The sequence below is a fragment of the Rhinatrema bivittatum genome, chromosome 13 (genome assembly GCF_901001135.1).
Source record: "Rhinatrema bivittatum chromosome 13, aRhiBiv1.1, whole genome shotgun sequence".
NCBI lineage: Eukaryota > Metazoa > Chordata > Amphibia > Gymnophiona > Rhinatrematidae > Rhinatrema > Rhinatrema bivittatum.
This window is the reverse complement of record NC_042627.1, coordinates 47,541,576-47,755,321: the sequence shown is the minus strand read 5'-3', so window position 1 is coordinate 47,755,321 and position 213,746 is coordinate 47,541,576. Positions and strand designations below refer to the sequence as shown.

At 45.1% G+C, this 213,746-nt stretch overlaps 1 protein-coding gene across 3 annotated transcripts; it reads right to left on the bottom strand.

Moving 5' to 3' along the window:
- Positions 1 to 5,663: 5,663 nt before the first annotated feature.
- On the bottom strand, positions 5,664 to 160,278 carry MNS1 (meiosis specific nuclear structural 1). 3 transcript variants are annotated; one of them, XM_029575319.1, is made up of 10 exons: positions 160,109 to 160,278; positions 158,540 to 158,755; positions 144,967 to 145,094; positions 116,104 to 116,206; positions 114,186 to 114,415; positions 93,593 to 93,809; positions 93,365 to 93,472; positions 35,208 to 35,465; positions 8,002 to 8,127; positions 5,664 to 6,042 (listed from the first exon to the last, which is right to left on the bottom strand). In XM_029575319.1, exons 1-10 carry the CDS (start codon positions 160,112 to 160,114, stop codon positions 5,938 to 5,940), a joined length of 1,497 nt encoding a protein of 498 aa, XP_029431179.1. In that variant the 5' UTR covers positions 160,115 to 160,278; the 3' UTR covers positions 5,664 to 5,937. The 3 variants fall into 3 exon arrangements, with proteins under 3 accessions (XP_029431179.1, XP_029431180.1, XP_029431181.1); XM_029575320.1 differs by lacking the exon at positions 160,109 to 160,278 and adding an exon at positions 159,932 to 160,055; XM_029575321.1 differs by lacking the exon at positions 160,109 to 160,278 and adding an exon at positions 159,771 to 159,861.
- Positions 160,279 to 213,746: the final 53,468 nt, after the last annotated feature.

The window sequence follows — 213,746 nt, the reverse complement described above, 5'->3', positions numbered from 1 at the left end:
ATACGTACCCATTCCTCGTAGAATTCCGCCAGCCGACCCCCTATCCTGGGAGTGGGGGAGTGGGCGAATCTGGCATCATTGGGTAGACTTTGGCGGAGGATTACCCTGCCCTGATCCGTCATGCGTGGGCCTATGCCCACGAAAGGACCGCGGCCAGGACTGGGGTCTGGAGGAGCTTGTGCAAGTCCCAGACCGCCTGTAAGACCTATAGCGCCTCTGCGCTCTGGCCCTGGTTCGAGCGGAAGCAAATGACCGGGAAGGGCGATGTCGATCTTCAGGGAGCCTGTGGACTGCATTCTTCCCCAGAGACTTGATGAGTTGATCCAAGTCATCTCCAAAAAGAAACTTGCCCCGGAACGGCAAGGAGCCCAAGCTTGACTTGGAGGAGGCATCCGCCGCCCAATTGCGCAGCCAGAGAAGCCGTCTGGCCGTCACCACCGATACCATGGACCGCACCAGAACTCGGAAGAGATCATAAAGAGCATCAGCTCCGTAGGCTATGGCGGACTCCAAGCGGTCTGCCTGTGTGGTCTCCTCCGGAGGCAGCGACTGGGAGGTGAGTAGTTGCTGAACCCACCAAAGGCTGGCTCGCTGCGTCAGCGAGGTACACATAACGGCCCGCATTCCCAAGGTGGACACTTCAAAAACTCTCTTCAGGAAGACTTCCAGCTTTCGATCCTGGGTATCCCGCAGGGCCGTGCCGCCCGTGACCGGGATCGTCATCCTCTTGGTAACCGCCGAAACAGCAGAGTCCACCTTGGGAACCTTAATAAGATCCAAGAAATCTTCCGGTAGCGGGTACAATTTCTCCATGGCCCACGTGACCTTCAATGAGGCTTCAGGAGTACCCCACTCCCTGGTGAGTAGCTGCAGAAAAGAATCATGGATGGGGAAAGCCCGAGGCCTAGGGCGAAGCGCGGCGAGGACCGGGTTCCCCTTCCTGGACGAAGTGGCGACCGCGGGTGCAACCGGAGCCGGCGGATCCGGTGGAGGATCAAGGTCCAGTTCCAGGAGGATCTGTGGGATCAGATCATTCAGCTCATCCCTCTGGAAAATGCGGAGCGCCAGTGGGTCGTCCCCTTCGGACGGAAGATCCGACTGCGCAGGATCCGATGGTTCCGGGGAGGCTCCCCTCGATGGCGAAGCCGCTCCCGTACCCCCCAGGGCAGTCCGTAGACGAGGAAGCGGCCCAGGGGCCCCTGACACCGAACCCACCAGGTCGGGGGGCACAACATGAGGAGCCGAAGAAACCCTAGGTGTCTTGGTCGGTGGAGGGCCCAGGGGGAGACCCCCGGGGGCCCCCAGCCCCTGCAAATATGCGCTATGCATGAGAAGAATGAATTCTGGGGAAAAACGCGGCAGGCTGGGAGGGGGGCCCCAAGGAGGGGACCTCTGAGGGCTCCGAGGCTGACAATCCCCCCTCCGGGGATAAATTCGGGGGAGAGACCTCCCGAAAATCCCTCCGCTCCTGTGCCGCATCCGGTGCAGCATCGTGCTGTGAATCCAACATGGCCGCCATTCCCGCCAACGGCGGCAAAGTGGCCGGCCCGCACCACCCGTGCCGCAGGGAGGGGAGGAAGGAAAACGTGGCGAGTGGCTGCGAGGTGCCTTCCCCACCGGGGAGACACCTCGTGCAAATCCCCTCCCGCGAAATCCGGGACCCCGGCTCGCCGCAGGCCGCACAACGGGACGGCCACGGCATGAAAAACGCTGAGGTACGGCAGGCACTATGCCTCGGGGGGGGGGGGCTGAAGAACTGAAGAGTGACGTGGGGGGGGGGCCGGAACGGCCTGCGCAACCCGCCGAAGGAGTCCCGTAGCGCCGGAGAGGACCCCTTCCTGGGACAAAAAGACCCGCGAAAATAGGCCGCTGAGCCGCGGTACCGTCAGCCAACACGTGGAGAGGCTGGCACCACCGGCATCCACGGGGCACTGTGAACGCTGTTGGGGAGGAAAAACAACCTGCAAACAGAAGACAAAGGAAAAAACCCCAGCGACTTACCCCAACCGACAGAGGAGAAAGTAAAGCTGAGAAAGGCAGACAGACAAGACACGCCTCCTCACAAAGTTGGAGCTTTTTTTTTTTTTTTTACAAACTTTAACTTGATCCAAAGAGCTCAAAAGAAAATGACAGGGAGAAATAGAAAGAAAGGAAGAGAAACCTAAAATCCTGTCACCCTGGGGGAGCCGATGGGTCCCCCAACTCTCATCTGCTGGAGTCAGAAAGATACTGGGCTCCAGCAGAGGGTGTACTGGCTCATGTTGGTGACATCCCTCGAAGTCTGTTCTGACTCCATTTGCTGGACGGGGGACATAACCCACCGTCTGGACTGATCCTGGTACGTACAGGGAACATACTCTTGGTCGCTTTGCAGGTCTTCTTTGGTCCATTGAATAATACAAAAAGATGGTCCGAGCACTGAAATCCATTGGTCATCTTGAGATATCTGAGGAGAGCCTGACGCACATCCAAAAGATGAAGCTCCCTCGCAAGGGGAGAATCAGGTGTCAGGTAAGAAAACCCTGGCAGCTCCACCATCTGGCTAAGATGAAAAGACACTACCTTGGGCAAAAAAGAAGGAACCGCCCACAACGAGACCCCATCATCAGAAATTCACAAAAAAGGCTCTCTGCACAATAAGCCTTGGAGCTCAGAAATCCATCTTGCCGAGCAAATCGCCACCAGGAACACCACCTTCAGGGTAAGATCCTTCAAAGTAGCCCTTTGCAAAGGTTCAAAGGAAGGACCACACAGTACTTGTAGGACCAAGTTAAGATTCCAGGACAAAGTCTACGGACTGGAGGACGCAAATGCTTCGCTCCTTTCAGAAAATGCACTACGTCTGGATGAGATGCTAAGGGTCTTCCCTTAACCTCCCTCTGAAACAACCCAAGACTGCCACCTTGTGTCGGAGAGAATTATAGGCCAAACCCTTTGACAAGCCCTCCTGCAAGAAGGCCAACATTCACTTGCAAAAGATCAGCATCATAGACCCCACACCAGGACTGAAACACTCTCTGGACTCGGATATGTGCCAAAGAAGTGGAGGATCTGCTAGCCTGAAGAAAAGTAATAATCACCAGCTCGGAATATTCTTTCAAGTGGAATTGTCGCTTCTCAAACTTCAGGCACACCGACAGAGAAAAATAAACAGGCCTCACAACTTCTGAGGTGGTTTGTTTTTTTTTTTTGTTTTTTTTTAAGTTGAGCTCTTAAAGAAACAGCCTGCTGAGCTACACAGAAGAGTAAAAGCAAATGAAAATACCAAGTTCCTGTTTCTGGAAGCTCCAGGATGCTGCAGCCAGTCAGCCTGGGTGAGAAGACCTCATGGTAGCAAGGAAACCAGGGTCGAGTCTGGCCAGCGATTTCCAACCCCCTGCTCAACTAGAGGGATGGCCCACGAAAGAATCTAACACCTCTAGGAGCTCAGTCTTCAGCCTATCTTTTCTCTAATCCTAAACTAATCTTATTTTACTAACAGACTGCAGGTTTGCACCTCTACCATCTGCTAGAGACAGAGAAATACTGAGTGACTGCAGGTGGCACTCTCATCTTCATCTACGCAGATGATGTTCAAATACTCATACCTATAACCAGCACAATCACAAATGCACTGAATACCTGGAAGGTAGCTTTATTAGAAATTAAAACAATCCTCACAGACAACCAATTGGCTATAAATACCAATAAAACTGAACTTATCATAATTTCACCTCCAAAACATACAATACAGATCAACTCTGATATTGCTCAAAACAACTCCACTATTTCACAACAAGTACGCAGCCTTGGTATCATCATTGACAGCAATCTCACATTTAAAAAATTCATCGCGGATACAGTAAAAAATGGTTTCTTTAAGCTATTTACGCTTAAACGGATTAAATCTCTATTATACCAATATGATTTCCGCACAGTTTTACAAGCAACTATTTTATCAAAGATTGATTACTGCAATGCTCTGTTACCAAAGCCACCATTCAATTACTGCAATTACTAATTATTGAATTATTGTTAAATTATTGTTAAATTATTATTAAATTATTATTAAATATTATTAAATTATTGAATTATTATTAAATAATTGTAATTATTGAATTACATCCAATTACTGCAATGCTCTGTTACCAAAGCCACCATTCAACCTTTGCAAATGCTGCAAAATGCAGCTGCCCGCATTATCACCGACACAAGCTGCCATGATCACATCACTCCAGCTCTTCAGTCTTTGCACTGGCTACCTGTGGCTTACAGGATAATTTATAAATCTATGTCGCTGATACACAAAGCCATTCAAAACAGAGAAATGCTCTGGTTTACAGATGAACTACAATTCAAAACGTCTTCCCGCCCAACGAGATTCCAGAATTTAGCCAAACTAAATATCCCAGCACCCAATCTGACTAAACTCTCTAGTACAAAAGATCGATCTTTCATCATTGCTGGATCAACAATATGGAACACCATGCCCTCTGAATTACGCCAGGAACTCTGTCACAAAAAATTTAAACAAAACCTTAAAACCTGGCTATTTAAAAAAGCCTACTATCAATGATCTGAATCCTCAACTACTCTTCCTAACTGCCACAATCTCTCATATATTGCTGATATTCTATTAATATAAAGTTATATACTGTATTGTTTTTCGTTTAGTTACCTTGTTATATTGTAAAGCGCAATGCTGAATTACTGTTTGAATGTAAACCGAGGTGATGTTATTTACGTACCCCGGTATAGAAAAATCTATAAATAAATAGAGAAATACTGAGTGACTGCAGGTGGCACTCTCAGATTTGTAGCAGTGCCTCAAAGTTTTGTTCTCTGCCTCCATCTGCTGGTAGGGATGCATAAACCCACTTGTCTGGACTGATCTGGGGTATGAACAGGCACATACATTGTCATTCAATCAGGGCAATATCATGTGCCTGCTTCTTCCAAACCTCTATAGAAGGGGCATTCATCCACATTATCACCAAAGTAAATCTGCCCTCATGAATTAATTGATTTGCCAGTAATTTTTTTTTTTTTTTTTAGCATTGACCAGGCATTTATCCCCCATCTCCCCAGGAAGCACAATACCGGGGAAAGCCTAAGCTTTCTATGAAGTATTCTAGTGAGCACCAAACCCAGATTTTTCCAGAACTCTGCAACTTTTGGACACATCCACATATAGATATGAAACCTCGAGCCCACAGCCCCACTAGCAAAGCATATATGCCTCAGGAGAAAATGTAATATAGAACAAAGGATATCTATAAGTACGATGAAGCAATTTAACCATCATCTCAACCCTACATCAACATATAGATATCCGATGTGTATCTCTCCAGATAAATTTCCAGTCCACTTCTGTCAGATTCAGGCCCAAATCTGTGTTCCACTGGTCAATACACTTGAACAGTGGATCATCCACTAACATTTTCCCCAAAATAACTTTATAAAACGAGATACTGTGATACAGGATACCATCTGACAATAATTTTACTAGTTTTTTAGGTGGTTGGCGAACACAACCAAAAAGTAAATGACATCTGCTTGCTCATAACTGGCAGGGATTTCTCTTTTTCCAAGTTATGAGTCATAGTCCTTATTCTCAGGCATGTGTAGTGAGAGTAAAAAAGTGCTGGTCACAATCTTTGTGAAAAAATCAAATCTTTGTAAAGTAGTGTTGCAATTAATTTATTGTTACAAGGAACTTTTACAATATTGTTACTGAACTTTCAGAGAAGCTCTAGATGGTTGGATATTGTGGTAGATGCTAAATTTTTCCTTAAAAAAATATCAAGTGCCAAAACAAATACCTATAAGCAAACTGCACCAAACAAAAGCACAAGAATTCCTACCAAAAACCATGGGTGCATTACAGAATATACTATAGATGGGCTGACACCTAGTGGCAATTCTAAAAATAGAAATACATAATTTCACATCAAAGTCTCAGTCCCAGTCTTCATCTGTAAATATATCCGCTCTTTTTTTCTGAAAAATCTTCTGGAAATCTTCGTCAAACAACTTAAGATCTTCTTCATCCTTAAAGACACCCTAAAATTAAGAAACAGAAAAAAAAATGTTTATGATGTTACTTTAACATATAACTATCAAATACTTCACAAATCTAAGTCTTAACAATAACTTTATTAATTTCTGCTGAAATTACTCATTAACCTTTTGTCAACATTATAGCAATTTATCAGGGGAAGTTTTGTGTTTTTCTGTTTTGTTTTTATTACATGGCTTTAGTCAACAATAAAACATTTTAAAAAAACTGAAACAAAAAGAAATGTTTATTTATTACCCCAAAGTGGGATACCAAAAGTAATATGTCGTTTTGTATAGGAAACTAATTTCATTGTTGGTTCGGTGTCATTTTCAAACAGCACATCCCTACTTGGAACAAAAATTGACAGCAGATTAAAATCTCCAGTTCATCTAATCATTTTCCCTACATACAGCAACACCACTGAATTTGCCTAATCCCTGGCTTTAAGCCTCCCTTACTCAACACTAAGGATCTTCTGTTTCTGTCCTATGCAACTCTGAATTACAATACTATTTTTGTTCGACCACCTCTACTAGGGATCTGTTCTGTGCATCCACTATACATTTTATTGTTAATTTTAAAAGGTCCTTTACTTTCATCTTGAGTTTACTACTTGTTTTAGAATTTTTCTCCCACCCAAAACAGGGTTTGCTTTTATTTATATATCTGAGTATTTGATTGTCTTGATCATATTCCCCCCCCTCCTCTCCTGAACAGCATACATAGGGCGCTTTTTATTAAGAATTTTTCCCATAGACTTATTTTGGAGACTCTGCACCATTTTAGTAGCCCTCCTCTGGAATTCTTTTAAGCTGTGTATGTCTTTCCTTGCATACAGTCAGAAGAAATAAACAATACTTCAAACAAGGTCTTGCAGATCATTTGTACAATTACCCCAATAGTTTTCTGCTAGCTGTACATCACTGTGCTCCTTAGAATTCCATAGGTTTTCACTACTCTTTTACTGCACACTTCATTTATTGCTTCCCTCAGTTTCTACACCCCAAATGCATACTTTGACTTTTTTGTATACGCTTATGCGCGCGTTGATATAAAATTGTGTGCGCATGGGTAGCAGATTTTATAACACGCGCATGATATAAAATCAGTGCGTCCATGGATGCGCGCTGGCAAATGCGCACGTGCATGCTACTCTAAAAATCTACCTTTTAATGTGCATGTTTGCTTTGAAAATTAGCCCACCAAACCTACCTGAACATAATTAGAACTATTTTGAGCACAGAGATTTTTCTGGAAATTGTATCCTCATACTTTTGAAAATGGAGAAGGAAGCATATAAATGCAAACCCCTCCAACCTGACCTTCTAAAAAGTCATTTTTGCAAGTAAAGCACTGTTTTACTCATGGAAACACTTTTGGGACTTACCCTCATAATTGGGATTTTTTTTCCCTATGTACATCATTTTGCACTTGTTCACATTAAATTTCATCTGCCATTTAGATGCCCAGTCCAGTCCCCCCAGTCTTGCAAGGTCCTCCTCCAACACCTCACAATGCATTCTTTTTTTTTTTTTTAACAACTTGAATAATTTTGTCTCTCTCACCTTGTCTTCTTCACAGGAAGCCAGGGCTAAGAGCTGCATGTATGCTAGCTCTGAAGTGGACTAAATCTAAGGGAGAGGCAGTGCAGAAGTGTGGGTCATCACCCAATGGGCCCATCATTGCAGGGTTCTGGTGTGTGGCCACTAACCAAAAAGTGTTGTTGAAATAAGTGGCTGTTTTGGGAGAGGATATAAAATGGGGGAAATAGCCCTAGGTAGTTGCAAATAACGGTTCCTGCACGCACAGTCCAATAGAGGCTGATTCCAACTGAGCAGGAAACCCAAAAAATCAGGAGGAAATGCTTGACCAGAAAAAAAGAGAACATAACAGATGCTTCTACATGCAAATAATTTAGGGAGAAAGATCACACAGAATGATGAAATTAATACGACTCTTACTTTAGGAAGATAGCCCAGTAATTTTGAAGCATGCAGTTTAAGGAGTTTCTGTCTTTCGTCTTCTATGATTGCATGACGTAAGGCTTCTCTTCTTTCCTCCTCCTTCCTTTCTTCAAGTTCACGCTCCTGAACAAAGAAGCAAAATTTTGTTTTTAACTGACAATTCCTATAGTAGCTGTGAAGTATTATTTTCCTATATATCAGAACTTACCAAACCCAAGGGTAGTGCATATTCTTTTGACAATTCAAAAAGCAAATCAACGAATTTGCCTCCTTTTTCATTAAAAAAATCCAGAATATATTAAATGATTTAAATATGCAATCTAATCAGAGTATTACTTTACCTTGTAACCCTTCGGTTACTTGGCCATCCTTTGATATGGTATCCTCTCTGGAAATAGCTAACCTTATAAAAAAAGATTAATCCTGCCAACCATCCATTGGATGCCATACCAATAAAGCTACTTAAAACTGTTCCTGAAATCATAGCCAAACCGTTGGCTGACATTATTAATATTTCTCTAGAAGAAGGTAAATTTCCAGATTCCTTGAAATGTGCAGTAGTAAAGCCCATTTAAAAAAAAAAAAAAAAAAGCCAGCTTGACCTGGAAGTTATGGCCACCTATCGCCCTATCTCCATACTTCCCTTTTTGGCAAAACTACTAGAAAAAGTGGTCAATCGACAGCTCATGGACCACCTTAATAATAACCAACTGCTCTTTCCATCCTAATTCGGCTTTCAAAAATTTCATAACACGGAAACCCTATTAATTTCACTGACAGACACTATCCAAAGAGGTTTTGATCAGAATAAATCTTACCTATTAATTCTACTTGATATATTAGCGGCGTTCGACACTATCAATCATGATGCCCTGTTATTAAGACTCCAAGAAATTGGTCTTACAGATATAACCCTCGCTTTGGTTAGATCATACCTAACTAATAGATCATTCAAAGTAAAATTAGGTACATCAGAATCAGATATAGTAGAACTTCAGACTGGGGTTCTCCAAGGTTCTTCTTTGTCACCGACACTTTTTAATATATATATGGCCCCGTTGTGTAGGTTTTTAGCTGGTCTAGGGTTGGTTCATTTTTTATTTGCGGATGATGTTCAAATGTTATTGCCCATTAATGATTCACTTCAATCTACACTGAAATATAGAAACATAGAAATGACGGCAGAAGAAGACCAAATGGCCCATCGAGTCTGCCCAGCAAGCTACGCACTTTATCCATTTTTTTTCCCTTTTTCTCTCTCCCACCTGTTACTATTGGCTTCCAGTACCCTCCAGCCCTAATTCCCCTCCACCCAATTTAGAGAGCAGCTTTGAATCTGCATCCAAATGACATCCAGCTCAATTGGGGGTAGCAACCGCTGCAACAAGCAGGCCACCCCCTTGCCCCATACTCTTACCCACCCCTGTTTTTATTTTTTGTTTTGTTTTTTTTTTTGGAAATAGCAGCCCTCCATCCTTCCGCTCCGTGAAGGTGGAACACCAACTACTGGCCACTGGCATCCCGCTCCGTGAACGCCTCTGTGGCTACTGCCGCTCCGTGCAGTGTTTGAATGCCGCTGTGGCTACTGCCGCTCCGTGCAATGTTTGAATGTCTCCACTTTCTTCACGCCCTCTAGACTTGATGGATCCACAGTGTTTATGATGGGAAGTGTATTTTAAATCCATAAAGCAATTACTCTCCCATATATCCCTATCCTTAAATAATTCAAAAACGAAAATGTTGTACGTGTAATAAAGTAACAGAAAAAATAGAATTAGACATTAGGTCCTGTACGCAGTCCTACAATATTAGATATAAAGCAAGAGATTTAGGCCCTATTCTTGACTCGGAATGGAGTATGAAAGCATCAATAAAAGCCATAACAAAAGATAGCTTTTATAAACTACATATTTTAAGAAAGTTGAAACCATTTTTACACACTAATGATTTTCGCACCGTCCTGCAGGCCCTTATTTTACCTAAACTTGACTATTGCAATGCCTTATTATTGGGTGTACCAAACTCAACTGTTCGTCCTTTACAATTTCTGCAAAATGCAGCGGCACGCCTACTGACTAACACGAAGAAATATGACCATATTTCCCCTGTTTTGAGAGACCTACATTGGTTACCAATCCAGTCACGAATCCAATATAAATGTCTATTGTTAATACACAAAACAGTGTATGGTAACAATACCGAATGGCTAAATGCCTCCCTTTGTATCCACACACCACCACGTAATTTAAGATCTCTTGGGAAAGCACTGTTAACAATACCATCACCGAAAATAGCTCATTTAAGTTCAGTCAGAGAAAAGACATTATCTTTGGCTGGACCAAAAATTTGGAATTCATTGCCTCTCGACATTCAAACAGAGCCAAGTATACAGAGATTTAAAAAACTGTTAAAGACCTGGTTATTTGAACAGGCTTTTACAGAAGTAAACTAGTACCTGTACCCTGACTTCTACTTAAAATTAAACCTTATTAACCTTAGCAAATGACTGCCACTAATTTTAGTTTAGTTATTTTAAACTAACAATTATTTAATTTTGATTTTTACATGCAACTAGTGTTATTGTAGTCTAGGTTTTAGGGATTTTATGTTTAAGTAGTTTGCTGTAGTGTTGGTTTAGGGATTTTATATTTAATTGATTGTTTATTTTATTGTTTTAAACTGAAGAAATATGAAGTTTATAGTTGTTTCTATGTTGTAATTCTATTGCACTGTTAACAGACTTGAAATTTTTTATGAATGTCGGTATATAAAAATGGTCCCAGAAAACAAACCGGTAGCCGATCCAAGATGGCTGATAGCAACAAACACAAGGAGTTGGATCGGTAAAATAGGACTTTATTGAATCTTGCCCGACTCTGGCCGAGTTTCGCTCAATGAGCTGCCTCAGGGGCTTAAGAGCCACTTGAATTGGCACAAAATAGCATGTGCCACAGTTAAAGAAATTACACCATTTTCAGTGAGCAGTGGGTAGAGTCAAACGTCATAGCTTTTGCAGCCTGCCGCTGTCAATAGAGTGTGAAAAAAAGTGGCGGTTTCAAAACAACTTCAATAGTTGGTTTCTGCTGATGAATATTTCTTTAACTGTGGCATATGAGATATTCATGCTATTTTGTGCCAATTCAAGTGGCTCTTAAGCCCCTGAGGCAGCTTGTTGAGCGAAACTCGGCCAAAGTCGGGCAAGATTCAATAAAGTCCTATTTTACCGATCCTACTCCTTGTGTTTGTTGGTATATAAAAATGTCCAAATAAATAAGTAAGTAGGAAATCTTAAAACACCTACCTCTGTTGGCATCTGAGCTGAAAAGGAAAATGGTAACCATCTTCCAGAGAGCCGTTAAAAATCTATATCTAAGTCCTGCCTTTGCTAGCACTGTATTCTGCCTTAGCTGTCACATGACCATTAGCAGAATATAGACAAATTCCATTCCTAACAAGCCAAACTTCTTTTTAAAAGTTGCTCTTTTGAAAGCATTTTCCAGATACCTCTTTTCCTTTAAAGGGTAAAGCAATCCTAGAGTGAGGAGAACGCATACTTAAAGGACTCTGAAATTCAAATATAAATATGTGCTTTCTGAAGCCATAGCCACACAGGAAAAAAAACCAAACAAGGAAATCACTATGTTTGCCTCAGCCAGTCAAGTTCTACTACTTTGAGTTCCTCAGGGTCTGTAATACATGAAAAAACCTGATCCCTTTTAAAAATACCAAAGAAAAAGAAAACCACAACACCCTTGTATGTTTTGCAATCAAATACTTTGAGGTCCATATTCAAAGGAGTTTGGATACATTTTTGGGACTTAGCTGGACAAAACCCTGGGGGTTTAAACTTCCCAACAATCTGAATGCCACCAAGTTATCCAGCTAAGTGATTAGCTGGATAAAATTTATCTGGATAACTTGAGTGTGTTCTGGGGCAGGCCTAATTTATCCAGTTAATGCCTCAGAGCACTCCTAAAATTATACAGGTATACGTACCCAGTTAACTTGAACCTTTACTGGCTGTATTCAGAATATAGCCAGTTAAGATTAAAAAAAAAACAAACAAACAAACAAACGTTCTGAGTCAGTAGGCTCATTTCCCCCACCCCAAAAATAAGTAAAAGGCATAGTGCCCAATCCCCTTTCACCTACCCTCCCCCCAAAGATTTAAAATAAATTGCAGGTGGTAATGGCCCAAGGAGCTTCCCCTATCCCCCAATAAGGAAAATGCACATGGGCTCCGAGCCCCCTTTTAACCCCTGCTCTACCTGGAACCTCCAAACCTGTAACAGGTGTTCTCCTAGGACAGTAGGTGTTAGACCTCACAGATGAGTGACATCATCAGATGAAGCCTGGCACTATCCATGGTCTCTCTTCAGCCTTGTAAGTAGATTACGAAGAAATAAAAACAACAAATTAGGAGAACCCAAGTCCGCAGGGGTGGCGGCGGTTTTCCTAAGGACTAACATCCTCTGTTCTTGGTGAACACTTGTTACAGGTAAGCGATTTTGCTTTCTCCTAGGACAAGCAGGATGGTAGTCCTCACATATGGTGAATCCCTAACTACAGACTGGACCCAAAAACCAATGAGTCCAACAGACACCAAACTAGGTGCTAATGGGCACAACAATGGAGGTGCTGGTAGTCACATCGGGGACAGTCTGAATCCAAACCAGGGGTCTTAGGTAGGAAGAATTGGCTTCACAGCTGAAAGAGGTTCTTGAGGACAGACTGGCCGAATCTGGTGTCTTGACGGCCATCCTTGTCCAGACAATAATGAGCTGCGAAGGTGTAAAGAAAACTCCAGGTCGCAGCTTTGCAGATCTCCTCCATTGGAACTGCATGCAGGTGAGGCACAGAAGTCACCGTGGCTCTGACAGAATGAGCCGTGACATGGCCCCTCAGTTGCAGTCCTGCCTGGTCATAGCAGAAGGAAATGCAATCTGCTAGCCAGGTGGAGAGAGTCTGCTTAGCAACAGCCACACCCAGCCTGTTAAGAGTCAAAAGAGACAAAGAGCTGGATGGACTGTCTGTGGCCTGCTGTCTGGTCCAGGTAGAAGGCCAAGGCCCTCTTACAATAGAGTGTATGCAGGGCTCTTTCCCTTTGGCTGGAATGAGGCCTAGGGAAGAAAGCAGGCAGGACAATGGTCTGGTTGAGATGGAAATCTGTCACCACCTTCAGCAGGAACTTAGGGTGTGTGTGTAGAACCACCCTGTCATGGAAGAATTTTGTGTATGGTGGATAAGTCACCAAGGCATGCAGTTCACTGACCCTGCGCACCAAAATGATTGCTACCAAGAATATGACCTTCCAGGTCAAATACTTGAGTGTCGAGGAGCACAGTGGCTCAAACGGTGGTTTCATCAGCCGAGCCAGCACTACATTACGGTTTCAGGACTCCTCTGGGGTCCGCAGGGGAGGCCACAGCTGAAGTAACCCATGCATTAACCATCCCACAATCGGCTGCACTAAGATGGGCGAACCATCTACCTCTTGGTGGTAAGCCCCTATGGCACCGAGATGCACCCGAACAGAGTTAGTTTTAAGCCCAGCCTCCGAGAGGTGCAGCAGATAAACCAGGAGGTCCCAGATCAGGCAGGATAAGGAGGTCAAGATTCTTCTGCTCGCACCAGATGGAAAACCTCCTCCATTTTCAATGCCTAAGACTTCCTCATGGAAGGCTTTCTTGAAGCCACAAGGACTCGAGACCCCTCCTCTGAGAGGTCAAGAGGCTGCAAGATCAACTGCTCAACATCCAAGCCATAAGGGACAGGGCCCAGAGGTTGGGGTGGCGCAGCCTGCCCTGATCCTGCATGAGAAGGGCCAGGGTGGTCCCGAGACGGATTGAGTCCAGCCAGGAGAGGTCCTGCAAGAGCGGAAACCAAACCTGTCTCGGCCAATGGAGGGCTATGAGTATCATGGTACCTCCGGTCCTGGCAAAGCTTCAAGAGAGTCTTCGCTACTAATGGGAGTGGAGGATATACATATAGGAGGTCCATTCCCCAGTGGAGGGCAAAGGCGTCTGTAGCTAGCTGGCCATCTGCCCTGGACAAGGCGCAGTTCTGAGGAACCTTCCTGTTGCAGGGGACAGCAAATTAGATCCACGTCCAGGAGTCTCCAGAGACGGAAGATTCAATCCACCATCTCCTGTTTCAGGGACCGCTCGTGGGGTCGGAAAGTGCGACTCAGCCCATTTGCAGGGTGTTCTCCGTCCCGGCCAAGTACACTGCCTGAAGCAACTTCCTCTGAGCCAGAGCCCAGGACCAGTTCCATGACAGGAACAAGGACAAGGATGTTACTCCATCTACTTTGTGATTCCAAAAAAAGATGCTTCATCCAGACCAATTCTGGACCTAAAAGGAGTGAACAAGTGTTTACATATCACACATTTCCATATACAGATTCTATGGTCAGTCATATCATCAGTATGTCAGGGTGAGTTTCTGACATCACTAGACCTATCAGAGACATAATTTCATTTTCCAATCAGAAAAGACCATCAGAAATACCTTCAATTCTACATAATGGGGGGAAATTATCAGTTCGCAGCACTCCCCTTCGGGTTAGCTACTGCTCCAAGAACATTCACCAAAGTAATAGTGGTTATAGTAGCTTTTTCTAAGAAAAGGAGGGTTTAAATATGGATTCATCCATATTTAGAGGATTGGTTGATCAAAGCCAAAGTATATGAAGAAGGAATCAGAGTTACCAACAGAGTAATATAATTCTTAGAAAGAATAGGGTGGGTAATCAATTTTACAAAAAACAATCCTCACCAATACAATCTCTAGAATATTTGGATGCGCAATTTAATACCAAAGAGGGCCAAATATTTCTAGCATCAAAGCACATGATCAAGGTTATCAAACAAATGCAAAAATTCTCATCACAAAGTGCACCAAAAGCTTAGTATTATCTTCAAATATTAGGAACAATGACAGCAACAATAGACCTAGTTCCATGGTCCAGAGCTCACATGACACCTCTGTCTATCTCATTGGCCACCACAAACAAAAAATTATGAATGTTATCTCCCCCTCCTTGAGTCAGTGGTTTTGCTTGGTGGTCCAAAACACAGAACCTAGAAAAAGATGTAAGTCTAGAACCTCCATTGTAGACATTGGTGCGGAAGATGACCTAGCCTCAGGGAGCCATCCACTGCTAGATTGACCAAATCCGCAAACCACAGTCTCCGTGGCCACTCCAGAGCTACGAGAATCACCTTTCCTGGGTGGACCTCTATTCTTCTTAGGATTTTGCCCACTAGAGGCCATGGAGGAAAGACGTAAATCAGAATGTCTCGTGACCAAGGAAGCACTAGGGTATCTACCCCTTCCACTCCATGTTTCCTTCTGCAACTGAAGAAACGTGGCGCCTTGGCGTTCTTCTGAGTTGCCATCAGATTAACATGAGGCATGCTTCATCTGTGCGAAACGAGGGTTATCGTTTCTTCCGACAGCTCCCACTCTCCGGGGTCCAACTGTTGTCAGCTGAGGAAATCCGCTTGCACGTGGTTGGATCCCACTAAGTGCGAGGCCACTATCAAAGCCAAATGCCGCTGTGCCCAGGACATCAGCATCTCCACTTCCTGAGCCACCACTCGACTCTTGGTACCTCCCTGGCAGTTGATGTAGGTCACCATTGTCACATTGTCTGACAGGACTCTGACTGCACGGTTGTGCAAGAGTGGAAGAAACTCAAATAGAGCCAACCACACCGCTCTCGTCTCTAGTCAAATCGATGGACCAGGAAGCTTCCTTTGCAGACCATTGGCCCTGTACTGTCTGGTACTGGCACACAGCCCCAACCGGAGAGACTGGCATTGGTAGTCACCACCATCCAGTCACCACCTCGAGGTCCACTCCGCAGCACAAATGGTTCTGGGCAAGCCACCACGAAAGACTGGACCTGGCCAATTCTGTAAATTGTAGAGGAAGATGAAACTGCTTCAACCTCAGAGCCCACCAGGAAAGCAGTGCTCTCTGTAGAAGTCTCATATGAGCCCATGGGACCAGATCCAAGGTTAAGGCCATGGAACCGAGGACCTGCAAATAATCCCAGACCCTGAGAACGCAGACCTCCAGTCTCCGAAGTTGTGATTGCAACTTGCAAATCCACTCCTCCACGAGAAAGACCTTCCCTACACAGGTATCAAAACGTGTGCTCAAGAATTCCACAACCTGAGAAGAGAAAGAGGCTCTTGGCCAGATTCACTATTCAGCCCAAGGATCTCAAGCAGCACAAAACCACTTCCACCGCCTGATGACAAAGGTCTTCCGACTTCACTCAGATGAGCCAGTCGTCCAGATATGGGTGAACCAGAATGCCCTCCTTTCTGAGCACTGCCGCCACCAACACCAAGACCTTGGTGAAAGTCCTAGGAACTGTGGCTAGACTGAATGGTAGAGCACAAAACAAAGTGCTCCCAGAGGATCATAAACCTGAGGTATTTCTGATGATCCCGCCAAATTATGATGTGCAAATATGCTTCCGTCAAGTCAAGGGATGCCAAGAACTCCCTGCGTCGCATCGCCATTATGACTGACCTGAGAGTCTCCATCCAGAAATGGGGAACCTTGAGAGCCAAGTTTACCTTCTGTAAGTCCAGAATTGGACAAAAGGTCCCTTCCTTCTTTGGCACCACAAAATAAATAAATGCCCTGCTCCCCGCTCTTCCTAGGAGATGGGAACAATGACTCCCAGCATTCTCTGTCTTTGGATGGTCTGCCGAACGATAATTTTCTTCGCTGGCAAAGCACAGGGAGACACCATGAATAGGTTTCTTAACGGCGAGCAAATTCTGAAGCGTAGCTTTTCCCTATCTCGCTTAGAATCCACTGGTCTGATGTGATCTTGACCCACACCTTGTAAAAAAGAGTCAACTGACCCCCCGATGGCTGGCATTGAGGAGTGGGTCTGCTGCCCTTCATTGTGCGGATTTGGCTCCACCTGGTCCTTGTCTGGAGCACTCTCGGTTGGCTCTGTGGCCACGAAAGGACTGGGACCAGGACTGAGACCTTCCTGAGGTCTGTCTCTGACCCGCGCCCGGAGTTCTGCTCTGACGGAAATGCCTTTGGTTTCAAAATTGAGAACAGACTGGCAGAAATCCTTTGGACCCTTTGAGCTTATCTTTTGGTAGCTTGTACACTTTATTATCTCTCAGATGCTTGATCAGCTGTTCCAAGTCTTCACCAAAAAGAAGCTTTCCCTTAAAAGAGAGCGTTCCAAGCTGCGCCTTTGACGAGACATCTGCTGACCATTTTCACAACCATAAGAGTCTCCTGGCAAAGACTGCCAAAAACATGGTCCTCAAAGAAGTGCGAATAAGATCATATAAAGCATCAGCCCCAAAAGCGACCACCACCTCCAAGCGTTCCGCTTGCTCAGGCTCCTACGGCGGCAGATCATTGACACTTTGTAACTGCTGCACCCATCTCAAGTTAGCACGGAGCATGAAACTGCTGTACACTGCCACCCGCCCTGATGCCAAGAGCAGAAACTTCAAAAATCCTTGAGATGCACTTCCAGCTTTCTGTCCTGTAAATCCTTTAGAGCTGCCGTGCAAGCTACTGGAATGGTGGTTCTCTTTGGGACTGCTGACAAGGAAGCATCCACCTTTGGCACCCTCAAGAGCTCCATAGTATATTCAGGCAAGGGATAAAGCGTATCCATGGCTCTACTAACCTTCAGGCCAGTCTCTGGAGTGTCCCACTCCCTGACCACCAACTGCTTGATCATCCTATGGAGAGAGAAAGTTCTGGTTGGGCCCCTCAAAGCAGCCATAACTGGATCCACCATGTCTTCATCCGGCTCCTCTTGCAGGACCACTATCCCTAACTCCGCCAGGGCATGCGGAATCAAAGGGCCCAGCTCCTCCCTTTGAAACAGGCGAACCTTAGGGTTGTCCCCTTCCATGGAAGGAAACTTCCCAGGCTCCTCCTCCTTCGGATCCTGTCCACCCAAAGGCAATCCCCGGGTGAACTCCTCTGAGGAACAAACATTCATGGTAGACTGCCCCACTGGCGCTCTGACCTTACAGATCCTTGTAGCTCCCGAAGCTTCCGAACCCCTGGGCCTCTTCCTGGATGGACCCCCAGAGGGCCTGTGCTTAGGGAAGCAGCACCCTAGGGGCCAGATAAGCTTCATGCATTAACAAAATAAAATCAGAAGAAAAGGGAAAGGAACCATGCTCATCCCCCACCAAGGGATCAGGATCCCCATCTGCCTGCCCCTCCATGGCCCCCCGAGTCTCATTGGGGCTCAAATCGGCTGATGACAGCATTGACGTTCTCTCCTCAGCAGCTGCAAATGATTTCATAATGGCCACCATTCCCACGTTCAGCAGGAACGGGTCAACCACTCCATTGGAAGCATCCTGTGATCTACTAGGCTCACGCTGCTTCGGTAACGCCGTTGCAGTCCCCTGCGAGGAGCCCTCCCCACCGGAGTCGCAGCGGGAACATATGCCGGACATAGAAAGCCGTGAGCATTGCTCCATGCACACGCAGCAACGGCTTGCTCGCGGTATGGCTCGGCGCGCCCTAGACCACGTGGCTCGCCCTGAGAGGGTACACTGGATCAGGAGCCGCCTCAGATACCTGCCTCCGTCCCCAACTGCCGCCCTATGCGACTGGGAGAGCCAAAAGTAAAAAGAAATACTGCTCCTACAGCTTCTTTTCCTCTTTTTTTTTTTTAAAACAACTTTACTAAGAAAACACTAAAAGGTGTACTGCCCTGAACAAAGGGTGGCAGAGGCTTCCAGTGATCCTTGCTGAAGGGGAGCCAGACCACTAGCTTTCACCCCCGGTGCAACAGCTAGAGCAATTTTGTGGTCCCCAACCCCTGCTTGTTCTATCCTGCTACCAGGAGGGATGGTCCCACCAGGACCTGCCAACCTGCCTACCTCTGCCGGAGGTAGAAATACTGAGGAGCTGCAGGTGGCACACTGGCTTAAGAGGCAGTGCCTGCAAAATCTTCCGTCTCCATTTGTTGGAAGGGAGGCAAAATGCAGGAGTCTGGACTGATCTGGGTCCGTACAGAGAAACATTTTAATATTATCTCTATTTTCCTATCCTGATGGTCCTTTAACACTGCTCCTCCCTCTATAGGAACGATTGTCTTTCTGGTTGCAGCTGAAACCATTGCATCAACTTGTGGCATTTGAAATAAACATTATAGGGCATAATTTGGCAAATGATAAAGCTTTGAGAAGGTCTTTACTTGTCCATGAACTGCTTCTGGTGACTTCCATTCCACTAATACTATGTTTTCTATTTCAGTGTGAAGGGGAATATCTGCTGATGATTTGTGAACTCCTTTAATAATTGGATCCTATTCAGGGGTCTCCTCCATTATATTTTTGGATATTCTTAAAGATGAATTTACTTGTGAAATTAATGTAGAAATCTCATATTTATGAAAGAATTAAGTAACTGAATCCTCTTCGCCTTCTAAATTAATTTTCCCCACTTCTAGTGATCAACAACTACTCTCCCATATTCATCCTCTCTGTCCATATATAGAAACTTGTTGGAGTGCAAAAGATCAGGTTCTGGAGTAATTTTAAGTCTTTTTGAGGGTTGGCCTGAAGTAGTTGATTTTTGTGCTTTTAAAATTGCAGATTCCAGTAATTCCCCAGGTTTCTGTAACATCCAGAATGCCTGGTGAATAAATTTGAAAGACTCTGGTGTAACTTTCACAGGTTCTAGGACAGCTTTTATTTATTTCCTACTTCTGTAGTATGCTCATTTACTGGCATTAAAATCGGAGGATCAAGATTTTTCAGTGTCTGCTGCTGTGCAATGCTGTAAATGGTTCAAGCTACTTTCAAAATGACTGCTATTCCAGATACAATGGTTGTCCAATTCCTCCGTTGCCTCTGGGTATGGCTGTAAATTCATTATTTGTGTTGTGCTTACTTTATTTGTTTTGATTCTGAGGAGTCCTCTGTAGTATTTTCATCACAGAGGCAAGCTGAGCATTTTGTGCCACTTGCACCCACGGATTACTTTGTTCCAACATTAGGCTCTCTTAAATTTATAGCAAAAGACTTTTAAAACACCTCTTTTCTCACAGAAAACCAGGCAGCATTCCTCCCTTCAAAAACTCTCTTTTTTATGTTTAGAGAGAAAACAAGGGGAATGAGAGTTTAAATGAGTGCCAGCAATTTCTCAGAAGATTCTCATAGCTCAGAGCTCCTATTAGGCTCTACCAACACATCTTCGGGCAGATACAGTAAAGCCCAGCACGGAAAAGTTTCTAGAACTTTGACTGAGCCTCTCTGAGAATGCTCAGCATGCCACTATACTACACATCCATGCAAGGTCCCTTCCATCTCATAAAACAGAATTCAGGAATAACCCATGAAGTGGAAACTCAACTCCATGGGGAGGTGGGCGGGTTTTGAGAGGACTGGCATCCTGCTATTTTCTACGAACACCTGTTACAGGTGAGCAACTCTGCTTTCTCTGAGGACAAGCAGAACAGTAGTCCTCACACATGGGTGAATAACTAGCTACAGGTTGCCTCCCAACATAAAAGGGGACCAAACACAAAACAAGTGCCAATGGGCACAACAATAACCAGTTTTGTAGTAACAAGGGGTGGGGGGGGCAGCCTAAACAAAAACAACAGGCCCTAGGAGTGAATGTGGTTGGGTTCAAAACCTCAAATAAGTTCTATAGGACAGACTAGCCAAACCGGCTGTTGCATTGGCCATCCCTATCCAAACAATAATGTGATATGAATGTGTGGAGAGAACTCCATGTCACAGCTCTGCAGATCTCCTCCATAGGAACTGCTCACAAGTGGGCCACCAACGCTGCCATGGCTCAAACAGAGTGAGCCTTGACATGAACCATCCCGTCTCGACATAACAGAAGGAAATGCAGTCTGCTAGCCATTTGGAGAGTGCCTGCTTGGCTACAGCGATACCCAGCCTGTTCTGGGCAAACGAAACAAAAAGCTGGGTGGACTGTCTGTCCACTTCAGATAGAATAAAGCTCTTTTGCAGTCCAAACTGTGCAGGGCTTGTTCATCTTGATGAGAATGGTGCCTGGGAAAGAATGTTGGCAAGGCAATGGATTGGTTAAGATGGAAGTTAGACATCATCTTAGGCAGGAACTTAGCGTGCATATGCAAGACCACCTTAGTATAAGGTGGATAAGTCACTAAGGCCTGGTGCTCACTAACCCTGTGAGCTAATGTGACCGCCACCAAAAATGTGACCTTCCAGGTCAGGTACTTCAGGTCACAGGAACACAGCAGTGGCTCAAAAGGAGCTTTCACCAACTAGGCCAGCATCGCATTGAGGTCCCAGGACACAGGCTTCAACTGAAGCAGACCTCGAATGAACCGTACAACTATAGGCTGTACAGAGATGGGCTTACCCTCTACACTGTGATGATATGCGCCAATTGCACTCAGGAGGATTTGGTTTTAAGACCAGCTTCTAAAAGGTGTAGAAGGTAGTCCAGAAGTTTGTGTGTCGGGCTGGAGAAAGGATCTAAGGCTTCTTGCTCACCCTATACAGAGAATCTCTTTCATTTCAGTCCATATGACTTTCTGGTGGAAGGCTTTCTGGAAGCCACCAGGACACAAGACACATCCTCTGAAAGACTGATCGATTGGAGAGTCAACATCCAGGCTGTGAGCGACAGGGCCTGAAGGCTGGGATGACGCTACCTGCCCCAATCCTGTGTGGTGAGATCTGGGGAAGTCTCCAGTCTGATTGGTTTCCAGATGGACATCTCCCATAGGACTGGAAACCAGGCCTGTCTTGGCCAATGAGGGGCTATGAGAATCAAGTCCCTCTGTCCTCACGAAGCGTCAACAAATTCTTTGCTACCAGTGGAGCTGGAGGATACGTCTACAGAAGACCTTTTCCCCAATACAGGGTGAAGGCATCTGAGGCTGGTCTGCCATGAGTCCCGTAAAGAGAGCAGAACTGAGGAACCTTCCAAGACGCGGCAAATAGATCCTTGTCTGGGCTCTCCTACAGATGGAAGATCCGATTCGCTGCACCCTGATCCAGAGACCATTCATAGGGCTTGAAGGTGCAACTCAGCCTGTCCGCTAATACATTCTCCACGCCGGCCAGATACATTGCCCTGAGCACCATCTCATGGGAATGAGCCCATGACCAGATCTGAACTGCTTCCTGACACAGAAGGTACAAGCCCGTGCCGCCCTGTTTTTGACATACCACATTGCAACTTGGTTGTCGGTCTGATCAGGACAATTTTGTTGAATAGCCAATCTTTGAAATCCCACAGAGCATACCTGATTGCCCAAAGCTCCAGAAAATTGATCTGATAATGCCTTTTTTTGGGGGGGGGGGGGGGAACCACAAACTCTGGGTGCTGAGCCCATATATATGAGCTCCACAGGCCAGGGTGAACGCATCCATTTTCAACATAATTTGAACCCAGAAGGTAACCCCCCATTCCATATTGGAAATGTCCCGCCACCAAGATAAAGTTCTGGAGGGCCAGAGAAATTCAGATGCAGTCTCAGAGGACCTGTGTGGCCTCATTCCACTGGGACCTTTGGGACCATTGGGTGCTCCTCATATGCAGCTGTGCCAGGGGAGTGACATGCACTGTAGCAGCTATATTGCCCAGCAACCTCAACATGTCCCAGGCTGCTACCTGTAGACTCTGCTGAATCTCCGCCATGGTGGTCATCAGGTTAATGGCCCATTGCCACGGCAGGTAGGCTTTGGCCTGGGCTGTGTCTAGCAGGGCTCCAGTGAAGTCCAATTGAGGTAATGGACTAAGATGGAACTTCTTGTATTAGATGATGAACCCTAATGACTCCAGCACCTGAATGGTTGAGCACATGGATGCCTCAGCTCTTTCCCGAGAAGTGCTCTTGAAAAGCCAATCGTCCAGACAGGGGAAAAACATGGATTCCCAGCATGCACAAGTGCGCCACCACGACTAGGCATTTATGAAGACTTGTGGGGAGGACGCTAGCCCAAACACCAGTACACGGTACTGGAAGTACTGCATTCCCATCACAAATTGGAGATACTTCCGATGACTGGGGAAGATCTCAATATGGGTATATGTGTCCTTCAGATCAAGAGAACATAGCCAGTCCCCTTTTTGTGAGAAAGAGATTACGGTGCCCAGGGAAATCATCTTGAACTTTTCCTTTTTCAGAAATTTGTTCAAGGTGGGATGGATTTAACCGTTCTGGCAGTTAAGAGGGAGGAGAGCTCCTCTACAAGTACCGCCTGATGAGCTACCAGTCCTCAAAAAAGATCCAGGGGACAATCTGGTTGGGCACTCAATAGATTTAATTTGTACCCACTGCATAAGATAGCAAGGACCCACTAGTCTGGGCCACTGGCTCGTATAGAACCACAGCCTATCCCTAACCAGAAGATTCTTTGCCATGGCTTTGGCGGATGTGGCTGTGTGCCCTGCGAGCCAGTCAAAACCCTGTCCTTAGAGTTGTCTGAGGCATTTGGTTGCAACTTTGGGGCTCTCTGTTGCCTAAGGTGGCTGAAAAGGTCTTGCGATTGTTGATGGGGTCAAGGCGGAGGACAGTAGTATTTCCTCAGGCAGAAGAAAGTCTTCCGTCCTCCTGACCTTCAAGGTATCCTGGATGAGGAGGGTGGGACCTGGGTGCCAGTGAAGAGTTGCTGGAGTGTCACATTGTGGTTTCGACTTTGTGCCACCGTGTCTTTCACCTTATCTCTGAAGAGATTCTCTCCTATGCATAGCACATCTGCAAGTCATTCCTGCACCTCCAGTTGGAGGTCCAAGGCTTGCAGCCACACGAGTCCATCCCTGCTGCAGAGACTCTCAATGCAGTTTCAAAAACATCACAAATCGACTGGACCCCGTGTTTCCCACACTCCAGGCCCTTGTGCACCAGCGACTGGAGGTAACCTGCTGCTGTTGAGGCAGCTGCTCAGCTACCTCCTGCACCTGCTTCAAAATGTCCCACATATACTGGCCCATATAGAACTGGTAGGCTGCCAAGCAGGCAATAAGAATAGCTCCTTGAAAGACCTTTCTCCCAAGAGTATCCATCACTGCCTGATCCTTCTCCAGGGGGTGTGGAGGAATGGGTCCGAATGTGCTTGGCCTTCTGAAAGCAGATTCGATGACTGCAAATTGGTGTGACAGCTGATGCTTGTTGAATGCAAGAGCCTTTTGGACGAGATAAACTGCGTCCGCCTTCCTGTTTATGGGAGGCACTGAGAGAGGGATGTTCCTAGATCCTCATCAGCAGTTCCACAAGGATCTCATATACTGGGATTGCCACAATTTCCTTGGGAGGCTCCATGTATTGGAGGATATCTAGCATCTTGTGCTGGATATCTTCCTCCATGTTACGCTCACTGCCACAGTCGTTGCGTCTCTTCTCTGCGGCAAGGAATGCCACCAGCACCTGAAACTTGGCAGCAACTTAGGCGCGTGCCTCTCTCTAATTCTTAAAGGGACTGTGGTGGGAGAATTTCCCACGGTTCCCACCTGATGTCATTAAGCAGGGACTACTTAAACCTAGTCCCTGCTCTTCAGAGTTGCCTCTGTTTGTTCTGCTCGCGTTCCTAATCATGCTCCACCTTGTGTTCGTAACTTGGTGTTCTTCCTGACCGTGTTATCCTGCTTCCTGGCCCTGTTCTCTCCGTTGCTCCCTGACATCCTGGTACTGTCTCCCTTGGACTGATTCTGGCCTCGACCCTTGGATTGTTCTCTGAATTCTGCTGCCTGCCGCAACTCTTGGACCGTTCTCTGGACACTGCTGCCTGCCTCGACCCTAGGACTATTCACTGGATTCTGCTGCCCGCTGCCTGTCTCAACCCTTGCACTATTCTCTGGATTCTGCTGTCTGCCACCTGCCCTGATCCTTGGACTGTCCACCGGACTCCGTGGATGCCCCTGCCTTGGGTCCGATTCACCACAGCTCCATGATCCACCTCCCGACGACAAGGACCTGTTAGATTTCCTCTTCAGGTAGTGTCGACCTCGTCTCGGCTCAGGGGTCCACCATTGCAACACTCTGTCTCTAACTGAAAAGGGATAGCTTCTGCCATCAACCTAACAAACCCTGCAAAGGAGAGATCCTCCAGGGGAGACTTCCTTCAATCAGCTGGAGGAGACTGGTCCAAGGGGAGACCATCTGATGCATTGGTGTCAGAAGCATCTGAACTGTCATCCTCCCAGGGGTTATAAGGGGCATAGTCATCACTGTCATCGACTGGAGACAGGACCTGTGGGGCTTGGCCCCTGGCTGGCAGTATGGGAATCAATGGAACCAGTTGTGTTGGCCTGGGCCCCTAGACAACCCCCATCTCCAGGAGAGTTTCTCCTCTGAGGAATTGGGGATAACCATCGGATTGGCTGGTGGCACCTTCAGTGATCCTCGGGCACCAGTACAGGTTGTGTTGGTAGCATGTAGATGATAATGTGTAGAGATTCGAGCAGGGGTTCAAGGTGCCTTCAGTTCCCTGATGCCGACACTCAGCACCGCCTGCCTCACAGCTGCCTGCACGCATTTCTTAAGCGCCTCCTCAAACATCGCCGATGCCAAGACTGACTGGGAGCCAGCAATAGTCACATCCTCTTTGGACCCAAAAGGAGAATCTATGGTAAACATCTGGACCACTGGAGGTCGAGGCGAACCCCTAGGCATCGTGGAAGATTGGCTGTCCTCCCCAAGGGGTCACTTCAGAGGCAGCACATCATCTTTTGGTGAATCTCCGTGCCCGGCTCTGTGCATCACAGACCGATGCGTCTTTGGCTTCCCTCAATGCTCGGATTGGTTTCTCCCCAGTGCAAAGGCAGATGAAGATGAACCCAACCTGGAGGAGCTAGCAAATGCCTGCCTCCGGCATCCCTTTCAGCCTTCAACATCAATGTAACCAAAGGCACTGCTGATGTCGAGGGCTTGATGGCCATTGGTGTGCAGATGTCGATGGCTTGGACTTGCCCGATCCAAAGAGTCGCTCCAAGTCGGGCCTGACGTCCTTTTGGGGTCATCTGGGCGCATCTGCTGAAACCCTGGACAACATGCAATGACCCTAGGCAGAGGACACCATCTATCATGGGGATCCATGATAGATGTGGTCCTCGTACACTTGGGGCATTGCTTAAATCCCATAGAGGACATGGCGTCACGAAATAAAAGGGATGCTAAATCGAAATCTTTGGCGGCAGCCATCAATGGCACAGACTGCATGACTGCCCCGGGGGAATGATAAATGAAAAGAAACTTACCCAAACCTCGGAAAACCTAACTAAGAAGATAAGGGGAAAGACATTGAAGGGACCCTCAATGAATATGTGGTAGAAAAATAAAGTCAAAATCGCAAAAGTAATTGAAAAAGAAAAGAGGCTACTTTCACCACAAAATTTGAGGAAGACACGAGGCTCAGCAGAAAAGAAGAGACTGAAGGGACCCCATGCGGATACATGGTATATCAGCATGCTGAGCATGCTCAGATAAGCTCAGTCAAAGTTCTAGAAACTTTGACATAAGTTTTCTGTGCCGGGCTCCATCAACGATGTTGCCTGTGTGTGTGAAGACTGCTATCCTGCTTGTCCTCAGAGAAAGTGCAATATTTACTGCAAATTTTAATTTGTTTTAATTAATCCTTAAAGAAAGCAAGTGTTGCTTACCTGTAACAGGTGTTCTCACAGGACAGCAGGATGTTAGTCCTCACATATGGGTGACATCATCAGGATGGAGCCCAATCACGAAAAACTTCTGCCAAAGTTTCCAGAACTTTGACTGGCCCCTACTGGGCATGCCCAGCATGGCACTAACCCTGCAGCCAGCAGGGGTCCCCCTTCAGTCTTATTTTATAGCTACAGGCAGTGCCGAAAAAATAAAACAAAGCATTACGAACCCAACACCGCGGGGTGGCGGGCGGGTTTCGTGAGGACTAACATCCTGCTGTCCTGTGAGAACACCTGTTACAGGTAAGCAACACTTGCTTTCTCACAGGACAAGCAGGATGGTAGTCCTCACATATGGGTGAGTACCGAGCTGAGGATGTCCGAACATGCACCAAATGTACCCAACTGCGTGCAACAGGCACAACAACTGGGGTGGAATTTGGTAGAGGGCATCCGCACCCCACCGGGCAGGCGGAAGGGTGTTGGTACGTTACGTTGGAAACAGGTTACGCAGGACAGATTGGCCGAAGATGGAATCTTGTCTTCCGGCTTTGTCCAAGCAATAGTGGGCTGCGAAGGTGTGGAGTGAGCTCCAGGTGGCAGCCCTGCAAGTGTCAGGAAGTGGCACCGATCGTAAGTGTGCTACTGAAGTCGCCATGGCCCTCACCGAGTGTGCTTTAACACGGTCTTGGAAAGGAATGCCTGCTTGCTGATAGCAAAAAGATATGCAGTCCGCCAACCAGGAGGAGTCTGTTTACCCACAGGCTGCCCTAATTTGTTGGGATGGAAAGAGACGAATAACTGAGTGCTCTTCCTGTGGGCCACTGTCCAGTCTAGGTAGAACTCTAGAGCCCATTTACAGTCGAGGGTATGCAGAGCCTGTTCCCCTGGATTGGAGTGGGGCCTGGGAAAGAAAATAGGTAGTATAATGGATTGTTTAATGTGAAACTCCGAAACTACATAGAAACATAGAAATGACGGCAGAAGAAGACCAAACGGCCCATCCAGTCTGCCCAGCAAGCTTCACACATTTTTTCTCATACTTATCTGTTTCTCTTAGCTATTTGGATCTATTTCCCTTCCACCCCCACCATTAATGTAGAGAGCAGTGATGGAGTTGCATCCAAGTGAAATATCAAACTTGATTAGTTAGGGGTAGTAGGGGAAGTAACCGCCGCAATAAGCAAGCTACACCCATGCTTATTTGTTTTACCCAGACTATGTTATTCAGCCCTTATTGGTTGTTTTTCTTCTCCCCTGCCGTTGAAGCAGGGAGCTATGCTGGATATGCGTGTAGTATCAGTTTTTCTTCTCCCCTGCCGTTGAAGCAGAGAGCTATGCTGGATATGCGTGAATTATCAGTTTTTCTTCTCCCCTGCCGTTGAAGCAGAGAGCTATGCTGGATATGCGTGAAGTATCAGTTTTTCTTCTCCCCTGCCGTTGAAGCAGAGAGCTATGCTGGATGTGTGTGAAGTATCAGTTTTTCTTCTCCCCTGCCGTTAAAGCAGAGAGCTATGCTGGAAATGCATTGAAAGTGAAGTATCAGGCTTATTTGGTTTGGGGTAGTAACTACCTTAGGCAAGAACTTAGGGTGAGTGCGGAGTACCGCCCGGTCCTGCAGGAGTTTAGTGTAAGGTGGATAGGTAACTAGGGCCTGTAACTCACTAACCCTGCGAGCTGAAGTGATAGCCAAAAGGAAAATCACCTTCCATGTGAGATATTTTAGGTCACAGGAGTGAAGAGGCTCAAATGGAGGTTTCATGAGCCGACCAAGAACCAAATTAAGGTCCCAAGAAGGGGCCGGAGGACGTAAGGGTGGCTTGATATGGAGCAAGCCTTTAAGAAAACGTGTTACGAGGGGTTGCACCGATATAGGGGCATCCCTGACACTTTTATGGAAAGCGGCTACCGCACTGACATGCATTCTGATTGAGGAAGTCTTTAGACCGGATTCCGATAAATGCCAGAGATAGTCCAAGAATCTCGGGATTGGACAGGAAAAGGGATCAAGGGACTGTGAAGAACACCATGATGTATACCTTTTCCATTTATAGGAATAAGACTTTCTTGTGGAAGGCTTCCATGAAGCAATCAGGACACGAGAAACCAAATCTGAAAGGTTAAGTGGTTGAAGGATCAACCTTTCAACATCCATGCCGTCAGGGACAAGGCCTGAAGATTGGGATGGCGTAGGTATCCGTCGTTCTGAGTGATCAGAAGCGGGTCCTTTCCCAAGGGAATGTGCCTGCGGATGGAGAGGATCCTGGAGTAAACCACACTTGGCGTGGCCAGTGAGGTGCTATCAGGATCATGGTTCCTTTGTCCTGACGGAGCTTCACGAGAGTCTTCGAAAGAACAGGAAGTGGAGGGAATGCATAAAGCAGCCCGGCTGCCCATGAGAGGGAGAATGCATCTCTGGGCTGCGAGCGTTCGCTCCAAATGAGGGAGCAGTAATTGTCTACTTTGTGGTTCTGAGGGGACGCAAAGAGGTCTATTTCGGGATAACCCCAGTGTTGGAAGAGAGAGGTCGCTACCGAGGGATTGAGCGACCACTCGTGCGGTTGGAAGACACGACTCAGTTTGTCCGCCAAAAATTGTCCACTCCCGGCAAGTAGGTTGCCCTGAGGTACATCGAGTGGGAGAGCGCTTCCGCCCAAATCTGAGCGGCCTCCTGACACAGCAGGAAGGAGCCTGTGCCTCCCTGTTTGTTGATGTACCACATGGCCACCTGGTTGTCCGTCTGAATCAGGAAGATGCGATTCGATAGGTAATCCTGAAAAGCTCTGAGAGCATATTGCATTGCTTGAAGCTCCGGGAAATTTATCTGGTGTTTGGATTCCTCTTGAGACCAAGATCCTTGTGTGTCTGTAGATAGTTTACATGAGCTCCCCAGCCGAGGTTGGAAGCGTCGGTAGTGAGAATGATTTGAGGATCTGGTAGATGACAAGGTAGTCCCTGGAGGAGATTGTTCTGATCTTTCCACCAGGCGAGAGACAGACGGAGTGCGTCGGTGATGTGGACAATGGTTGAGAGAGACTGAGTCGCTTGAGTCCATTGTGACCGAAAAGTCCAATGCATGACTCTCATGGCCAGATGGGCCATTGGAGTGAGATGGACTGAGGACGCCATGTGTCCGAGAAGGACAAGGAATTGCCGAGCAGTCGCTGTGTACTGAGACTGCAACTGGTGAGCAAGAGACACAAGAGTTTGAACTCTTTGTTGAGGTAGGAAGGCTTTTGCTTGTAAAGTGTCCAAGTCTGCCCCAATGAAAGACAAGGTTTGAGATGGGACTAAACAGGATTTTTCGTAATTGACGAGAAATCCTAGAGAAATTAGAGTGTGTAGGGTCAAATTCAGGGACGATCGAGCTGCTTGCTGGGTTGGGGCCCTGATTAACCAGTCGTCTAAATAGGGGTAGACTTGAACGCCTTCTTTCCTGAGAAAGGCTGCGACAACTACGAGACATTTGGTAAAGACTCGTGGAGCTGACGCTAGGCCGAATTGGTAGTGCTTTGGGCCTACTAAAAACCGGAGGTACTTGCGATGAGCTGGAGCTATCGCAATGTGGGTGTATGCGTCCTGGAGGTCTAGAGAGCAGAGCCGGTCTCCTCTTTGTAGAAGAGGTAGAAGTGAGCCCAAGGTTACCATCTTGAACTTTTCCCGCTGGAGGTACTTGTTGAGGGCACGTAGGTCTAGAATTGGACGAAGGCCCCCGGATTTTTTGGGGATCAAAAAGTACCGGGAATAGAACCTTAGGCCTTGTTGCGAAAGAGGAACGGGTTCTAATGCTCTTAACTGGAGAAGAAGGGAGACCTCCTGCTCCAGAAGGACAGAGTGGTCGGATACTCCCCACACTTGTAGCGGCGGGGAGTCCGATGGAACAGCAAGAAAATTCAGATGGTAACCCTGAGCAATGATTGCCAGTACCCACTGGTCGGTTGTGATGGCTTGCCACATTCCATGAAAGTGGCATAGTCGACCTCCCACTGGTATGGCTGGGAGAGGGATCAGGCTGCTGCTCTCGAAGTGAAAGTCAAAAGCCTGAAGCAGGCCCCGGTTGGGGAGCTGCTTGTGACTTTTGCTGGCGAGGTTGGGACTTATGATAGGTCCTTGTCACTCGGGTCCTTGTCGGTGGAGGATAGTACTTCCTTGGCCGGAAGAAAGACTTCTTAGGGTCCTTCTTGGAGGGCTGTCTAGATGGGAAGTCAGAAGGTATCGATGAGAGCTGTTTGAGGGTCTCATGATGATCCTTTAACTCAGCCACTATTTGCTGAATCTGTTCACCGAATAAATTGTCACCAATACAAGGCAGGTCGGAGAGCCTGTCTTGTACTTCTGGGCGAAGGTCTGAACACTTGAGCCAGGCCCAACGCCATGCCGAAATGGCAGTCGCAGACACTCTAGTGGAGGTGTCGAAGATATCGTAAGCTGTTCTAATTTCGTGTTTCCCTGCTTCAAAGCCCTTGTTGACAAGGGTTTGAAGATGTTCTTGGAATTGGTCAGGCAGGGTTTCAGAGAAGTCCTGTATCTGTTTGAAAATGACCCTGTTGTATTGGGTCATATACAGCTGGTAAGCAGCAATTCTAGAGATGAGCATGGCCCCTTGGAACACTCGACCAATATTGTCTAGGAATTTGTGTTCCTTGACAGGAGGGATAGAGGAGTGTGGCTTCGTTCTTTTTGCCTTCTTCTGAGCTGACTCTACCACAACTGAGTGGTGGTCAAGCTGAGACTTTTGAAAGCCCGGGGCTGACTATACTAGATAAGTAGTGTCAGCCTTCCTGTGTACTGGGGCTACGGATCCAGGATTTTCCCAATTCTTTTTAAGTAGATCAAGAAGAACTTGATGAATGGGAACAGAGGTGATCACTTTAGGGGCATCCAGGAATTGGAGAAGCTCCATCATCTGGTGCCTATCATCTTGTTCCGTCTGAAGTTGAAAAGGGACCATCTCAGACATTTCCTTCACAAAATTAATGAAAGAGAGGTCCTCTGGAGGAGAACGCTTTCTACTTTCAGTAGGAGAAGGAGGTGAAGGTAAATCATCAGTGTCTGTGGAGGTATCATCACCCCAAGAGTCATAAGGATCAGCAGGCTGACCTGTAGGACGAGAGGGTGGTTGGATACCTGAAGGGCCCGGCTGAGGCTCCGAGAAAATCGAAGGAATCGCCAAGGGCACCGCGGACACCTTGGGGGGCATCGGTGCCAGCATCGAAGGCATCGATGGCGCCGATGTGCGTATCGCCCCCGATGAGTGAATCGGTGGCGAGGGACGGCATGGCATCGATGGCTGAGGCACTACCCCTGAAGGAGGAATGCGGAACGGTGTTTCTCCTCCGGATGAAGCAGTCATTGGGGAGGGCACCAGAGCCATCGGAGACCCAGGAAACACCGGTGGAAGGGCAGTCATGAGTGCCTGCATCCGGGAAAGCAGCGGTGCCAGCGCTGCTGGAATCGGGTCGGTGACCGGTTCCACTCTCGGTGCCGGTGTCGGTGCTGGAGGGACTTGGAGTCATTGCATCGCTTTGTCGATGGCTTCCTGGACCAGCCGGTCCAGTTCTTCCCGGAGACCTGGGGCAATCAGCTCCGGCTCCGTGACGGAAGAGGGAGGCTGAGGCACAGTCGGAGGGACCACCTTTACAGGCGGAATCGCGACTCCTAAACCCCGATCGGGTGAGGGTGGCCTTGATGTCCTGGTCGCAGGAGTGGTCGGTGCTGTTCCTGGATGGGGCTTCTTCAACGGTGGCTCGGACGGTGGCGAGGTCGATGATTTCGCTCCCTCGACGGTCCGAGACCTACGGTGCCGATGGCGATGCTTCTCCCTACGATCTCCTCGATCTTGATGGGGAGGTACGGGAGTCGATGGCCGTGAAGACGTCGATGGCGGGCGGTCACTGGACGGTTGTTGATGGACCAACTTCGACGGTGCCGGTTCCGAGGACGTCGATGCGATGGACGGCGTCAGGGTGTTAGCACGGAAGAGGAGTCCCATCTTCTCCATTCTGGCTTTGCTACCCTTAGGTGTCATGAGGGCACACTTGGTGCAAGTTAGGACATCATGCTCACGGCCTAGACACAAAACACAGACTCCATGAGGGTCTGTGATAGACATGGTGCGAGTACAGTCCAGGCACCGACGAAACCCCGATGCCATGGCCATGGAAAAATCGAGCCGCAGTACGGACGACGGCCAGTAGGCCGCAAGGGCCAAACTCGACGGTAACCGACAAAAAACGGTGAAAAAACTTACCGGAGTACCGCGGTCGAAGAAAGGTAGAGGGGGGACCCCTGTGGGGCGAAGTATTTTAAATTAATTCCGTTAGGAAAAATTCCTGTCAGGAATCAGTTCAGAGCTCCTAAACCGCGAGGCTACTGCTGCGCGGAAAAAAGAAGACTGAAGGGGGACCCATGCTGGCTGCAGGGTTAGTGCCATGCTGGGCATGCCCAGTAGGGGCCAGTCAAAGTTCTGGAAACTTTGACAGAAGTTTTCCGTGATTGGGCTCCATCCTGATGATGTCACCCATATGTGAGGACTACCATCCTGCTTGTCCTGTGAGAATAGGGTAAACAAATTAAAAACCTGCTGCACCATCCGTACTCTTCCATCTGCTGGAGGCAGAGAATATTGGCTTTAAAATGTCACTGCATCATACATTTATTTATTTATTTATTTATAACTTTTTTTATACCGAATTTCAAGTAACAGGGTTACTTATCATTCCGGTTTACATTACAACAGTAGAAACATACTGACAAAATATGTCTTACAATGAACAAGGATGTGAACAACTTGGAGAACATAACTGGGAAGAGAAAAGTGTGAACATAACTGGGAAGAGAGCAATGTTAGCAATTACAGCGATTGGATAGGGTAAGGTAACAATAGGAGGGAATTAAGTAATGGAGGGAGAGGAAGAGCTATTGTGGCTGGGAGAATATAAGCTTAGGTCAAGGGTTGTGAAAGTCTGAGGCAGATTGTGGAAAGTCCGTAGCAGTCTGTGGAGGCTATAGTCTGTGGCAGTCTGTGGAGGCTATAATCTGTGCTGGTTGGTGGAGGCTGTGGATGACTCAAGAAAATTGTGGGTAGGCTTGAGCGAATAGCCATGTCTTGAGGCTCTTCTTGAACGTGGTAGGGCAGTGAATCAGCCTGAGCTCGGGAGGAAGCAAGTTCCACTGTTTGGGGCCTGCAGCAGATAGAGCTCTTTTCCTTAAGGATGATTTAATGGGAGGAGCGTGTAGAGTGCCTTTTAGTGCTAATCTTATAGGGCGGGTTGAAGTGTGAAGTTGAAGAGGAATTTTAAGGTCCAGTGGAGTGTTGTTGAAAATAGCTTTGTGGGTGATTGATAAAAGTTTGTATAGTATTCTGTATTTGACTGGGAGCCAGTGGAGCTTCTTTAGGATCGATGTTATGTGGTCTCTTTTGTTGGATTTTGTGAGACACCTTGCTGTTGCGTTCTGTAAGAGTTGAAGAGGCTTTAGTGTGTTGATGGGAAGGCAGTGAAGCAAGGAGTTACAATAATCGATTTTTGAGAAAATGATTGATTGTAACACTGATCTGAAATCGTGGAAATGGAGGAGGGGTCGAAGCCTTTTTAGAACTTGGAGTTTGTAGTAGCACTCTTTTACTGTGGTGTTGATGAAATCTGAGTAATTTAGTTGTTTATCCATGACGACTCCAAGATTTCTGACTCAAGGGGAGAAAACTGGGAGCTGTGAAGGGTGAGAATTGAATAGTGGAAGGTTACTATTTATGTGACATCACATAAATAGTGATGTCACAGACAAATTAATGTGCTCTGCCTCCATATGCTGGAAGGGGAACATAAAGTAATCTTTCTGGTCTGGTATAGCAGGATGAGAAGGAAATTTTATTTTATTTTTTTACCACTTTTCCATCGTTTAACACTGTGGAAGTGTATATCTGTACTTTTAGCCACATAACATTCCAATATTCAAAGATAATGTATGCTGTACCATTGCTAGAAAATTTGCCCTAAAAAATGTTCAAAATGGAAAAAAATATGATACAGAAAACATATGCAATATTTTTTTAAATATCTTCCTTACAAATTTCTAAGCAGGTATACAATGGAGGGAAGAATGATAAAATTGCATTTCTTAAAAGCTGTCTTACTGACCTTTAAAAAAATATTCCAAAGTTTATTATATAGATATATAGAGATAGATATAGAGATATATAGATATAGTATTTGTTAGCTCTATTTATATTCATATATTTTTATGCTAATATTAGAAATCACTAGCTTCATTATGCAATACAATGGAAGATTCTTGCTATATTTTATGTTTTCCTTTAGAAAGTATGACTTGGTATACTGCAATTAACAAGGAATATTATGCATTGAAAGAAGATATTTCCATGAAATTGAAGATTATTCTATTTACACTGCTCAAGTTCATTTTAATCTTGGCTGCCCTTTCCCAAAAACAATCAAAGCTAAAAGAAATTCTGTAAAGCAACTTCCACACTCACTAGTCTTTGAATTATTTCAGATCAAATCATTACAAAAGACCCCAAACTGAAAAAAGTACAGATTTAATTTTACCTTTTCTGCCAAGAATTCTAGGTGACGGTCTTCAATTAGTTTTTCCACAGCCCTCTTGTGTTCCAGAAGTTTCATGCGACGTTTCTGAGCATTCATCTGCTCAAGACGATCTTCTTCTGCAAACTTGGCCAGCATAGCTTGTCTGAAAGCCTCCTCTTCCTCTTTAGCTTTCTTTTTCTCAAAATGCTTGTAGGCCATTTGCTCATGGAAATTTTTCTGCAATTCTAGACGTTGTCTAATTTTCTTTTCCATTTCTTCCTGAAAAAAAGGAAAAATAGTACCATTTTAGAAACATGCAATACTTGACAAGTATATTTATAATGCTTATCTGCAGGCTATTAACATCTTAACTCACTCAAATTCTGCAAAACTGCCTTCACCATATTTAAATGGATTCCCTAGTCGTGCTCTTTAACCTTAAGACTAGTTTCAGGTACATCTTTAAGGTAAGAATAGTTACAACAAAGCAACCTCACTACATGAAGCATGAGTATATTACAAATTAGATAAGGACAAGACTGGGAAAGTATATACTCACTTCCATTTTAGGAAAATGTTTCCATTTCCTCATCTTTCTTATTATTATTACTATAACTCTAAGCTGTAAGAAAATTTGTTTAGCATCTGGCACTAAAGTTCTATATGCTAGTATTCTTATAAGAGTACTTTGCATACATAGAGTGGTTTGCTAATGACTGCAGTACAAGGAGAATCTTGTGCATACTCTGGAACTTTGGAATAATTCTTACATTTAGCACTGTTGAGCAAAAGTTAAAAAAAACAACACCATTTCAAAACTATACAAGCAAACTGACTTGTACACTTGTAGGTTATGGGGGCAATAAATAAAACTGAGCATCTAGGTGCAAACTCTACAGGTACTTTAAACCTACAGGGTTTGTACCATAATTGAAGCAAAAGAACATTAGTACCAAGGTAGGGACATTAGTAGTTTCTTTTCTCATTTTTTTCTACAGGTACCAAAGTCCTAAGAAGAACAGAAGGATGGCTGGAAACTAGAAAAGCTACTGCCACAGGTACTACTTCTGCCTCTGTCCAGACAGATATTCTGATCCACAGCGAAGAACTGGTCTGGTGTGAATGATGCCTACAGATTGACTCACTCAGAAACATGTGGCAGAACTGAGGCTTAATAGCATCTTTGACAATGAGGACTACATCGATGAAATGTTTCTTTTGGCATCTAAGACAGAAAACTCCAGAGGAGAGGAAGAAGAATCTGGACTGCAAGATAGCAGTTGGACACAGATTACAAAATCAGTAGACTCTTCATCCTTTTCCTCAAGCTGAAGAACCAGCATGCAGCACTGGAAGTAGTGGTGGAGAAATTGTCCCAGGATGAGGAGGAATCAAAACTTGTGAGTCCCGCGGCTGCAGGATCAGCAACCACTGTGTCTAGGAAGCGAAGTTTAGTGATGATTGGTGACTTCAGAGAGCGAGAGGCACAAAGACATCCATCTGCCGACCAGACATACTATCCCTGGAAATAAAATGTCTGCCGGGTGCCAAGATCTGAGACATTATGGAAAGATTGCCAAGAATCATCAAACCTACTATTATCCAATGCTACTCATCCATGTTGGCACAAATAACACTGTTAGGTATCCCTTGGAAAACATATGAAAAATGGTTCTTACCTGCTAATTTTCGTTCCTGTAATACCACAGATCAGTCCAGAAAAGTGGGTTGTGTATCCCTACCAGCAGGTGGAGTCAGAGAACAATTAGAACTTTGGGCACGGCTACATAACGAGAGTACCACCTGCAGTCACTCAGTATTGACCTGTACCCAAGCCCATGCTAACAGAACTAAATAACGAAGGGTAGCACCCAACCAAATTTCCAGACTACCACTTCGTCGCTGGCAAAAAACAAGACTGAACAACTGCTAAAAACTGCTCCTTGAATCATGTCTGCAAAAAAAGGAGCTTCAACAATAAAAAACTTAAGCAGGTTCTGACCAAGACAGTCTTTCGGTATCTGAAGAAAGGGGTGGGCCTCTGGACTGATCTGTGGATTTACAGGAACGAAAATTATTTATTTATTTATTTATTTTTAGGTTTTTATATACCGGAAGTTCCTGTATACAATACATATCACTCCGGTTCACAATTAACAGAGAAAACTATCGCCGGGAAGGCGGTTTACATGGAACATACATGGAACATGGAACATGTTAGCATGTTCCATGTATTAGCAGGTAAGAACCAATTAGCAGGTAAGAACCAATTTTCATTTCCTGAACATACCCAGATCAGTCCAGAAAAGTGGGATGTACCCAAGCCACCCTACACTGGGCGGGAACCCGAAAGACCCGCACGAAGCACACTCTCCCCGAAGGACGGTTCATCAGAAGCCTTAACGTCCAATCAGTAATGTTTCGTAAAAGTTGAATAGACGACCACACCGCTGCCCTACAGATCTCCTAAGGTGACAGTAACTGACACTCTGCCCAGGAGGTAGCCTGAGCCCTAGTGGAATGAGCTCTGAGACCCAAAGGCACCTGACACCCTCGGGCTATGTATGCCACGCAAATGGCTTCCTTAATCCACAGAGATATGGTCGCCTTTGTCCTCCTTCTTTGGGCCACCAAAGACAACGAACAAATGATCAGAACGTCTGAAGTCATTGGTAACCTCCAGATAACGCAATAAGGCGCGCCGCACAGCCAAAAGAAAGATGAAGGTCTCTGTTCTGAGAAGACTCCCAGGACCAGTTAGGGAACCCCGGAAGCTCCACAGTTTGATTGACGTGAAAGGCTGAACCATACGTAATGATACCCGATCGTCGTAAATCCGAAGAAAAGGATCCCGACAAGACAGCGCCTGCAACTCTGAGATCCGACGGGCTGAGCAAATGGCCACCAAAAACACCATTTTCAAAGTCAGATCCTTCAGGGAAACTCCACGAAGAGGCTCGAAAGGTGCGCCACATAGAACTCACAGGACTAAATTGAAACTCCAATCTGGACACACCGAACAGATGGGAGTGCGCAAATGTTTGACCCCCTTAAGAAACCGAGCAATATCCGGATGCGCTGCCAGCGAACAGCCATCAAAGTTTCCCCACAAGGCACCTAGAGCTGCAACTTGTACACGAAGGGAATTGAACGCCAAGCCCTTAGCGAGGCCCTGTTGCAGAAAGTCAAGCACCCGAGGAACATGCACCACTAAAGGGTTGCAGGAACATTGATGACACCACATCTCAAAAAGCTTCCAAACTCTCACATAGGCCATAGAGGTGGCTGGACGTCTCGCCTGTAGGAGGGTAGAAATGTCTTGTTCTGAATAACCCCTCAAGTGTAAACGTCGCCTCTCAAAAGCCAAGCCGCGAGAGAGAAGCGATCCTCCTGATCCGAAAATATGGGCCCCTGACGGAGCAGATGCGTTAGATGAGCCAGGTGACGTGGACCCTCTGGAGCCAAGCGTACCAGATCCGCGAACCACGGACAACGTGGTAACTCCAGCGCCACCAGAATCACTCTTCCCGGGTGCTGCTCTATGCGATGGAGAAGCCGACCTATGAGGGGCCAGGGCGGGAAGGCATACAGCAGAATCTCCGTGGGCCAAGGACACACGAGTGCGTTTATGCTCACCGAGCCCTGTTCTCGGCGACGGCTAAAAAACAAACTGTTTTTGCGTTCGCCTGCGTTGCCATCAGATCCAATTGAGGAGTTCCCTGTCTGGCACAAATGAGATTCCACGCCTCGAGAGATAGTTCCCATTCCCCTGGGTCTAGTTGCTGACGGCTGAGATAATCGGCTTGCACATTCTCTACTCCCGCAACATGGGATACGGCAATGCCCTCGAGATGGCGCTCCACCCAAGTGAACAGAAGATGTGCCTCCAGTGCTACGGCAGGACTTCGAGTCCCATCTTGCCGGTTGAGGTACGCCACCGTTGTCGCATTGTCCAAGAAGACTCGCACCATTCTGCCCTGGATCCAGGGAAAAACGCCCGCAGGGCCAAACGTACAGCCCTGGTCTCAAGCCGGTTTATAGACCAGGATCTTTCTATCGCCGACCAGAGCCCTCGGGCGGACCTGTCTGCACACACCGTCCCCCAACCTGAGAGGCTGGCATCGGTGGAGATTATCAGACAATTCGGAGTGTCCAAATCCACCCCCCGTTCCAGATTGTCCAGTGACAGCCACCATGACAGACTGGCTCTAGATTCCGGAAGTAGAGGCATTGGTAGATGGAATTGCTCCAGCAAGCCAAAAGCACATGCTGTAAAGGTCTTAAGAGAGCGAACGCCCAAGAAACCAAGTCCAAGGTTGAAGCCATGGAGACCAGGACCTGAAGATGATGCCACACTGTGGGATTGTTTCTTCGAAGAAGGGAATGTATTTGTTCCTGCAGCTTCCCTATTCGGTCTGCCGCTAGAAACACTGCCCAGCAAGGTATCGAATTGTGCTCCGAGATAAATCAACTTCTGAGTGGGTTCCAAGTGACTCTTCTGCACATTGAATACCCAACCTAGGGATCGCAATGTGAACATCACCATGTGCACTGATCTCTCGCAGTCCATCCGAGACTTCGCGCGAATCAACCAGTCGTCCAGGTACGGGTCCAAGATTCCCACCTGACGAAGGAAGGCCGCCATCACCACCATCACCTCGGTGAATGTGCGAGGAGCTGTTGAAAGACCAAATGGGAGGGCTCGAAATTGGAAGTGTCGTCCCAAGACCTTGAATTGCAGAAACCTCTGGTGATTCAGCCGGATCGGATGTGTAAATACACCTCCGTGAGGGCCAGAGAAGCGAGAAACTCCCCTTTTCGAACCGCAGCCATCACTGTCCTCAGGGTTTCCATACAAAAGCGAGGAACCCGAGGGCAACGGTTCACCTTCTGCAGATAGAGGATGGGCTGAAATGTGCACTCCTTCTTGGGGATCACAAAGTACACGGAGTACCGACCTCGTCCCTGTTGAGCCTCAGAACTGGGACAATAGCTTTGAGCTCGAGAAGTCGTTGTAGTCACCCGGACCGCCTCTCGCTTGACACTTGAGGCCACTCAGGACTCCACAAAAACCTCCCGGACCGGGCGCGAGAACTCCAGTGCATACCCATCTTTGATCACTTCTAAGACCCAGCAGTCTGATGTAATTCTTGCCCATTCCGTGTAAAAGTTGGATAATCTGCCTCAGACAGCTTCGACGACGGAATGGGTGCTCGTAGCTTCATTGGGGGTTTTTATTACTTCCTGCACCAAGATGTCCCGAATCTCTTCCGGGCCAGCGACCCCCTCGAAAGGACTGCTGGCGCCCCGAAGCAGGTTTAGAAGCAGGAGGTGCGGAGTATCTACCCGCTCTGAAGCAGCGAGAGTCCCGAAACCTAGCTTGAGGAGGGAAGACTTTCTTAGAAGATCTTTTATCTTCCGGCAACCAATTGCCCTTGGATTCGGCAAGCAGCTTTACTAGCTGATCCAAATCCTCCCCAAACAGGAGCTTGCCCTTAAAGGGTAGATTACAAAGCTGGGACTTGGAGGACAAATCTGCCGCCCAATTTCGCAGCCAGAGGAGACGCCACGCTGACACCAAGGACACCATACCTCTCGCCGAGGTCCTCACCAGATCAAACAAAGCATCTGCAACATAAGCGATGCCTGCTTCTAGGCGGGTGGACTGCAGAGCCCCATTGTCGCCTGTACCGGCCCCGGCAGCTGACTCCTGGACCCAACACAGACAAGCCCTCTGCATGAGGTTAGCGCAAACCACCACTCGAAGGCTTAGCACGGCAACCTCAAATGCTCGCTTCAACTGGATCTCCAGCTTGCGGCCCTGCACATCCTGAAGGGCAGCCGCCCCAGCAACCGGGATAGTGGTCTTTTTAGTGACTGCTGAGACCGCGGCATCCACCTTTGGAATCTTCAGTAAATCCAAAACATCAGATGATAACGGGTACAATTTCACTAGCTCTGCCCACCTTCAAGCCGGAATCCGGAGTCTCCCACTCCCGGGTCACTAGTTTGCGAACCTTCTTAGGCAGAGGAAAAGATGTTGTGGGACCCCTAATGCCGTTGAGGAGTGGATTGATGCCCTCGTTGTCAGACTCTTCTTGAGAAACCTTAAGTCCCAGAACTTCGGAGATCACGTGATGTGATGAGCCTAGCAGACAGGTTTCTCTAGGCTCCGGGTGCCGACCCCACCAGCCACCAGCATCTGCACTCATCGAAGTCTCCCAGATATCCATCCAGTTCCTAAGGGCAAGGACATATGTCCATTGTCCGCTTTATGCAGAAATCGCCACCCGGAATGGCCTCTAGGAGCACTAAAAAGGACAGAAAGAAACCGGGCGGATCTGAATCCAAAATGGCGACCGGATTCGATCCTGCCGGGGATGCACAGACGCCCATGATCTCTTTAGCGGACATAAAAGATACGGTCCACGCGGCGTTGGATGAGAAACTAAGCGAAAAGCTGGCAGGTATCGAAGAAAGATTAACAGAGGTGTGCAATGCCCTGACAGAGATCACCCCTAGAATGGACACGGCGGAAGGCCGAATAGCCGTTGTTGAAGACGATGTCAATGCTAACCTCACAAAAATATTAGCGCAAGAGAAAAAAAATCAGCGCCTTGGAGCAAAAACTCGACGATTTAGAGAACCGCGACCGACGGGGGAACCTCCGATTTATGGGATTCTCTGAAGCGGTGGCAGACCACAAGTTGTGCTCCTTGCTTGAAAAATGGCTGCCAGAGGAACTCGGCCTCCCGGCCCTGCAAGACACCCTGGTTGTGGAACGAGCACATCGCATAGGAGGGAAAGCAGACAACCAAAATAAACCAAGGTTAGTCATCGCGAAGTTCCTTAATTTTAGGCATAAGCACGACATCTGGCTCACATACAGGAAACGCCAGGATATCGCATACAAGGGGCAGAAAATAAGAATTTTCCAAGACTATTCAAGCCGTGTCTCTGAGCTGCGTAGAGCTTTTTCCCCCGTATGCACGGCGCTGTTCAAGAAACAAGTGCGATTCTCTCTCTTATATCCTGCTAAGCTAAAAATATGGTATCAAGAGAAAACTCATTTCTTTTATGTTCCGGACAAAGCGCAGACATTCTTACAGAGCTGTGGCTGAATGGTGCTCTTGGGAGTTATCATCATTATGCGACGGACTTTTACAAGTTTTGCAGATGGATGCTTCGGATACACTGCTGGCACGCAGGAAGAAACGATGGAGAATTCTTTTCTCCCTTTGTATTTTCCTCCCTTCTTAAGTCAATAAGGGAAATCTCTCTGACTGTGACGTGGGAAAAACTGTATTATCTTTCCAAATGAGAGTGGTTTCACTGGATATTAGACGGGGACTGCAAAAGGAGCTGACCCAGGCATTTTGGCCCTTCTCTTATTCTGTTACCGGGGAGCTGTTTCTCCCTCCTCGTCTTCGCGCTGAAAAATGTTGTTAACACTGGCCTCTTTGCAGGATAGGCCACCCTATTACAAGGGCACCGTCAGGGACACAGCGCATGGCCTGTCTGTTCTCAGCGGAGCACAACTTGGAGATACACACGCTTCCCCATAGAAGGATCCCTGGTATTTTCATCAAGGGACGACTCCGTTCACAACCAGCGGGATACCTATCGATAGTGGTGATGGGCCTGGGGACGCTCACTAAACAAATGAAGGTTGAATGTTTTGGAACTTGGTCTCTGATGTTCCTGTTTAAAACTCACTGCTCCGTATAAGAGGGGGTTCTTTATTTTCTATTCTTTAGGATGGTGGGGTGGCACCTGTACACATATTCCACACATGATCTCTAGACCACATAGGTGGTGGAAAGATATTTTTCTTGGGGAAGGGTTTTGGGAAATGGGGTTCTCTTTACACATAGGGGAGGGGGAGGGGAGGGAGGGAAAGGGTCGCTCACTGAGGGATGGTGGGTATTACAAGTATGGGGTATTACTCTCTTCCACTGGTACCTGCAAAGGTCTTATAATCATATTTCTTACGCTACGCAGGATATATCTCAAGGACTGGGTGAAGATCTCTTAGAGTGGAGCGGGGGGGCTAAGCTGGGGGCCCTTCCGCTCGCCTGTAATGTTGTAATCCAGGGGCCCTGGCCCGCAAATGGTATTGGCCTTACGGATCTTGGGTAGGTTGGTATCCTGGAATGTCAATGGCTTAGGAACACCCATTAAAAGAAAGAAAATATTATCACATCTAAAACGACTACCCACTGATGTTGGCTGTTTACAGGAAACACATCTCTCTGCCCAAGAAAGTGCTAAACTAAAACGTGAATGGGTGGGTATGTGTATTGCGGCACCTGCTCAGGGGAAGAAAGCGGGAGTGGCCCTCTTAATTAATAAGAGTGTAAATTTTCAAGTCATAGACCAAATCATAGATGATACTGGGCGCTTCGTTATAGTCATTGGCAAATGGAACCATGTACCCATAACAATATGCAGTGTGTATGCACCAAATGAATATTCCCACTTGTTTTTTGAAAACCTACGATCTATCCTACTGGCCCGGTCACAAGGCATGTTACTGTTATTGGGAGACTTTAATTGTGTCCACGACCCATCTATGGATAAGAGTCCCCCGGTGGTTAGAGAGTCAAGGAAAAAGTTAAAAGGGATAGCCTACCTATGTAATCAACTGGGTGTCTTGGACATATGGAGGACCCTTCATCCAAACGAGAGGGATTTTACCCATATATCTAGGGCACACAACTCTCTCTCTCGAATCGACTATATTCTGGTGTCCCAAAATGATTTCCACTACATAACGCAAGCCAAGATAGAAGCTCAGGCCATATCAGATCACTCGTCAGTATCCGTGACTCTTAATACAGATCCTATTGGACTGGAAGCAAGAATTTGGCGATTCCCAACTTTCTTTCGGAATAACAGTCAATTTCAAACTTTTCTTAAGGAAAAATGGGATGCCTTCGCTTTGCATAACCAGCAACACGTAGACACACCCCAACGTTTTTGGGAAACTGCGAAGGCCGTCCTAAGAGGTGAAATCATCTCCTATACCCGAACTTGTAAAAAGAATCTCGATAAGGATATTCTATATTTAGGGACAGTACTGAAGAGGCAGAAGCAGAAACTGGTAGTAGGGCAGCCCCTTTTTCAACAGGAGTATTATAAGACTCTAACTCAATTAAATACCTTATTACACACGAGGGCACAACAACAGTTATATAAGGGGGAACAGTGCCTATTTCAATATGGGAACAAAACAGGCAAGTTAATGGCAAACCTGGTTAGGGCGGCGAGACCTCAAACCTTTATACCACAGATGAAAAACAGCAAAGGACATGTGGTATCTAACAAATCAGATATTTGTGAAGTCTTTAGGGAATTTTACGAACATCTATACACAGATGATGTTACTGATCATAGTCCCAGTGAATTCCCTTTTTTCCACGGGATATCACATACTAAATTGACACCTGCCCAACTACATTATTTAAATCGACCATTGCAACCTATAGAGGTACACAATGCCATAGCAGCCGTTCAGCCCGGGAAGTCCCCCGGTCCGGACGGATTCTCTTACGATTTTTACAAAATACTTAGGCCGCAAATTGTGGATCCTCTCATGCGTTTTTATCAGGATGGCTTGGTAAACCGCAAGTTTCCCACAGATTTCAACTTGGCCCATATCACTGTTCTCCCAAAACCAGGCAAAGACTTATTACTCCCTGGCTCGTATCGGCCAATTTCTTTATTAAACTGTGATTTAAAACTCCTTGCTAAGGTATTAGCTGACCGCTTAAATGTTATCTTACCTCACTTGATTGCATCATATCAAATAGGTTTTGTCAAAGGCCGGAAAGCCAATTCTAATATGCTTAAATTAATTACAGCCTTGCAAATTTGTAGCTCCCAGGGAACCCCTGCGCTAGTAGTTGGATTTGACTCTGAAAAGGCTTTCGACTGGGTTTCTTGGAACTATATGTTCTTTGCACTACGTAGATTAGGCTTTGAGGGAGCTTTTTTTAGATTATATCTCTCTGCTGTATTCTCGTCCGATATCGAGAATTATTGCTAATAAATGTATTTCAGGAGATGTACTGATTGGAAGAGGGGTGAGGCAGGGGTGTCCGCTATCTCCTCTACTATACATTTTATCTATAGACCCACTCCTGCGAAAAATAGCTGAGAGCCCAAACATCACCGGGTTCGGAAACCCAGACAATACATTTAAAGTTGCGGCTTTCGCAGATGATGTCTTGGTCTTTTTACTTAATCCTATTGAGTCCCTTCAAGAAGTACTCCGATGGGGAGCGTGACGTCACGCTACGAGATGGCTGCCTAATCCCGGAGCTCTTACCGCCTCCCCACTAAATCTATAGTAATCCGCATTCTATCTGAGCAATTTGCCCCGCTTTCGGCACGGGAGAGTGCAGCTTACCCGTACGATGACTTGCAGGAAAAAGGTCACGGACCTCCAACGTTTTTCTTACCAAAAGGACGGCACCAAAGAGGTGAGCGTTTCCCCTATGGATGAGGATGGGGGCCAAGATGGCGGCGCCTCGGGAGCCGAGTTGTCTGACCCCGCTGTCGGCGTGCGGGAGGCCGCGGATGATGCCCTTTCTGAGCACCCGACCCGTGCCGAGTTCCGGGAGTGGTTTGCGGGGATCAGGGCTGATATTAAGGCGTATCGGCAGGACCTCCTTACCCGCGTGGAGGAGGTGAAGGAAGACCTCACGACACTAGGCCACCGCGTCGGCGATATTGATGTGCGTGTGGAGGGGCAGGCCGAACAAATTAAGACTAACACGACCTCCTGTACTTCATTGCGGGCCGAGAATGCTCTATTGACAGCAAAAATTGCAGATCTGGAGAATAGAGCGCGATGGAGCAATCTCCGCTTCAGGGGCTTCCTGGAGGCGCCGGGGCCTGAAGACTGCCACGTGTTGGTACGAGACTTTTGTGTATCTATGCTCCGAGAGAGCAACACAGCGGAGGAATTCGAACCTCCTGATGTTCAATTCGAACGGGCACATAGAGCTTTACGAGCTCCCCAACCCAACCGCCCACGAGACATTATTGTGTGCTTTACATCATTTAAGCTCAAAGAGAGGATCGCGGCGGTGGCTCGGGAGAAAAATGAGTGGGCGTGGAATAATCAAACAATTGCAATATTTCCAGATCTATCTCAAGCAACGCTACAGAGCAGGCAAGCCTTCCGGGAAGTGACCACGTTTCTCCGCGCTAAAGCGATTCGTTACCGATGGCTGCATCCATTTGGCCTCTCGTTTTCTCACGAGGGAGTTGCCCACAAATATGTGACCCCGGAGGAGGCTATGCCGAGTATTACTACTATGGGCCATGTGAGGCTGCAGATACCCCGTGTGACTACCGGATCTCTACCTACTCGGGTGTCCACGCCTGCGTGGCAACGTGTGGGGAAGAGGAGCAGCCGGCTGCGGAGGCCAACAGGGGGTCCCACCTCCGACCAGGGACTAACCTGAATTGTTAACTTGTGCTAGCCAGCGGATTTACTTTTCCTCCTAATGTTTAGCAAGTTATCGTACTGTGGTATTTGCTTAAGAATGTTTTCCAGTTTGGGTAACCTATGTATATGCGGATGAATGGTTTATTATTATTAAGTGTATATTCTGAAAGGGGGGGAGGGGGAGGGTGCCATTTCTTCCTTCAGTGATTTTACTTACTTCCCCTATTTGGGTTGGGAGATAGTCTGCTAGGAGGCTATGGCAGGCGTTATTGTTGGGGGCCACAGCACTGACTGGGTCCACATAGGGGACATGCCAATTATTGTTGTTATTTTTGTGGTTGTTGATGCGATGCTCCTCCATGCTGCATATTTTTTGCTAATGGTGGGTTCTCTTTTTTCTTGGTTCTCTCTGGTCATTTTAGTTTTTTTCTTTTTCTCTCAGGGGGTTGCGCAGTCCTTAGATTATCTCTGGATGTTCTTAGTTACCATAGTTGGTATCTATTATTATTCTGGGACCGTGGGTTTCCCATGGCAGGTACTGAGGGAGGTCTTTGACTATATAAATGGCTTGGTTTAAGGTATTGTCCCTCAATGTTAAGGGACTTAACTCCCCCCAGAAACGTTCTCTTTTTTATAGGGAGGCAGCCGCTTCTGGGCCTGATATCATTTTTGCGCAAGAGATACATCTTGCGCGTAGATATGAATCTCTCATGAAGTCCGCTAAATTCCCAACTCAGTTTTTTGCTGCGGCAGACAAAAATGCTAAGTATGCAGGAGTGGGCATCTTTTTCGCCTCCCATGTAGTGTTTGAATGCAAGAAGGTTGTTGCAGACCCTCAGGGTCGGTACTTACTGCTGGTGGTCATGATGTTTAATCAGGAGTTCACTCTCCTCACAGTATATGCCCCGAACAGGGAACAGGCTGTATTCTTTGAACATCTTCATCAGATCCTCACTCACCATGCACAGGGATCCCTGATAGTGGGCGGCGATTTTAATGTACCGCTATCCCCGGCCCTTGACACCTCTAAGGGGCTTACCCACACCGCCAGAGTGCATACTAGGGCCCTCAGAGATCTCTTATCAGAGCACAACCTGGTTGATTCCTGGAGAGCCACGTATCCTCACTCTCGTTCTTACTCTTTTTATTCCAAACCCCACGATTCTTACACTCGCATTGATTATATGATGGTAGATAAAACTTTGTTTCACCTGACTCGTTGTCCTGAGGTGGGGGTGGTAACTTGGTCCGATCATGCCCCTGTCTCTCTACAAATTCGAATACCCACCGGGGATCACGGCTCTAAGTTCTGGAGGCTTAACGACTCTCTTCTTCAAGAGACTCACTTTACGCAGACCACTACGCAGGTGATCACAGACTTTTTTCTTATAAATGCTGGGTCTGTCCCTTCCCCAGTTACTGTATGGGATTGTTTTAAAACATATATCAGGGGACATTTTATTTCCCATTCCTCCTACGTTAAAAAGAAAAAGGAGGAGGCCTGTTCTGCCCTTAGGGCCAGAATTGCGAATCTTACTGCTCAGCACAGTAAATCCGGCTCTCATCGTCTACGGACGAGGCTTATGCAAGCCAGGGAGGAGCTTCACAGACTAGAGCTTGATCATATCACTCATGCCCTCAACCTCACCCGGCAACTCCATTTTGAGGGCGGCAATAAAGCAGGCAAGGTATTGGCCCATCAGCTGAAAAAGCAATCCTTTCAAAACCACATTCTTAAAATTAAGAACGATCAGGGGCAGATTGAAACGTCCACTGCAGCTATCACCCGACAATTTCTTCACTTCTATCAGACCTTATACTCAGCTGAACCCCATATCCAGACTGCTGATATTGGCCACTACCTCCGCACTCTCCCTCTCCCTAGACTCACGCAGGAAATGCACGATACATTGAATGCGGACATCACGACCCCTGAGATCCTTGAGGTCATTAAGACCCTCAAGGCGGGTAAGGCCCCGGGACCCGACGGGCTAACAGCTACCTTTTATAAATCCTTTAGGTATGTCCTGGCACCACATCTTCAGAGCCACTTTAACTATCTCAGGGGTGGGGGCCAGCTAAACCCAGACTCCAACACCGCGGGTATTACTATCATAGCCAAGCCCGGCAGGGATCCGGCGCTGTGTGCCTCCTATCGGCCAATCTCCTTGATTAACTTGGATCTCAAAATTTTGGCTAAGATTCTGGCGGATAGGATTAACACTTTTATTATGCACATTATCCACCCTGATCAGGCTGGCTTCATACCGGGTCGAATGGCTAGCGATAATGTCCGCAAACTTATTAATATAATCTGGGGGTCCAAGCAGAGCCGGGATCCCTACCTTCTCCTGGCCATAGAAGCGGAAAAGGCCTTCGATATGGTGCATTGGCCTTTTTTGTTCCATACACTGCAAGAGATGGGGTTTGGCTCCTCTTTTCACAATTGGATTCAAGCCCTCTATCATAATCCTCTAGCGTGTTTAAAAATCAATGGTAGATACACTGTCCCTTTTTCAGTTCAGAGGGGTACCAGACAGGGTTGCCCCCTGTCACCTCTACTTTTTGCTATTTTTCTCGAACCCCTGGCCATTTCTATTCGAAACAATGCAAAGATACAGGGTTTTCCCATACATACCTGTGAGCCCAAACTGTCACTTTTTGCTGACGATATTATTTTCACAGTTGGTAATCCTATGGCATCTCTTCCGGTGCTGGAGTCGGAATTGTCCCATTTTAGTGCCCTTTCGGGCTTCAAGATAAACTGGGACAAGTCCGAGATTCTGAATCTTACTTGCTCACCTGATATAGCAGCTCACCTGCAAAACGCTCATGCATTTCGATGGGCGCCCACCAAACTTAAATACCTTGGGGTGTACTTGAGTAATGATATAGGTGATTTGTATAAGCTGAATTATATACCTTTACTCCAGAAAGTGGATTCTGACTTGGAGAAGTGGGGCTCCCTGCCGCTTACATGGCTTGGCCGATTAGCTACCATCAAGATGAACTTGCTGCCTCGGTTCCTTTATCTTTTTCAGACACTGCCAATTTCACTCTCTCGTGCCACGTTGCTTCAATGGCAGCGGAAGCTGCTCCGTTTCCTGTGGCGCCATCGACCTCCTCGTGTGGCTCAAAATATTCTTTACCAGCCCAAGTTGGCGGGTGGTCAGGGACTACCTAATTTGACATGGTATTATGTGGCTTCCCAGCTTCGACCCATTATTGATTGGCACTGTACTACTGCTGTGAAGCCATGGGTAGCCTTGGAACAGGCGTGGACTGCACCGGTTCCTCTGACTTCTCTCCTTTGGCAACCTTCCACCACGTGGCGACCTAATCTTCAACTCACTCCTTGCACTAGGCATACCTACAATCTATGGAAGCAGTGGAGACATCGACTGGTGGGACGTTATGCTTACTTTTCACTTACTCCCTTATTTCATAATGTTAACTTCCCAGCTGGTCTCCCCGATAGAGCATATGATCTTTGGAAGGCTGGAGGTATTTCCTGTTTTTATCACATCACGCATCAGGGCCGACCCTTGGCCTTCAACACTCTCTGTGATCAATATCATTTGCCAACCACGGAATTTCTGCCCTACATGCAACTCCGCCACTTCTTATTATTTGTTCAATCTAGGGGACTTCTGGCTCCTTCACGTTCACTATTGGAGGGATATTGTGTCTCGTCTAAAGCCATTGGAGGCCTTATCTCAAAAATTTATAAGCAACTACTGCACCGCCCGTTCAGTAAAGATGCTCACATGAAGGCATGGGAAGTTGATCTTCAAAAAACCCTTTCTGAGGAGGACTGGATTTCCATATTTTCTAAACTATCTCGTGGTAATGTATCCACCCGGATTATAGAGGCCAACTATAAAGTCGTATACCGGTGGCATTTAACGCCGTCTCGGCTACACCGCTGCTATCCACGAGTGGATCGTCAGTGCTGGCGGAACTGTCATCAGGACGGGACTTTTCTCCATATGTGGTGGAACTGTGTCTTTATTAGTCCCTTGTGGTCTTATGTCTCCGGGCTGCTAACTGCCCTACTTCAAACTCCTTGCCTGCTTACGATGGAGCAGGCGTTATTATTCTCTGCCTGCGATTCTCTACCTTCACATGCTCAAATTCTAGTGCAACAAGTATGCACGGCGACTAAAATGGAGATCGCATACCGCTGGAAACGACCACAACCACCAACTTCTGAAGAGTTGCTAAAACGCCTGGATGGTGTCTGTCTTCTTTATCGACTTACGGCGTTGAAACATCAACGACTTTCCAAATTTAACCGGATATGGGAACCTTATATCACCTGGAGACCCTTAATTTTCAAGCCTTTTTGAGCAATCACCTGACTTACTTTTCAAGACTTTTTGAGCAACCACTTGTCTTCTTTTCTAGTCATCTATCCATACCTACCATCTAACCACTCTGTGTTTCAACTTCGAGATGTTGTAGTCTGGAGTGATATATTTTTGTACATGACCAATTGGACTTTCAATGGCATGCTGGGGGGGTGGGGGGTTGGGGATCATTACCGAAATTTTGCTGTTGTTACTGTGTTATGCTGTTTTCCTGTTTTTGACTTAGGATCCGGATGACGGTTGTGTTATCCTTGCTGTTGTATTTGTTACTTGAGTGACATGGCAATAAAAATTTCTAATTAAAAAAAAAAAAAAAAAGAAGTACTCCGATTACAGCTTTGGTTTGGGTCATTCGCTGGCTTGAAAATTAACCAAGAAAAATCAGAGGCGATGGACATTTCTGGTACAGTGCAGGCTATATGGCCTGGGGCCTTTCTATTACGATGGGTTACTTCGCAGTTAAAATACTTAGGTATTAAAATTCCAACTCAGATAAAAGACCTTTACAGCGTAAATATCAAGCCTTTATTGGTGAAAACAATTGAGACCCTAGAACATTGGCAAAACTTACCGCTTTCTTTACTAGGTAGAATACAAATTTTTAAAATGATCATCTTACCAAAATGGTTATATGTATTCCAGATGATACCACTCTGGCTAACCCGACAGGACAATAAGAGTGTCACCACTGCAATCCGAAAATTTTTGTGAAAAAATAAAAGGGCCAGAATATCTATGGACACGCTATATAAACAACCCTCTGCTGGAGGCCTCGGCTGTCCAAATTTACTTTGGTACAATATGGCTTGTAATATTAGATTAATCAGGGACTGGGTATTGGACACGTCAGTCTTTGTTCCTTGCCGGAGCATAGCCCAGTGGTATCATGTTCCAAGCCTGAATCCTTTGTTGCAAATTGAATATGCTCACATATCGGAAGATCTCAGGGCGCACACTCTTTTGCAAACTTGTCGAAGAACATGGTCTTACCTTGAGAAACAGCTACATGTACCACACCGCTTAACCTCGCAAATAACCAATGCCGACAACCCACAGTTTCCCCCTGGTCAGGTACACTCCGTGTTCCATAAGTGGCAAGGCCGAGGTCTTAAGTATATTTACCAACTTTACGATCCTAAGACACGGCACTTACAAGATTTCCTCTCATTGCAGACCCAATTTGGCTTGCCTAAGTGTGATTTGTTCGCATATCTCCAACTACGACATTATATCAAGCAAAATGAGTGCTATTTTTCCCCCACGCCTCCCTTACTAAAGCTGCAGGAGGTTTTTCACCACACGTCGACTCAACACCCCTCCATCACCTTGTATTATAAAATCCTGACTACTGATGGTACCGATGGACCACATAACACGCCTACATGAGAAATGGGCTGGCTGGCAAATGTTTCAGCTTTCCCTAGAAGAATTCAAACAGTTGTTTATTACTTTATCGGATGTATCTGATAATGTATTGCTTAGGGAAACAAATTATAAATTTTTCTGGCGTCTATATATCTCTCCAGTCCAAGCACACAAATTTAAATTAACTCCAACAGAAACTTGTAAAAAATGTCAAACAACCAGAGGTACATATGAACACTGCTTCTGGGACTGTCCCAAGATCCATGGTTTCTGGCAATCAGTTCGGGATAGTTGCTCTCAATTGCTTGGTACTCACTTACCTATGGATCCAAACTTGTGGATGTTCGGATCACCAGCTTCCTTGCATATGGAACCCAGTAAACAGGTTATGCTCTTTATTCACAGAGCGGGGCTCTTGGGGAAAAAAGTCATCCTTAAAAAATGGTTAGATGAGAAACCACCGACAGTGGAGTTTTGGTTTAAACAACTACTTCATCTCAGCACTCTAGAATATGTTGTAGCGTAAAACATCTCACACAAGAAAGTAGCCGCAATGACAGGAATCTGGGAACCCCTTTTTAGTTACCTTACACCAAGAACATCTTAATTTTAGAAGTCTTAAGATACATTCCATATCACCCAAAGGTCCTATCACAAGGCTGCTTCCATCCCATTATAGCACATTATAGATGATGGTTTGATATTACCCCCATTATTGGTTTTTCTATCATTAATATTAACATTATCACTGTCTTTACCATTATTTTTGCTATCATTGTTATATGTGTCACCATTGTTATTATCGACTTGGAGATTATTCTTCCGGAACATATGGATCTTTGTCAACATTTTACACCGGGTGGTTACGATTATGACAGCTTTGGTACCAATCGTCAACGTGGTAGCTAAGATTATGGACTGTGATGTTTTCTACAGTACCTTTGTCGTGTTTTATACCTCATTCAACATCTTGTACCTCAGGACTGACCTGATTCAAACTTGCTTCACCTGAACTCAGTGAGGGACGGGGAAGGGGGGGTGGAAGGGTCTCAATAAAGGGGAAAAAAAAGGGTTAATGGTTATCACTTCATGGAGCACAAACCACCATATAATGTTCTCATGTATTTGTGATTGTATTTACACAGGGTTCAAAGTCACTTTCCAAGTATGAGAAGTGCTGTGTGACGTTATATGTTATATGTTATATGCTGTGTTCTTTCTTTGTATCCAACGTTAAATTGTTTAATTGGATTACCCAATAAAAATGTTGATTCAAAAAAAAAAGTCTCAGAACTTCAAGGACCTGGGGAATAAGGGGTCTTAACGCTTCCCGCTTGAACAAACGCACCATGCTGGAGTCATCCCCCTCCGCAGGAGGGTCATTGGGCTCATCCGGATCATCAGTATCCACATCAGCCGGATCCGGCCACAGATCCGGGTCTGCAGCCCCTACTACCCCAGAAGCTGGTGTCGCCCCAGACCCCGGGATCGGATCTCGCGTACCCTGGGGAGAATCCCCTGTGGGATGAGCCTGATCAGAGAGGTGCTGACGAGGGTCCGTATCCTGACCTCTTTTCTCAGTTGGGTCCGAACCTGCCCCCAGGAGACCGGGCCGCTTTACCGCCGAGCGTTTCCTTGCCAGGAAAGCCTGGTGCTTAAGGATGACAAATTCTGGGGAAAACCCCTCCGGGTCCCCCTCCCCCACAGGAGATTCGGCTGGGGTGATATCATCAGTTCCCCCGGTGAGGTCTTCCCTCACCGGGACTAGAACAGGCGGAGAATCCTCTTCCCGCGAAGCTGAAGGCGAGACAGACGTTCCCTTCCCGAGGGAGGAGGCAAGAAGCCCTGAAGAGCCCTCTAACCCCGGGGAACTTGCTGCGCATAAGGAGCCTGGCCGTGTGACCCACACGCAAGGCAGGCCTGCAATTCTGTTTTTGGTCCCATCCGCAGCAGCGCGCCGATAGTCTGAAGTGAAATAGAAAAGGGCGTGAATAAAAAAAAGAAACACTTGGAGCCGCGATGCGGAGAAAATTTCAGTCAGGCAGGACCAGAAAAAAACAAACTTTTCGTGCTGCGGGCTAAGAGACTACCAGCTGAGGAGAAAAAAACCACGCACAGCCGAGCCGTGGGAAAGGAGCCTGTCTATAGTGAAATCGCAAGGCCCCCAGCAGGGAAGCGACTAGTAAATGAGGCACACGGAGAAAAAAGCAAAATTGCTTACCTTGTAATAGGTGTTATCCCAGGACAGCAGGATGTAGTCCTCACATATGGGTGACATCGGTAATGGAGCCCTATGTACGGAAAAACTTCTTTAAAAGTTTCCATGAAACTTTTGACTGGCACCAGAGTGCCTACTGAGCATGCCCAGCATGCCATGATATTCCCTGCCACAGGGGTCTCCCTTCAGTCTGTTTTGTAGCTAGAAGCGTTAGCCAAAAATAAAATAATAAAAGGTATGTGACCCAACTCCGCGGGGTGGTGGGTGGGTTTCGTGAGGACTACATCCTGCTGTCCTGGGATAACACCTATTACAAGGTAAGCAATTTTGCTTTATCCCAGGACAAGCAGGATGCTAGTCCTCACATATGGGTGATTAGCAAGCTAGAGGCTGAGTCATTTTGTAGTGAAGCAACAGTGAAGTATTGTTGATGAAATGAATCAGCCGAAGATCACAGCAGGTTGGATGTAGAAGGAGTTGGGATTAAACTGGAAACAAGTTCTTTAAGACGGCTTGTCCATACCGTGTTTCCCCGAAAATAAGACATCCCCCAAAAATAAGACCTAGTAGGGATTTAGCCGAATTCTTAAATATAAGACCTCCCCCGAAAGTAAGACATCCCTTGTAAACAGGGGCGGATTGACCTATCGGGGGATCAGGCTTCCCCCGGTGGGCCGGTCAATCCTGTGACGTCATTTTTTATTTATTTATTTATTTATTTTAAAATAAAGTTTCCAAAGTATTAGGAGCAGATGCGAGCAGTGGTATCCGGAGGGGAGCCGATGCGCCCAGGCGCAAGGAGGCTCATGCGGCCGCTGAGCCTCCTTGCCCGAAGAAAAAGATCGCGTTCAAATGCACTGATGCTCTTTCTCCTTCCTGCCTGTGCGGCCCCGGAAGTAAACGTTGCCAGAGCCGCATGGGCAGGAAGGAGAAAGAGCATCAGCGCGTGAAGAAGAGGAGCCGCCGCGGGCTGCTGCGAATCCCAAGTCGCAGCGGCCCAAGAAGAGGAAGAGGCCCGGTAGCGAGGAAGAGGCCCGAGAAGTTCAGGGCCGCTGCAGAGCCCATCCTGCAGCGACCCGCGAAGAGGAGGCCTGCAGTGGTATCCGGAGGGGAGCCGATGCACCCGGGCGCAAGGAGGCTCATGCGGCCGCTGAGCCTCCTTGCCCGAAGAAAAAGATTGCGTGCAAACGCACTGATGCTCTTCCTCCTTTCTGCCTGTGCGGCCCGGAAGTAAACGTTGCCGGAGCCGCATGGGCAGGAAGCAGAAAGAGCATCAGCGCGTGAAGAAGAGGAGCCGCCACGTGCTGCGAATCCCAAGTCGCAGCGGCCCAAGAAGAGGAAGAGGCCCGAGAAGTTCAGGGCCGCTGCAGAGCCGATCCTGCGGCGACCCGCGAAGAGGAGGCCCAGAGGTGAGAGAGAGGCTGAGGGTCTGTAGAGGGTGCGTGCGTGTATGAGATGAGTTGAGAGATTGTGTGTGAGAGTGAGGATCTGAATGTTTGCAGAGGCAGCATGTGAGAGCCTCTGTGTGTGTGTGTGTGTGAGAGAGACAGCGTGTGACGGTGAGAGCCTATGCTTGAGCAAGGCAGCATGTGGGAGTGAGAGAGAGCCTGTGTGTGTGAGCGTCAGACAGCATGAGCCAGTGAGAGACTGTGTGTGTGTGAGAGAAATGCATGTGAGAATGAGAACCTGACTGTGTTTGAGGGAAGAAGACGGAGAGAAAAGAAATACGGAAGAAAAAAGGACAATATAAAAGGAATTGGCAAAAAAATAAGAAAGGGAAGGTGGAAAAAAAAAAAGCCTGTGACCAACCGATTAGAAAACTAACATCAGCCAGCAAAGGTAAAAAAAAAAAAAAAAAAATTACTTTTTAGTGATTGGCACATGTGATCTTTGGGAATGTGCAAGAATAGCACTTTCTCTATGCAGATCTCACAATGTACGAGATCAGCATGGAGGAAGTGGAAGCCCACGGGGCCTGCACAGAGGAGGCAGCAGAATGGGCTTCAGTGTCAGTAGCAGCAATCGGCGCCTCCCCAATAGCCAAGTGGCAGCAGTGACAGTGGCAGCAAGATTACAGACATCTGGGGATGGTGGCAGTACCAGTCGGGGGACCCCTTCCAAGCAGTGTGCAGAGGTTCAAAAGCAGCAGAGTCAGCCCAAGCTGACTACCATGAATGCTGCACACTCTTACCTCTCTCTGACAGCACACTGGTGAGGCATGGCTGACGCAGGGGCAGCCAGCAGCTCAACGGTATTAGACATCCCCTGAAAATAAGGCCTAGTGCATCTTTGGTAGCAAAAATTAATATAAGACACTGTCTTATTTTCGGGGAAACAGGGTAGGCCGAATCTTGTCTTCCTTCTTTGTCTAAACAGTAGTGAGCTGTAAAAGTGTGAAGAGAACTCCATGTTGCTGCTTTACAAATGTCCAGAATAGGCACAGAGCGAAGGTGTGCTACTGAAGTTGACATTGCTCTGACTGAGTGTGCTTTTACTCGCCCTTGAAGAGTAAGGCCTGCTTTTTCATAACAAAATTGTATGCAATCTGCTAGCCAGTTTGACAGAGTATGCTTACCCACTGCTTTACCTGGTTTGTTTGGATCATAGGATACAAACAGCTGACTGGATTTCCTTTGGGCTGTTGTGCGGTTTAAATAGAAGGATAATGCACGCTTACAGTCCAAAGTGTGTAAGGCTCTTTCCCCCTGGTGGGAATGAGGCCTAGGAAAGAATGTTGGTAAAACTATTGATTGGTTCAAGTGAAATTCCGTGACAACCTTAGGAAGGAATTTTGGATGTGTACGGAGGACTACCCTGTCATGTAGGAACTTTGTAAAAGGTTCGTATGTGACTAGAGCTTGTAGTTCACTGACCCTTCTAGCTGATGTAATGGCTATGAGGAATACCGTTTTCCAGGTAAGGTATTTAAGGTCACAGGTATGTATGGGCTCAAATGGAGAACGCATAAGCCTGGTTAATACTACGTTCAGGTCCCATTGTATGCTTGGGGAATGAACTGGAGGTTTAATGTGAGTTAGGCCTCTCATGAATTTACTGACGAGAGGCTGTGTGGAGATAGGTGCGTCTCCCAGCTTGTTATGATAAGCTGAGATTGCACTTAAATGTACCCTTACAGATGACGTCTTAAGACCAGAGTCTGAGAGATGGTAAAGGTAATCTAGTAGTGAGGTAGTGGGGCAAGTGAAAGGATCTAAAGCTTTCTGAGTGCACCACAAAGTAAACCGTTTCCATTTGTAGGAATAATTCTTTCTAGTGGAAGGTTTACGTGAAGCTATAAGTACTTGAGATATAGAGGTTGGAAGGTTGAGTGGTTGTAAGATCAAGCTTTCAACATCCATGCTGTCAGGGACAGGGATTGAAGGTTGGGATGGCGCAACTGACCCTGTTCCTGAGTTATGAGATTGGGAGGTACTCCCAGGCGAATTGGATCCCTGACTGAGAGATCTAGAAGTGTGGGAAACCATACTTGTTGAGGCCAATATGGGGCTATGAGTATCATAGTCCCCTTGTCCTGTTGTAGCTTCACTAGAGTTTTGGTTATGAGTGGTATCGGTGGATACGCATATAACAGGCCTGAATTCCAATGGCGAGCAAATGCGTCCTTTGGTAGGCTGTTCCGCTGTCGGAGTAGAGAGCAGTAATTGTTCACTTTGTAGTTGAGATGGGATGCAAAGAGATCTATCGTCGGTTGACCCCAGCGTTGGAAGATCTTGGATGCTATCGCTGGATCCAAGGACCATTCGTGCGGTTGGAACTGACGACTGAGGCGATCGGCTACTACGTTGTGGATGCCTGCTAGGTAAGTGGCCCGTAGAAGAATTGAGTGTGTCAGGGCCCAGTCCCAAATTTGTGCTGCTTCTTGACAAAGGAGGTAGGAACCTGTCCCCCCTTGTTTGTTGATGTACCACATGGCTACTGTGTTGTCCGTTTGGATCAGAACAGTCTTGTGTGAAAGGCAGTCCTTGAACGCATGCAGCGCATAGCGTATAGCTCGAAGCTCCAGGAAGTTTATTTGAAAAGAGGCTTCGAGCTTTGTCCACTTGCCCTGTGTCTTTAGATGACCAATGTGTGCTCCCCACCCTAAGGTGGATGCATCTGTAGTCAAAGTTACTTGTGGAACTGGTTGCTGGAAAGGTAGGCCTTTGAGCAGGTTGTGCATTGATGTCCACCAGATCAGTGCAGAACTGAGCTCTGGTGTTATATGAATGGAAGTGGACATTGGTTGAGTGGCTTGTATCCACTGTGCTTTGAGCGTCCATTGCATTAGTCGCATGGTCAATCTGGCCATGGGAGTTACGTGAACTGTGGATGCCATGTGCCCGAGAAGAGTGAGGCACTGGTGAGCTGTTACTTGGAATTGATTCCGAAGAGTGTGAGTCAGGAAGACAAGTGTTTGAGCACGGTCTCTTGGAAGAAAAGCTTTTGCTATTATGGTATTTAGATCTGCACCTATGAACTGTATAAGGTGAGATGGTGAAAGGTGGGATTTTTGGTAGTTGATGAGAAATCCCAAGGAGTGAAGCAAGTGGATAGTGAGCTTGAGAGAAGTGAGGGCTCCTTCTTTTGATTGACTCTTGATGAGCCAATTGTCCAGGTAAGGGAACACATGCACTCTCTGTTTGTGGAGGTGTGCCACTGCTACAGCCAAGCACTTTGTGAATACTCGACGGGCTGATGCAAGGCCGAATGGCAGCACTCTGTACTGAAAGTGTTGATCCTTTACCAGGAATCGCAAATACTGGCGATGAGGAGGAAAGATGGGAATGTGAGCGTAGGCATCTTGAAGATCCAGAGAGCAGAGCCAATCTCCCCTTTGAAGAAGAGGTAGAATGGTGCCTAATGACACCATCCTGAATTTTTCTTTTTTGAGAAATTTGTTGAGATTTCTGAGGTCTAGAATGGGTCGAAGGCCTCCTGTTTTCTTTGGAATGAGGAAATAGCGGGAGTAGAATCCTCTGCCCTTTTGAGGTCCCGGAACTGGTTCTATGGCCCTGGCTCTCAGAAGGGTGGATAATTCTGTTTGAAGAATTATGGAATGTTGATTTACTGTCCAAGATGGAAGTGGTGGGTTTTCTTTTGGAACAGTAAGAAAATCTAGTCTGTAACCGTGAGTTGTGATCGATAATACCCACTGGTCGGTGGTTATGGAGGTCCAAGTACTTTGGAAGTGCATTATACGACCACCTACTGGTATGTTTGGGAATGGGTTGATGAGGCTGCTGCTCTCTGAGTTGTTTCAAAAACCAGATGTAGTGGCAGTTTGTGGTGGTGGTTGTGCCCTTGCAGGCCTCTGCCTAGGTTGTTGGCGTTGAGGTGGGCGGGATGTTCTGGTTCTACTTGTTGGGGGATAATACCTGCGTGGACGGTAATATGGACGTCTGGCGTCACGCTTTGGTATTCTCCTAGTAGGAGGTTGAGTATCCTGAGGTATTAATGATAATTGTTTTAATGTTTCTGTGCGGTCTTTTATAGTAGCCACAGCTTCTTTGACCTTTTCCCCAAAAAGGTTGTCCCCCAAGCAAGGAAGATCAGCCAATCGTTCTTGGACCTCTGGATGGAGATCAGAGGCCTTTAGCCAGGCCCATCTGCGTGCAGCTATGCCTGAAGCAGAAAGTCGTGCTGCAGTTTCAAAGCAGTCGTAGGTAGCTCTGACCTCGTGTTTTCCTGCTTCGAGGGCTTTATGGATGATAGTCTGGAAAGGTTCTTGATACTGTTCAGGGAGAGACAGGGCTAGGTCTTGAACCTGCTTCCAAAGGTCCCTTTGGTATTGATTCATATACAGCTGGTATGATGTTATTTTGGATACCAGCATGGAACCCTGAAAAATCTTTCGGCCTAAATTATCAAAAAATCTGTTGTCCTTTCCAGGTGGTGTAGAAGAGTGATATTTCACTCGTTTTGCCTTCTTCTGGGCAGACTCTACCACCACTGACTGGTGTGGCAATTGTGATTTTTGAAAACCTGGTATAGGTTGGACCAAATAAGTTGCCTCTGATCTTTTATTGACTGCTGAGACAGATCCTGGGTGTTCCCATATCCTGTACTGAAGGTCTTGCAGAACTTCATGGACTGGTACTGCTAATATTTCTTTAGGAGGATCTACAAATTGCAGAACCTCCAGTGTTTTCTGTCGTGCATCCACCTCCGTCTGTAGTTAAAAGGGAATGGTGTCAGCCATATCCTTCACAAAGTTTGTAAACGAAAGGTCTTCAGGAGGTGACTTCCTGTGGTCTTCAGGTGGAGAGGGTTCAGAAAAAATATCCCCATCTGAAGAGTATTCAGAACTTGTGTCAGTACCCATGTCCTTTGGAGATTGGTGAGTGACTGGCACTAGTAGAGGCTCCCTAGGCCTTGATGGTAGTAAAGGAGAATGAGGCCTTGGAGGTTTTGGAATTCCAGAGGGTCCTGGAATTGGCTCTTCTGGTGTTTTGTTTGATAAAAGATCCAGGAGAGAGTCTAATTTTGTCATGAATGGATGTAAAATGGAGACATTTTCTGTTGGCATAGATACAGTCACTGGAACCGGTGAGGGTATCGGGCTAGGCATCGATGGTCCCGGATGTGGCATCGAAGGCCGTTCCCGTGGCATCATTGGTGCCGGCGGCATCGATGGCAATGGATCTCTTGGTATCGGAATCGGTGTAGGTGTCGATGGCTGAGGCGGAATCGCATCGCGCAGAGCCTGGTGCACCGCTTGACGAATATATACGTCAAGATCCGCTCTCATAGCTGGTGATACCAGAGCAGCTATGGGGGGAGGCGGTGATGGTGATGCCGATACCTCCTCAGAGCCCTTAGGAGGTATGGCGCCCGGCACCGATACCGGTGGGGATCGCCCTGGATCAGTAGGCCTCGAAGCCTCCGCACTCATCCGAGGTATCTTTGCGGGTGAGGCCGTACCTGTCGATGGGTCTTTGGTCATCGTTGCAAGGTGCCGTCGATGCCGGTGACGGTGTTTCTCCTTGTGTTTTTCACTTCCCGAGGTGGACGTCTTATACGATACTGATGGTGATGGTGTAGAAGCGTCTCCAGCCTCCAGACGTCGTTTTTTTAGTAATACTTGCCGGACGGATCCGGATGGCGATGACTGAGCCGAAGTCGATGCCTTCGGGAGCAATTGTATCTTAAAAAGTTGCTCCATTTTTTCGATGCGGAGACGACGGCCTTTTGAAGTCATCTCTGCACAAAATGTACACGATTTTACATCGTGTTCTTTGCCTAGGCAAAGAACACATTCTAAGTGCGGGTCTGTGATAGACATATTCCTCGCACAGTTGGGGCATTTTTTGAACCCAGAGGCCATTTTGCCGGACAGCCGTTGACGGCGATGACCAAAAAATATCGGTACCGGCCGGAAACCGAAGGGAAAAAAAGTTACCGCGGTGTTATCAAAGGGAAACCCTTGCGGTGGGATTAATTTTTTTCCAAAAAAGTTAAACTTTTTTAAGGTGGTGAATTCACCACAGGACTCCAATTGTACCGCGGATGCTAACTGCTTCACGGAAAAAAGAAGACTGAAGGGAGACCCCTGTGGCAGGGAATATCATGGCATGCTGGGCATGCTCAGTAGGCACTCTGGTGCCAGTCAAAAGTTTCATGGAAACTTTTAAAGAAGTTTTTCCGTACATAGGGCTCCATTACCGATGTCACCCATATGTGAGGACTAGCATCCTGCTTGTCCTGGGATAACTCACCCTTGCCCTCAGAAAGTGACCCGGAGCCCCGGGAGCTGAGGGGAACACTGCAGACATCTTTCCCAGCTGGCCTTAAAAGACCCGGTTCCTCCTGCACCTCTCCTCAGCATTGAAGACTGTCAGTCAGCCGCAGTGAAAACAGCTTTTTTTTTTTTTAAATTAAACTTTACCAAGACACAGAGAAAAGCTGTTGCAAGAGACAAGGGAGCAGCTGTAGCAGAGACGGTGGTGAGTAGCCAGGAGCCCCTGGTCATCAAACACCGAACTGTGGTGGGCGAAACCCTGACAGGAATATCCAATTCCCTGGACGCCCGGCTTCTACTGAGGGATGGCCCACGAAGGTGCCTAACACCTCAGGAAGTGACCGTAAACAAAAAAATTAAATTCAAACTAACTTAATAAAAAATATATCTAAAGACTGCAGGTGTGCATCTGTACCACCCGCTGGAGTCAGAGAAATACTGAGTGACTGCAGGTGGCACTCTAGTTATGTAGCAGTGCCCAAAGTTCTAATTGTTCTCTGACTCCACCTGCTGGTAGGGATACACAACCCACTTTTCTGGACTGATCTGGGTATGTTCAGGAACAAAAAGGACTTCATGGCTCTGGGAAAGTGAGTGAAGCACATAGGTGCACAAGTAATTTTCTCCTCAATTCTCTCAGTTGAGGGCAAAGGCTGAGATGGAGAAGCTTGTGTTCTGGAAGTGAGTAAATGGTTACCATAGATGGTACTGACGAGAGTGCTTTGGCTTCCTGGACCATGGGATGGCACTCCAAGGACTGCTGAGAAGAGATGATGTCTACCCATTGAAGAAGGGGCAAAGTATCTTCTAGAATAGACTGGCAAACCTACCGAGGAGGGAATTAGGCTTGTTGGGGATGGGTGAAAAAAGCACTCAGGTAAGTAAAATATTAAACGGGAAAAAAAAGGGCAACATCTAGAAAGCTATGTATATAACAGCCATAGTATGGGAAATAAAGCCCTGGATTTAGAGGCGCTGATTTGAGGATGTGGCACACCAAAGCCATGTCTGGAATATAGTTGTTCTGGGCTAAATGAAAATTATTCCTTACCTGCTAATTTTCATTCCTGTAGTACCATGGATCAGTCCAGATGGTGGGTTATGTCCCCCGACCAGCAGATGGAGTCAGACAAAGCTTCGGAGGGTGCTACCATATAAGCCACTGCACCCTCTGCTGCTCTCCAGTAATGAGAATATCAAAGCAAGAGACACAGAGAAGGATGGATCAAGCCTATGGAAAACACTGGTAACTTCAAACAGTGCAAACGGAACATGTAGAACCTGATGCCAAAGGGCATGCTACAACAGCTGCAAACAGCAAAAAAACTTGCAGAAAGAGAAAGAAAACTTTCTCAAAGAGAGAAACAACTGCAGAGATCAGAATATAGATACACCAAGCAAGGAAGTCGAGCAGTAGATCCCAAATAGTTATCCCAACCATACTGAGGGAGGGCGTCTGGACTGATCCATGGTACTACAGCAGAGCTTTCCAAACTTTTCATGTTGGTGACACACTCTTTAGACAAACATAATTTTGTGACACAGTAATTCAGTCTACTAGCAAACCAGAGGTAAAGGTTAAACGAACGAAATTATTTCGACAATTTATGAATGTTTCCTTAAATATATACATAATAAAATGTTTCACGACACAACCTATCTTGTGAAAACCTTTCATTTATATTAAACTAGCCATTAAGCCCGTAACAACGGGCTACATTTAAAAAAAAATTTTCGGTCCATTTCCTTCCCACTTCCTCCCCCCCCTCACGTCTCCCTCCCCCCACTCTCTCCTCCCTCCCACCTCCCCCCTCTAGTCTCCCTCTCCTCCCTCCCTCCTCTACCCTCACTCTCTCCTCCCTCCCACCTCCCCCCTCTATTCTCCCTCTCCTCCCTCCCTCCTCTATTCTCCCTCTCCTCCCTCCACACTCTCTCCTCCCTCACCCCTCCCCTCACTCTCTCCTCCCTCTCTCCCCCTCCCTCTCTCACCCCTCACTCACTCCCCTCCCAGCTCATCCACAACCGACAGACAGGGGGAGTCCCTCCCTCCCGCGCATCGCCGACGCTTCTGCTCCTCCCTGCCTCGCGCGCGTATAAGGTGTCCGCCCTGTAGGCCACCACGGCCTCCAATCGATCAGCCTGGAGAGCCTCCTCTGGAGGGAGATCCTGTGAGGTAAGGAGCTGTTGTACCCATCGCAGACCTGCCCTTTGCGCCAACGAACTGCAGATAGCCACCCGCACCCCCAGTGCCGACACCTCAAACACCCGCTTGAGGTAGACCTCGAGCTTCCTGTCTTGTAGGTCTCTCAAAGCTGTGCCTTCTGTGACTGGGATAGTGGTACGCTTGGTGACTGCCGAAACCGCGAAGTCCACCGCCGGAACCTTGAGTAGCTCCAAGAAATCCTCGGGAAGTGGATATAGCTTGTCCATCGCTCTGCTCACCCTTAAGGAGGCCTCGGGAGAATCCCATTCCTGTGAGAGTAGCTGAAGGCAGGAGGGGTGAGTAGGGAAGGCGCATGCTGGGGGTCGGAGGCCTGCTAATAGAGGGTCCCCTTTCTTCACCTTAGGCTCCGGACCTGAAGGCTCCGGAGGTAGATCAATATCCAGCTCCTGCAAGATATGGGGGATCAGGTCGTCCAATTCATCACGTTGGAAAATGCGGAGGACCCGAGGGTCATCCCCCTCCACTTGAGTCCCCAAAGAAGGGTCATCCATGGCCACGTCCGGGTCCCCCGGCGGCAGCGGAGAAATCGCTCTGGGTAGACCTCTGGGAGGACTAAGCGGGACCCCGGAGGGGCCCGGCGCCTCTCCGCCAAGCTGCCTTCCGTCTTGCAATGAAGTCCCCTGCGGGGGCGGGGGGGGGGGGGTTCCACTCGTGCTAACTTGGATGGGGGGGGACGACCCAGGGTGACCTCCATAGGTTGTGCCATGCGGTGCAGAAAAGCATTTTGCATAAGCACAATGAATTCAGGTGAAAACGGTGGGAGGCTCGAAGGAGGGAAGGCCGGAACCTCCCGCGGCACAGAGCGTTGCTCCAGGGCCTCTGCCGAGGCCAAAACTGATGGTGGAGCTGAAATCGGGCCTTCAACATCCTCCCCCGAGAATCCGGCATCCAGCATACTATGGTACAAGATGGCCGCCGTTCCCGCCACCCGCGGGAACAGGCCCTGCCACTGGCGTGCCTCACGGCTGTGACCGCACGCTCCTGCAGTGCTCTCCTCCTGGTCGCTGGTCTCCCCTCGGGGAGACAGCCCGAGCAAAGCCCCTCCCTTGAGAGCCGGTCCCCGAGCCGGCTGCAATCAACACACTCCGCCGCTCTGGACATGCCGCTAGCGGGGGAGGGGAAGGAAGGTAGAAGGCAGAGTGTGGGAACTACCGCCAGAGGCTCTTCGGCGCCGACGAGAACCCAAATCTAAACCAGGGACCGCCCCAAAAGCCCCCCTCGCGTCCAGAAACACTGCCGGGGAATGGGACTTCCTGGCAGGTGGCAGCTCCGGGGAATTAGCGTCGCAGGGCTGCGAGCTGACCCTTGTCGGGGGGGGGGGGAGAGGCCAGCACCACCAGTGTGCACCCCCACGGTCCAGCACCCACGGATCGGACCCGAGGAGAAAAATGAACAGAAAAACTTACCCCACCTTTTCTCCTTATCATTTGACGTTTCTACTGCATTCACCTCCTGGAGTGCTGCCACTTCCCATCACCAGTAGTTTACTAGCTAGTGGTATGCGTAATTGCTGGAAGTATATCCGGGTGTTTCTACATTTGGATTGGAAGGTATCTTACTGTCTCCCCTTAATTCATAATCCGATGTTTCCTGCTGGGATGCCCAGTCGAATGTTGCAGAGACTTCAGGAGAGGGGTATTGTTAATATTCTTCCTTTTGTTGATTTGCAGTCCAACACACGCCGCTCCTTTGATTATTGCTGCCAAAACCTCAACTTACTCCCCTCAGACTATCTTACTTATTTACAGATCCGTAGCTATATCCAGACTTGTATAACTGGTTGCAAGTGGGGGATGACTAATGGTCCCTTCCAGAGGTTGTTACATGTTAGTTCACTTAAATTAGTGAGATTGTCTATGTACTATAAATTTTTGCATGATAACTCTACTTACCACTTATACCGTACATGTGCCTGCACATGGTCAATAGACCTGGCATGTGAAATTCCATTAAAGGCCTTACGAATGAGTTGTCAAGCAACCCACAAAGCCGCCATTGGTATATCTCTCAGAGAAACCCATTTGAAGGTTATTCATGTTGGTGTTTTGGCCTCATAAAGCATTTCTAGCAGGAATAACTGCCTGTGGGGATTGTATCAAATGTTCTCACCATAATGCTACTTTACTACATTGCCTGTGGGACTGTACGTGTATCCAGGTTTTTTGGTCACAGGTTTTCCAATATTTTTCCAGTGAGTTCACGTTGGACCATGAATGGACTGCCAAGTTTTGTTTGTTGGGCGTCAAGAGTGGAAAGGGATCTATTCTTGGCTTGTCCTCACTTTTGCTTCAAAAGAGTCGATTGATTGCATTACGCATCATCCTCCGTCACTGGCTATCTGATCTCTCGCCTACTCTTCGCAAATGGAGAGATGCCATGCTTAATTTGTATCTACTGGAAAAGAAATCACTGGATACGACATCCCACAAACAGCAGCTTCGATTTACAGCCTTATGGGATCCATTTATTACATCGTTGCCCTCCTCTTTGACGGTGGAGCCACCAACCTTATCCTCTTAAAGTAAAGATTTATGTTCGTATCTCTGATACTTATTACTGCTTTATACCTCTAATAACTGGATTTGTGTTCCAGTCCCATTTCTGGTAGAAATATGCCTGATGCTGGTGTCGTGGGGAGGGGGGAAACTAAAGGGGAAGGGGGGGGGAAGTGGGCGAGGTCTTATAGATATATGGGATGCTTCCTTAATGCATATTTGGTACAATTTTCATTTTCATTATTGTTGTTGTGCTATTGTTATGCGCACTGTTATGTTCCTTTGTTAACCCTCAATAAAAATGATTACAAACAAAAAAAAAACTTACCCCACACATTGCTTCACAAATTATGAGGCAGAGAAAGAAGAAGAAATCCCCCAGGCCTGTCCGCAAGTGCTCCAGGGAAAACAGACAGGCTCTAGTGCAGCAGGGCTGCAGAACATAAGAACATAAGAAAATGCCATACTGGGTCAGACCAAGGGTCCATCAAGCCCAGCATCCTGTTTCCAATAGTGGCCAATCCAGGCCACAAGAGCCTGGCAAGTACCCAAAACCTAAGTCTATTCCATGTTACCATTGCTAATGGCAGTGGCTATTCTCTAAGTGAACTTAATAGCAGGTAATGGACTTCTCCTCCAAGAACTTATCCAATCCTTTTTTAAACACAGCTATACTAACTGCACTAACCACATCCTCTGGCAACAAATTCCAGAGTTTAATTGTGCGTTGAGTAAAAAACAACTTTCTCCGATTAGTTTTAAATGTGCCCCATGCTAACTTCATGGAGTGCCCCCTAGTCCTTCTATTATCCGAAAAAGAGTAAATAACTGATTCACATCTACCCGTTCTAGACCTCTCATGATTTTAAACATCTCTATCATATCCCCCCTCAGCCGTCTCTTCTCCAAGCAGAAAAGTCCTAATCTCTTTAGTCTTTCCTCATAGGGGAGCTGTTCCATTCCCCTTATCATTTTGGTAGCCCTTCTCTGTACCTTCTCCATCGCAATTATATCTTTTTTGAGATGCGGCGACCAGAATTGTACACAGTATTCAAGGTTCGGTCTTCACCATGGAGAAATAACCCTGTCACCAAACTCCCTTTTTTATTTTTTTTGAATAAACTTGATCCCTCAAAGAATGAGAACATGAGCCTAGCTGCAGAAGACAGACAAACACAAAGACCCTGTGTCCTGGGGAACCACTGTTCCCCTGCTCACAATCTGCTGGAGTCAGAAACGTACTGGGGAATGAGACCAGGGATGTGGACTTATATGGCACCTCCCTCAGAAGTTTGTTCATCTACTGGACAGGGGACATAACCCACCGTCTGGACTGATCCTGGTACGTACAGGGAATCATGCTTTTATACCCACCATAACCTCTCACAGACAATGACACATTCTCAGGCTCTAAGACACTCTCTCCCCCTCCACACACACCCCACACACAAACTCTTACTCCCCTGGATTTTCTCATACACACTCATGCTCTCACTCTCTCTGGCTCCCTCACATACACACAAACGCACACACCCAGGCAAGCTCCCATTCATTTTCACCCCATTCCCTCACCATCCCCCAGACATGCACACATTCATTCTCACACACACAGGCCCCAGGCAGGCAATTCATTCTCTCACACACATACACCACACACAGGCAGGCACCTATTCTCACACATACAAACCCCAGGAAGACACCCATTCATTCTCATACACAGACACACCCTCAGGCAGGCACCCATGCATTCACACACATACCCCCCAGGCAGACTCCCATTCATACATATGCACATGCCAGCAACCTCGGAGCCTCTCTCATTCCTCTGCTGCCACTGTCACTGATGTCGCATGGCTATTGGGGAGGCGCTGATTGCTGCTACTGGCACTGAAGCCCATTCTGCTGCCTCCTCTGTGCAGGCCACGTGGGTTTCCACTTCCTCCATGTTGATCTCGTACATTGTGAGATCCACATAGAGAAAGTGCTACTCTTGCACATTACCAAAAATTACATGTGCCAATCAGTAAAAAGTAATTTATTTATTTTTTTACCTTTGCTGTCTGATCTTAGTTTTCTAATCGGTTGGTCACAGGCTTTTTTTTTCCACCTTCCCTTTCTTATTTTTTTGCCAATTCCTTTCATATTGTCTTTTTTTCTATTTCTTTTCTCTCCATCTATCTTCTTTCCTCAAACACACAGTCAGGTTCTCATTCTCACATACTTTCTCTTTCACACACACACACACACACACACACACGCACACACAGGCTCTCATTCTCACATGCTCTCTCTCATACAATCATTCATACACAGTCTCTCTCTTGCACATGCTGTCTGACTCTCACACACCCAGGCTCTCACTCCCACATGCTGTCTTGCTCAAGCACAGGCTCTCACTGTGACATGCTGTCTCTCTCTCACACACACACAGGCTCTCACATGCTGTCTCTGCAAACATTCAGGTCCTCACTCCCACACACAGTCTCTCAACTCATCTCATACACGCACACAATCTCTCAACTTATCTCATACACATACTATGGGCCCTCAGCCTCTCTCTTACCTCTGGGCCTCCTCTTCATGGGTCGCTGCAGGATGGGCTCTGCAGCAGCCCTGATCTTCTCGGGCCGATCCGCGGTGGCGGCCCTGCTACTGGGCCTCCTCCTCTTCTCAGCCCGCTGCAACAATGCTGCTCCTCTTCTACACGTGGCTGATGCTCCTCCTCCTTCCTGCCCACGCGGCTCCGGCAACATTTTTCTTCCGGGGCCGCGCGGGCAGGAAGGAGGAGGAGCACCTGCACGTTTAGACGTGACCTTTTTTCTTCGGGCCCTGGTGACGTGAGCTCTGCAGCGGCCCTGATCTTCTCTGGCCGTGACGTGGAATCCGCAGCAGCCCCGCTATCGGGTTTCCTCCTCTTCTCGGGCTGCCGCGACGTGGGATCCGTAGCGGCCCCGCTATCGGGTTTCCTCCTCTTCTCGGGCCGCCGCAACGTGGGATATGTGGTGGCCCATTAACGCTGCTCTTCTTCTGTACGCAGCAGATGCTCCACCTCCTTCCTGCCCTCGCGGCTCCAGCAACGTTTTTCTTCCGGGGCTGTGCAGGCAGGAAGGAGGATTAGTGAACATGACCCTTTTCTTCGGGCCGTGGTGAGGTAAGATCCACCACGGCCCCGCTGATCTTCGTGCTGTAGTTCCCTGCTTCCGCCGGCCCTGCGGACCAGGCGACACACCTCCAGACTACAGGCGACACACTAATGTGTTGCGACACACACTTTGGAAAGCTCTGTACTACAGGAACGAAAATTAGCAGGTAAGGAATAATTTTCATTTCCCTGTACGTACCAGGATCAGTCCAGATGGTGGGATGTACCAAAGCTTCCTTACTTCGGGTGGGCCCTGGATATACCTGCTCGAAGGACCCTGTCGCCCAAGGAACCAAAGGTGGGCAACGGAAGGTGCAAGCAATAGTGTCTAGTAAAGGTGTGCAACAATTTCCAGGTGGCCGCCCGGCAAATCTCCTGTGTAGAGACGGACTGGCTCTCTGCCCAGGACGTTGCTTGAGACCGCAGAAAATGGGCTCAGACACCCAGCGGGGTTGTCATCCGGCTCCCACATACGCCGTCCCAATAGCGTCTTTGAGCCAGCGAGCGATCATTGCCTTCGTGGCTTTGCATCCCTTTTTGGGACCATGCCAGAGTACAAATAGATGATCTGACAGGCGAATTTCATTAGTGACCTCCAGGTAACGGATCAGGATGCGCCTGACATCGAGCTTACAGAGCTCTCGGGGCTCATCGGTGGAAAACGAGGGAAGCTCCACAGTTTGATTAAGGTGAAATGCCGAGACCACCTTAGGAAGAAATGAGAGCACCATGTGCAAGAAGGCACCCGAATCCGTGAACCGAAGGTAGGGCTCCCTGCAGGAGAGCGTCTGGAGTTCAGAGACCCGGCGGGCCGAACAGATGGCCACAAGGAAAACCGTCTTGAGGGTGAGATCCTTGAGGGTGGCGTTACGGAGAGGATCAAAAGGAGGCCCTCCCAGAATCCTTAAGACTAAGTTGAGGCTCCAGGAAGGACAAGGAGCTTCACCCCCTTGAGGAACTGTACTATATCCGGGTGAGCTGAAAGGGTAATTCCGTCCTGACGATGAACCAAGGACCCGAGCGCAGAAACCTGAACTTTTAGGGAGTTGTAGGCTAGGCCCTTGTCCAGGCCCGCCTGGAGGAACAAAAGAATTTGTGGGATCAAGGCCGTCCGCGGCAAAGCTAAATGAGAAGAGCACCAGGCTTCGAAAACCTTTCACATTCTGACATAAGCGAGGGACGTAGACATCTTCCAAGCCTTGAGGAGGGTTGACACTACGGCCTCTGGGTATCCCCGGCATCTTAGGCGGCGCCTCTCAAAAGCCAGGCCGCAAGACAGAAGCGATCTGCCTGGTCGAAAAATACTGGGCCTTGATGAAGTAGCCGCTGGAGATGGCCGAGGCGGAGAGGGCCATCCACCGCCAGGTTGATCAGATCCACGAACCACGGACGGGGGAGCCATTCCGGCGCAACCACAACCACCAGACCCTGGTGGCCTTCGATTCTCCGAAGAACCCTTCCCACCAGAGGCCACGGTGGAAACACATAGAGGAGAAGGTGACTTGGCCATGGGAGCACTAACGCGTCCACCCCTTCCACGCCATGCTCTCTTCTGCGACCCAGGCTCTCCGCAAGCCGAGCATCGGAAGGCCCTTGGCATGATCAGGAAGAGGGGAGGGGGCAGCGCCGAGGGAAGAGACAAGTATCGCCGCGGGGAGCGGGAAAGAACGACCTCCGCTGCCTAGATCCACCGACCCGAGGGGCTCCTGCTCCCTTCTGAAAAGTGCCTCAGAGGAATGTGACCTCTCTGCGGCTGGCAGCCCCGGGGAATGCGCGTCTCGGGATGTGCCACTGGGGGGGAGAGGTTGAAAACCTCCAACATGCACCCCCTGATGGTTTGTAAATTCAGAAGTAACCTGAGGAGAAAATGCCCACAAATACACTTACCCCGTACTGGCAGGAGCGGGAGGGAGGCAGGAAGGACAGACAGAGAGAGAGAGAGCAGGGACTGCTCTGTCTGCAAGCCTGAAACCAAAAAGTTTCTCGGTTTTTTTGGAGTTTTTTTTTTAAACTAGAGAGCTTGATCCATCAAGAAGCTTCACAGAGAAAATTAGAAAGGAAAAAAAAGTACACTAACAATGTACTGGGGAATCAAGAAATTCCCCTGCTCCTACCTGCTGGAGTCAGAAAGATATTGGAGAGCAGCAGAGGGTGCAGTGGCTTATATGGTAGCACCCTCCAAAGCTTTGTCTGACTCCATCTGCTGGACGGGGGACATAACCCACCGTCTGGACTGATCCTGGTATGTACAGGGAAAATCTAGTTAAGATGAGCAGAATAGGAAGACAGGTAGGAGGAGCGGCCCCCCACTCTCTTTAATATCTACCTACTGCCTCTCTGCCAGCTACTCACAAACCTTAACCTAACTCACTATTTATATGCTGACGACGTTCAGATCCTGATCCCTATAATAGAATCCCTTCCAAAGACGCTCTCCTTCTGGGAAAACTGCCTCAAGTCCATCAACCTCCTACTCACCAGCCTGAACCTGGTCCTCAATGCAGCCAAAACAGAAATTCTTCTCATCTCCTCCGACCATTCTACCAGCCATGATCAGACAACCTCTATTCCTCAGACCACTCAAGTTAGAGATTTAGGAGTCACCATTGATAACCATTTAAACCTAAAAAAATCAATCAACAATATTACAAAGGATTGTTTCTTTAAGCTACAAGTTATGAAAAGACTCAAACCGCTCCTCCACCTCCAGGACTTCAGAACAGTCCTTCAGTCAACAATATTCTCCAAAACAGACTACTGTAATACTCTCCTCTTAGGACTCCCGATCTCTGCCACTAGACCACTACAGATGCTCCAGAACTCAGCAGCCAGGATATTAACCAACACTAACCGGAGAACTCACATCACCCCGATACTTAGAAACCTACACTGGTTACCTATTAAATACAGAATTTTGCACAAAGCACTCACCATTATCCACAAATCCATACACAACCAACTTCCTTTAGACCTTCAGTTCCCACTCAAACTATACACATCTGCAAGACCCATCAGAGCGGCACACAAAGGAACCCTTCAAGTTCCCCCAACTAAATCCACTCGACTAACCTCCACGAAAGAACGGGCACTCTCCACAGCTGGCCCCATCATCTGGAACAACCTGCCGACTGATCTAAGACTGAACCCTGCCTGACTACCTTCCGAAAAAAACTCAAGACTTGGCTTTTCGTCCAAGCCTTCACCTAAGGATTACATCACAACAGTACTTTCATTTAGCTCAATAGACTAAATGTCCAACTCATCCATTGTATATTCATTCATGTTCATTCTCCAGTTTTTTGTTCTGTCCTTTATTTCGTGGCTACTCTAGCCCCCAAGTTCATTCTCCCTGTTATTTGTATCTGCGCTTCGGCCTTCTTGTTATATGGTTTTTGTTAAGCTAACCCCTAAGTTTGATGTAAACCGGCCTGATATGAAGCTTGTCATGAAGTTCGGTATAGAAAAATGTTAAATAAATAAATAAATAAATAAATAAATATAAAAAATAGTAAAGCAACAGAACTGCATGGTTTATGAGGCAAGGAAGTAGCACTGTGGGTCCATCTGGAAAGAGGGAAATGCAACATCCACTTATACTGATGTGATATGTAGACCTCCTTTGCAGGCAGAAGAAATGGATAAAGATTTAATGGAGTATATTCACAAAATTTGCCAGGAGAGGGAGAGATGATTGCTTCTAGAAGACACTGCAACCAGGATGTCTCAATCAACATCTGGCAGATAGAAGTGAGATCCTGAATCCTCTGTAGGGAAAATTGTTCCATCAACTGCTAACAGAACTCACATGGGAGGGAGTGAAACTAGACCTGGTGCTTACCAATGGGATTAGGTCATCTGATGTCATAGTGGATGATCAGCTAGGATCCAATGATCACCGGATGATGTAATTCAGTATTTGAGTGCAGACTCTGATGGTTTATTCTAAAGCAAGGGCCCTAGACTTCAGGAAAACTAACTCTGTTAAAATGAGGGAGTACCTAGGGAAGCTTGCAGGACAGACTAGATGGACCATTTTGGTCTTTTTCTGCCGTCATTACTATGTTTCTATGAGTTGTTAACTGGATAGAAAAATCTAGGAGAAGTGGAAAAGCTGAGGGCAAAACTAAAAAGAGATATTGTAAGGGCAACTAACCTTTTTGTTAATAAAGTAAATAAAGGTAAGAGGAAAAAGAGACTGCTATGATTTTCTAAAGAAGTAACTGAAAAGATAAATTATTAAATGTTAATGCTCAAACTACAAGAGATCGCAGAAAGAAGACAAGTGACAATATCTAAAAAAGCTAAGAGATGCTAAAAAAAAGTAGTAAGGAGAATGAAGATGCAAATGGACTAAACTAGCAAATACTGTAAAACAGGAAGACAAGACTTTTTTTTTTTTTTAAAGATATGTTAGTGATAGAAGGAAGTGCAAAAATGACGTGAGACTCAGAGGTGAAGGGAAAGAATATATAGAGGCTGACAAGGAAAACACTGAACTGATTAACAAATGTTTCTGTTCCGTGTTTACTGAAAAAGGGTCTGGAGTAGGACCTCCAAAAATGGACACAAATAGGATTGGAAGTGAGGTAAAACTCAAAGAATTTTAAGACTGTGTTTATGGGGAGCTAGCTAAACTAGAAGTAGATAAAGCAATTAGACCGGATGAGATGAGGGAGAGAAGCTCTTGCAGCTCCACAGGTTGACCTTTTTTTTTTTGTATTTAAAGATTTTATTTGTCAATCAGTGCATAAACCAGAACAGTAATTGCACCTGGTGAATAACCATAAACTCGGAACTGCATAAAACAATATTGAGTCATGATTGACCATTTTGTCATTTATACACTCACCCTAACCCAGACATCCCTCCCCCCACCCCCCTAACACAACTGGGATCCATTAATCATCAGGGAATATATCAAGTAAAAACCTGAAGGAGGATAAAGATAAGAGACTGAAGGGAAAAGAAAAGGAACGAGGCAGAGATATATGAGATATAGAACTAGGACAGTGAGAAAACTCATTCAGGCAACCAAAAGGAAAGGCACTAGTAATAGAGTAGGTAGAGGGGAAATATATCAGCATGATAATATAACCCCAGTATCAAATAAAGTCAAGAAACTCCATGGCAAAAACAACATCTTGGGTAGTCCAAGAAGTGTATCAATTCTGAAGTGCAAGCCACTTGGTGTATTGGCCCCATATCCTGTCAAACGCTACCAACCGATCCCTATGCACAGCAGTGAGTCTACTGAGTTGGTAATATGTGTGAAGTCTGTTTTGAATTTTAGCCAAACTGGGAACGGTAGCCCCCTTCCAGTGGAGAGCTATCTCTGAACGTACTGCAATAAAAACTTGTAATAAAAACTTTTGTGTGTCTTTATTATGGTCAGGGAGCGGAAGACCTAAAAGAGCATGCTGGGATTCAGCTCGCACCGGGGTCAAGACAACCGTCGAGAGCCATCCCTGTACCTCCTGCCAAACTGATATCACTTTGGGGCATTCCCACCATGTATGATAGTAGGTACCAACGTGGCCACATTCCCGCCAGCACAAGTTAGAGAATGTAGACTGAAATTTATGGAGCCGTTCCGGCATATAGTACCAGCGGTAGAGGAGTTTATAACAGTTTTCCTGCAAACTAGCTGAAACTGAGCATTTGTGGGTTAAAGAGTAAATGGTATCCCATTCTCTGTCCTCCAGCTGGCATTGAAGATCCAGTTCCCACAATGTACGGTGGCGTGGGGTTTCCTTTAATAGCCCATTGAAGAGGCCGTATATCTTAGAAATAACGCCTCGTATATTAGAAGCAAGTTTGCAGTATGTTTCAAACAATGTACCTGTCAATTTTAAAGTGCCCCCCCGTACCCCGCGCTTGACAAAGTGATATAGTTTGGCATAATGCAGAAAGTCCCCTCTCGTCACCGAGTATTGATCACTTAACTGTTCAAGAGTCATCAGGGACCCCTGCTGTTGCACATGCACCAATCTAGTAATACCCACTGACGCCCATCTTCTCACAGTCAAGGAGTTATCAAGAAGGGGATATACAGTGTTTGTATAAAGATGGGTCATAAGAGAATACCGTTCAGCCCCAATCAATTTAGCCTTCCATTGGAACCAGATCTTAAATGTGGTGCGAAGTGCAAACGGCAGAGACGTAATGTGTCCCCCTGGGATAGGCGGTTGCCACGGTAGAGCCGATATGGGCATTTTCCCCACCAGTGTTTGTTCCAAGACCACCCACTGCGGCATATCAGTGGTGCGATGGATAGCAACCAGAGCCCGAAGCTGCGCCGCTAGATAATACCACAGCAGGTTAGGTAACTGAACTCCCCCCTGAAGTTTAGTCCTATATAATGTCGTTCTAGCTACCCTGGGGGGTCGTTTATGCCAGATATAGCCACAGAGCAATTGCTGCCATTTCTTTAATATGAAGGACGGCAAATAAATGGGTATCGTGGTAAAAAAATATAAAAATCTGGGTAATATGTTCATCTTAATGATAGTGAGGCGGCCCAACCACGAATGCATCTGATGCTGCCATTTGGCTAAATCCTGGCGTATAGTTTGTACAAGAGGATCATAATTTAACTGAAATAGCTGACTATTTGTGGAGCCTAATCTAACACCCAAATATTTAAGGGAAGCGGTAGCCCACTTAAAAGGAAATTGGCGCTCCAGCGATTGCACCTCATTAGGCGGCAGGGTAAGGTTAAGAATTTCCGATTTGTCAAAGTTAACCTTCATACCTGACACAGCGGTAAACCGTGTCAACTCAGACATTACCTGCCGCAGTGAGGCTTCCGGTTCGGTAAGAGTGAGCATCACATCATCGGCGAATAATGATATCTTAAAGTGATGTTCCCCCCTCCGAACACCCACAATCCCCTGCGAATGTCGAATAGTCGTGGTGAAGGGCTCAAGGAACAGGGCAAACAGCAAGGGAGACAAAGGGCACCCTTGTCTAGTTCCCCTTTGAATTTCAAACGGTGCACCATAGCTCCCATTGACCTTAACTCTTGCTAAGGGGTGATTGTATAACTTTTCCAGCCAGGTCACAAAAGAAGTGCCAAAAGACATTGTGTGCAGGGTCTGAAAAAGGAATGGCCAGTGAACCAGGTCGAATGCCTTCTCCGCGTCAAGTGAGAGAAGGACAGCCGGCTTCCCTTCAGCATGCACTAAATCGATAATGTCAACTATCCTGCAGACATTATCCGCCGCTAACTGTCCCGGCACAAAGCCCACTTGGTCATTATGTACTAAAGTAGGCAGGACGCCATTAAGGCGCGCGGCTAAGACCCTAGCTAGAATTTTAAGGTCTATGTTGATTAAGGAGATGGGCCGAAAGGAACTACATTTCGTAGGGTCCCGGCCTGGCTTTGGCAACACCGTGATACCGGCAGTATTAGCATCCCGGCCAAAAGATGACCCCAGCAAGAGGGAATTAAACGAATCAGTAAGGGGCCCTACTAGCTGATTGGAAAATTTACGGTAATAAGTACCTGTGAAACCATCGAGACCCGGGGCCTTGCCAGGCTTTAGGCATTTAATGGCAAGGAGTACCTCTTCAGTTTCAATAGGCTTATCTAGGAACTCCCTCTGCGAGTCCGTCAGGGTGGGCAAAGACACTGATTGTAAATAGTCGACGCTGGCTATTAATCGCACCATCAGCCGAGTATAGTTGTGCATAGAAAGTGGTGAAAGCATGGCGTATGCCCTCCGAGGTGGTGGTAGCTGAGCCACCTGTGGGTACAATCTTGGCAACAGTCGCCTGCGCCCTAACTGCCCGCAACCTCCGAGCCAAATATCGCCCCGCTTTGTTACCACCCTCAAAGAATTTCTGCTTAAGCATAAGCATATGATGGCTTATAGCCTCGTCATCCAATGATCGAAGTTGACTCTTAAGCTGTAAAATTTGACGGTAGACAGAGTCCGAGGATGTGGCACTATGCTGCTTAGTCAAGACCCCCAACTTAGCTAAGAGAGCTAGCCTGGTAGCCTCCCGTAACTTATTGCAATGTGCCGCCTGAGAAATAAACAGGCCTCTCATGACGGACTTGGAGCATTCCCATACCGTTATAGGATTCATGCCGTCTGTCTGGTTTTCTTGAAAGAAGTATGTCAAGTGCGACTCTACCTTTGCTACAAAATCCCGATCCTGAAGTAAACCCTCATTAAGCCTCCATGGCCTGTAGCCAGAGGTAGAGTCCTGGAGTGCAACCTCTATCCAAATGGGGGCGTGATCAGACCAAGTAATATGATCTATCTCCGTTCTCTGAACCCTATTTTGCATTTGAGTGGAGACAAACAGGTAGTCTACCTAGAGTATGTGCCATGAGGGTGAGAGTAAAAGGAATACGATCTGGAGTGTGGATACCTCCGCCTCCAAATATCTACAATACTCCATTGATCTAAAAAGCTGTGCCACTTAGACCTGAAGTTGTGAGCAACACTAGTGCCAGTGCTATTGTCTAAAGCAGGGGATAGAGTCGCGTTGAAGTCACCACCTAACACTAAGTCCCCTTCCAGATGCTTTAATAAAACTTCATTGATTTGATTGAGGAATGCAACCTGATCTGTGTTTGGAAAGTATACATTAAGTAGGAATATTATGGTTTTACCCACTCGGATTTTCAGAAAAAGATATCGGCCCTTCGGGTCCGCCAGGTGGAATAATTCCTCATGGACACAGGCAGCCGAGAATAAGATGCCCACCCCAGCATATCTCTGCTCTTTAGAGCTAGCTGCCCAATAACAGGTAGGGAATTGAGGGAAGGCCAATAGCCGTTCATGGTGTCTCCTTACATGGGTCTCTTGAATAAACGCTATTCCCGCCTTATGACGCTGGAGCTCTCTAGTGAGCAGCAGACGTTTCCTCGGGGTATTCAGCCCCTTCACATTGAGTGATAAAATCTTAGTAGCCATCCCTTACAGAAAAGGCATTACTCGCCCAGACTTGAGAAAAGAGTTCCCCCTCCCTGGAAATGTAACTCATAATAAACGAGAATTCCCCAGCCTTTCTTTCCATTCCCTGTATACCCAAAAAAAGATATACAGTGCCCAGTGTGTTACCCATTAATACCGCAGTATCCCTCCACCCCTCCTTGGGATACATTAAATGGAGGCCGTGTTCACCCGACTAGCAGCAACCACCAGCGTACAACACCCCTCCTCCCCTAGCCCCTACCCCTGCAAACGTGTAAGAAAGAACATATAAACCTAAGAACTGCCTGTAACAGTAACAAAATACATAGAATAACCAGAAATCCAGCGCAATGTGCTCCTTATCATCCCATGCACTCAGCCATGCACGCATAGAAGGGCAAGACCCCATAAGGTCAGAATAGTCTCCAGCCCTGCTCCCGAGCAGTCATCCAAGTGTTCAAGTCCGCCTTTCAGAAGAAGTCAACCTTGATCCTGCTGTGGAGAACGACGGACATCAGATTGCCTCCGAAGTCTCTTCCCTCCCTTGTCCGCACATTGCCAACGTGGAGCCATATCCAGCCTCTCCGGCGGAGACGCCATCTTGGGAGCTTGAAACAACACAGGAATTTGCGCTTTATTGAAGGCTTCCAAAGCTTCCACTTTGTTTTTAACCTTGTAAGTCACCCCTTGAGCTTGGAATAACAACCCAAAGGGGAATGTCCATCGATATTTTATATTTTTATCCCTAAGTGCTGATGTCACTTCTCTCAATTCAAACCTCTTCTGCAACATGACTGGCGCCAGATCTTGAAAAACAGTGATGCGCAGATTTTTCCAGGTAATCTCCTTCAGCGCACGGGAGGCAGTGTAAACTTTCTCCTTGAGTTGAAAGTTATGAAAGCATATAACTAAGTCCCGCGGCTGCTGGTCTCTGCGCTGCCCCAGTGCTCTGTGTGCCCGATCAAGTAATATTGCCGAGGCTGTAGGTAGGGAGTCACTGGTAGTCCCCTTGCTGTCTGATAATATGTGAAAACAGATTTGTTGCGCCACCACCGTAGCGTCAGCGTATTCTGGGGTGTCAGGTACCCCCTTATGCGCAAGTTATTTCTTCTGCTCCTATTTTCTAAATCCTCAATTTTCTCCTGGAGCACTACGAGGTCTGCGCTGTGTTTAAGCCCTTGGGAATGCAAAGTGTTTAGAGCCTCCCCCTGCAATTTGACCCGGTTTTCGATGTCGTCTGCCCTGTTCCCTAGGGCAGCTAGGCCCTCCTTCACCTCTGCCACAGAGTCCATAATCTCCCTCTTGTGCTGCTTCATGTTGCCCCTCAAATCTATAAACCACTGTCTCGCCTCTTCGCGAGTGAGGGGAGTGCCTTCAGGGTTAGCTGGCTTGTCTGGCCACGCTTCAGGAAGCGCCATTACAGCCTCACCGTTTCCTGCGTCATTGTCCTCATCCGATCCGCCATCTTGCTCAGGATCGGGTGGCAGCTTCCCATAAGAAAATTGCCGTAAGTCGGCGGTTCGGCGTTTCGCGGCCATCGGGATGCGATTGTGAGCAGTGTAAGGCACTTCAAGCAAGTTTTTAGCGATGTTTGCTGTTTTCGGCGGGGCAGGGGCCTCCGGGGGAGTGGAGCTCAGCAGCTATGCGACTGCTCTCATCGACCGCTCAACAGCGCCCCAGGTTGACCTTTTTAATGCTTCTTTAGAGTTGGGAATAGTTCCAAAAGCAAAAGGAAGGAGGTAGCTGGGAACTACAAGCTGGTTAGTCTGACCTCTGTGATGAGTAAATTAATGGAATTGCTGCTAAAATAGAGGATAGTGCAGTTTCTGGAATATGGAATGTAGATCTTATCAAACTAATCTGATCAATTTCTTTGACTAGGTGACCGGAGAGTTGGATCAGGGGAGGGCGTTAGATGTAGTATTCTTGGATTTCAAAGCCTGTGATGTGATTCTACATAGATGATTGATAAATAAACTGAGCACCCTCAGTATGAGCCATAAAGTGACTGACTGGGTTAGAAATTGGTTGTGTGGGAGGCAACAAAAGGAAGTGGAAAATAGACTTCATTTAGAGGAGTGAGGCTCCTTCACAAATCATGTACTCAGATTTGCACATGATATCCATTCTAGAACTTTGACTTGCCACACTGGACATGCCCAGCATGCCCTATACCATGCGTCCAGGTAGAGTCCCTCTTCAGTCTTATAACATAGAATTATATAAAAATAAAAAATAGGAGAAACCCAACTCTGCAGGGAGCAAACAAACACCTAACCAGGTGCCAACAGGCACAAACAACAATGGTTCTGTTGGTAACAGAGGGGGAGACCACCTGAACCCAAACAACGGGAACCTAGGCAGGAGAGAGTTGGGTTCTACATCTCAAACAGATTCCAAAAGACAGAATGGTCAAACCTACTGTCGCTTCGGCCATCCCTATCCAAGCAATAGTGAGATGTGAATGTGTAAAAAGAACTCCACGCTGCAGCCTTGTAGATCTCCTCCATGGGAACTGCTCGCAAGTGGGGCACCAATGTTGTCATGGTTTGGACAGAATGAGCCTTGACATGGCCCCCAAGATGCAGTCCCACCTGGGCATAACAGAAGGAGATGCAATCTGCTAGCCAATTCGATACTGTCTGTCTGTTTGGCAAAGGCAATGCCCAATCTATTACTATCAAAAGAAATAAAAAGTTGGGTGGACTGTCTATGGGCTTCTGTCTGCTCCAGATAGAAGGCTGCTTGCAGGCCAAAGTGTTCAGGGCTCGATCACCTTGGTGCGAATGGGGCCTGGGAAATAGTGTTGGCAGGATGATGGACTGGTAAAGATGGAAGTCCGTCACCACCTTAGGCAGGAACCTGTCATGATAAAACTTAGTGTAAGGTGGATATGTCACTAAAGCCTGGATCTCGCTGACCCTGTTGCTGAGATGACCACCACCAAAAATATGACCTTCCAGGTCAGATACTTCAGGCCACAGGTGTAGAGCAGCTCAAAAGGAGCTTTCATCAGCTGAGCTACCACCACTCTGAGGTTCCTAGACACAGCAGGAGGCCTTAGGGGAGGCTTCAATTGAAGCAGGCCCTGCATGAAATGTACAACTATAGGCTGTATAGAGATGGGCGTACCATCTACACCATGGTGGTATGTGCCAATTGCATTCAGATGAAATCTACCGGAGTTGATTTTAAAGCCAACTTCTGATAGGTGTAGAAGGTAATCAAGCAGTTTTTGTGTGAGGTAGGAGAATGGATCTAGGGCCTTCTGCTCACATCACACAGAAAACTTCCTCCACTTCAGTCCATAGGACTTTCTAGCAGAAGCCCTCTAGAAGCCACCAGGACCTGAGACACATTTTCTGAAAGATCGAGTGGTTGCAGAACTAACCTCTCAACATCCAGGCTGTGAGTGATAGACAACTCCTGTAGGAGTGGAAACCAGACCTGTCTCAGTCAAAAAGGGGCTATGAGGATCATAGTCCCCTTGTCCTCGTGAAGCTTCACAAGAGTCTTTGCCACTAAGGGAATCGGAGAACATGCTTACGAAGACCTTTGCCCCAATGTTGGGCAAGGGTGTCTGGGGCTGGTTTGCTGTCTGTCCTGTACAGGGAGCAGAACTAAGGTACCTTTCTGTTGCAAGAGAACGTAAAGAGATCCACGTCCGGGCTACCCCAGAGGTGGAATATCCAATTTGCAACCCCCTAGTCCAGGGACCATTCATGGGATCTGAAGGCATGACTCAGTCTGTCTGCTAATACATCCTCCGTCCTGGCCAGGTACATGGCCCTGAGCACCATCTTGTGAGACAGGGTCCATGAACAGATCTGAACTGCTTGCTGACACAGAAGGTAAGAGCCCATACCTCCCTGCTTGTTGACATACCACATCGTCATCTGGTTGTCTGTTTAGATCAGGACAACTTTGTTGGACAGCCAGTCTCTGAAAGTCCATAGTACATATCTGATCACCTGGAGCTTCAGGAAACTGATTTGGCAACAGCTTTCCTGGACAGACCAAAGACCCTGGGTGCTAAGCCCATCTACATGAGCTTCCCAGCCCAGGGTAGATGCATCCATGGTTAGGACAATTTGGGTAGGAGGACTTCAGAAAGAGACCCCCTGTTCCAGATTAGAAAGTGCCCGCCACCAGAACAAAGAGTCACGGAGGGGTGAGATGACCTGGACGCGATCCTGGAGGTTCTGCGTGGCCTGGCTCTACTGTGATCTCAAGGTCCATTGGGCCTTATGCATGTGCAATTGTGCCAAGAGTGTGATATATATGGTTGTGGCCATATGGCCCAACAACCTCAACATACACCATACTGACACCTGCTGGCTCTGCTCAAATCTCTGCTGTTATGGTCGTCAAAGTGACAGCCCTTTGACGAGGCAGGAAGGCCTTGTCCTGAGCCGTGTCTAGCAGGGCTCCTATGAAGTCCAACTAAAGTGTCAGGCTGAGATGGGACTTCAGATAGTTAATGACTAACCTTAGTGTCTCCAACACCTGGATGGTCAAGTGCAGGACCCTGACGGCCCCTGCCTGAAATATGCTCTTGACCAGTCAATTATCCACATAAGGGAAAACATGCACCTCTAGCCTGTGGAGATGCACCACCTCCTCGGCCAGGCATTTTGTGAAGACCCATGGGCTGACACTAGCCTGAACGGTAACATCCGATACGGGAAGTGCTGTTTGTCCACCATGAACAGGAGATACTTGCAGTGACTTGGGAAGATCTGAATGTGTGTGTAAGCGTCCTTTGGATCGAGGGAGTATAGCCAGTCCCCTTTTTATAAAAGGAGGATCAAGGTACCCAGAAAAATCATTTTGAACTTTTCTTTTCTGATAAATCTGCTCAAGGCCATAAAACTCCTCTGTAATTTATCCACCGATACTTTATTAAGAATGCCTTATGTCTGCCGATTTTTGTACTATGCACTCTTATGTATATAGTTATGGTTACAGTTTATTTATTTATTTGCATCTACTCACTGAATTTTGTTATATGTAAGGGCTCTTCCCAAAAGTTAATTGTATTATTCTAATTATCTGTTATCTGTAAGGGCCCCGCCAAAAAGTTTTGTTTATTGTGAACCGATGAGATGTGCGAACGGATATCGGTATAAAAGAGACAATAAATAAATAAATAATAAATAAATAAATAAATAAGGCCCTTAGGTCTAAGATGAGATTGTTCCTCCTGTTTTCTTTGTAATCAGGAAGTACATGGAGTAAAATCCCCACCCTCTTTGCCCTGTTGGAACAGGCTCCACTGCTCTGGCTGTTAAGAGGGAAGAGAGTTCCATTAGTAGTACCCCCTGATGCACTACTGGCTCCCAAAATGGGCTCAGAGGGCAATTTGGCAGGACACCCAATAAATGTAATCAGTACTCTTGATGGACAATGGAAAGAAGTCACTGGTCTGATGTTATACTGAGCCACTGGTTCACAAATAACCACAGCCTGCCTCCAACTAGCAGATCCATTGCCCCGGGTACGGATAACTGGATTATGCTCCCTATGAGGGCGACAAAACAGGATTAGCAGCCAGATGTCCAAATAGTTTCCTTTATTGGGTAGTAACACGAATATATGAACAATGCCCAACTCTGGCCGAGTTTCGCCCTCTTACAATGGGGCTACATCAGGGGCTACAACATACAATAACACATACTTGTAAAGAATAAAAATCATAAAAACATGACTAAAACACACAGATAAAATGGTAACATAAAAATGTGGTGTAAATATAAATTATGACAAAGCATTTGGGTGTGAAATAAGGACCAAATCATCAAATATTATGCCTTTACCTCAACTTTAGTCGTGTTATGGTGAAAATCCAAGTCTTAAAAAAGACTGTGCAACAGAGGTCTGTAATTTAAAAATATTAATTCATTCATTGAAATCAAATAGAAAAAATATATAAAGCTCTCAAAAACGTAGCTTAAAAACTGGCATGTTAAAAAATAAATTATGTCAAAATAAATTAAATAGAGCACTGCAGGAAATAAAGCACAAAAATAGCATCCTAATGATAAAAATATTAAAACAACATATGAAAAATTAAAAAGGACATGAAAGAGATGAATCAGATAATATGTATCATGACGGCACCATTTGTCATTGTGGCTTCAACTTGTAACACTATTAAAATGACATTAAAAAATTGTAACAACTATATGTAAATAAAAATAGTAAAAACTGTATGTAACTAAAATCTACCTCCTATATTGGAGTATATACTCACTATTGGAAAGGCTGGTGAAACTCCTAATGACAGCGGTACCTCAGTTTCTCATTTCATAATCAATACAAGGGTTGCAAATATGCCGGTATCTTATTCAGAAAAATGAACATTTAGGGAAGAAGAACGCAATTTCAAGCGTAAATAAAATATGTGTTAGACCAGTGGTTCTCAACCGGTGTGTCGCGACACACCAGTGTGTCGCCAAGCTCCGGCAGGTGTGTCGCGGCTCCCGGTGTTCCACTGCCCTGCTTGTGCTTCCCTTCTCCCTAGGGGCGGGGCCGAAGAATGAAGAGACGCTGCGCGCCAACGCCAGCGCGGCCGAAGAATGAAGAGACGCTGCGCGCCAACGCCAGCGGGGCCGAAGAACGAAAAGACCTGAGCGCCGACGTCAGCGGGGCGAAGAACGAAGAGACGCTGCGCGCCGACGCCAGCGGGGCCGAAGAAGGAAGAGAGGCTGCGCGCCGACGCCAGCGGGGCCGAAGAAGGAAGAGACGCTGCGCGCCGCCGGCAGCTGAAGAGCAGAGAGACCTGTGCGTCACCAGCGGCGGGGCCGAAGAAGGAAGAGACGCTGCGCGCCGCCGGCAGCTGAAGAGCAGAGAGACCTGTGCGTCACCAGCGGCGGGGCCGAAGAACAAAGAGATGCTGCGCGCCGCTGCCGGTGGCTGAAGAGCGGAGAGACCATGCCCACTGCGGGAGGCGGCTGGAGAGACGTTGCGTACCGCGGGAGGTCAGGCCAGAGGTGGCTGAGAAGTGGAGGCCAAACAATGAGAAGAGGCTCCATGTGAGCTTGTGTGCTTGTGGTATAATGGGTGCCTGTGTGCATGAGTGAGAGCTTGTGTGCGTGTGTGTGTGTGGTAGAATGGGTGCCTGTGTGCATGAGTGAGAGCTTGTGTGTGTGTGTGGTAGAATGGGTGCCTGGGTGCGTGAGTGAGAGCTTGTGTGTGTGTGTGGTAGAATGGGTGCCTGGGTGCATGAGTGACAGCTTGTGTGCCTGTTGTAGAATGGGTGCATGAGTGAGAGCTTGTGTGTGTGTGGTAGAATGGGTGCCTGGGTGCATGAGTAAGAGCTTGTGTGTGTGTGGTAGAATGGGTGCCTGGGTGCGTGAGTGAGAGCTTGTGTGTGTGTGTGGTAGAATGGGTGCCTGGGTGCATGAGTGAGAGCTTGTGTGCCTGTTGTAGAATGGGTGCATGAGTGGGAGCTTTGTGTGTGTGTGTTAGAATGCATGCCTGGGTGCGTGAGTGGCAGCTTTGTGTGTGTGTGTGTGTGTTGGAATGCATGCCTGGGTGCGTGAGTGGCAGCTTTGTGTGTGTGTTAGAATGCATGCCTGGTTGCATGAGTGGCAGTGTGTGTGTGTGTATGTGGTAGAATGGGTGCTTGGGTGCATGAGTGAGAGCTTGTGTGTGTGGTACAATGGGTGCATAAGTGGCAGTGTGTGTGGTTGTAAGTGACAGTATGTGTGAGCTTGTATGTAAGTGACAGCATGTGTGTGATTGAGAGAGACTGGTCAGGGAGGTGACTGGTGTGTGTGTGTGTGAGAGACAGAGACTGGTCAGGGAGGTGACTGGTGTGTGTGTGAGGAAGAGATACTAGTTAGGGAAGTTACTGGTCTGCGTGAGACAGAGACTGGTTGTGACTGGTTGTGGGCCCTAAGGAAGAGGACTGTGAGGACAGAGCTTTAGCAGCCACTGCTGCTTCTGGTGAATGCTATTGGTCTGCAAGGGAAAGGAGTAGGAGAGTTGCTAGAGAGGGTAAGTAAAGGTGGCTTTTTAAGTTTATTTTTCTTGATTGATTGCCATTTTAATTATTGGGTGTTATGTGATGTGTCTGCTGTTTTGAAATATTTTGATATTTAGACAATTTTTAATAATTTTTATGAGTTTTTAATTGTTGGATGTTATTCTGTTCATCAGCTGTTTTGTAACATTTATTAGTATAGTTTTACAATTATTTCTAAGTGGGTATCTATAGCAGCTTGGCTTGCTCTGTTTTCCCAATAGGAGGTGTATTAGTGTTTAGGGCCTGGTTAATTACTGTCTTTTCATAAGGAGGGGTATTGTGTTTGCCAGTAAAGAGAGTTTGCTTTGCTTTTACTGAGATGTCATCAGATCCAGAATATCTTTTTTTTTGTATGGTGAGCCATACGGGTAATGCCCTAGTTCTGCTCTGCACCCATTTTTGGGGGTCGACGTGGTTCCTGAGGATGCAGAATGTATATTTACATTTTGTCCCGTGATGGTCACATGTTCAGTGTGTCACGCATGTGAGAACCATCTGTCAGGTGTGTCCCGGCCGAAAAAAGGTTGAGAACCACTGTGTTAGACTACCTCTATGACTAAACAATGACAGAACAAGAAATACAACAACATATTGACTCTGAGTCCATATTATAAAGAAACATAATGTATCTGTGTATAAATTGAAAAAATGTTATACATACACGTACTCATATTAAAATCATATCATTCAGACTGAAAACATGCTAAATACAAGTAATGTAAAGGACAGTTCAAAACAGCATTGTGCATCACTTTTGAAACGGCTCCTCAGGTCACTATACGAGGTACAGCTGGAGGCACCATATAAAGGAAATAAAAAAGTGAAACTTTTACAAAAAATGTGTGACATATGAAACTTAAAACAGCACGGTAATTGAACTTTCTTTCTACACATGATTTATAAAAAGCCTCAATGATTTTCAATTTCCTGGTAAACTTAAAAAGTTCCACCCGAGTTTTAAATGCATTTAAATGCATTATATGCAGGGGTAGGAACAAAAGATAAACCTTTCTGTAATACCTTCTCTTCGTCTGATGTTAAATTACGAGATGAAATGTTAAGAATAGTATTATTGACAGTGTTTTTCAAAATATCCTCAATAGGTTTGTCTAGTAGTGGTTGTTGTATTGATTGCGCTGTGGATACTGTATGTATCTCCCTCTCCCTCTCCACGCCCCTTTCTTTGATAGACAGGTCTTTTTGGCGCGCTTTAGTCGCTTTAAAGGTCAGCCGCGTCTTTTTGTTTGTTTTGTTCCGAGTCAACAAGGGAAAGCCACACTGCCGCCCGTGTTTGTTTTTACAACTACACCAAAGAGTAAGTTTTTGTTTTTATTTATATGACCCAATGGCGAGTACAAATAGATTCCAATCACTTGAAATGTTTTTTGTCCCGTCTTTAGGCTCACTCGATTAAACCTCTTTTAACTGGTTTTATTTCTACACTCGTTTTTCCGGAGTATTTTTATAGTAATTTAAGCAGCTGGTTTAAAGGCAATACATATCGGGGTAGTGCTGATGTCTTTGGATTTTTGCGAGCTAATGCAACAACTCTCAAAATTGTTTTCTGAAATAACACAGAGACACTTTCATTCCCTTTTTTTCCCGGAGTAGCATATATTTTTCCTACCTCTCTGACCACGTTTTTATAAATCATGTGTAGAAAGAAAGTTCAATTACCGTGCTGTTTTAAGTTTCATATGTCACACATATTTTTTGTAAAAGTTTCACTTTTTTATTTCCTTTATATGTGCCTCCAGCTGTACCTCGTATAGTGACCCGAGGAGCCGTTTCAAAAGTGATGCACAATGCTGTTTTGAACTGTCCTTTACATTACTTGTATTTAGCATGTTTTCAGTCTGAATGATATGATTTTAATATGAGTACGTGTATGTATAACATTTTTTCAATTTATACACAGATACATTATGTTTCTTTATAATATGGACTCAGAGTCAATATGTTGTTGTATTTCTTGTTCTGTCATTGTTTAGTCATAGAGGTAGTCTAACACATATTTTATTTACGCTTGAAATTGCGTTCTTCTTCCCTAAATAATGTTCATTTTTCTGAATAAGATACCGGCATATTTGCAACCCTTGTATTGATTATGAAATGAGAAACTGAGGTACCGCTGTCATTAAGAGTTTCACCAGCCTTTCCAATAGTGAGTATATACTCCAATATAGGAGGTAGATTTTAGTTACATACAGTTTTTACTATTTTTATTTACATATAGTTGTTACAATTTTTTAATGTCATTTTAATAGTGTTACAAGTTGAAGCCACAATGACAAATGGTGCCGTCATGATACATATTATCTGATTCATCTCTTTCATGTCCTTTTTAATTTTTCATATGTTGTTTTAATATTTGTATCATTTTGATGCTATTTTTGTGCTTTATTTCCTGCAGTGCTCTATTTAATTTATTTTGACATAATTTATTTTTTAACATGCCAGTTTTTAAGCTACGTTTTTGAGAGCTTTATATATTTTTTCTATTTGATTTCAATGAACGAATTAATATTTTTAAATTACAGACCTCTGTTGCACAGTCTTTTTTAAGACTTGGATTTTCACCATAACACGACTAAAGTTGAGGTAAAGGCATAATATTTGATGATTTGGTCCTTATTTCACACCCAAATGCTTTGTCATAATTTATATTTACACCACATTTTTATGTTACAATTTTATCTGTGTGTTTTAGTCATGTTTTTATGATTTTTATTCTTTACAAGTATGTGTTATTGTATGTTGTAGCCCCTGATGTAGCCCCATTGTAAGAGGGTGAAACTCGGCCAGAGTTGGGCACTGTTTATATATTCGTGTTACTACCCAATAAAGGAAACTATTTGGACATCTGGCTGCTAATCCTGTTTTGTCGCCCTCACGGCTTTGTTAGACAGCCTTCCTTGCTGTTTCTTCAGTCTTATGCTCCCTATGATCCAGTCAAAACCCAGTCCCTGGAGTTGGCTGAGGTGCTGGCTGGGCCTTGGGGGCTCTCTGCTGCCTGGGACAGCTACAAGAGCCCTGATGCTGCTGACAGGAGCAAGGGGGCAGATGATAGTACTTCCTCTGGTGAAAGAAAGACTTCTTCTGCCCCAATCTCGCCGACATCTTAGCTGAGGAGTATGGGTTCAGAGTGCTGGTGGAGAGATGTTGGAGGATTTCATGTTGGTCCTGGAGCTGGGCCAATGCATCCCTCACCCTACCTCCAAAGAGATTCTCCTCAGTACATGGCATGCCAGCGAGTCTTTCCTGTACTTCTGATTGGAGATCAGAGGCTCACAACCATGACATTCTGCGGTCGCCAATTTCCGTTGCAGAGACCCTCGATGCCATCTCGAAAACATTGTAGGTCACTTGGACCACGAGTTTTCTGCACGCCAGGCCCTTATGCACCAGAAATATGAGGGGGGTCCTGCTGTTGCTTGGCCACTTCCTGCACCTGCTTCCAGATGTCCCGCGAGGTAGAGCTCATAGGAAGTTATGCAGGCAATTAGCAGGTTTATCAGGGAGTCATTTCTCCCAAGAGAATCCATCCCTCTGTGATCCTTCCCTGGGGGCACAGAGACCGCTTGGCTCTCTTGAGAGCAGATGACCACCACAGACTGGTGAGGAAGCTGTCGCTTATCGAACCGGGGGGGTCTTCTGGATGTGGTAAACCCCATCAGCCTTCTTTTGCATGGGAGGCACTGTATCCTCGGCAGTAACTCCTTAAAGATATTGTGTACCGGGATTGCCATGATCTCCTTAGGAAGCTCTATGAACTGGCATCCTCATCTGTTAGTAACTGAAATAGGATGACCTCTGCCATCACCCTCACAAACATGCGAAGATTAAGTTCTCATGTGGAGACTTCCTTCGCTCTTCTGGAGAAGGTTCTGAGGGGAGACCCTCAGAGCCATTGGAGGATTCCATGGTGTCATCCCTCCAGGGGTCATAGGGGTCTTCATCCTCACTGAAATTGGCATGGAATGGGGCGCTCGGCCTTCATCCAGAGGTGCAGGCTTTGGCGGAGTTGGACGGGAAGCTGCAGGCCTTAGCACCTCACCCAGCCTAGGTGGAGCTTCCTCCTCAGAGGAACTAGCAATGTCCACCGTATCGGCAGGCACCGACGCTGGTCCGGGAACCAACGCCAGGTGGGTCTTTAACACACAGATGAGCACATGAAGCTTCTCCAACAGAGGCTCTAAGCTGGATGATTTCAGCTCCTGTGCTGTGGAACTGATGCCCTGCATTGCCCACTCGACTGCCAGTTGAACTCGCCACTCAAGCTCCTCCTCAAACATTGCCAATACCAACACTGACTGGGAGGAAGGAGGAGGGGGGGGGGGGTCGCCAGATCCTCTTCAGAACTGAGAGGAGATCGGTGATTGGCATCAGGACTACTGGAGACCATCATGGACCCCTGGCATCGATGGAGGACTGGTGCTCCTCACTGCTGCTCACTCGTGATTGTTTCAGGGGCATCACAGCATCAGCTAGCGCAACCCCGGGCCCAGCCCTGACTATTGAAGGGGACCAATGCCGATGCTTCTTCGGCTTCCCTCGATGCTGTTCCTTGTCTTTTCCTGGTGCCAAGGCCTGGACGAGCTTGATGGTGGCCAGTCTCCAGCACCCTTATCAGCCAACAACCGCAACAGTCCCGCTGATGTTGATGGCTCGGTGTGGCTCTGTGGTCTTTTGATGCTGCCAATGCAGATGCCGAAGGCTCGGTCTTCTCAGGCCTGAAGAGGTGTCCATCTCATCGAGCCAAAGACTGTCCCCTTTGAGGTCATCTGGGCGCATTTGTGACAATTCCAGACATCATGTGGGGGTCCATGATGGACATGGTCCGAGGGCACCGAGGGCATCGCTTGAAACTAGATGCAGCCATGATGGGATGAAATAAATGGGAAGAAAGATCAAAATAGATGGTGGCGGGCATCGAAGGCCAGCGGGCACTGAAGCACCGCTGCGGAAAATCGACCGTGAAAGGAAACTTACAAATAAATGACGAAAACACTGACTAGGAACACTATGGGGAGGACAGAGAGGGACCTGGCATTGAACTCAGGCGAAAATAAATCATATTAAAGCAAAAACTAGAAAGTTTTCCAAAAGAGGCCAAAAAGGATGAAGGTGAGCTCATCAACTGCAATACTGCAGCTCCACAGAAAAAGAAAGACTAAAGAGGGACCCCGCGTGGACATGTGATATAGGGCATACTGGGCATGCCCAGTGTGGCAAGTTAAAGTTCTAGAAACTTTTGACATATTTTCCGTTTTGGAGCTCCATCTGATGATGTCACCCATGTGTGAGGACTACCATCCTGCTTGCCCTCGGAGAATATTTTAAAAAAATATATATTGCTAGCATACTGCATTGCTACTCTGGCAAGCAGGACCTATTCATAGTGACTACTTATAGCACTTGCTGGCTGTAATTCATATAGCCTTTTCTCAGTTACACAAGCTAATATACACATATATAAATTACAGGACTTCTTCATATAGTATTGTAAGGAAAGTTTAAAATGAATATTGCTAAGTAATGTGCCTATGAGTTTAAATGATCATGGGTATTCCTTCTTACAATGGCTTAAAAAAAAACAAAAAAAACCCCCAGGAAATCCCCAGTAGAAAACATTAAAATTAATATCATGGTGAATGAAAAAATGAATTCACAAAAATCAGTGCACACAATCACTAAGTAAAATATAGAAAAGTGGCAATCACATCATAGGTTGTAGTGACTGGGGGAGTGAGGTGAGAGCCAGTAAACACAACTGTAAAAATATACTGTATCTGTCTTCATGGTATTTGTGTACTGTGAGTTCATCTACTTTAATTTTAATGTTAAGGATATTAACATTTTCCAAGAACTACAAGTAAACAATGCATGTGTGTCATCTTGTCAAAAGCTATGTAATTAGACTGGCACTTCTTATTTCTGTGCAATTAGAAGTGAAACATTAAATTGTATTTACCAGTAACTGTGGAACTCTAAAAAGAATATTAATTATGGATTGACATAGATTCATATATGAATCTATCCACATTTACTCTTGAAAACCTTTCAAACATTTAACCTTGCTTCTGTCCTTATCTTCTCTGTGGTAATCAGCACTGCCAAAATAAAGCTATATAATTCTATTGCTTTCTTTAAAACCATCAATGAACCAATGTTCTTAAGTCATTATTTATTCATTGATTTTCAATACTTACAATCTCCTTTAGTCTTGCTGCCTCAGCTTGTTCTTCACGACAAAATTCTGCTTGCATTTTTTCAAACTCATCACGCTTCTGCTGCTCCTTTTCAATATGTTCCATAAGCTATTGTATTAAAAAAAATACAATTAAAACAATGATGGTATCTTTTCCCAAATTATGCATGCATATGACTACTTCACTTCCTATTAACTAAATTACATTAAAATTATTTTTGCTGCATACCTGATTTTGGAGTACCAATTTCTTTGCTTCATTTTCTTGGACTCCAGCCATTCGATCTGCTTCTCTCTTCTCTTTCATGTTAGCAAACTTCAGGATCCTTCTATTTTCTTCTTCCATTCTTTCACGTTCTTTTCTTCTCCAGTCTGCCTGCTCCTGTTTAAATTCTTCTATATACCTTTGAGTTGAACTAATTTTTTCTAACTTTCGTTGTTTTTCCCTGTACAGAAAAAGTTGAGAGGGTTTTTTCCCATTTTTTCTTTTTACCCTCTACTCCAGATAGCATGGTTGGGTGACTTTCAGGCATCTTTGCTGGCCTGAAGGAAATCTCCCCAAACATTTCATTTCTGCACCATTCTACGATCAACAGGAGTTGCCACAGTAGTGGCAGCAATCTTCCAACCTTCCTAGATCTGTGGGCGGTGCCTCCATGTTGCCCCCAGCCTCTGCTTGTCCTACAAAGCACAGACCAAATCAAGGGACCAATCTAGGACTTTTTTCTATCAGTTTTACTATTTATTTATTTATTTATTTATTTCGAATTTCTTCTATACCAATAGCCGTTTGCACATCGTATCGGTTTACATACAACTAAGAACTTTTGGGCGAGGCCCTTACATGGAACAATAGCAATTGTGTGAATAATAAACAAACTATCTATAAGGTGAATAAGAGGAGCAATATAAAACTGGGTATCTTAGGGCAGTACAAGTAGAAAAAAAAACCTAAATGTTAAAACGAGGAATTATAAATTACAGAGGTATCATGATAGAGTACTTGCATTACAAGATACAAAATACCAGAAACTATAATACAAGGTATAGGGAGGGTTGAATGTGGGAAAAATAAAAAGGGGAAGTATAGATGACAGAGAAGGGGGGAGAGAGAGAGTTTCTGGTGTTCATATAATAGATTACTGGCTGTTAGGTATTATTCGTGGAGGGGGAAGAGAGTTTGGGGTAGGCCTGAAGGAACAACCATGTTTTTAATTTTTTTTTTAATTTAGGAGTGGAGGTCTCGGTGCATAAATCAGGGGATAGGGAATTCCATAGGGTGGGGCCAGCAAGGGAAAAGGCTCTATTCATAGTAGAGGTCAGTTTGATGGATTTGATTGAAGGGGTGCGGAGTGTTCCTTGGAGGGCGGGACGAGTAGGTCTTGTGGTTGTGCGGGGAAGGAGCGGAGGGTTGATCCAGTGGAGGTTATCATTTGTAAGGCTTTTATGGATGAGGGAAAGTGCTTTGTAGAGTATGCGTGATTGTATAGGTAGCCAGTGAAGTTCGATGAGAGTAGGTGTGATGTGGTCTCTTCTTTTGGAGCATTAAAGAATACGTGCAGCGGCGTTTTGCAAGAGTTGTAACGGTTTAGTATAGACTGAAGAACTGTGCGAAAGTCGGAGAAGTGTAGTAAAGGTCTGAGTTTTTTAATAGTTTGAAGCTTGAAAAAGCAGTCTCTTATGATAGAGTTGATAAAGGGTTTGAAAGTGAGATTGTTGTCAATGAGAACACCCAGGTTGCGAGTGTGTGAGGGGAAGGATGTGGTGGAGTGAGAGAGGGGGATAGGAGGGTAAGGATGTTTGGTGGCAATGATGATGAGTTCAGTTTTTTTGGGGTTAAGGGCAAGGTGCATGTCTGTGAGGAGCTGGTTAATGGAAGAAAGGCATGCTTCCCAGTTTTGGAGGGCGGTTTGCAGGGATTCAGAAAAGGGGAAGAGAATCTGCACGTCATCTGCGTAGATGAAGTGCTTGATACCAAGATTGGTGAGGAGTGTGGTAAGAGGAAGCATGTAGATGTTAAAGAGGGTAGAGGAGAGAGATGAGCCCTGGGGGACGCCCTGAAGAAGATTGATAGGTTCAGATTCAGTGTTATTAGTTAGGACAGTGAAGTCACGATTTTGAAGGTAGGATTGTATCCAGGAGAGTGCAGTTCCAGTTATCCCAATGCTTCTGAGGATGTTGATGAGGATATTGTGATTGACAGTGTCAAACGCAGCAGAGATGTCCAACATGGCAATCAGATAAGAGGAGCCAGAGTCGATTCCCTTGATTAAGGTATCAGTAAGCAGAGTAGTAAAGTTTCGGTACTAAGGTGCTTCCTGAAACCATATTGCATTGAGGGAAGAATGTTGTGTTGTTCAAGGAAGAGAGAGAGGCGAGAGTTGACAAGTTTTTCAAGGATTTTAGCTAGGAGGGGTAGGTTGGAGACAGGTCTGAAATTGGAAAGGGTGGAAGGATCAAGATTGGGTTTTTTGAGGATGGGTTTAACCACTGCTTGTTTGAGAAAGTTGGGGACTGTGCCTTGTTCCAAGGAGCAGTTGCAGATGTTAGACAGGGGTTTGGCAATTTCTTTGGGGATAGATAGGAGAAGTTTAGAGGGGATAGTTTCGGAGGGATGTGAGGATGGTTTCATCTTTCTTAGGATGTTCTCTATTTCCAATGAGTATGAAGAATCAAAAGAGGATAGTGAAGCTGTGAAATTGAGGATAGGAAGAATCACATTATTGGTGTTATGAGAGAATTGAGCAGTGAGGGATGAAACTTTATTTTTAAAGAAATGAGCTAATTCATTGCAGCGATTCTTGGAGGTAGTTGTTAGAGGTTGGGTAGAGGGGGAGCTGGTCAGGTCAGTAATCATAGAAAACAGGGCCTTGGGATTGTATTGTAGACCATGTATCTTTTTAGCATAGTATTCTCGTTTAGTACGGAGGATGGTGTTTCTGTATTCGTGCATGCGTTGATAATAGGTAGTTTTGGTTGCTGGAGAGGGATGCTTGCGCCAGTACCTTTTCTGCAGCTCTCAGGTGTGTTTTGAGATATCTGAGATCATGTGTGAACGAGGGTTTTCTATTTGTACGGCCGGGATTGATAGTTTTTGTTGTTACGGGGCAGAGATTGTTGGCAATGTTGCTGGTGAGGTCGACCCAGGAGGAAAAGGCGCTGTCTGGAGATGAGAGGTCAAGTTGGTTATCAATGTCAGAGAATGCTAGAATTCAGACAAGATTGTATGTGCATTTAGTTAGAACACAGGCAATAAGATCTGAAATCTCAGAAACTAATCCAGGGATCTTTAATATGCACAGGTTAATTAGAACATTATTACTGTTCTGTCTGTGAGATAGCACTAAAAGTCCTATTACAAATCTTGATTATATATTTTAACTATTATAAAATGGTTTGCTGTAAATCTTGGGATGCCTGAATTTCAGGCTGCCTGGAGTGTAACACTTTTACATTACAGTGAACTCTGAAAAAACAAACAAAAACAATCTGAATAATAATACTAATAATACATTTTTCTCCATCACCACTTCTTTAGGGGAAGGCTATCTAAAAGGCTGTTCTAAGGTGAGGAGTGTGGAGCATAAGAACATAAGAACATAAGAAAATGCCATACTGGGTCAGACCAAGGGTCCATCAAGCCCAGCATCCTGTTTCCAACAGTGGCCAATCCAGGCCATAAGAACCTGGCAAGTACCCAAAAACTAAGTCTATTCCATGTAACCATTGCTAATGGCAGTGGCTATTCTCTAAGTGACTACTGACATCTTTCTTAGATATGCTGTAAATGCATGTTTACACCATGAGGCGGTATGGAAAGACATTCTGAATAATAATAAAAGCTGGTTTAGCATTGTCCTTCTCCAATCAGGGAGAGCCCTGTCCGAAGACTTATAACTATCCCTCAGGCAGCTTCCCTCTGAGAGGGCACAGCAAAGCGAGTTTGCTTATTGTACATGGGGTTTTCCAGAGACAGAAAGATGAATTAACCATGACACATAGGATAATGTCATCCGACGGCACCGAACAGACCCATCTCTAGCTCAGTAAAGTTTTATGTCTGAGCAAGTGTGGGAATTCCCAAGTGTGCTGCCTCATGAGCCCCTAAGTTGATTCCACAGCTTAGCTTTAGCTAGATACTTGGCTCTCCAGGGAATAGGGCAAGTATTAAACATGGCTCATTCATCCTGCTATCTACTGAGAACCCATTTATTGTAAGCAAACTCACCTTTCTCCATCAACAATCAGGGCTTGCGACACGTGGGGAGCAGACTGGGAGGGAACTTCCTTAACCTCGTACCTACCCTGCTTCCCTTTTCCCCTCTCCACTCAACCTCTAAAACCCCTCTATCTTACTTTTTTTATTTTGTCGCTAAACTTACCTACTCTCCCGAGCAGTAGTAAATGGCATTGTCCTGACCTGCCCCTTTTGACTTTGCCGGCTCTTCCTTGTGTACCAGGAGATACGCGAATGGCCGGTCTTTAAAAATACCCGCAGCGAGCGCACGGCCTGGCCACGCATATTTCTCCTGGTATTGGCGCACACCAGCGTTTTAAAATTTATCTCATAGCCTTGGAAAAAATGTAGGCAAAACAATAGCTCAATTCAAGTGAAAGCAAGTGTTGCAACAGGTGTTCTCACAGGACAGCAGGATGTTAGTCCTCACATATGGGTGACATCACAGGATGGAGCCCAATCACGGAAAACTTCTGTCAAAGTTTCCAGAACTTTGACTGGCCCCTACTGGGCATGCCCAGCATGGCACTAACCCTGCAGCCAGCAGGGGTCCCCCTTCAGTCTTATTTGATAGCTACAGGCAGTGCTGAAAAAATAAAATAACAAAACGTTACGAACCCAACACCGCAGGGCGGCGGGCGGGTTTCGTGAGGACTAACATCCTGCTGTCCTGTGAGAACACCTGTTACAGGTAAGCAACACTTGCTTTCTCACAGGACAAGCAGGATGGTAGTCCTCACATATGGGTGAGTACCGAGCTGAGGATGTCCGAACATGCACCAAATGTACCCAACGGTGTGCAACAGGCACAACAACTGGGGTGGAATTTGGTAGAGGGCATCCTGAACCCCCACAGGGTAGGCGGAAGGGTGTTGGTACGTCACGTTGGAAATAGGTTACGCAGGACAGATTGGCCGAAGATGGAATCTTGTCTTCCGACTTTGTCCAAGCAATAGTGGGCTGCGAAGGTATGGAGAGAGCTCCAGGTGGCAGCCCTGCAAATGTCAGGAAGCGGCACCGATCTTAGGTGTGCTACTGAAGTCGCCATGGCCCTCACAGAGCGTGCTTTAACACGGTCTTGAAAAGGAATGCCTGCTTGCTGGTAGCAAAAAGATATGCAGTCCGCCAAGCAGGAGGAGAGAGTCTGCTTACCCACAGGTTGCCCTAATTTGTTGGGATGGAAAGAAACGAATAACTGAGTGCTCCTCCTGTGGGCAAGTGTACGGTCTAGATAGAAAGCTAGAGCTCGTTTACAGTCAAGGGTATGCAGAGCCTGTTCCCATGGATTGGAATGGGGCCTGGGAAAAAAGGTAGGTAGTATGATAGATTGATTAATGTGAAACTCCGAAACTACCTTGGCTAAAAACTTAGGGTGAGTGCGGAGTACCGCCCGGTCCTGCAGGAGTTTAGTGTAAGGCAGATAGGTAACTAGGGCATGTAAGTCACTAACCCTGCGAGCTGAAGTGATAGCTAAAAGGAAAATCACTTTCCATCTGAGATATTTTAGGTCACAGGAGTGAAGAGGCTTGAATGGTGGTTTCATGAGCCGACCAAGAACCAGGTTAAGATCCCAAGAAGGGGCGGAGGACGTAAAGGTGGCTTGATATGGAGCAAGCCCTTTAAAAATCGTGTTACGAGGGGTTGTACTGATATAGGGACATCCCCGACACCTTTATGGAAGGCGGCTACCGCACGGACATGCATTCTGATGGAAGAGGTTTTTAGACCTGACTGACAAATGCCAGAGATAGTCCAAAAACCTTGGGATTGGACAGGAAAAGGGATCAAGGGACTGCGAAGAGCATCATGATGTGTACCTTTTCCATTTATAGGAATAAGATTTTCTTGTGGAAGGCTTTCGTGAAGCAATCAGGACACGAGAAACTGAACATGAAAGGTTAAGTGGTTGAAGGATTAACCTTTCAACATCCATGCCGTCAGGGACAAGGCCTGAAGATTGGGATGGCGTAGGCATCTGTCGTTTTGAGTGATCAGATGCGGGTCCATTCCCAAGGGAATGTGCCTGCGGATGGAGAGATCCTGGAGTATGGGAAACCACACTTGGCATGGCCAGTGAGGTGCTCTCAGCCCAGAGATGCATTCTCCCTCTCGAGGGCAACCGGTCTACTCTATGCATGCCCTCCACTTCCTCTTCTTTCGAAGACTCTTGTGAAGCTACGTCAGGACAAAGGAACCATGATCCTGATAGCATCTCACTGGCCATGCCAAGTGTGGTTTCCCATACTCCAGGATCTCTCCATCTGCAGTAATTGTCCACTTTGTGGTTCTGAGGGGACGCAAAGAGGTCTGTCTGGGGGTATCCCCATTGGCGAAAAGATTGAGGTCGCTACCGAGGGGTTGAGAGACCACTCGTGTGGCTGGAAGATGCGACTCAGTTTGTCTGCCAAGACATTGTCCACTCCCGGCAAGTAGGTGGCCCTGAGGTACATCGAGTGGGAGAGCGCTTCCGCCCAAATCTGCGCAGCTTCTTGACACAGGAGGAAGGAGTCTGTGCCTCCCTGCTTGTTGATGTACCACATGGCCACCTGGTTGTCCGTCTGAATCAGGATGACGTGATTTGATAGGTGTTCCTGAAAAGCCCTGAGAGCATATCGCATTGCTCGAAGTTCTAGGAAGTTTATTTGATGTTTGGCTTCCTGTGGAGACCAAGATCCTTGTGTCTGCAGATTGTCCACGTGGGCTCCCCATCCGAGGTTGGAAGCATCGGTGGTGAGAATGAGTTGAGGATCTGGCACTTGAAAGGGCAGTCCCTGGAGGAGATTGGTCTGATCTTTCCACCAGGCGAGAGACAAATGGAGTGAGTTGGTGATGTGGACAATGGTCGACAGAGGCTGAACAGCTTGAATCCATTGTGACTCAGAGTCCAATGCATGAGTATCATGGCCAGGCGGGCCATTGGAGTAACATGGACGGAGGACACCATGTGTCCTAGGAGGACGAGGAATTGGTGAGCTGTTGCTGTATGTATGTATGTTGAGACTGCAACTGGTGAGCGAGGGCCACGAGTGTTAGTGCTCGTTGTCGAGGTAGAAAGGCTTTTGCCTGTAAAGTGTCCAAGTTTTGAGATGGGGTTAAATAGGATTTCCCGTAATTGACAAGTAGGTCAGAAAGTCTGTCTTGTACTTCTGGACGAAGGTCAGAAGATTTGAGCAAGGCCCATCGTCTTGCCGAAATAGCAGCTGCAGACACTCTAGTAGAGGTGTCAAAGATATCATAAGCTGTTCTTATCTCATGCTTTCCTGCTTCAAACCCCTTGTTGACAAGGATTTGAAGCTGGTCTTGGAATTGTTCAGGCAGGGTTTCAGAGAAGTCCTGAATCTGTTTGAAGATTACCCTATTGTATTGGGTCATATACAGCTGGTAAGCAGCAATTCTAGAGATGAGCATGGCCCCTTGGAACACTCGTCGACCAATATTGTCTAGGAACTTGTGTTCCTTAACAGGAGGGGTAGATGAGTGAGGCTTCATCCTTTTTGCTTTCTTTTGAGCCGATTCTCCCACAACTGAGTGGTGGTCGAGCTGAGATTTTTGAAAGCCGGGGGCTGACTGCACTAAATAGGTAGTGTCAGCTTTTCTATGGACTGGGGCAATGGATCCAGGGCTTTCCCAGTTCTTTCTGAGGAGGTCAAGAAGAACTTGATGAATGGGAATGGAAGTAATCACTTTAGGGGCATCCAGGAACTGGAGCAACTCCATCATGGTGCCTATCATCCTGCGCCGTCTGAAGCTGAAAAGGGACCAACTCAGAAATTTCCTTCACAAAATTAATGAAAGAAAGGTCCTCTGGAGGAGAATGCTTTCTACTTTCAGTAGGAGAGGGAGGTGAAGGTAAGTCATCGGTGTCTGAAGAAGTATCATCACCCCAAGTGTCATAAGGATCAGCAGACTGACCTGTAGGACGAGAAGGGGGTTGGATACCTGAAGGCCCCGGCTGAGGCTCCGAGAAAATCGAAGGAATTGCCGGGGGCACCATGGACGGCCTGGAGGGCATCGGTGCCGGTATCGAAGGCATCGATGGTGCCGATGTACATATCGCCCCCGATGAATGAATCAGTGGCGAGGGACGAATTGCATCGATGGTTGAGGCAAAACTCCCGAAGGAGAAATGCGGAACGGTGTTTCTCCTCCCGATGAGGCTGTCAACGGAGAGCGCACCAGAGCCATCGGAGACCCGGGAATCACTGGTGGGAAGGGCAGTTATGAGCGCCTCCATCCGGGATAGCAGCAGAGCCAGCGCTGCTGGAATCAGGTCGATGACCGGTTCCACAATCGGTGCCGGTGTCGGTGCATCGCCTTGTCGATGGCCTCCTGGACCAGCCGGTCCAGTTCTTCTCAGAGACCTGGAGCAAGCAGCCCCGGCTCCGGAACAGAAGAGGGAGGCAGAGGCATAGCCGGAGGGGACCACCTTTACAGGCGGAATCGCGGCTCCCAAACCCCGATCAGGTGAGGGTGGCCTCGATGACCCGGTCGCAGGAATGGTAGGTGCCTTTCCTGGACAGGGCTTCTTCGACGGTGGCGAGGTCGATGATTTCGCTCCCTCGACGGTCCAAGTCTTACAATGCCGATGTTTCTCCCTATGATCCCCTCAATCCTGAGGGGGAGTAACGGGCGCCGATGGCCATGAAAACATCGATGGCGGACAGTCACGGACAGTGGTCAATGCTGGTGCGACGTCGATGGTGCCGGTTCCGATGACGTCGATGCAATGGACGGTGTCGGGGTGTGAGCACGGAAGAGGAGTCCCATCTTTTCCATCCTTGCCTTGTGACCTTTGGGTGTCATGAGGGCACATTTGGTGCAAGTCAGGACATCATGCTCCCGGCCTAAATACATTACACAGACGCCATGAGAGTCTGTGATAGACATGGTGCGAGTACAGTCCGGGCACCGGCAGAACCCCGACGCCATGGCCATTGAAAAAATCGAGCCGCGGGATGGACAACTGCCAGCAGGCCGCAAGGGCCAAACTCGACGGTAATCGACGAAAAACTGTCAAAAAACTTACCGGAGTACCGTGGCTAGAGAGAAGTTAGAGGAGGGACCCCTGTGGGGCAATTTAACGTTAGTTAATTCCGTGAGAAAAATTCCTGTCAGGAATCTCCACAGAGCTCCTAAACCGTGAGGCTACTACAGCGTGGAAAAAGGAAGACTGAAGGGGGACCCCTGCTGGCTGCAGGGTTAGTGCCATGCTGGGCATGCCCAGTAGGGGCCAGTCAAAGTTCTGGAAACTTTGATAGAAGTTTTCCGTGATTGGGCTCCATCCTGTGATGTCACCCATGTGAGGACTACCATCCTGCTTGTCCTGTGAGAAATGCAGAAACTACCTTAGGTAGAAATTTAGAGCGAATATGGAACACCAAAGGTACGGAGGAGTAACTGTAATGAGACTCCATAACTTTTAAGGACACAACAGCCTTGGTGATCTCCCTTGTCTAGGAAGAGCTGGATCCTTCCCCTTACTGGAAGGGTTGAGTCCTCAGAAATGGGGCTTGTCAAAAACTAAGTCCTAGTTAAGACTGATGCAGTGTTGTGGGCCGATGTCTCTCATGCAGGTGTCCCTGAGCCAGACATTGTTGTGGCATCAGCACAGGGTTAGAGTGGTATCTCTGAAATTGGTGAAAGAGGCATCTCTGAAAGAAAGACAGTTTAAAAGTGAAGTAAGGCCATTTGGAGGTGGGAGGTTGGTCAGTCCCTGCCGACTGGGACCAGATGGCCTCATATTGCACCTTCTGGATGACAATTTCTCTGACCTGTTCACCAAAGAGATTGTCCCCGGAACACGAAACATCAACCAGTTTCTTATGTATGTCTTCCCACAAAATGCTGGCTCTCAACCAGGCATCCGACATGTCCCAATGGTCATGGTTGAGGATCCTGCCGCCATGTCGAAGAATTCAAACACTAACCAGATGAGGTGCCATTTGCGCTCTTCTGCATCTAGAAGAGCCTGGCGATATCGCTCATGTTCCCTATCCAGGAATTCCACAAAGGGCTTCAATTTATCAATGTAATCATGTACGTATCTCACCATATAAAGTTTGTGGGCTGCAATGTGGGTGTTACGCATAAAGTTCTGGAAGTCTTTCTTCCCATAGCTATCCAGCAACAAGGGGTGCTTACCCGGTCGTGTGTTGGAAGATATCTGGGTCTTCTTAGCCCATTTCAAAGCAGACTCCACCACTACTAATTGGTGGCACAGTTGGACTATGTCAAAACCAAGAGACTGCTTTACTGTATACTTAAGATTCAGCTTCCTGGCTACCAGGTGGCAGGAAGGGATGCTATCCCATGACCCTGATGAAGAAGATGGCGATTGGGGCAGAGGTATTAGTCGCCTCAGAGGGGAAAGCTCCTGGGAAAGGTCTGTCAACTGGGCCTTGCACTTCATCCTCTGGATGCTGGCTAGACTCCTCCAATGAAAGAGATGCCCTGCCTGGGGCTAGCTTCTTCTGCTGGAATTTCTGATGGGAGTTCCCACAGCGTGGAAGAGAAAGGGACTCCCCCTTGAAGAAATATATCCATCATCCAGGACAGGAGAGGCTGAAGGCTGCCATCCTTGTCACTGGCTGCCAAAGAGGTAAAGAAAGTCTTCATCAGTTTTGTGATACGGTCCATGGACCTTCATCTGTGGGCCGGAGCTGAAGGCCATACAGTCTTCTTGAGACTTCTGTCCATTGTGATAGTATTTATTTAAATAAAACATTTATATCCTGTCCCTCCGAATGGTTTGGAGCAGGCTACACAATAACAGACATAGTAAAGACATTCTAAAATAAAAACAGTTACTTACTAAAATTGATACACATGGAACAGTTATCAGTGGTAAACAAAGCTGAAACAAACGGTGCTAAAGAGACAAGGGCTAGAATTAATCCGAAATGTTAAATGCTTGCTTGAACAGGCAGGTTTTTAATGCACGCTTAAAGAGTTTAGGATCATTGATGGAGCGGATTATAGGTGGCAATTAAGTCTCGGACAATCAAGAAGATTTAAAAGAAGGAACATCAAGTATATTCTGCTGGTGGAACAGAGGTTTTGAATGGGAGTATGAATCTTTAAAACTGAGTATATCCAGGATGATTAAACGTTATGGATTTTGTGAATAATGACAGCCAACTTATAGCAGACTTGCTAGTAAATGGGAAGTCAATGAAGCATACAATACAGTTATTATGTGGGTATGTAGTCTGGTACCAGACTACATCACCCCTGTATAGTTCACCTAATAATTGTGATGACCAAAGCATCCACCTGAGGAATTTGAAATAAACGCTGAATGTTCAGGGGAAAGGGGATACAATTTTAAAAGATTTTTGACCCCTGAGACCACTCTCCAGAACAGTGGTTCCCAACCCTGTCCTGGGGACCCCCCAGCCAGTCAGGTTTTCAGAATATCCACAATGAATATGCATGAGAGAAAATTTCCATGCACAGCCTCCATAACATACAAATTTTCTCTCATGCATATTCATTGTGGATATCCTGAAAACCCGACTGGCTGGGAGGGGGGGGGGGGGGTGTCCCCAGGACAGGGTTGGGAACTACTGCTCTAGATTCTCCCACTTTACTAGGACCATCTTCTCTACCTCAGAATGAAAGAGAAAAGCCTTGGTATATTTACAGACTCCCTTAATAATGGGATCCCAAATAGGAGCCCTCCTCCACTTTGGAATTCGCTATTCTAAGGCAGGCAACCACTTGAACTCAAACCAGCGATCTCATCTCTACTGAAAAGCCAAACCAGAGTCATTCTATGTGGTGGTGATTCTGTCACAGAAAAATTTAGTGTAATCTGCCTCCATCTGCTGATAGGGGGATATAACCCTCCTGTATGGACTGAACTGGTGTAGGAAGATGAAATGAAAATGTGTTTTTTTGGGGGTGTAGCTGTGTCTGTGTAGGTGGGGGATGTGATTGAGGTGAGTATATTTATGATTGTGTGTGTGGGGGGTATGTATTGAGAAACATGCATCAGTTATTGTCCCCTGTCTCTGTGGGAGTGGGGTAGGCGTGTATGGGAATGTGTGTGTTGGGTGGGGAAGTATGGGGTGAGCATGTAGGTGTATATGTGAGAGCAATGTAGAGTATGTGGGAGAATGGGGATTGTGTGTATTTTGGAAGAGCAAAAGACATAAGAACATAAGAAATGTCAAACTGGGTCAGATCAAAAGGTCTACCAAGCCCAGAATCCTGTTTCTGGCAGTGGCCAATCCAGGTCACAAGTACCCAGTAGGATCCCAAAGAATATGTCCAATTCTTCTTGCTCATAACTAGAAATAAGCAGTGGCTTTCCTAAGTCTATATGGCTAATAGTGGTTTATGGACTATTCCTCCAGGAACTTGTCTAAAACCTTTTTAAACCCAGCTACACCAACTGCTTTAATCATATTCTTTGGCAACAATTCCACAGTTTAATTGTACACAGAGTGAAAAAACACTTTCTCCAATTTGTTTTAAATGTGCTATCTAGTAGCTTATTGGCATGTCCCACTCATGATTTTGTAGACCTCTATCATATCTCCTTTCAGCTGTCTTTTCTCCAATCTGAAGAGCCCTAACCTCTTTAGCCTTTCCTCATAAGGGAGCCATTCCTTGCCCTCATTTTGGTCATCCTTCTCTGTATTTTTTCTAGTTCTACTTTTTTGAGATGGGGAGACCAGAACTGCACAAAATACTCAATTTGCAGTTGCACCATGGATAAATCCAGAGGCATTATGACATCTTCCATTTTATTTTCCATTCCTTTCCTAATAATACCTAACATTGTTTACTTGTTTGACCACTGCCGCATAGTGAGTCCAAAGTATTGTCCACAGAAGGACACCCTCCAGTTTCTTGTTAACTAGTGTCGGTCCGGAGAAGGAACAGACAACTAGTTAACAAGAAACTGGAGAGAAGCAGAATGGATGAAACTCCGTTTACGGAAGAGAATGTATGGGAAGAGCTTAGGAAACTGAAGGTGGACAAAGCCATGGGGCCTGATGAGGTTATCCCAGGATACGAGGTAGCTCAAAGATGTGCTGGCAGCTCCGCTGTGTGACCTGTTCAATAGCTCCCTGGAAACGGGAGTGGTGCCGAGTGACTGAAGAAGAGCGACGGTGGTCTCGCTTCACAAGAGCGGGAGCAGACAGGAGGCTGGAAACTACAGGCTGGTTAGCCTCACCTCGGTGTGGGAAAGGTATTGGAGTCGCTGCTGAAGGAAAGAATTGTGAACTATCTACAAGCAGCAGAATTGATGGACCAGAGGCAACATGGTTTCACCAAGGGAAGGTTCTGTCAGACAAATCTGATCGACTTTTTTAATTGGGTGACTAAGGAACTGGATCGAGGAAGAGCGCTTGGTGTCATCTACTTGGACTTTAGCAAAGCTTTTGATACGGTCCCGCACAGGAGGCTGGTGAATAAAATGAGAAGCTTAGGAGTGAGTGCCGAGGTGGTGGCCTGGATTGCATACTGGTTGGCAGACAGAAGACAATGTGTGATGGTAAATGGAACTTACTCTGAAGAGAGAGCAGTGTTAAGCGGAGTGCCGCAAGTATCGGTGTTGGGACCGGTCCTGTTCAATATCTTTGTGAGCGACATTGCGGACGGGATAGAAGGTAAGGTTTGTCTTTTTGCGGATGACACTAAGATCTGCAACAGAGTGGACATGCCGGAAGGAGTGGAGAGAATGAGATGGGATTTAAGGAAGCTGGAAGAGTGGTCGAAGATATGGCAGCTGAGATTCAATGCCAAGAAGTGCAGAGTCATGCATATGGGGTGCGGAAATCCGAAAGAACTGTATTGGATGGGGGGTGAAGGGCTGATGTGCACAAAGCAGGAGAGAGACCTTGGGGTGATGATGTCTAACAATCTGAAGTCGGCGAAACAATGAGACAAGGCGATAACTAAAGCCAGAAGAATGCTGGGCTTCATAGAGAGATGAATATTGAGTAAGAAAAGGGAAGTGATTATCCCCTTGTACAGGTCCTTGGTGAGGCCTCACCTGGAGTACTGTGCTCAGTTCTGGAGACCGTATCTCCGAATGGACAGAGACAGGATGGAGGCGGACCAGAGAAGGGCGACCAAAAAGGTGGAGGGTCTTCATCGAATGACTTATGAGGAGAGATTGAAGAATCTAAATATGTACATCCTGGAAGAAAGGAGGAGCAGAGGTGATATGATACAAACTTTCAGATACTTGAAAGGTTTTAATGATCTAAAGACAATAATAAACCTTTTCCGTTGGAAAAAAAATCAGCAGCAGGGTGTCACGATTTGAAACTCCAGGGAGGAAGACTCAGAACCAATGTCAGGAAGTATTTCTTCACAGTGAGGGTGGTGGATGCCTGGAATGCCCTTCCGGAGGCCGTGGTGAAGACCAAAACTGTGAAGGATTTCAAAGGGGCATGGGATAAATACTGTGGATCCATAAAGTCTAGAGGATATGAATGAAGAGATGAGGCATGGGGGTGGCTTGCGGGAATGACAGCTACTACCTGGAGATAAATACCCTAATTCAAAAAACATACTCACTGTTAATGCGACTCCAACACTGCTCTATGCTTCCACGGCAAGAGGCAATGTGGAAAAAAGGATTTGCATTCACAAAAAAGTGGGGGAGTAGCTTGCTTGTTGCAGCGGTAACTACCCCAAACCAAATAAGTCTGATACTTCACTTTCAATGCATATCCAGCATAGCTCTCTGCTTCAACGGCAGGGGGGAAAGAGGAAAAGAGGATTTATATTCAGGCAACAACCAACAAAATCTGAATTACATAGTCTGGGTAAACAAATAATTATGGGTGTAGCTTGCTTTTTACGGCAGTTACTATCTCAAATCAATTAAGCCTGATACTTCACTTGGAATACATATCCAGCGCAACTCACTGCTTCAACGGCAGGGGGGATAAAGAAAAGAGGATTTATATTCAGACCTCAATCAGCAAGGACTGAATGGCACATGCTGGGTAAACAAATAAGCCTGGGAGTAGCTTGCTTATTGCGGCAGTTACTACCCCTAACCAATTAAGCTAGATACTTCACTTAGATGCAGCTCCAGCACTGCTCTCTACATCAATGGCGGGGGTGGAAGGTAACTAGAACCAAAAAGTTACTAATAATGGCCAAGAGTAACAGATATGAGGGGAAAAAAAAGTGTGAAAGCTTGCTGGGCAGATTGGATGGGCCATTTGGTCTTCTTCTGCCGTCATTTCTATGTTTCTATGTTTCACAGGGACTCCTTTTCCTGGGTGGTGATGCCTAATATGGAATCCAAGAGCGTGCACCTATAATTTGGATTATTCTTCCATATATGCATCACTTTGTACTTGTCCACATTAAATTTCATCAGAGCACCATCTGATAACTTTCACATTAAACCATCCTCCCCCACACTCATCCAGAATCTCCAAGCTGTTGACCCTTGTATTTCCTCCACTGCTATTTCATCTCTCCTATCCTCCACTACAATTTCTTGAGTTAGTTGACAAAGCAGTTTCTTCTTATAACACTATTCTCTCTTCAGCCTTAGATACTTGCCTCTCCCCTTACCTGTCCCGTAAGGTGCATCAAACCCCAGCCTTGTCTCACCCCTAGAATTCACTGCCTACGTTCCTGTGCCCATTCAGAATGTTTCTGGCTAAAATGCCATACTCAGGCAGATTTCAAAGAGTTCAGATTAATGCTGACAATCACCATCCAGTCTGCTATTGCACTTGTCAAACAAGACTACTATGTCTATCTGACAAACTCTCTTACATCCAACCCTCACACTCAATCCCTCCTCCACTTCACTCTCTGTCCAGACTATGTTTGACTACTTCTATGACAAGATTCACAAAATTAGTCTTGAGTTCTCAACCAGGTTACCATTATCTCCCTTTCCCCTACCCTTCCCTAGCCTCCATTACCCTTTGCTCCTTTCTTGAAGTCACAGTGGAGGAAACAGACTGTCTTCCTCCAAACTCACTATTTGTTCCTCTGACTCTATATCCACCCAGTTCCTCACTTCTATCTCCACTGCAGTCATCCTGTCAAATAATGGGGCGCTACGGAGCGATCCCCGCCGGGGTGTTTTAGTGTGCCCTAGAGCCTCCGCCCGACCTCGGACGGATCCAGGACCGGACCGAGGGTTGACGGCGTGTTGCACCATGGCTGACGGTCTGACCCTCTGCCAGGCCAGCAAGCTCCCATGGCCAACAACAGATGATGTTGGAATGTGAATGGTCCTCCGACCATTCCGAGCCCTTTCGGACCTGCTGCGTGGAACAGCATGGAGCAGCAGGCCTGGCCTGAGGTCGAGGGCAGATGGGCCTTGACACGTAGACATGACAGCAGGATCGATGCAATGGCATCGCGGACGAAGACATGACAGTAGGATCGATGCAACGGCATCGCAGACGAAGACTTGACACCAAGCTGATGCGAAGGCATCACGGACCAGTGGTCAATGCGACGGCATCACGGACCAGTGGTCAATGCGACGGCATCCCGGACCAGGGTCGACGCGACAGCATCAGGAACATGACAAGATACCAAGATGATGCAACGGCATCCATGACGAGACGAGGAACTTGACGAAGTCCAGACGAGACAAGAAGCTGGGCGGAAGGACATTGGCACTGTCTCTCAGAGCGCTCTACTCAGGCCACCCGCAGGACTGAGTCGCAGACCACCCTGTCCCACTGCGCGCCCTACACTGCCCGAGGAGGCTGGTCACGGACCACGCTGGGAGTGGGACAAGCACAGGGAAGGATCCAGTCGAAGCAGAACTCCAACGACCGAGCCAATGTCGTCCGAAACTCCACCAATGGCTAGCAGGACATGACGGCTCAGGAGCACAGGACACCAGTCCACCTGTAGGCTGGTCCACTCGGGCACAACCTCATCCAAGGGACCCCCGGCCTCACAGGTACCAGAAGGCTCAAGAGCGCTGAAGACGAAGACACAGGAGCAAGACATCAAGGAACCTGGAACATCAGGAAACAGAAGACCAAGACGAGACACCAGGACGGGGACCTCAGGCACGAACATGACTTGGCATGACGAGACGAAGCAACAAGAACTCCATGGAGAAGACAAGAAGACCTGATGGAGCTCTGGCAGACAGGAGCCTCCAGAGTGAAGCAACTCCGATGCAAGGCGAAGACAGACTGACGAAGCAGCCCTTTTATAGGGCTGAGCAGGACATCTACTCCCTAGGTGGAGCCAGCACACTTTCTGTGCCTGGCCCTTTAAATCTTGCAGAGAGGCACACGCCGGCGCCTAAGGAGCAGCAGGAAGCTGTGCAGGACCGTGGACAGCGGCCTGCACGGACGTCAGACGCCAGGAGCGCAGGGCTGGGCCTCAGGAGCAGACCCGATGACGGCAGTGGCTCTGGCTGCTGCAGGAAGCCCTGGGGGCGGCTCCAGCCGCCACTCCGGCCCGGGGATGCGGCCTTTGCGCCGCGAAGATAGCAGTGGCATCGGGGGTGGTCCCAGCCCCGCTGAGAGGACGCTGGGAAGTCCGTGGCACCGGCCGCGGTGAAGAGGGACATCCGGGGCGGCCTCCAGGCCGCATGGGAGTGCAGAGTCTGCGGCTCCAGCCGTGTGAGAAGGCCGACAGCGGCGTCCTGCCGCGTCGGTTGAAGAGAAACTGCATGGTGAGTGAGTCTGCTCACAGGGGGACCCGCGGGCAGTACGATTCATAACACATCCCTTCCATCTGTCACATCCTTAGTCTATCATTCTCCACTGCTACAGTTCCTGCTGTCTTCAAACATACTGTGATCATACTACTCTTTAAAAACCCTCACTGGATCCTCCCTGTCCTGCCAACTATATCATCTTATCTTCCTCCTCTTTTTTATTTATTTATTTATTTAAAATCTTTTCTATACCGTCATTAAGTTATTTACCATCATAACTGTTTACAGGCAGGCACAAATAGGCAAAACAAATGTTAAGTACTTAACAGAAGTGCCAATAGATAACCTGTAACATATAATTCCATACAATATCTATTTGAATCATGTCATATAATGTCCATTGAATACATGTCTCATGGTTAGCTTACATGTAATTCTTTCAACAATATATATTATACTCATATATTTATTTATTACTATGTTAAATTGACATTCGGTTATATTGTTCCATCTGTTCTATGGTTCCATGTAAAGCCCCTTTCTCCTCTGGGCAGTTCATCGTTTTATGTAAACCGGAGTGATTTGTGGTTCTCACAAGAACTTCGGTATATAAAAATTAAAAATAAATAATAAATAAATAAATATGTTAGCCTAAGGACAACTGTTTGGATTTAGCAATTTAGGTACAGTCATACCCACTTTAATAAGCAATTTGTTGTTCAATTGGAAGCCATTTTAAATTTGCCAGTACTGGAGTTATATGTTGATTACGCCTGGTGTAGAAATTAAACGAGCAGCAGCATTTAACAGTATCTGTAATGGCTGTAAAGTAGAGACCGAGACAGGTCTGGTTTCCATTCCTCAGGGAGATGTCCATCCAGAAACCAATCAAGCTGCCTCCAAACCAATGCCTTGACTTTCTTGCATCTCAAGCCATTCTTGATTCACTCCAATCTGGTTTTCACCCTCAATATTCAACTGAAATAGCCCTTGCCAAAAGTATCAAATGACCTGTTTATGGCTAAAGCCAAAGGCCTTTACTCAGTCCTCATCCTCCTTGGCTTATCTGCTGCTTTTGATACCATTGATCACAATCTACTCCTCGATATTCTGTCCTCACTTGGATTTCAGAACTCTATCCTGTCTTGGTTCTCTTCTTACCTCTTCCATTGCAGTTTTAGAGTTTCCTCTGGCAGATCCTCCTCCATTGCCATCCCACAGTCAACTGGTGTTCCTCAGAGTTCTGTCCTGGGCCCTTTTCTCTTCTCTTCTCCCTGTATATTAGTTTCCTTGATACTCTGATTTCCTTTCATGGCCATTTTTATGCTAATAACTCCAAGATTTAATTCTCTACACCAGAGATTTTCATCAGAAATCCAGTCCCAGATCTCAGCCTGCTTGTCTGAAATTGCTACCTGGATGTCCCACAGCCACCTTAAACTCAACATGGCCAAGACAGAGCTCCTTATCTTTCCCCCCAAGCCTACCTTCCCCTCTTCCTCCTTTTTCTATTTCTGTGGAAAACACAGTCATCTTCCCAGTCCCCTCAGCCCATAACCTAGGAATCATCTTCAACTCCTCTCTCCTTCACTACACATATCTAAAACTCTTAGCAAATACGCAGTTTCTCTCTCTATAACATCACCAAAATCCATTCCTTTCTTTTTGAACACACTACCAGAACTATTATGCACTATTCTCATCTCCTCCTGCTTAGACTATTGCAATCTGCTCCGCACAGATCTCCCAACAAGCCATCCTTCCCCACTACAGTCTATCTTAAATTCAGCTGCACAACTTATCTTTCAACAAAGTTGTTACACCCATATAACCAACTCTTCTGAAGTCAATGCATTAGCTCCCTATCCATTCCCACATACAGTTCAAGCTCCTCTTACTCACCTACAAGTGCCTTCATTCTGCAGTAATTCACTATCTCTCCTTTCTCATCTCTCTGCACCCCTCCTCATGCACTCAGCTGATCAAACAAGTCACTCCTATCTATGCCTTTCATCTCTATTGCCAATTCCCAACTCCCTGCACCATGTGCTTGGAATAGACTTCCTGAGCTGATGCATTATGCTCCCTTTCTTGCCTTGTTTAAATCCTATCTGAAAACCCATCTTTTTGAGACTGTTTTTAAATCTTGAGACTTTGGGTCCATTTTCAGCCACTATCTGGCTAACTTTCCAGGGTTATTCAGTGGTGCAGGCATGCTGCTGAATATCCCCAGCTATCTTAGAGTTAGTCAGTTAAGTTTATCTGGCTAACTTTAGGTGAGCTCTTCAATTGTCCTAAAGTTATCTGGCTATGCTGAAAATCAGAATTTATATGGCTAATTTAACCAGAAAGCCCTCGTCTTGCCTTCAAGTTAGCCAGATAACTTTTTATCCGGCTAAAAGGTTATCCCGCTAACTCGAGCTGCTTAACATTGCAGGATTTTCATATCCCATCATTTGTCTGGCTATATCAATATCAATATCAATTTTTGTCGGTCTTTTGAAAGATATCTCTTACCCTGTTGATTGTAACTTTGACTCATTCCTACCTACTGTTTTTGCTGTACTTGAATTGTTACCCCAGTTATATTCTTGTTAATTGTAAACCGATCCGATATGGTTATTTACTATGAAGGTCGGTATATAAAACTGTTAAATAAATAAATAAATAAATCTCCAGCTTCTCAAAGACAAATATGCTTACTACAACAACTCTAAATTTGTAAGAAACAGCTGATTATTTACAATGTAATTTCAGGTTTTTGGTACATCCAGTAGTACCACTGTAGAACTAAAAGTAAAAATGGCCACATATAACAGGCTCATCTTCTAATTCTTCAGTAATATCTACATCCAGATGAAAATATGAGCTGCTGTTGATAAAAAACAAAAACAAAAAACAAAGCAATAAGTGAGTTTCCTTACAGTAGAAGCACCATGATGATCTTTGTGAACTTACACTTGATCTTCTTCATAGATCTTTCTTACAATTTGATCAATCAATAGTTTATCGTTTAAGAATTGCTCATAAGCTTTCTGCTTCTTCTGTTCATTTTCCTCAAGCTGTCTCTCTAATCCTTGTTGATAATTTATCTTGTCCTCATAATGTTTCTTTTCTTTGAAATGCTCTTCTTCAGTTTCTTTTTCAAACATTTCCTTCATTTTACGGGCTAGTTCAGAATCTTGTCTCTATTTTAATATTAAAAAACACACTGTCAATGAAAAACAAACAATTTTTGTCCTTTTCTAGTCAGTTGTCATTTTTTTAGTGAGCTATTTTGATTACACGGTTTTTTGCTTCAGATAAATATCTTCTTCAGACTTCACTATATGTAGTTTCAAAAGCTCATGGCCAACACCATTTTGGATAATTTATTCATTAAAAAGATATCACAATCTGCAAAAAAAAAAATCTATTTTTCTCTATGGCAACTATAACTATTAAAACTCTTCACTTTCTAAATCAGCATAAATTATTAATATTAATTTACTCTGACATAGTGCTGTCAATATATAAAGCACTGTATGAAGTAAGCACAGATCAATACAGAAGTACAAGGAATGATTTACACCAATAATAAAGATATAATTGGTAGTAAGAAAATCCTGAATGAAAATCTGCCACATGCACGTAAAACCTTCATCTAATGCTATTCATTTTTAAGATAGGGTGACTTCAAGAAATTCAAAGAGGTGCACATTTTGGCAGAAATGCAATCAAATTATTCTAGACTTGTTTTAAATGATGCAGATCACATAATACATACAGGTATACTGCAGAAAAGAGTGCAGAAGCGATATAATCATAATGTAGTCTCCCAGTTTTATACACAGAAGTTTAATATCTATTAAAAAAAACAAACAATAGTTCAACATGCTTGCCATAAAGAATTGAAACATCCGTCTCCTGTGGGTGTTTTAGTTGTCTTTTAATGACATACAGAAGTGGATTCCTGGGCTGGGCTAAACATTTAGTGAAGACCCAAGTTTTATTCCCACTCCTGGAACTGATCATGCTAGGAATGCTGCAGAAGCATAATTTTCAGTCCTTGGGAGGGAGGGAGGGAATCCTAATCATTGTATGCAAGGAAAACATATCGGCTGACCTCAAAGTGGTTTAAAGGAAACCACAGTCTGCATCTCAGCCAGGAAGTTCATGGTGTCCTAGCCTAGACAATCAAAGACCACTACAACAAAGCCCAGAAATAAGGAGAAGATGCTAGACTAAAAATAATTTTTAAAAAAATGGATTCCTAGAATCCTTAAGTCTTACTTTTGTACCTAGTCATGGGTTATGAGATATGAATGTGAGGCAAGTGGAAAATATACTAAAAATTTAAACTCACTAGTGTTCATATGATCCCCACAATGTTGAGACTGCTTTTTGATTCCTCTTATTTTCTCATCATGCTTGATTACAGCTAAGAAATAAAATGTTAAGATTCATTTGCAGGCCAGTGATAGCTCTGCCATTAGTAGAGTAGATTGCAGGTTGTTTAGAATGATAAAATAGTAAATCTCTCATATCTCAAAGGGAATCATGAAATGGGGAGAGAAAAGTAATGGGCAGACTAGATGAGTCTTATGCTCTCTGTCATCATATTCTATGTTAAATAGTTTGCATTGCTCTAATAAAGTCAAACAATATATGCCCTTTTGATCACAAGAAGGCAATGCCATTACCTGCAGCTGCAACAAAGGGCAAGCAGAAAATTAACATGGAAAATGGTTGTAAATGATAGCAAACTGTCAAGGCTACATCACGAAAGATGTTCATATCATTCACAAGGCTAGCTGGGGATGCTGTGGGGACAGCATTCACAGCGCATGAGGGAGATGATGAAAAAAGAAAACAAAAAAAAAAAAACACAACTTACCATTTCCTCATATTTTATAGCTTCTTTCTCTGCAACCTGTGCAGCCCGTGCCTTGTTCAGGTAAGCCGAATTTAATCTGATTTCTAATTCTCGAAGTTCACTACTGCAGAAAACAATTATTTTAATTTATTATTATGTATACATTTTCATTATTGTGTGCTGGGATGCTATGTGGCCTTGTGCTTAAGTTTAGTTGTTCACATTTTAGCTCCGTTTTACTAATTAAGGGTCTCATTCACTAAGCTACAGTATTTTTCCCACCATGGGAAAAATGTTGCAGGAGTTACAAAGCTACGGTAAATGTCACTGCAGCCTGTGAATCCTGCAGTATTTTCTGAGAGGGAAAATACCATGGCCTGTACTATTTTCTTGTGGAGTAAAATACCCCCCCCACCACCACCACACACACACACACAACACAATGGCAGCCCTGGAACTGTGTGGCTGCTACTGCTTAAAGGGACTGCTTGGATCCCCCCCCCCCCCCAAAGTACTGCAAACCCTGGGGGTCTACAAAGACACCCTGTCAAACCCTCTGCTGCCCTTGCAGGTGACTCATGGTAGTAAAAAATAAAAAAAATAAAAAAAAATCAACTTTTTCCTATGATGGATGCCCTGCAGCCCACCCTCCAAACCCGCCCACACAAATAATCTGCCCCCCCCAGAACGTGATCCCCAACCTCTGGACCCTTAGCAAGGGCAAAGGCTGAGCACTATCAATGATAATTTATGAGGGGAGATCCCGGGGAGTAGAGGTCCGCGCGTAAGTACTGGGGCTTGCACGGAGGGGCGTGTCGGGGGGCGTGTTGGGGGCGTGCCAGGAGTGACGCGCCGTTTCGGGGGCGTACCGGGAGTGACGTGGCGTTTTGGGGGCGGCGCCACGGGCGTGGTTTCGGCCCGGGGGCGTTCCGGGTGCGTGGCCGCGGCCTCCGGACCAGCCCCCGGACCGGAACATGGAGCGCAGCAGTCGGCCCGGCGCGTGCAAAGTTACGCCTGCTGGAAGCAGGCGTAACTTTGCCAACAAAGGTAGGGGGGGGTGGAGGGAATGGAGGCAGGCTGCGCGGCTCGGCGCGCGCAGGCTGCCGATTTTGGGCAGCCTTGTGCGCGCCGACCCCGGATTTTAATGGCTACGCGCGTATCTATTAAAATCCCGCGTACTCTTGTTCGCGCCTGGTACGCGAACAAAAGTACGCGTGTGCGCAGATTTATAAATCTGCCCCAGTGGGTGTATTCTTGGGCCAAGGCCCCAGGTGTATCGGAATGTGTGTTAATGTCCCACTGCATTCAGGAGAAATTAGCTAATTGTAGTTGAAGCTAATTTCAATTCCAATAACACAGCTTGCAAATTTTTCAGCAAGTCGTGTTATTTGATTAGCACAGTTTAGGGTATTGAGCTCATTAGCATGTGATTGCATACTAATTAGCTAATTTAAATACGCATGGTACCAGGGCTCATTTAACGCAAGATATTTCAAATGTCTCATGTTATCCCCATGTTAGGCCATTTACCGTGTGAAAAACAGTGGTTTTTGCATGATAAATGGCCTAAAGCAGCTTAGTGAATGATCCCTAAATCCGTATGGTGAAATGTACTGTATCCAAAGCTAATGCTATCTTAATTCCCAAGGTCCAGCCAAAAAATGTATGGATCTGAGTTAAAGGAGCGGTGTTTCAAACTTATTACAAATTGAACATGAGAACAAACAACAAAATTAAGAACATAAGAAGTTGCCATACTGGGTCCTGTTTCCAACAGTGGCCAATCCAGGTTACAAGTATCTGGCAAATATCCAAACAGTAAATAAATCCTATGCTATTCATTCCAGTAATAAGCAGTCAATTTGATTAATAGCAGTTTATGGACTTCTTCTCCAGGAATTTGTCCAAACCTTTTTTAAAGCCCAAACAAGTTTCATTTCATTTAAATCAACTGTTAAAAGATGGCTGACAGCATCTCTTTCCTTCTAGTTATTGACTACCAACTGGGTACTTTTGAAGGGGCACCACAATGTAGATGACAGCATGATAACTTCAAAAAATAAGGGGTGGAAAGGAAAGAAGATGGGGGGAGAAAGGCATAACAAGACATTTTTGTGATCCATTTTACATTAAATACTATTATTTATTTCCTCCACACTTTCTCCTCCCTGGCAAATCACATTTCTTCACTAATCAAGGAGCAGGAATCTCCTCAGATATTGACCCTCTCAGCAATAATCTTGCCACAATAGAACAGCTGCCTTCGCTATGTCCCTGCTGGCCAGGAGACTCATACCTAAGCGTGCCATGCTACAGCCAAGTCATATCGGTAACCACAAGTTTTTCTTCATTTTTAGGCCACTCTGTGATGGTCTGAGTGGTTCGTTATCATTAATTATGTTAAGCTTGTCCTCATATGCACTGTATGGTTTCAATACAAATTATCCCTCTAAATGGCAAGTTTTGGTATATTCAACCTCTTATCCAGCCAAAATCTAGCTGGATGAAAAGAGAGACGTTCTGGGGGTGTAACAGGGAGGAGCTACATAACCGGCTAACTTAGGCCTGGATTTTCTAAGATCGCAGACCTTAGAAAATCCGGCGGTAACAGGGGGTGTGGGCCTGCGAAAGCCGGCAGCCATCGCACCACCATAAAAGGTGTAGTTATTCAGCGCGAAACTGGCGGCGATAAGGGTCCTTATCTTTCGCCGCCAGCAATGTGTCCGTAGCGTTGGCCCCGGTGCCGCCCCGACTCTGCCCCAACTTAGTGATCACGTGCGAAAAGTCCCTTTTCGCGTGCGATTGCTTTTGAAAATGACCCCCTTAGCTGGATAAGTTGCGATATTCAAGTCTAAAATTAGCTGTTATCTTATCTGGCTAACTTTAAACTTATCTGGGTATATTCAGCAGCCTAGCGACACCACTGCATATCCTGACTAAGTCAGCCAGCTATGTCTATCTACAATTCTCAATTTTCCTTTCAAACCAAAAAAAAGAGTGAACAAAACAAAAATTGGAAATGTCTGAGAAATTTTAACTCAGTAATTATTCCTGTACTTTAAGAGCCTCATCCATCCTACATGTTAAACACAAGAGGGCAAAAAATAAGTTCAATATTTATGGCAAAGAAGTTGCAATTAATAAATGTAAAAATAAAAGATAAAAATTTAAGAAAAGCTTGGGGTCATCAACCAGAAATCTTTAATAGACCACTTAAACTAAGTTTTGGAAGTGTCTTTTAATTACCATGCCAGCATGATAATTGAAAATCTGCTTGTATTTCAGTGATAGATTAATAGTAAACAAAACCCTACTTATGCATGATCTCCTGACTGAAAAATCTCCAGATCTGACCCTCATAGTAGAAACCTGGCTAACTGAGAAAGATAGTTTGGTTATAAAATCTGCTAGGCCAGACTAGGCAAAAGGGATGGGGATAGACATCATCTACAAAGACTTAGTACCAGTTTTAAAAAAGGAAACCACGCCCAACGGAATGGGAAAAGATCACATGTGAAACTGGGGCAAGGTTGCCAGTTAGGTCTCCTACTGCTTACCACTTTCCAATATCACTTCACAAAAGAAAAAAAATGTATTGACCTAGTGACCAAACTAGCACTAGACACTCCACATCTAATATTTGAAACTTTTAGTGGCATTTTAAGGGCACAAGGCAGCTTCTTATTGTTTTATATGTTTATTTAATTGATGTACAATCTGAAAAATACAACACAGAATGAATTATACCAGTATACAAAAATTGTAGCTCATCACTTTTGTTATTTTCACAACTGCAAGGAGTAGTCAAACATAAACAGACAGATAAGACAGCCACATGCATACCTAAATATCAAAGAATAGGATTTTTACAGCATTGCTGTTAAGGATGTGCAGTTTGTGTTTTCAGTTTGTGGATTGCTTGATTCCTTTCATTCATTTAAAGGCCAAAGCCTCGGACTTGCGTAGGCCTGGCCTGGCCCAGGCCTCGGCCCAGACCCAGACCCCAATGCCGCGACCCAACCTGGAGGCCGGGTCCTATCACAGGGGCCTCTGCCCGGACCCAGGCCCCATGCTGAAGCCTCAACCAGGAGGCCGGGTTCCGACACCTGGGCCTCTGTCCAGGGTCAGGCCAAGGCCCAGGCCTCGGAGCTCCTCTTCAGGGATCCTCTTCTTTCTTCAACCTGCAAGCCAAATGATAGTGTCCACTGAGGTTGCGCCAAAGTTAATTGCTGTACATTAAAATGGCGCTGTCCGCCGGGGTGAATGCACCAGAGTTAATTCGCGACCCCAGCAGACGCCGTCATTTGGCTTGTGGACCAAAGAAAGAAGAGAGCGCCTGAAGAGGAGCTCCGAGGTCTGTACTTTGAGGCCCAGGTGTCGGGAGTTGGCCTCCGGATTGGGAAGCAACTTCGAGCCTGGGTCCGGGCCGAGGCCCTGGTGTCAGGACCCGGTCTCTAGGTCAGGTCGCAGCATCGGGCCCCAGTCTCCAGGTTAGGTTGCGGCTTTGGGCCTGGATCCGGGCCTAGGTCCCAGCCTTTGTTGGATACCCAACGGATTAGGTAAGTTTTTGTTTTATTATTTTAATTTTCAGGGGTCTAGGCCGAGGCCCCGACATCGCACTCGGGTCTAGGCCATGGCCCTTGCTTTGGGCCTCAGGCTATGCCCTAGGTGAGGCCCCGGCTTCGGGCCGGGACCTAAGTCTGAATCAACAACAACCAGAACACCAAACTTATCAAGATAACCTCATCGTGGTCAAACTTTGACACTGCCTCCACCATTGAAATTCAATCTATAATAAATAAAATGAACCCCGCCAGCCATCCATTAGACAACATCCCAATAACAACCCTCAAATCAATTGAACCTACCATATCAAAAACCATCACCAAAACTGTCAATTTATCACTGACCGAAGGCAACTACCCCAAATGCCTCAAATCTGCTGTCATCAAACCAATCCTTAAAAAGAACAACCTAGATCCGGAAATCCTTTCCAACTACCGTCCCATATCAAACCTTTCGTTCATAGCCAAAACCATTGAAAATGTCGTACACACTCAACTAGATGACTATCTAGAGCAGAGCTTTCCAAACTGTGTGTCAGGACACGTTAGTGTGTCGCCTGCAGTGTGCAGGTGTGTCGCGCGAACGTAGCACATTAAAACCCGGTCCACATAGCCACTCCTCTCCAGGTCATGCACAGGTGATGGCACGTGATGCCGCGCCGTCAACTCAGACGCAAGTTTGGGCTTTTTTTTCTAGCAATTCGCTTTTTTTTTTTTCAGTTCGCGGGTTGCTTATTATTGGGCGATTTTTGCTGTCAATCGCGTTTTTTTGGGCTTGGTGGGTGGGACTTTAGACCAGCTGTCCCTGTCATTGGCTGCTGCTGATGATGAGGCCTGCCACCAGGAGCACGTGGGCAAACAAGTACTGCAAGCAACAATGTCTGGTGATCATGGAAGGTGTTATGCACCACGGCAGGCTTGAACTCTGAAGGGAGTGAAGCACTGAACTGGCAACAATCAAAAAGAAGAGGTACATGAGTGTGGGGGCCAGACATGTGCTGGGGGGGGGGGGAGAGAGATGAGTGTGTGGGGGACAGACATGCTTGGGGGGTAGAGAGATGAGTGTGTGGGGGACAGACATTGTTACTCAAATTATAACAATAACATTAATCTTGGAAAATTATATATTTTTAATATAAATGAAAGGTTTTCATGAGATAGGTTGTGTTGTGAAACATTTTATTTATGTATATATTTAAGGAAACATACATACATTGTCAAAATATGTTTCGTTCGTTTAACCTTTAACCTCTGGTTTGCTAGTAGACTGAATTACTGTGTCTTGAAATTATGTTTGTCTAAAAAGTGTGTCACCAACATAAAAGGTTTGGAAAGCTGTGATCTAGAGACAAACAGCATCCTACCTCCATCCCAATATGGTTTTAGAAAAAACCTAAACACAGAATCTCTCCTTATCTCCCTAAATGACATTATTATAAGAGGTTTTGACAAAGGTGAAAAATACTTGCTCATTCTTCTTGACCTTTCAGCCGCCTTCGACACAGTGAACCACAATATACTATTGGAGCGACTATCCCAAATTAGTTTATCTGGCAATACCTTACGTTGGTTTTCTTCCTATTTATCTGATCGAACATACCAAGTATTAATCAACAACAACCTATCAAAAATAATCAACCTCAACACCGGAGTCCCTCAAGGATCAGCTTTATCAGTCACCCTTTTCAACATATACCTTCTCCCCATCTGCCAACTACTAAAAAAATATGAAATCACACACTTCCTCTACGCTGATGACATTCAGCTCCTCATTCCCATACAAAATTCGATTGAAGACACCTACAAGAAAACCTCAGAACTACTTATCTCAATCAAACATCTCCTAAATTCCCTGAAACTCATAATCAACTTTGACAAAACTGAAATAATACTCATGGATAAAAAACCCAATCCAACTCCACCACCCCTGACAATACTTGACAAACAAATAATAACTATACTCCCTACCACCCACACCAGGAACCTCGGAGTTATCATTGATAAAGAACTTTCTTTCAAGAACCACATAGCAAATAAAACTAAAGAAGGATTTATTTATTATTTATTTATAGATTTTTCTATACCGGGGTACGTAAATAACATCACCTCGGTTTACATTCAAACAGTAATTCAGCATTGCGCTTTACAATATAACATGGTAACTGAACGAATACAATATAGTATATAACTTTGTATTAATAGAATAAAAGCAATATATGAGAGATTGTGGCAGTTAGGAAGAGTAGTTGAGGATTCAGATCATTGATAGTAGGCTTTTCTAAATAGCCAGGTTTTAAGGTTTTGTTTAAATTTTTTGTGACAGAGTTCCTGGCGTAATTCAGAGGGCATGGTGTTCCATATTGTTGATCCAGCAATGATGAAAGATCGTTCTTTTGTACTAGAAAGTTTAGTCAGATTGGGTGCTGGGATATTTAGTTTGGCTAAATTCTGGAATCTCGTTGGGCGGGAAGACGTTTTGAATTGTAGTTGATCTGTGAACCAGTGCATTTCTCTGTTTTGAATGGCTTTGTGTATCAGCGACATAGATTTATAAATTATCCTGTAAGCCACGGGTAGCCAGTGCAAAGACTGAAGAGCTGGAGTGATGTGATCATGGTGGCTTGTGTCAGTGATAATGCGGGCAGCTGCATTTTGCAGCATTTGCAAAGGTTGAATGGTGGCTTTAGGTAGACCCAGTAACAGAGCATTGCAGTAATCAATCTTTGATAAAATAGTTGCTTGTAAGACTGTGCGGAAATCATATTGGTATAATAGAGATTTAATACGTTTAAGCATGTATAGCTTAAAGAAACCGTTTTTTACCGTATCCGCGATGAATTTTTTAAAAGTGAGATTGCTGTCAATGATGATACCAAGGCTGCGTACTTGTTGTGAAATAGTGGAGTTGTTTTGAGGAATATCAGAGTTGATCAGTATTGTATTTTTTGGAGGTGAAATTATGATAAGTTCAGTTTTATTGGTATTTATAGCCAATTGGTTGTCTGTGAGGATTGTTTTAATTTCTAATAAAGCTACCTTCCAGGTACTCAGTGCATTTGTGATTGTGCTGGTTATAGGTTATAGGTATGAGTATTTGAACATCATCTGATACCACAGATTCCTTTTTTTTTTTTTTTAATTCTTTATTTATAAATTTCCATTTTTACAAAGAGAAACCCTAAGACACCTGAAACCATTTCTCAACCCCTACGATTTCAGAACTGTACTTCAACTTCTTATCTTCTCCACCTTCGACTATTGCAACTCCTTACTAATTGGAATACCTTTTTCATCCCTCAAACCACTCCAAATACTGCAGAACTCGGCCGCCAGAGTCCTAACTGGAACAAAAAGAAGTGAACCCATAACACCAATATTGACCTCGCTTCACTGGCTCCCTATTACTGCACGTATTGCTTACAAATCAATGACCATAATCCACAAAATTCTAAATAATGATCATCAAGATCTTAACACCCTAAACATAATCCCTCAAAATCCTCCAAGAAACCTACGCTCTAATAACTCAGGTTTCCTAAACATTCCCCCTATCAAAGATGCGCATCTGGCAACCACAAGAGAAAGAGCCTTTTCAATTGCCTCACCTAAACTTTGGAACACCCTACCTAAATTCCTGAGAACCCAACACAACCTAAAAATATTCAAAAAGGACCTAAAAACACTAATGTTCCGCAAATTCTACAGTGACCCTCAGACGTCTGATCATCCCAACTCTCAACTGAACTCTCAGTTATTTATTTATTTAGAATTTTTATATACCGAAGTTCTTGTTGGGAAACAAATCAATCCGGTTTACATGGAACATCAAAATGCTTAGGGCCTAGAATCAGTGCCCATGGCTTTACAAGAAACAGATTAAACAGAACAATTCCATAGAACAGTAATATGGTAACTCTCTCAGGGTATTGAGACAAACCCGAGGCTTTAAATAAACTGATTAATACAAATTAGTTAAAATTAAAAATGATAAATCCCTAATAGATACAATATGATTAACCTGACAAATACAAATTCAAATTAATTAATTAAAACAAATACAGAAACTAATAATACAAATAAATACAAAATAAATATAGTTGTACATAAATTATACCGAGATGGTAATTTGTTTAAAGTTGGCCTTTGGACTGCGAAATCTGGAGGCCGCAAGTGACCATGCAGTAAAATAAGTAGAAGAAGAATGAAGTCGAATAATGGGTGGTGATGGAGAGAAAACTGAGTGGAGTGAGATACTTATGTGTCTGTGAAAGCTTGGCTAAAAAGCCAGGTTTTTAGCTTTTTTTTGAAAACTAGATGGCTAGGTTCGAGTCGTAGGTCTGGGGGGAGAGCGTTCCATTGGTGAGGTCCAGCAGCAGATAGAGCTCGCTTCCTTCGTGATGTTTTAGCGGTTGGGGCATACAGTGTACCTTTGTATGCGCTTCTGATGGGTCTGGAGGAAATGTGGGGTCGAAGTTGTGTCTCTAAATTGATGGGCGAGATGCTGTGAATTGATTTGTGGATGATGGTTAGAACTTTGAAAAGGATCCTGTATTTGATGGGTAGCCAGTGTAGGTTACGGAGAATGGGTGTGATATGATCTCTTTTGTTAGAGTTAGTAAGTATTCTGGCAGCGGCATTCTGGACCATCTGTAGGGGTTTGATGGAGGTGAAGGGGAGTCCGAGTAAGAGAGAGTTGCAATAGTCAATCTTTGTTAGAACAATCGATTGTAGAACTAGGCGGAAGTCGTTGAAGTGAAGGAGGGGTTTTAGCTTTTTTAGGACTTGCAATTTGTAAAAGCATTCCTTAGTAGTGGTGTTTATAAATTTTTTTAAGTTTAGTTGATTGTCAAGCCAAGCTCCTAAATTCCTGACAACTGGTGAGAAGTTGATGTTTGGGATTGTGGTTTGGGAGAGGTTGGCTAGGTTAGTAGGAGAGTCATGGGTGATAATGAGCATCTCTGTTTTGTTGGCGTTCAGAACTAGGTTGAGGCTGGAGAGTAGTTGTTTGATGGGTTGAAGGCATTCATTCCAGTGGGTAATGGATTTTTGTAAGGACTCTGTGATTGGGATGAGGATCTGGATGTCATCCGCATAGAGGAAATGAGTGAGATTCAAGTTTGAGAGAAGTTGACAGAGAGGGAGGAGGTAGATGTTGAACAGAGTGGGTGATAGAGAAGAGCCTTGAGGGACTCCCTGGTCTGATAGCACAGGATGGGATTCTGTATTATTTATCCTAACTTTATAGAACCTGTTGCTCAGGAAAGATTTAAACCAGCTGAGTGCAGAACCTTTGATGCCTATGTTTGCTAGTTGATCGATGAGTATTGTGTGCTTTACCGTGTCGAAAGCTGCAGATAAATCTAAAAGGACCAGTAGGTAGGATTGTTTTTTTTCTAGGTTTAAGAGGATGGTATCCGTAAGTGAGATAAGAAGGGATTCAGTGTTTAGAAATTTGCGAAAGCCGTACTGAGCTGGGGAGAGTATGTTGTGATCTTCGAGGTATTCTGAGAGTTGTTTGTTGACCGTTTTTTCCATTAATTTGGCTATCATCGGTAAGTTTGCGATAGGCCTGAAGTTAGCTGGGTCGTTTGGAGAGCCGTTTGGTTTTTTTAGAAGAGGTTTGAGGATTGCTAGCTTTAACTGATTGGGAACCATTCCTTGAGATAAAGAGGTATTAATGATTTCTGATAGTGGTTTAGCGATGATATTCGGGATGGAAATGAGCAGGTTTGTAGGTAGAGGATCTGATGGGTGGGAAGATGGTTTGAGTTTCTTGAGGATGTTTTCTATCTCAAGAGCGGATGTGGGTTCAAAGGACTCTAGACTGAAATTTAGTTGAAGCTGGGTTGTGCGGTAGGTTATTGGAGAGGAGCTGTGGGTTGTGAGCGCACCAGTTAGGTTGGAGATTTTTTATTTGAAATATTTAGCAAGTTTGTTGGCTTTGTTGAGTGCCTGGTCGTCTGGAATGGGAGGAGGTAATGGTTTGATAAGAGATGAAACATATGAGAAAAGTGCCTTTGAGTCAAAGACAAAATTGTGGATTTTTTTTGCGTAAAAATCTTTCTTGGTTTTATGGATGACATTTCTGTAGGTGTTGAGGAGGGATTTATAGATTGCCTGAGATGAAGTGGAAGGGTTTTTCCTCCAGCTATGTTCTTTATTTCTTAGTTTTTGTTTTAAGGATTTGAGTTCAGGTGTAAACCAGGGTTTCCTGTTGTCAAGTGCTGGTTGTATTACTTTAGTGGTCAATGGGCAGATTTGATCCGCAATTTTATTGGAGAGGTTTATCCATGAGGTAGTGGCAGTGGTTACGTCTGTGAGGTCTAGCAGGTTTATTTCCTTGGAGATGTGTTCAGTGAGTAAGTCCAGTGGGCAGGGTTTCCTGAAGTGTATGGTGGTTTTGGTAGAGGTTTGGGATGGGCAGTTTATTATCTTAAGGGTATTGTGGATGACTCTGTGGTCAGACCAGGGGACTGGCGAGCAGTTAGGATTGGAGAAGATGGAAAAGCTGTCGTTGACGAAGATGAGGTCTAATGTGTGTCCTGCCTTGTGGGTGGGGCTGTTGACAATTTGAGTGAAGCCCATATGGTTAAGAGATGAGAGGACTAATTCACAATTGGTGGATTGTGGGTAAGTGTCAACATGTAAGTTGAAGTCACCCATGATTATTGCAGGTTTGTCTGCGTTGATGTATTTGGCTATTAGCTCGATCAGAAGAGAAGGATCTGAGTCTAAAGTTCCTGGAGGGGCATGTATGAGGCATATTTGTAGTTGATCAGCTTTGAAGAGGGAGAACTCTAGTTTTGTGGTAAAATTGGAATGTTGTAAGGAAATGCCAAGACCTTTTTTTGCTGCAATAAGGAGACCTCCTCCTTTTTTTTGGGTCTGGGGACTGAGATGAGCTTGTGTGGGGAGCTGGTTTATTAATACTATGTCCGTAGGTTTTAACCAAGTTTCCGTGATGGCACAGATGTCAGGGTTAACTTCTATAAGATAGTCATTGAGGATGTGCATTTTTTTGGAAAGTGACTGAGCGTTGAAAAGGGTTAGCGTGAAAAGTGAGAGACCCAGGAATTGTGTAATAGGAGATATCATGATGGGTATTAATCTCTGTTGTATATGATGGGTATTAATCTCTGTTGTATATGTTTTCTTAATTTTTTCTTGATTATGGGAATGGCGAAGGAGAGCATCTTTGTGGCAATGCTGTGGGGAAGTGTAGTGCAAGGGCTGGAAGTTAGTGCTGTGTGGAAGTCTCCGAGTGGATATATAGTGTAGAGAGATGGTCAGAGTCCTAAGAACTTAAGACCGTAGCCTCGAGGGGGTACTAAGTCTAAGTCAGAATCTAAATCTGAATCTCTCTTCTTAGGTTGGAAGCGTTTGTAAACAGTCCTTGGTATGCAGTGCTATGATGGGAGGAAGTCCGGTGCGGGTGCCTGTGGTTGATTGGTGAGGCTAAAAAGCACTGTTGATGTGGACTGGTCCGGTCTCTGGGCCAATGGTTTCCTAATTTGGTTGCGTTCGCCTTGGGGGTGTTTATTTTGTATTTCAAGGGCGGCGAAAGTTGGCTGTCGTGTAGTTTGTGTGGTCTCTTCAGCGGTAAGGGTGAGAGTAAGAAAGAGGCCTTTTCCCGATGGGGTGTTGCAAGGGCCGTGCCCCGTGTCTCCTGCTACTTCGACGACGATGAGGAGTCTCGTAGGTAATGAGTCTCATCCAGGTAAGAGAGATAAGAGAGTCATGCAGGTAAGTAGGAGAAGACCTGTATGATGTATGATGAGGTTTGGAGCGTACCTGAGGTATGCTGGAGAATGTTTAGAGAATTCCTGTAGAATCGTGGAAGGTGAGTGATGCTGTCATGCAAGTTGCTGGAGTACGTGTGAATGTGTCTAGATGAGAGAAGGAATATTCATGATGAGTTTGGGAGCATGCTGTTGGATGTTTGATGGAGGTCTGGGGGAACGGTTAGTTGAGTGAGTGTTGGTGATTGTTGAGGTTCGAGCAGTTGAGGCGTTAGAAAATAGGGTTGTCTGTGCGAAAGAGACGTGCTGGTCCTGGGTCCAAGGGCTCTCCAAGGGGCTCGCTAAGGGGCAGGCCCCTTAGGTCGCGCCCCTTCGGGCACGCGACGCCTGGCGCGCAACGCCGCAGGGCGGTTCACAAATTTAAAAGGGCTTCTCAGCTTGCCCTGATTGGCTGGCTGCATCTACAGGGGCGCGGTTTCGGCTTCACTCACCGCTTTCCCTTCGGTATCGAGTCAATTCAATTCAGGGAAGCCGCAGAGGTTTTCTTTTTTTCCCTTTTTTTATTTTGTTTTGTTTGATGCCTTCTCTGCACGGCTCGCCACTATATTAGGCGAGCGGGCTCTTGCCCCGATTGGGCGTCGTGAGCCCCAGCAGAGGAAGCTCTATGGCGCGGCCGGTGCCGAGGGAGTTATAAACCTCTTAATACATTCTCTTCACCCTGAACTGCATACCCTCCTCGTCCAACCTAATAATGCTCTCTGGACTTGATATGCTTATTTCTGATATTGTTCAAACTGGTTTTTTTTCTGTTACACAACTGCTAAGAAAAATGTATATTTTTGTAAACCGTTATGATGGCTCTACCGAATGACGGTATATAAAACTCAACAAATAAATAAATAAATAAGCTTAAAATGAATCGAATAAGGGGCTTCTGATTCATTTTGATGCATTTTGCAGTTTTGTTTTAAACGAATGCACATCCCTAACTGCTGTGTCAGCTCATAAAACTTTTCCCATGAAGTAGAAGAGTAACCAAATGGTTAGAATTGTGGGCTATGAACCAGGGAAACCAGGGTTCAAATCCCACTGCTGCTCCTTGTGACCTTGGGCAAATCACTTTACCCTCCGTTGCTTCAGATACAAACTTTGATTGTGAGCCCTCTGGGGAAAAGAAAATAACTACTGTATCAGAAGGTGATCTGCTTTGAAGGGCCAAAAAGCAGAATATACCGGTAAATAAATTAAATAATATTCATTGACAATCCCTGTTCAAAGGCTATTTCATACAACTTCTCTAATCTAGTCCAAATTTATCTTTGTGGACATATTACAGCATAGCCCTAATATCACTATCAAGGTTTGCTAAAAACAATGTTTTGGAATCCAATTGGCCTCACACTGATTTTAATAAAATTAAATCTCTCAGCCTGCTTTATTATTAGTTAAAATGAAAAGAGAATTTGAGTAGAAACTTACCAAAGAGGCAAAATCTAATAATAAAAACAATTTTCCAAGTATATTAAGAACAAGAAACCTTCAAGGAAGTCAGATGGGAAGGTGAAAAGGGTGTTCAAGGAGAATAAGGCCATAGCAGAAAAACTAAACTGGAGAAATTACTTACCTGATAATTTCGTTTTCCTTAATGTAGACAGATGGACTCAGGACCAGTGGGTATAGTGTACTCCTGATAGCAGTTGGAGACGGATCAGATTTCAATCTGACGTTAGCCCTAGTACATATACTCCTGCAGGAAGTGCAGCTCTTCAGTATTCTCCTCGAAAAGCATTGTGGATATATGTATGACTGAATAATTTGAATAACTTTATAACTTGGTTAACTTAATTAATTTGAACCAGTTGAATTGGTTGTAGCTGGAGACCGCCAGTGCTCTCAACTGAGAAACATCGACACCCAGTAGGATGGTTGTCCTAGCTGGAGGGAAGCATGGCTTACCCATGAATTACTCGCTCTCGGGGATGTCACCTGAGAATTCCCTGAATAACGGCAGCCGTGGGTGGGATGCTGAGTCCATCTGTCTACACTAAGGAAAATTAAAATTATCAGGTAAGTAATTTCTCCATTTCCTAGCTTATAGCAGATGGACTCAGGACCAATGGGATGTATAAAAGCTACTCCCGAACCGGGTGGGAAGCTGCCTGTGACCCACTTAGTACTGCTCTTGCAAATGCTGTGTCCTCTCGAGCCTGAACATCCAGGTGGTAAAACCTGGAGAAGGTGTGGATGGAGGACCATGTCGCCGCCTGGCAGATCTTGGCAGGTGACAGCATCTTGGTTTCCGCCCAGGACACTGCCTGGGCTCTAGTGGAATGGGCCTTGACTTGTAAAGGCGGTGGCTTGCCTGCTTCTACACAGGCCACCTTGATGACTTCTTTGATCCAGCAGGCTATGGTTGCTCGCGAGGCCGCTTCCCCTTGCTTCTTCCCGTTGTGAAGGACGAACAGATAGTCCATCTTTCATACGGATTCCGACCTTTCCAGGTATCGGACTAGGAGCCTGCCGACGTTGAGATGGTGTAAACTGCGAGACTCTTCTGAATTCTTATGCTCATCTGGCTATGGTAGCGAGATGGTTTGGTTGAGATGGAAGTGAGATACCACTTTGGGGAGGACCGACGGAACTGTGCGTAACTGGATGGTTCCCGGGGTGAGTCTGAGGAATGGCTCCCGGCAGGACAGTGCTTGTAGCTTGGAGATACAAACGGGCCGAACAGACTGCCACCAGGAAGGCTGTCTTCAATGTTAATAGTCGGAGACACAGGCCGCGAAGAGGTCTGAAGGAAGCTCCTGCTAAGAAATTTAGGACCAGGCTGAGGTTCCAAAGAGGCACTGGCCACTTTAGGGGTGGTCGGATCGGCTTGACTCCTTTCAGAAAGCGGGAGACATCCGGGTGACAGGCTATGCTGTCGCTCTTGCTCTTGGTTCCGTAGCATGACAATGCGGCCACCTGTAACTTGATGGAGTTGAGAGACAATCCTTTCTGTAGGCTGTTCTGCAAGAATTCCAAGATCGCAGGAATTTTGACCGAGCGTGGAACGATGTCGTGGTCCTCACACCAGGCTTCGAATACTCTCCAAATCCTTATGTATGTTAGGGATGTGGAGAACTTGTGTGCTCAGAGTAGGGTGTGAATTACTGCCCCCGAGTATCCGCTATTCCTCAGGCGAGTCCTCTCAATGGCTAGACCATAAGAGAGAATCAAGCTGGATCCTCGTGGAGGATCAGTCCTTGTTGGAGCAGGTCTCTATGCAGAGGTAGCGGGAGGGGGCTCCCCGTCAGCAGCCTTTGCATGTCTGCGTACCACGGTCTTCTTGGCCATTCTGGGGCCACGAGAAATACTGGTGCCCTGTGGTGTTCTATCTTGTAGATGATTGCACCCAATAGGGGCCACGGCGGGAAGGCATATAACAGAGTCTCCTGTGGCCAGGTCTGTACCAGGGTATCGATTCCCTGGGACTGGGGTTCCCGCCTGCAGCTGAAGAAGCTGAGCACTTGAGTGTTGGACCGGCTTGCCAAGAGGTCCATGGTTGGTGTTTCCCAAACGGTTTACTATGAATTGGAATGCTGTGGTCGACAGCCTCCATTCTCTTGGGTCTAGACTTTCTCTGCTGAGGTAATCCGCAGCAACGTTGTCTTTCCCGGCGATGTGAACGGCCGAGATCTCTTGAAGGTTCGCTTCCGACTATGACATTAGGAGATCTATTTCCAGAGATACCTCTTGGCTTCTGGTTCCTCCCTGGTGGTTGATATAGGCCACTGTTGTGGCGGTGTCTGACATTACTTTGACTGACTTGTCTCTGAGTCTGTGACTGAACCGTAGGCAGGCTAGCCTGACTGCCCAGGCCTCTAGGCGATTGATTGTTCCACCCTGACTCTTGTTCCATTGTCCCTGAGCGGTCAGCTCCTGGCAGTGTGCTCCCCATCCTCGTAGGCTGGCGTCCGTGGTGAGCAGGATCCAGGATGGTGAGGATAGTCTCATTCCCTGGCTCAGATGGTCTTCTTGTAGCCACCATCATAGTTGGGACCGGACTTTGTCCGGGAGTTGAAGACGTATGGTGTAGTTCTGGGACAGTGGATTCCATCGTGATAGTAGTGAGCGCTGTAGGGGTCTCATGTGAGCTCTTGCCCATGGCACTACTTCCAATGTGGATGCCATGATTCCGAGGACCTGTAGGTAGTCCCATGCTGTGAGGCGAAGCTCGCTCAACAGGGTTCGTAGCTGGGTCATCAATTTCAAGCTCCTTGTCAGTGTCAGGGTGACCTTGTCTTGTTTGGTGTCGAACTGGACTCCCAAGTATTCTAGAGATTGGGAGGGCTGCAGTGTTGCGACAGTCGCTGCCCGACGTCTCCACTCCACCCACCTTACCTCTTTGGCGACTCCCTCTTTGGTTGATGGAAGTTTGGCTGCCGCGGCGTCATCTTGCTGACCTTCTCCGGCATCCCCGGTCCGGCTCAATGCTGCCTTCCACCATGTTCTCCTGAGGCCTAAGGGCGCGCGCGCGGCGCAGCCCCGACTCAAGTATCAGCTGTGGCACGAACCTCAGGGGCGTCTCCCTGAGATGACATCATCATCGCCAGATATTTAAGGTCTCTTGTTTTGCTAGCTAATCGAGTTAGCAAAGGGTTTCCTACCTAGCTGCCTCCAGGTATCGCTGCGGATGGGATTCGCTCTCCGCTTACCTTGCTACTCTGCCTCCTCGGACTTTACCAGGGGTACCCGCTCCTTGGGGGCCTCGCTCTCTCTTTTGCTTTTCAGGTCGTAGTCTGGAACCGGTACTCACTCCTTGAGGGCCCACGTTCCCGGGCCTGCTACCGAATATAACTTCTGCCAGGAAGTCACTGCTGCCTACAACACCAATGAGTTACCATCTCTCACTCAGAGCTTTCCTTGGAACCAGGTACTCGCTCCTCGAGGGCCTACTTCATTCCAGCTCCTGGGCTGTTCTCAGAGGATATTGTGTGAGTGTACCATCAAGGTTCTGTTCCTGAACTCTGCATATTCTGTCTACTCACTATCTCAGTTTCTCTACAGCCTAGCCTTCCTAGGATCGCTGTTCCAGTGCCTGAGGGACTACAGCCCAGCTGGGCTTCTCCAGCTCACTACTGCCACCTCTGGTGGTTCTCAAAAACAGTTTAATAAAAGAGCTTGTGTGTGTCTGTTTCCCAACTCTGAGCCTGACCGGTGGTCCCTCTCGGGATCTTCCCCGTGGGCGTGGTCATCTGCCACTGGCCCAAGGATCCACCCACAACTATCACAAATAATAACACTGCAGACAGCTCTTGTTTGTGTTGACCACCCACCCAAGGCTCTCCAGTAGAGTTTTGATGCTGTTGGTCGCCTAGTGGCTTTCCTCTCAGGATTTCGCCCTGATCAGCCAATCGTCTAGATACGGGTGTACGCGGATTCTTCCTTTCTCAGTGTTACTGCCACCACCACTATGATCTTGGTGAACGTCCAGGATGCTGTGGCTAACCCGAATGGTAGTGCCCAGAATTGATAGTGACGGTCCAGGATCGTGAAGCGTAGAAAAACGCTGATGTTATTGATGGATCGGAATGTGGAGGTAGGCTTCCGACAGATCCAGGGATGTAAGGAACTCTCCCAGTTATATCGCCCTTATTACAGAGCGTAGGGTTTCCATGCAGAAGCGAGGAATCTTCAGGTGCCAGTTGACCGACTTGAGGTCCAGGATGGGCCTGAACGTTCCTTCTTTCTTGGGGACGATAAAATAGATGGAATAATGTCCAGTATTTACTTGTTTTGGAGGCACTGGTGTTATAGCCTCTAAGGCTAGCAATCTAGTCAGTGTAGCTTCCACTGCCCTCCTCTTGGAAGGATCGTGGCAGGGGGATTCCACAAACCTGTCCGGAGGGAGGTGGTGGAAATCCAGTTAATATCCCTCTCGAACGATGGATAGGACCCACTTGTCCTAAGTTATCTCGACCCATCTTTGGTAGAATAGGGCAAGTCTGCCCCCTATGGCTTCTTTCTTTGGATGGGTCGGCTGATTTTCATTGTAGGATGCGGCTGGGGCCTGGGCCCGAGTTGGCTTCCCTTTTGTTGTGCTTGTTCCGAAAGGACTGGCTCCTGCCTGCGAGGCAGGCCGCTTGATATGTGCTTCTATATGGGTTGAAGCGCTGTGATCCTCTGCCCCTGGAGGTTCGGGGGAACATAAGAACATAAGAAAATGCCATACTGGGTCAGACCAAGGGTCCATCAAGCCCAGCATCCTGTTTCCAACAGTGGCCAATCCAGGCCATAAGAACCTGGCAAGTACCCAAAAACTAAGTCTATTCCATGTAACCATTGCTAATGGCAGTGGCTATTCTCTAAGTGAACTTAATAGCAGGTAATGGACTTCTCCTCCAAGAACTTGTCCAATCCTTTTTTAAACACAGCTATACTAACTGCACGAACCACATTCTCTGGCAACAAATTCCAGAGTTTAATTGTGCGTTGAGTAAAAAAGAACTTTCTCCGATTAGTTTTAAATGTGCCCCATGCTAACTTCATGGAGTGCCCCCTAGTCTTTCTACTATCCGAAAGAGTAAATAACCGATTCACATCTACCCGTTCTAGACCTCTCATGATTTTAAACACCTCTATCATATCCCCCCTCAGTCGTCTCTTCTCCAAGCTGAAAAGTCCTAACCTCTTTAGTCTTTCCTCATAGGGGAGTTGTTCCATTCCCTTTATCATTTTGGTAGCCCTTCTCTGTACCTTCTCCATCGCAATTATATCTTTTTTGAGATGCGGCGACCAGAATTGTACACAGTATTCAAGGTGCGGTCTCACCATGGAGCGATACAGAGGCATTATGACATTTTCCGTTTTATTCATCATTCCTTTTCTAATAATTCCCAACATTCTGTTTGCTTTTTTGACTGCCGAAGTACACTGCACCGACGATTTCAATGTGTTATCCACTATGACACCTAGATCTCTTTCTTGGGTTGTAGCACCTAATATGGAACCCAACATTGTGTAATTATAGCATGGGTTATTTTTCCCTATATGCATCACCTTGCACTTATCCACATTAAATTTCATCTGCCATTTGGATGCCCAATTTTCCAGTCTCACAAGGTCTTCCTGCAATTTATCACAATCTGCTTGTGATTTAACTACTCTGAACAATTTTGTGTCATCTGCAAATTTGATTATCTCACTCGTCGTATTTCTTTCCAGATCATGTATAAATATATTGAACAGTAAGGGTCCCAATACAGATCCCTGAGGCACTCCACTGTCCACTCCCTTCCACTGAGAAAATTGCCCATTTAATCCTACTCTCTGTTTCCTGTCTTTTAGCCAATTTGCATTCCACGAAAGGACATCGCCACCTATCCCATGACTTTTTACTTTTCCTAGAAACCTCTCATGAGGAACTTTGTCAAACGCCTTCTGAAAATCCAAGTATACTATATCTACCGGTTCACCTTTATCCACATGTTTATTAACTCCTTCAAAAAAGTGAAGCAGATTTGTGAGGCAAGACTTGCCCTGGGTAAAGCCATGCTGACTTTGTTCCATTAAACCATGTCTTTCTATATGTTCTGTGATTTTGATGTTTAGAACACTTTCCACTATTTTTCCTGGCACTGAAGTCAGGCTAACCGGTCTGTAGTTTCCCGGATCGCCCCTGGAGCCCTTTTTAAATATTGGGGTTACATTTGCTATCCTCCAGTCTTCAGGTACAATGGATGATTTTAATGATAAGTTACAAATCTTTACTAATAGGTCTGAAATTTCATTTTTTAGTTCCTTCAGAACTCTGGGGTGTATACCATCCGGTCCAGGTGATTTACTACTCTTCAGTTTGTCAATCAGGCCTACCACATCTTCTAGGTTCACCGTGATTTGATTCAGTCCATCTGAATCATTACCCATGAAAACCTTCTCCATTACGGGTACCTCCCCAACATCCTCTTCAGTAAACACCGAAGCAAAGAAATCATTTAATCTTTCCGCGATGGCCTTATCTTCTCTAAGTGCCCCTTTAACCCCTCGATCATCTAACGGTCCAACTGACTCCCTCACAAGCTTTCTGCTTCGGATATATTTAAAAAAGTTTTTACTGTGAGTTTTTGCCTCTACAGCCAACTTCTTTTCAAATTCTCTCTTAGCCTGTCTTATCAATGTCTTACATTTAACTTGCCAATGTTTATGCTTTATCCTATTTTCTTCTGTTGGATCCTTCTTCCAATTTTTGAATGAAGATCTTTTGGCTAAAACAGCTTCTTTCACCTCCCCTTTTAACCATGCCGGTAATCGTTTTGCCTTCTTTCCACCTTTCTTAATGTGTGGAATACATCTGGACTGTGCTTCTAGAATGGTATTTTTTTAACAATGACCACGTCTCTTGGACATTTTTTACTTTTGTAGCTGCTCCTTTCAGTTTTTTTCTAACAATTTTTCTCATTTTCTCAAAGTTTCCCTTTTGAAAGTTTAGCACGAGAGCCTTGGATTTGCACACTGTTCCTTTTCCAGTCATTAAATTAAATTTGATCATATTATGATCACTATTGCCAAGCGGCCCCACCACCGTTACCTCTCTCACCAAGTCCTGTGCTCCACTGAGAATTAGATCTAAAATTGCTCCCTCTCTCGTCGGTTCCTGAACCAATTGCTCCATAAAGCTATCATTTATTCCATCCAGGAACGTTATCTCTCTAGCGTGACCCGATGATACATTTACCCAGTCTATATTGGGGTAATTGAAGTCTCCCATTATTACTACACTACCAATTTGGTTAGCTTCCCTAATTTCTCTTAGCATTTCACTGTCCATCTCACCATCTTGACCAGGTGGACGGTAGTATACCCCTATCACTATAGTCTTCCCTGACACACAAGGGATTTCTACCCATAAAGATTCAATTTTGTATTTAGTCTCATGCAGGATGTTTATCCTGTTGGACTCTATGCCATCCCGGACATAAAGCACCACACCTCCTCCCGACTGCTCCTCTCTGTCATTGCGATATAATTTGTACCCCGGTATAGCACTGTCCCATTGGTTATCCTCTTTCCACCATGTTTCTGAGATGCCAATTAAGTCTATGTCATCATTTACTGCTATACATTCTAATTCTCCCATCTTACTTCTTAGACTTCTGGCATTAGCATACAAACATTTCAAAGTTTGTTTTTTGTTTGTATTTTTATTCTGCTTTTTAATTGATAGGGATAAGTTAGAATTTTTTAGGTCAGGTGAGTTTTTAGTTACAGGCACTTGGACTACTTTTCTAATTATTGGAACCTCACTGTCGGGATGCCCTAATTCTAATGCATCATTAGTATCCTTTAAAGATACCTCTCTCCGAACCATGCGCTGCTGAGCGACTGTCGGCTTTCCCCTTTGTTCTAGTTTAAAAGCTGCTCTATCTCCTTTTTAAAGGTTAGCGCCAGCAGTCTGGTTCCACCCTGGTTAAGGTGGAGCCCATCCCTTCGGAAGAGACTCCCCCTTCCCCAAAAGGTTCCCCAGTTCCTAACAAAACTGAATTTCTCTTCCTTGCACCATCGTCTCATCCACGCATTGAGACTCCGGAGCTCTGCCTGCCTCTGGTGACCTGCGCGTGGAACAGGGAGCATTTCAGAGAATGCTACCCTGGAGGTTCTGGATTTAATCTTTCTACCTAAGAGCCTAAATTTGGCTTCCAGAACCTCCCTCCCACATTTTCCTATGTCGTTGGTGCCCACGTGTACCACGACAGCCGGCTCCTCCCCAGCACTGTCTAAAATCCTATCTAGGTGACGCGTGAGGTCCGCCACCTTCGCACCAGGTAGGCATGTTACCAGGCGATCCTCACGCCCACCAGCCACCCAGCTATCTACATTCCTAATAATCGAATCACCAACTATGACGGCCGACTTAACCCTTCCCTCCTGGGCAGTAGGCCTTGGGGAGATATCCTCAGTGCGAAAGGACAATGCATCACCTAGAGAGCAGGTCCTTGCTACAGGATCCTTTCCTGCTACACCTGGTTGGTGCTCTCCCATTATGAGACCTTCTTCCTCCAAGGCAGCACCAGGGCTGCCAGTATGAAGTTGGGACTTGACTACTATGTCCCTGAAGGTCTCATCTATATACCTCTCTGTCTGCCTCAGCTCCTCCAGGTCTGCCACTCTAGCCTCCAGAGATCGGACTCGTTCTCTGAGAGCCAGGAGCTCTTTGCATCGCATGCACATGTACAACTTCTCACCGGTGGGTAAAAAATCATACATGTGACACTCGATGCAAAAGACTGGGAAGCCCCCCTCTTGCTGCTGGACTGCTGCCTTCATCTCAATTTTGATCAGTTCCTAGTTAAGTTTTAGGTTGCTATGGGAGTAGGAATGTGTCTAACTTCCTTTAAATGTATTAGTAAATTCACTATGTGTCTGGTAGTGGCCTACCGGGGTCTGATCGAATTCTCAATAAAGTTTTTGCTGATGTTTTTTTTTTTTTTGTGAAAGTGGCACCTGCCTATAAATTAAGGGATGAGCTAGGGGTGGGTGGGCGAGGGGTGGGAGGGTTGGGAAATCCAAACAGTCTAACTTCAGTTAGTCAGCCTGAGTGACTCACTGCTCCCTTGATTAACAAATGTTGGTCCCTATTCAAACCCAATCACACTACCTCAACACCTTTCCAAGGTGAGTAACTGAGCTGAACTATTCAACTTTTTTACTTTGGTATATACTGCTCCTAGCTTATTTCTAGCTTCTGGCTACTTTTTTGTGGGGAGGGGGGGGGGTTTGTGGGGGTTTTTTTTCAATACAATGCACTCAGTTAGTATTAAAAACAAACAGTCAGCTCTTTAAAAGTCTAGAGAACACTCAGTTCTGCAGACTTTTAAAAATAAACACACTATCTACTGCTACCTTATTGACTGACTAAAAATACAAACAGTCTAACTTGTTTATTCACTGCCTACCTACTGCTACCTTATTGACTGACTAAAAATACAACAGTCTAACTTGTTTATTCACTGCCTTTCTGACTATTAAAGGCACAAACACACAAACACACTAAATAATATTCCCAAATAGTTAACTTTGCCCCAATACTTTTAAAAAAGTCAATGTCCCAAGCAAAAACTTACTGATTCCTTTCAGCTACCAGCAAGGTGATCCTCTCCTCTCAGTGTTTCCACTGGAAGGGTCGCTGGTTTCTCTTATTCCTGTCCTCCGGTAGCCACGGCAGTGGGGACTCGCCCCATTTGCTGGCTAGTTTGTCTAGTTCACTTCCGATCAGGAGGGTTCCCTTGAAGGGCATCCTTGTGAGTCTCGTTTTGGAAGATGCGTCGACAGACCAGTTTCAGAGCCAGAGTTGTCTCTGGCTGCCACGGCGGATGACACTCCTCTAGCTGCGGTATGTACCAGATCAGAAGCGGCATCCGCGAGGAATGATACTGCTGGTTCTAGGGAGTGTTGTTCCTGGTCTGTGATAAGCAAGTGAGTGTCACCACGGCACAGCAGGCCGCGATCTGTAGAGACATAGCGGAGACGTCAAAGGACTGTTTGAGGATGGATTCCAGCCGTCTGTCTTGAGCATCCTTGAGTGCTGCTCCTCCCTCCACTGGGATAGTAATGCGCTTTGAGACCACGCAGACCATGGCATCCACTTTCGGACATGCCAGGAGATCTTTGGCGGCTGGGTCCAAAGGGTACATGGCTGCCAGAGCATGCCCCCTTTGAATGTAGTTTCCGGGGCATCCCATTCCAGGTCACTTAGTTGTTGGACGGCTTGTAATAATGGAAAATGACGGGAGGTCTGACGGAGTCCCTCTAGTAGGGGGTTCGTCTTAGGTTCCCCTGAGGCACTTGTGCCCGGGATAGCAAGCTCTTTTAAGCTGTGTGTGACCAGGTCTGGAAGCTCGTCCTTGGTGAAGAAGTGTCTCATGGTTCGGTGGGGCTCTGTCCCCGGAGGGAGTTCCCCTTCCTCCAGGGGTTCTGAATCCTCAACTGAGTTGTCCGTGTCCCCGAAGGTGGGGCTTCTGGGCGGTGGGATCACTTCCCTGGGCATAGAGGGTCCTGGGATGTTGAGGTCCTCTGGTGGAGCTTGTGGCCGTATTATCGGGGGCCCCGGTTGCATGTGGACGAAGGTACGCAGACCTTTGAAGAATTCCACACAGGAGATAGATGCTGGGTCTAAACTAAGGGGCGCCGTGTCTCTGGGGAGCCCCGTTTGAGGGGGGGTCCCGCTGTGAGATGCTAGATCCGGCGTACTATTCGAGAGGCTGGAACCCGGCACCGGCTGGGGAGGGCCATGGGTTGGATCCCCTAGGGCCTCTTTGCACTGTATACACAGGGCCATGGCCTCCTCATGCTGTGCAGCTCTAATGTGGCATGCTGGGCAAAGGCCCTGAGCCTTGAGTTTCTTTTCCGGTGGTGCCATAGCTTGTGCGCATAAAATACAGTTGTGCGCTCCGGTGCGTCGAAGTTGTGCACGTATGTTTGGTGTGCACTCAGGGATATGTGCGCACAGATCAAAGTTATGCACCCGGCACAGTAAGCGCGTGGCTGCACACGTCACCCATGCGCACAAGGTATTTGTGCGCACGGATTGGGGCGGTGAACAGGGCAGCAAATAATCAACATGGTGATGGCGACCACGCGGACAATATAGTGACCACCTCGGAGGGTCTCCACGTGGGAGGACCCTTGGATCCAACCGGGGTCTAGCCCTGCTAGGGCAGATCAACCCGGTGGCACTGGTCCTGGCTGGCGACCTGTGAGACTCCTCGAGCTTCGGGGACTGGAGACTTTTAAATAGATTTCTACCTTACCTTGTCTCGGCACTTCCCGGTCTCGTTCCGGGCGGTCTCCCGCTGCGGGGGAGAGGGAAAATACCTTCACCGCCACGCTCGAGGTTGCACCCGCTGCCTCTCAGCCTCACCAGATGTCGGGGGCTAGGTCCCCGCCGAGGGTCAGCCGCCGGACCGAGGCTTACCTCCGAGGGATCGCGGAAATCACCTCGGGAATTCTCAACTGGGGGAGGGACCCAATGGGTGTCACCGCAGGAGAGCGGGGCTCGTCTGTAGAGGTAAGATTCTTCTTGTTCTTTTGGTTTTCTTTAGTGAAATTACTCTAACGCTGTGAGAGCGTGCATAGAGTCCCTAACTGCTATGGAGATGGAAAATACTGCACTTCCTGCAGGGGTATATGTACTAGGGCTGACATCAGATTGCAATCTGATCCATCTCCAACTGCTATCAGGAGTACACTATACCCATTGGTCCTGAGTCCATCTGCTACACGCTAGGAAAAAATTCATTGCTTCTGGCTTTACGGAGGAGGATGTTTGAGAGGAAGTGAATGAAATCAGTGTGAATCTAGAAGTAAACTGACAAATTAAATAGTAGCAAATCACTGGGACCTGATGGTATCCATCACTCCAGAGTTCTAAAGGAACTCTAATATGAAATTTCAGGCCTGCTACTGGTATCTGTAACCCAGAGGTCCCCAAACCTTTTAAGGGAAGAGTGACGTAGAAAATTTTGAATCATCAAGATGGCTGGGGAGGTACATCTTGGAGTTTGGTAAGCAGGGGTGGAGAGAGGAATATCTTATCTTTGGGTAATTTGAAATGTTTGGAAAGGGAGGAAATAGGGTTCCTGGGGTGTAGTAGATAACAGGCCAGAAATAATATTTCTAGATTTCTCTGCAGTTGGCAACCATGCCACACCCTCGAAAACTCTTCTTCGATTTCTCCTTCTTCTGCTCACCTTGAGGGTGAGTGTGTTAGTCACATTCCCTTCCCCTCACCCCTTCATCTCTCATTCATTCCCTTCCTACTAATTTCCTCTCCTTTTCTACCCCCTCCACTTCACTCACCCTCCCATTCCTTCCTTCTCACTAATTCCCTCTCAACTTACTCCGCTCCCATTCCCATCTCAAACTCCCCTCTCACTCACCCCACTCTTCTCTCACCCTATTCCCCTCCATTCCCTCCTCTCTCTCATGCACTACTCCCTTCCTTCTCACACTCTTTTCTCACCCCCTCCTTCATGCAGATAACACAAAGATATTCAAAGTAGTTAAAACAAAAACAGACTGAGAAGAACTGTAGAAAGATATTGCAAGACTGGGGAATTGGGTCTCTAAATAACAGATGAAATTTAATGTGGACAAGAGAAAAGTGACAAACATAAGGAAAAATAATCCTAACTATAGGTACACAATGCTGGTTCTATATTAGGAGTAATCGAGGAAAAGGATCTTGAAGTCATTGTGGACAATACTTTGAAATATTCAGCTCAGTGGGTACTGGCTGTCAAAAACACAAATAGAATAGTAGGAATTATTTGGAAAGGAATGGAGACTAAAACTGTGAATATCATAATGCCTCTGATTAGATCTATGGTAGAACTGCACCCTGTATACTGTGTGCAGTTCTAGTCACCCCATCTCAAGAAAGATATAGCAGAACTAGAAAAGATACAGAAAAGAGCAACAAAAATGATAAAGGGGACAGAACAGCTTCTTTTTGAAGAAAGACTCAGGTTAGTACTCTTCAGGATGGAGAAGAGATGACTGCAAGGGGATATGATAGACGTTTATAAAATCATGTGTGGGGTGAAACAGGTAAATCGGGAACAGTTATTTACCCTTTCAATTAGAACTAGGGGACACTTCATGAAACTAGCAGATTTAAAACAAATTGGAAAAAGTATGCTTTCACTCAACACACAATTAAGCTGTGAAATTTGTTGCTGGAGGACATGGTTATGGCATCTAACATAGCTGGGTTAAAAAGGGGTTTGGACAAGTTCTTGGAGGAAAAGTCTATAAATAATTATTAGCCAGGTGGACTATCTCTGGGAATGAGCAATAAGGAATTTGATCTACTCTTTGGTTCTGCTGGGTAATTCCTAATAACCTGGACTGGCCACTGCTGAAGACAGGATGTTGGGTTTCATCATTAATTGTCCCTTTCCCAAGGAAATGTACCTGATCTTCTAAAGCAAGCCACTGTCAAACCCCTTCTCAAAAAACCCAATCTTGACCCCAATGATCCCTCTAATTTCTGACCCATCTCAAACCTACCGTTCCTAGCCAAAGTACTTGATTGGAATATCAGGAACCCCCCTCCACTGGTTTAATTCCTATCTTACCAATAGACTTTACAAGGTTAGAATAGACGACCTTGAATCTAAACCTATACACCTCTCCAAGTGTGTTCCTCAAAGCTCCTCACTCTCCTCTACCCTCTTCAACATCTACCTACTGCCTCTCTGTCAACTTCTCTCTGACCTTGACCTCGTTCACTTTATTTACGCTGCTGATGTACAAATACTCATCCCTATTACTGACTCTTTAGCCAATACACTTAAAACCTCCTCAACCTCTTCAACAGCCTGAATCTTGCCCTTAACACTTCCAAAATGGAACTGATTATCATCTCCCCACCTTATAACCCATCATCATCTCCCCACCTTATAACCCATTAAGTGTCCTTCCCAAAACTATCACATTCTCACAGCAAGTACGAGACCTTGGTGTCATTATAGATAACCACCTCAACCTTAAAAGATTCATTGGCTCAACTATGAAAGAATGCTATTTTAAACTTAACACCTTGAAAAAACTCAGACCACTCCTCCACTTTAACGATTTCCGCACAGTACTACAAGCCACTATACTCTCCAAAATTGATTATTGTAATTCCCTACTCCTTGGTCTACCCAAAGTCACCATTAAACCTCTTCAAATGCTTCAAAACTCCGCTGGCAGAATTCTTACTAACACCCGAAAAATAGACCATATCACCCCCATCCTCAGAGATCTTCACTGGCTCCCCATCTCCTACCGCATAATCTACAATACACTCACTATCTTACATAAAACCCTTCACAACTAGAACATGCGCTGGTTAAATGACTCCATACAATTCCACACTGCTAACAGACCTACCAGATCCTCCTGTAAAGGCACTCTATACACCCCCTCACCTAAGCTTTCTCATCTTAACACCACAAAAGAACGTGCTCTATCCATTGCTGGCCCCTACTCCTGGAACACCATGCCTCCCGATCTCAGACAAGAGCAATGTACTCATAAATTTAAGAAAAAGCTCAAAACATGACTCTTTAAACAAGCTAACCCTTAATCCCCTCCTTCCACTCCCCAACTCACTCCCCACTAACTCCAATTTATAAACTCACCCTTTTTTCTGCCCTCCCTTGTATTTTGCCCCTCCCATCGCTCATGCTTCGCTCCATCGTCTTGTAACTCTTCAATTTTTCGTTGCTATACTTTATGCCCCCTAATTGTCATGTTCTCATATTGTTATTGTTTGCGTTCTCCATATATCTTAATATGCCTTTATTTCCTTAATTCCCCTTATGCCCCTGCCCTTGTTTCATGTAACCTTTCGTTCTCTGTTAACAATGTTCGATGTAAACCGGCATGTTGGTAGATAAAAAACTTTAAATAAATAAATAAATAAATAGATAGATAGATAGATAGATAGATAGATAGATAAATAGACCTTTGGTCTGACCTGGCATAGCATATCGTATGTTATTAGTTTTAGTTTTAATGAAAAGAAACTGCAATACTATCTTAAAAAATACCTGTTTTCTCGTATTAGTTGCCTTATTTTTTCATCTTTAAGTTTTTCATGCTTTATCCTTGCCATTTCTCTTGCCATCCTTTCTTCCTGTTCCAGTTGTAGCTCTTTAACTCTTTTCGCTATTTCTGCCTAAACATTGATGAAAGTTAAGTGTTTGAATGTTAAACAAAACAGAAGAAAGATTTCAAGAGCAATTAATATGCAAGTGATCAACGTTACCATGAATAATAAAATATATATAAGGAATGACTTGATAGTTTGAATGCCAGACCTAACATGCTTATAGGGCCAACAAAGGATGGGGATACTGTGACATTGGCACGGGCCATCCATTGCTTCTTTCTTGTGACAGGGGCTGACCAATTGCACCGTAAGCCCCTGTCACATGGTAAGGGCAAAGGGCCAACGGCGCCATTTTGTTTACTGGCTGCCGACGGCCAGAGAGTGGGCGATCGCTCCCAGGACCCCCGCTGGACCACCACGGATTTTAGGCAAGTTTGAGGGGGGGGGCAGAGGGTGCGGGGGCTGTAAATAACTAAATTTTAAGAGTTGGGTGGGTTTTGTTTTTTTGTTTTTTTTAAATAAAGGTGCCCTCCCCCCCACACTAACCCGAACAACGAATTTTCCCCAAAGTTCGGGGAAAATCCGTCTCGGGATTCGGGTCCTCCGACCCATGCCGAATTGGACTATTTCTTTGAAATAGTCCAATTCGGCAAAAACGATTGCACATCACTACTACTAGTATATTTCCCCCTAACATTGAAGATTTAGAAGACAGGACAGGTAAGAAAAGGGTTTTTTTTGGTTCAGCCGGGCTGTGTAGGTGTGTGTCAGAAAAGCCCTTGTTTTATCAATCACGACAATACCCACAAAAACGGCTGCTACAGTTCAATATAAACTGTTTCTCCCTCTACAACACAAAAAAAGGTGTAGATAAATCAGACATTAAATCCAGCATTAGTGTGCATTATTTTTCTGCAAAGAGTGGTAGGAGTCCCTCATATGCACAATTGTCTAGCTTTTGCATACTCATTATCATATTTGCATGCAAACCACAACGCGATAAAGATAACACATTTATTACATGTTAGACCCCATTTATCGTGCCATAAGGCCCTAATGCAGTTTGATGAATGACCCTGTAAGTTAGGGGCGTAACCAGAAAAAGTTAAGTTAGCCAGCTAATTCCAATATTTCAAGTTAGCTAGCTAACTTGGACTTAGATGCATTAAGCCATGATGTTTTTTCAAGGAAGGATTTCCTCTATCACAGGACAGGTGTCACCGTGATAGTGGGACCCCCTCCCCCTTGAAAACATTGCGGCTGTACCTTGGCATTGTTTTGTCTCACAGCAAAATTCAGAAAGGCAAAATAACGCTGCATCGATCCTTTCGACGTGATAGCAGCCCCAACCTCACAGGACCAACATCGTGTTAAAGAGTCATGCCAAAAAATAAAAGAAAAAGATGCGAGGTCAAAGCTGACCTCCCGCTCATCCCAAAGCTACCACTTGAGGTGGCTCAGATCACCAAAGTTAAAAAAAAAAAAATGTACAAAGTAGTTGCATGATGACAGCCGCTCTTCCCTGTCTCCCCTCAACCCCCATTTCTGTATAAATATGGCAATTCAGGTTCCTCCCCTTCCTCTGACCTCCCACCCCCTAATTTAAAAAAGAATTGTTGGCATATAGGGCTCCCATCCACCCAGTCTTAGAATAGATCATTGGTTTCTAATGTACACACCAACCCCCTGATCCCCCCCACACACACACACACTTCTAAAACGAGTCAAAGCAATCCTGCGTTGGGGTACAGGGTGCCTCCTGCACCAGTGACACGGTCAAGTCATTTTAAAAAATGGCGCCAACCGAGCCTGGGGCTAGGGGATGCCCCTGGCCCAAACCCTTTGGCTCTTAAGGTTAAATGTTGGCCCCACCCCAGAGCGCCCTTGACACGCTGCAACTCTGACTTTTTTCCACGTATTGGGTTGCTTATGCAAGTACTTATACATGCAGAATTGGGCCGCTTTAAAATATGAATTGCAGAGGGGAGTAGTAGCCTAGTGGTCAGAGCAATGGGCCCTGAAGCAGGGCAGCCAGGGTTCAATTCCCACTCAGGGATTACTAAATGCAAATTACCTCTTCCTCTAGCAAAATAAATGTGGTGAATAAAATATGAATTGCTCTCGCTTGGCAAAGTTACTCACATATAATTGTTTTGTATTTGGTTTTTTTTTTGGTTTTTTTTTTGTTTTGTTTTTTTAACATGAGCAACTCTTGGGTACTTGCCAGGTTCTTATGGCCTGGATTGGCCACTGTTGGAGACAGGATGCTGGGCTTGATGGACCCTTGGTCTGACCCAGTATGGCATGTTCTTATATACAGCAGCCCAAAGCACCAAAACTGAAATCTCAAAACTGCTTAAGATAGGATATGAAGTTAGAAACCCGACCATCCTTCGAGGTCGCGCAACCCTCTACCAAGATGGTGGTCTTCTTTATGACTGACGAAACCAAAACATCCACCTTACGGGATCTTAAGAGCTCTAAGGCTTCATCTAGTAAAGGGTAAAGCTTTGCATGGGTCTGCTTACCTTCAGCCCTGCCTCAGGAGTGCCCCTCTCCGCCAAGATCAGGGCCTTTGGGAAGAGGAAAGGCCTTTGCCAGATCCTGGAACCACTCCAAAATAGGGTCCTTATCCTCCAGCACTGGCTTCTCAATACCCAGCACCTGGGTAATCATAGCAGGAAAATCTTCCTTCTTGAAGAGCTGAACCATATGAGGATCTTTCCCCTTATCTAGAAGAGTTACATCCGGATCATAATCCAGATCGTCCCCAGGCACCAAATCCCTCACTTAGCCCACCAGGGAGTCTGTTGAACTGTCTTCTCCCTTCAAGTATTCTTGTGCCAGGATGGAGCCCTTGGAGCAGGGCAATAGGGAACCTTGAATTGCCAGACTTCTCTTAGTAGTCAAATACACTTTATGTATCAAGAGAACAAATCCGTATCAAAGGCTTTCACAGAAAGATCCTCTTCCTCCTCATGGGCAACTAAGGAGAAATTACTACTTACCTAATAATTTCCTTTTCTTTAATGAAGATAGGTGGATCCACGACCAGTGGGTTATGTACTTCTACCAGCAGATGGAGATGGAGCAAAGCTGACGTCACGGTATATATACCCCTGTACTGACATCAGCCTGCCAGTATTCTCTTCAAAAGCCCACTGTGGACAAACTTACAAAACTTGGATTATTAACAGACAAACACTGCAGCACTTAGCTAACAGGAAACCAGTGAACTTAGACAAGGAGTGTAATAACACTAGTCTACGAACTGGATTGATCCATACCAGTAACCCTTTGAACACGCAGCTATGCAGGAGGACAATAGCACAAACATCCAGCAGCCGAGGGAGGGAAGGTGGATCCATCTATCTTCATTAAAGAAAAGGAAATCATCAGGTAAGTAGTAATTTCTTCTCTCTTAGCATTCAGATAGGTGGATCCATAACCAGTGAGATGTACCAAAACTGATACAGAACAGGGCGGGAGGCTGCCCGTGGTCCAATCAATACCATATGTGCGAAGGCTGTGTCCTCCTGGGCCTGCACATCCAGGCAGAAATGCTTGGAAAAGGTATGTAAAGAAGACCATATCGCAGCTCGGCAAATCTTGACAGGAGACAGCAATCTAATCTCTGCCTATGACCCTGCCTGAGCCCTAGTGGAATGAGCCCTAAAGTGACTAGGCAACAGTTGTTCAGCATCCACACACACGGCCGTGACTACCTCCCTAATCCAGTGGGCTATTGTAGCCCACGAGGCCAGCTCACCCTGTTTACTCCCACCATGGAGTATAAAACAGCCAGACCATCTACTTGAGAGGTTCTTAAACCTCTACATTACCTCAAGATATGCCTCTTGATATCCAAGGACCGTAACAGGCGATATTCATCCACATCTTTCTCCCTGTCCAGAGTCAGTAGAGAAACTGATTGATTCAAATGAAAATCTGAGACCACCTTTGGCAAAAAAAGACAGAACTGTATCACCCCCGCAATCACTTGGAGAATTGGTTCCTGGCACGACCAGGCCTGTAGTTCAGAGACTCTAAGACAGAACAATTGCCACAAGAAACACCATTTTCAAGATAAGTAACCTCAAGGAAGGCTACGCAGCGGTCGAAAAGAGGGACCTGCCAGAAAATCCAAAAACCAGATTAAGATTCCACAAGGGCACCGGCAACTGCAGGGGAGGACAAAGATACTTCACCCCGTTTTAGAAACGAGCCATATCTGGGTGAGCTGAAAAGGGTCCACCTTCCACTTACCCTTGAAAACAGGCAAGAGCCACCACCTGTGCCTTCAATGAATTAAGGGCCAACCCCTTACTCAATCCATCCTGAAAAAAAGAGTGGGATCTTAACCGAACAAGAATGAATCCCTCGATCCTCACACCAAGCATCAAACACTCACTAACCCACACATAGGCTAAGGAAGTGTCACGTGTAGCAAGTTGACAATCACCGCAGAGGAATATCCAAGTTTCACAGAAACATAGAAATGACGGCAGAAAAAGACCAAGTCAGATCTTTTGAAGAACAGGTCCCTGCCATAGCAGCAACCTATGAACCAGTAATCAGATAGGAGTGTCCAGGAGCCTTTGCAAATCTGCACACCATGGCCTTCTGGGCCAATCTGATGCCACCAAAAGCACCATGCCTGAATGACTCTCAATCCTTCAAATCATTCTGCCCAACCTGGACCACAGGGGAAAGGCATATAGAAGATTGCCCTCCGGACACACCTGCACGAGGGCATTGATGCCCAAGGACCTTTAATCTTTCCTGTGACTGAAAAAGTGCGGAACCTTCACACTGAAATGTCACCAGCAGGTCTAGAAACGGGAGGCCCCAGCATTCCAATATGAGCTGAAATGCCTCACTTGAAAATTCTCATTCTCCTGGGTCCAAACTGTTTGCTGAAAAAGTCCACTCTTACACTGTTTTTTCCTGCAATGTGTGAGGCTGAGTCCTCCTGAAGATGCACTTCTGCCCATTCCATGAGTTGGGCTATTTCCTATGACACATGTTGGCTCTTGGTTCCTCTCTAGCGATTGATGTCCAGACTGCTCGACCCTGCAATCAGTCGACAAATCATAAGCATGTAACCCGGATGGGCTAGGCTTCCAACCGATTAATGCACCAGAGAGACTCTTCTATAGTCCAGCACTCTTGCACTGTCAACTCCTGACAGCGAGCCATCCAATCCTGTGATCGTAGGGAAACCCCCTTCCTTAGATGGTCCACTTGCCACCACCATAGCAGTTGTATGCTGATCTCCACCGGCAGACAAAGCCTTATCGAATTGTCCTAAGACTGTGGACTCCAACGAGCCAGCGGAGTGCACTGAAGAGGGTGCATATTCGCCCTTGCACACAGAACCACCTCTAGGGTGGCCGCCATCAACCCAAGCACATGTAGATAAGACCACACTGTCAGGTGTATTGTTTCTGTTAATAGTCCCAACTGAGCCATCAGCTTCTGAATGTAGCCCTCCAGCAGGAACACCCTACCTTGCTTCATGTCAAACCAAACACTGAGATATTCCAGTGTCTGGGATGGATGTAGATTGCTCTTGGCCAAGTTCACCACCCAACCTAGTTCCTGTAGCAAGGAGGCACCTTGCATGAGACCCGAAGGCTCTCTTCCAGACTCTTGGCCCGAATCAGCCAATCATCTAAGTACAGGTTAACCACAATGCCATCCTCTCTACACTGCCGCAACCACTAACATAAGCTTGGAAGGGTTCTGAGAGGAGACGCCAACTCAAAGGAAGCACTCAAAACGAATGTCACCCCAAAACAGTGAAACGCAGAAATTGTTAATGCTTCAGATGGATGGGAATATGAAGGTACTCATCTGACAAACCCAGGGACATCAGAAATTGTTAGTGTTCGTGGTAGTTGTGGGTGGATCCTTGGGCCGGTGGCAGATGACCATGCCCCCGGGGGAAGATCCCAAGAGGGACCACCGGTTAGGCTCAGAGTATGGAGACAGAGACATACTAGTTCTTTTTATTAAACAGTATCTTGAACCACCAGAGGTGGCAGTGGTGAGCTGGTAATGCCCAGCTGGGCTGTAGTCCCTCAGATACTGGAACAGCGATCCAGGATAACTGAGCTGTAGAGAAACTGAAGATAGTGAGTAGGCAGGGTATGCAGAGTTCAGGAACAGAACCTTGATGGTAACACTCACACAATAGTCTCTTAGAAGCAGCCCAGGAGCTGGAATGAAGTAGGCCCTCGAGGAGCGAGTACCTGGTTCCAGGGAAAGCTCTGAGAGAGATGGTAACTCACTGGTGTTGTAGGCAGCGATGACATCCTGGCAGAAGTGGTATTCAGAAGTAAGTCAGGGAACATGGGCCCTCGAGGAGCGAGTACCGGTTCCAGACTGTGATCTGAAAAGCAAAAGAGAAAGGCGAGGCCCCCGAGGAGCGGGTACCCCTGGTAAGTCCGAGGAGGCAGAGTAGCTAGGATGGTAACCCTTGTCCATGTTAACTCCTTGCTAACTCGATTAGTTAGCGATTTCAGAGACATTAAATATCCGGTGCGGATGATGTCACCTCAGGGGGATGCCCCTGAGGTTTGCGCCACTGCTGGTACTTCAGTGGGGGCCGTGCCGCGTGCGCACCCTTAGGCTGCTGGGAAACATGGCGGATTGCGTCTTGCCGGTCCGGGGACGCCGGAGAACGGCATGATGACACCGCGGCAGCCAAACTTCCAACAGGCAAAGTGGGAGTCGCCAAAGAGGTAAGGAGGGCGGGGTGGAGACGTCGGGCAGCGATGGTCGCAACAGAAACTCCCCCGACTGAACTGCCATTATCATTGAATGTAAGGCTTCTAAGGGAAAACGAATTACCCGCAAATGGCGGTTGAGTCCCTTGAGATCCAGGATAGGGCGAAAGGAGCCCTCATTCTTGGGCACAACTAAATAAATGGAATACTGGCCCACATTTTCTTGTGACATGGGCACTGGAACTACAATCCACAGGCTGAGGAGCCTTGTCAGCATATACTCTACTGCTTGGCTCTTCTGTGGATAGTTACAGGGAGACACCATGAAAACATCCCGAAGGACACTGAGAAAAGAGATGGCTATACTCTGGGCTATCACCTGCAGAACTCACTGGTCTGATGTGATCTCGACTCATCTTCGATAAAAAAAAAAAAAAAAAGAGACAGGTGACCCCTTATCTCCTATTCCCGGGAGTGGGTCAGCACACCTTCATTGAGAGGCTTGGGGGGCACCATTACCCGAGCCTGAACCCTTTCCGAGCTGCCTGGACGAAAAGACTGAGACCTGCCCAAAGGCAGAGTCCTCCAAGAAGCTGCTCCTCTGTAGGGTCGAAAGCATCTGAAGTCCTTAGCATGACCTTTCATGCCAAAGGAGCACAGTGTCTGCTTATTATCCTCTGGTAACCGAGGAACCTGGGACTCACCCCACTTATTGGCCAATTTTTTTTCCAGCTCACTCGAAACAAGAGTTTAAAGGGCAATTTTCTAAAATTAGACTTCAAGATTGTATCGGCAAAACAGTTCCAGAGCCATAGCTGACGCATGGTTGCTATAACTGAAGCCACCCCTCTAGCCAAAGTGCAGATCAGATCGCAGCCCGCAACTGCCAAAAAGGCGTCTGCCAGTTCCATCACTGCCCTGGAATTCACACCAAATTCATTGACTTCCTGAGAGAGAAGTAAACAAAAGCGAGCCACCAGAGAGGAAAAGAAGTTATCTGCAAATTCATTCTCACTGCTTCAAGGCTTGCTTAAGGATGGCCTGCAGGGATAGTCATCCGCTTGGTGACAGCACACACAAGCGCATCCTCTTTCAGAAGCGAAATTGCTCTCTTGCAGTTGGACCAGGGGGTACAGCCCTTCCAAGACTCATTTCCCTTTAAAATTAGCTTCTGGGGCACCCCATTCCAGATCAATCAATGCTTGAATAGTCTCCATAATAGGGAAGAAATATTAGGCTTTATGCCAAGAAATCAAAATGGGATCTTTCTTTGGTTCAGAAATGGAATCAGCCCCCAGCATGCCCAGTATCTTCAATGTCTGGGACTTCAGAGCTGTAACTCATCTCTATGAAAGAAACACAACATCGTTCTAAATGGTTCTAAGCGGGTAAGCATCAGAGTACATCTAGACCTGCTGTGAGTCATGCCGATAGGGACCTGGATGGTACGGATGATGAAGCCGAGCCTTATTGTCTGAGGGATGGGAGAAAATTCCTGCTCTCGGGCCATCGGCGCCATTTTGACTGCCACTCAAAAATGGCGCCGATGGCCCGATTTAAAAAAACCCACCCGACCCTTTAAAGATGACCCCTTAGCTTATCCCACCCTCCCAATCCCCCCAAAACATTTTTAAATTACCTGGTGCTCTAATGGTGGTCCCGGGAGCGATCTCCCGTTCTCGGGCCGTCGACTGCCAATCATAAAGATGGCGCCGATGGCCCTTTGCCCTTACCATGTGACAGGGTATCCGTGCCATTGGCCGGCCCCTGTCACATGGTAGGAGCACTGGATGGCCGCCGCCATCTTTATGATTGGCAGCCGACGGCCCGAGAACGGGAGATCGCTCCCGGGACCACCACTAGAGCACCAGGTAATTAAAAAATGTTTTGGGGGGATCGGGAGGGTGGGAGAAGTTAAGGGGTCATCTTTAAAGGGTCGGGTGGGTTTTGTTTTTTTTTTTAATCGGGCCATCGGCGCCATTTTTGAGTGGCAGTCAAAATGGCGCCAATGGCCCGAGAGCAGGAGATCGGTCCCCGCGCCCCCACTGGACCACCAGGTACTCGTAAAATGTTTTGGGGGCGTTCGGGGGGGTGGGGGAAGGTAAGGGGTCAATTTTAAAGGGTCGGGCCTCACTAAAAAAAAAATTAACGATGTGAATCAGAACCGATTCCGATTTGCATCTCCAGCGATCAGATTTTTTTCTCCCTCCAGCCGAACCCAATCGTTAAGACAATCGGGCACACGATTCACATCTCTAATAAGGAATGCGACTTCGTTTTCTTAAATCTTTGCATCGCCGATTCTACTACAATTGAAGCATGAGGTAATTGTGGTATAGAGTACAGTGATGTTTTCCTCATACGGAATTTTATGTCCGTCTTCCTGGATACCGCTGAGATTGCATAAGGTGTTTCCCAGGATTTTTGTAAGGCGGAGTGCAGGATTTCTTGTGGTGGAAGAGATGTTGGTTCTCCTGGAGTATCAAAAACCTTTAGGAGACCAAGGGTTTCTGATCTAGGGTCTGTCTCTTTTTAGACCTCTAGATGCAGTATTGTACCCAATTTTTCCAGAAATTTTGGGTATGTAAGGTCTTCCGGAGGGGAATACGGCTCTTGAGGTTGTTCCTGTGGATCCAATGGGAATCCCGTAGATGATGATGGGGATGTTTGCGGTGAAGGAGAATCAAAAGATGTATCCTGTTTATAAATCGGTGAAGTTGGTCGGTTGACTACAGGAGATGTAGGAGGCTCCACTGACGGTTCTTTGTCAGTCTGTGTCTTATGTTCCGGAGAACTGCCAGAGGCAAGATTAGCCATTTTGAAGGATGACTGAAGTGTTTCATAAAATCCTGCCAAAGACTGTGACAATTGATAAAATGCCTCTTTTGTACAAGGGGGCATTATTGTCCGCCCATAGGGTTCTTGTGACTCACATGCTTTCAGTTGCATTGGAGTGGTCTGAGGTAATTTACTAGACACTTTATGGACTTTCTGTTTCTTTCCACAGATTGTGTGCATTGAATCCTCCAAAGCTGTAGAAGCGTTAGAGGAATCAACTTGTATTACCTCTCTGTGGGAGAAGGTATTTGAAGTTGGTACATGAGATGATTTAGAAGTCGAAGGGCTTACTTCCCATGTTGCACTCCTTTTTCCAGACTTTCTGTGGTGGGAGTGCCGTGAGTGCTTATGATAATAGTGTGATGACGAGTCTGTATGATTTGTACGTGAAGATGGTGATCGCTTTCTACGTTTTATTGTATACTCTGTCAAAGTAGCTCTCGAAGAGAGGGAAGTACCTGAACGAGGTGGGGATAGCGATGGAGAGGTGGAATAAGATCTTCTGGAATGTCCACATCGTCGCTTTAACCCATGATCTGGTGATTTGTGCGCCGATTTGGGTTTGTGCGCAGAACTAAACTTGTGCGCATATCTTTTTTGTTCCATGCACACAGGAGTCTATGGCGCCATGCTTACAGACATGTCCTGCTCCGTGCACGTAGATGTCGTTGGCGCCGTGCACGCAGGGTTCTTCAACGCCGTGCGCGCAGAAGTTTTCTGGGTCATGCGCGCAGGGTCTTTTGGCGCCCTGCGCCCAAGTGTCTTGTGCGCCAATCTCTCTTCAGGCGCAGAAGTGTCATGCGTCTCATTTACGTTATGCGCATAAGGCATTTTAGGCGCAGAAGTTGTAGGCGCTTGGATGTTTGGCGCCAGTGTCTCTTGCGCCGGCAATTCTAGGTCTGTGGATTTTTTAAAAACCAATGGCCCTTGCTGGTTTGCCAAGTCCTTACCTCCAAATTTGGAGTATTGAGGGTCCCACGACAAAGCCCTCTTTTTTGAGGGAACCTGTAAAGAAACAGGGCCAGGTGACGAATGACCCTCCGATGAGGCAAAGAGTTCCTGAAGTCTGTAGGCCCGTTGTTTCAGGGCTCTTGGAGACATTCTTGAACAATGCTCACAATCCTTACGATTGTGATCTGGCCCCAGGCATCGGTAACATCAGTCATGGCCATCCGTGACCGACATTACCTTACTGCAATTACAGGGTTTAAACCCCGATTTTGACATTTCTATTTTTTTTTTTTAATGCTGAGAAGAAGAACAGCTCCGCATGCGATCCCGCTCGCGGAAAAAAAACAGACTGAGGAGATTCCGTTACTTTCCTGCGCAGGAACACACGCGCAGCCGCAGAGAGCAAAACTCTAATCTCTGCTTTGACAAGCTCCACCTCCCGGACCTGATTGACAGATCCCATGACAGCATGGCTAATTCAGCCCTGCTATCGACGGGAAACACATACTACCCAATAATTAAAATGGTAGTCAATCAAGAAAAATGAACTTAAAAAGCCACCTTTACTTACCCTCTCCAGCAGTTCTCCTACTCCTTTCCCTTGCAGGCCACACCAGAAGCAGCAGTAGCTGCTAAAGCTGTCCTCACAGTCCTCTTCCTTAGGGACCACAACCAGTCTCTTCTCTCTCTCACACATACACACACACACACACACCAGTCACACCCTCAGGATCAGTTTCTGTCTCTCACACACCAATCATCTCCCCAACCAGTTTTTCTCTCTCACACACACACAGGCACATACATACCAATCATCACCCTGATCAGTCTCTCTCACACATACACATGTCACCTCTCTGGCCAGTCTCTCTCAATCACACAATTCTCTCGCTCTCTCTTACTTACACACAGGCTTTCAATCACACACATGCTCACTTACAAACAGGCTCAATCACACACATGCCCTCTCTCACAGCCACACGCCAGCCAAAAACATGCTCCATCTCTCTCGCACACACACATTGACACACACAGACACCCTCCCTGACTCACATATACACCACACACACATACAAAAGCACCCTCCCTGTCTCACATATATACCACACACACATACAAAAGCACCCTCCCTGTCTCACATATACGCCACACACACATACAGAAGCACCCTCCCTGTCTCACATACACATTACACTCTCACAGAAGCACCTTGCTTTCAGACTTGCAGCATTTTTCACTTTTACTAAAAGTGAAAGTGATGCTCCCAACTGTTAAATAAGAAAACCACATTCCTATCAGAAGGCGAAATGACACCCTTCCTTCAGGTTCTGTCCTCCCAAGGGACAGCCACCCACACCGTACAGCTTCTCGTTTTACGCTTTCAGGCAATAAAGCAAGTGTCTTTCTTCAAACTATCAGTCATATGATTATTCATGTGGGAGATATGGAACAGAAACACATCCTTAGTCAGCTTCCCTTTTAAATGGGAAGATTCCAGTCTTAGTCATTTAAAAATATACATTTTCTAAAGGCTTAAAAAAAAAAAACAAAAAAAAAACAAAACCGTTTCAGATTGGAACTATTCTAGTCTTCAAGCTTAAATTATGCTTCCAAACCCCCCCCCCCCCAATCTGGCATCAGTATCTTAAATTTGTGATTTTGCTGAGATGAACATTTTAAATACTTTTTTTTTTTTGCTTTAGTATTTGTTTCTACCCACTTTGTTACATTTTATTTTCCAGAAGAGGGATGCTTAAAATTCAGTAATTTCATCTTTCATCCAACTTTTCAAAAGTTGCGCTATATGTTTTATCATATTTCATTTTTTTTTAAACTGGCAGATTCCTCTCTCACATACATATCACATACACACACACACAGAAGCACCATTCCTTTCTCACATACTCATCACATACACACCACATCTCACATACACACAGAGAGAAGATCAGCGCAGCCAGTCTAGCTGATCACGTGGCCAAAGAAAGGAAGATCAGTGCAGCCAGAGACCAGGCACCAAGACTTAGGGTGTGCCGCGGCAGGCAACCAGCCCTCGACTCGCCCTGCCTCCCCCCCCACCCCCCCCCCCAATGCCACCCTCCCAACGCCCCCCTGGTGGTCCAGCGGAGGGCCCGGGAGTGATCTGCCGCTCCCGGGGCCTTGGCTGCCACTAACCAAAATGGCGCCGGTGGCATTCAGCCCCTACCATGTGACAGGGGCTACCGGTGCCATTGGTTGGCCCCCGTCACATGGTGGGGCTAAAGGTCACCGGCGCCATTTTGCTTAGTGGCAGCGGAGGCCACAGAAGTGGCAGATCGCTCCCGAGCCCTCCGCTGGACCACGAGGGGGGGCTGGCAGAATTTTGAAAGGGCACTTTTTGCCCTTTCAAAATTCTGCCGCCTGCCGCGGCACCCCCTAAGTCGCGGCGCCCTAGGCACAGGTTGCCGCAACCAACACCTATCACGTGATTGGGGTGACCGGAGCATGCCCGAAGCCCCGATAGGCCAATCCGCCCCTGGTTTATCATATATATTAACAGACAGTATCAAAAAGAAACAAATAAGGTACAACAGATAGTAAAGTATAACCAAACGTCAACACCTCTCCTCTTGTGTCCCTTCAATGTTAGAGTGACTCAGGGGGTAATTTTCAAAAGGAGTTGCGTGCGTAAATTTAACAACTATTGTAGCAATTTTCAAAAGCCTACTTGCTCGAGTACAATGCATTTATTCAACTAAATCTCAGTTTTACTGGAGTAAATGGGGTTTTTTTTAAAGTCAGGCCCTAAAGGTTTTTGCTCATTCTGTGTCCATTAAAAAAATGTTTAGTACAAAGAGCCCTTCTTGTCATGAATATATAACATTTCTGTTTGCTTTTAGTTAATGAACCCACACAACATGGATAACCAATTTTTCTGCTTTCTTTTCAGGACCAGAAAGTCTTAAAGCAGATGTAAAATAGCCAATTAACTATAAGTACAAAATTATATACCTTTTCAATAGACTCTTCCATACACCTCTCATATTCTTCATCTTTTAATCGGTTTAGGAATCGTTTCTTTTCTACATAGTCTTCACTCTTTAGGATTGCTTCCAACTGCTGAACTTTAGCCAGACGTTTTACTTCTTCTCTTCGTATGTTTTCTTTGCGTCTCAGTTCTACTACTATTTTTTCTTGTTGACGCTGAGAGAAATTGTGCTTTGAAAGCTACAAAATTTAAATAACATACATTATTTTTAAAACACAGAATTCAATAATAAAACAAAACTTGTGCAATCCCACAGATTTTACTTTATCTCCAGCTTTACTTGTTTCACCATAAAAACCTCATGTCAATAGAACAGGCATAGTGTAGGAGACTGCAAAATAGTTGAGATTTTTATTATAATTGATCGCTTGCTACAGGAATTGAAGAGTCATTCCAAAAGAAATATCTATGCTATAGTAAGGAAGTGATACTCTGATATTAAATAAGCAATAAAGCAAAACAGTGCACATAGCAACCTTAGAACTGCCAGAATTTTCAAATTATTAAAGATGTGTGTGTGTGTTTGGAGGGGCAAGGGACACATTTCTTAATATCTTACTGAACATATGAAGGGACACAATGAAAGAATTGGTAATAAAAAAGGGAGCTCCTCCCAGGTACAACTCAAAATTAAGTGGTAAGTCTGCTACTTGGTACAAGCACTTCTAGCCACCACGCTCTGGCTTTGGTCATTTCTTCTTCTCTATAGCTGGCAAATTAAGTCAAGCTACAGAGGAATATCTGCACAAGAAAAGCGTGAGAGAAAAGGAAAACGAGAAAGGAAGAAAAAGAACAAGGAACCAAAGAATGGAAGGAGGACAAAAAGGGAGAATGCAAACAGAATGAAAAAGGTTACAAGACAGAAGTGGAGGAGGAGTATATCCCTAACTGTCCATTTCAGCTCCTGATTGTATTTTAAGAAAAATCTGACTTGCCAACACAAGCCGATCTAATTCAGCAAAGCAATTTTAAATAGAGACATAACATGGGATGTTGAATTTCACATAGATAAAAAGGTTAACTACAATCTACAAGCAATAATTCATATACACATTGATATTTAAACAAGATAAATCATGTTTTTTGCATGAATCTGGAGGGCTTTTCACAACTCCGGCCCTACAGAAAATGTGCTCATCTTTATCGGCGCGAGATCATAAATTTTCAATGACAGATCCCAAGGCCGAAATCCACCTTTGCTTCAAAGTGCAACGCAATCGCTCCAGGTGCGGGCTCATTATGGTGCCTCCGGACAGTTGGCCATATCTAACCAGCCAGTCCGACTATATGCGCTTTTCAGCCTTGGTTGAAAAGAGCCACAAAGACAATGCAAGTTCATATAATCGCAAACTCACAAGCAGCTTTCTTTAATAGATAAATAAGTAGATGGAAATTTTTATTATTTCTAAAGCAAAGAGAACACTTAAAAATCTATTATTTCTGCCAACGTTCCTGAAATAAAACTGGCGCCTAAATTAATATATCTCCGAGCAACAACTGACTAGAAAAAAAAAATAACAGCAAAAACTCACCTTCATCTTGACAGGAAGGATTTAAGCCCACCAATAGAAGTACAGAATATATAAAAAGGGTGGAATTTATGAGATTGCTGAACGAATTGAGTACAGTTCCCGCACACCCCACCAACTTCTTCCTCCGCTTCACCGCTGTTGCCCTGGTAACAAAGATCGGTACCACCCCCGTTGCCTTTACCTACATCGCAGTTATCTTCGTTTTGATTGGGCGAAACGATTCCCAGCCAGCTAATATCTTCTTGGTTTTCTTCGGGCTGTATCCGAGCAACTGCATGTAAACAGGAAGTGGAAACGTCATTTTTTTCTGCGTCTGGTTCCTTTCGGTTTATCTCTTTACTATTACTACTTCTACTTGTCTCTTTCTCTCATGTTTTTGGTCGGCTTTTTTTTTAACTGTGGAGTTTAGGCTAGGGAGTCTACTTTCTGGTTTGCTCTTGGGTTGGGTAAAAAGAGAGATGTTTCTCTCGTCAGAAAACCTTTCAGTAATATTATACTGTTGAACAAATTAACATGGTGAAATGGTATAATATTAATGAACATTGGACACTACCCCAATGGACTTTGGGGGTGATAGTGTCTGGTGATCTGAAGACAGCAGAGCAATTTGTAAAGCTAGAAGGATACTGTGCTGCAAAAAGAGAGGAATAACCAGCAAGAAAAAGAAGGTGATAATGTGCTTGTAGTGGTCTTTGGTGAGGCCTCACCTAGAGCAGTGATTCCCAACCAGTGTGCTTTCAGACCTGATTACATGTGCTACAGAAAAGTCACCACTGCCTGCTGCTCATTCTGAGTACTGGGAACAGCAGCAGTGGACATCTAGCTTTCACATGTGGCAGTTAAGGTAACGAACTGAGGGGATCATTTATCAAAATGTGCTAACGTGTTTTTGCATGCATTTAGGGTGTATGGTGTGATGAAAATCCAGCCTAGCCTAGCCATGGGGGGGGGGGGAGAGAGAAACTAGCCATAATGCCCTCTCCCTAGATAGGTATTTATATCCCTATGGGAGGCCCACCTAGTAACTCGAGGTGAGGTTTAGGTATTAGTGTAGGGGGTTAGGGGCCACTTTGACATTCGTGAGACCACTGTTCTAGTGGGTCTAGTGGTCTCTTGTGAAGATTTGATGACCTTCGGAGAGAGGAAACTCACCCAAAGCTGAGATTGGTGCAGTGTTCTCTCCACCTAGCTTGATGGACTCTCTACCTGGGTAACATCAAACTAGGTGGAGAGAACATTGCACCAATCTCAGCTTTGGGTGAGTTTCCTCTCTCTGAAGGTCATCAAATCTTCACAAGAGACCACTGTTCTGTTCGTACGTCTCACACTGAATGTCAGAGTGGCCCCTAACCCCCTACACTAATACCTAAACCTCACCTCGAGTTACTGGGTGGGCCTCCCATAGGGATATAAATACCTATCTAGGGAGAGGGCATTATGGCTAGTCTCTCTCTCTCTCTCGCTCTCGCTCTCGCTCTCTCTCTCATTAGCGCAAATTGCAATAAACTGTCTATTAGCATAAAACATGCCCCTTTTGCTATCGCATGGGATGATAAATCCAGGCCTGAGCCAGCTGCCTGCACAATATAGACTTCTTCCATCTTTTGCACTTATTTATAGAGGGAGCTAGTCCACTGTGATGGGTTCATGTGTTTTTTGTCCCATTTTCTCCTTTTGTTTTTGAATTTGGAAGACTGGTGAAACTTCTTTCAGTGCATCCCTAGCTCTTCTTTTCATGATACAAGTCCTTTTCACATCTGCACTGCTTGCCCGCTGAGGTTAAAATGCCACACAATATTTTTGTTAATGTAGATTTGCCTTGGGCTCGAAACATATGGGAAACACTGATCTAAAGTACTGTGTTCAGTTCTAGAGGCCATATCTAAAAAAGAATAGAGATAGGATGGAAGCAGACCAGAGGAAGGCAACCAAAACGGTATGGAGACTTGTAGCATATTCAGGCCACCAGCAGCCTCAGGAATAACCAAGGAACACAATGGGACTTGGCTAACTTATTTCTAGTGCAAGTATTTATTTATGGTGCTTCAAAGTTACAGAAATCAAATTAGTAGCTCACCTTGCATCAGGCATAAATATCAGGTAGATATACTGCGTATAGTGTACTGTGAGCCCTGCCAGCTCCCTGCCCAAGATTTCTAGACTTGGGTTCTTATGGTAGGGTTCTTGAATCTCCTTTCATCCAGAATCATTTGTGGTGTTCTGCCTTAAGGAGGACTGGTTTAAAACCCTGAGCCAGAGTTCTTAAAGTAGAATGAGGGAGTTGTCAATATATTCCATCACATTCCCGCCCCCTCAGCTTGGCCTTATCAAGTCAAGCGTCCAGATGTGCCTGGGGCATACCCCAGCTCTGTCTCAAGTGCCTCACTCCTTTGGCTGTACTGTCCTCAACACCCATGAGTTTTCTCCATAAGGTTGCAAAATGGGGATAATCTCAACCCAGGACTATTGGGTACGGAAGCTTGAGGAGGATAGGCACTTCTAGCATGGCTTGTCCTGCGGTGATTGGCAAGAGAACTTTGGAGGTTGAATACTTCTGTTCGTCCACATATATACATGACAATGTCTCTATTTTCTTATTAGTGATGTGACCTTGACATAGTAAGTCCTAGTGAATTAGCATTTTGCTACAGCTGGAATATACCAAGGCCTGGGTAGCATCTCCACCTGGACTGCAAAGTCCTTAAATCGTGCATGTGGGAGACCAACAAAATTGCAGCTTTGGAGTTTTAACAACCTGTGCTCCCAAGCGTTTTCCCATGTGTCATTAACATTCTGGGGCTTTGTTCCCGTTCTTTGCTCCTTCTCACTTTTTTCTGCTAACGTGCGTTCACACTCCAGGTCATCAAGCTGAGGACATTCTTCTTTTGAATTACCTGTTTTTTAGAAAGCACACTCCCTTAGGGCAGGTCGGGTTTCTGCCCTACCTGGTTCACAAGGGGACAAAAAGAGGGTCTGCAAGGCCCCCGGTACTGGGTTGTTCCCACCTCTCCTGATTCCCCTTTTTTTGGGGGGTGGGGGATTGTGGGTTGTCGCTGCTTCTGAATGTTATTTTTAAGTATATGTACTTCTTCCTTGGGCATTGTCTAGGTCACCAGCTTAACGTCCACAGGCACGCTTCGGCCATACAGACAATCCTTTGCCAAGTGCCCTTTCTGTCCACAGTTAAAACACGTGGACGACATTGGCATCTGGAAGCCAGATACGTAGGCCAAGCTCCCTACCTTAGAGGTTCATTGCCGAGGTCCTCTGTCATCTGTACCATGCCAGGGAATTGTTATGGGTTGTCTCTCTAAGCCCATTATACCAGCAGGTATTGACTTTGCCTGGTGGAAGGTTTCCATGACTTCCAGGGTTCTCTCCAAGGTGAGCCCAGTGTGTCGCAGACCCAAATCCACATGGGCCAGTCTAGACTGTGTAGGAACTGCTCCAGGAGTTTCTAATGGGCTACTTCCAGTCCTGACCTTGCCTCTGGCTGGAGCCACTTCCAACCAATATCTTTCAATCGGTGACAGAGTTTCTGGGACTCTCCCTGGGCTATAAGGCAGCTTGCCAGAACTGCTTCCAGTAATATTCTGGGCAGTAGCCAGCTCTCTGTATTATAGTAGCTTTCATGTCCTCCTAGGAAGCCCTCCCATCTGGATTGGCTGCCTGGAATGCCACTTGACTCCTCCTGGTGAACAAATTAGCCAAGTAAGTTGTCCAGCTGGTCTCTGGCCAGACCAACAGGTGGTTGGTCTGCTCAAAGTTCTTTAGAAAGATCTCTAGGGGGGGTGCTCTAACCAGCCGATGCAGTCTGACGCATAACTGAAGAGCTCCGCTCTCCCCGAGCCCTTAAATCCAGCGATTCGGCACTAAATCCCGGCTTTTTCTCCCTAAATCGAGCCCGACCGCACGGAGGAACTTTTCGCCCTCTTTGTATTATGACCACGAAAAGAAAAACCGCCGACCTTTGCCAATTTTCCTACAGGAAAGGCCAGGAGGACGCAGGCCAAGATGGCACCGCTCGAGACAGGCAGGAACCAGAGGCGGTCGCGGCCTCCCCGGACACTATGGGAGACACTATCGACCCAGAAACGCTGTCAGCCGCGGCTCTACTAACTAGAGAAGAAGCCCAGCAATGGTTCATAGAATTGCGCGCTGACCTGAAACAAAACAAACTGGACATAATGGCGTCCGTTGCCGACCTTAAAGAAGACATGGCGGTGCTTGGGAACAGGGTGGACGAAGTGGAAAGTCGCACTGACAGCCATGGGGATGCTATTAATCATCTTCATACTCTGCAAACTGCTGTAACTTCGGATGTTCAAGCCCTACAAGATAAGGTGGAGGACCTCGAGAATAGGAGCCGGAGGAACAATCTCAGGATACGGGGGGTTCCGGACACTCCTGACTTTGATGATGCACGCGAGGTGGCTACTCAAATCTGTATTTTTTTGCTATCTCATGGCCACAAGAGTGCCGATGGCTCCACTACAGCTGCAACTACCCCAGAGGTATGTTTTGAACGCGCGCACAGATCATTAGGGCCGAGACGGGAGCAACGGCCCAGAGATATAGTGCTGTGCTTCACTAGCTTTCCTGTGAAAGACAAAATTTACAATATTGCTCAGCGGATGAAAGAAATTAAATGGCGCAATCATATCCTTTCTGTATATCAGGACCTATCACCTGTTACCCTTAAGAAGTGTTATGAACACAGAAGAGTTATGAACTCAGAGAAGTAACAGCCAGCTTACGGGCTAATGACATCAAGTACCATTTGGGCTCACTTTCCAAACCCAAGGAGTCTCCTACAAAATTGCCACGGTAGAGGAAGCCGTCGAGGCCTTTACTAAGGCGCAGCTTCGCATCTCCTTCCAAGTCTCCAAAATGGCGGTGGCACCGCAGAAGATGGATACAGCTCCACACTGGCAGAGAGCAGAAAAAGGTGGTAAGGGACTCCACAGACAATCTGATCACTGGCGCCCACCACTTCCTGAGCAAGGATAATAAAATGTCTCCCAATCTTCGAACTTTGCCTTTTCACATATTTGGCAGGAAGCCATACACACTTTACTTGAGGTGAACAGTCTCTTTAAAGGATAGTCTGTGCTAGAGTGTAGCTTTAACTTCAGCATACAGTTCATAATGGGGTTTAAGTTCCTTATGAAAATTGCAATGTTGGTTTCTTTTCTTTAACTGTTTATTTCATATCTCTGAGGAGCTTGGTGGGGAGCGGGCGAGATGGAAGTGGACTGTTTTGCATCTGAGGACGCAGTCCCCCAGGAGGTTGGTATCCCGTAGAAGGATATGGAGATACCTTAGGATTAATTGGGAACACACCGGGTTTCATGGGCACTATTTTCATTCTGGAAGGGGAAGGGATATTGGAGAGGGAACCAGGAACAACATGGTTATGTAATGGGTGGATCTGTTTCTGGGTCTCATATTCTTTTAATGGGCTGCATGCACCATTTATCAGACCTTGCGTATCTGATATCTGCTTAAGGGGTAAATGGCGACTAGAATTTGTTCTCTCAATGTGAAAGGTCTCAATACACCCAGAAAACGCATGCTTCTTAAGAAAGAGCTTCAAAGGCAAAATGTAGGAATTGTGTTCCTTCAGGAAACCCACGTTCGCAAACACCACCAGCGTCTTTTGATTTTCCCACACTACTCAACAACACACTGGGCAGCCATTGGGTAGGGATCCTATTTTCCCTCGACTTTTGTGTATGATGAGATTATGCATGTATATGACCCACAAGGTAGATTTATTCTGGTAAAAATTAGTGTGGGAAAACAGGTTCTCACACTGCTCAATGTCTACTTCCCGAATACCAATCAATTGCCTTTTCTACAGGCTCTTGATTGTTTACTGCAGCAACACATAGAGGGAGAACTCATCATGGGTGGTGATTTTAATTTTGTACAAGACCCTTCTTTAGACTCTAATTCCGGTAAAACTGCGGCTACTACACTTAGGCAGCAGTGGCTTATTTTATGACCACCTGGAGCATAGTAGACATATGGAGAGTAAGGTATCCTCATTCACGCTCCTATACCTTCTACTTTCATCCACACTGCACTTACTCACGAATTGACTATTTTTTTCAATATCAAAATCAGGTTAGACGGGCGGGCATTGATAATATCACATGGTCTGATCATGCCCCGATATGGGCCGAATGCCACTTTCAAGACACAGGTCAGGGTTATCGCCCCTGGCGCCTAAATGATAGTCTCCTTAAAGATTCAGAATTTGCTGTCACATTAGAGGGCCATATTTCTAATTATTTCAGGGACAATCAGACTGATAACATGTCACCACTAACGATACGGGAATGTTCCAAAGCTGTTATTAGGGGTTTTTGTATCGCACGAGCTACTTACTGTAATAGGAAGCGGGAGGAACAGCGCACCTTGCTGCTAACGGAATTGACACACCTGACTCAACGTCACAGTATTACCAATTCTGCGGCCCTTTACCAGCAAATCTTGAAAATCAAGGTTAGGTTGAGGGCTACAGATGATACAGCAATTAGCTACCATCTTACATTGTTGAAACAACAATTTTTTGAAGGGGGAAATAAGGCCGTCAAATATTTGGCAACTTGGCTGCGAGCCGCCAGGACTCAAACCATAGTGGCAAAAATTCTGACTAGCTCAGGACAGACTGTAACCACGTCTGCTGAAATATGTAAATCCTTTACTGATTTTTATGCCCAATTATATTCACAGGATGATTCTATAATGAGCAAGCATATTGACGAATATTTGCAGTCGGTGACCTTGCCAGCCCTCACAATAGCACAACAGGAGTTCTTGGACAGACCCATAGAGGCTACTGAAGTCCTGGCCGCTATCAAAACTTTAAAGCCTGGCAAAGCACCCGGACTGGACGGCTATACTGGTTCCTATTACCATAAATTTGCCAAGATACTAGTCAGCCCCTTAACTGATTCCTTCAGTTCATTATTAGAAGGCTCATCCTTCACTAAGGACACTAACACAGCAGGCATCACTGTCCTAGCCAAGCCAGGTAGAGATCCAACCCGGTGTAGTTCCTATCGACCGATATCTCTGATCAATATAAATTTAAAAATACTAGCTAAGGTGTTAGCTGCCAGACTTAATGGAGTACTACCTGGGCTGGCTCATAATGATCAAGTAGGTTTTGTACCCGGACGCTTGGCAGCGGATAATGTCCGCAGAATAGTGGACATTATAGATTTAGTACATCATGACAAAACACCGGCAGTCCTCTTCTCATTGGATGCTGAAAAGGCTTTTGACCTTGTTCATTGGCAATTCCTTTTTCAGACCTTACGAACTATGGCCTTCGGCCCCTCCTTTATTTCCTGGCTGCTAAAGTTGTATGAGCAACCTTATGTCAGGGTCAAAGCCAATGGCAGTTATGGGACGCCTTTTGCTATTAAGCGGGGGACATGCCAAGGCTGTCCGCTTTCTTCGCTACTGTTTGCCCTCTTTCTTGAACCTTTTACCACCAGGATAAGAGGGGCTGATGACGTTCGAGGTATTTACAAAAATGGCACTCACTTTAAGATATCATTATTTGCTGATGATGTTATGCTCACACTTACAGAACCAGAGATATCCCTACAGGGCGTAATGTCCGAATTACAAAGATTTACGTCATTCTCGGGCATGAAAGTGAATTATGAAAAATCCGAAATTTTGAATCTAACCATGTCCCATAAAGCTGTACAGTCTATTAGCCCAAAATTTCCATTTAAATGGGCTGGTGCTTCCCTTAAATACTTAGGGGTCCGTCTAGGCTCTCACACTAAACAATTGTTTGCACTGAATTACAAACCACTTATTATCTCTATCACTATGAACTTAGAGACCTGGCTTCAACACACCCATTCTTGGCTGGGGAGACTAGCCATAGTTAAAATGAACATATTACCCCGTTTTTTATATTTTTTTACCACAATTCCCATACAAATATCCTCAGTAATCTTGAAAAAATGGCAGAAAATTATTTGTGGGTTCATCTGGCACAAACGACCGCCACGCGTGGCTCAGGCTACTCTATTTCAGCCCCAAAACAGGGGTGGCCTATAACTCCCCAATTTATTTTTGTGCTGCACAACTAAGAGCACTGGTAGCATTACATAGCACCCATGATCTGCCACAATGGGTGAAATTGGAACAGGCCATGTTGGGGACTTTCCCGATTACCGCCTTACCCTGGCAACCCCCCTCGACGTGGGGACCTATTTCCTATCTTCCCTTCACATTAAATACCACCCTGAAGGTCTGGCAACAGTGGAAGTCCGTACTGACAGGGCCTGAGCAATACTCGCCAATGACCCACTTATTTACCAACACGGCAACACCCGCCTCTGCCTACTCTACACTCCATCACTGCTGGGTAGTGGCTGGTGTCACGAGGTTGGAACATGTTCATCAACAAGGTGTTTTATTAACTAGATCACAGCTTAGTGATACATATTCCATAGAACGGGTGGATTTCCTATTATATGCTAAAGTCTATCATTTTATACATAAGGGACTGCGTGATGGCACGCTAAGAGTGACCGGAACACTTTTTGAAAACTTCTGTAAACACGCCACGTCACTTAGGGGAGTTATATCAAAGATCTATGCGCTCATTAATGGCAAACACTGCAAGCCGCACATTCATAGGACACGCTGGGAAGCCGATTTCCAAGTCCCTTTGGAGGATAAGGATTGGGACCTTATATACACAGCTGCCCATAAATGCTCTATATCCGCTGGGCTGCAAGAAAAGTGTTATAAATTACTATATCGCTGACACTATACCCCAGCGACTTTACATAGATTTAACCCTAAAATCTCAGCGCTTTGTTGGAGAGGTTGTGGGGACGCTGGTACGTATTATCACATTTGGTGGACGTGCCCCAAGATCCTTGTCTTTTGGTCAATGGTGAACAAGTGGATATCTCAGGTACTCCACATCGCTGTGGAAGCTAAGCCGTGGCATGTACTTTTAGGTCTCCCAGTCCCCAGACAAAGAAAGGAAATACAATGCTTCATGTTGCAAGTCTTTATTGCAGCTAGAGCGGAAATAGCATTGCATTGGAAAAACCAGTCCACTCCTGGACTGGCCAATATACAACACAGGCTACATACTTACTATCAACTAAGCAGGCTTACAGCAGTACATCAGGACCGTTTAGTATCCTTTTTCAAAATCTGGGAACCTTACCACACATGGCTAGAAGAGCAACAATTATAATGACAATGTGGTATCATAATCAGTTGGTCCTCCATGTCCCTGACAACGTAAATGTTCCCTTGCCTTGGTTGTGGGCAATTTATGTATTGGCGGTTCTCTTGTCTGGGCCACTATATTTCCATTAAGTTTACTATTTTAGGCTTCCGTACTCCCACAATATCTTACAAGCCAATCGCATTATATATTATCCTGTATTTGTCTTCTGCTCTATAATATAGGTAGAGTGCCTTTTTGGTCTCTTCTCTCTCTAGTGCTCTTCTGTACTACAATTACCATGGTTACCGGTTGTGTAGGTGGGGAGGGGGATGTTATGGGAAAGTTTTATGTATCTATCATTTTCTATACATATCAATATATCTGATAAATAATTGTCGACTATTTTGTGTAACTGTGATACACTGTTCATGTTCACATGTTGTTCCAATGATCTTTATTGATTGTTACGGTTGGTGACATGTCACATTTTTTCATGACAATAAAAATGATTAAACACAAAAAAAAAAGAAAGATCTCTAGGTCCTTTCCTGCCTTCACCTTAAACAGGACATGTGACGGTAAAGGTGCCTGAAGTATTTTGGACAGAGCCAATTGCAGGACCTTAGCTAGATGAGTTAAGACTGCACTTTATTGCTTTGATTGGTCTTGCACCCACTGCTGTTTATCTGTTTGTGTCTGTACAGCATTCTGCAGCTGTTGCTGTCCTGTGTCCAGGACCTGGATTACCTGCTCCATTTTATCTCCCTTTGGGGCCAGCTCCCAAATGAACTGGAAAAAACAAAAACACCTGCTGGCCTGTCCGGCCCTAACTTAATGCTTGACCCCTAACTGTACAGGCCAGGCTATCCCCCTTGGCCTGTTGTAGCACAATGTAAAGTCAGAATGCCTCAGAAAAAGCAAAAAACTCTGCAAGGAGTTTTGTTTTTTTTCTCCTTCTTCTTCTATATGATTGTGGGTTTTCGCTAGTGCTTCCCGCTTAAGCAAAAATAATCTGCGAACTGACACATGTAGCGTATTCAGGCCAGCAATGGCCTCAAGAATAGCCAAGGAACACAATGAGACTTGACTAACTTAATTCTGGTGCAAGGATTTATTTACAGTGCTTCAAAGTTACAGAAATCAAAATAGTAGCTCACCTTGCGTCAGGCACAAATATCAGATGGACATACTGCATATGAGTATACCATGAGGTCCTACCAGCTCCCTGGAGCCTGCCCAAGCTTTCTAGGCCTGGATTATTATGGTAGGGTGAAGGGAATCTCCCTTTACCCAGAATCCCTTGTGGCATTCTGCGTTAAGAGCACTGGATTAAAACCCGAGCCAGGCTTCTTAAGGTAGAATGAGGTAGTAGTTGGTACACTCCTATGTGAGGAGGTTGAAAGATCTAAATATGTATACCATGGAAGAGAGAAAGTGCAGGGGAGATATGATATAGATCTTCAGATACCTGAAAGGTATTAATGATGCACAACTATGAAACCTTTTCTGTTGGATAGGAAACTATACAGCTAGGGGTCGTGGTATGAAACTCCAGAAGGCACAACAGGAAATATTTCTTCCAGAAGGGCCTGGAATGCCCTTCCGGAAGAGGTAGTGAAGACGAGAACAGTAATGGAATTCAAGAGGGCATGGGATAAACACTGCGGATCCCTAGGAGCTAGAGCATGGAAATGAAAAATGGGGTAACCTATGTTTAGGTGTAAAATTTCTGCATGGAGATAATCTGACCAGAGCAGCAGTTACTATCCTTAACAGAAGACATGGGGTAACCTGAATGGAGTGGCAGTTACTACCACAAGCAACTTGCTGGGCAGAGTAGTTGTACCATTTGGTCTTTATTTATTTATTTATTTATTTGTTTATTTAGTGGTTTTCTATACCGGCATTCAAGATAGGAATCACATCATGCTGGTTTACATTTAACAGGGGGTGTAAAATGAAAATAAAATAAAACAGTAACTGGTGAAGAGAAACTATGAAGTTACAATAAAACAAGGATGTTCAAAACTGGGTGAAGAAGGAAAGGCTAAAGGAATTTAACAGAAAGAGCAATTATTTACAATGTTCTAGGAATGTCTGACTATGGTTGTCATTGAATTGAGATTCAGTTGGGTCTGGAAAGGCTTGATTAAACAACCACGTCTTGAGCCTTTTTCTGAATGTTAGAAGACACGGTTACTGTCGAAGATCCGGTGGAATGGAGTTCCATAATGTTGGTCCTGCTGTGGAAAAGGCCCGGTCTCTAAATGTAATATGTTGAGAGGTTTTGGTATGGGGTACATGTAGTGATTCTCTGTAAGCTTCTCTAATGGGTCTGGAGGAGGTATGTTTTCTGAATGGGATTTGTAGGTTGAGTGGAACATGGTGATGGATGGCTTTATAGATAATGGTAATGAACTTATAAATGATTCTATAGTGAATTGGCAGCCAGTGTAGGTCTTTAAGGATGGGAGATATGTGATCTCTTCTTCTCGTGTTTGTCAGTAGTCTGGCTGTTGCATTTTGGACCATCTGAAGAGGTTTGGTGTGTGACGAGGGGAGGCCTAATAAGATAGAGTTACAGTAGTCTATCTTAGAGAAGATTATTGCTTGCAGAACCGTTCTGTAATCTTGAGAGTGAAGGAGTGGTTTTATTCTTTTCAGGACATGTAGTTTATGAAAACAGTCCTTAGTTGTTTGGTTGATAAATGATTTTAGATTTAGACGATTATCGATAATAACTCCTAAGTCTCTTTCTTGGGTGATGTGAAGGTTGGCTGGTGGATTGGTAGTGATATTACTGTTTTTCGGGGAGATGAGAAGGAGTTCGCTTTTTGAAGAATTTAGTATTAAGTTTAAGCTATTGAGTAGGTAATTGATTTCTTGAAGGCAGATTTCCCAAAATTCAAGTGTTTTAGTGATGGATTCTTTAAGGGAGATCACGATCTGGACATCGTCGGCTTATAAGAAGTGTTTAAGGTTCAGTTTAGTTAACAGCTTGCATAATGGAAGAAGGTAAATGTTGAAGAGTGTGGGGGATAGGGAAGAACCCTGGGGAACTCCTAGGGAGGAATGATGACGGTATGATTCTTTATTGTGAATTTTAACCTTGTAGCCTCTGTTACCAAAGAATGTTTTGAACCAGGCCAATGCAGTTCCTGTTATTCCTATATTCGACAGCTGATTTAGGAGGATGGCGTGGTTAACAGTGTCAAATGCTGCCGAGAGGTCCAGGAGAATCAGTAAGAAGGAATGACCTTTGTCGAGGCCCATGATGAGGTGGTCTGTCAGGGATATGAGTAGGGATTCTATGCTTATTGCTTTTCGGAAACCATATTGGGTAGGGAACAGAATTTTGTGATCTTCGATGTAATCAGATAGTTGTGTATTAACTAATTTTTCCATGACCTTGGCTATAAAAGGAAGGTTGGAGATCGGGCGGAAGCTATTGGGATCTTTAGGATCCAGATTTGGTTTCTTTATGAGTGGTTTGATGGAGGCCATTTTAAGATAGTCTGGATAGATTCCCTGGAATAAAGAACAGTTAATAATGTCAGCCAGTGATTTGGAGATGGTGTCGGGGATTAGTAGGAGCAGTTTAGTAGGGATTCGGTCGAAGGGATGTGAGGAAGGTTTCATTTTCTTCAAAACTGCTTGGATCTCTGAGGCTGTGATGGGTACAAAGGATTTGAGAGATATGTCTTTGTTGGGGTGGTGATATGTACTGGGAGGGGAGGTGGTGTTGGAAGTAAGCTGTGTTAGGAGGTTAGTGACTATTTCGGAAGAAGAGGGCCAGTTCTTCTGCTTTTGATTGAGCTTGGTTGAGTGGAATGTCTGGAGCGTTGATTTGTGTTAAGTTAGATACAAATGCAAAGAGGGCTTTAGCGTCGAAGATGAGGTCATGGATCTTATGAGCATAGAAGTCCCTTTTTGCTTTTAAGGTGGAGCTCTTGTAGTAGTGAAGAGCGAGCTTGTAGGCAGAGAGGGTGATGGGGGATGGTGCTTTACGCCATTTACTCTTTTTCTGTCGTAAGCTCTGTTTGAGTTTTCGAAGTTCGTTCGTGAACCATGGTTGTCTTTTGGTGGAGTTGGGGTTGGATTTTTTTGTTGATAGTGGACATAGTTTATTTGCTACAGCCTAGTCCAGGAATGGAGGGCTGCATTGGGAGTGGAGACGTCTATGAGTGGGAGTTCTAAGGCCAGCTGTTTGCTGAGGTCGTCGGAGGAGCAGGATTTTCTGAATAGAAATGAAGGTTGAGGGAGGTGGATGTTATTGGTTTCTGCCAGCGTGATGGTGGTGGAGATTAATGCGTGGTCTGACCAGGGGACCTGCTTGCATACCGGGTGGGATGAGTGTGTGATACCAGAGTTTACAAAGATAAAGTCCAGAGTGTGACCCGTTTTGTGGGTAGGTTTGTTGATTATCTGCTTGAATCCCATGGCTGATAGGGCGGTGAGGAAAGCCTCGCAGCTGGTTGAGCGTGTGGGGTTGTCGACATGCAAGTTGAAATCTCCTAAGATTATAGCTGGGGAGTCCAGATTTATGTGTGATGCTGTTATTTCAACAATGGGGGAGGGATCTGCTTCCAGGAGGGCTGGTGGGGCATAAACAAGGAGGATTTGTAGTTGGTCTGATTTGAAGAGGCATGTTTCAAGTTTAGAATCAGATTTAACTGGATATTGTGCGAATCTTAAATCTTTTTTGGCTGCTAGGTGAATGCCCCCACCCCTTTTTTTCTGTCGGGGAAGGGAGAAAAAGTCATAGGTCTGTGTTGGTAGTTGATTTATTATTGCTATGTCCATAGGTTTAAGCCATGTTTCTGTTATGGCACAAATGTCCGGGTTCTCGTCTAGAAGAAGGTCATTGAGGACCAGAGATTTCTTGGTGAGGGATTGAGCATTAAATAATATCAAGGAGAATAGAGTGAGGCTTTATCTGTCATCATTTACTATGTAGCTATATTTTTTAACTTGTATTCTTGTTTAGATTCCTCAGATACAAATTTACCCATTTTCTTTGTTTTATTACTTTATCTTTGGGTCTTATTACTAAATCCCTTTTAATTATACACAAGGAACAAACCGACTGGCTTGACATGTCTATCAAGCCCCACGTACATCACAAAAACTTACGATCTGCCAACAAAGGACTCCTGAAAATTCCCCCCCCCCATCACTCCACACAACTCACCTCAATCAACGAGCGCACTTTTTCCCTTGCCAGTCCCAAACTCTGGAACACACTACCAACAGAACTAAGACTACAACCCAGCCTGAAAACATTTAAAAAGGACCTGAAAACCTGACTGTTTACTAAAGCCTATCATGATACACAATAAACCTCAACCAGCACTCTCAACTCTCTTGTTAACTGAGCAAATCCACACCCACACTCCAAACATATATCTACGAAAATAGAGCCCAAACCTATTGTTTTGTGAGTCCACTGTTAATCTAAGCTACGCTGTACCGTTGTATTATGTAAATCACTGTTAAACTAAGCTACGTTGTTAACCTTATCTAACCCCTATCTTCATTCTTATAACAACATGACTAACAACTTCTCGAGCTCATTAACTTAAAATACATTGTAAACTGTTATGAAAGCAACACTACTATGCAAACCCTCCTCCTAACCAACATCATGTTAGACTGCTGTTAATTTTAACTTTCCTATGACTCCTCTAACAATACTTTGCACATAGCATGTTTATAAAATTGTTAACTTAATGGAACCATGTAAACTGTTGTGATGGCAATACCGAATGATGGTATATAAAACTCTACAAATAAATAAATAAAATAAATACTATTTTATTTTTCAACTTTTTCAACTTTTTTTTTTTTTTTCAATAAAAAGGCCACTCCCTCTTGCTCCTTTGAGTTCAGGTGATCATATTGTTTTCATACTTTACATGCCAGGAAAAATTCCAGACCATATGAAAAATATCTTCATTTGGGTTTGAAACAAAGGATCAGCTCAGAAATGACATGATTTTCCTAGATTTGTAATGAATTAGGAGATTCTCCGGTTCAGGCATTACTAGGCACTGGCAGAATAATTGCTTGGAACTGATACTTCTCTTAGCAATGCTCCATTTGGATGAAAGATGTGCAGGCTTCAGAGGGCATGCCAGGAAACAGCGGCCATTCTTAATGAACCTTCCAATGTGACGAGAGGAACACCTCATTAAGATCGTGAGTTGCTTGGAGATCAAAAATCCAGATCAAGAATGCCCAAAAAAAACAAATGCTCCATTGCAAACCATAGACAACCAAGATGCAATGTCTTCCCAAACTCACCCCTAGATTTATCAAAATGCTATAATAACGTATGGATAACGCCCGCGATAAAAAAAAAAGGGGCTGGAGGTGGAGGTGGAGGAGCTCTGTTTGCAATTACCTGCCTGATTTCTTTCTCTGCCGGGACCTGTTTCCTTCAATTTGCTTGTTTCTTCGCTGTTTCTTCGATCGAGGAGACTCTGCAGGACTTCCGGGCAGTGACGTCAGGAGGCGGGACCAGGGAGGCAGATAAAATCAGACGCCCAACAGAGTTCCTAGTAGGTGGAGGTGGAGGAGCTCTGTTTGCAATTACCTGCCTGATTTCTTTCTCTGCCATGACCTGTTTCCTTCAATTTGCTTGTTTCTTCGCTGTTTCTTCGATCGAGGAGACTCTGCAGGACTTCCGGGCAGTGACGTCAGGAGGCGGGACCAGGGAGGCAGATAAAATCAGACGCCCAACAGAGTTCCTAGTAGGTGGAGGTGGAGGAGCTCTGTTTGCAATTACCTGCCTGATTTCTTTCTCTGCCGGGACCTATTTCCTTCAATTTGCTTGTTTCTTCGCTGTTTCTTCGATCGAGGAGACTCTGCAGGACTTCCGGGCAGTGACGTCAGGAGGCGGGACCAGGGAGGCAGATAAAATCAGACGCCCTGCGGTGCGTCGACGAAACCGCGCGCGCCAAAGGGGCGCGCGGCTTTGTCCCGCATATAGAGTTTGTTGGAAGCAGAGAAAGGAAAATCAGAACTATAAAACTGTGAGTACTATATACAGAGTCTTACTCCACCCTGCCTCCACTCATGAAGTAAAATAATTTTCTTGAGATGGGAATGAAATTTGGCTTAATCTGGAGTAACAATTAACTATAGACTCAATGCCTCATACTAAGCGGAAGGCTAGAGTAAGGGAGATGATAGCCTCATCCCCCTTGCCAGATGCCTCTCAGTCCCAGATACCTACCTTTTTCACACCCACTACAGGTATCCAACCGGTGGAACTGGCCGCTGGAGGGTATGGTCATGAGCAAACACCTCCCTCCCTGGCCGAGACATCTTTAAGCCCCGGTGCCCCAACTACTCCGCCTCCACCTTTACAGATTCCTGCAGACTTTTTGAATATTGATAATATCAAGGTGGGAGAGGGAGCGTCTGCTGTTAATGGGAATTTGAAGTCCAAAGTACCGGAGAGCTTGCTTCCACAAATAGAAAATCCTGCTTTGATAACTATGGATAAGCTATGGGAAGCCATTAAAGCCTTGGAGACTGCTGTTTTGAACCTCACTAAAATAACTTTGGACTCTAACCAACGTTTTGATAAGATTGAGACAACAACTGCTAATATTAAAGTTCAGTCTGATTGTTTAGAAAAAAGGCTTGAAAAATTAGAAGTATCCCATCAAAGGTTTGCAAGAGCAGAGATATTATACGACAAGAAATTGGAGATTTTGGAAAACTCTTTTAAATATCTTAATTTAAGAGTAATAAATTTTCCCAAACATAGTTTAATATCTCCATATGATATGTTTAAAGAATATTTATTTATTTATCTTTTATTTATATTTTATTGAATTTTTCATTATTACAAGAAAACAAAATTACAATATGAATCTTACAGATAGAGATACACCATAGGAAATTTTCAAACAAATATATCAGTATTCAAAGATTAAAGAAATCTACCCTATATCTGTAATCATATTGAATAAATCCCCCAAAGAAATCTGTGAGGAGACCAAGGGGAAACTAGAGCAATACTCCTAAGAAATATTTATATCAATTGAGTGCCAAAACCGAACAAAGAGTGACACCATACACATTTTTTTCCAACTACTATTCAGAGTTTCTCTAGGATTGAGAATAAGAATCTAAATATATACGCAATTGCTCAGGTTCATTTAAAACATACTTTGCTTCTCTGAAATTTACTATACACCTACATGGAAAACGTAGAAAATACTTTGCTCCACGTGCTATAGCTTCCTCCCTCATTGCAAGAAACTTTTTTCTCTTCATCTGGGAACTTTTTGCAATATCTGGGAATATCTGTATTGTATATCCATAAAATTTCAATTTCTGAAATCTAAAATACGATCTTAGCACTTTATCTCTATCAATTACACTTGCAAATTGAATCAATAGTGTTGCTCTAGTTTTTATTTCAGATTCGAAAGACTTCTCTAGGAATTCAGTAAGATTTAAGTCCAAATTCACATCTTCATCTAGTTGACTCTCATCTTGATTATTCCTCTTATCCTTTAGAATACGCTGTGGCAAATAGTAAATCCTCGACAGTAATGGTAGATTATCTTGGGAGTATTTCAAAATGTTTATCAAATAACTTGAGAATAAATCTTTCGCTGTCATCATCCTGGTCTTCGGGAAATTTAGTATTCTCAGGTTAGCTCTTTTTATCTGATTTTCAAGCAGTTCCATTTTACTCTCTTGCATTTTCTCCGATGTTATCAAATTTAATTGAATTTTAGCCATATTATCCACTTTACCCTCCATCAGGGTTATACGTTTTATTAATTTTTCATTCTGCTCCTCCATTTTCTGGGACTTCAATATTGCTTCTTGTACTGACATAGGGCCTCATTTTCAAAGCAGTTTACCGCGTGCGATAAATTCGCAAATCGCGTTAACGCAATTTGCGAATGCAAATTAGTAATTTGGTATTCAGGGGGCGGAGTTGGGGCGGAGCATATGCAAAGCGGGAACCAGTTTATCGTGTGCGGCTAAATTTGCGGTACGGACTGCGCTACAGGCCAGTAAAGGATTATTGCGGTGAGTGAGAGAGAGAGAGAGAGAGAGAGAGAGAGAGAGAGAGAGAGAGAGAGAGAGAGAGAGAGAGAGAGAGAGAGAGAGAGAGAGAGAGAGAGAGACTTACTACAGTGCCTATGCCCTAGACAGGTATTTTAACCCCTATGGGAGGGCCACCTACTAACTCGGGGTGGGGATTAGGTATGAGCGTCGGGGATTGGGGGCCACTTTCGCATTCCACATGAGACCTACGGAAAGAACAATGGTCTCTAGTGAAGATTTGCTGGCCGTCGGAGTGAGGAAACTCACTCCAAGAGGAGATTTGGGCTACGTTCTCTCCACCTAGCTTGATGGACACTCTACCTGGGCAACAACAAGCTAGGTGGAGAGAACGTAGCCCAAATCTCCTCTTGGAGTGAGTTTCCTCACTCCGACGGCCAGCAAATCTTCACTAGAGACCACTGTTCTTTCCGTAGGTCTCATGTGGAATGCGAAAGTGGCCCCCAACCCCCGACGCTCATACCTAATCCCCACCCCGAGTTAGTAGGTGGCCCTCCCATAGGGGTTAAAATACCTGTCTAGGGCATAGGCACTGTAGTAAGGTATTCTCTCTCTCTCTCTCTCTCTCTCTCTCTCTCTCTCTCTCTCTCTCTCTCTCTCTCTCTCACACAGCCTGAAATGGGCTGTCCGGGACTATTGTGGACCGCGATGATTGAAGTGCAAAAACCGGCAAATATCGTGCACTGCGATGAAACACCGAAAGAATCATCGCACACTGGGAAAACATCGCCGCACGCGATGTTTCCCCACTGCACGAAAGAAGCCTCATTTGCATTGGTAACGCCCCCTAATGCGTTACCAATGCGATATTGGAAAATGAGGCCCATAGTTAGTGCATTTATGGATTTCTGCATTGAAAACAGAATATTCCTGATTTCACCCAAGGAAGGAGCTAGTATAGGAGTAGAGCAAGTAAGCGACAGTGATCCATTCTCACTTCCTACCTCTGCTACTGCGCCTTTTTCTCGTTGTTCTGTGCAGCGTGCGGTTCCCTCTCCCAGCTTACTGGAGCTCGGTAATACCGGGCTCTCCGAAGAAGCAGAATCATCCTCTGCTCTTCTCTGTAAGTTGGGGGTATGCAGTTCTTGAAATAGGAACAACTCTCCACGCGCAGGAGGTTCGGGCATTGTTGGAGCCCCCGGGCTCAAAGTTGTTTCTAAGGTCAGGGAGCCTGGCAGCTGCTCAATACCGGCTCCAGTGACTCCTCCCTCGGGGTTACTCAATGGCGTCCTAGCAAAAGCAGCGACTATACTCGGCTGTCGATTATCTTCGATACTAGGTAATCCTTCTCTTACTTTAGCTTTTCTTTTTGTGTGCGGCATGTTATTCGAGTAAATAAGTCCAAAGAAATTACACAGAAAAGCAAGAAAAACCTTCGACAAGTCGGGAGCTGCTGCTTTCACTTCCTCATTGATCGGCGGCCATCTTGGTCTCTCTGTGCACGTTTAAAGAATATTTAACTGAGGTATTGAAAATTCCTCAGCAATCCACTCCTACCATTTCCAAGATATATTATATAGAATCAAAAATAGCTCCTCAGCAGATTCCTAACTTAGAGACATCTTTGAATTTGACAGGGGTTATAGAATCAACAGTTGATACTGTTATATCAAGTAGAGCTGTCTTGCATGTGTCATTTTCATTTGCTATAGATAGAGATAATATCTTAAAAATATATATGAGAAATAGAATGAATCTTTTTCATGGTAGTAGAGTATGGATATACCCAGATATGTCAAAGCAAACTCAGACTAGAAGAAGAAAGTTCTTAGATCTAAGAGCAGAAGTTGAAAGGAAAGGAGGGAAAATGTTAGTTAAATTCCCTTGTAAATGTGAGGTGGAATTTCAACAACAAAAAACGGTATTCTATGAGGTCTCACAGCTACGAGTATTTTTGGACTCTAAACCCCAAGAGAAAACAGCAGTAGAGATTGAGGCTTAAGTTTGATTAGTATCTGTAAATAATCTCAAGTATTTCAAATGTTCAATGGTGTTGGGAAACCTCCCATATTTTCCTCTTGTATTGCTCTATTGCATAATACTTTGTGAGTATTATTACTTCTAAATTATGAGTACTATGAATATCAGATTTATATAGATAATCTTGTATTAGTGAAAAATTAGAAAATCTGTATTCATGAGCTGGATTATGTTGTTTTGAAAATGCATAAATAAAAAATTTAAAAAAAAAAGGGGGCATGTTTATGGTAATGTTAGAATTACCGCACCGCGCGCTACCGTATCACTCCACTCCTCCCCTCTCCCTTCCCAAGGCCAGAAAAGGCTGAAATGCAATTTGCATAATTTTTCGTAAATTGTGTTCGGCAGTTTCGGGCATTATCACACAGCTTAAATCCAGGAAAAAGGTGTAGTTATTTCTGGCGTTAAAACCATGGCATGCGTTAATGCCATAACACATTTTGAAGAATGACCCTGTCAGAGATGAACAATAAAAGTTTTCACATCTTCTTTAGAAATGAAGACTCTTGGGATGAGACAGAAGAATGGGCTGGAGGCCAGGGAAAGAATGAGTGACAGGGAAGGAGTACGGGCTGGTGAGGGGATGAGAGCACAGAAAGGTAGACGAGGATAGGGTGAGTACAGAGAGTGGTGGGAATGGGTGAAAGATAAAAGGGAACTGAATGCTGGAAAAGGAGTGAGAGATAGGGGGAATGGGAAGTTGGGGTGGGAGGTTGTGGGGGAGAGCATCAGGGTTGGTGGAAGCACTAGGTGGACTGGATGACCATCTACATCGCAAGTGGTCTGGAGCACCGTAGGTGACTTCTCTCCTTTCCGTCCACATGGCCCATAAGAGGAAGTGGTGGGTCCGTGCAGGCGTGAAGAAGAAGAGGCCATGCAGGAGAGAGAACAGCGCATCCCTCGGCCATTGCAGGAAGAGGCCTCATCGGCCCAGGTTCAAGCACAGGAGGAACAGCGCCCCTCCTCCTCCCCCCCTCCCCCCCCCCCAGCCTCAAGAAAAATGAAGAGTCCGTCTGCCATGGGTGCTGAAAGAGGAGGCTGCCACTGGACTTGTACTTTTTCTGGGGAGGAGGGAGGAAGTGAATGAGTGAGAACATGTGTGTCTGTCTGTCTGTCTGTGAGGGCATGTGTGTCTGTGACTATGACAGCATGTGTGTGTGTGTGTCTGAGATCATGTCTGTGCATGACTGTATGTGAAAGAGCATGTCTGTGTGTATATGAAAGCATGTTTGTGCATGTGTGTGTGTGAGCATGCCTGCCATTTCAGCAGTGAAAGCCATGGTTTGCATTAGCCCGGTGTTGGTGAATCTCAGTTAATGAGTTCTGAATGCCTGAACTCGATGGTGTGTAGCTCCGGAATTAATCGTACGAGCTCATGATGCATTGACTGTTCAGGATTTGAATGTCTTGCAGTAAAACGACTACCTCTTGCTGATCAGATACTATCATGTTGTGTGTTCACGTGAAAATAAACAAGTTGGTTGGACTTAAAAGAAGTGTCCTGTGTTGTTTGAAATGCTTGAGCATATGAAGTACAGTGGAACCAATGATATGGAGACCAGCCAGGGCCTACCTTCTCAGAAATACTGCAAGCTTTGCAGAGGATTGGGTGGTGCAGGCTACATCTATATACCATTTTATACAGAGGCCGGCTGTCCATGGGATGTTTTGAGATACATATAGAAGAAACTGAAGATTTATTTATTTTTATTTATTTATTTAGAGATTTTTCTATACCGGCATTCGTGATTAAAAATCACATCATGCCGGTTTACAAATAACAGGGGGTGTGAACACAGAAACGGAACAATAACATGTGCAAAGAAAATCGTAAAGTTACATTACAACATGTGCTGTGAGTTACAAGAAGACTTTGAAAAAGTCCTAAAGATTTCATACAACTCCCCCATGTTTTTGGCCCTTGGCTACCAGGCCTTAAATAACTTAAGGACAATGAAGATTGTATTGCTACTTTGATGAGAAATGTGAGTCATGCTGTACTGGCACCAGCACAAATACTACAGGGGATAACATGAATGACTTCTCTGGGACAGAATTTGCCTTCTTTGAATGGAAAGATAAATTGTGGAGTAAGAAACAAGTCTCAAACATCAGAACAGGATTATTGATCTAAGGACCTAGAGAAGCTAGCACTTGGGTTTGGTTTTTTTTTGTTTTTGTTTGTTGATGTTAATGATGGATTGAACAGCAGTCTTTGCAGCTAGGGGACCATCACTGTCAAAAGGAACTTTCAGATTATAGCAGAAAAAAATCATAATTATTCTGCAGCAGAGAGGAAATATGTCCCATGATAGTGATAAATACAAATGCTGGGGGGAGGAAGGGTTATCTCTAAAAGCTACAGTTTCCAGATTATCACAGGGAATACAAATTTTACAGTTTCAAATTTGCTGAATAGAAATTTAGCATGGGTGCTTGTGGTGAGGGGAAGTTAAGGGGTTAAGAGGGATATTTGCCCCCCCCCCCCCCTCCTCACACCACTGGATCTCACGGTTTCATAGCTATTTCCATGATTTTGTTTTTCTACATCCCTAATTTTTTGTTCTGTCTCCCCCCACCTCCAAAGGATTTTCTTTGGACACCCATGAGATCTAAGGGATTTTTTTCTACAGTGTTAGTAACAAATTAGTTTCAGTGTGGTAAGTTTTACCCAGAACTAATTACTGTAGATATATAGAGCCTCTTGCCTGAATCTTGCTGTGGGTTCAAAAAGCAACGCAGTGAAAGGAAGAATAATTTTGAAAGCTGAAAATATATCTAAAATTATTTAGTTGGTGAATATTGTGACATATATCCAATTGTAAACGTTGCTTATTCTGAAGAAATTGCTCTCTCCATAAAAGTGGTGATTAGATTTATAAGGTAATACTATGCAGGTACTCCTCAGTGTTTTATTTTATTTATTTATTTAAAAAGTTTTTTTTTATACAGCTACTCCATAAATCATAGTGGTTTACAAATGTGCCATAAATAATAAAAATATATGTATGTATGGGTGTGTGTGTGTATATATATATATATATATACCCTGTTTCCCCAAAAATAAGACCTAGTAGAGGTTTTGCTAAATTGCTAAATATAAGACCTCCCCCGAAAGTAAGACCTAGCAAAGTTTTTATTTGGGAGCATGCCCGTCGCACAGAACACCAGAGCATGCAGCTGTGATTTTTTTACCCTGGAGGATTCACAGTTAGTTGTCATCACAAACCAGCATAACCAGACAACTATTCAGAATATAATAAATGTTCATTTTTTTGTTCAACAATATATGTGAATTCTTCTTCATGGAAAAATAAGACATCCCCTGAAAATAAGGCCTAGTGCATCTTTGGTAGCAAAAATTAATATAAGACACTGTCTTATTTTCGGGGAAACAGGGTATATATACAGAATAAAAAAACAGAACAAAGAATAACAAAATATATGGTGGACAGTAGAATATCATCTGGATTATTATTATTTTGTCAACCTTCACTGAGCAGCAGCACTGTCTATTGCAAATCCCTGTGTGCAGAGCCAGGCTTTTACAGCTTTTTAAATGTCTTTGCATCACTTTACATTCTAAGTTGCTCTGGCAAGGTATTTCACAGAGCCAGGCTATAGAAAAGGCTCTCTTTCTCTCACTTCACCACTATGTGCCACGAATTCTGTTAATTGAGAAGTATCCTGTCAAAATTCTGACTTGCTGCTCACATTGGCATCTAGGTCACCGCAGGGTCCGATGAGACAGAAGCATTAAGAGGTCAAAGGGCAGGATCGTTTCAATAATTAACTGTACATCAGGAATAAAACTTTAATTCCGTCAGTAAATGATGGTCCAGAACTAAATATCTCTCAACCTGTTCATTCAATCACACACATTTCTGAGATGTTTCTAGACTACTCTGCAGACATAGGGGTAGATTTTCAAAGGGTTATGTGTGTAACCCCCAAAAACCTACCCCAAACCCCCCCTGTGCGCGCCAAGCCTATTTTGCATAGGCTGCCGGCACACGCAAAGCACCGGGCCGCGCGTAAGTCCCGGGGCTTTCCTTGGGGGGGCGTGTTGGGGGGGCATGTCACGGCCAGTGCATCATCGGGGGCATTCCGGGGGCGTGGTGGCGGCCTCCGGACCAGCCCCTGGACCGGACTATGGTGCGCTGGCGGCCGGCCCGGCGCACGCAAGTTACGCCTGCCTCGGGGTTTAGATAGGGCTGGGGGGGTGGGTTAGGGAGGGGAAGGTGCGGGGGGGGGGGGGTGGAAGGAAAGTTCCCTCCAAGGTCGCTCCGATTTCGGAGCGGCCTCGGAGGGAACAGAGGCAGGCTGCACGGTTCGGCGCGTGCAGGCTGCCGATTTTGGGCAACCTTGCACGCGCCGACCCCGGATTTTAACAGATTCGCGCGTATCGATTGAAATCCAGCATACTTTTGTTTGCGCCTGATGCACGTGCACATAGTTTTATAAAATCTGCCCCACAGATTATATGGGGTTATTATAGCACCAGGGACCCTTGTCCTGGTACATGTCACTGGTCACCCAGCCCTGAAATCAGCCCTGCAGGGAGCAAAATAATCTTTCATGCGAAGACAAACTTATCTTCACTCTTTTTGGTGAAAATAATAGGGAAATTCCTTCAGATGCCAACTGGTAGTTTCTATCTTCCTAGAATCTGAAATAAAAACAAAAATATGACAACAATGTATTTTATTCACACAATTTAAAACACACAATATATCCACACAGTACAATATTCAAATAACCCCAATAAAATCATCCCCAAAGGCTCCCAAAATATTCCCAAATGTTTTTGGGAGCATTTTGGAAATAGGGAATTTTGGGGGGAATATTTTGGGAGGCTTTGGGGATGATTTTATTGGGATTGTATGAATATTGTACTGTGTGTATATTGTGTGAATAGAATACATTGTTGTCAGGTACCTATTTTTGTTTTTGTTCTGTATTTGATACCTGGTTGATACCTTCCGTATTTGTATTGCCATCCTGGAATCTGAACAACTGTTGTTCCTCTTTTATTAAAAACAAACAAAACCTGGCTTAGTTTAGTGTTTGATAATGCCTTCAGTAACACGACATACAGCACGCACCCAGCAGATCTGTACATAAGTTAATTGAACAGAAAGAAGAATTGGGATTTCATCTTCATTTATCTTTTATTTTATATTTCTCTTTAGGCATTTTTTTTTTTTTTACAATATATGTACTGTGTTGCACTAAAGATGCCTGACTGTGTCCAGCTCCATCATTTTCCAGCTTGGCACGGGCAATATTTTGCACATGGAAATGTCCTGTCAAAGGAAGGTTATGTGCTTCAGCCCATCTTGCCTGCTCAAAGTCTGGAACCCACTGCCAGAAACCTCCCTGATTCATACCTGATTCAAATGAGACTGGAGTCTGCCTCCGACACAGAGTGACCACAAGTGCACTGACAGTCCGAATACATTTCCTTGCACCTTCTGACTGAAGCTAACATTTACATACTACACTGAATATTTAAGAGCAACTACTACTGTGATCTGACCTCGGGATGAATGTAGTACCAGCTCACATTTTCAGCAGAATAGACTATCACACTGATATAGGGGCATTTTGTATTTACATTTTTTTCATAATTTGTGACTTTTTAAAATTTTAATGAAAACTTATAAATACAACATTTTAAAAAATCCAATTCTTCTCTGTTTTTGAACAGTTATAACAATGGTCAGGCATCTATAATGCGGGTTATCAAAGCCCAAATAAGACAGGAGGCCTGAAGTGAAAATCTGAATTCAGAGATATGAAAGGCAGTGAGCAGAGTCAACGGGATGTAAGATTTAGTAGTTGAATTACTCAGCTGATTGCATTGATTGACCGTGAGAGGACGGAGTGAAATAAATGATGTTAACACAGCAATGAATGTTAATTAAGTATCATCTGTAATCTGTTTCTCAGTAATTTCCCTCTCCCTTTTAGGAACTGGGGGACTTTACTTGCTGCATATAAAAGTGACTCTGTTCACCCAGCAGAATTTCTGATATTAGGAATAAAAACAGTTCTTCAGACAAAGGAAGAGAAGCCTAAGGATAAACTCAAACAAATGTAAACTTTCAGCAGCATCTATTGTAAAATACAGGCAGTGTGGCTTTGGGCAGATAGTTTTATTGCTTGCACATAAGCTTGGAATTAACAACAGTGCAGGTTTTAGAGCAAGTTCATTTTAGTCGCTTCAGCGTAATTGTCCAGATTTATCCTCCCTTGGGGGTCATTTACTAAGCATTTTTCCCATAGACACAGAATGGGAGAAAAGCCTTAGTAAATCAGGCCCCTTATTTGGTGCCCTCACACTCCTTGGATTTACTGCATGTGACACCAAGGCCGGATTTAAGATTTTGGTATCCACAGGCAGTGTGTCTGCCATTGCGGTGCCACTTTGAAGCTCTGCCCGCACACGACCCTAAGCAGAAGCAGGCTCCTCTTTAGCTTGTATATTCGGTGCCTTCCAATTCTGGCGCCCTAGGCAGTTGCCTGTGTGACACAGTATAAAGTTTCCCCTTTTCCTATGCTTCCAACCAAGGAGACATTAAAGAAACGACCCTAAATCCTGACTAGACAGAGCTGAATCAGTAGTTCTGCATCATTATTGAGAAGTCCAGGTCACCATAAATCCTAATTTTATTATGATATAAAATAAAAATGTGTACACAAGGACATCCTGTTCAAGCTTCTAGATGCTGTAAAATTGTTTGCAAAGACACTATGTTGCAGGGCCAAATAAAGAAAATCAGTGAGCAGGGATTAAGCTTTTTTTTCCAAGACCCAATTTTTTCATAAATTTTGATAGAATTACATACAATGCAAAAGTATCACGTGGTAATGTGAAAAACTGATAAAGGTGACTTCAAGACTGCTAACACCATGATATGTGTAAAGGTATATTATGACAGCCAGATCTGCAAATAAATTAAAGCTGGAGCCCCCCTTTAATCTAGGCCTCACATACTTGTGCACATCTGTAGCTTCCAACAGCATCAGGAGAGAAATATTTATTTTTAAGCATGGGCAATGCTGTTACCCATTCTTGGCTTGGAACAACGTTTGGAAACAGTGCCTGCAAGACAGACCAGATTCTTTCACAGTAAGAAGTGGGGATCCTCTGTGTGTATGAGCTATGACTTAGGGCATTGGTGAATGAACTCCTCTTACTGATTGCTGATTGAGCGTATACAGGTGGATTAAATAGGGAAATGTATATGCTCATCTACCTAGCATGGTAGATAATCACAGGGGAAGACAAGAAGAACCTTTATTCGATAAGGAGCAGTACCCTACAATGGTCAGGTTTCTAAAGCAGGATTTTATTTGTTTGTTGTTTAATTTTTTATATGGCTTCCTACTCAGGACACCTCACAATAAACGTGCTTGTCATGCAAGGCATGATTAAAGCTAATAACTTAAAATAAACAGTTGGACTATAAGTCTAATCACAGTGGGAAAAACATAATTCAAGGTTTCTTTAAAAATAAACAATTACATCAAAACAGTATTTATATGATTTATTAATTAGCCATATCTAATCTAATTTTCTGCAGCTGGACAGCACCTGCAGAAGGCTGTGTAAGTACTCGGAACATTACACACTTATCTTTTACTTATTGATAATGCCATTTTTCACTTATAGGACATGGAGTCTCATAGGGAATAATTATGCTAATAAACCTTAATGATTCCTGCAAATAAATGATGAAACAAAATTGCAACCTTTGATTTATATTAATGGATGCCTTTAGGAGGAGATTTGTCAGGATGTGCTGCTTCTTGAATCCCAATTCATCTTATTAGCAGAAGAATTTACATAGTTTGTTCAATAGATTAAATATAATGCAGTCCTGGTCTTTCTACAGTTCATGATGCTCAAACATTAACAACTTACCTTATGGCAAAAATGGCTGAAAAGTTTTATTGGCTGTAACTGTTTAGCGCTGTATTTCTGCTCTTTTATTTGCATTATTTGAGCTCTTTTTTTCAACATCCATTTTTACTGGAATTTGTCAGCCTTTCTGATGCTTTTCTAGGATTCTGCCAGGTATCTTCAGTCAGTTATGGCATAGACACAGGCTGATGTGGCTGAATTTTCTGCTGCTTTTTCTTCTCTGTCCTGTATGACAGCATGAGATGGCAGGGTATTACATTTTAATGTTTAGATATTTGTTTTATATAGTGTCATTGTGCAGGGAATGCTAATAATATTTTATATTTATTGTTTTGGTGTTTGTCATGTCTAAATGTGCTTTGTGACTATTTATGATTCATGTCCTACGTTTTAATGGTGATCCGCTTAGAACAACATTGGTTGCATAGGAAGCATGTAAATACTTTAAATAAATGAATAACAAACAAATAGGCAAACCCATCAGGTTTTTGTTGCTCCCAGGTGTTAATAATAACATTCTGAATTCTGACCTGGCTAGCGTTCTAGTTGATGTTACTAGAATTAAGTTTAATTATATATAGGAACTATTGCCCTCTAAAATAACAATGATTCGCGTAGCAAGCTATACTCAGTGTGACAAGAGTATTAAGCGTCTTTTACCCTATTCTTTTAAAGTTGTGCTATAAAACAAATATGACTATCACTTTTACACAGAAAGGAACAAAACAATCCTCCAGAGGGCACATTACTCTGTCAAGCAGAATGTTCTGTCATTCATTGTCCCCTCCTCCACAACAAGCTTTTTTCCATTATTTATCTCATCAGCCGTTCCCTTTTGCTGCAGTAATCTCTTGATAGGTAACAAACTTTTCTATAACCAAGAATATGCATATATAGCCTGGTTACTCCGGAGGGGTCCAAGGATTTGTTCCATGATTATTTGACAGTATAGACACACACACACACACACACACACACACACACACACACACACACTAGTGGTAACATTCTTGACTGACATTAATGGATGATCCTTAAAATATTGTGTGCACCCAGCAGAGGTACATAAACTAAAACAGTTCAGATGGCAAGTGAGGCTTTTTGGTGATGCAGAATAAATCAGATAAAGTTAAGGTCTTCCTAACTGTCACCTCCAAAGGATTACATTAAAATCTGTTTCCTTGTCCAAATGCAGACCAAGCCAGGATTTTAATTTTAACAGATCCTGCACAACAGGTCTTATTTTGTACTCCTAGCAGGTAACATTTCCATAGTCTGGTCACTGATTGATTTTGATGCTAGTAAAATTGATTCTCAGGATGCAAGCTGTAGAGATCTTCACTGCCTCATGCCAAGTAGATAAATCTGGAGCACTCAAGGTTGTGTTGAAACTTTCACTGAGAGAAACTTTTTTAGTTTCTACTTTCTCAGCATTCTAGACAATTCCTCAATGGTGTTCCCTTTTTTTAAAACCTAGAGGTAAACCTAGTGTTCCTCTAGAGGTCATATGAATGAATCCACTAATCTCAGGATGCATTGGATAAGAATATATCAATCTAATTGAGAGAGATTTGAATCTAGTTTTATTATACAACTACAAAGCAGGTTACACATACTGTTGGACCACAATAGGTCACATAATCAAAATGTTGTAAATATTTATATATTATTTACCTCTATGAAAAATCCAATGTGCTATGTTTATTGTGATATCAACTGGAATTTAAAAGGAAGTTGTTTCCCCACTAGTAGGCCCAGGAGATGATTTTCTCTCCAGACTTATCCAGCTAACTTAGGCCTAAATTTTCTAAGAAACTGCGGTGTCATGAATCGTGCAGTACAGGGAGGCGGGGCGGGGGGGGGAAGTGGGGGGTGGGCCGGTTTTCGCACCCAATAGTGCCTTCATAAAAGGTGGTGCTACGGACATGACACTTTGTCTGCTGCACGTGCTAAGGGACATACTACCAGGGGCCCAGGATTGAGCACAGTGCCTATTTTTGTGCAAAGCCTTGCTATTAGCCAAACAGTCTATTCTGAAGCAGTGGATAAAGACCCTCCGACTCTGACACAATGGAGATTGAAACTTCATCAACTGGTGATATATGAGCAGCTTTCTGCTAAATCATCTGTATCGGCTAAAAAATATGATTTTTTTTCTAGCTACATGGCAACTGTACCTAATGTCTCTTAATCCCAGAGCGAGAAGCAAGATTTTGGATGCAACCAACTAAGGATCCAAAACTATAGGATCCTCCACAAGGTGCACCTCTTCACTAGCTAAGAACACTCTGTTCCATCAGCACAGACTCACTGTTCTAACATATTCTGGACAGCGCATGTTGGGGGGAAGTGGGGGAAGAAAGACTGGGATAGAGGGGGTGCGGGGGGGGGGGGGGGGAACAGCTGGTTATTTATTTCTTTCATTATTTACCACTCATGCATCTTTGCTATGTTTATGAGACCTGTTTCATCCAGATGTATATCTACTTTATGTGTAATATGCATATGGCATGTGCGCCTTGTTATGGTGGTAAATGTTGTGAGTATTCATGCTGTTCCATGTTATAAGGAAAGTTCACAAATAAAGGTTAAAAAAAAAAAAAAAAGGTGGTGCTATTGGGCGCGAAATAGGCATAAACCCTTTTTACTGTCCGCCCTGGTGCCGCCCCAACTCCTCCTGTTCCGGTCTTGACGCCGTGTGTGATCACTTTGAAAAATGACCCCCTTAGCCAGGATATTCAGTGTTCAGCCATGCTGAATATACCCAGATAATTTTAAAGTTAGCCAGAGAGGCTAACTTTAAAATTATTTTTTTTGCTTTTTTCCACACCATAGTTCCAGTTTGAAGTTTATTATGCACACCTGTTTTACTGTGAACCAGCATGATGTGACTGCTGTCATGAATGCCGGTATATAAAAAACTTAAATAAATAAAAATAAAAAATAAAAACTTGCTAACTTTAGACCTGCTCAGCCATTCAGGAGAGGACTGAAAAACACTGACCTAGACATCCCTGAAAAATCTACAGAAAACAAGTCCACCTAATACAGGGGTGGCCAATTCAGGACCTCGAGAGCCACAAACAGGCCAGGTTTTCAGGATACCCACAATGAATATACATGAGATAAATTTGCATATGATGGTGGCAATGCATGCAAATCTGTCTCATACATATTCATTGTGGATATCCTGAAAACCAGGCCTGTTTGTGGCTCTCGAGGACTAGAGTTGGCCACCCCGACCTATTGCACCTATTCCCTATTTAATTCACACAAAACTGTTATTGAAATATTATACAGTGCTATTCAGTTGTTTACTATTTATTACAATGTCTATTTAAAATAACCAAATAATTTATAATTTAATTTACTTATTTTATGAACATTTATAAGCCACTTTCTAAATGAAATCACCCAAAGCAGTGAACAACAAATCAAAATACCAGGATAAAATTCCAATAGACAAGTAAAATAAATAAAACATAATAAACAAACATAAAACATAATATAAACACATTTCCTACCTTTGCCTAGATTTCTTTTTTTTCATCACATTGTTTCAGATTTTCTCCTTTCCCTACTTCAGCTGTCTTTTTCTCTCTCTGATCCATCATCATGTCTGTTTTCCACCTGTCTCCTACCCCTCTATCTCTAGTCTTAACTCTCCATATCTTCATCTTATTTATCTTCCATTTCTTTGGCTCTTCCTGTCCCTTTTAACCACTGCATCTATATTTCCTCCTCGGTTTATTTTTTGTCTATTTTACTTTTATCTGACATTCCTCCACCACAACGCCCCCCCCCCCCACACACACAACCTGCCTCAGACCCATCCAAGGACTACTTCTCTCTCTTCTCTCCATTTTCCACAGAATTCCTTCTGCTCCCTCTTTCTGCTTCTAGCCCCAGGATTCCATGTCCTCTGTCTGCAGCTCCTCTCCCCCATCAGAACTCCCTCTTCTCCCTCCTAAAAATAAGAACAATACAATTGTCAATTATTGAAGATATGGTTCCTTCTCTTTTCTGATGATATATTATCAATTATTGCATCAGGGTCGATATGATGTAGAATATTTTTTCCATGGCCAACTGAATCCTCAGTCCTCACTTCTTCTCCCCCATCTGCAGCTCAATCCATCTTCCCTCCTTCTGTGGACCTTCACTTTTATGCCCTTCCTCCCTCATCTATTCCCCAGATCTTCTAGCTCTCCTTCCTCCTTCCCCCTCCTACCGCTTGATCCCTAGTTCTCCCTCTCTCCCCTCCCCCCATATACATGCATGCACTCTCCTCCAATCTCTCTCTTCCACCACCAGACGTCCACACTCTCTCTCCCCTCCTGCCACACAAGGAAGGACAAGATCCACAGGTAGGGTGGAGGTGCACCAGGGGTGGGGGAGTGGTAAGGAGTGACCCAGAGACCCATCACTCACTGGGTTCCCCCCTGTCTTTGTATTCCAAACTGCCCCTGACCATTTGAACATGGACACTTGGATGTATACAAGTCTCAGCCAAACTGGCAAGACCGTAGGCTAGCAAATTTGAATCCAAAACTTCTGTCCCAGTTGACATTGTTTTCAGCCAAAATATTTGGAGAATGGGGGCTCTTGCAGATCTTAGACAAAATCCAGTGAATATTCCTTTTACTGCAGAATCAGGCACTTCCTGTTCTTTTGGAAATTAACTGTAGGGTTTGTTTGGTTTTTTTGTTGACTACCGAATACAGAATGATGATAGAAAAATGGAGATAGAAGGATTCAGACAAGGGAAGAAAAATAAGTAACTGGGAGAGGCAAAAAAGACACAAAAATCAAGCAGCTACTGGAGAAAGTGGTAAGCTGGAGAGGTAATGGCATAGATAATTGTAAGACAAAGACAAAAGCAGTAGAGAAAAGGGGAGAGAAAAAAACAGAAAGAGAACTCTTAATTATGTCCCTGAGAAGATCCACTCGATCCAAGAAAAAGAATCTGTAATACCTGGGAAAACAAATCCAGAAAATGCTCGCTTACAACTGGAATACAAATGTCAATATGGTTAACAAATCGGTGAATGAAGCACTCAGCTGCCACCAAGAACTTAATTATGATGTAAAATCGCTAAATCACTTATTAAATCTTTGTCTTGACATATTAAAATGTTCACGCAGAGATAAACAGCATGTCAACCCAAGCGAAAGAGTCCATCTGGCAAGGAAAAGCTGATTTATAGCAAGAGAGAACAGTAGAGGTTTATTACTACTTTTGCTTGGTATAAGTGTAAAAGAAAGAGGGGACAAAGATAATCAAATTTGCAGATGACACAAAATTGTTCAGAGTAGTTAAATCACAAGCAGATTGTGATAAATTGCAGGAAGACCTTGTGAGACTGGAAAAATTGGGCATCCAAATGGCAGATGAAATTTAATGTAGATAAGTGCAAGGTGATGCATATAGGGAAAAATAACCCATGCTATAATTACACAATGTTGGGTTCCATATTAGGTGCTACAACCCAAGAAAGAGATCTAGGTCTCATAGTGGATAACACATTGAAATCGTCGGTACAGTGTGCTGCGGCAGTCAAAAAAGCAAACAGAATATTGGGAATTATTAGAAAGGGAATGGTGAATAAAACGGAAAATGTCATAATGCCTCTGTATCGCTCCATGGTGAGACCACACCTTGAATACTGTGTACAATTCTGGTCGCCGCATCTCAAAAAAGATATAATTGCGATGGAGAAGGTACAGAGAAGGGCTACCAAAATGATAAGGGGAATGGAACAGCTCCCCTATGAGGAAAGACTAAAGAGGTTAGGACTTTTCAGCTTGGAGAAGAGACGACTGAGGGGGGATATGATAGAGGTGTTTAAAATCATGAGAGGTCTAGAACGGATAGATGTGAATCGGTTATTTACTCTTTCGGATAGTAGAAAGACTAGGGGGCACTCCATGAAGTTAGCATGGGGCACATTTAAAACTAATCGGAGAAAGTTCTTTTTTACTCAATGCACAATTAAACTCTGGAATTTGTTGCCAGAGGATGTGGTTAGTGCAGTTAGTATAGCTATGTTTAAAAAAGGATTGGATAAGTTCTTGGAGGAGAAGTCCATTACCTGCTATTAAGTTCACTTAGAGAATAGCCACTGCCATTAGCAATGGTAACATGGAATAGACTTAGTTTTTGGGTATTTGCCAGGTTCTTATGGCCTGGATTGGCCACTGTTGGAAACAGGATGCTGGGCTTGATGGACCCTTGGTCTGACCCAGTATGGCATTTTCTTATGTTCTTATGACAGAAGCACGCCTTAAAGCAGTGTGATTTGTATGTTAGAACCCACTCTTATAAAGGGGCCCCTCTACCTTCCAGAGCTACTGCTGAGCCCAGACAGTGCTGCAGCACCACATTAGATGTAGTATACTTGGATTTTCAGAAGGCGTTTGACAAAGTTCCTCATGAGAGGCTTCTAGGAAAAGTAAAAAGTCATGGGATAGGTGGCGATGTCCTTTCGTGGATTGCAAACTGGCTAAAAGACAGGAAACTAGGGATGTGAATCATTTTTTGACGATTTAAAAAAATCGTCCGATATTTTTTAAATCGTCAAAAATCGTTAGAGTGCGCGATACAATAGAAATTCCCCCGATTTATTGTGAAAAATCGTTAATGGGTTAGTGTCCACTAACAGGAGTTATTTGGGAGGAGGGTGGGAAAACCGGCACACCAAAACAACCCCTAAACCCACCCCAACCCTTTAAAACTAAACCCTTACCTTCCCCCACCCTCCCGAACCCCCCCAAAACTTTTTACAAGTATCTTTTTACAAGTATCTGGTGGTCCAGTGGAAGCCCCGGGACCAATCTCCTGCTCTCGGGCCATCGGAGCCATTTTGGCTGCCACTAATAAAAATGGCACCGATGGCCCGATAAAAAAAACCCCACCGACCCTTTAAAGCTAACCCCTTAGCTTCCCCCACCCTCCCGACCCCCCCAAAAAACTTTTTACAGGTACCTGGTGGTCCAGTGTGGGCGCGGGGAGTGATCTCCCCGCGCCCACACTGCTACTAATCAAAATGGAGCCGATGGCCCTTTGCCCTTACCATGTGACAGGGTATCCGTGCCATTGGCCGGATCCTGTCACATGGTAGGAGCACTGGATGGCCGGTGCCATCTTGTGCTCCTACCATGTGACAGGGGCTGACCAATGGCACCGGTAGCCCCTGTGACATGGTAAGGGCAAAGGCTATCGGCGCCATTTTGAATATTGGTAGCCGACGGTCCGAGTGCAGGAGGTCGCTCCCGGACCTCTGCTGGACCACCAGGGGCTTTTGGCAAGTCTTGGGGGATCCTCCTGACTCCCACAAGACTTGCCAAAAATCCAGCGGGGGTCCGGGAGCGACCTCCTGCACTCGGACCGTCAGCTGCCAGTATTTAAAATGGCGCCGATAGCCTTTGCCCTTACTATGTCACAGGGGCTACCGGTGCCATTGGTCAGCCCCTGTCACATGGTAAGATCACAAGATGGCGCCGGCCATCCAGTGCTCCGACCATTTGACAGGATCTGGCCAATGGCACGGATACCCTGTCACATGGTAAGGGCAAAGGGCCATTGGCGCCATTTTGATTAGTGGCAGCTGACGGCCCGGGAGCGGGAGGACGGCCCGGAGCGGGAGGTCGCTCCCGGGACCCCCACTGGACCACCAGGTACCTGTAAAAAGTTTTGGGGGGGGTCGGGAGGGTGGGGGAAGCTAAGGGGTTAGCTTTAAAGGGTCGGGTGGGTTTTTTGTTTATCGGCTGGGGCGCAGCCAATAAACAAAATCGCGATGGGGCCTGATGGAAAAAACCCCACATGTGAATCGGAACCGGAATGCAAACCGATTCCGGTTCCGATTCACATCTCTACAGGAAACAGAGTAGGATTAAAAGGACAATTTTCTCAGTGGAAGGGAGTGGGCAGTGGAGTGCCTCAGGGATCTGTATTGGGACCTTTTCTTTTCAATATATTTATAAATGATCTGGAAAGAAATACGACGAGTGAAATAATCAAATTTGCAGATGATACAAAATTGTTCAGAGTAGTTAAATCACAAGCAGATTGTGATAAATTGCAGGAAGACCTTGTGAGACTGGAAAATTGGGCATCAAAATGGCAGATGAAATTTAATGTGGATAAGTGCAAGGTGATGCATATAGGGAAAAATAACCCATGCTATAGTTACACAATGTTAGGTTCCATATTAGGTGCTTCAACCCAAGAAAGAGATCTAGGCGTCATAGTGGATAACACATTGAAATCGTCGGTTCAGTGTGCTGCGGCAGTCAGAAAAGCAAACAGAATGTTGGGCATTATTAGAAAGGGAATGGTGAATAAAACGGAAAATGTCATAATGCCTCTGTATCGCTCCATGGTGAGACCGCACCTGGAATACTGTGTACAATTCTGGTCGTCACATCTCAAAAAAGATATAATTGCAATGGAGAAGGTACAGAGAAGGGCTACCAAAGTGTAACTACAGCAAGGGTTATTTTTCCCTAGATGCAACACCTTGCACTTGTCCATATTAAATTTCATCTGCCATTTGGATGCCCAATCTTCTAGTCTTGCAAGGTCCTCCTGTAATATATCACAGTCTGCTTGTGATTTAACTACTCTGAATAATTTTGTATCATCCGCAAATCTGATAACCTCACTTGTCGGATTCCTTTCCAGATCATTTATATATATATTGAAAAGCAACAGTCCAAGTACGGATCCCTGAGGCACTCCACTGTTTACCCTTTTCCACTGAGAAAATTGACCATTTAATCCTACTCTGTTTCCTGTTTTTTAACCAGTTTGTAATCCACAAAAGGACATCGCCTCCTATCCCATGACTTTTTAGTTTTCGTAGAAGCCTCTCATGAGGGACTTTGTCAAACACCTTCTGAAAATCCAAATACATTACATCTACCGGTTCACCTTTATCCACATGTTTATTAACCCCTTCAAAAAAATGAAGATTTGTTAGGCAAGACTTCCCTTGGGTAAATCCATGTTGACTGTGTTCCATTAAACCATGTCTTTCTATATGCTCTACGATTTTGATCTTGAGAATAGTTTCCACTATTTTTCCCGGCACTGAAGTCAGGCTCTATAGTTATCTGGATCGCCCCTGGAGCCTTTTTTAAATATTGGGGTTACATTGGCCACCCTCCAGTCTTCAGGTACAATGGATGACTTTAATGATAGGTTAGGTGATTTGCTACTCTTTAGTTTGTCAATCTGGCCTACTACATCTTCCAGGTTCACAGTGATTTCGTTCAGTTCGTCTGACTCATCACCCCTGAAAACCATCTCCGGAACTGGTATCTCCCCAACATCCTCATTAGTAAACACTGAAGCAAAGAATTCATTTAGTCTTTCTGCAATGGCCTTATCTTCCCTAAGAGCCCCTTTAACCCCTCGGTCATCTAATGGTCCAACCGACTTCTTCACAGGTTTCTTGCTTTGGATATATTTTAAAAAGTTTTTATTATGAGTTTTTGCCTCTATGGCCAACTTCATTTCAAATTCTCTCTTCGCCTGTCTTATCAATGTTTTACACTTAACTTGAAATGCTTATGTTTTATCCTATTTTCTTCAGATGGATCCTTCTTCCAATTTTTGAAGAATGTTTTTTTTGGCTAAAAAAAAAGCTTTCACCTCACCTTTTAACCATGATTGTAATCATTTTGCCTTCCTTCCACCTTTCTTAATGCGTGGAATACATATGGACTTTCAGTTTTTTTCTATTTTCCTCATTTTATCAAAGTTTCCCTTTTGAAAGTTTAGTGTTAGAGCTATAGATTTACTTATTGTCCCCCTTCCAGTTATTAGTTTAAATTTGATCATGTTATGACCACTGTTGCCAAATGGCCCCACCACAGTTACCTCTCTCACCAAATCCTGCGTTCCACTAAGAATTAAATCTAAAATAGCTCTCTCTCATGTTGGTTCCTGAACCAATTGCTCCATGAAGCAATCATTTATTACATCCAGGAACTTTATGTCTCTAGCAAGTCCTGATGTTACATTTACCCAGCCAATATTGGGGTAATTGAAATCTAAATAGAAATACGTGGTGTTTTTAAAGTGTTAGAGAAAACTTTCACGCTGTACATGTCAAAATATTACTTTAGGAATATAAGGACCATCATACCACCCAGTGCTCACAAGTCAGACTTGCATTTCATGCACTTCATACGGGTCACTTTTAATCAATTGGTCCATATAGCTCGACTCAATTTTTATAAATTTTTTAAATTATGAATTTTTTAAAAAAGATGAAAAACTTCCCTTATTCATCCGTTGTCAGGGTCATTTTTCCATAGCTGTCGGAGATACTCGTCCGGACGCGCGCGTTTCGCCAAAGTAGCTGCTTCAGAGACGTATATTCAGACTCTCCTGATCCAGCGCTCCCCTTGTTTCAACGGGGGATATAAACAGATCTTTGAGCATTAGTAGAATTCTTGCAAAAAGAACTTCAGTGGTGTTAAAGGTCCATCAAATTTTTCGAACCCAACGCCGTCTCCCCGCTCAAGAAGCGGGGAGACGGCGTTGGGTTCGAAAAATTTGATGGACCTTTAACACCACTGAAGTTTTTTTTGCAAGAATTCTACTAATGCTCAAAGATCTGTTTATATCCCCCGTTGAAACAAGGGGAGCGCTGGATCAGGAGAGTCTGAATATACGTCTCTGAAGCAGCTACTTTGGCGAAACGCGCGCGTCCGGACGAGTATCTCCGACAGCTATGGAAAAATGACCCTGACAATGGATGAATAAGGGAAGTTTTTCATCTTTTTTAAAAAATTCATAATTTAAAAAATTTATAAAAATTGAGTCGAGCTATATGGACCAATTGATTAAAAGTGACCCGTATGAAGTGCATGAAATGCAAGTCTGACTTGTGAGCACTGGGTGGTATGATGGTCCTTATATTCCTAAAGTAATATTTTGACATGTACAGCGTGAAAGTTTTCTCTAACACTTTAAAAACACCACGTATTTCTATTTAGTTCATTGCCCTCGTGGGGTTATTCATTAAGAGATTTTTTGGAATTTGGTAATTGAAATCTCCCATTATTATTGCACTGCCAAATTGGTTAGCTTCCCTGATTTCTCTAAGCATTTCATTATTTGTTTGACCATTTTGTCCAGGTGGACGGTAGTATAATCCTATCATTATACTCTTACCCAACACATATGGGATTTCTACCCCATATAGATTCTACTGAACATTTCGTCTCTTGTATGATCTTTATCCTGTTGGACTCTATACCCTCCCGGACATAAAGTGCCAAGTTGATCCTCCCTATCATTGAGATATAATTTGTACCCTGATATAGCACTGTCCCATTGGTTATCCTCCTTTCACCAAGTGTCTGTGATGCCAATTATGTCAATCTTATCATTTGCTGCTATACACTAACTCTCCCATCTTACTTCTTAGACTTCTGGCATTGGCATACAGATATTTCAAAGTGTGTTTTTTGTTTGTATTAACAACCTGCTTTTCAGTTGTTTGGGATAATTCGGAAATCATTAGCTTTGGTGATTTTTTACAAATAGGCATATGGACTATGTTTGCTTTTAATGGAATCTCTCTGTTGGGATGCCCAAATCTCCTGTTTCATTAGTATCCTTCAAGGATACATTTCTCTGAACCATGCACTGCTGAGTGACTGTTGGCTTTCCCCCTTGTTCTAGTTTAAAAGCTGCTCTATCTCCTTTTTGAAAGTTAGTGCCAGCAGCTTGGTTCCACTCTGGTTAAGGTGGAGCCCATCCTTTCGGAAAAGTCTCCCCTTTCCCCAAAAGTTTCCCCAGTTCCTTACAAAGCTGAATCCCTCTTCCCTGCACCCATCGTCTCCATCCACGCATTGAAACTCTGGAGCTCTGCCTGCCTCTGGGGACCTGCACATGGAACAGGAAGCATTTCAGAGAATGCCACCCTGGAGGTTCTGGATTTCAGCTTCCTACCTAAAATCCTAAAGGATTTAGGTAGGAAGTACAGGATGTGTATGCTGTTTCTGCGTAGATGGCCACTGCCACTGCTAGATACTTTGTAAATACACGGGACACCATTCTGAATATTTCTTTCCATAGAAAATCTTTATTGAACAATAGATGATAACATCATAATAGTAATAAAATATTATAAATAATATAAATAACATAAATCAAAGTGCAGGCTAATTAACTAGTGCACAGCAACAATATTGTAACAATACAAAATACGTTACAAGTTCTAACATAAAATATAGCAGAGCACAGCATACGCTATCATAACATAAGCCCACAATCTAGGAGTAATAGCATCATCATTGTTCAAGTGTTTAGTATGATTCCTAAACTCAATGAATACCCTTCCCCCCCCCCTTCCCTAAGACAACTTATATATCCCATATATTAGGAGGTACAGAATCTGAGATCGGACTAACCAATTGTAAGTAGTCGTTGAGGAGTCAAGGTGAATACATCTAGAACCAGTATTCATACGGAAAATGAAACAACCTATAAAACAAAAAGGACCACTTGTGGTTACTCACTTGGAGGTTACTTCTGTCCCCATTGCCATACCAGACTCCCATTGAATATATGGTTTCCACAGCAATTCAAATTTGGACAGCCAATGATGGCGGATTGCTGTCAGACAACTCAAGCTATATAGCCTCCTCATGCGTTGTGTAACTTTCATTACCTGCGGCGCTTGTGCCTCTTTCCATGCATAAGCAATTGCTCCTCGTGCTGCAATCACCACTTGCTGTCCTACGAAGGGCAGATGGATTCCTGTATGCATAGCGGGGAGCCCCAGGCACACCATAGCAGGGTCTAAGTCTATATTAGTAGCTGTCATATTCTCAATAAGCTTTTTCATCTCCTCCCAGAACTGAATTATCACCAGGCATTCCCACCACATGTGGAAATAAGTTCCCACAGAGTCGCAACCCCTCCAACATTTGCCCGATATCTGCTTATTGAATTTAGCAATCTTAGCCGGTGGTAAGTGCCACCTAAATAGTAATTTATATCCCAGCTCAACAATATTGGAAGAAATGGAGCTCTTCTGGATACCTATATAACAATTCTCCCATTCTTTATCTGTAACATGTCGACCCAAATCCTTTTCCCAGGCCTGTAGATGTGCAGGTGTAGCACCTTTGATAAACAACATGTTATATATTGTCGCTATAATCTTAGTTGTAAAGCACGCTTTAACACAAATCCCTTCAAATAACGGTGTACCTTTAGAAAGTTCAGAAGGTATCCCTGATCTGGAGATATAGTGTCTCAATTGGAGATAAAGAAACGCCTCCGAACTAGGAAGCTGATACTCGCTCACCAACTCCTCGAACGTTTTCAACTGGGATCCTGTCCATATATGTCCCAAACGGGAACAGCCTTTACTCGCCCATCTTTGTGCCCCCACTCTGGTACACCCCGGAATAAAAGCCATATTGAAAAAAATAGGGGAACTCAGAAAATAAGAATGTGGCCCTACCAAGACGGGTTTCCATTTGTCCCAAAGTTTTAATGTCAGTGCTACTGTGGGAGGGACTGCCTTCAAATGGATTCGGCTATCTTTTGGTAGCCATACCAAGTGACTCAAAGAAGGAACTCCCATTAGAGCGGCCACCAGACCCACCCATCATTTGTCCATTCCAGTAAGATGCCAATGTATGGTTGCTCGTAGTTGTGCCCCCAAATAATATCTTCGTAGACATGGGACCCCCATGCCACCTTTCTTCCTGGGCGTCATCATAATCTCCTTATTAACCCTGGGTGGTCTCCTCCGCCAAATATACTGGAATAACTTTCTCTGCCAGGAGGCCAACCGAGCTTCAGATACATGAATAGGTAAAGTCTGAAATATATATCCAAGCCTTGGTAATACATTCATTTTCACCACATTAATCCTTCCTAGCCAAGAAAGTGGTAACCTGTCCCAGATTTGCAAATCTTTCTGAATAGCCCCCCCATATCTTGTCATAATTTAATGCATAGAGATCCTCTAGCTTGGCCCCCACCATAACCCCCAAATATTTTACTCCTTCCTTAGCCACCTTAAAGGGGTACTTGCCCTTAATCTCCATCATCTGTTCTGGATGGAGATTAATATTCAAAAATTCCGATTTATCTACATTTAGTTGGTAACCCGATACCCTACTAAACGCTTCAAGCTCTCCCATAAGATGTGGTAAAGAGTCGATAGGGTTCACTACCGTAAATAATACGTCATCCGCGAACATGGATAATTTGTATTCCTCGTCCCCCACCTTTATGCCCTGGACTTCTATCTATGTCGAAGTTTTATTGCAAGGGGTTCTAAATACAAAGCAAACAAAAGCGGGGATAAAGGGCACCCCTGTCTGGTCCCCCTACCTATTGGAAATGATTGGGAATAGCTTCCATTAACTTTAATACATGCGCTGGGTGCGGAATATAATTTTTTCATCCAGGTAAGAAAATTGTCACCCACTCCAAATTTCTGTAATACCGCAAAAAGAATATCCCAGTGGACCAAATCGAAAGCTTTTTCAGCATCAATGGTGAGAAGTCCCAGGGGAGTAGATGATTCTTTGGCCCACCATAGTAAATTAACCACCCTCCGGGCATTATCTGCAGCTAACCTAACGGGAATGAATCCTGTTTGGTCCGGGTGAATTATTTGACTCGCCAGGCTACCTAATCGATGTGAGAGAATTTTTGCTAGAATTTTTAAATCTAGATTCAGGAGAGAGATAGGTCTGTAAGACCCACAGAGGGTGGCATCTCTTCCTGGTTTGGGGAGTACCGTGATCCCTGCCCTGTTGGCTTCTGGAGCTATATTGCCTCCACCTAATAGATCGTTAAACATAGCTGCCAATAATGGTGCTATTTCAGGAGTCAGTTTTTTTAAAAAACCCGGCCGAGAAGCCATCCAATCCCGGGGATTTGCCCTGTTTCAACCCCTTAATAGCCAATTCCACCGTTTCTATCGTAATTTCCTTATTCAAACTGCGTTCCCCCCCACTCATCTATTTTTGGGAATGGTATTTCTGTCAGGTACTCTTCAATTTGGTTCTGTGTAATGTTTGCCCTTGCCCGATAGAGCTCCTGATAGAACTGGGAGAATCTTGCTTGAATCTGGTCGTTCTTGATTACCATATTCCCCTGTCTATCTTTAACTTTCAGTATTTGATTTTGCATCCTCCTTGCTTTTTTTTTTTTATTTAAGTTTTTATTGATACTTGAATACACATTAAAAGAGCAATATCGTACAATACAAATAAGACAAGAAAGATTCAAGTCATTTTGTTTTAAACTCCCAATCCCTTCCCTCCCTCCCACCTCCCCCCGGAACGACAGTAACAAGCATAACTCGCACCTTTGTATATACATGAGAAACATACAACAAAACAAGTAAGATGAAAATAGCTGTCACAATTGTATACTATAATTGTGTACTGTATATTATCTGTGAACAGATAAGTAAATACAGTACAGCAAAATATAGAGTACATGGGCGTAAAATGAAATAAAATTTTCAGTATTTGATTTTGCATCCTCCTTGCTTTTTTTTTTTTATTTAAGTTTTTATTGATACTTGAATACACATTAAAAGAGCAATATCGTACAATACAAATAAGACAAGAAAGATTCAAGTCATTTTGTTTTAAACTCCCAATCCCTTCCCTCCCTCCCACCTCCCCCCCGAAACGACAGTAACAAGCATAACTCGCACCTTTGTATATACATGAGAAACATACAACAAAACACGTAAGATGAAAATAGCTGTCACAATTGTATACTATAATTGTGTACTGTATATTATCTGTGAACAGATAAGTAAATACAGTACAGCAAAATATAGAGTACATGGGCGTAAAATGAAATATCCTACTATCTAGTATCATGGTACACATTCCATAGGTCACATGGGAACCATAAGGGTCTAGTTACGAGACGAGCCATCATATAGAAAGAACACATGTAGAGTAAAGTCCCTGAGAAGCAAGTTGAGAGGCAAGTTGAGAGGTTTAAAGTTGTGAGACATAATCTGTAAAAGGCTTCCAAATTTTCCGGTAAGAGGCGTGCCTATGATATTTGTCAGCGATAAGGGACGCTAAATTGCAAATGGAATGTAATTTCGCCGTGACCTCAGAAACTGAAGGTAGAGAGGACATCTTCCACCAAAGAGCTAGGGAGATACGGGCAGCTATGAATAACTGCGATCCAAATTTCTTCTGATATTTGTCTAGGGTAGAGGGGAGCATATTCAACAACGCTGCTTCAGCTGACGAGGTCACTCTCACACCTACAATATTACCTAGCAAGGCAAACATTGTTTCCCAAAATGGTTGAATACATGTACAGGACCACCAAATATGCATATAAGTACCCTCTCCTTCACAGCACCGCCAGCAAGTCGCTGGTGTATTAGAATACATTTTATGTAGTCTGTCTGGCATAAGGTACCATCGAAAGATCATTTTGTAACAGTTCTCCTGTAACCGAGCAGATATAGAGCAGTGATGAGCGAGAAGGAGAGCTTCCTCCCAAATCTTCAGGCTATACTGTTTACCAAGATCACGTTCCCATTGTTGTCGATAGTTGCACGTAGCCTGGTCGGGAGGAAAGAAGAGTTGATATAGTTTAGAGATTGCCCCAGTCAGGGCATCACTTTAAGAAGATAAGCTTCCAGTAATGATCTGCCCGGTCTGAGAGAACTGCCACGAATGATGCATCGTATAAAATGGGCTATTTGTTCATACAGGAGGAAATCTCGGTGGTCCATGTCATACAAGGCAAAAAAACGTTCCCTAGGTATGAGAGCGCCTTGTTGGAGTAGATGGCCCACTGTAGTGATTCCTTGCTCTCGCCAATACCCCATACGAGGAGATTGGAACCCAGCAGTAAGTTGGAGGTTGTGCTTTAGGGAGGTTTGGTAAAAATATTGATGATTGCCTACTAACTTTGGTTTAGTCAGAGCCCAAATCCTTAGAGTAACCCCCAATGAGCTAGGGATGCGAGTAATTGCTCGCCAAGTACGCCTGGCCTGCCAGAACAATGCTGCAATCTCCATGGATTCCAATAACTCCTGTTCAATATGGACCCATTGCTTCAAGGTCTCTTGACGGGAAATATCAAACACCACCCTCATTTGTGCCGCATAATAGTACCATGTTAAATTAGGTACCGCCAAACCACCTTGATTTTTGGGCAGGAATAAAACTGATCTGGTAATCCGGGGTGGCCTGCGCCTCCAAATAAAGTCAAAGACTTTCTTTTGCCAATTCGGAGTAACATGGACAGGATGAACACAGGTAATGCAGCAAAGAAATATAAAAATTTAGGCAGTCGTTCATCTTGATGACAGCTATCCTCCCCAGCCAAGAGCAGGGTGCTTTGTTCCACTGGCTTAAATCAGTGGTCAACTTATTTACCAGTGGTGTATAATTGAGAGAAAACAGCTCAGATAGGTTGGCTGAGATCAAGATGCCCAAATATTTGATATGTGTTTTGGCCCATCTAAACGAAAACTGAGATTTAATGGACCCCTGATCTTGTGAAGATAGATTATATTTAACAATTCAGATTTTTCTAGGTTAACTCGAAGGCCTGCCACCCTGCTAAAATTAGTAATTTCCCTCATTACTCCCTTTAGGGAGGTGAGAGGGTCAGTGAGCGTCATCAGGATGTCATCCGTGAATAAAGACAACTTATATTGTTTTTCCCCTACTACGACTCCCCTTATGTCCATGGCTGCTCGAATATAGGACATGAGAGGTTCTAAATAGAGGGCAAATAGTAAAGGGGATAGGGGACAACCTTGTCTAGTTCCTCTACCAATGGCAAAGGGGTTCCCATATCCATTATTAACTTTGACTCTGGCTTGTGGATGATCATAAAGCCGTCTTATCCAGGTGAGAAAGTAGGGGCCAAAATTCAGTTTTTGCAAGGTGAAAAATAAAAAAGGCCAATGGACAAGGTCGAAGGCTTTTTCAGCATCTATGGATAACAGGACAGTCGGTTCATCGGATTCCAACCACCCACCACACAAGGTCTAAGGCCTTCCTGATGTTATCCGCTGCCATTCTTCGTGGAACAAACCCAACCTGATCTGAGTGTACTAGATGTGGAAGGATTCTGTTGAGTCTGAGCGCTAGTAAGCGGGCTAATATTTTCAAATCCACATTTATGAGGGAGATGGGTCGATAGGAGCTACATTGAGTAGGGTTCCTGCCAGGTTTGGTTAGGACCGTGATACCAGCGACATTGGCTTGTGAAGCGATGACACCATCCCCTCTAAGGCTATTGAAATAGTTGGTTAAGGGTTCTACTACTGCATGCGAACACTTTTTATAATATGCCCCGGGAAGACCATCCAACCCAGGGGATTTACCCGGTTTCAGGGATTTAATTACCTCCTCCACTTCCAATACCGTGATGGGCATGTCTAATAGTTGTTGAGAGTCATCTGTTAGGCTAGGGAGATTTATTGATGCTAAGTAGCTCTCAATGTCATCGTGAGATATAGTTTCTTCTGTGCTATAGAGCCCTTCATAAAATCGAGAGAAGGCTTCTCGAACCCAGTGGAATCTGTAATAATGGTTCCGGCCGAGTTAGCAATCCTCGAGATATGATTTTGTGTTACTTTCGCCTTCAATTGGCGTGCTAGCAGTCTGCCTGCTTTGTCCCCTCCCTCGTAGTATGCTTGTCTAGTGATGTCCATAGCATGGAGTAACTGTTATTGTCCAATTGCTGGAGTTTAGATTTAAGGCCCAACAATTTCTGATAACATGGTTAGGAATGGGTACGCATATATTCCTTGGAAAGCAGGCCAATCTGCTCTAAAAGATCCTCCCTGTCTTGTAATCTCTGCCGTTTACACGCTGCAGCCCTAGCTATAAAGGTGCCTCTGATTACCGCTTTGGAGCAGTCCCATAACACCCCAGGGGATATATCTGGATTCGCATTAGTGGTAAAATACTCCTGAAGTTGAGAGTCTAAGGACTGAACAAAGTGATCATCCGATAAAAGTGACTCATTCGATTTCCAGAAGCGAACTCCAGAATCTCTCTGCCCTAAATCTACTGATATACTGATAGGGGCATGATCCGACCAAGTGATTGGTTCAATATCAGAGCTGCGCACCTGGTTGCTTACCCATTTGTCAACCAAAAAATAATCAATGCGGGAGTAACTGTTGTGAGGGTGCGAGTAGAAAGTGTAAGAGTGGGAGTGCGGGTACGTTTCTCTCCATACATCTATTAATTGCCACTCATCCCGGAGACCTTTGAGCTGTGCCCGGTGAGACCTCTGGAAGTGATGTTGCTGTACTGACTTGTCAAGAACATTGTTTAAAGTTAGGTTAAAATCCCCTCCCATAATCAAAGCCCCTTCAGCGTGAGATAATAATATGGCCTGCAGGGACTGGAAAAATGTGGATTGATCCTTGTTTGGGGCATAGAGGGACACCAAAGTATAAATCTGGGAATTGATTCGTATTTTAAGGAGGATAAATCTCCCCCCAGGATCTTCAACCTTGGCTAATAGATCATATACCAAATGAGATGAAAGCAAAATTCCCGTCCCTGTATATTTATGTTGAGAGCCACTGGCTGCAGAATACACATGAGGAAACTCTTTACATCGTAGTAAATGGCTGTGTCTGCGTTTCAGATGTGTTTCTTGGATGAAGGCAATATCCACCTTCAGGTGTATCAGTTCTTTCCTAAGTAGAAAGCGTTTCCTGTATGTGTTCAGGCCTTTTACATTAAGCGATATTATTACAGCCATGGGAATGAGAGGGCGGTAGGCCCGTATGGTGATCCTAACATGTGCCAACAGTCCGCCATGATATAAGCAAGACCAGAATAATCCAATAGATTAGAAAAAGCTGCCCAAGTGTTCAATACAGTGAAAATGTCTACGAGTGGTGCGGGAGACGTAATAATAATGAATCCAAAATAAGGCTGTCTAGTTTCCCCCTGACTATCATAGAGATTCGCTATATCTGCGCAAATCCCAGTATTGGGGTAGCCAATCGTACAGCACATGAACCCGATCCCTCCCTCCCCCCCCCGCGCCATGAAAATATAAACACAACTGAAAAACTACAACGGTAAATAACCAAGCAATACTTTGAGAAATTTAGCTCATGTCTAGAATCCCCCAACAGCCATAACTAGCTGGGGGCTAACCAGATATAATAACTAATACCAATCAGAGTCGCAGTCCCCATCAGCCTAGTCCATCAGGTGCTATGGAGGCTTGAGAACGCTGTCTGTGTAATCTGCCTTTGCCCGGTCCTGGACGATGCCATCTTGGGGCCTGCTCGATCACTGTAGCTGAAGAGTGAGTCTTCGGAGCTGAAAATGGTGTCTCCAGGCCTGCTTGTTTAAAGCTGTCCACTGTGTCAGATAGCGATTTTATCCGGTACGTAACTCCTTTCCTCTGAAAAACAAGGGCAAAGGGGAATGCCCAACGGTATCGGATTTCCTCATTGCGCAATGCCGCAGTGACTTCCCTTAGCTGAAAACGTTTTTGTAAAGTAGACGGAGCCAAATCATTGTAAATGCTGATATCTAAGTTCTGCCATTTCAGGTGAGGATGGTCTCTTGCCGCTTTGAGAATCTCTTCTTTGACTCGATAATGGTGGAATTTTACAATGATGTCCCGGTGTTGGTTTTCTTTCTGAGGGCCCAGCGCCCTTGCGCCCTCTCGAGATCAATAGTAGGAGAGCCATTTTCTCCCTCCACGGAACAGTTCGTGGAAGTTAAAATATACTGGCAGAGTGCTTTAACAGTGGCCATGCAGTCCTTAAAAGCCTCTGATTCTGGGATCCCTCTAATACGGAGGTTCGCTCTCCTCGAGCGATTTTCCAAATCCTCCACCTTTTCAGACAGTGTCTCAACTTCTGAAGATAGCTGAGACTTTTGTTTGGAGAGAGATTCAGCTTGTATGCCCTGTCCCTCCACTCGGACATCCAAGTCATCAACCCGGTGGCCCAATGCATTCAAATCTTCTCTTACATTCCAAGATTTCTGCTTTGTGGGATTTTAGGTCCGCTCTGAGTTCTATGAACCAGTTTCGCATCTCGGATCTAGTTGGGATATCTAGCTCCAGTAAAATGTCCGCCGAGCATGCCGCTTTCTCGGCCTGGTTGTCACTGTCAGCCAGCAACTCCCCGGCGACTTTACTGAAGGTGAACTGCTTCAAGTCCAGATTTTTCTTGCGGGTTGCCATCCTGAGTTAATCCCACACTTGTAGCTCACAAAATCTTTTTCGCCAGTACCGTATTGCTGCAGAAATTACCATGTATAGCCGGGGGAGGAGGAGAGCAAAGCAATCAGACGTCCATTTTGCTGCGCTGCTCGCTAGCGCCCCTCCATCCTCCTTGCTTTTAAGGACCGTGCCAGAAGCCTGCTAGCTTTATTGTCCCCTTTGAAATGCTCCTGTTTCAGTCTATCCAGATGAAAGGCAATAGTCTTTGCATCCAAATTATGCAGTTCCCTACGTATAGCTTCCAGTTCTCTCCCCAGCCCTACATCTAGAGTTCTTTTATGCCTTATTTCCAATTTACCAAGCTTAGTCAGTAACTCCAATCTAGTTTTTTCTCTCTCACGCTTGACAAAGGAGGCCCGGGCGATCAAGTGGCCTCTGGCTACTGTTTTAAAACATCCCCAAATTGTTCCTTTAGCAACCTCGCCTGTATCATTTTCCCTTAAATAATGTCCCATTTCCTCCTGTAACGTATTGCAAAATTCTTTATCCTCCAGAAGACTTTCATTCAATCGCCAATGACCCTTGTGATCCGAAACCGCTGCCATTGATAGTGTGATTGAAATTGCAGCATGGTCTGACCACGTGATGGGTTCGATAGTCGCATGTTTTACTGTACTGACTAACCCCTTATCTATCAAAAAAAAATTGATACACGAGTAAATATTGTGTGCCTTAGAGAGAAGAACGTGTAATTCCGTTCAGTGGGGTGTAAAAGCCTCCAAATATCTATAAGACCCCAATTGGCCATTAACGCCTTGAGACCCACCCTTTGAACTTTAGCTACTGTCCCCCCCTGGCCACTATGATCCAAAAAAGGATATCGTGTCATGTTAAAGTCGCCTCCTATAATGAGGCAGCCCTCCGCCCAATTGTTCAGTACTGCAGAGATCGTGTCCAGGAATTGTCCTTGGTTAGTGTTTGGGGAATAAATATTGCCCAGCGTAAAAATCTGATTCCCTATCCTAAATTTCACAAAGATATATCTCCCATTAACATCTCGTATGACGGATATCACATCTACTACCAGCGCCTTAGCGAATAGAATGCCAACCCCACAATACTTGTTCCCCTTATTTGCTGAAGCAAAAAACTGGGTCGGGTAATTTGGGGACATCAATAATCTTTCATGATGCTTCCTAAGGTGTGTTTCTTGGCATAGAATAACATCTGCATGAGAAAAAGTGGCGTCGGTTAATAGTTTCTTCCGCTTAATATAAGTGTTGAGTCCTTTCACGTTCCAGGAAATAATTTTTAAAGTCGCCATAGCTCAATATCTGAGTGACTCAACTACTTCACTTGCTAACTCTTTCACCCATCTCCATACTTGTCCTGTCTTACCCCAATAAATCAACACTCCATGTATACCCCTCTTCACATAGACTCCCACCTCCCATATCATTTCCCATCCTCCCCCATCCCCTCCCTTCTCTCCCCCCCCACTACCCTTCCCCCCCTCCCCAACCCAGATGAAAGAGGGATAGTCACTCCCAAATGCCCCCTAGGGACCCCTCCCCCCACCACAACTCAATATTAGATAAACATACTGTAAATAACACCACTGCTTAACTTCCAGAACATATCTAGAAACATAATAAAGAAGACTTAAACTTTAGTCTTTCTCTATCTTCCGGCCGGCCTAAAGGAATTCCCACTTGTAGCCAGTACAATCGCCAGACAGCTTATCAACCATTCGTGTCTTTTGAAGATGCAGATCCCCCGGAGTTCCTTCTCAGCCATTTCCCTCCATGTTGGACTCGTTGCCAGCGCTGTGCCGTCCCCAACTGGTCCATAGGGGTAGTGATATGATTCAGAACTTTGGCTCAGAACTTTGGCTCATTTAGCCAGTCCCAGAATCCTCAGCTGGCTGATTCACACTGACACTGCTGAGATATAGTGAACTTCTGACCACCTCAGACTCAAGAATGTGGAAGATCTGGGAAACTTGTAGGCTCTGCAAAGCCTATAATTAAAGGCCAGGTGGGCATCAATGGCAATATTTAAATCATAATACAAGGAAGCTTGGTTCTCACAGAAACCAAAATACAAGCTTGTGGCTCACAGATGCCTATCTCAACTGACAGGAGCCAGGTGAACTGAAGATTCCCTAAGGTTACAGTTTAATTAAAGTTCTGGCACCAGCAACAGAATTCAGGCCTACTATCTATTCAGAACACAGACCTACTATCTGTTTACACAACACAGAAGATCAAAAGGAGATCAGAAGAAACAAAGTGCATCAAAGCCATGTTGATAAAGGAACTTTTATGGTGGGAGGAGGTTGTTTTCAGGATAGACAGGTTTAGGGTGAAATTCTCAAACTGGTGAATGATCCTGTTACAAGCATTTTCTATGTATAGTTGAAGGTATAAAATAACAGCGTGTACTAGATATTACAAGACACAGCGTTGCTATGCCCATCTTGAAGGATAGCTCCTGTTCTTCCAAAGATATGAAATATTAAAAATTATATTTGTTCTAAAAAATTCTGAGTCATATCTTTGTTTGAAAAAGTGCTGACAAGCTCCTTATTAAAGTCTAATATTATGTACATTTTTGGCGACCACAAAGGGACATTAATAGCTGTTGCTATTATTATTCTTAGCTGTAGTGTAAATTTTGGTGGACAAAATTCTACACTACGTTCTCGGACATGTAATTGGCTTTACGTCCGAAGGAAGTGTTCCCAAGCCTTACATGCTTTGGAGGTAGTACCCGGATGACAGATGAGCTCAGGGAAGATATTTAATGAAGTTTTTAAGCTGCAGGATCCATTTTGTAAGTATGTAAAAAAAAAAAAAAAAATCTGTAAGTATCAATGTTTTTATTCTATTTCTTGTACAGTGTATAGATTGTGTATTACATCGGGATCAGAATACTTTTTGCAAAATGTTCCTTAATATATGTTAGGGAGACAGGAAAAGGAGTTTATTTATTTTATTTATTTATTTAACACTTTTTTATACCGGCATTCGTAGGACACATCATGTCGGTTTACAAGTAACTGAGAAAGGAAATTACAATGAACAAGGGAAGGGCTAACTGGGTAATATGCGAAATACAAAGGAGGAGAGTCAACGAGCAGAATTACAACTTTTTGCATTCAAGTTAGGGTTAAATATGCAAAAGAACTTATAAACAAAGTTAACGAGGCATGTACACTTGAGGAATTAGCATATGAGGGCTTATTTACAGTATGAGGAGGCAAGTGTACATATGTATAGTTAAATGCTAGTGAGGGGGAGTAAGGAGGGAGGGAACAAGGGGAAAGAGGGGCGAGTGGGGTAGAGTGAAAAGGGGTACATTAAAGCACGGGTACTTTCAGGGAGGGGTTGCTAGGGGGTGAGAGGGCGGGGTAAGGGGGGCTGAGGATTGCAAGGGAAGTGAGCAGGGGGGGTGGTGGGAAGGGGTGGGGGAGGACAGGGAGGAGCGATAAAGGCTGAGCGTGAGCTGAGGTGGTTCAAGGACAATATTTAGGGTTGAGAGGAGTTGGGGTATGCCTGTCTAAAGAGCCATGTTTTGATTCCTTTTTTGAATTGGCTCAGGGATGGTTCTAGGCGGAGTTTGACGGGGAGGGAATTCCAGAGGGTGGGGCCCACAATGGAGAAGGCTCTATCCCTGGTATTGGTAAGGTGCCCAATTTTAAGTGAGGGGATTTGGAGAGTGCCAGCAAGGGAGTTTCTCGTGGGGCGATTGGCTTGACGGAATTGTGGCATATTTTCAAGCCAGGGAGAATTGTTATTGTATAGTGTATTGTGGAGGATGGTGAGTGTTTTGTACTGGGAACGGAAGGCGATGGGGAGCCAATGGAGGTCCTGGAGTATGGGAGAGATATGGTCTGTTTTTCTGGTGTTTGTTAAGATTCTTGCCATAGTGTTTTGGAGGATTTGGAGGGGTTTAATGGTAGAGGCTGGTAGGCCTAAGAGGAGGGAGTTGCAATAGTCGAGTTTGGATAGTATAGTGGTTTGCATCACAGTGCGGAAGTCGTGGGTGTGGAGGAGGGGCTTCAGTTTTTTGAGGATTTGAAGTTTATAGAAGCCCCCTTTTAGTAGTGAATTAATGTGGGATTTGTAGCTTAGTTGATTATCCAGGGAGACTCCTAGATCTCTGACACTGGGAGGTAGTGTGTGAGCTTGTGAGGCGTTTTGAA

What these genes read in the sequence shown, in the direction of transcription:
- MNS1 (XM_029575319.1), bottom strand. An exon ending in CTATAAAATATGAGGAAATG is followed by an intron (nt 114,416 to 116,103) that starts GTAAGTTGTGTT and finishes ATATTAAAATAG; the next exon opens with AGACAAGATTCTGAACTAGC. An exon ending in TACTGGGCTATCTTCCTAAA is followed by an intron (nt 6,043 to 8,001) that starts GTAAGAGTCGTA and finishes TCTTAATTTTAG; the next exon opens with GGTGTCTTTAAGGATGAAGA.